Source organism: Trachurus trachurus, assembly GCF_905171665.1.
Source record: "Trachurus trachurus genome assembly, chromosome: 5".
Classification (NCBI taxonomy): domain Eukaryota; kingdom Metazoa; phylum Chordata; class Actinopteri; order Carangiformes; family Carangidae; genus Trachurus; species Trachurus trachurus.
In genome coordinates, this window is record NC_139896.1 from 24,508,116 (window position 1) to 24,760,540 (window position 252,425).

At 40.9% G+C, this 252,425-nt stretch overlaps 12 protein-coding genes across 18 annotated transcripts; 8 read left to right on the forward strand and 4 right to left on the reverse strand.

Moving 5' to 3' along the window:
* Window positions 1-4,394: 4,394 nt before the first annotated feature.
* nisch (nischarin) lies at window positions 4,395-28,733 on the reverse strand. Its single transcript, XM_083971103.1, has 28 exons — window positions 28,532-28,733; window positions 27,438-27,521; window positions 26,879-27,061; window positions 24,817-24,865; window positions 23,723-23,886; window positions 23,505-23,600; window positions 22,618-22,713; window positions 22,362-22,514; window positions 21,888-21,956; window positions 20,618-20,803; window positions 20,317-20,445; window positions 19,314-19,427; window positions 17,556-17,748; window positions 15,732-15,850; window positions 15,166-15,263; window positions 13,993-14,262; window positions 13,137-13,432; window positions 12,288-12,499; window positions 11,679-12,106; window positions 11,064-11,248; window positions 10,897-10,966; window positions 10,302-10,440; window positions 9,716-9,866; window positions 9,311-9,430; window positions 9,038-9,199; window positions 8,569-8,741; window positions 7,838-8,016; window positions 4,395-6,461 (listed from the first exon to the last, which is right to left on the reverse strand). The coding sequence occupies exons 1-28, from the start codon at window positions 28,610-28,612 to the stop codon at window positions 6,134-6,136; spliced, it is 4,527 nt and encodes a 1,508-aa protein (XP_083827229.1). The 5' UTR covers window positions 28,613-28,733; the 3' UTR covers window positions 4,395-6,133.
* A 2,090-nt stretch (window positions 28,734-30,823) lies between these two features.
* Window positions 30,824-32,617, forward strand: LOC310986220 (uncharacterized protein). The gene has a single exon (XM_083972049.1). The coding sequence runs from the start codon at window positions 31,280-31,282 to the stop codon at window positions 31,949-31,951; it is 672 nt and encodes a 223-aa protein (XP_083828175.1). The 5' UTR covers window positions 30,824-31,279; the 3' UTR covers window positions 31,952-32,617.
* A 10,494-nt stretch (window positions 32,618-43,111) lies between these two features.
* hgh1 (HGH1 homolog) lies at window positions 43,112-52,157 on the reverse strand. Its single transcript, XM_083971045.1, has 10 exons — window positions 52,008-52,157; window positions 51,146-51,268; window positions 50,426-50,564; window positions 49,642-49,779; window positions 47,765-47,916; window positions 47,130-47,230; window positions 46,804-46,902; window positions 46,005-46,096; window positions 45,732-45,854; window positions 43,112-45,124 (listed from the first exon to the last, which is right to left on the reverse strand). The coding sequence occupies exons 2-10, from the start codon at window positions 51,253-51,255 to the stop codon at window positions 44,897-44,899; spliced, it is 1,182 nt and encodes a 393-aa protein (XP_083827171.1). The 5' UTR covers window positions 51,256-51,268; window positions 52,008-52,157; the 3' UTR covers window positions 43,112-44,896.
* A 585-nt stretch (window positions 52,158-52,742) lies between these two features.
* Window positions 52,743-58,729, reverse strand: LOC310985452 (transmembrane protein 263). The gene is made up of 3 exons (XM_083971049.1): window positions 58,453-58,729; window positions 56,718-56,805; window positions 52,743-54,237 (listed from the first exon to the last, which is right to left on the reverse strand). The coding sequence occupies exons 1-3, from the start codon at window positions 58,459-58,461 to the stop codon at window positions 53,951-53,953; spliced, it is 384 nt and encodes a 127-aa protein (XP_083827175.1). The 5' UTR covers window positions 58,462-58,729; the 3' UTR covers window positions 52,743-53,950.
* Window positions 58,730-60,197: 1,468 nt separating this feature from the next.
* Window positions 60,198-70,485, forward strand: rbbp5 (retinoblastoma binding protein 5). Of its 3 annotated transcripts, none has more exons than XM_083971449.1 (14): window positions 60,198-60,332; window positions 61,180-61,205; window positions 61,345-61,517; window positions 62,630-62,770; window positions 62,916-63,078; window positions 63,285-63,394; window positions 63,535-63,654; window positions 63,911-64,064; window positions 64,202-64,273; window positions 64,450-64,567; window positions 64,824-64,893; window positions 65,568-65,803; window positions 66,440-66,682; window positions 70,081-70,485. In XM_083971449.1, exons 1-14 carry the CDS (start codon window positions 60,314-60,316, stop codon window positions 70,131-70,133), a joined length of 1,698 nt encoding a protein of 565 aa, XP_083827575.1. In that variant the 5' UTR covers window positions 60,198-60,313; the 3' UTR covers window positions 70,134-70,485. The 3 variants fall into 3 exon arrangements, with proteins under 3 accessions (XP_083827575.1, XP_083827576.1, XP_083827574.1); XM_083971450.1 differs by having other exon boundaries at window positions 66,440-66,517; XM_083971448.1 differs by lacking the exon at window positions 70,081-70,485 and having other exon boundaries at window positions 66,440-66,940.
* Window positions 70,486-71,777: 1,292 nt separating this feature from the next.
* On the forward strand, window positions 71,778-89,466 carry ippk (inositol 1,3,4,5,6-pentakisphosphate 2-kinase). 2 transcript variants are annotated; one of them, XM_083971391.1, is made up of 14 exons: window positions 71,778-72,006; window positions 74,275-74,334; window positions 77,628-77,723; window positions 79,043-79,109; window positions 79,491-79,609; window positions 79,963-80,052; window positions 80,393-80,451; window positions 80,697-80,769; window positions 81,776-81,928; window positions 82,089-82,209; window positions 83,447-83,582; window positions 83,680-83,782; window positions 85,024-85,115; window positions 85,240-89,466. In XM_083971391.1, exons 1-14 carry the CDS (start codon window positions 71,926-71,928, stop codon window positions 85,490-85,492), a joined length of 1,503 nt encoding a protein of 500 aa, XP_083827517.1. In that variant the 5' UTR covers window positions 71,778-71,925; the 3' UTR covers window positions 85,493-89,466. The 2 variants fall into 2 exon arrangements, with proteins under 2 accessions (XP_083827517.1, XP_083827518.1); XM_083971392.1 differs by having other exon boundaries at window positions 83,683-83,782.
* Window positions 89,467-90,272: 806 nt separating this feature from the next.
* cenpp (centromere protein P) lies at window positions 90,273-175,762 on the reverse strand (the record flags this gene model as incomplete). The annotated part of the gene is made up of 6 exons (XM_083972144.1): window positions 175,619-175,762; window positions 173,595-173,683; window positions 166,864-166,960; window positions 91,518-91,597; window positions 90,763-90,854; window positions 90,273-90,403 (listed from the first exon to the last, which is right to left on the reverse strand). Exons 1-6 carry the CDS (start codon window positions 175,649-175,651, stop codon window positions 90,273-90,275), a joined length of 522 nt encoding a protein of 173 aa, XP_083828270.1. The 5' UTR covers window positions 175,652-175,762.
* On the forward strand, window positions 95,336-116,134 carry ecm2 (extracellular matrix protein 2, female organ and adipocyte specific). Of its 4 annotated transcripts, none has more exons than XM_083971345.1 (12): window positions 95,336-95,544; window positions 99,874-100,011; window positions 100,783-100,944; window positions 104,869-105,057; window positions 106,884-107,660; window positions 108,443-108,558; window positions 108,664-108,799; window positions 109,400-109,557; window positions 110,678-110,817; window positions 111,131-111,243; window positions 111,989-112,202; window positions 115,448-116,134. In XM_083971345.1, the coding sequence occupies exons 2-12, from the start codon at window positions 99,876-99,878 to the stop codon at window positions 115,632-115,634; spliced, it is 2,328 nt and encodes a 775-aa protein (XP_083827471.1). In that variant the 5' UTR covers window positions 95,336-95,544; window positions 99,874-99,875; the 3' UTR covers window positions 115,635-116,134. The 4 variants fall into 4 exon arrangements, 3 of the variants coding, with proteins under 3 accessions (XP_083827471.1, XP_083827472.1, XP_083827473.1); XM_083971346.1 differs by having other exon boundaries at window positions 106,923-107,660; XR_014595367.1 differs by lacking the exon at window positions 115,448-116,134 and having other exon boundaries at window positions 110,678-110,881; window positions 111,989-112,023.
* aspn (asporin (LRR class 1)) lies at window positions 123,225-133,169 on the forward strand. Its single transcript, XM_083971349.1, has 8 exons — window positions 123,225-123,317; window positions 126,021-126,295; window positions 128,958-129,070; window positions 129,637-129,850; window positions 130,716-130,826; window positions 130,947-131,040; window positions 131,564-131,702; window positions 132,362-133,169. The coding sequence occupies exons 2-8, from the start codon at window positions 126,064-126,066 to the stop codon at window positions 132,560-132,562; spliced, it is 1,104 nt and encodes a 367-aa protein (XP_083827475.1). The 5' UTR covers window positions 123,225-123,317; window positions 126,021-126,063; the 3' UTR covers window positions 132,563-133,169.
* On the forward strand, window positions 155,018-162,876 carry ogna (osteoglycin, paralog a). The gene is made up of 6 exons (XM_083971352.1): window positions 155,018-155,270; window positions 157,417-157,480; window positions 158,125-158,289; window positions 159,010-159,212; window positions 159,832-159,924; window positions 160,018-162,876. The coding sequence occupies exons 1-6, from the start codon at window positions 155,115-155,117 to the stop codon at window positions 160,186-160,188; spliced, it is 852 nt and encodes a 283-aa protein (XP_083827478.1). The 5' UTR covers window positions 155,018-155,114; the 3' UTR covers window positions 160,189-162,876.
* Window positions 175,763-178,043: 2,281 nt separating the features above from the next.
* nol8 (nucleolar protein 8) lies at window positions 178,044-189,095 on the forward strand. Its single transcript, XM_083972145.1, has 19 exons — window positions 178,044-178,224; window positions 178,780-178,927; window positions 179,322-179,384; window positions 179,671-179,749; window positions 180,776-180,932; window positions 181,034-181,332; window positions 181,800-182,062; window positions 182,247-182,428; window positions 182,489-183,559; window positions 183,652-183,852; window positions 183,991-184,104; window positions 184,738-184,831; window positions 184,965-185,103; window positions 185,208-185,288; window positions 185,864-186,168; window positions 186,259-186,436; window positions 186,720-186,784; window positions 187,100-187,182; window positions 188,519-189,095. Exons 2-19 carry the CDS (start codon window positions 178,807-178,809, stop codon window positions 188,576-188,578), a joined length of 3,555 nt encoding a protein of 1,184 aa, XP_083828271.1. The 5' UTR covers window positions 178,044-178,224; window positions 178,780-178,806; the 3' UTR covers window positions 188,579-189,095.
* An 804-nt stretch (window positions 189,096-189,899) lies between these two features.
* Window positions 189,900-195,784, forward strand: gpr37l1a (G protein-coupled receptor 37 like 1a; the record flags this gene model as incomplete). Its single annotated transcript, XM_083971785.1, has 2 exons — window positions 189,900-190,671; window positions 194,756-195,784. Exons 1-2 carry the CDS (start codon window positions 190,051-190,053, stop codon window positions 195,782-195,784), a joined length of 1,650 nt encoding a protein of 549 aa, XP_083827911.1. The 5' UTR covers window positions 189,900-190,050.
* Between the last annotated feature and the right edge of the window lie 56,641 nt (window positions 195,785-252,425).

Here is a 252,425-nt window from a genome sequence, read left to right on the forward strand (position 1 = left end):
AGCTCTGTCCTCTCTACACGGACATTACATTACAGTACCTATGAACCACTGACCCTCAGCCTTGGAGTTACAATTGGTTTGTAAGATACAAAGTCATTCATAGTCCCGATTTTAAAATGTCACTAAATCTGAACAGTTTTCATTATTACTGTGGCAGTGTGTAGTCTTCTAGTGTTATACTTTATCATGCACACTAATACTATATTCAATTGTCTCCTCGTGTTAAACTGTGATGCTGCTGCTATCTTTTACCCTTGCAAGAGAAGTCAAAGTTAACAGTCTTTTATTTTGTAGCACTTTGTTATCGTGCTACAAAATAAAAGTTTCTTACATGACCAACAAGGACAATAAGTGATACAACACAAGGTCCAGTTAGAAATATGAACCTGAAGTCTGTGTTCAGAGAAAACACACTGACCTACGGCTTTATTCGCTCTGCTTTACAGTTATAAGTAAAGAGGAATACATTTTTGTCAGATATAAAAAAATTTCTTGGGCCTGCTCTGGAATTCTCTTTTGGGATGCAGCTAAAAAGCATTTTTTCACCAATGGTTTGGTCAGTTATTTCTTGATCGATTGATTCAGGTTTTCATTTTTGGATGGTTTCATAATTTCCTTAAACTCAAGTGGCTGCAAAGTGGCATTGTGGGATTTATTGAAAAAATTACTTCTCCAAAATAATTGTAATAGCAGGTAATATTCTAACATTTTGCACTCTAATTAGGTGTTGGTCTGAGATGAGAGAGTGAGAGGTTGTGAGAAACCCTCTTTCTTCCTGACAGGAAGTTTTGAGCGGAATTCCCCTCCTGGTCGTCCCAGCGGGGCGGTGTTATTTGGACGGATTTCCTTGTCAGCTGACACAACTCCTCATTTACTTCGAAGTATGAAAAGGAACAAATGTGAAATCTGAGTTCCTTTCCTGTTTTAATTTAGTTTGACTCGACGAACAGATGACAGACCTCACGAGCTGAGCCAGACCAGGGAGAGGGTCAAAGGTCAAAGCGCTAGCAGACAGAACAATAGCAGGAAGCAGGCTGACAGTAAACCATTATAGAGGTTTACTGCCTTGCTCACTAGCTCTCCAGCAGTGAAGTTGTATCTTTTTATCTTCAACTTTTGAACTGTTCATGAAAACAGAAAAACGGTTTGACTTGGAGTCGTTAAATTTGTTGGTTTAAAGATTCAGAGTAACATTAGATACTGCGTTATTGATGCTGTGTGATCAAATCTGATGTTAACTTGCTGACTAATGGAAAAACCTGTCAAAATGGCACAAATGTTGTTTGCCGCCTTGGAAAAATGTGGACAGTTACACTAACAGAGATGCAGCCCAAAAAAGTATATAATTTCATGGCCATCTATCTGAAGACATTTAAATCATTAACAAAGATATAAGCCTCAAGGTTGCACAAGTAAAAGTCAGGATATCACCTAGGTAATGAGGATTCATCATGTGGGAACCATGCATGTAAAAAAGATTCATGACATTTTCTCTGTAAAGATATTTCAGTCTGGACCAAAACTCGATCAGAGAAGCGTTGCCATAGATTTAAAAATGTGCAAAATATCAATATAACCCACTGGTGGAAAGTAGCAAACATCAACATCTTTTAAAGCTAGTGACTTACACATTGATAATGAAAATAGGCTACAGACACAAATCACTACTGGATGGCACAAGGCTTAACACAGTGTGGATGGGTGTCAGGAAGTTTCCTCTTTACAAAACTGAATAACGCTTGTTTATGTTTGTTCATTAGCTTGATAAACTTGAGTGCGGCTGACTATCTGATATGGCATAGCCTATATTACTGTGGATGTAGTTCAGTCTCAGAGCTCTGTGGCGCCTTGAGACTGTCTGATTAAGTCCAAGACAACTGACCTAAGAGATAAAACATTGTATGAAGGACAATATGATTATCATAGTGCTTAGAGTGTTAAGTAACAACATCAACAAACAAACACACATGCATACGTAGGCATACACCTGATTCCTGAAAAAAGTGAGAAAAACATGAATCAGGGAGTAAAAGAGACCCGAGGTAGAGGTCATGGGTACCTCTCAGTCGCTGTGACCGTCTCAACCTCAACAAATACCTCCAATCAGCACTCTGAGCCGGGAAACAGCCGAGCAGACCAGAAAGACCATGAAAGATAAGAGGAAGTGAGAAAGGATTTACTATCAGTGTCACATCCCTCTGGTGTTCCCTGGTGTCTCTCTGCTTCTGCTGTTTATGAAAGGAAACTCAGACTGGGCTCATCACAATATTTTACCAGTGGTTCTCCAGCTGTTAGCTGAACAGAAACAATAAAAAAAAACAGCATTTTAATGTGGGAGATCAGAGATTCCCCTCCCCCTCACTTATCCTCAACTCCATTAGCCAGGTTGCTGTCATGTAGAAAAGTCACTGATTGAACCACACTGTGTTATGGGAATTCATCAATTGTGCAAACAGGAAACATTTACCAATTTTCAATGAGCTAATAAGACAAAACGCAGCATCCTAAACAGAAGAAACACTGTCCTCTGAGGTGTTCCCTGTTCCCAGTCTGATTATTAAACCTGTTTGTCCTCCAAAATGCATTGTCATGTCATCATGGCACAATGTCACTTCCAAACGACCCAAACAGAAAATCCTGTTCTCATTAAATGACAGCTGAAAATTCTTTCCAATCAGAGGTCAGATAACTAGTTCTGCTGATCAAACATTTCCTGGTACAGTATCTCTTCCCTTGGGCCCGTTAGTGTCCCCAAGAAGGAAATCAGTCGAACTTCATAACGAGCAGTTCCGACAGACAGGAAATAGAGGAAGTTGAATGAGTTGAAAGGTGACATTTTGTTTCGTGTTCCTGAATTGCCAAGTCATCAAAACCTCACTGAGTGGGTAGAACAATGAACTGCTGACGAGATCTTTTGAGGAATTCTTTCTTTTTGTGTTTTTAAGATGTTTTTTGTGCCCTTTGAAGGACAAATGGTTCCCATCTTATCAGGGCCAAAGAAAGGAATTTAAAAATGCTGAACTGAAAGATTTTTTCAATTATTTTAATCGTTTGTATCGTTTACTTTTTATTTGGCTGTATGCATGTATGCATGTATGTATGTATGTATGTATGCATGTATATACTGTATATATAGTATACAGGCACAGTGCCGTGAAAAGGTATTTGCCTCCTTCCTGGTTTCTTACTTTTTTGCATATTTGTCGCACTTAAATGTTCAAGATAATCAAACAAATGTTCAAATTTGACAAAGATAACTCAAGTAAATATAAAATGCAGTTTTTAAATGATGTTTTCATTTATTTAAGGGGAAAAAAAACCTTCCTGGCTCTATGTGAAAAAGTAAATGACCCCCCCCTTGTTAAATCATGAACTGTGATTAATCTAATTTTTTGAAAAGCTGAGTTCAATTTCACTGTCCACATCCAGCCCCAATCACTGCCAGACCAGCCGAATCAAGAAATCACTTAAATAGAAACTGTCTGAGAAGGTGAAGTAGGCTAAGAGATCTCAAAGAGCAACAAATGGGCTCTTTGCACAGCTCCACTACTTCCTGGACTTAATGCTGCTCCTTTGTTTCCTGTCTTACATTATTGGACAACCTGATTAATCCAGGTGTGTCTGACCATTGTGACCACTCAGACACACCTGGATTAATCAGGTTGTCCAATAATGTAAGACAGGAAATGAAGGAGCAGCACTAAGTTCAGGAAGTATTGGAGTTGTGCAAAGAGCCCATTATGCCGCAATCTAAAGAAATTCAAGAACAGATGAAAAAACAAAGTCACTGACATCTATCAGTCTGGAAAGTGTTACGAAGCCATTTCTAAAGCTTTGGGACTCCAGTGAACCACGGAGCGCCTTATATCCATAACCTTATAGATATAAGGTCCAAGAGGTGAGGAAATCTACTGTATATTCCAACATTAGTCCTGGGAGCCGTTTGAAAGTCCTTGACAAACCTCCTCAGCTGCTGAGCGTTGGACGCTTCATGGAGTTTTGCCAACTCATGCAGGACTTCAGGTCTATGCCATTCTTTAAAGTGGTGATTCATTGTGCAGTGTCATTCTCTGAGTAATACTGTTCCTCAAGGTCTTCAAGAATAATTCTGCTTCATTACAAGAGTCTTATATTGGTAGTTTTTGTCCATGATTTCTATCAGTAATCGTTCACCACGTCGCCTTTCACCAGCGCCTGAGGGGACACTGGCACACCAACACAGAGCCTGGAGCATTAATCCTCATCAGAAACCAATACCAGAATATTTCAACTCTGAAATGTTATCATGATACAATTACTGCAAAACGATGCAAGTCAATTTAATAAGAATTTATTAATTCAAGTTACTGCACTACAATTAACAAATGTTGAACCTTCATTGGTGTTGTGTCAGTTTCATGTCCCACCATACCAGTGGCAGATTTTTTTAAACTTATTTTTCTGGTCTTCATGATACCTGTTAAAACAGACTTCAGTCGTGACTGTGTCAGCTGATGTTGGTGTGACTCACATTTGGCTGGCCCCACAGTCAGACTGGTTTTCTAGTTGAAGCGCTGCATCAGCTGAACAGCCTGATGCCTGCGGTCGAATCCTGCTGATTTTCGAAGATTCAAACCACCGTCGCCTAACCAAACAGGAATTGTCTTTACATTGGAAGATTTCATTTTGACTTTAATGCAGTGGCGTTCCCCTTCAACAAGACAACAATGTGAATGTAAACAACACTGGTGAAGAGTGGGGAGGTCCAACAGTGGCTGGCTTCCCATTTGTCAACAGTAACATACAAATGACATGACAAACAAAACATAAAGAAAAATATTTAAAAAAAATAATAATACTCAATGATAATACTAAATATGTCATTTCAGAGTTTGTGTTGCAAACGTCACCAGGTCCTTCATGTTTAGTACAAAATCTGCTTCAGGATGTACAACGAATCTGTCCCAAAGTAACAATTATATCATACAATATTAATAAAAAGCTTCAGTATACAGTTTTGTAATACTGCTTCATTACAATGTGCAAGGAATAAAATGTTCAGAAATCAGATTGTGCTGAGCAGCTGTGTGCGTGTGTGTCTTAAAATAACAGTCCAACATTTTGGGAAAACCTCTTGTCTCCTCATCTGGATTCAGGCAGAACATGTGTAAAAAAAAAATGAAATATGTAAATGTGATTTTTTTGGTTTTAAGATCAGCGCTACATAAATAACAACATGTAACACAAACCGCTTTGGAGGTGGGGGATTGTTTTTCCACTTGTGACGGAGCCAGGCTCGCAGTTTCCCTCCTGCTTCAAATCTCTGCGCTGTGCTAGGCTAAACATGTCCTGGACCGCTCCGTACTCTATACACAAAGATGAAAGTGATATCCTTCCTTCACCTCATCCAACTCTGGAGAAGACAGAGAACAAGAGGATTTACCAGAAATGACAAACTGTTCCTTTAAAGTAATAGTGAATAAAATCAAGTAGAACTCCTGTGGACTGTCTGCAGCACCCCCTGCTGTGCAACACCTGTCTGTCTGTCTGTCTGTCTGTCTGTCTGTCTGTCTGCTTCTTTGTCTGTCTGTTTCTTTGTCTGTCTGTCAAACAATTAATCATTAAGTTTTGTCCACGTGAGACATGTTACAAGGAGGTGAGGCTGTGCCAAGAAATCCCTCTATTCCCGCTCCTCATGAGGTGATGCGTCGCTCCGACTGTCTGTAACACTGGTTTGGCGTCCACTGGGTCCCAATAACCCTCTTAGTTTTTCTCTGTGTGAGCAGAGCCATGTCCCCACAGTAAAAGGTGTCAACATGCTTCAAACAAAGAGCTTGTTCGATCTGAAACTCCCTCCTACCACATATTTCCAGCACTCCCTCCAATTCCCAGTTCCTCCCACCAGTGCACAGTACCTGGCCAGGTGTGTGGGCAATCGATTTCTTGTGTCAACACAATGGCAGAGGTGGTTTCACTTTTATCACACGTTAACGCGCCACTCGGCGTCTGAGGTGTTCGTTTGAAGCGTGTTGAAGCCTTTAAACTCATCAAGCCCCAAATCCCCGTGACAATTATCCCAGTGACACGACGACTCCATCCACCAACCAACCAACCAACCAAGGTGCTGAAAAGTCACGACTTCCCTGTCGACCAATCAGCCGGTGAGTTCCACAGGAAGCTCCCGGCTGCACAGAGCCTCCCACTGGCGGGCGAGGAGCGATATCAGCCGCTCTCTGCTGTCGGCTCCTGGGACGAAGACGCACCACTGGACCTCGCCCTCTGCACCCCCGCTGGCGCAAACGCCTCTGAGTGGAGCTTCCTCCCCTCCGGCAGCAAAGTGATCCATGGTGAGGTGGCAGAGCAGGTCGGGGCCGGGCAGGTCATCGAACACCAGAGTAAGGGCCTGAGGGTACGTCTGGTAGCCCAACAGAACCCGGTCCAGGTCCCGGATCCTCCGAGCCTCACGGAGCTGGTACCGCTCCCTGCAAGAAGACATGATGATGGAGAAGAACAGGAAACCGGTGATGAGATCGACTACTACCAGACCCTGGAACCTCAGTCAAACACACTTTCTTTGAGGAAAACACAGCTGACTATCACATTTTACCTGGTTAAATAAAGGATAAATAAAACAATTGTATTTTAAGTGTCACCTAAAATATTAACCATGCCCTCACATTTTCCCCATAGTATTTCCCAGATTCCAGGAAGTAATCTTGGTATAATGAAAACAAACCAATAGTTTGCTCATTTATAATCTTTTTTTTTTTTTTTCAGATTCAAAAAACAAAGGAGGAAAAGGCTTCACAATAAAAAAAAATAGCTCAAGTGGACCAAGTAAAAAAAAAAGTAAAAACTTTCTGCAGCTGGAAGAAGAAGTGTTCTACACCTGCTTGATCAGGAGTTGTGATATAGATTTTAAAATACGGACAACATTATGACTTCAGAATTAATCTTTATCCCTTTGCTCAACAAGAACTGTCTACAGAGGTGGAAAGCAAACTTTGACTTAAGTTAGCATGCTGACCAGCTAGACCAGCAACTTCTCACTGCAGCCTCCTGCCCTGAAGACGTAGCGCTGTACTGAGCTGATTACAGAAGCACCAGCATGAACCCAGAATTGGGTGGCAGAGTAAACTTTCAAACTGCCCCTCAGTGTATGGATCTGTATCTGCTCTATGAAGGTTAATCAGTTTCCACTGGAGCAGTTTCATCATGAACAACATTGTGAGACAGAAAACTGCAGAGCAACAGAAACAAACACACGCCACCCAGCAGCAATGTGACGGAGTGATGCAGCAGATCTGCTCTGTCTCTGCTTCTGATGCTGCTTGTGTTACTCTCTTGTGATTCTCTCAAGAGCTGCTGTTCATTTAAAGTAGCATTTTGGATTTCAAATGTTTTGTTTTATGAATGAGATAAACAGAGAGGGGTTTAAATCTGGGTCATATTATCATACACCCCGCTGTTCCTCCTCGCTGTGACTGACTCAATGCTCTTGCACTTCTGTTTTTAGGCTTCAGTGAATGTTGAGTTCAGCCCTGCCACGTGTTCCCTCTGACTGAGCTGTCTACACATCACACACTGTATCCCGTCTGCCAGTCAGTGTCTCCTCTTCTTCCTCTTTTCCTGCAGCAGCGATCATAAATACGAGGGAAGAGGTTGTTGTTTTTTTTACTTGCTGCCAAATTACAGCTCTTCAACAACAGAGAGGAGGCAGCATGTCATTCCTTACATTTACCTTTTTTTTTCTTTTTCATCAGCCTGGAACCAGCTCTGCCGACTGACCGTTTCACCTGGTCAGGTAAAGGCATTTAAATGTGGTGGTATCAGGGGGTGGGGGTTCATGTGTGCTCACCTGGAGGGAGGTTCTTTGGCAAAGTCAGGCAGAGGATGGCTGATGTAGTCCTCATCCAGTAGGAACACATCGGTGCTGGTCAGAATCAGGGTCCTGGGCTGGAGCACAGGAGATGGGGCCGAGGCTGAAGTGGAGGAGGAGTGGCCTGAGAGGGCGGAGCTTTGGCTGGGGATCTGGACCTGGAAACACACAAAAGGAAGGAGGAGAGAATAATTATTATTTCGAACAGTAGTTTCAAACAATAACCCAGCACAAATTCAAATTCACTAGTGGAAATAAGGGCTGCCTTATTCAAAGAAAAGTAAATGAAATAGCAATATGGCCAAATGCAATATAACAGAGATGGGTTTTTTTTAGGTAAAATGTGTCACAACTTTGTTGTGCATCCTTAGCATCATAGGTGATGTAGTTGTACAAAGATACTTCACCCTATGAATTTTATTCTCAAGAGGATGTAACACGTTTGATAAAAGACCTCAAAAAAACACATAATTTTTGGATTTCTTCAGTGAAAGTGAAATGCAAAACAATCTTTCCACCTGAAATTGAAATGGATGGAATATCTGCCAAAATAATTGCAACATTTTTTTCATTACCTATGGTGCAGCCGAATGGAAATTAAAAAGCAGCAAGAAAAGGACATGAAATCAACCGCATGGATGGACTGATGTCTGTGGGGAAATAACTCTCAATATGAATTCCCCTAAAATGGCAGAGATAGAAATTCTGACCTGGAAAACCAGCAGGTACAGCAGGACATTAAAGGAGCGTGATGATGAGGACGCTGCGCTGGCTGGAGTCTTCCTCTCTGCCACAATGAAGGTTAGGTCTCCCATCTCTTCCTCACTGGGATAAATAAACTTCACCCTGCTGCTGTGGACCAGCTCGTAGTTCTGCATCTTACCTGCAGGGGGAGACAAATTTCACATTTGTCACCTCATAAGTTTTGTCTGTGCTCAGATTCGATCAGGAAGGATAAAACAAGCAGCTTTATTATCTTAGATGAGAAAAATATTAATCAAACACAATAGCAGTATCCATAGGTTGAGTTCAATGTAAAAACATCTTGGTTGTGTCATTCTATTTAATTACTCTGTACAGTGAAATAATAAGCAAAAGACAATTTTGAAAGGAAGGGACTTTGAGGTTGGAGTTCAAAAAATATATTACATCTGAGGATCAGTGTCCCAGCACTAATACCTGTGTTTGTGTTGGTGAACTGGGAGTAGAAGTCCTGATCTGACGGCTCCGGAGCAGGAAGCTGCTCCTGCAGACTGAGAGCCGACATCAGCTCCTGAAGAAAGACGCCCGTCCCATAACTGTCCCTGCTGAGACAACACACGATGTGGTCGGCTGAACGACCTGCAGAGAAAGGGTTCATGGAGAGAGACGTAGAGTGATATCAGCATCAAGCAGTGGTTCAATATTTAACTTGTGTGCAGACAGAGACAATGCGCGTATCAATCCACTGACCTACGACCCTGAAGTACTGGTCGAACAGTCCCACGTTGACTGACAGCAGCTCAGACAGTCTGATGGACAGACAGCAGCACAGACACACGTCTGGATCTCCGGAGTCTGTAATTTCCAACACTGACAGACAGAGACAGGGATAACGATGAAATGGGGGAGAGATATACTAAAACTGAAAACCTACAGACACCTTAATGATCCTCTGAGGCTGTAATGATTTTATAGGCAAACACACAAAGTAACATTTCTTTATGTGCTAGCTTAACATTACTCTCCCTGAGCTGTAGTGTCATGTGATTATGTTCATCATAAAGAAGGAAGCGACAGAGACTCCCGTGACAATATGTGGTTTTACATGGCATCTTTTCTCTCTCTGACTGGGCCGATCATGACTGTTCCTCCTACCTGAGTGATGACCGAGCGAGGAGGCGGAGTCCTCCAACAGGAAGTAGATTGTATCAGTGGAGAGCAGCAGGCAGCAGGTGAGCTCAGCTTCTGGAGACTTGTAGAGAACCACAGACAGCCACAAGATCTGTCTCACCTCCTCCGCCTCAGACTGTTAAAGAAGTGTCAAATCAAAGCAAAAAGACAAAAAAAAAAGTTAAGCTGGAACTATTGAAAAGACAGCACAAGAACTGAACACCACTGAGCTTCATCAGTTGTCAAAAGTCAACTGGGAAAACTAAATTCTAATCATCTGTTAGAAAAAGAGTCAGTGAAGGTGAGTTTATGTTATCAATAGAAAAAAAGACAATCATTTGGACAGTTAGGCTAATTCATCTTTTAAATCATAAAAAAAGGCACAATAAATAAAAACAGAATTATTTCATAAATAAAATAATTCTTACTTGCAACCACTCAAATTAAAACCTTTAATAACTCTGGTTTAAGTTTGAAAATCGGTGGCAGGAGATTTTGCATTGACAATATTGAGAAACAGGGAACAAGCAACATAGGCACATCATTTTGCGTGTGTGTGTGTTTGTCTTACCAGTGCTATATATCTGTGGAAGAAGGCCAACAGCTGCTGTCCTCCAAGCCCAGCCAGGAGCTTCAGTCCTGGGGTGAGACCCGGGATGAGGTGGGGGGACGGCTGGTTCTCTTCCAGCTGGAGACGGGAGGAGTCCCAGCTGAGGGGGAGGAGGGGGGAAGGAGGAAGATGAGAGATGCAAGGTAGAAAGTCAAGTAAGAGTTGAATATAAAAATCAACAACAGCATCAATTCAACAATTAGAAGAGGATGTCACGTATGTTGACAGATAAGACAATGTATAGCCCTCCTAAAGCCATTCAGTCTGGTTTTGAGAACAAATCAGATCATGTTCTTGGATTTCACCAAAATCTAACTTACTTGCACAGATTGATGTTGTTATTGGAGAGTCTTTCATTAATTAAAAACATAACGAAAATACAATTTTTTGATAAGAATCTCTTGAAATAGCTTTCAAAACAGTTGTGACCTTGAGATGTCATGAGCTGAACCTTTAGCATTAATCAAACAACAATTATGATATTTGCACACTGTTCACAATAAGAATAAAAAAAAAGAATCTGAATATATTAAACAGAAGAGCTTCAGAAGTCTACCTGCTGGAGATATTTGATTTCCTGGTGCTGGTACAGGTACAACGGCACTGGTCTTTGGATCTGCAATGGTCTGAGAACAAATCAACCAGGAGGTGTCAGACAAGACTGTAACACAGGGAGAAGAAACCAGAAAGGTTCATTGGATCCGAGTATATGAGCGTTGTCACCTTGGGTACGTTCTCCTTGGTGTGGACAGGGCCTGCAGGGTTTGGGCAGGGCCAACATCTTCAGCCCCTCCAGGGACGCTCTGCGCTGACTCAGCTCATCCAAAAAGGAGCTCCTGTCCTGGGCCAGAGGGAAGAGCAGCAGCAGCCTCTGATTTCCCAGCAGCAGCTCCACACCATGACTCCTCCTGGAGACAATATGATCGAGGAAATATAAATACTTAAAATAATCAAAAACAGAGAAGCTAAAGTAGAAAACTAATAAAACATTGTAACTGTGCTATTTTATGCAGAAATGCTATTAATCTTTGTGTATTACTGAAATAATAAAAGATTTATACTAAATAACAATATAATTAATATAGCTTATGACCATTTATTCTGGGAATTCAGGGATTTCTCCTTACTCAACACTTTTGGGTATCTAACCTAATGCAAAAATTATATGTATATAAAAAAAAGTGATACTCTGATACTGTTTTCTTTCTTGAGCCCTGAAATGTGACATGCAGACAAGCAAGAACCTCTAAACAGTGCAAAAAGTATAAGATGACAAGAAAACTGTGCTGGACAGAGCTGCAGTCCACAGCTGCATTCATCCAATCACAGCCTGCGTACCTGTGGTAGTGGTCTGCTCCAAGGCAGGAGGAGTTTCGGGTTCTGTCCCCGATCTGAGCTGCTCTCTCCCTGGGGTGAAGCACCACAGAGCCGAGGGGCACTCGGACCAGTCTGCACCAGGAGGAGGAATTGTGAAGGTCGGCGTTGCTCCTCTCTTTTTCTGCCAGCTCTGTGAAGTCCATCTTCATCACCCAGACGTGTCGGTGGGTGAGGAAGAGGAGAGAGGGGAGATGGCGGTCGTCTTTCTGCGTCACGATGTCCAACAGGAGGGGGTGGGTGTCCAGAGCAGAGGTGGAGGATGAGGAGGCGGAGAGGAGGAGGTGGGCAGGGTAGCCTCCCTGGGCTCCCTGGCTCTCCTCCAGCTCCCAGGAGTTGATGAGTGAACGGGGGAGGAGCTGAGGAGGGTCTGGGGGCTCCGGGTCTGCCGCCTGGAAAAACAAGTGAGAATGTTTTTGTTTTCACACAGCATCAGACTCGAGCTTGATTTATGATTCATGGATGTTTCTTCTGTCAACATTTTCACAATGTGCACTCTTACACATTTTTACATGTTACATAAAAGCCCGGTTTGACCCGTTCACCGAGTTGGATCGTGTGCTGCTCTCTGACCTGGATCAGCGCTGTCAACTCGGTCCTGGTCCGCCGCAGCTCCTCAGCTTCAGAGAAGATATACCAGCGGGTTGGACCAGACTGGAGCCCGAAGGCGAGGCAGCAGTCAGGGAGCTCGCCTCGGGTGGACAGCAAGAGCTGGGAGTAAGGCAGCAGGAGGTCCATCTGCAGGCCTGACAGCACCTCCTTCACAGGTGGACTCCGATCCTGGTCTGCAGAAAACAGGAGTAATAACAGTATTACTACCTCTATTTTGTCTATGAAGCGTCAAAAGCTCAAGATGCTGCCACTAGGAAATATTTGACAAAATGGCTTCAGCAATTAATAAATTATTGAAATAGTCGCTGATTCATTCAGCTCTGTTTAACACATACCAACAAAAAACTATGTCAGGTTTTTCCATAGCTCATAACTTCTGTTGGCATTATGGTATTATATAGTGAGGCAAACCTTTGCTGTCTGCCTTGTTGACCTTTGTGATGAAAAACAAAAAAAAAGAGGAATAAAAAGTAATAAATAAATGTCCATTTGTGGAAAGTTCAATTCATAATCTTAATTCTAATGAAGACCTGACCATATTTTTTTCTGATCATTGTTGTTTTTTCCATTTCTATGAAACAGTCCCTAGACTGAGACTGAAACATCTGTTTCACTTCCTGTTGGTGAACACAGTTCTGCATCAGGCCTGGTGATGCTTCTGTCTGTCAGATCTGTGTTTGTTTTGGTCACACAGAGCTTAGAATCACATTCATCCTTTCCAACACTGTTATTTTCAAAGTTGTCTAAAATAACAACAACAGAAGCAGTATTTATTTGAACAAGGTATTTGACTTAAAGCTAATTTTTTACCTGCGACCTGTTTGTTCCATGTGAAATCATTGGACAGGAACAGCAGTCCCAACAGCCGGTCTGTCAGCACCAGGCACACCTCCCTCTGCTCCACCTGCTCTTCTACCTGGAGGCAGTAGCACCACAGCACCCTGCTGACGCGCACCTCCTCCTCTTCCTCCTCATCAGGCAGCCCACCTTGGTGGCCATCAAGCTCCTCTGCAGGAGGAGCAGCGAGTGAGGTAGAAGAGGAGCAGACCGACTCGTCTACAGTGTCATCCAGACCCATCTCAAAGTATCCGTCCCTGGAGCCTGGACTGGAAAAATTAGCATTAAACAGTGAGTTGAGATTAAACCTGAAATCATTTCATTTATCTTCACAGCCAAATGTCAGATAATGTATGACTTAATTAACTGTATCTGAGCGAGTGTGCGACTTTCACTGTCTATAATAACAGTAGTTGTAACAGCTGTAGATATCTGTATAGTAGACATAGTCCTGGAATGAGACGCTAAGGGGAACTTAGACATCATTGTAAATCTGTCAAAGTCAAAATCCTCAGCTTCAGAAGGAATCTATGTGAATCTAAAAAAAACAAACAGAGAAACAACTTGAAAAGCAAGAAACCACCTGGAGATCATAGGGACCACCAATTTTAAGTGATCTCCCACATCAGTCCCCAAAAACGAAGAATCCTCAAAACTATTGGAAACTTATAAACTGGCAGGACCTAATATGAATCATCAAAACCACTGTTTAGGGGATCTCAGAGGTACCAGTCAGATCTCAGAAACTAGTCTGAATGACTTAGACTCAACCAGCAAGAATGTCTCAAAATCCCAGACGGCAGAGAGAGAAAGTTCCTGGTTGAATCACCTGGGACTGCGGACCTCGGTGCCCTCCACGTGGGACTGAACCTCTCTGGATTCAGACCTCTCCTCCTCCTCCCTCTCTTCATTTCCCTCCTCTTGCTGCTTTTTTCTTTTCTGCTCTTTTAGGGTGGCACTGAGACACTGGGAGAGCTGGGTAATGAAGTCTTTGTTGGAGAAGGAGAGGGAGAGCAGGTGAGAAGGAAGTAGAGGACAGCAGGTGGTACTGCACATCCAGCAACTGGTTTCAACTGGTCCGGGGGAGGAGCAGACACAACTGGAGGGCGGAGAGACAGAAACAGGGGTTCATCATGGTTCGCAGAGTGCTGAACACAGCTGACACACCTGCGCAGATATGACTTAATAATAATAATACCGTAATAACATTTTATTTAATAGGGACAGCGCATATTAATGAACATTGGTATATTAAAAAGAAATACTGCAGTAAATATGCCAGATTATTTTCATCCGTCGTCCCTAATAAATAAATAAAATACAAGTACACCAAACAGTACACCACAAGGAATAAAACAATATAATAAATACAATACACATAATGATGGACTACACAAACAAGAAAGACAAGACAAGACTTAATTACACAGTATCAGTAACTCAGTTTGCCATTATGAAACCGATGCGCTGTTGTTTAACAAACTCAATTTAACAGGAATTAAAAACAAAACAAAACAGGGCATAAGACATTTGGGAATAATGACCAATAACCTATAATGACATTTTGATTGTCATGGTGACGTGACCTCACTTGCCCAGTGGAGGAGAGCAGCGCCTCCAGCTGGACACATAGTGAACAACACCTGCCTCCATCTTGACCTCCTGTAGTTCCTAAAATGTCCTGATTTAGTTGTACTTGTTGAAATAGTTACAGTTGTGTTATCGTAATTAAATAACAGCAGATGAGGAGATTTTAGTGAGTCTCCAAGTTTTCCAGCCCCTCTCCTGTTTTTATTTGCAAACTCTTCTTTTGGGTTATACTGTCACATACTGGATCACACTGTCAAACCAATTCACACTCCCTGTAAACTTGTTCTACATTAAAAGTCCTCCAGTCACCTGAAACATTGAGGTGGAATCACCGTCAGTAGACATCAATCAAAAAAATCAAAAGTTAATTGTTTGTTCAGATTATGTGAGAAATACATTATTTGATACTGACCAGACAGTAGTGGTTGTAGTTGCAGGGGTAGTGGGAGTAACACTTGTGGGAGCTCCACAGTGTGTGTGTTCAGACAGACTGACAGCAGGTTGCTGTCTCTGCAGACACACAAACACGCAGCAACATCAGAGCCCTGCTGACTGTAAACACACATCAAAGCAAATCCTGCCTTCATCTGTGTGACTCATGCACCTCTCCTTCCCTCAGCTGCTTTGAGCTAAATACTCACAGCAACACACTAACTTCTTGTTTACAGTGACACTAACAACGCTGAACGGGTGATATCGGTGATGTTTACTATGATACATTAGCATGCTGGCACTAAATGTAAAATGCTTATTTGCACTGAACTCAAAGCATGAACAGTCTGCAGCCTGCACAACTGAAGCTGGTGAATATCAACAGAGTGTGTGTAACTAAAAGGCATCCTCTCCTGTCCAGTTTCCCCATGATTCAACAACCACTCTCTTCTTCAGTGATATCCTATTGGCTGTCATGGCAACAGATTCTCTTCACATTGGTGTTTCAGGTGTGTGTGTGTGTGTGTGTGTGTGTCAGGTATCAACCTGGGTAGGTTCAGCAGACAGAAGGTGTGTGTTGGGGTTAAAGCTTTCAGGGGGAGGTGCAGCAGCCACAGGAGGGAGAGCACTGGGGGGGATTGCGGCTTCTTCTCTGCTCGTCACATCTGCAAACAGGAAACCAGACGGATCGGTGACGCCAATGAGGACGTCAACAGACACCGCAGAAAATTAACAGTCTCTGCACTGCTCAGCGCTCACGCCATTATATTTTAAATGAGTGAATGAACGAGTTTTAGAAGATGACTGATTTTCATGATAATGTTGGGAGACCAGCTTGAGACTTAAACCGATTCAAGTTAAACTGTGATCATCTAAAATGATAAACATCCTTGGCCTTACAGAAAACATACTGATACTTACTGTATTCATAAAGATAATGCGTATTTTCACAAAAAACTAACAGGATTTGTGTTCAGGTTTAAACACACGGTATGCAGCCTGCACAGTTTACCAAAAGGAGGTTAGTGAACGTGAGCAGACTTCAGTGTTTATTTGTCAGTGATTAATTATTATTCTTCTGTAACCAATCATCATTTCTAAAGTTATAATCAACGGATAATGTTGTTTCAAGTCTGAGCAGGAACTAAAGAATCTACGCTAACAAGAAACAAAGAGCTGAGGAGTCAGAGACTAAAACAAGACTATCAGGAGTGACAGAAGAAGATCAGCTTCATCAGCATCATCTGGTACACAGGTTGTGGTTTTTTCCCCCATTGCAGTGTAATAATATGATCAATTAATTCAATTGTTTATCCCCAATGATAAAAGCTCCTGATGGAGTCGGCAACACGGTGGAAAACTACATCAATGTTAGCCGCTGTGGTGCTAATCCTCATTATCTGAGGAGACAACATTATATTTAAAAATTCTTGCTGACTTCCACCAGATTGATAAAAGGTAATTTATGTCAAATTAAGTGCCATATCATATATCAGAAGATAACATTTGTTTATCTTCACAAAGGGCAGCAGCCAGATAAATCTATTCAACTTGTTGAATAAAAACTATACGATATGTAAGTCCGACAGGTGGAGCTAGGCTAGCAGTTTCCCCCGTTTACAGTCTGCTAAGCTAGGCTAAACTCAAGTTAGACAGGGTTTCCTGGCTGCCTCCACTAACACTAAACAAATGCTTTCAGACAATACCTTGACCTCCAGGGATAAAGAACAGAGGAACTATTTAACACCATGAATACTTTATATTTAATAAGTGTTATTGAGACTAGATGTGTTCCATGTTTTAAGTCTGTTAACATGTTTGTAAAACTAGAACACAGACTCACAATCCCTGGTCTCAATAATTAGAGACAAAGAAGCGAAGACTGAAATTGGAGAGGGCTACAGCTGTTCATGAACAGCCAATTACTAAAAGCATTGTTCAAAAGAAAATTACTAAAATCATTAAATAAAACAATAAAATGTGGTCCTTTCAGTCACTGATCATGTAAAAACTTGTGACTTCTGTCTCTGAGTAATTGTGAAGGACATTTTTCACTACTTTCTGACATTTTCTGACCAAACAAGTGACAGACTGGTCAGTAATGAAAATAACTGTTAGCTTAAGAACCAACAAGTGCAGTCAGTTGGTACTTGTTCACATATCTACTTCAACTTTGGGAATTTATCCTGCTACTGTTTTTCTAAATCGCCCATTTCACATTCAAGACAAAGAGTGGAGGAACAGTTCACTCTTTCCTGTCTGGCTGCTGCCTCACAGCAAAAATAAAAAACACCACTGCTGCTGCCCCCTCCCTTCCTCCCTCCCTCCTCCCTCGCACAGCCCTGCACAGCCTGATACATACATGATTACCTTGGCTGGGGCAGGCAGCCTGCTGGACCGGACAAGAAGAGGAGGAAGAGGAGGAAGAAGAGGAGGAGGAGGAAGAGGAGGTGGTGACAGCAGGAGGAGCGACAGCGGAGGAGCAGCAGGAAGAGGAGGAGGGGGGAGAGGAGGAGGAGAGGGGAGGAGGTGCAGCAGTAGCCAGCCTGGTCTCCTCACTGATCTGACGAGAGGACAGAGAGGAGGAAGCCTTCAGAGGGCTGCAGTCACCTACATCATTGCGCAGATCACATCCTAACACCTGCAACCAGCAGCTCCATCAGCAGCAGAGCAACAGGCAGCCACACTATTCAAATATACTGAAGCTGATTCTAGCCAGCTTAATGATCTAAAAAAAATAAAAGATCTGAAACTAAAAAAAACTTCTGCTCTACTTGTAAAATGACATACACACTGTGAACCAATCTGTGGAGTTCAAGAGCTATATTTGTGTCTTGAAAGTTTAAACACAGACACACGACAGGTTTCTCCTTAAAGCTGTAAACACTGACTGGAATTAGCTCCAGTGAGTATTTTTCTGCCATGAACCATTGAAAACATCTGTGAGCAGCTGTTGTTTTGCTCATGAGTATAAAACCGAAAAGGCCTTAAAAATAAAAGGCACATATATGGTATAAAACTTAAAAGTTTGAACAAGTGGTTTGCATGTTTTGATTCAGGTTATTTAATGCACATAGTGGCCAAAGTATAAACTTTGTATAAACACATTAATGAACATATACCAAAGAAAAAGATCATTGATATGTATAGAAGCATTTTTGCTGGCTGCTTCTAAACCCTTAAAAACAGAGGTAATAAAAACCACAGATTAATTTACGTTGCTGAATTGTTTTGCAAAATGTTTCCCTGTGAGAGTTCGAGCTGATTCATTACTCTGCTGCTGATGTGCACAGTTTTTGTCAACTAAAAGGTCTAATAATTGGTTTGCAGCTACAGTTTTCAGACCCAAACAACACACATGCATGTGATTAACAAAGGTATCTAATGAACATGGCCACTGTGATGGCTCCTGTTTTAGTAACAGTTTATAAATCTCCGGGTTTAATGGACATGTTAGTGACTAACTTGATATCAGGATCATTACTGGTCACCTCTGATTAGTGGATGTTGGTCTATGATCAGGTTAGATTTATAAATCCACTACAGCAGCTCTCAGGGTTAGTTCATCATCTGAAAGCTACAACAACAGCCTATGACTAACGAGGATGTGTCATCCGACAGTGGCTGTGTGCGGCTCATGAGCGTTCAGAGGGCAAAACCTGAGTAGACAAATCAGTGCACAACATGAGTTCATTTCACTTCATATTCAGTGCTGCCAAGTAAAATCCTCATAGCTCTGCTGTCCCACAGTCCTAAAAGAGATTAAAACATGACTCATTTACACTGGATATGAGTGAAAAATTAATTAATATTTCCGTGTGATAATCATCATGTGAAAGCTGTCAATGTGCTTACATACGTGCTGATACTATTATTATCTTGTCTTAGTAGGTCTAATACTTAAACTCCCTGCTCAATTTTCTTTTTTTCCTTTTTCACTAATATTTTTTCTAGAGGGATATGGCCACAGGGAAGCATCAAAATACCGTTACAAGAAAAAATAATTAATAAATACACAGACAGCCATAATATACAAAACAGTAAGTATAATACAGATTTACAGTGCAAAAACAACCTAAAAGTTCTCAAATAAATGACGACAGTGAACTTCAGTGTGATGTAGTTTACCTTCTTGTCGCCACTGCTCATCCTGTCTTTGACTTCTTTGGCTTTCTGAATGGCTTTCAACACTTCCACTGTGTCTAGCTCCTTCTCTGTTGTCACTTTACTGTCTAGACAAACCTGAGACACAAACACATAATCCGTCAACATACAAACACAGCTTTGGGCTCCGGTATTAGTAACAGATCATCATAAACAAACAGCTGTTTCATCATAACATAAGTATCGAATCCTTAATAAAAAGGAGCAGAATGAAAATAAATCTCATGTAATCTGCCCCTCTTCACAAGCCATTGATTAACAAAGCAAAGAGTTCAATAAAACCAATGTAACGACAACACAGACACCACCTTACCTGTCTGAACTAAACAAAACTTTAATGCAATACCTTATATTGTATTTCCTCCACAATTTAATTGATTTTTAAGATATATTTTGGGTCTTTTTAGGCTTTTATTATGATAGGACACTATGAGAAACAGGAAATCAGAGGAGCCTTCATGGGCTGCGCTCCACGGGGTGAGCCACTGAGGTGCCCCGGCTTTAATTGTTTTTAATAATACAGGTGTAATAACATATAGCTGTGGAATTGTATGAGCAGTTTTTATATTAGTGGCAGTAGTAAATTTGCAGTGACAGCAGGAACAGCAACCAACAGGAAGAAACAGTGTTTGTGGTGTTGATCATTAACCTATGCAGAAGAGTTCATTTGCAAAAGCAGATAACTCCGTTTTTAAAAGATTCTAGAATCTTTATTTTTTATTTTTTATTTACATAAGGTGATATCAGTCAAACCAAAGTTGAGTTACTTTGAGATGTAACAAAACAGACATATCTCAAAAAAATAAAGTTTTATTGAAAACAACACTATGAAAAGAATAATTACAATGCCTCAGCTCATTTTGCAAATGAACTCTTCTTTTAATAAAATGACATGCAACAGTAACAGCAGAGAGATAGAAGCTGTGTGACTCTGAATGTGAACAGGAAGGTGGTTCTGGTGGCGTACCTCTGCTGCACGGTCTCCAAACTGCGCCAGAACTTTAGTTCTGTAGTCGGGGATGATGCACATGGGGTTACTGGACAGGTTGAGTTTCTCCAGACAGGGCAGAGAGCCAATGTTCCTGATCTCCTCCAACTGGAAACAGAAGCACACAGGAAAAATTAAAGAACAGAAAAAAATACAGCTGGATAATTTTTCCAATATCTTCTGTAAGTGATAGATTATGTTTCTACATGTTTGTTTGTGGTTCTTGTGCTGTAATTGTGTTTATTTATCAATGTCACGTGGACCTCCTCGGTGTGGTTACCTGGGCCAGCTGGTTGTGGCTGAGGTCCAGGTTGACTAGAGAGTAGAGCTTGGTGAGGCCGGTCAGTCGGTCCAGCTGGTTTCCGGCCAGGCTGAGGGTTTTTATGTTGCCCAGACGGGTGTGAGCAGCCTCAAGGACCCGCAGGCTGTTATAGGACAGATCCACGTGGACCAGGTTGTACAGGTGCTGCAACCACAAAACAACTAGTTCTGTACTGTGTCATTAATGACGGACAACGTACAACGATCAGGCATAACATTATGACCACCTGCCTAATATTGTGTTGGTCCTCCTTTTGCTGCCAAATACACAACAAACTGCGATGCACTGTTTATTCTCACACCTTTCTATCAGAACCGGCGTGAACTTTTTCAGCTATTGGAGCATCAGCAGCTCGTCTGTTGGATCAGACCACACAGACATTTTTCCTGCTGCTAACACATCAACTTTGAGGGCGTGAATGAAGTGATATTCAGTGTTGTTCACTTCAGCTGTCAGTGATCTTATGTTATGCCTGATCAAGGCAAGGCAAGGCAATTTTATTTGTATAGCCCGTTTTTACAAACAGTTTGTCTCAAAGGGCTTCAGTGTATGTGCAGAGCTGTCTGTGTCTATTTTAACTGCAGGGAGTAAGTTAACATACCTCTCATGTTGTAACTTATTTCATAAGATTTGCTGACTGAAGTGAGACGTTACATTCGTAACATCATTCATCGGAGGCAAAGGCAGAAACTACTAATGATGCAACACAAAAGACCAATAATTGACCGTTGCCTTCACGTGACACGATATGATGCAACGTGTTGGTCTGATCAATTCTGTGGAACTACAATGTTTTTTTCACTAAGGTAAGAAAGACTGTATCACTTATAAATCTTATAAAATAACATCAGTAGAGTCTTTGAAGATTATTGATCTTGATTTAAACTTTCCACACAAAGTTTTGATCCCATTTCAAGTGAATGCAACATAAAATCACATCATAAATATTCTGAGGCTGCAGCTTCTTTGTTGTGGGAATTTGCTGTGTTCCTCTTTTAACCATTAACTTGTTTATCAAAACAAGGCATTACCTTAGACTAAAGTACATCTTTACTTATTCCCCAACATTTAATAGACTAAGCAATTAATACATCTTAATCTCGCAAATAATTCTAAAATGTTTCAACAATAGAAAGAGTCATTAGTTGTAGCCCCCGAAATGATACCGATAGCAGGCTGAAGGACGACTGATCTTAGCTGATGAGCTTTTCGTCACGCTGCCACATACCTGGAGGTTTTCAACTGAGGACAGCTGGTTGTAACTCAGATCCAGAAACTCCACCTTACGAATCAGTTTCTGCAGCACAGAAAAATCCACCATCAGTGCACAGACATTAATAAATGGAACATTAACCTTTTTTTTTACTCTACTTCATTCACATACCCAGCTTTAAAAACAGAGCATGTGATATAAGGTGAAAGTGTATTCTGACCTCCTGGTACAAGAAGTAGAAGATCAATCTATTTGTACTGAGTATTTCTATCGACCATCATGTATTTTTCATTATTATGTTCAGGGTTAAAATCTGTGTTTCACTCCAGAGAGTTACTTCTTGTAGTGTTGAACTAAATATGAAAAAAAATCTATACAAATATATACAAAGTCAGTCAGTATTTTTCCTGTGAGGAGTACTGACTTTCAAACACTTATCGACTGAACTGTGTTTTGGGCTCTATTTGTGTGTGTGTCTGTTCGTCTCACCACTGAGCTGTCGATGGTGCAGATGCAGTTGTGGCTCATGTCCAACGTGGTCAGGTTTTTCCACACTGGGATGACGGCAGTAACGGGACAGCCAGACTCCGCCCCCTCGGGCTCCCACTGCGAGAACTCACTCGCCTCCGGGACCAGGATCGACTGGAGGTCAGCATGCACATCACAACGCACACATCAGTATGTATACAACCACAACAACACACTGCTTTAACATGTGCACTAAAGCGATTAATCTCAACTTTACCATCATGGTTTCTGTGGAGCGGTGGATACTCATAGTCCCCAAACTTGACCTCAGCGATGGCAAACCTTGAATCTGCTGCGAGCTGCACTCACTGATCTGAGGACAGACGGAAATTTTAAAAGTCCAATCTCCATCAGCTTGTTCTCATCAACTACTGCTCCAGAAAACATGATTACATCATTACCTGAGCTTAAATGGCTCGACTGATACAGCATGTGACTTCATGGCTGCTTATCATCATAACCAGTATTTGTTTTCACTTGATGACACAACTACATCTTAACTGTTATTCAGTTAGAGGAGGGACATGAATCATGAGTCTGTGGCCAGAGTAAAACCACCAGCAGTCTAAGTAGGTCATGTGTCCTTGATCAAATCCCAGCCCATGTATTTTTCATTTTTGGACTTTAATGCTGAGACACAGCTGCTCTGTGTGATGCAAGAAACATCGCTGCTTAGTGATTCAAGTCTATCAGCCAATCAGATGTTTTCTTTATCTATTCACCAACTTTCTCGCCTCAGTCAAAAGGAAAAACATCTAAAGCAATCATCACAATGAAACAAGTCATACAACTCCTCTAACATATAACAACTAAATGATACAGTGTATAATAAGTATGTTTTCAGTTTTCAATCTGAGAGCATAAGATCCAAAATGGAGAAATTATCACATCAGTTACACTGCCGCAACTAATTTAATTATCCATGACTTGTATCTTGACTGGAGCTTTTCTTTATGTGTCGATACACAAATGAAATTACCAACGACAGGAGACTTGACAAAGCTTCCAGCACTTAAAGTGTCCGGATAAATGGATGAAATGTGGAAAGAAATGGGGTCAATCAGCCCACATGCAAAATTAGTGGTGTTGAGGAAAGACAGTTACCTCTATTTGCAGCAATGATTTGAAAAAAGACAGGTCGAAGGGCAGGTTGCTCTCCTGGATGTTACTGGTTCCCACTGGACCACTGGTGCCAGAGATCTGACCAACAGAGACAAAACCAGTAAGAAAGTTCAACCGTCTCTCTGCTGCTCTCAGGAAGTCAGGAGAAAACAGTAAACTGTGTGCGATGTGGATTTGAGTTAAATAAAGAGGTGTGTGACCTTCAGGTATCGCAGCCTGCAGGTGAAGTCGAGGATGTGCCCAAGGTCGGTTTTGGCATCTCCATTGCAGCAGGTGGGTTTGGCGAGACGGAGCTGCTGGGAGACGGAGTAAAGCTGCAGAGGACGAAGGGAAAAGACCTCGCCCGCCTGCAGCAACTGTTCACCTACAGCACGCAAAAACAAAATCATTCTAAGCTGCTCATTGTGCAAGATGTCATTTCAACATTTTATCCCCAGCTGTTGCTGCTACAAACCAGATGTTCACAATATCTGCATTTAAAAAAAAGAAAAGCTATGGACAACGTTGAGAAAGACGATGAGAAAGATCTGAAAAATCTAATAATAATATTCATGATCAATCTTTCTCAACATCAACCCTAGCTTTAAATTATTGTTTGGACATTTTATGCCTTTACTCCACATGACAGTGAAGAGAGACAGGAAAGCATGGAGAGAGACCGGGGGAATGCCAAGCAGTAAAGACTGTCTCAGTCGGGACTCAAACCGGCCCTCACTGCCTCGGATTATGCCAACATGTGATGTCCTCTAACCACTCCACCACCGAGCACCCCAACACTAATCATTTTGAGAAAACCACTCACACTGTAACACCACTCAGCTGCATCAGATTACAGGCTTTTAAAATTAGTATTTGATGTACCGTCTGTAATTTTATTTTGGGGTTCTACACAACACACTACACAAAATACAAAATGTGCTGAATCCAATATGTAGAAATATGTATCAAAGCTGCTCAACAGCTGTTTGTGGAGATGTTGGTTTCACATTATGTCAGACTCATTGTGGAGGCAAAGGTTGTTTTTTTGCAGAGTGAAGAGAACCAGCGACTTGAATGCAACCATGTTTACACCCAACTGATCAATCAATAGATATTGTCCCTGATTAATGTAGTATATAGTGTCAACACATTCCTCATCGCACCTGGTGCTTTTTAGCAGTTACAAGCCTCAGTCTACAGCTACACGGGGGGAGACAGAGACACACCACTCCGCTGAAGGAGCTTCATTGGTTGTTAACAGCTCTAGAAACTGTAGATGAGGGAAAACAGGTCACAGGTCACAAGTGAAGCTTACCTTTATGGAACAACTCCTCAGCCAATGCTGCTGTGATGCCGTTAATTTCCTGAAAGAGACAAACAGTCTGTGAACATCTGGAATCACTTCAAAATATTAGTCAAACTAAATTAAATCATCTTGTTTCTTATCTGCTGAACAAACACTCTCTGGACCAGTGGTTTTCAACACTGTCTTTTAGAGAATTCTTCATCCAAGACAAACATCACACTTTGAATATTTGGTCAAAAAAGAAAGCAATTTCAGCATGTTTAACATTTGAAACTCACAGCAAAATTATGAGGTCAATTTTTCACATGTTCTGTTGTTGTCGGAAAAATAAATAAATAAATCAGATTAATGCAAATTGTGAAGAGTCATATGCATAACCTTAGATACATTTCCAATATAAATTTGCAGAATGGGATTATTTTGTCCTGTGATGTCCCCATTTGGGTGTAATTATACTGAAATCAATTTACTTTGTTATGGGATATGTATACGATACCGGGATCAAAAAAAAACATGCATGTTATATATGAATGAACATACAGAATATAAAGTACAGACATCATGTATACTCAAAATGTGTGGGTTTAACAGTGACTTTACAAGAAGTTCCATCAGAAATAGAAATGTTTTTTTTTTTTTATTGTGCAAAATTGTGAGTGTGGGGAAAACTGGAGCACCCCGAGGAAAACCCACATGACACAGGGACAAACTAGTGGAGTCTATGGCCTTGTTTGTGTTCGCTGAGGCCAAGGCCACCGGGCGTGACAAATGAAGTCAGCAAACAGGGTAACGTTTACGTTACCTGAGCAGTGATGATGATCAGTGCTGTGCTGTGTGAGAGGGGGAATGGCAACAGTGGGCTGGCGAAAGGCAAAGTGTGTTTCTTCTCTCTTCCCTTTCTAATCCAAACAACACCGAAATCAGCACTGCACTTAGTCGTAACATTAGCAAGACACATGCCCAATGTGAAGTCAGTTAGGCCAACCTTTTAAGTGCAGGGGATTACCCCACGGACAGATGGACAGATGGACAGACAGACGTTCCTTTGATTTATAGACGGATGAATAACACCCAGAACATCCTGAACTTCACCTCCAACACTGACTGAACCATTTTTTTTTTCTCCAAAGCAACATCATAGGTACATGCTGATACAGTATCAATGCAGATGATTAATTACTATTCACATCTTATTTGTCCAGGACTGTCATGTGTTGATCAACTCACATCACATGAGAAGCCTTTTCCCTCAGCTGTTTAATCTGCTGGATCCTGAGGACTAAGACAACACTGTTCTTTTGTGCCGTCAGCATCATGTGATCACAGTCACTGATCATTACAAAGCCTGAAACCACTGCTAAAACTGACCTGGAGAAGAGCTTCTCATCCTGGGAAAAAATCACCACTTATTTTGAATTTGTTCCATCCCTCACATTACATCCTATGACTGTTGACATGACAGTCATGTTGCACCACAGCCCAAATATCCCACTTCGTGCCTGGTTTTACTGTGGTGAAGACTTGTTACAGCATTTAGTAAGAGGGTAGCTATTTATCAGACCAGATATTTAAGCCCATCAGATATTAAATTGGCAGTTACAAACCAGGATAAGCAAGTTAAGAGCAGTAAATTATCACATTGGGGAGGCAATAACCAGTGAATGGTTAATATTTTTGCTTAATAAAAAAAGGTATATGTGCATATAAAAGAGCAAAAATAAATAAGTATGGCAGGCTTTTCAAATGAGTCCTCTAAGAATTTATCATTTCGCTGCAACAAAGTTAGGAGACACACTGCGATTTCACAAAAGATTGTTGTGTCAACAGTTTGACAAAAGGCCCTTTCCTGTTTCAACATAACATTGCACTCATACTAAAAGCAAGCTCTTCAAAAAAAGGTTTGTTCTGAAAGAACTTGCTCAGAACCCTGGCCTCAGCTTTGAAACCACATGTCCAGCTTGTCACATCTGGCTGCAGCGTCCACCCACTTACTCCAGCCACTATGACCAAAGTACCAGATAAGAGCACATAGTCTGAGGTTATAGATAATGACAGTCTCAGGTGTACTCACGTAGAGGTGAAAGTGCAGGAAGCAGGCGAGTGGAGTCGGCGTGGCCTGAGGGAACTGCTGCAGCAGTGTCTGCAGGTACAGCTCCAGCTCCTTCTGCCGCCGCTCCACCAAACTCTTGGAGTTCTTTCCTAACATCTTCTTAGGAGGAAGCAGCCGCCGATCAACCTTCTTCTCTGCGGTCAGCTGGAGGAAAACACATATCAGGATTAAACTGACAATTCATTTCATAATAACGTTGTCAGCAATTAAGATAAATAAATGGAATATCTCTTGAGTTTATTATCATAAAAGGTTAGCACTCATTTTATTACTTTTATTTTGCCATTTGCTTTACCTTTGATTGTATCTATTTCTAATAACTGAATAATTAAATTTAGAGTAAATTTGATTATTAGTGTTTGGTGCTCTGCAGTACATAATTAAACATTTTTAACCCTCAATCAGTGAGAAAAACTGCTTCATGCATTGTCCCACAAAACTAAATTAAAAACAAGAGCAAGTGATGTTAGTTTAACTAGACAAACAACAAAAGGAATGAGTTCAAGCTCAGGCCTCTTACCTTCTCATGGAGGTCGTGGAAGTCACTGTAGCGGTGCTTAACAGTCCATCTGTGCTCTCCATCCATCACTTCTATGATGTAGACCTGAAACACACACAGCAGCAATTACAACCTGACTGAAATACACTGATACCAGTTTCAAGGCTGCAATGGAATAAAAAATAGATGTTCAAAATAAAGACAGAATTTCAAACGGAAATATATTTAATGGTGTTCGCAAAGATGTGATGGTGGAAGATGAATATTCCCATGGCTTTAGCAAGAGACAGAGAGAAACTGGGGTGAAATAAGGAAGTTGGATTTGTTGCTGAGTTGTGCGGTCAGGCTAAACTGCTATACAGATGGACATCAACTGTCTGAGCCAAATAACTAGACTGAAAAACACAGGTGTGCTTTATCTTCAGTCTGAACAGAACAGACAAAAAACCGTGGCTTAATTTTTCAAAGCATGATTCCTCACTTTCACTTTCCCTCATTATTCCTGTGACTCCTACACTGATCAGCTTCATTTTTAATTAAAAAAAAATTAGAAAAAAATGAACGTTTGGCTTTCTCATCAATAGTTAGCCATTAGTTACAATGTCGCCAATTTAATCTTTCGAAAATACTTTACAGGAGATTTAGTTTCAATTCGGGACATTAGTTGAGCAGCCTGTGAGGCTCCACAATCATGATTTCTTTTTTTTTTTCTTTTTAGCAGCGTTAGTGGTTACTGTCTGTCAAACCTAACAGTACACAGCGTTACGGCTTAGAAACATCAGATATAATCCCTGACAGAGAAAGTACAAGGTGCACCGATCTGTCATCTCTGCTGAGGAAACGGTGACAGGACCTGAAACTGTTGGTGACAGTTAGCCCCGGTAGCTAGCTGTTAGCATGTTGGTAATGTCGCTCTTTCTCGTTAAGCATTGGATAAATACATAATGCTTGAAATCAAAAAAGAAATTAAGTATAATAACGAAACGTCTCGTGTTTTAATTGTTCTGATATCTTGCGTGACATTAACTCGCTGTCACTTGAACAGACCTGCGGCTAGGCTAGCTACAACCTAAGCTAACGGACGTTTAACCGCACAGAGCTTAACGTTAACGTACAGTGTAGTTTTCCACCAGCTCCGACCCGACAACAGACACTTTCCTCTCCGACGTTTCCTCTGGAAAAGGGGCCGGCTCCATCTTGAGATCGGATCAACAAATATGATCGGTTATTTAATACAAAAATGTCCAGGTAAAAAACGGTTCAGGACGATGTGGAGCCTCTGCACCCAGCTAGCCGCCTCCCGACGCCATGTTTGTTGTGATCCTGAAGCGGAGTAGCAGCTGACTTTCATTCAAATAAACTTTATCAACAGTCGCTCCGTGACAGTCAATTTCTGCATTAAAAAATCTGTTTATATTTTTGAATATTTATCAAACATACGAACGTTGCATGAACAGTTAGACTACTTCATTAACACAGAGGTCGAATAAGACGGAGTCAACGAGTGAAAAGACAGAAATTCGACGATTTTTTTCACATTTTGTCTACAACAGCTCAGCAACAGCGGTGACAGTGGCAAACAAAGATATAACATGAGGTCATAGACTTAATACATTCATGTACAATGACAGCAGTGGCCTATATTTCTCAACAACAAATATAAGGATGTGAAAATAAAGCTATATTTCTTATAAATATTTATCAACATTATATTAATAGTGAATTTTTGCCAAATACCAAAATTAGATGTGATATTTTTTCATATTTTATATTTTGCAGTGTCAGTAGCAGCCATCTGTGTCTGTTAATATAAAGTCTATTTTTGTTTTTTGGCAAAGCCAATAGTAGCCCTAACCAATTTATTAATGAGTTTTGACAAAGATGTGTTTACTGTCAATTGTAAATAACACAAGAGACAACTTTGTACAGCTGAACTCCAAATAAATTCACACTTGCTAAGGCAACTCAGCTAATATTAGCAGAATTATGACCTTGTTGGTGATGGTGATGACCTCTCCTATTAAAATAGGATGAGAAGTCTGTGCATAGTATGCTGTGTGTGTCATCATTAGCAGGGTTATTTACTGATGCATTCACTCTCCAATCTGTCCTATGTGGTTGATTAAGAACTTCCTTACTATAATAAATCAAACACAATTCTATTATTAAAGAATCTAATCAATTCAGCTTTCTAAACTTGCTTTTAATGACCCAATAACACTGATGATCAATGTGTTTATTTTAATCCATCCAACAATGCAGGATGGACTGAACATGAAACCCCCTCCCACTGCTTTTAACTCTTCTCTGTAATGCACATCATAGCCACATGGGGTCAGTGGTGCAGCTGCAAACTTCTAGTCTTCTTATGGTCTGCCATGATTTGTGTGCTGTTTAGGTGCATTTTGACTGATTTAAACTATTTGTTTGTGGTGGCAGCACTGAGAACTAGTTTGAATGATGTCCTTAAGGAAGACAGGCTATCTAGTGCCATTTAGGTGACATGTAGTTCATGTTTTATAACAACAAACCCTAGCCCCCTTTTTGTTGCATAACAACTATTTCTTCTTCTGTTTTGAAGTCCAACAGACAACATCTAACACAAACATAAGAACTTAACATAAAATACTGTGTTGCAAGTATTTGGTCATTAAAACAGTCACAGTACTGGAATAATTAAAAATTTGACATGCAAAGTCATCACAAAAGTTTGGTAGGCTACATGCTCTCTGGTCCATGAGTGCCTTTAAAGGATTTCATATGAATCCATCCAGCATGGCTAAAACATTGAGTTTTGTAGTTATTTTTCACCAGATATAGTTGGTAGAGTTTAGGAAAGAGGATGTCAGACACTCTCTGTGTGTGATGTAATGTTTTATATAAGAAACGGGGTTATTTCCTGACAAAAGTTTCACCTCTGTGATGGCATTTTAAAGCCTTGTGGGCTGAGTGCTTGATTGTGCATGTCACAATAACTAACCTACAACTGTTATTGCTGTTGTGGTAACTACCACAGTCATCCTGCCTAGTGCTGCTGGTTATTGTTGCTGTACAGTGTGTCTGTTGTCAGAGGAGAGAGAGAGGGGGCAGTAACAGCAGCAGCTGTGGATCAGATTTCAGCTGCTAAAACCGAGGTGGAGTAAACCATCTTGCTGCAGGGAGAAGCTTAATGCTTATAACATCCACAACAAACAAACTGAGCCTACCGAAGGCTTATATGTATGTTCAAATGTCTTATTTTCATATTAAGAAAAGGTATCTTGCATCAAACTGTCATATTACATTGTTATCGAGAGGCTGTGGTCAAGCCTGAAAACACTGCCCCCTCCCTCTGTTAAACCCATGAATGGATTCTTCCAGCTCTTTATCCAGGCTCTGAGGAGAAGGCAGAGCCACAGTCAGTGCTGGTCAGAGCTGAGTGCACTACAGCTACTGGCCTGAAACTGAGAAAGAAAAAAAAAAAAAACAGCTTTAAATCAGCTAGAAGACGCTTAACACCCCTCAACAGCTCAACTCAGTTCACTAATCAGAGCTGCAAAGAGCTGATTTAACTTTCAGAGAGGTGAAGAAGAGAGATTAGAGAATCAGAGGAGGGCGTGACAGTGAGCCAGCCGAGCAGGCAAGCTGCTACTGCAGGGGGAGGAAGAGCAGGCTATGCACCAGCCAAAGCCAGAGGTCAAGAAAAAAAGCGACAGGATAGTGAAAAGGTAGACTCAGAGTGAGAGAGAGGTCATTTGTGATCTGAGCCGGAAAAAAACAGAAACCAGCCTCTCTTTGTTATTGTGTGGGCCACCGTGCGGGGAGGAGGATGTGAAGGATAACAGCAGGGGAGTAAGGGAGGCAACTGCAAGAAAGACAAGAAAATGCTCTCAGAGATGATGTGCAGGAGGAGCTGCCAGCAGCAGCAGGATGGAAAAGAGGCTCCACAGAGGGACGCTGCCAGCCGCAGGAAGCACTGCTGGTCCAAGAGCTGCAGGGGGCGCCCACAGGGGCGGAGGACAGGAGGGGGAGGGTGGCCAAGAGGGCGCATTCCCCCCCACCAACACCCTCAACGTCATCATTACCACCATCCCAGACACCTTCAGAGGCCGGTGATGTCGCTCCGACCCATAAACGTTAAGGGGAACAGAGCGAGGGGGATGCGGGCCCCCAAGAACACCAACCAGTTTCTGATGCATGAGAAGTACCAGATGCTGCACATGCGCTCCGACTCAGTTGGCAGTGACAGCGGCAGCAGCTCTGACAGTGACATGGAGCTCACTGACATGGACTCGTACCTGGGCGTCCTGGAGAATGCCAGAGGAGCCCTCCTGGACAGTCCCAACCCACATGGCTCAACAACGCCACCAGGACAGATCCTGGTACTGCACGAGGACAGTCTACGTCTGCACAAAGACAGTCTGCGTCTACACAAAGACAGTCTGCACCTGCAGGAGGAGAGCATGCAGTATTTCCCCTCTGAAGACGACCTGATGCAGAGCCAGAATTTCATGCAGAGGGACTTTGTTGAGTTCTGTGACATCCTGACACCCTGAAGGGAAACTTTCAGGGAGCCATTTTGTTCCCAGCATTGTGAGACTCAAACCTCAGACTGGACAGGTTTGTTCTGCTTCATGTTCACAGACAATTTAAACATCTCAACTTTTGAGGTCATTTAAGGCCTTAAAAGTTGAAGAATCTGGCCACAGGCTGAGATTATTCCATCAGTTTCCAGCAGGAATAAACCTCGTAAGGGTATTTGTTTTTAAATTGAATGATATTTTCCTAACATTCCTGCAGTGATTTGTGTTACTGCATCTTTTGTGAGACACTAGCACTGATGTTTAGAGAAAAAGCTAAACTGCACTGAGAGAAAGTGGAATTATCTCACCTTGTTGGCATGGATTAAATAAATAACTGTAACTGAAGGCAAGAATAAATGACCTTGCTATGATGGATGTTTTTTTTTTACAGTTCATGTTTGGTTCATGTTTGACCATGTATAATGTGTCTGAGTGCTGTAAAGTGCTGCCTTTTCTGTTGTTGTTGTTGTTGCACACAAAGGGAGACGGGCTCCATGGTGGGAGTGAGCCCTAACAGCCAATCCGATTCGAGCTTCCTGCATTAGACTGCAAATGATTGGCTGATGCAGAGTGTCATTAACAAAAAGGCCTTTTACTGTACATAATAATAAAACAAGACACAAATAAATATACTGATTGATGTAACATCGGCTGAGTGGTTGTCTCTGTGGGTATAAATGAGTGATGAGTTTTTATTTATGTGTTATAAGCAGGGTGCCAGTGTGTCACTGAGTCATTAGGGCAGCTCAGAAGCTCAAAAATAAATAGGCAGTGTTTCTCATGTGCGACAGGAGTTTTTATGACAAGACAACATGTGAGAAGAAAAAAAAAAACACTTTTTGAGATGAATAAGTGTTGATGTTAATTAGGATTTATTTCATTCTTACATAAAAACAAGGCATGCATAAACAACTTTTGTAGGTCTTCACCGAATGAACAAAGAGTAGAGAATAAAAACAGATTCAGTTTATAATTAGTCATGTATATTTCCACAGTGCTCCTGACCATCCAGAGTCATATTAGTAGCTGACGTCTTCAGTAGTCCCTCGTTAGTTACACTTATCTCCTCCCTGCTTTAATGGCAAACGTTTGTGATTATCTCATAATCTTTACCTCATCTTGGCTGCATATCTATGAATTTGGACAGAATTTATGTATTAAACCTACTGCCTCTCTTATAAGCACAAACACCTAGCCTATAAATAGTCTGGTGCGTGGCCAGTTTGGCATTCATGTTGATGCACTGCCACTAAATACATAACCCTGTTAGCAGCATTTAACCATTTGAATGGTTGAAAAACCTTCTACACATAAATTACTTATTTTGTAAAATGTTAGCTACTTATCTTATTTCCTACAAGCAGTATTTTGCTTCTTCAAGTGAAATACAGTCATTTGATCGCAAAGAGCGATATTTCCTTTCTTTTTTATGTGTCTGTTTAGAATCTGTTCAGACAGTGATCGAAACAGGAAGGAGGCGCAGTCATTGTTCCTGCACACAGAGCAGTTTGAGTGGATTACATAAAGTAAAGTGGGCTGGTCACACCCACTCAGGAATGGCCAGGGAGGTGTAAGCCTCTTTGTGTTTGTGTGTCATAAACTAATAACGGTAACAGCCGGGTCAAAGTGTGGAGAAGAGGCAGGTTATAGATGTTCTTAGCTCTGCTTTATCCTCATGATCTGTTATTCTGCCTGCCAAAGTCAGTGAGCAGATGCTAGTGAGAATAACCATTAATAGTAATGTGCAATGTCTCGCACAGTAAAAGGGGGGAATGCAGCATCGACATGCAAAATATGTTTAGAACTGATTAAAAAAAAATACTGAAGCTTCATTATCAAAATCAAGACAATAAATTAACCTAGCCTACAAAACATTTTTTTAAGTAGCTGGAGCACACTAGCTAAAGACACATGAACTCCTCCAGTGTTGGAGCTAATTAAATCATCAAGGATGATACAGCTAGATACAAGGGCAATTTTAGCTCTTTTTTTTTTTTATTTCTCATGTAGAATTAGCTGCTCATTCTGTAATGTGATACATTGAAGTCAATAAGAAATATGATGATATTATGTAATTACATATTAGCCAGGGGGGAAAAAAACAACATCTTAGCTTAATTTTAAGATAACAAATGGTTTTTACTTCATCTCTTGCTTTAGTTGTTAAGTGTTTCTGGTGGATCGGCTTTTAGCTTTGGTTTGTTGCCAGTTACTGCAAATATTACATGCGTTTCTGTTTTCACATGAATCATTGTACTATTACAAATGTACATTTGGGTGGATGTTTAATTCAATTTAAATCATATTTACAGTGACTGAAAGGATTATATACAGCAACCACTCTCCTATCTCTGTCACCAAGTCCTGAAAAACAGGCTCCCCAGGAACTCTTGTTGTCCAATCATTGCTGTCGTCCTGGGCTGCTCATTCACTTATTAAGGAAAACGCAGTTAATAACTTACAATCTTTCTAAATATTTTATATTAGGGAGCATACAAACTGCAGACTTCTGACATTCACATTTTAGCAGAGTAATTAAATGTGAATGTTTTCATTTCCAGCAGGCCATAGAGACTGGCCCTGAATATTTAGACCTTATTGAAGGTACTGTACATTCAGGCTATTTTGAGTTTCAGCATTAATCTAGCAGTGGATGATTTGATCCATTCAGTTAAATTTCTGGATAAACTCACAAGATCTCAAAGTAATGAAAATCCTCAGTGTCATTATAAAGATGATGAAGTGATTTCATGTCAGCAGCAGCGCTAAACGCTTAAGAACAACCTTTGACCTGTAGATCAGCTGACCAGCTTATTTGGCACAGGGTGAAATCCATACTCAGGGACCATAGGGACACTGCAGCAGGTCTCAGCTCTTTTGTCTCCGTTGTTCTACTGTAGCTCCTGTTCCCACTTTCTGCTGCTGCCATCATCGCTGTCAGCAGCAGCTTCTGGTTTGAGTTGCTGTTGTGCAATGCGAGTGGTCAGCTGATCCTGCCAAACAGGAAGAGAGAGTGACACATAGTACAAACACACACATACACATGTGTTCAGCCATCTTTGTGAGGACACTTACCTTCAGCCAACACCACAATAGTTTAAAACTTAAAATGGACCTCACAATGTATGAGCCTATGTATAGACATTCAAACTTGTGTGTGTGGCAGATTATACAGAAAGTGGATCAGTACCTGGTAAACAGTTCCCCTGCTAGCTGAACTAATGCTAATCTGCTGACACACACACACACACACACACACACACACACACACACACACACACACACACACACACACACACACACACACACACACACACACACACACACACACACACACACACACACGTTTGAATGTCTATACTTACAAGGACACTCACTGGCATAAGTGTCTCCCAAACCTTCATAATAAAAACAAACTGACCCTGAACCGTGTCTCAACCTAAAACAGCATTAGTACCTCAATAAAGTGACGACAAAATGCCCTCAGTGTCCAAAAATATTTTTCACTTTCTCAACATGTCTTCACTTTTAAAATGAACAACTTGGACAAGTCCAATCAAAGACATACAACAGCGTGGTACCTTAATCTGAACGCAGCCATTCCTCAAACTTATACTCACTTTAACACTGAATGACTTATACAGTACGGGAACTTGGCTTTTATCCACATAGAAAAGACAAGTCTCCTGAATGTGACTTTAACAGCTTAAGGTCCCCACAATATGACTAAAACCTAGACCACATAGATGTGTGAATTGTTGGTGAAAGGGCAGTCATCCAACAACAAGTACAGACAGCGTTACTGTATGAGCAACAGTTAGAAAGCTCCCTGACACACCCACTAACGCACACACCCACACACACACACACCGTCTCTGTCCCAACATAATCTGTGAAATTCTTTGTTTTGAGTTTAAATAATGTCCAACGTTTTCCATGCAAATTACTTTCTTCTGGCTTTTATGAATTTGAATCATGAATCAGTCCCTCTGTGTAAATACAGGGGATACACATATTGTAAAACTAAAGATGTGCAGGACAAGTGCAGCTGATCAAATGATAAGCAGCAGCAAACGTTTTGTAAGTTAAACTTTTGAATAGAACAGATGCACACATTTACACAACATGGCCAAAAATATGAACACAGCTGACCGCCAAGTATGTTAGTTGAACTTATGACAATGGGACTAATTGTTTTCATGTACTGACACAATTCTGGTCTTTTTTGTAATTTCAAAGGCATTTCATGTCTTTAGATAGCCTACTGATTAACTGAACTGGGGTTGCTCTGTTTCAACTGCTAAGCATGATCTAAAGTACTTTAGAGATTTTATCCTGATGAATAAATATTGATCAACTTCCTGTGACTCTCAAATTAAAATCAAACATGTTACACATGGTGTTTTAGCCATGACAATGTTTCTCAGTAACTAGTCGCCAGATAAACAGCTGGTGCAGCCAATCAAAGTGCCCTAAAAGGTCATTCGTTAATCTTCAACTGACAAACTCCATTGACATGCAAATACCTTTAGCTCCACAAGTGGAACAGTTTTTCTTTAGTTACTGAAGCAGAGATTTAAAAAAAATGTTCTGGTAGTTACCATTTCAGAGTAGACTCTGCAACATCAGTTGTTTGGTGTTTGTATATTCAAGATGAGACTTGTCTAAAGAGGAAGGCAGTGGGTGGATGGGCTGCTGATAAGTCATGTTTGTAATGACATGTTTGTAATGACAGCAGGGCAGTGATCACCAAACATGTTTGTAAAGGTCATAAAATTTTACACTTCTAATCAAAAGTGCTGTAGTGTGTGATGCTTTATGAATGGGGACAACTGTCTGAGGCTGGCATTGTCACGACTCTTTACCAAGTGGGAACCCCCCCAAGGCCAAAAAATGAAACCAACATAGAAAGTACCAAATAGTAGCTTACAGTTCCTGTAATGACCTGGCTCCAACAGCGAGGCGGTCCTTATACACCCCAATGTTAAAATGCCCAACTTTACAGCAGAAATAAACAGTTTACAGCCAGTTTTGGTCTTTACGGTTAATTTCCTCCTTCGTGACGACTTTATTCATGTAAATGTTATTAAGGCTTAACTTTCTCCACTTTTACCATCCTCTTTGCCAATTTTTGTATTAGCCAGGAGTTTGGTGGTGTCAGGTACTGGCAAGATGGTAATGTTGAAACAGCCCACTTTGACCTTTTAAACTGCTCTTCAGAAAGCTGTGGCTGTGGCTACGTCAATCTGTGTCTGTCTATCTATCTATCTATCTATCTATCTATCTATCTATCTATCTATCTATCTATCTATCTATCTATCTATCTATCTATCTATCTATCTATCTATCTATCTATCTATCTATCTATCTATCTATCGATCGCTCCTTGTTTCCCACCAACTTCCACCCAGAAAATGTGAAAATAAAAAAGTAAAAACACCCCTTTGACAATAGACAGAAACTTGGATCCACGATTCCACACAAATACCAACACGCCTGTCATGTTGACCTGAGGCACACAGGTCACAATGACACATTAGGAAACACTTGTTTGACTAAGACACAAGAATTCCCCAACCAACCTGGACCCACAGTTTACTTAGTGGGTATGAAGACCTGTATGAATGCTGTAAAGAGCAATCTCAGAATACATTATGTAATTGTTACTTAGTGACGGAAATACTGCTAATTTAGGTGTGTAAGGATGGAAATTATGATAAGTTTATTTGAGGAGTCTATGTGTGAACAGACGAGCCATGGTAACGTTGGGTGTTTCCTCGTAGGAAGTGGAAATGAAAGATTTCCAGAGAACCAATACAAAACCAAATGATGGAAATATTGTCACATTTTAGACCATCTGCGGTGAAACCACCCTGAAACGGAGAAGGCTGCTGTTTTTCCCCGCAGAGTCCTTGACCAATCAGAATCAGAGAGTAGCCTCAGCCATTGTGGTTCTGTACCAAAAGTCCAGGACGAAACCTCCATTACCTCACATTAGTGTGTGTGTGTGATTGGGTAGGGGGCATGTGTGTTATGAATAGATGGAGTGAAGAAGGAGGGAGGGAGGAGGAGGAGGAGGAGGAGGAGGAGTGGATGGAGTTGGATAGTAAACTCAGTTTGGAGTGGAAAAGTACAGCCGTCTGCTCCAGGGGCGGAGGCATCTCTGTTGAGTACACAAACCAGCCAATCAGGACACAGAACAACACATTGACTGACAGCAGTGCTCAGCAGCATGACAAAACAGCAGTAGGCCTCAAACTCTGAACTCTGCCTTATTATAAACTTTAGGCTCATGGCTCTGATGTGAAGCTTCAGTTGTAACGTTTCTGCTCTGAAGTGAAACAGGATTCAGGCTGAATGAGGCTTAAAGATGAATGAAGATGATGATCTTCATATTGACATTTACACCGGCAGATGTAGCGGTATCACAAAAAGGCCTTTCTTTTTTTTTAATTATCTTTTTCTGCAGGAATACTTTGTCAATCAATAACTTGCAGTGGAAGGTAGATTTTTGTTCATTTGTAGTAGTTTATAGTTTCTTTTGAAACACTGACAATCCACCAAACAACTGTGCACTTAGCCTACTACTCAGCCTACAGCTGGACTTGCTAAAAAGCCTCCAGGCAGGATTTAACAGCATATCTAATCAACAAGATAAAGATAAAATAGTTTTAACTTAAATAAAACCCCAACACTTACACATAGTTTGTTTGCACTTTATGGTCAAAATTCAAAAGTTTGGCTAGCACTACATAGCTAGCTTTAGCAACCAGTAAGTTACTTAGCCTACCAATCTAGACAAAAAAATACAGTTTAACGTCAAACTTTACTCCCTTACACAGCAAAATCGGTGTCAACAGATGGCAAGCAATGCAAATATTGTGTTGTCTTCATCACATCTTCTCTTAGTTAGAGAGCTCAAGGCACTGAATTAAAAAAAAAAGTAATTTTGAGGATCTGCATAATGTTTAGATTTTTTGCTGCAAGTGTGTCATTGAAATGATTGAATTAAATACTGAATTTACAGGATGTTCGTGCATTTGCTTCTTTTTTCTTAAACCTCTCAGGGCAACCAGAGAAAAATTAACACTTTTCACAGCAATGGTTTTAGTATTTATGTTAAAAATATGGGTAACACTTTATAATGAGTACACACTATTAAGCATTAGTTAAGCATGAATAAATATTGAATTCATAATTTATAACACATGAATACTCATTAGTATGTAGTTAGTAAACATAGTTATAAATGTTTTACTCATCATTGGTAAGCACAGTAGTTATGGATTAGTAAACACTGAATTCATCATTTATAAAGCATGTTTCTGACGTTAATACTCATTAGTATGTGGTTTACAATCACAGTTGTAAATGTTTTACTCTTCATTAATAAGCTCATCTATATAAATGATGGATTCAGCATTCCCAAGCGCTCTTACACGTCCAGTATGAATGGTTAGTGAGTGTTAGTAAATGTTTTATAAAAACTCACAAATTCCATTTCCAATGGATGACTTATAAACAGTTATTAATGCAGGAATTCATGAATTCAGGCAGTTACAAAGCACTTACTACTCGTTAATTAAGTATTTTGTGTGAGCTCATCTAAAGTGGGCGCTATCTATGCCTTATAGAGCATTTACAAATGAGAATTCAATATTTATTCATGCTTAACTAATGCTTAATAGTGTGTACTCATTATAAAGTGTTACCAAAATATGTTATTAATCTCTGCCTGAGTCAAATGTTTCCATTTCTGATTCAAAACCCAGACTGCGATTTATAAATTCAAATTCAGCAGTCATGCTTTCTTATGTTTCTACAACCGAAAACACAAGAAGTGTAAGGAATTGATTCAATCCGATCATGATCATGAACTGTAAAACAAATAAAAGTCTAGCTTTACCTCCAAGGCTAAGCATCATGGGCTAACTATGCTAATGTTTCAAGTTTCAAGCCAAAATAGAAACAACCACCACATAACTGCATCTAATGCTGCTGCAGTTGTGCAATGATCATGACACTAATTAGATATGAAATGTTAAGAATATTAATGCACATTCCCCATTAACAGGTGTTTAACACACATTTTCATAAACTAGCCTCCAGTCTTCAACACGTCAAGTCAAGTACAGTTTGTTCAGGTCCCCATAGTGGATGTGTGTGATCTATTCCATGCTGATCCACTGACCTGGCAGCTTTTACAACACACACACACACACACAGAGAGAGAGAGAGAGAGAGAGAGAGAGAGAGAGAGAGAGAGAGAGAGAGAGAGAGAGAGAGAGAGAGAGAGAGAGAGAGAGAGAGAGAGAGAGAGAGAGAGAGAGAGAGGAGCTCAATTCAAGAGTGAGGGAGTTGTTATTCTGGTAGCATGAGCTCAACTTATCTCTGTCTCTTTCAGCAGTGTGGTGAATGTTTCACATGGCTGACAGCACACACACACATGCGCACACACATGCGCGCACCCACACACACACACACACACACACACACACACACAGAGAGAGAGGGAGAGAGAGAGCAGGATAACAGACACACTCAGGAGTTGACAGTACGATTCATGAGACATGAGTGACATGGAGGGGATACTCGGTGCTGATTGGTCGGTCGTTGTGTATTTTATTTGATCTGTTTTCTAAATGACTCCTGGTATGTGAATACTGACGGATCCAGCTGGCAGAGGTCACAGCTCCTCCTGCTGGTCGGAGCTTTATGATTTTCATCTGCTTCACAAACACCCTGACAACACACAGTTTACATCTGAGCAAGAGCAAATTGTCCATAACAGGAAAAATAAATACTTCTGATAACTGATAAGAGGCCAGGGTGTAATCAGAACTATCTGGTTTTGAGATGAAATACAGTAACTTAATTATTGTGATTAAAAAAAAGAAATCCCCCTCTCCAAACCAAGGACCATCCTACAAGAAGAAATGCTAACAATTCAAAAAGAGGGACTACATACAAAAGCATAAATTGTTTCTATGGAAGAACATTGCTGTACAGATTTGGCAGATTCAACAAGTGCATGGAAAACAGCCTGAGGCATGGTTGTAGAGGGTGTTATGTTTGCAGCGTCAGCAGTAAAATGAGGTTAGTGCTCCTTCGTCAAGATAGCCATACTGTCAGTAGTGAAGGATGCAAAGTCTGTGATAAATAATAAAATACAGTAATATTTGCATCATGTCTTATGAGAGTATCATTGGCTGGCTGGTTCTGAGCTTATTATTATTATAGAGTGGGCAGCTGAATAATAGCAGTGCTACAGTGGATGTTACCCGGCTGTGATTAAAGTGTGTCAGTCGTACCATCCAAGAACACAAACAATACAACCGTTGGTGTGTGTGGGACACGTCTGGCACGTATTTCATGTGTGTACTGTGAAGGCACACACAAGGGAAGTGAAACAGGAAACCTCTGCATCTGATTGGCTGGCCCAGGACACACAGGCCTGCCTAGTTTCACAACAGCTCGAAGACTCTGAAGCCCCCTGGTTAAACACAAGTCGTCTTTCTTTTCCTTCCTGTCGTCACCTTCCCATGAACAAAAATGCAGCAGTGTGTTTGGCCTCGACATGTACAGCTCTCAAGGCAGCAGCAGCTCCACTGCTAATACTAAAACAAAAAACCTATAAAGATAGTTCCTGATGTATATGCAATGAAGGAACTGACATAACAAGTGCAACAGTTCAGGATCAGTGTGTATGAGTACAACACACCCTCGGGTGAAACTTGACATAAATCCAAACGCTGCGTCTAACGTTAAAGCCATTAATTTGACACAGATCGTTGCTGACCGAGGAGGTGCTTCAAGTATGTTTCTGTTCTATTTTAAACTTTTTAACACATACATGTAATCAGAATGAAGAGGAACTTCCTGTTGTGGCCATAGACTGTATTAAACTGTATAAAAAAGAGGTTGTGGCTGAACCCGTAATATTCAGTATGTAATTAAGGCTGAGGTTCAGACAGTTCAGACTTTGTTGTATAAGTGACCACATTTTGTACATCTACTGTTTGGACCCGACCTTGTGCTGAGGTGGAAAAACTCACAAAGACGCTGATAAAGACACACACCTGGTCCGCAGCCATACAGATACACACATTGGTTAAAGGCCTCTATTCCTTCTTTAATGTTTAACGATAGAGAACGTGTATCAGTGACTGCACTGCTACATTTCTGTATGATCTACAATAATGCTCATCAGCTGACACACACAAAACACAAGCTGAACCTAAACCTGCTTCTAACCACGTCTGAACCACAAGTCAAGCCTTTGAAGAGCTTAGGACAAGGCAAAATTTCCTCAGACTCCAAAAAGTTCTTAATTTCACAGAAATGAAACATGACTTTAAACTTAAAAAGGCTTAAGAACAAACGACACACACACAGAGCAGATTTTTAGTTTCTTATCTAATTAATTTCATGTAAACGTTTAAGTTTGCTGCAGTTATCTCTGTATGCACCATTTATACCTGATGAATGATCTGAAAATAATACATGAAGTCATTACTCCAAAAGGCAACACAATGACAAATTCATATAATTAAATTAAAATGATTCAACCTAAAGTTTTTTTCACTGGATTGCTCAGTGAGAAGTTTTTCAATGTAACGATCTAAGATTTTCACCAAAACAAAAGATGATGGAGATGAACTTCCGCAAACAGCTGAGGGGGTGGGGGATGCGGGGGTTGAGGGTGCAGTGACTGGTTATAGTAGTCTATGGTTATAGATCAATGTCAATGAGAAGTGACAGAACCTGTAGATGTGCTGATGCCCCCCGCTGGTCATGCAGTGTCATGTAAAAACTCTTGATGTGTGTGTAAATCTGACAGGAGATCACCAAGAAGTTTTCATCCACACAAGATGAGAGGAAATAAAATAATCCTTTGTTAATAAAAATCTAAAACCTTTGAAAAAAAGAGCAAGAATAGGATTTTTTCTTATTTAAAATAAAGTTTTACATTGAACCAATGGTATAAAGTTGATTGACATTTCTCAATTCATTTCTCATTCGAGATCAGTTAATAAAGATATCATTATCAATAGATTCAAATTACAGTTGGGGACTTTAATTGGGTCACTTGCAGCATGTATATGAGTCTTTGGATGCGTGTTGTATAAGGAAACATGTATTTTGACACATTAGTGAATTTAAAGGCCTTTAAAAAATGAATATGGCACTTTTCCCTTTCAACATTAAATAATTAAATACTGTATTACAAATGGTTATCCAGAATGTGTCTAAGTTGCATCACTTTAGCCCCAACATCCCTGATACAAGAAATGCAATACTTATAAAGGTTCATTCTTTGTCTCATTGAATGAGGATGTGTAATCTGGCTATGGAGGAGGCTGCTGGGCCTGTTCAGATCACAGACAAGGAGGTTCCTCTAACCCTACATTGTGCATATTGAATAATTACCCAAATGGTTTTGAGACTGTGCAATAATTGATGTTCTGTTTGTTTGTTTTCTTTTTAACCTTTTACTGGGTGTGTCATGAGTGTGTGTACATGTACATCTCAAACTGCCATATGTATTTTAGGTATATTTATTGTCTAAGGCAGCCTTTACTATGCACTTGAGTCCACAACAAATTTCCCCTGTGGGACAATAAAGTTTATTCTATTCTATTCTATTCTATTCTACTTCTTAAAATGTCAAGTTCTTAATTCAACATCTGCCTCTTGGAATAAAAACAGACAACTTAATGACAGGGAATGACCTTTTACTCTGTCTTAGAAAAGATAAGAAAAACAATCCTTTAAAGAAAGAATAAGAAAACTGGTCATCATTACGACATATTTGTATATTGTCTTCCATTGCAGCAGAGGAGCTGTGTCAGGTCTAAGAATAGCATGATAAACACATCTGTGCCTATTCTGGTGTTACACTGGAGACTCTATTCATAAGAGGGTAAAGGCAGAACAATGGTGAGTTCACAAATTAACTCTCATCGCTGAGGATTATACTTACATAAATGAACCGCAGTTAAACTGTGTTGTTATTCTCTTAATTGTCCTTATGAAACTGTCTGATGATGACACCAGAACATATCAAGACATATCAACAAACAAGGATCCATCAGCTACAGATGTGCTTTCATGTTTTGAAGGTAGCTCTTTATAAACCCATGCTGCAGCCAAACACTGTTCGAAACCCACAACAGGGATCTCAAAGTTTCCGGTTTAAGGAAAATGAATAAACATCTCAGGAAAGCTGGAACAACATGATGCATGATGATATGATGCTGTCAGAAGAACCAATTGCTGCTTTTTAAAGTGGGAATTAAGTTCAAGGAGAAACTAAACCCTGACATCCAATCAGAAGGTGAGATCTCCAGACTCTGCCCTGTTCTGTAGTGTTGAACACCTGAGTCACTTTTAGGTTCAGGTAGTTACAGTGTACATTTAACTGAACACTTTAACTGAACTTTTCATTCCCATGTTCACACAGCACAATAATCAATTTGTCAATAACCTATTTATACACCAAATAAGAAAATAAAAGCAGTTTAATAAACAAACACTGAATGAGCTGTGAATAGTTCAGGACATAAAATGTAGTCCACCATAAATGTATTCTTCCTCCTGTGGTGCGAATAATAATGATGTGTCACTGTCAGACTTTAGGAAATGTTCTTAATGGTCATAAATTAAGGCTCCAAACAGTAAAAGAATATGTTTTAAAAATCATGTCTGATGCAGCCTGTGACAGAACAAGAAATGTTCTTCTTCTTTCACATAATTACTCATGTTGATTTTTCAGCTCAGCTCCGTCCGTGGAGCAGCTGACAACGTCATAGGACCGTGCCTCTCTCTGTAAATGTCCTGTCAGGTCTGAATGAAGCTGTAACTGTGTGAAAGTCCATTGACACAGACATCAGAGATGATTCAGGTATAAAATAGGTTTTACTGTATCAGTCCACTCTCCTGTTCTTTGTCCGTCCGCTCTGCGTCTTTGTTCTGCTTTTTCTCTCCCTCCTCTTCCTCTGCTTGTCTCTTCTGCTCCAGCTCCCCCTGCTCCAGCTCCTCCTGCTCTTTGACGGCAGCCTCCTTCAGTTTCACCTCCACATCCTCAGGAATCTCCAGCTCCATCAGGTTCTCCATCCCCGGCTCCGGCTCATCACCTATCAGCACCTGAAGGGAGGCGATGGAGACAAAGACACTCAGACAGAAACATACAGCCGCAAGTTTTTTTAGGAACCTGTGTCTAAAACAAAATAAGGCCATTGTTGATTTTTTTACTATTTATATCTGAGCCTTTTCTGCTTCAACATGTCAAAAATATTTGTGTTATTAAATCTGGGATGTTATTTTGCAAAAGCTGATGCTTGTTAACTGAGGTGTTAAAATTTAAATTTGAATGAATTTGAATGAATGAGTGTCTGTGACTGTGAGCCATTGGAAAAATACCAACGATGCAAATATTTGTAAATGGAACCGGCAGAACTGGCATTATATTCTAGATTGTCTATGTAGGTAAATATTTCAAAACTTAAATAGCAAGTAAACTGATACATATACTGAGAAAGTCTAAAACGTTAATTATTATTAAAACATTTTTTAAATCAACTATTTAAATGTTCAAAACCCCAAATATTTAGTTTAGCTTCATAGAATCATTATTTTTTTATGAACTATTTTATCATCATCCATCTATCCGTCCATCCACATCCAACAGACTAAAAGCCTATGGACCAGTTCAGTCCTTTGCAGATTTATCAGATAATGAGGTTCCTTGTACCTGGATCAGTTTTTCACAAGATGCTGAAACGTGCACGTCTTTCTCCCAGCGGTGAAACTCTCGCATGATTGGATAAACATTCTTCTCCTTCAGCGTCAGCCGGCCAATTTTGGTGGCTGTCAGCTACACAAGGGAAACAGTGAAGAGCTCAGCATTTCACTTTGATTGGCTCATTTGTTGAAACAATGTAACTTTTTGTTTTATTTCACACGTCTAAAATACATTTCATTTCAAAACAGGAGTCTCTGTGTCTGTGTCTGTTAGTTTTTGTACCAGTGTGAGCGTTTCCAGCAGCATCTTTCTAATGTCCGGGTCCTCCTCCCTCTTCTTGTCCTCTGGGAGGTACTGAAGGTCCACAGGAAGACCTGAACATCACATCAACTTCTGTTAGAGGCACAAGCATGGGAGCAGCAGTCGGGCAGAAATAAACTCAAGACATTTCTTTTCATATTCGCTTAGGGATACGTACTGAAAGCCTGCAAAAGGATCGCAAAGAATTATAGTGTTAAAGCTCTTGAGCAAATAACAAAGGTGGAACCTCCCAGGGCAAACTCGCAGTTAGAAACAGAAGGAGACTTATGGAAATATGGAAAAGGTTCCTCACAAAATCAATAATGAAAAAAAATATGTGTACATATGATATGGAGATCACATCATGATCATGACCCCGTTGCTCTGGGTTGGGCTGAGTAAAAACACAGTTGTTCGGTTTAAAAGTTCATGTCAAAATGTTTAAATAACAATAAATCAACACTACATGAGTAGGACATTACATTTTGTTTGATGGCAGGAGGGCAGTGAGCAGGAAATTCTCAAAGAATTACTGTACTTGCTATTTTGGGCTGTGAAAAGCTCTTAAACTGCCACTTGAGACCAACCTTTTTATGCTAAAAAGAACAGTGTAGTGACCCAGCCTGCTAGAAATAATACTGACACTGTGCTGTTTACACAGGTAGATTAGCTTGATGAGTTACCTTGGGCATGAAAATATGTGGAGTTCCCCTTTAAATTTATATATCATGTAACACCCGTATTTTTGCAGCATAAGCTAAACATAGAAACACATTCTGACCGTCGTTCTCTTCCTCCGACAGCTCCTCTGGACCGGCCAGCGGCAGCAGGAGGAAGGGCAGGATGTCCACGGCGTCACTCAGCAGCCACTCATGATGCACTGGACAGAGGAGAGGAGGAGGGAAGTCGGGATCAGGAGAGTGGACAGACTCACAAAGACAATGCTCAGAGTCAGTCGCATCTCTCTGGATCCTCTGATTTACTCTTTCTGTATAATTGTATGTATAATTATTAGGAGACAGTGCATTTACTGGATAGTATTAATCAGTGGAATTAATTAACACCTTGTGTCTTTAACACTGATGTGTGTGCGTGTGCCTGTCTCACCGTAGTCAAAGCAACAGTTGCGCAGCGTGCCGATGACTCCTCCCCTCCTCACCGCTGACGCCTCGTACTGAGTAAAGGGCAGCAACCTCTGGACAACACACCTGCAACACACACACCGTCGGTCGAGATTTCAACTGCGCCTTCTGTACATATCAGGACTGTAATGATGAATAAATCTGAAATGTTCAGCTCTGTGTGCAGACTCACTATGAACCAAACACAACAACCGAGTTACTCTAATATACTCTGATTAATTTTAAGATAAATTAATTCTCCAGAGTGGGGAATCTTGTCCTGGTCAAATGCTAAGGATCACTGTGGAGGTAAACTATATCTTATTGTAACAGGAACAGCTAAAACAAAGCCAATCATATATTGATCCTTTAGTTACTGCTGCTGCTGACGCTACTTTACTCGAGTCTGTAAAGATCATTTGAAGGGGATGTACTCAGCCTTGATGCTCCAATATAATTCACCCTGTTAGGCTTTTAATTCATGTCACACTGATAATACATTTTGCATTTCAGTGTTTCTATATGCCGATCCAGAGCAGAACAACTGCAGCAAGGCCAGAAACACGTTTAATTAAGATATGTAACATGAGCTCTCATCAGTTCTTCTAGCTGACGGCTCACCTGTCCTTGTCCAGGATGTAGCTTCTGGCCTCAGGCAGCTGCGTCAGGTTGGACAGCAGAGGAGCCAGGTAGTTCAGCTTGGCCTTCTTGTTGTAACCTTCAGTGCAGAAGATCTCCACCAGCTGGGCCAGACCAACCTCCTCCTGGAGGACCTAAACAAACACCACAGTAACATTTTTAATCCTGTCACCCAGCACTTTGAAGGGCGTTCAGGCAGGAGTGTTTATTCTGGTCACCTCAGCAGCTCACTAAGCACAGGGTATAGAGAGCCTAAGCAGAAGCAGGAAGTAATGGTCACCATGGGACCTCAATTCAGAAAAAGTCTCCATGTAAGTGAACGGGAGCGAAAATTTTATTTTGTGATCCAATTGAATTGTGCCATGGGAAAAAAATATGACCTCTACCTGTTTAAAACGTCGCGTTTCATGCCAAGAAATCAGCAGTTTGTTGTAAAACTATTGTAAAATAAAATTCAGAAAAATCTGTAACCAGAAAGACTACACGTCGCGTAGGTGACGTCACACACCAAATGCCGCCTTTTCCCGTGTCAGTTGGTGACGTATTTTTTGTGGGACACCAGATCTATAGTCCGTGGAGCGGTTTTCACACAAAATACATTCTTCCGTTGCTGTTTTACGACAAACTGCTGATTTTTTGGCATGAAATGCGACGTTTTAAACAGGTAGAGGTCATATTTTTCTCATGACATAATTCAATCGGATCATGAAATAAAATTTTGACTCCTATTCACTTACATGGAGACCTTTTCCGAATTGAGGTCCCATGGCGAGCTTCACTTTCGCTTCCACTTAGGCACTCTATAGCTACGGCTCCATATTAAAGGGACGAGGAGTTTGTATTTGGTTATAAAAAAGTCTCACATTAATATGGATGAATCTACGTTACCCACACTTGTTAATGGGTCCATTTTCGATAAATATATCGTTTTGTCTCTATCGTTATTTTGTTATTTTAATTAATGGTGGAAATGCTGGGCGAGCCGACCAGCATTTCCTTACTTTTGGTTGCGCGGACGCTGCCCGGCGGGTCATGAGAATAACGCCGCCGAATCGTTGTTTATGGTCTGAACTACGGCGGTATCTGATCATCTTCAAACCTTCAACTTTAATTCGTGATGAATGAAAACATTCTTGGCAAGACGTCCGTCTTGCGCCGGTCCAAGAATTTCACCGTGTGCGCGGAGGCTCATGGTAATGTAGTATGAAGACACTTCGCTTTCCAAAACTCCTCGTTGTCCCTTTAAAGCAGAAGTGAGTGGTCCGGTCGTTTTCGCTAATGCTGCGTTCCAGGCAGGCTTTTGAAATCGTAAATTACAGCTTCAAGTCACAACTTACGACTTTGTAGCGTTTCAGGCAACCCACTCGTGTTTTTCCGACCTGTTTTACCGGTGAAAGTCACTATAACGGCCACTCGTAACTTCCGACCGGTGAACTCGTACCAGATTGAACTGGTACCACTTCACGGTCGGAAAAATACGAGTTTCCTTGAACGCACCATAACAGTCCTCGTCCCTACGTCGCCACATTCACGGCGTTCCTTGGCTGCACACACAGCCCTGCATGCCGTTCTCTCTCCTCATTGGATAAAAACTGTAGGATACGATAAATGTTTTCTCTTCGGCTCAGAGCAGAGCAGAGGGACTGAGAGACCCGTGTTTCAGTCCAAACACTCTATGTAAGTGATTGCTGTCGGAAGATATAACTATTTAAGACTTATATTAACACAAATATATCACTCACTTCTGCTTTAAGTCTTTATTCTAGTCTGTTTTCTACTGACGTCTTCTTGTCTTTCTTGTTTTCCTTCCTTCCCCCTAACCCTAATGTGAAGCATCTAGATCCGTGACTGCAGCCCACCTTAAACACCGTCTTGCAGGTCTTCTCATGACGGGACAGGTTGGACAGGATGGTGCAGATCTGGTCAGAGAACGGGTACTCTGGATCCACGAGGTTCTTTAACAAGCCTGGAAGAACTTTAACTTCTGCCACCAAAACCTGGGTGAGACACACAACCAAGAGAATATTACTTTACTATTACTAAATTTACTATTATTCCAGCTGAAGTATCTATTAACTTTGCCCTTCTATTTGTCGATCATCTCAGTTACAGTTTGGTTTAGTCTACAGACGTTCAATGACATGAAGTGCTTTACCATTTAATTTTTCAAATGTAGCACCTGTACACTGAAGAGGCTGTTCAAGGTTTGTTTGTATTTGCAATTTTATCCTCATGGATTACAACCACTTAATCCAAATTATTATTTACTTTGTGCCCTAGTATATATGATGATCAGTTTTCATGTTGATTTCTATTTTTCATCTTATTTTTTCTGTTTTAATATTTCTAGTTCTTCCATTCTTAGGATTGATCAATGTGGTTGATCAATGTGCTCAAGTGACCAGATTCAGCTCCTCTGGGTTCTTTTGCAACTGTCCTTAACATCTCCTATTGTCGACGTGTGCATGTTAATCATGATTGTTTGTATATGTAAAAAAAACAATTAAGATAAAATAGATTTAAAAAAAAATCTGTAACACGAATCTCCTCCTGTGTGGTAATTATTCTTGTTTTGATGGACATGCTCACAGATCAGTCGCTCATCATCAATAATTTATCACTAGGTGTTAATTAAAGCCTCACCTGGTGCAGAGTCTCGTCAGCTGACAGGTTGATGAGGATGTGGTAACAGTCCTTCACTATGGCAATGGAGGGGTCAGAGGTCAACGCAAAAAGGGCAGCAACTAGGTCAGGTTTACATTGGATGAAGCGGCAGCCATCTCTGAAAACACACACACACACACACATGCACAAAAACAGAGAATGACTCACTGTGGCTTTTCAGCTCTAACACCAAAGAGATGAGCAGCACTAAACACAGTTAATTTAGACCACAAACAACATTTCTTCTAGAGTCCATATTCAAAGAAAACATAATATTTACATTTGCATCCAACAAACCCACACATACTGTACACAAAACTACTACTATTCCTACGACTAATTATGATAATAATAATCATTTCAGAGATGTTGAGATGTTGTTCTCTAACCCTAACCCAATGCTAGTCTTTGGTGAACAGTTCATTTGTAATGAAATGTGCCTTTCAGTTGAATATTGCACATTTATAAACATTTAGCAGATATAAGTCAGTGGTTAATGGTTATTAATGTAAAGTAATGAACCTCTAACATATTTTATTGAATTAACAGTGTTTATTGTTGTTCATTGTCTATATAGCAGCTTCAATTTACTAACTTGGGTAGTTACCACAAATATTACACATCTTTTGTCAATACAATTTTAAGAATAATCATGAGACACACAGTCATTAATCATCATCATCATCATTATTATCCTACCTGTGCCCTGACAGTCCCAGGAGGTATCCTGTGGCATGACCTTTGACATCAGCACGAGTACTGGGGGTCAGGAAGGAGAGCAGCTCCGCAGCCTCAGAGTCACTCAGCATCTTCTCACTGTGTCTGATCAAAAGCAACAACAGCACAATCAGCTTACAGTTTTTCTCCATTGCTTTGGCTAATTTTTCGAAACAGAAATTACATTCTCAAAACAACATGGACAAACCTCCAAACCACTTGGCAAATGTTCACAACAGAATTGTATCATTCATTTCATCAAATTGCAAATGTCTTCGTACATCTTTGCAAATGATTAAGTACAGGTAGCCTGCAGTTAGCACAATTTCCAAGTGAATATATCTTGTTGATCTAAACTGATTGTTGATTCTCAGTCTGAAAGTTGTTCTCTCCAAAACATGTCAGCCTCATTTCATTCTATAAGTCATCACATGCACAATAGTCTGTTCAGTTGGGAACTTGATGGCACCTTGTTTACTTGGACCAAACCATAATTTATGTGTGAAGCAGACAGTGAAGTGTCACTGAGCCATTACAGCACCATGGATAACCCAACATGTCAGGCAAAACAAGAGGGGAGATCATCACAAAAGTATAGGCTAATCATGATTGTAACTTACAGCTGTTATGAAGAGCAGCTCTACCGTCTCCTGTGTTCTGCAGTTGTATACATATATATTATTCAGGCACAGAACCAGGCTAAAAATTAAATGTCAATGTGAGTACTACAGACTGAAAAAGTAAAGTTTTAAATACACCGTTAGTTACACAACCTAAATCACATTGAACCTAGACCTAAATCACATGTTTTTAACCATAAACCACATGTTACAAAACAACTTACCGTTCACTGGCTATAGGACGTGTCCACTTTTCATTACACCTCTTTTATTTTCCTCTGCTAACATTAAAAGCCGTCTCTATGTGTGTCTGCGTGTGTACAGTCTCTGCACATGTGGACTGCTGCGCAACTTCCGGGTTCACTGCCTCCTCTTCTTCGTGCTCAAATTTCCAGTCGGTTAAACGGGTCTTATTTGGTGTTACTGCCCTCCAGCGTTTACTTCTGGGATTGTTTTATTTCTCATTTTAACCCTATTTGCCTTTAATCGAGGCAAATGTTCCTGCAGCTACGGTTTTCTTCATCTTCACTGGGAGAAGGCTGCAGTATGTGAAACTTGATTTTTCTTTAGTATTGCTTTGTTTTGTTATTTTTTTTCATTATATGTTTTTCATTTGTTTTCTGTTTCACAGCTTGATAATATGACATCTTGTAGCATGAACTGTTTTTCTTCCCCTCTCTGGATGTATACAGTTATTCTATATTTCCTTTGAAATAAAGTGAAACAAAAATCCATGCAATAGTTTTAAGATATTTCAGATTGGACTACAGTGGTGGACTGACTGACCCCATCAAAAACTACTACTACTACTAAAACTAATAATTCAACTTTTTTTTTTAGACATCAACAATTCACACACCATTTAATATTTAGGAACATTGAAATTAAACATGAACTCTCACACACAGAAAGACAACAGAGACAACAGAACAGACTCCAGGTTGTATGTTAGATATATTTAACTGTCCAAACTACTTTAATGATGGATTGAAAAAAAACAACATAACACACATACAAGACATTCACATAGTTAAGTCCTGTCAGCAAATTGCTCCCACTCACTCCACACACGTTGCATTGAAATGCTGATATTGCATATAAACGTTCACACATGTTGCCTGCACTACAGCACAGTGTCCAATCTCTGATGAAAAGGTCAAGTGAAGTCCAACCGTCACTGACCGACCGCTTTATACAACATTGGGCACTTTCCCGTCACACACATTGAAGCAAACGCTGCCAAAGGTTTTCTCCTTAAATCTTTAAAAACAAAACAAAAGTGAACTGGTCCGACACAGCATTTTAACATTTCAGACAAAGTGAAAACAAAACATTTCAACAATAACGTAGCTGTGGAGATGACCTGAGCCCAGTGTTGATGTACATGTGATTGTGTGTACAGTCTTCAGAGAAGTGTCCTAGATGCAGATTTGAGACTGCTACGTAAAAGAAGAAAAAAAGAAACACCGCCCCGGGCTCTTACAATGGTTAAAGGTCAGACATACTGAGAGATGTAGACAGAGCAACTCCGCTGATCCCTCATTTCCCAACGTTGAAATATTTTATTTTTCCACAACACGCAGACTTCAATATAACCATTTCAAAATAAGACTAAAAATCAGCATCTTTATTCAGAAAATACATTTCTCCAAATGTGTGTCTAGACTGGAAAGAGGGAAGAAAAGATAAAGAGTGTCAGTCTGGATTGTAAACAGATTAAAAAAAAACAAAAAAACAATATTCAACAGCATCGAGGAGTTCACCCCACGCTGAAGTGGATCACCAGTCCATGTTATAGACACACAACGCCACTCCAGCTCAGGCGAGGATTGTATGAAGCGTTTCATTAACTTGGTGTTCCCTGCTGGGTTGCCATGGTAACATCGTACAGCTGAACTTATAGGTACTGAAAGTCGTGTTTGCAGAAAGTGTCTGGATCTCGGTGTGGTTCGAGGCCGAGAAAAGGCGTCAGAAGGCACTGTGGAGTCTGATTGGCCGACGGAGGTCAGCTGACAGCCTCCGACCGTTGGCTCAAGGCGGGGCAAGTCCATCATCAATCATCATCATTATCATCATCATCATCATCATCATCATCATCATCATCACCATCATCATCATCGTCGTCTTCTCCATCCCTTCGTCTCCTCACCCCTCTCTCTCTCTCTCTTCACTCAGCCTTGTCTTTCCTCTTGGCTGTGAACGGGACTTTGCTGGCTACCGTCGAACCCACCGTGGAGACGCCGCCGGCCACCGCGGACACGCCCCCCTTCACCAGCCCCACGCCCATCGACGGGACCGTGGTCACGGCCGACTTGGTGATCTCCAGGCTCTTACCGCCCACCCAGGCCACGCCTCCCACGGCAGCGCCCACGACGCCTTTGGTGACGTTGAAGAGGCCGCCAGTCACTCGCCACATCATGCCGGGCTGAGCCACGACGTGGTCCTTACTGGAGTCTGTGAACAGATCAAATACACACACACACACGAGGCATTGAGATTAAAGTTTCCACTGATAATGACTAGGGTTGCAAAGGGGTGGAAAATTTCCAGTAAATTTCCGGAAAATTTCCAGAAACTTTCCATGGGAAGTTAAGCTGGGGAATTTTGGAAATATTCCAAATTGGAAACTTTCCATGGGAATTATAGGAATTTATGGGAATTATGGAAATGTATGGGAATTATTGGGAATTTATGGGAATTAACTGGAAATTGGGGTAATTAATTTAGACAAACTGTATCATATCCAAACATAAATGTAAATATTTTGTTTTGTCATAAGCAGACATCCATGCAAAATAATATAATTAAAAAACATTTCAACAGATTTATTTGTGAGTAGAACTTTATCAAGTTTTAATTCTTGTATGAACAATTATTTTACTGAACCACAAAAACATGAATGTTGAGTAAAATTTTACTCACCCTCACCAATCAATTTAGTAAATTTCTGATTTATTCCCGTTTATTCCCATATATTCCCATTAATTTCCATATATTCCCATTAATTTCCATATATTCCCGTTAATTCCCATATATTCCCGTTAATTCCCATGGAAAGTTTCCGACTTTGAAAATTCCCGGAACTTTGCAACCCTAATAATGACACAGTTTCACAGTTCAACATCTGAAGATACTCCGTTTGCCACCATGTATGACAGAGGCAGAACAAATTGATCAGTTATCGGCATAATTGTTGATAAAGCATCGATTAATCGTTTCAGTGCTACCTGAACATTTGGCCACCTAACACACTTTAATGTGGCATTGTGTATATGTATATGTTCATTTTTCAGTTCCTCCTGACCCCTCTGTTATTTGGTCATCGCCAAATAACGTTAAGTGAATGTCAGTGAAACTGGAGGAAACAGTGAATTTCTTGGGAACTATTTTCAGCCATGTGCTTTATCGATACACATTTTGCTCTAGATAGCACGTTTTCCTGAGGCAGGAGAAGAATCAGAATAAACTACAGTCTGTTAATGGTAATCGTGGCAAAAGTGTGAATCACTGATGTATTTTTAATCGTATCTGGACAACAGTGCAGTTCTGGGATGCAGGGGAATGAGATCTATCATGATTTAGATTCATACAGGATACGTGATCAATTTGTTGGTTTTGATCTGCATGTGGGATTTATTGACACACACAAACAAATATAGCTAATCAGCTGATGCATCCATTGAATTTCTGATAGTTGTCAGTTCAGTGAACACAGTTTTTCCTGCCGTCTGGTCCTGAGGACAGTGACACTGTGGCACACGTCCTGGTCAGTTCTCACTGTTCAGTAGCTCCCATGTGCTGCCAGTGATTGGCAAGACTTACTTAATCCCATTTCTCAAATATGTAAAAATTAGTATTAATAAGTATTATTAGTTAAAGAAATACTAGCATACCAGAGATTTTATGAAAACTTTTCTGTGAATAATGGGGTCATAATACATGGACACAAGACTGACTGTGACTTATTGTGCATCCATCTTTCTGTACCTTGGAAATCTGTCGTACCTCTTTGTCCGAAATTTTTTTTCACTTGAACTGCTACCATTCCCCTAAGCTCAAAGAGAACCAGGGCACCTCAACCCCTGACATGAATACACAAAACAGAAGGCTGCGGATGTGGGAGAGAGCTAATCTGTAGAAATGGGATTGGAGCTGTGAGACACAGGCATGCTTTGAGCTAAATATCATGCATGTGTTCATCAGGTATATAATCAGGCTCGATACCTTAGTTTTCACTTGATATCAGCAAATATGACTTTGTATTAGTTATTAGCATGATCAGACAGTACGGCCATCAGAGTTTTACAGGTTTTGTTTAGAAACCAAATGGTTGGTCACTGGAGTTATTGGGATTTGACGTCTGACTGTCTGGACAGCCTGTCCAATCTGTCCATCTTATTTGCCTGAAGAAGTTAAAACTTTGATCCATCGGTGGGACAGAACTGATAGTTTTCAGTCTGGACTAAAGTGGTGGATTTACTTCTCACCTCTGGAGCCCTGTTGCTGGCATGGCTGAAGAACAACAACACGTAGGTTCTTTAATAAAACCAGGCTTTTGTTTCGACACTGCCCTTAGGGGGTCTCATCTCTACAAGTCACCCGGTGAGTAAACAGTCACCCGACCTGATGGGAAATGCTGAACAGAATCACGCTTCATCCAACAACAACATTATGATGGTGTTGACTGAGAGCGGCGCGGACGCGGTGGACTAAACTGGTGCACAGCGGCGTCTCACTGTGTGTTTGGACACAAATAGCAGGTTGGAGCTGCAGCCGCTCTTACACAAACAAACATATTCCCCTGACAAACCAGCCTGCTTCTGAAATAGCAGTGGGCAACATGTGAGCACAGATTGCACCATATTCCCTGCTGATGTTTAGTCGCAGCCCAGGGGAGGCGGAGTGGGGTGGGGGGGCCTCGCCATCATACATACCCTCTGCAGACTGGTTGTAGGTGGGTTCAGCTTCGTCCAGGGCCACGCTGGTCCCAGGCTGGGGCTCCACGTTAGCATTGTTCACATTCTGGAAAACACAGGAAAACCCCAGACTTTCTTTACTCTGCATAATAAAACCTGTCACACCCTGAAATCAACTACACTATAGTATTAACCCCTGATCAGATCTATCCAGATTTCAAGATGAAGATAAGATAACTTTTAAATAAGCATTCTGTTATCAGTGCTGGGAGTCTAAAGTAGTAGTCTAAGCTGTAGTCTAAAAGTACCTCCAATATGTTTGAAATACCCAGTGAAGTTGTGTCAACCACAGAAACAATCCTGAACAGGATCTTTCAATTCAGTGATTCAGATGTTTAGTTGAGAGGCTGTTAAAAACCATTGCAGCATGTTCACATGATGAAACCACAGAAATTTGAATTTTTGGAAATTTGCCTGGGAAAGAAAACATTTGATGGACTATTTAAGTCATTCGTCTCATTTTCAAATCAGTGGATAAAGCAATTAATCAACTAAATGTGTTTAAGCTTCAACACAAATTCAGCTTACATGACCCTGGATGACTTGCCTATTTGTATTTTGATTGTATGAGATGTCAAAAAAGTTGTGTACATCTCAGTGTGCCGCAAGGTTTTAGGTTGAATCCACTTCTTTTGATTTTATACATGTTAATATACTGTAGATATGAAGGGAGAGCTGCTTCATTCCCTGTCATTCTCTGCAAGAGTATGGAGTTATTTTAACTGAATTGCAGGCACAATAATCTGCCTCAAGCCTCTGTTTTAGAGATGTCCTAAAGATGATCCAGCTAATTTATTTATCTAAACTTAACTGGTAGAATTTATTCAATATCTGTTATTTCTTTTGTGCACATGTATCTATTTGAGTGCACTTGCATTTTTATTTATATTTTAAATAACATTGTACCTTGACTTCCACCATTTTCTCTGTCATTAATGATGACATGATGATACACAATGGTTTCTGAGCATGTGTTATATTTTAGAATACAAAACTTGATCACTTGTAAGAAATACTCACCATGTGGCTGTAGCACTAGGAGATCCAGTGCACTGATGGTCAAGCTGCAGGTCATTGTATTTAACCTCTTTGACCTGTGACCCTTCAAATTAAGATGCCTGACTCTTTACACAAGTGGATGTGAAGCTGCACAGTGGTAAACACTGCAACTAAACCAAGGCTCTTTCATTATTGTTGTTACAAAATATCATGTTGTTAATATTAATCACCCCCACCCCCCACATTTTCTCCTTAGGGCCCCAATCCCAAGGTTAAGAGCTAATACTGCAGCAGGTTATCTGTGTTTCTGATAAATGCTGCTGCTGGAACTGGGAGTCAAATCTAATGTTTTAATTTTCCATTTTAACTGTAAGCACTGCTGGGCCAGAGTTTGAGAAACATTTGCAAGAGGCTGTGACGCCTCCTTTAATGCTCAGGACTTTATTATACTTTTTTCAAGGAAAGCGAACAGGTCCGGTGGGAGTAGCTACTGCTGGTTTTAAACTAATAAAATAAAAAGGCCAGTTTTTAATAACTCCACATCATCACTCACATAGCTCAGTGTTACAAAACCACAGTCATGCAACTTGCGTGATGTTACAATCCCACCCCTTTCAAGACAGTTTGTGAAGCACATTTTTACACATTTTATGGTTTAAAATGAAGATAAAAAAAGCTGCTGTTGAGTGCTTACCTTCACCATTGTTCCCCGTGTTTCTCTCACCAACACACCTGGCAGAGAAACTTGAGCCTGGAGCAGCTTCTGTTTCAGCCTCGGAGCTGAACTCTTTGCTCTTATTAAATGATATTTTCTCTCCGGGTAGAAACGAACTGCTGCTCTCGCTCCTTCGGCTCCGTTTACGCGTCTTTATCGTGTTAACGTGCAGCTTTCTGAACTTGTGCTCACTCACAGTTACAGACACAGCTACGCAGCTCTTTTCAGCCTGATGGATCTGCCGACGTGGCGCCTTCACCCCACACACACACATACAACACACACATACACGTACAAAATACACGTACACTCACTGGAACGCACTGCACTTCCGCTCCGACTCTTCAAATTAAAACCCTCAAGAGTGACAGTAAAAACATTTGACAGTGTAAATCAGAATTTGCAGTGAAGACAAAACCTAAACTCAAAAGGCAACATTTAACATTGAAACACTTAAAAAATAAAGTATATATATAAAAAATTCAGAATTTGTCTCATGATCTGAAGCTCCATGTCAATGAAAGATTATCTAAATTGCATATATTTCTACACTTTATTTTTTATTTTTTAATGAAACATGTTTTTTTTTAAATCAGGAAATGAATATGATGATTTTTTTTCTTTCTTTTTTTAATAGGCTGGTGCTTTCCTCCAATGTAAAGTAAAACGAGGGTTTTCATCATCTTTTGAGGGCTTTTATTGTGAAAACCGGAAATCGCTTGTGGGCGTTTGCTGAAGCTCCAGCTCCGGATCCATCCCCGGATCCTGCATCATCAGGCACCACCAGTTGTGCTGGTGTGAGGGGGGTCTGTGTTTTCTGTGTCTGGGTGTTTCTGATACTCCATGTAAATGTAGGGTGAAACTGTGATGTAAAGTGAGAAATGCAACACGCATATGGATTCACATGCTGGTCTGAATACAGTCACGTATAAAGCCTTGGTGTCAGTGATAGTGTGGAGACACGAGTCAAGGGTCAGGTGCTGCATGGTGATGTTGGCAGCACCTTTACTTCACAACACAGCACAGCACAATAGACTTCATAAACCTGCCGTAGGGGCTGGATTTACTTCTGTACATATTCAGGAATTATTGTTATTATTATGAAATCCTAAATCCTAATGCATTAAATTCAGTGCACATAGAAAACTATACATGGCAGTATCATTTTTATTGACACAACTCACTACATTATTAATTAATAAATAGTGATCATTATTTTATTTATTTCATTATCTATTTCTATTTGAACAGATACTTACAGAACAGATACTTAGAGATTGCACTATATACAACCAAAAGCTATTTTCTATGTAGTCCCTGAGCAGAGGCCACCAATGATGCACAATATGACAAATAATCTTTATCATTCTATATTATACTATGCAACAATAATTAAGAATTAAATTAGAGTTCAAATTTGGCACTGGTACCACTACAATACACAAAATAAAAATGTATAATAATTGACAATAATAATGATGATGATTATTATTCTCAAATTAATGTATTGTGTGTAAGTAATCTATCTTATAAATTCTTGTTTTATTTTATTTTATTTTTAGAAATAATTATTAATCACGTCTAAAATAAACTAAATACATTGATTGCATTAATAATTGTTTGATATATCATCATTACCCAGTTCAGGAGAATTAATTACTTCACTGAATCAAAACCAATTTTGTTCAGGCACAGTCAAAGACACATTGTTTGGGGTCCTCAGAGGAAGCTCGGCGCCAGTCTCTCGGCTGTAGCAGCCGAAGTAAATACGAGTGTAATTTTGTAAAATATAAATTAAAATCAGGCTATTAGGGAGCTTTGGATCTTCCCTCGTCCAGCCATGAACCTAGAACTACTCGGTAACTAACAAAAAACATTTCTTTGATTTCTGTTTCGTTCATACTCGTCCTGTGCTTGTTATGGTTAGCATTGTACGTTAGCCTAGCACGTTAACAGCAGCTGATTCAAGTTACAATAAAAATCACATTAATTATTATAACTACTCCGTTAGCGTCTTGTTAAACGTATTGTTTACACTGGGCTCTTAACTTATCAATGGAGGCTGATAAATTGTTATCTGTAAACGCTTGTTCTTAACCCGAGAGCAGCTCGTCAGTTAGCTAACGTTAGCCTCGATACATTGTCTTTCATTGTATTTGAATTAAATGTCCTGTAAGTTAGCTGGTTGTTACCGCGGCTCTTATGTGCTCTCTTAACCTTAGCAACTTACACTGGTGATGTGTAAACAATGTACAGCTAGTTCACATGAAAGGCGGTAACACAACTATTAAGAAACGATTCAAATGTGTACGGAGTAATTGATCTGCAGAATATAGGACAGACCCTGAATATTGCAGTTTTTATGATAACGTCGTCCGAGTTTTGCCAAGTTTTGATATAAAGTTGGTTTTGATATGCATCTAATTTGGTAAGGTTTGGATAGAGGAGCTTTATTATATTTCCCACCTGGCCAAATGTTTTTCTTGGCGAGTTTGTTATTGTGCAAATCGAGGGTGTGAGAGAAGTGTCTTATATTGATTCAAAGCTTGACTTCTCTGCTTTGCCTCACATAATCTATGAAAGTGAAAGGTGTGAAGGGTTGGGTGTGTTGTGTCTCTGGGACAGCTGTCACTTGAGTGCACTCTCTGGTATGATAGCTGTTTTTAAAGTGCTCTTATCACTGTGTCTTGGGTTTTCCTCTTCTAGAGTCGTTTGGGCAGAACTATCCAGAGGTAAGCCAAACGTATTGTGTATTCTTGCACTGAAAAAATCTCCCCAATACATATTCAGATGGATCATGTGCTAAGCTACTTCATTGCTGTACTTACAAATGTTGGCTCTTGTTTCCACTGTTGTTGTTTTTATTGTCAGGAGGCAGATGGCACCCTGGACTGCATCAGCATGGCCCTCACCTGCACCTTCAACCGCTGGGGCACCCTGCTGGCTGTGGGCTGCAACGATGGTCGCATCGTCATCTGGGACTTTCTCACACGGGGCATCGCCAAAATCATCAGTGCACACATCCACCCGGTCTGCTCCTTATGGTGAGGCACATCATACAATGTGTAGGGTCTTTGGTGCCTTTTGAACATCCCATGTTAATCCTCTGTTCAATGAACTCCTTCTGCCCTGCCAGTGCATTTACTGGCTACTGCTGGGCATACCATCTCTGTCAACATGGGAATCAAACCCATGACCTTAAGGTCAAGGCAGAGCTAATCAGACAGACACATGATCATCTTTCACTGATATGGAGGAACTGAAATCACATAAAGTTACCTGTGTGTGTGAGTGGTAAGGGAGTGCACGCGCATGTGTGTGTGCATACGTGCGTGTGGTAGAGGAATGCGTGCGCAAACGCGCGCACATGTTTGTGTGGTTTTGTTTGACAGAGACAGATAAACTGTGGCTCTGGCTGGAGGCTCAGAGGTTACCACGGCACCTTGAGGTGGTTGTCAATGACGACTGAGGCAACCCAGGCTGAGGCAGATAGAAACGTGGAGAAAAAGAGCGATTTTCTGTCGCTGCACTGGTCTTGCATTAGGCTTACTCTGTAGCTCAGAAAAAAACACAGAACTTCCTGAACAATTTGGTGTGATTTTGGTGTTTCTACAGTAAATATTTTGGAGACACTTTAAAACAGGTCCGTTCTGCTTCTCTAAGAAATTCTTGGTATTTTTGTAAATTGTGTCCGCGAGGAGTGTGGAAAGAGAAAAGTTTCAGACGATTTCAGACGACATCTCCCACTCTAAGCGATGATGTCACACACTCTGACAACGTTCCATTATAATCTCATAATTTCTCCAAAGATGATCATGGTCATTGAACAGGGATTGATCAAAAACTAAATACCTATCAAAATTTGGATTTATACACCAATTCACAAGACATTTATCTACAGTTTTTACAAGTTTAAATGGAGTCTCTTTTTTTTCTGCCTCTCCCATTGACTTAAATGCTATTTCATAGCTGTAGGGGCCAGTGCTTGGTGCGATTGCCCCGTGGCCCTAATAAATAGAGGTTAATGGTTGCTGTGCTATGTGACCAGCTATAATGAGAGATCCCAGAGAGGGTTGCAACAAAAACCATAAATGACATTTTAATGACTAGCTACACAATGCTATATAATTTTGTTTGTGTGTTTGTGCATGTGCAGCTGGAGTCGAGACGGTCACAAGCTTGTTAGTGCCTCCACAGACAACATTGTCTCACAGTGGGACGTCCTTTCTGGAGACTGTGACCAGAGATTTCGATTCCCCTCACCCATCCTGAAACTGCAGTACCACCCCCGAGACATGTGAGTGACCAAACCATCAATGTTACAGCGATTTAGCTGTCGGTCTCCCCTGAAGAATTTTTCCAATTTAATCCATCTTGATCAGTGACAAGCCAATATACTTTGCTATTTTATACTTTTAAACAAATTACTTTTTGTGTTTTAGGGACAAGGTGCTTGTATGTCCCATGAAGTCAGCACCAGTGTTGTTGACTCTGTCGGACTCCAAACATGTTGTCCTGCCTGTGGACGATGACTCAGATCTGAATGTGGTGGCTGCCTTTGACCGACGGGGCGAGTACATCTACACCGGCAATGCCAAAGGAAAGGTGGGTCTCCATAGTGTAGTTGTCTTCCTGGTACAACGTTTATTCACATTCACTGCGCTCTAAGACAGCACAAGATGAAGGAGATGGAGATAAATCTACCGAATGTTTTATATCACATACCCTGAAAGCTGTTTGTGTTTTGTGAATGACATCCAGTGTTTTTGCTGTTTTCCTTCACTGTCTTCTCTCCCACTATGTTCTGACAGATCCTGGTATTGAACACAAACACTCAGGAGTTGGTGGCCTCCTTCAGAGTGACCACTGGCACCAGCAACACAACTGCCATCAAATCCATTGAATTTGCACGCAAGGGCAGGTGAGAGTTTCCGTGACACACCTAATCTGATTTCATGTTGTTTGTTGAACAGATCTACGTTACACTATGTACACAGAATTAAATGACCCGGGCTTCCTTTTCCTCTTTTTCTCATTTCACCTGTCTTGCTTTCTGTGCAGTTGCTTCCTCATTAACACAGCAGACAGGATCATCAGAGTGTATGACGGCAGGGAGATACTGACCTGTGGTCGAGATGGTGAACCTGAACCCATGCAGAAACTACAGGACCTGGTCAACAGGTACACTACACCACCGCAGGATTCTGCTTCTAATTTGGCTGGTGGATGTGTTGCTGACTTTGAATATTAAATGTTGGAAATAACATGGGACAATTGTGTATTGATAATATTGAATTTCAGTGCCCACTAATTGTTCTTTGTATAGACAAAAATTCAATTAATACCCATCCTGTCTGTTTTAAGAGAGATAGTATTTATTTTTACATTATTCATTTGTCAAACTGAAAATGGAAGTGTACTATCTGGTCATTGTCAGGACTCCATGGAAGCGCTGTTGTTTCTCTGGGGATGGTGAGTACATCGTGGCTGGTTCAGCCAGGCAGCACGCCCTCTACATCTGGGAGAAGAGCATCGGCAACTTAGTGAAGATCCTGCATGGGACCAGAGGAGAGCTGCTGCTGGATGTTGCTGTAAGGACTGCACAGAGCACAATGGAGTCATTTAACCCCCGACACAACACTTGTGTTGATGAATTATCAGTGATATTGAGGTAATGTATTGTTCTCAAGCAAATTTCTTAACCATCTAACCTTTGACCTCTCTTCAGTGGCATCCTGTCCGTCCAATTATTGCCTCCATCTCCAGCGGAGTAGTGTCCATCTGGGCTCAGAACCAAGTGGTAAGTTGACAATGATGGTAAATGCTGGATGTACATGAAGGAACAGTGTCACTGACATCTATATTGGTTTATGTTTGTTATATTCAAAATCAAGAACTTGGCTTCTTGTTCTTGGTCAAACATTTGTAACATGGTATTTTGAGTTAACTGACCTGTGACCCCTTGTTTGTCCTCAGGAAAACTGGAGTGCATTTGCTCCAGACTTCAAAGAATTGGATGAAAATGTGGAGTACGAGGAGCGAGAGTCTGAGTTTGACATCGAGGATGAAGACAAGAGCGAACCTGAGCAGACAGGTAGCACACACAGAGCCTGTGATTGTTCTTGTTTAAACAGTATTTAAATGTATCCCTGTAAATACAATAGATATTGACTAGTGATTAAAGAAAATATTCTCTTGTATACTCGCCCTGAATAATTTGTCTTTAAACTGTAGTTTATTAGATAATCGTGAGCCTGCTGGCTGTATGAGGTCCTCCACCTGCACTGGTCTCATTGGTTTTACTGGGTGTAGCTGGATGTCTCTGACATTACCTTGTGCTGGTGTTGCAGGTGCAGACGCTGCAGAGGATGAAGAGGTGGACGTCACCACTGTCGATCCCATAGTTGCTTTTTGCAGCAGGTGAGAAAGAACAAGATGACAAGCTTTGACAGTGCAGTCTGTCAGCTTTCCAATTACATCTTAAAGAGTTGGTCTTAGAAAATGCCACCTCCCAGTGAAGAAGCAAGCTATTGGGGTGGAAAAAAACTATTAGTGAAGCAAGTTAAGTTTTCAACTTCATTGTCATCCATCTCTTTTCATACATTTTCCTCCTTAATGGAAGATTAAAGGGAATTAGAATGAAAATGCACCCATTTATATTTTTTTCTCCAAATGATCAAAGCAACTACGAGATACAACATCTCCATGACATTAAGTGATGGACAGACCAAAACTTTCTGCAGCCCCAAACTGAGAAAAAAAAAGAGTTTGTTGTCTAAACTGTTCAACATTCCTCAGTTTTCTTATCTCACAATCTAACAGCAGTTTGCAAGAGCATGGAGAACAGTTGCAACTTAACCAGTTCTGTCTTGTTTCAGACCTTCAGCTCAGAAATATTGTGATTATTAGGTCTGAGAAAGTCAACCAGGCATTTCTAACTGCAGCACTTGTTCTGTGTTAATCTGTGGAACTATGTTTAATTGATTGATTTTGATAATACCTTTCATTTTTGTTCATTTTATTCAGTGTCTATTTTATCAGCATTTACTTTTAGTGTGTATTCATTGTTTATGGTCTGTGTATGTGTCCTGTAGTGATGAGGAGCTGGAGGACTATAAGGCATTGCTGTACCTGCCAATCGCACCTGAAGTCGAGGATCCAGAGGAAAACCCATTCGGCCCCCCACCGGATGCCTCTGTGCAGACTTCTGCCCCAGAGGACGCATTGGCCGGGGGCGACAAGAAGCAACGGCAACCTTCGTCTGAGGGAGGCCCAGCCAAAAAGAAAGCCCGCACCACCACAATAGAACTGCAGGGGGTGCCCAGTGATGGTGAGAGAGGAAAGCGCAGTATCGGTCGGTTTAACCACACTCCGAAATCAGTCTAAAATGTCTCGACCGCTATTAGATGGATTGCCATAAATTTAATAACAAGAAAAAGAAAATATAAATCATAGAAAATAAATTCTAATGATATTGGTGACCCTCTTTTTCTGCAGTGTAATGATGAGGTGAAAAATTTCACACAGCAAAATATCTCATCAAAGGATTGACACAAATTTGTCGGTAAAGAAATTAATAGTCCCCTCAAGTGTCCTAGGAAAATGGTTGATGCCTTAACTTTTCATCCAGGCCACTGACTCATGTGAGAATTTTATTTATATGAGCAAAACTATTGATTATTGACATTACCATCATCTTCAGCTGTACTTTGTGTTTAGTCTTTAGGCAGATAACATCCTGCAGTGTAATGATTTTTGTGTTGAAAAGAAAAAGTGTGTTTTTGAGATGTGTGTGATATGAATGTTGGAGTTAGTGCTGTAGAAATGTGCATGATACTGGAATTGAATGTGAGAGGATTTGCAGAGGTAATATATCAGTGTATCATGTGTGTCTTAGCATATGAGAACATTAGATGTTGCTTTATTTTGACACAGCTGATGGTTGATCTGTCCCCTCTCTCCTCAGAGGTGCACCCCCTGCTTGGTGTAAAGGGCGATGGCAAGTCCAAGAAGAAGGCAGCGGGTCGGCCCAAAGGCTCCAAAGGTAAAGACAAAGACTTCCCCTTCAGGCCAAAGCCCTACAGGGGCGATCGGCCCTCCTTTCCTGTGGAAGCCTTGGGCAGCTCTGGCCCGGGACTTGGAGTTGGAGTTGGAGTTGGAGGAGGAGGAGGAGGGATGAAGGGCAGGGCAGAGGGGGGCCTGGCCACAGGTAAGCACGCCACCGCCCCTGCTGCTGCTGCTGCTGCTGAGTCTGGGAGCTCTGTTAGTCCTGCTGCCCTGCTAGTCTGACTGACACCCCACCAACCCAGCCTGTCTCCAAAGCACCCCCATCCTCCCCTGAACTGCTTCCACCCAACACCAACCCCCCACTCCCACCCCTCCCAACCACTCAGCTCACTGTTAGACCCCCACTTGTTGTAAAGCCACAGTCTGAAGGTCAGAGGACAAAACGCTCACGGGACCAGTGTTTCATTGAATTACACTAAGGCCCCATCCACACGAAAACGCGGCTTCACTGAATCCAATCTTTTTCTTAATCGTTTTGAAAAAAATCTCCGTAAACACGGCATCGTTTTCAGAAATATCTGCGTCCACACTGATCCAGTGAAAACGACCCAAAACGCTGTAGTACCTATACTGCAGGCGTGTGTGTGGAGTGTGTGTGTCGCTGCAGCGCTGCCTGCCACACATAAACACTTAAGACAGCTGAAGAAGACGGGGTCCCCGCTGTAATTCAATAGAAGAAGTCCCCGCTGTATTCAAACTCAAACATGGATTAAATGTTGACAGGGAGTCGTGTCAGAGTAAATATGATGATCAGTGATGATTAAAAACCACACCCCCTGCCCGTGACAGCTGTGGAGTGGACGTGGTTTGCACATCTTATTTGCATTTCAAGGTGCAGACACAGAAATGGCTCGTTCTCAGGAGAGCTCTGGAGAGACACTTTTAGATTACTGAGATGTAGAGCTGCAGATTGATTTGGAGACAATACACTAGGAAAAAAAAATGGTTGGACAACTTAGAACCATGTGAAATAGTTGAAAAACAGCATAATATGGGACCTTTAAGTGTTTATGTGTGGCAGGCAGCGCTGCAGCGACACACACACGCCTGCAGTATGTAGGTACTACAGCGTTTTGGGTCGTTTTCACTGGATCAGTGTGGACGCAGATATTTCTGAAAACGATGCCGCGTTTACGGAGATTTTTTTCAAAACGATTAAGAAAAAGATCGGATTCAGTGAAGCCGCGTTTTCGTGTGGATGGGGCCTAAGAAAGGACTTAAAATCATTTAGTTTGACCAGTTATCACCAAATATATAATGGGGTTATTAGTCCAGAGCTCAACTATCAACACTGACAAGAACGTGGATTACATACTGTTTTTTTTAATATATATTTTTTCTTTAATGGACAGTAGAGTTGAGAGAGAGAGAGAGAGAGAGACAGGAAATGGGAACCAGAGAGGGGGGGAATGACACGCAGTATACGGCCGCAGGATGCGGGATTCGAACCGAGGCCGCCTGCAGTGAGGACTATAGCCTCAACATGTGGGGCGGGTGCCCTACCAACTGAGCTAAACACCACCCCATCTGTGGCGTATATTGTGACAAATGTTTGCAATAACAATAGATATCTGACTCTGATTGTCACTGGGGGAGCTAAACCCCCCCCCCCCCCCCCCCCCCCCCCCCCACCCCCCAGTACTGTGACTGCCACAGCAAAGCTTTCAGCACCTTTACAGTTGCTTCCAGCTATGCAGGTGTTGCTACATAGTCATGACATAAATATGTCAGCATGAACGATATGGTATGACATCCCCCTCACCCACCCATTGAAACTATTTAGAGTTCATGATACTTTTCTTGACAGTTTCAACAATCAATTTTAATCAAAAATATTTTAAATTTACTCCCATACAGTCCTGTGGTTGGAAAAGTGTAATTCTGTCATCACTCGTCCACATCTGAGTGAAACAGTGACGTCATTAGAAACAAGCGGTTTGTCCTCAGAGGCACAGGTGGTTTCACTGAAGAGGAACTTCCAGTTATAACTCCTGTTTCTACAAAGTTTGATTTCTCCCAGACTGTGGCTTTATGACTGTTTAACCTCTGCTAACCTCAGCCTCACTCTGACTAATTTGCTGTCATTTAAACTTTGGCGAAGTTGGATTGTGGTTGGCAAATGGGTGTTGATGTGGCTAATGGTGGGATGGTGCAGCTTGTTTCCCTGCAGGCTAGTTGGCTAGTCTACATCTACTTCCTGCTTGGCCTTTGACCCTCCTGCTCCCTCTCCCACCTCGCTCCTTGGGCTTGTCATGTGACATAAACGTTTGTCTGCAGCAGCGCTGCTCAGGTTCTGTCTTTTCTGTCTGCGTGTTGGAGAGATGTGGGGTCTCACTGTTCATGTTTCAGTCTGTGTTAATGTCTGAATACGTCTTACTTTGAGCTCCAAATAAAAGTTAATGGTTGCATGACTCTGCAGGTGTGCAGGATGGATTTAGATGTTCCTCGTTTTAAAATGTGCTTCTTACAGTGAGCATGCCTTTATGTACAGGACTACATTTATAGGTTATAAAACCAGTGTATGTCAGCTACATGCTGATTTTTCATAGCATCATTTTGCTTCTACTTATTTTATTAATAAAGTCATAGTGAAAATTAGTAAATGCAATTGAAAGAAACTGCACACAGTCGTTACACTGACTTGTAAAGATTAAACAGACAATTTGTAGATGTATTTCTGAAGTCTGGATAGAGCCAACTGTTTGATCCCTGAGTCCAGTCTTAATGGCAAATTAGGTTAATCATCTCCTCATAATTTTAAAATTTGCAATATGTTAATAGAATCAAGTTTTCATAAATTCTCAAAAACGTAGAGGACTAGGGCATTTTCTTTTCTTATTTTCATTGTTTAATAAGTACAAGTCAAATTTTATTTGTTTTCTGATAGTCATCTTGTTAAAGGAGTCAAAGTCAATGCTTCCTCCATGTTTGTCCGGTGCCTTGATAAATCCAGTCGCCAGTACAGTCCTGCTGCACTTTATTCAGTACAAAGATAGAGACAAATATCATTACTCACCACTCTTGACAGTCTCACTTCCTCTTCTTTACCAAGAATACTGTTTTTTGTCCATACATTTCAAGACGCCTCTACTTAGCTATTCTTGCCATGCTGTTAATGTGCCTCTGCTGCCCACACTCACCACTTCCTGCTCAAATTTCAACATAAAAGGCCCTCGGGGGCTTTAAAAATCTACAATGAGAGTAAATTCTTATCAACAGTAAGTTATTAATGATACAAACAATGACAAAGTGGACGTGATTAGATTTAATTTGTGAATCAAAATTACATTTCTGAGAGTGGTGAGTATGACATGACTGTTGTGCTGTGGGAATAAGTATTAAACTGAACTTACAAAGTAAAACATTAAGTACAGTTACTGCCACTCCTGTTTCAGTGTCTTTCTTTTTGCCAACTATAATTTGAGACATGACCGAAACTGGATTGCTGCTATTTATATGGGATTTGACAGTGGTTTAACATGTAAGTAGTGTTTTATTGTTCATGATGTATCCATCTGACAGCATTGTGTTTTTCTGCAGGGAGTCTGGTCTCACAGTCGTACAAACAGCATGACATCGGTGGGATGGACTGATCACTGCTGTGTACACTTGTGGAGGAGCACCAGTAGGCTCAAACAAAGGGACACAAATCCTGATGTCATGTACAGACTGTGAGTGAGCAGCTTGTTTGGTGTACAGACTGTTTCCACTCCCGACCAGAGCACAGCGTCACAGGGAACCCCCTCATCCTGGATCACACACAGGAGCTGACAAGGAGAGCGTGAAGCAGCTGAGTCGTCACAGTAGATATCACATGTCCTCTGTCTCTGTAGGAGCCGTCATGTATAGATCGCTTGTACCCTGATAGTGTGTGTGCGCGCGTGTGTGTGTTGTCTTTCTTGTTGTTTTTATACATATTAAAACATTCTGATTTATAAATAATGAGCTGCTGTGTGCATTTCTCTTCAGGCATGACTTTATCTGTAGATCCTGACGGACAACAGCTTTCCGGCTTTATTAGCTGATATGATATTTGTAACTTATACTAAAATGGCCATGTGGTGTCTGCTTACTTTTTGATTTGTGTTGTGTGCAATGAGGCAGCATATGTTGAAGAAATCTGTTTGGTTGTCCACTTTGTCTGATGATGAAACTGATTATTTCCCTCCTAGTTGAGAAGGGTAAAACTAAACAGTTCAGATCTGAAACAGTATCAGAGTACACCTATTGTATGACTATTTCAAAGGGATCAGAATTACCTTTATTGTCATATGAGAAAAATCTTTAACTTGACAACAAAAATGTAAAAATGTAGAACATTTCTAATTTCTCAGTCAAATGGATCACAGAACTGTGAGTTTGTGTAGAAGTATATAACCCATATTGCAATATGAAATATGAAAGTCATATAATAAAAAAATAAAATACAAATATGTACATTTAGTATGTACTGTAACAAACCTCTGAAATGCAGAGGTGTATGGATATAATAACATAAATTGTAAATGCTGAGGTTGTTCATGGGTGGTGTGAACCAGTTGTAGTTGTATTTTTCCATCTCTGCTGACAGATTTGGGCAGCTTTGTCCTCCACATGTCGTGTATTACTCATGAGACACATGATGTACTGAGCGTTTCCGGTCCTGTCAGCTGTGAAGTTGTGAACCCCGCCCCCCCCTCAAGCCCCACCGCGCCGCTGCCCCTCCCCCTCATCTCCACCTCACCTGTCGTCTGCCCGGTCCTACCTGCTCCATGTTTAGGAGGCGGGACATCAGGGGATAACGACAAAAGGGAGCGGCCTGTCAAGATGCACGGAGATTACCAAAATTACCAAAGGAAAAGTTATTTAAAATAAAAACAATGAATCAATTAAAAAAAAAAAACATGTAAATAAAGAGAAGGTAGAGAGGTTGAAATAATCACAAACTGTCCACTCCAAAAGAAAAGATACCGGTGCATGACATGGAAAAAATGTAAGCGATATGAAGGATCTAGCCACAGCCTTGACACATTCTGGGTTTTCCAAGATAAAAAGCAAGAATCCGATGGAGGGCCAGGTCAGATAATATCTTCGGTTATATAATATTTTCTATTAATTAATTACGAATTTACTCGGTTGAATAACGTAATCCATTTTTTCTTCACCAAGTGTTTTAGTGCTCTAAAACTCAACCGGGACTTTTATTTTGAAGCCCTGAACGGAAGTAGTATTTTGGTAGGCGGCTCGGATGTCCGGGGCCAGGCGGCAGCAGCGGTAGTCCGTGCTGTGGTACGTCTGATTGAAAAACTGCCTGTCGTACCAGTCGGGAGTTACTTGTCTGCCGCCGTGCTGTCGTGTGCCGCTGTCTGGCCGTTACCGGGAGCTCGGCTTGTCGTCGTCGGCGTGATGGAGCTGGACAAAATGGACGAAAACGACTGGAAGTATCACGGAGAAGGAAACAAGAGCCTGGTGGTGTCACACGTACAGGTGAGTCGGCTAAGGCTAACACGGAGAGAGTCACCACATCCAGGGGGACACAAGTGGTCCGAGGCACGCCTTTCTGACACCGAATAAAAGCTCCAGCTCCGCGGTACTGTCGCTGGAAACTTTGTGACAGATCTCTGGTGAATTTGACTAAAGAGGGAAAAGGCAGCTGCCAGGGTTTTATTTATTTACCGTCGGTACCGTCAGCTGCTGCTGCTGCTGTGTGTCCGCTACTTTAGCACAGCCTGCTAACCAGCAGCAGCCAAGAGTTCATGTTAGTCAACCTCATGAAAAACATTGTCACACGGTAGAAACAGCTCTTAAAAACACACAAATGCTCGGAAATAACCCGTTTATTTACTCCCACGTAGAGTCACACGCTGACCGTGAGGTTTTAACTTATTAGACACAATTTCCCGAGGGGCTAACGGGAGCTATGTAGCCGTTAGCCGGTTTCCCCTCATCCGGGCGAGAGGCGCCGCGCCGGGCTGAAGTCAAGTCTCCTCCGAGGTTACCCCCTCCTCCTCCTCCTCCTCACAGGTTAATCTGTGCAGCTGTCAGACGCCGGGCTGACCCGGGCAGGACAGGGAGGTACGCTAACCCGATGATGGGAAAGTCTCAGAGCCACGGGACCGGTCTGGTCATGTTGTTATTGAGCAACAGTCGTGAGAGCGACGAGGGCATGGCAGCGCATCAGCGGTGTTGTAACCGGCCGGGCAAAGGACTCAACCATGTAACGGTCACATTATTGTGTTTTAAGGGCCGGGTTTGGTTCAGGTGTTTTGTTTGAGCTGCAATGATTAGTCAATTAGTCTGAAAGATTATAAACTGTCAATTATTTCCAGAGCTGGTTAATCGTTTCAGACAGTTTCCAAGCTGTGATGCCAAATATTTCCTGGTTCCAGCCTCTGGGAGAGCCAGATGTGATGTGCTGCTTGTAATCATACATGACAGTGAATTGAATATCTTAAAAAGTTTTGGACTGGTGGCTGGACAAAACGAGCATCTTGAACAAATCACCCAAGGCTCGGAGAAAATGTTAGAAAGTAAAAGGTAATGAAGCAGCTATGCTCCAGCTCTCTTCCCATCTCCAAAAAAGGGAAAATGTGGAACTTTATAATGACCAGGTTACTGTGTGTAAACTCTTTGTGTGGTCTCTTGCATAACCTGTTTTTTTTTTAACAATCCCGTCCATGTGTACACACTTCAAGCAAACACTACTTTCTTTTTTGACTTGACTTTACTACACCAGTGAATAATTGGGAGATGTCACCCTCTGCATTCTTTCAAATTTCATTGTATTTTCTTCCTCCAAAATTCTAATTATTATACTTGTGGTTGCCATTGTCTATTTATGTGTGAAATTTACAAACCTCAATTATGTCAGGTCTCAGGAACTGGTTTAAAATCAAACAGGTTAAAGCATATTTGGAGAAGATGAAGAAAGAGTGATGTTAAAATCGCCTAAACAATTGGATTTGTGTGAATACTTTCACCTTGACCCCACTCAGGATCTGATCCTCTCCATCACTGGTCTTTTTCACTTTTTGTGGTTGTGCATTACTCTCAGACCTGAACATTTTGCTGCAACTCACCCATAACCCGAATCACTTCACTGGATGTGCTTGGATACAAAGGAAACAACATGCACCTGTATGAAAAGCCATGAAATATCAGGGCACGTCTGCATAATACATTCCTGCTATAAGGAAAAAACAGATGCTCTTTGGCGGAAATTCATTGAGAACATTTCTTCCTCTTTGGTTGTCTTGGCAGCGCCTTTCCTGGTGCATTGTGCTGATTACAATACAACAGCACCGCTTCGCAGAACGTCGTGATAGAAGTTGGAAATGGCAGAAATTCATGAAGAACCTTAATTTTGTGAAAGCTGGCACGACATCGCATCTTAAATTTCTGTGTTTTCTTGTGGGTGCGATATCATACTGCAGTAATCTCCTGATCTATCTCAAGTACATGGTGTACCCTACTGCTGACAGAAGTAGTCATAGTGGTGTGTGTGTACCATGTAGAAAACTTGGTTTGAATGTTTTTTAGACAAACGGAGGCCCTTGTCCTAAGTCAGAGTGACACAAATATTATTAGACCAACAGTGTTTTCAGTCAGATTTTCCCTGACTCACCCTGGCAGAATGGGTTTGCTGTTACTGTGGAAAAAATGATCAGTATTCTCAGTTTACCTGAAGTCTCTGCTTAGTTGAGTCCCACGTTTTAATGAGACTCCACTGATCTGTTGTCTGTTCTCTTCCTGCAGATTTCTAGAGTTCTTCGTCTGCTCAAGTACCCAGCAGAGGACTCTGAAAACCCACCACAGGTAAATATGAGTCTCGTTTGTGTGTTTGTGTTCAGCAACTTTCTCCCACACACTACCTGAACTTTCTAGACATTTCCCAAAAGAGCTGCTTCTATATGTGAATTCATTCAGATTCATTTGAATCTAACACAAAACTGACTGAACCCTGCAAACGTGAAGTCTGCCGTGTGAGTTGTCATCGTCCGGAGAGCTCATAGCGAACTCGGGGTCTTGTTGGTGACATGTCTGTCATTCCTCCTACGCACTCCACCCAGGTGCCACACCTCGCCTGAAATAAATAGACTATTTCCAGTGGGTGAGAACATGACTTATATGGACGACCTCTGGTGGTCTACTGTGTGTGTGTGTGTGTGTGTGAAAGGTCAAGTCTGCACAGTATCCACACCTGATTTTTCCCTCAGATATTGTACATATGGGTTTATATGGGAAACAACGTTTGCATTAACTTAGGCTTATTGACCATGACAGACACAGTGCAAGGTTGATTTTGACTGGCGCTAATTATAAACTTCCTCCAGATGGGCTGTCATTAGTTTGATAATTGATGTTCAGTTTTAGGGCAGTGTCGCGATCAATCCTATCAGAGCTTCTACCAGTCTGCTAAATATTGTTTACATTTTGCCTGTAGCTGTTGTACAGGAAGTATCTGTCCATCAGAGTACCATTTATAGAGTAGCATGAGAGCAGGGAGTTGGTCTGTGTATGCTGTGGTTATGTGGTGTGTGTCTTAACCATGAGGCTACTAGATGGTCCCAACGTGTTGAGAGTCTGACATCTCAATGTTTTTGTACTGCAGTTTATGCAGTTATTTGTTCAGCAGTCCTGTTAGAAAGTGACTGAACATTATCAACTGTGTTTTGTGGCTAACTTGAGTTCACTCATCTTCAACCACTGAACACATCTTCCATCTCATCTCCCTGCCAGGGGCAACTTTTTTTGTTTTTTTCTTGCCTTCCAGATAAGTTTACAGCATAAAGCTGCTTTTCTTTTTTTTCTTTCTTTCTTCTGTGTATGATTGCGTGGATGCAGCCGTCTTTCGCAGGCGAAACGTTATCTGAATTGTCAATTAGTCAATGAACAGAATTGATCTGGGGTCAGTGTTTATCGGGTGTGTACTACCCTGTTTAATCAATGGTGTGAGCTCAGAGCTACTGTTTTGACAGGGCAGACTTTATCCAGAGTAATATATGTAATCATACAAATCACACAGTGGTTGTCACTGGGTAAACACTGAATTTAAATAAAAACGACAATAACGGAAACAAAGCAGAGTAAGTTATGTGACCAAAAATGCAAAATATTTTAATTCTGAGCTGTAGAGATGAAGTGTCATACTCTGAATAGCTGAGACTTAAACCATAACATTATGTAACAAATGAAAAAGCCTAAGATGACTCACACAACGTAACAAGTCATAACTGTGTCTTTGTCAAACCATCAAACACCTGCATATGTTTATTTGAGGTACACACCTTTTTATTTAATCAGACAACTCAACCACATCCAACTAAACATGTAACGTCTTCATGGCTGCACACACTGCTCACATGCTGAATGTGAACATTGTGTTGAACTGGTTTCACACTCAGTCACTCAGATGTCGACAGGACAAGACAAGATTGATGGCCAAAGTGAGAACGAGAACTGTCAGACCTAATGATGACGACCGAGGCTGAGGAGAAAGTTACATAAAGTGTAGGTGAGGTCTAAGCTCTGGCTCATACCTGTTAGCACGGCCGTGGTGGTGCAAACATCATGATAGTGCCGCGGATAGTGTAATGGCTCAGTGCAATAGCACAAGGCTCCCTTTACTAAGAGCCCAGTTCATTGTCAGTGGATCTTACATCCTGGTTGGATTAGAAACCTGAAGGGACAGTTCCTGATCACTGATGCACCCTTCCCCCAAAATTCAAATATACTGGTTTTTCGTCTGCTGCTATCACTCAGCGTTTCATTGAGGACTTTGAATTTCAGCACTAACAGACAATGGCTAAATCAGAGTCATGAGTAATGTTTTCCGACATAGCTGAGTGTTATTTTGATGTTTTATTTGTAGACTCAGAAGCAAAACAAATCAGTATTTACTCTTGTAATAAGTGGGAGGTTATCTTAAACCAGGGCCCACTTCACAAAGCAGCATTAATCTCCTATGGTTTCCTGCTTGATTTTCTCAGAAAGAGTTACTTAATTGCCTAACATGACTTACACCAAGGTTTCATTATGCAGCACTGAACCTTCACTTGTATGCTTTGGTTAAAAGCATCTGAGAGGTTATGGAAATTGCCTCTTTATCAGGCAGTGGCACACTTGTTAATGCAGTCTGACACAACAGTCCTGCAAGAAACCAGTGGGCACTTGTCTTTTTATTAAAGCAACTACAAGAACTTTTAACTGGGTATGCAAAGGTCTCACGTTTCTGCTGATGTCTCTGTATGACCTACAACAGCAAATTAAGCCATCGGGGGGAAGATTACCTATTTTTTAATAGTGTAACTCTATACCTTCGGGAAGCAGCGGGTTGGTCCACTGGATGAAACGATTTATGGCATTCAGAGGCGGCACGCGCGAGCCAGATAAGCGTCTTTACGACAATACGCGCCAGAGCTCATGGGAAATGCAGTCTTCAATCCAGCAAAACACTACCGCTTTTGTCCACAGGCGTCGCCAAAGTCAATGCCAAAATGAATGTTGTTTGTAGATGCTTTAAAGCTAAAACTTCATGCTGCTGTTGAAAAAAAAAAGACAAAACAACCGTTCCAGCTAACATCGCAGTTGCATATCCCAATATCTGTCACACAGTATTGTGCAGCCCAGGTTTGATAGCATTGATATCAAATTCAGTTTCAAATCCACTTAATTGAAAACTAAAGCATCATAAAGGTGTCATTGCTAATAGTTTTTTTAGTAGTAGGTTCATGTTCACAACCTGAAGAGACATTTCATTTTCAGATGATTAACTTTAAACGTGGCCGTGTTTCTTTGACCCCTTTTCACTCATTAGCTCATTTTATCTGAAGATGACCGACGTCTTTATCCTTTAATCCTGTCTACAAAGCTCTGACTGTTAATGTCGCCATGGAAACACCTGTCTTGAGCACAACAGAAGACCTGTTCACCCAAACAAATCGGTCAGATGGAGACCGGCTCTGTGAGGCCTGTTACCCACAGTCACATGTTGGTTCTTACTACGTACAGTGAAGACAGATGTTCTCCACTGCTCTATCAAGTCTCAGAGCAGCTTTGTGTTTACCTGTGTGTGTGTGTGTGTGTGTGTTTGTGTGTTTGTCCTCCAGACAGCAGAGCAGGCGTTCAGGCAGATCCAGAACATTGTCGACTTCAGCTCCAACGTCATGAGCAGCCTCCTGGGAGAAAAGTTCATCCACAGTGGGGTGAGACACTCTCTGCTGTCACGTCATGTGTTTGTTTTCATTTGTTAATCACTCTTGTCTTTTTGAAGTTAGATCTTTTTTCATACCACACCTCACCTATGATTTTAATTGATTTTACCCCTTAAAAACACAAAAGACATAAAAACACAAACTACAAAAGAAGCAAATTAAGTAAGTTTGAAGCTCAGTAGCTCGTACCAGGGGTTGATCGTCCTTTTTAAGCTGTTTATACGACACCATATCTCTGACCCCTTCTTCTCATACAGGCCTTAGTAGAAAACAACTCTGATCATGTTTAGCTGCCTGTCGCAGTAGTTTTAGAGCTTCTGCCGTCCTCTTCACAGTGCTACAGGCTCCTCAGGCCCACTCAGCTGCTGCTTCTGTCTGAGGGTAAATCAAGCTGCTGCTTTTAGTTGACTTTACAGACTCTACAGTGGACAGTGGTTTGCTCGAGACCACATTAATAGAGGAGCACAGTGATTCAGCTTTGAATAATGTTGTTCGACTTATGATGGGCAGTTAACAAAAATCAAAATGAAAAGCTGAAATACTTTTTCAAAAAATGAAACAAAAACCACAAGCACATGACAAAAAAAAAATCAAAAGCTGAAATACTATTTCAAAAAATGAAACAAAAACCACAAGCACATGACAAAAAAAAAACATAAGTTTGGAACATAAGATTGGAGTGTGTATGTGACTCCACAAACAACAGTTTTTCTTTTGAATGGTACAGAAGCCAAAAATGATGAAAAACTCAGGAGTGTTGTTGCTGCTACTGTTCCACTTTATCTGGTTTTGTCCAGTTGCTGATAAAACTTTGTGAACTGGCGTTGCTGCTATAGATTCTTGAGTCCCAACCAGCGTGACATCTGCAACAAAATCAGTGATTAGGACTAATTTTACCAACAATGTTGAAAATCCAGGGGTGATGATTCATTCACAGCCAGGTGGTGAACCAGTTTTCTAGTGACATATTTAGAAAAACGGCGAATTACACTGTTTAAGCCTGGAGGGTTTTAGCAAATAAACAACATTCTCAACATTCTCAGATGGCGACTAATGGAGCTGGAAGTTGGATTTAACAGCTGAGTTTTCCTGACATGATTTAGAGCAGGATCACTAACACGCGGTCTAGTGGATGTAAATGTGGACGCCACTTTAGTCACATAGTAATAAATCTGTCATAAGCACATTATTCAGTGACTTATATTATGGCTACTGCAGTCATTGGTATTTGTCAATAAGTGGGGTGTTTTATTAAAGCTACTGGCAGACATGTTTCCTTCACACACTGAATGACTATTTCCTCTTTTCAGGAAGTTGTCAAACTGCCGCTAGAGTTCGTACGACAGCTGTCAATCAAAGTTCAACATCAAAGACCAGGTAAGAAAGTTTAAATTGGTTTCTGACATCTGTGAAATGATTAATTTGACATTTTGGAAATATGTTGAATGGCTTTTTAGTCAAGAATTAGATAAATGGATCAATGCCACTTTCATGGCTATGCGGTAAATATGAAACTACAACCTGCACATAGTGCTTCACATAAGTAAAATGATTAAAGGTGCTGGCAGAAAAGCAGTGGAGGAAAAACACAAACAAACAATATAATACTGGCAACAGAAAGGTATCAATGGATCACACAGGGCGAGACACAGGTCAGTCCTCAGCTCAGATAGTCCAGACGTGCTGCTCTCCCAGACATATTGACCTGGAGAAGCAACAAACTCTAACCTTCTTCCTTTGTGTGTCTGTGTGCGCCAGCATGGCGCTGTAATAAAGTGATGGACATCTACAGCGGCTGTGCTCTCTGTCTGCCCAACCTGACATGTCCAGTCCTTCACCAGCCAACACACACTCCTCCACTTTGCATCGAGATCAAGGTACGCACACACAAACACACACAACTGTGCACTTACAGGAGGCGGCGATTTTGCTTTCACTAAAAAGTCGAGAAACAAATAATTGTATAAATAATTGTATAAATAATTAACATCAGAGACAACATTCATTTTATAAGTAATTTTCAATCCAGTCACAGCTCAGTGATGAAACTCCACATCTTGCATGTTAAAATGATCCTCTTCCTCCTGATAAGCAGCCACAGCTACAGAAATGTTTCCCTGTGAATGTCATCACTATCTTCCAGAGATACTGAGCTAAAATGAGGAGTCACATGAGCAGGACTGTGTGTGTGTGTTACTCAGCTGCTTTTTTATGTGCGGTGTGTTTTCAGCCTAAATGTGGCTTCCTGCCGTCCTCCAAACATGTCAGCAAAGACATCAAAACCAAAGTGTGCCGCTTCTGCATGCACCAACACTACAAGGTAACTACAAACAAAATAACACAATAATACAGAACAACCACAGTACAACACAAAGACACTCGATCAAAGATCATCTGTGTGGGACAAAAAGCACCACTCTGAAGCATCACTGTACAACCCGACCATCTGGTTTTTTGTAGCCCCACCAAATCCAACAGAGTCGGATGTCTTCCTTTTAGCCGATCCTGTCAAATTTGAGCTGTTATTTGAATGTTTTTGTGCATATTTAATCAGATTATTAGATAAATGTGAGAACTAAAGGAGGCTAGCCTACAACTACAATACAACACAAAACTACTTTTCAACCACAGAACTACAAACTCTGTCTCTCTCTGTCCAGGTGGCCAATGGGAAGTGGAAGAGACGCAGTCTGTACTGTCCTCTGGACCTGTTCTCAGGGTGAGACCACTGCTTCTAATCTTCTTTCTTCTAATGCATGTTGAGCGGTCTGGTGCAGCAGGACATCTTCTAGCTGAGACAACACAGGAGTTAAACACCTTTCACTAGAATGCAAATCACCACATTGACACTTGTCTTCTCTGCTGCTGCGGGCTCCACAGTGCAGATTGAAGGACTGATAACGCAGCTGTTTGACTGTGCTGCTGCAGAACCTGACTTTTCCTGCTCTCTCTTGTGTTGCACAGGAACAGACAGAGAATGCACTTTGCCATCAGGCACCTGATAGAAGAACCTCAGAACAACTTCAAAATCTTCAAGGTGAGACGCAACCGCAACCACAACCACACCTCTCTGTGTGTGTCATAAATCCAACACTGCACTTTGTGTTGCTTGTGTCACAACATCCAGCTCCATTAGCTACAACACAACAACTTGGTTGGTTCACATTCACAGTTTATCAGTGTCTGGTACGTGCTAACCAACCTGCCTACTCTCAGGAGTAAAAAAAAAAGGAAATGTTGTTCATAAAATGTGCTGTCGGTTATTTGACTGCTGCACTGCATGAAAACACTGCTGAAGGAGACTGTTGTTGATGATTGTATAAAGAAACCTGTGATGAGCTGACGTAGATGAAAAACTGTGGTAAAGTAGCGTTCAGAGCAGCCTGAGCTGCTTTGTTTGATGGGCTTGACTTTCACATATGTGAAGCTCATTGTTTTACTCATGGCATCCAACATGACAGGACCCTTTAAGGTTGTTAATTACGTAAATTCCCCTGTTGTTTTACTGTCTGGGGTGGGAAGGCCCCCTCGCTTTACAAGATATCAATTCTCTGTCAAATTGCTGTCTGACTTTGATCATTGTGGTAATTCTGGTTTTTCAGAGTGGGTGTTTTCAAATATGTGAGATTTCTCTGAACAATTGATGCACCCAACAAAACCAAAGCAGATGGAAAAAAAAGAAAAAAAGAGCATCTCTGAGCAGAGTGGTCAAACAATGATATGAGCAAAGAGCCTGAATGCAAAGGGCTGCAGCGTTACGGTGCGCTGAGGTAATATTTATGACAGTGTGAAGGTATGAGGAGTATTTCTATGACTGTGAGATGGAGAGTTTGAGCCAAGACTAAACCAGATTTATCTGCACTTCTTCTGTGTTTCGTTAAACCCTCCGGTTCCTGCCTCTTCACGCTGTTTCAGAACCAAGTGTTTAGAAAAATAAATAAATCCACCAATGTTAGATAATTATCCTTTGAGGTTTGATGATGTCACCTTTCACGGCCGACACCCACGCTGAGCACCACAGTGAGACCTGTCTGTGTTTTCAGGGTGGTCAGTGTATTTACAGCAGCAAGGAGGGGAGCGACGACTCGTTGGACCTGAACTCTCTGCTGCATCATCTCAGACCGTACTTCATGTATGGAAACAACAGAATTAACAGTCACATGACCGGCAAAGCTGTCCTTAATGACTTCATTCAGGTATGTCCACATAACACTCCAACATGCACAGGTAGATACTGTGCAACATTGTTCTGTGGAGCAGTTCAGCTCGTGTTGCAGTTTCCGGGTGGAGTGCATGTTAACCAGTCTCTGTACTGAATGTGTCAGACACACACTTTGATCAAATGTCTCTGTGCAGGTCCTTGTGAATGCACTGCTGAGCGGTGGAGGAGGAGATGGAGGGCTGGTGACGGACAGACGAGGAGAGGGGCGGAGCTTCTGTGAAGCCAGTCTTTTCAACAAAGAGAGGATTCGCCACGGTCAGAACCCACTAGTGTACCAGGCCATTCTCCTTGAGTCCAGTCAGGTCATTCAGTCCAGTTATAAACTCTGCTCAGCTGCAGCTGAAACTCTCCGTCATGTGCAACTCACTAGTCAAATCACTTGTTTATATAACAAATTACAATCTGGCCTCAGTCTGTACAGCATACAACACTCTCTGTCCTTAAGCCCTCGGATCAGACGAGGAAAAACTCATTAAAAAAGAGGTTGAAACCTCAAAAAGAAAGAGAAGGAATGTGTCCTCTGTCCTGGACAGAGTAGAGCATGTTGGAGATTTACAGTCATACAGAATAAATCAAGATACTGCTTAACTACAATTATCAGACAGAATTATCAAAAATGTACCACTCCTATTAAAGCTGTCCCAATGAATCAGTTGATCGACAGGAAATTAATCAACAATTATTTAAAAAAGAAAAATCTGTTTAAAATTCAGTGTTTAGTTTGTCTTGGTTGGTTGATTCTCTCTTGATTGATTTGATTTTTCTTGACAAAACATGAGTTGGTTGAGAAAACAAATGTTAGTTTGCAGCTCAAATCTTTTTTCCTAGAGTTTTTTTTTTACAGTGTTTGGAGCTGGCGACAGCTGCGCCATCTGAACACAGTTTCTCATATTTGGTTGAAACAGTCACTTGGACTCAAGGAGAAGGTCAAAGGTCATTCTGAATTTCATATGCCAAATCATGCAATTTTAAACAAATAGTAGGATAATAGGATGAAACCAAGTGATTTAACACCCAAAAGGTTGCAAGCCATGTCACTGTGACAATGGTCATAATGTTCTGTAAGCAGACTTACGGCCATTAATCAAGTAGTATCTGAGGAGGTTGGGACCGTATTTCCTGCAACCTTGGCCAGTTTGTGGCCAACGACCGTGAGGCAGCAGTTCTGGTTTTGCTGGTGTGATCAGTCCAACAGATCAGGCTGCTGCCAGTTTGTGTCTTTCCTCTCTGACAAAGAGTTTTCTTGTGCGGCAGCCTCCTTCATAAGTTTGTGGTTTGACAAAAGCACATGACTCTATTCAGCACAAACATTTTGCTCATGACTCAAGAATCTGATTATGTAAATCAGTGAAACTCAAAAGTGGACTGAAAACATTTGTGCATGTTATCGAGACATCTGATACTGAACAGTGTTTTGTCCAGAATCTGAACTGAAGCCATTTGATGAGAAGAGAAATTCTGACTCTTTGTGTGTGTTTGTGTGTGCGTGCAGGCTCTCAGGGTTTACCCAGTGACACCGTTTTGTTCAGGATTCTTCAGACTCAGATGTTGGACACGCTGGATATTGAAGGACTTCATCCTTTGTACCGCCGAGTGGAGCAGCACCTGCAGGACTTCCCCAAGGAGAGGTAGCACTCAGTTTACAAACACACCAGAACAAAACTGTGCAGATTGACCTCAGTGATCATCCGGTCTCTGACCTCACTTCCCGTCTGTGTCTGTCAGAAGCCACCTGCAGATAGACGGGCCGTACAACGAGGCCTTCCTGGAGAAGCTGCAGAAATGTCCGTCAGAGGACGACGGCTCTGTGGAGTACGCTGTCGCCAAGGTGAGGCTGGTTTGAAAATTTCCCCCAATTTAATCCAGTGACACAGAACCGGAAACTGTGTCTAGTCCAAGTTTCCTGCCGTAACATCTCTCCCACAGTGTCGGCTGAATATCTGCTGGAACATTTCAACTCTGCTCAAATCATCAGCACAAACACTGCTTTTCCACCCACCTGTTTTTATCTGAGCACAAAAAAGTGGAGAGTTTTTCACTTGGCTGCAGGAGAAGAGTTGATGTCTTGATAAATGCACAAGACACATTCCTCACATTAATTCTAAGACTATCAAGCTATTATAATACTTTAACATAATTACTCAGTGCCTATAATTTATCACAATTAAGTGCAATTTTGTTATTCGTTCCAAACCTTAAAGGGATATTTTTCCAAATCTTCATTACTGGCCAAAGTGTTGCTCCATGCAAATTTTCCACTGGTTCCATTAAGGTGACAGATATTGTCCAGATACCCTCAGTGGCCTCACTGCATTCGACAGTGATGCATTAAAGACTTTGACTAGTGCTGTTTTTCATTTAACATTTTGTGCCTTCAAAACAAGGCCACACTGTAATTAAAAAGACTCTAGGTTGTAGGTAATAGGTGTGATTACAGTCACACCTGTTGCTTCAACTATTTATTTAGAACATGAGGTGTGTAGTTGGATCTGGTGGGAAAAAGTCTGAACCTGGCTCAAAAATCTTTGTGAATAAAACTTGGGGCTTTCAAACAACATGTTTTTTGTTGTTGAGTCTAGTTCTGTGCTACTGCTAACTCTCGGTTAATGTGGAAAACTAGCACCACCAGCTGTTGATCCCAACAAACCAACTCCTAATGTAAGCCTAATGGTGGATGGATGGAAAATCACATTAATTACGGTAGTATTTTCTTTTGCTGCGAACCCAGTGACTGAGCTGCAGGAAAGAAAAAAGGCTGTGCCTCTGAAAATGAGACAAAGACTGTGTCCATAACAACTTTCTTAGAGAAGGACAAGTATGTGGCCTGTAGAGAACTGCTGGAGCAAACATCCTGCCAGTTTTGGGCAGTGGCTCAATACAGCAACGAGTCCTGAATATTCTCTGGTCTGATGTTGCAGCTCGTCTCCTGCAGACGTCACCATCTGGAGTCTGTTTGTTTGTGAATCGGTCATTGAATGAGGCTCTGAAAACACAGGTCACACTAACAAGGAGCCGACCATGTCTACAGATGTTGGTGGCACATCTAATTGCTGCATGTTTTCGCTTCAGGTTCATCAGTACCGTGCCGCCATGACAGCCAAGGACTGCTCCATCATGGTTGCCCTGGTGCCCAGCTCTGAGAAAGAGGAGGATGATGAAGGGTAAGAGTTTAGTTCTTGATGGTGATGATCAGTCAGAATGAGGAGGACCAACAAAGTTCACTTTCTACAGACAGAGACAGATGTTCAGGTGAATTAAAAACTCCTCCTCCTCCTCCTCCTGCAGTCTGTCCAGTCAGAGGCGGCTCAGAGACTTCCTCTCCTCCAGACCTCCTGCTTTCTCCTACTCGGTCTCCATCTTGGATCTGGACCCCAAGCCGTTCGAAAGCATCCCCCGCCAGCTGTGCCTGGACCAGAAGATCGTCTCCTGCTACCTGAGGACTGGTGGTGCCTTGCCAAAGGGCTCTCTGCCTCCGCTGCAGGGCATCTTCTCAGCTGCAGAGAGGGAGGACTGCACGCTGCTCTTCCACCCCGTGTGAACGCCCTCAGCCAGAGCCGGGCAGCCCCGAGGACGAGGACTAACCGATACCACGCCGATGCCTCAAGCAAAGAGGAGGGGACGCCGTGTTGATCCCAGAGGTCTCGGATCACTTCAGACCAGAGCTGCTTATTCATTCACTGCAGCACGTTCCCCCTCCTCCTCCTCCTCCTCACTCAGCTCATATCGACAGGTATCATCCTCTGGTTCCTGCTACAGCTGCTGCTAGGCAAAAATAAAATCTCCAGGAGGTCGCCACTAAGTCACCAGACGTTCAAACGACTTCCAGGTTATTTTTGTTACTGATTCTAGAGCTTTTGTGACATCGTGGCAGCCCGACTTATCGCTCCCATTCTCCGGAGGTGAATTCTTATCTCACCTGTTTGTTCTGTCGCCATGCGTTCTTATTAGAGAACTTAATTTGCAGGGAGCGTTGCTCTTTCCTCTGGTCACAGACATGGGGATTAAAGGATCGGCTCCTTGTTTATACGCTGCAACAGGTTTATCTGGCTGTAATAATTTTCACCTGGTCATTCCTACCATGAAAAGATCCCTTCATAATGCACTTTCAGTAAAGGTGGGAGACAAAATCCAAAAATGTTCCACATGTGAAATTAACACAAGGCTTCAGCAGTCAGTGTAAGTCACACATATGAAACTGTTTTCTTTTTGAAGTCCTCGTCTCTTTAGTTCAAAAGTCAGCTTCACTGAGCTGCAGTAAAACAGAGGATTTAGTGTTTAGAATAATATAAACTTACAAGTCTGATCCTCAGTATTTCTTACACTCATTCTGACTCTGATGATTATTTTCTGTAACCTTCCACAGTTACATTTGTTTAGTATGAATCTGTGCCCTGTAAGTTTTTCCTTTGCTGTGGAGGGAAAGAGGGAACTTATTACTAAAAAGAATGAAATTTAACAAGATGTCCTTAAATGTGTGTGGAGCTGAAGCCTCATATAAACTCTAGAGTGAAATCTAACACAGAATGAGGACTGTGGACTTTGTCCCGCATCAAGACCAGGTCTCTTTATGGACAGTATGAACAGGGTGGATGATTACAGCCAGAGAAACAAACTGTCTCTGTGTTCACACTGAGTGTTCTTATTAGACAGACAGACTCGTCTCTTTCCTTCAACCTCATGAAGGATGAATGATGCGGTAGTTGGTGGCAACAGTCTCTGACTCTTGTTCTCCATGGCAACGCTTTTTACAAGCAGACTAAAAGAAGTGATGGAGAGAAAAACGGCTGCCGGGCTGTGACGTGCCGTATGTATGATGTCATTTCCTGAATGTACGGAGGGAAGGTGGTGGGAGTAGGATGTCTATCCAGGTTGTCCGTTGACGCGTCGCTACGGTAACGGGAGCACTGGTTATCGAGTTATTACCAGACAGTCTCAGCAACTGGATGAGATGGTTGTTGTGCCTGTAATTTGATGTCAGAGGTTTTCAGTCCAACTCATCATACTGATCAACTCGCAATTAACAAGAATAAAGGCTGTAATGATTAGTTGATCGGAAGGAAATTAAGCGGCGACAATTTTTATGATCTAATAATCGTTTCATTTTTTCTACTAAAAATGTGTTGGTTTGAGTTTTTCCTCGTCACATTTGACGGCTTGTTAAATCTTTTAGTTTGTGGACAGAAAACCGAAGGGCTCCAAGAAAATGTGTGTGGACCGTTGACAGAGGGAAAAGTCGGTGCCATTAAAGGGTCAGTTTAACCAACTAAGATTCTTCCACACTGTGAAATCTGTCCAGATAGTTTAGTCTTTGTTCGTCATCTCTCCCTCCAGCCTGAAACACTGGAGTCTGTGATGTTGGACTTACATTTTCAGCAACAACTTCTCTTTTCAGAGACACCATCTCTGGATGATCCACCAAAACACGCAGGGGACATCCTGGTTGAATAGTTTTTTCTTTTCAATTTCAATGCCACTGTAAATCTAACTCCTCTCACCTGATCTGTGTTTGGATGGAGGAGGCATTCAACTGCTCCGGGCATTTATCAGCCCTATGATCCAGTGCAGCAGCTCTGTGTTGATGTTGAGGTGTTGATTCAGTCAGCATGAAAACAAAAAGTGTTTCTTTGACTTCATCTATGTGTCTGTGAGGCTGGATAATGGGAACACACACAGCTCTGTTTATTGCAGTGCAGTTAAAAAACAAAACCTGGATATAATGACCTTCATGGTTCATCACAGGGCTGCTGTAGTGAACCTGGTGTTTAGATTTCATTTACTTGAGTAAACTGACCCTTTAAACTGGGACGTCGTGACAGAGCAGCTTTCGAATGTTTGTGCCTTTTGTAGATTAGTAGATTCAATCACGTTTCAGTGAAGTTAAGTCTGAAGTTTCCTCTTTGAAGAAGCTGCTGATCGAAGCCGTGGTTACGGTCCGACTCGGCCCCTGGAGGATTTTTGTCCTGCTCAGTTGAAACCATAAATTCAAGCGCGAGTTCAAGTCCCACAAGCTATGAATTCACAGTCAGACAATAGAAACACTGATGCACAATGGGAAGGTCGTTATGGTAACGATGTGGCATCACATCGCCAGATTACAAACTGCAGCATCACCTTCAATTAGAGTCTAATGAGTTTTCGACCGTTATCCTCACAGTGGCAGGACGTCCCTGTCTGTCAAAGTGAAGTGGGTGTTTATCAGAACAGGGACAGTGTGTGACTCACCACAGCAAGGGCTTCTGGGTAACAGAGAGCCCGGCTTCTTGCTGCTGCTCCGCTGGTTTTTCGTGCCATAACAGGCTTTGTTGTGTGTTTGTCTGTGCCTAAATGTTCTGGTAGGACTGGATGATGGGGTGTGGTTGTGTGTGTGTGTGTGTGTGTGTGTGTGTGTGTGTGTGTGTGCGTGTGTGTGGGAAACTCACTTTGTTACAGGTTGCATTCACAGCCGAGATCTGTGCCGCTGTGGACGCAGCCGTGAACGCTCAGTACCTCCAGCACATGATGATGATCCGACCGAAGCTCGATGTGTTGAGGGCGCTGCCAGCTTTCTGAGGACGGTGACGTCACCGGTCAGCCGACAGGTGTGGACCGGAGTTGTCATCGACAACGTCAAGGACACACACACACGCGTTGAGACGTCATCGTCCTCTTAAACCAGCAGCGCTCCGAGAGGCTTCACAGAAACTGGTAACACTTGACCTCAGTTCCTCTGTTTACGGGGTTCACTCTCCAGCCTCCCTCAGCCAATCAAACGTCTGGAAACAAATCGCACTACAAGACTAAAAAAATCTCAGATGACAAAAAAAATCCTTCACACTCCATTTTGCTCCCAGCGTCAGGCGTGTTTTCTGGAAACACGATGCCGGCTGATGATGGTCGTCCGGAGCAGGGCGACGTGGTTCTGTTCAGTCTAAACACTACAAAGGTTAAAATCCATTGATCTCATTAATCTGAAGAACAACAGAGTTTTACCTTTGATCTATCACATCGCCCCCCCTCCCCCATTCTGTCTGCTGGCGGCGTGAAGGGCTGGAGAGTGAACAGCAGTGAACTGAACAAAGACGCGACGGGCAGCACGGCGAGGCGAGGCAGCAGAGGCTCATGGGAGTGGGGAGGAAGGAGGGTGGCATCTGTCTCAAGCTGTTAGAGGTCTGGACACAGGTTAATGTCATGTCATTCGTTGTCATGAAGACGTTTCCATCCCGGCTGTAAAACGGTTGAGACACAGCTGCAGGTTGAGTTTCACATGAGGCTGTGCTCACGTCATGTCGGAGTCGTACAGACAGACGACTTCAGTTACGATTCGATTGATGGCATTAACAGTTTAACACTAAAACCACTGATGCAGCGTTTATCCGCTCTCTATTCGCTTATTCTTCTTTTAGGAACTACAGTATTATTTTGTTGACCAAGTCAAAGAAGAGTTTGTTGTTAGGTCACAACTTTTCTCAGTTTTTTCAAAAACCACTCTTCTGTTGATGAAGGACGTTTAACCTCAATGTGTCAGTCTGGATCAGATCTACATCCGCTCATTGACTTATTCTGACACTTAATCTGTTTAAATGTAAAATTCAAACATAACATTATTCCCCTTTAAGGATCTGTCATTGTGTTAATTTGAAGATTCAAAGCCTGTATCTGAATCTTTGGTGGAGCCACTCTCCCCAAGGTCAAAGGTCACCATGAAGACTGAAACTCTGTGAGGTCGTTTTGTTTTGTTTTTAGAAATCTTTAAAATTCATTTTCAAGATGCAGTGCAACATTTTCTTTTTATCTGAACAAATGAAAAACTTAATGATCCTTTGAGCGACTCTCAAAGATTCAACACGACAGTGAAACTCAAACACATGACGGGGGGGAACTCATGTTTTTGTTGGGTAATTGTGAGAAACCTTTGCCTGGTCCAGACCTCTGTCCTCGCAGAGAGGAAGCGCTTTGACAGGTGAGCTGGGCTCTGATTGGCCGGCTGCCTCCGCCTGCTGCCTGAGCGTCGCCTACAGAAACATCACAGCACTGTGATTCCTACGGACTCATAATAACTGCGTGTGTGTAAATAGCTGAGAGAAGAAACTATTTGAGAATACAAAGGCGACACTGCTGTCTGGCATTTTGTATTTAAATTATTTATTTTTGTAGATTTTGACCAATGAGCTCTGCTGTTACAGCCGTACACAGTCGAGCTCTTTCTATTGAATAAAGATTTCTAAGAGACTAAACCGTTGCTCTGTGTCTTCTCTTTATTTTCACGACTAAAATAAAACAGTTGAACAAGGGTGGGGAACAAATATGGAAAATAAAACCCTCAGAAACTCTCCAGTGAGTTATGTGTCCTGTGCAAGGCTGACTGCCATGATCACGGACTCGATGGCGGCTTCAGGTCCCAGAATCCTCAGCAGGCTGTGAAAGGCCTCGGGGGCGCCGCCTACAGCCTCAGAGGGGAACAGCTGCAGCGCTGCAGAGACACAGGAGCAACAATCACACACCATCACCTGCTCAACAGCTGGACTCTCTGCAGCTCGTCCATCCAGTTTCACCTCTGATTGTTTTCAATAAACATTTAAGTAAAAATTAAGATTTAATCTTAACTTCCAAGAAATTTCCAGGAAAGAACCAAAACATTTATGGAGTAATTTAACCAGTAAATGGAGAAGATTCTGAGTTGTAGGCTACATGTAACGGTAACTGATTAATACAGATTGCATGATTCATATTTTTCTTTATCTGGAGAAACTTTACTGTGATACGGGTTTAGTTTCACACACAGTAAACAGTGTTTGTAGCTTCAGGTGAGCTGACGGTGGAGCAGCTCACCTTTCTCTGGGATCTTTGTCAGCAGGTTGATCTGCGGAGCGACTCCACCTTCACTGGAAACTTCAACTGACCAGTGAACCAACAGGACGCAGCTGCAGAAACACACATAGTGAGAGTTCAGGTTTACTATTATACAGCCCATAATAAAAACTCTCCGGTGTTTTACAGTTATTACACCAAACACAACAACTTTCTGTGCTGTGAGTCTGCACTCACAAAAAAACCTTCACATGATCTCAGAGTGGTTTTTACAGAGTGTACCAAACATTAAAGTTAATTTTGAAGGCCCATAAATAAAGTGGAGTAAAATAACTAAACATAGAACTGATGATTTAATGAGCAGTTCATTTGTACTGTACAGCAGGGGTCGACTGTGTGCCAGGTTTGATGCCGCCAAATGTGAATATTTGATGATCAAGTATTAACAAGTACTGCTTTTATGTATAAAATACACTAATAAAAGTGGTGATTTGTTGTATCTGAGACATTTCTGCTTTGAAAGTTTGTATTAATTCAACAGATTGCTACTCATAGATATGAATTTACATGTGGTGGATCATGAGATATCTAAATAAAAAAAGAAACCTCCACTGTTGGTTGATTATTGTAGCACAGTCGGAGCTCGGCTGCATTGGATAGGATTAACACAACGCTTGTTACGTTGTAACCTACCCTATCAGATTTGTTAAAATACATATATTTAATTCATGAGTGTATAAATAATCTACACAATGTATGAGGAGATGGTGACATACCCAGGAAGCTCAGGATGATTCAGGGTCATGACCTCCGACCTGCAGCCTCCAGGAAGAGAGACGACAGATGGATACTTCTCCTACAGAGAGAGAGAGAGAGAGAAAAGAGTTCATTATTATCATATTAATTTGATGTGGAGTGAACAGGGCATTCAATATGAGATTATGTGAAAGAAAGTTCATAGAAGAATCAGTGCTGGTTCTTTACAGGAGGTGTGCAGCTGCTTCCACATTATAATTCGGTCTGTAACATTTAAAGAGCAACTTTTAGCTGTTTTACTTAACAGATGAGTGGTGGTTATTTCCTGCCCTGTAGCTTCAGGTTTTGTAAACGGCTGTTTTCCATCATTTCTTAGCTGCCTCAGTTTGGCCTGTGGGGGGCGCCACAACTTCTCTGTAACAACCTGAACTCCCAACACAGGAGCCGGTGGAGGGAGAGCGCTGCACTGACATAACGTCAGACTGGAGGAAGGAGTCAGGGGGAAACAGGAGGAGTGAGAGCTCAGACTGCTGTTGCACAGCTGAGAGGTGGATGAATGGAAGAGTGTGAAGCTCTCAGTTTGTTTTTATCATGAAGTAAAACGTGTGAACTTTAAGACCAACGACAACAAGCTGAAGGGAAAAAAATCAACTGATCTGAAAGGTCTGATCATTTGATTTATTGATTTCTGTTACTGCCTACACACACACACTAGCAGGGCAGTGTTTTCTTATGATCTTCACTCATTAGGGGTGTGTCCAACAGGTGAGGGGAGTCGAGGTGACTCAAATGAGAGGCATGTGCAGCTCTGTGTGTGTGTGTGTGTGTGTGTGTGTGTTGTCTATAATCAGAGCCGGGTCCCTGCAGGTTTTCTCCTCCCTGCATCAGTCCACAACATAAAACCAAAAACAGTCCTGAGTCAGTGTCCTCCACTGTGGTTCGACCGACCGGGTCGACCTGTAACGTTGTTACTGATCTCTGGGAAAATCAACAAAACATATTCATGTGGTCAAATTAATTTGAGAGCGAACAAAGAGGAGAATTAACCTGGACTCTGGGCTGTAATTTACACCGATGCCTCATCCACAGTGTGAGGTGCAGAAACACAATTACATATTTGTGCAGCTCCTATTTAATCTGGTGTATCTAATCTCTGTCACTGTTCTCTGCATCAATTATTCAGCACCTTGGAAGTTTTTCATGTTTCCTTTTTCTGTGCAGAACAAACCCAACTCCTCATTTCATCACTCAAACTATTAATACAGACCAGGTTTGGGGGCAGGTTGGCAAGAAGCAGCAAAAAGATGCAGGAGAGATGTGGAAATAAAACTGGAACGAACCATTTACATGTAAAATGATTTAATTTCTGCAGATGTCTGTGTAATTCTGTGGATGTAAGCGAGAGCAGCTGGTTCTCTCTGCTCAGGTCTGGATGCTAAACAAAGTAAATAAAGAAACAGAACAAACAGTATTTCCACCAATGAGGAGCTGCAGCAGGCTGATGAACTCATCTCATTAACACCACAGGTTCACCTTGTTAAACTTCAGGCTTTAAAGAAATCTGTTTAATCTTTTGTTTTCTTTTGTTTTTTACCATCAGGCCAGAACTTTAAACTAGCGACTAATTGTTGTATCACGTTTTTAAGCATTTTACAGAAGCACAAAACAACAATTCATAATGCTATAATGAACCTGGTCCTGAATTAGTTGAATTACATTGATGGATGGGTTAAACCAAAAAATAAAATACAAAACCACCTACTCATTAGAGGTGATGAACTCCCTAACGACAGAAGCAGCAACAGCAGCAGAGTCAGTGTTTATTCCCTGTGTTCACGTTGTCTCGAGACGTTTCAGTGTTTCAGTATTGAGCTGAGCTTTAATGGTTTACACAGACAGACACCAGAACAACACAGCAGTCTTTCAGAGAGTCACCTGAGAAGATGCTGTCTGAGAGGTTTCACACTGATTGATCAAACACACTCACATTAAACCAAACGTTTGTCTGGACAAACACGGACACGGAGTCGGTGAAGAATCACCTGTTACATGACTTGGATTCCTCCCTGTGTTTCTCTTCTCCCCGTCGTCTGGACCAAGTGAACGCTGTTGAAATTACTAAGCCGTCACAGAACAGATGCAGCTCTGTGTAAAATCTCACAGCATCTGGAATAAAATCACTGAGCAGCACACGTGATGGGAAACCATCCTCTCATCATCTTTGTCTCATCCAGACGTTGTGAATCGGTCTAAGCTGGACGTCATCAGCCTCTGCTGTTAATAACTAACCCGACACCCGATGCCCCATGAGTTTAACACTAGTTTGAAGTTATGAAGCTGTTGGAGGCACAAGTTCAACATTTTGGCAAATTGGCCCATTGCCATAATCCCTATAGTTTTAGCAGTAGGTTCATTACCTTTAATTAATAATTTAATTAATGGCGGAGCAGAGCCGCGAGCTGCTCAGAGCTACGCTATGGAGGCTAATGGGATTTCTTGGTTTCCCTCATCAAACTCATCAAATACACAATCCAACAACTCCAAAACGCTCTGGTGGACAAGTTGTGACCTGCACATTCACCACAGTATGAGATAATAACAGAACGTTACCAGACAGAGTTGTTTTAGAGGTAAATTCAGAGTCTGCTTGATGGAAAAACTGCCCTCGACGGGAACGCGCATCAGCTGCTTTGCATGAATTTACCTCTAAAACAACTCTGTCTGGTAACGCTCTGTTATTATCTCATAGCGTGGTGAATGTGCAGGTCACAACTTGTCCACCAGAGCGTTTTGGTGTTGTTGGATTGTGTATTTGATGAGTTTGATGAGGGAAACCAAGAAATCCCATTAGCCTCCTGAGCGGCTCACGGCTCTGCACCGCCGTTCTAAAAATAGCTTGCACCGACAAATTAAGGGTATGAACCTACTGCTATGACTATAGGGATTATGGCAAGATTCTGAGTTGTAGGCTACATGTACTACTATCCCTTTAAGATGTTTCACTCTGGATCAAAATGATCAGTCTCGGACTTAAGTGTCAAGCAAATGCTCTAAACTTGCTGCTTTCAGTGACAGTTAATGTGTGTTGATGCTGTGAGACACGTCAGTGGTGTGTGTGTGTGTGTGTGTGTGTGTGTGTGTGGGGTGACGTGATTAGTTGATTAAAGTAAATTGTTACAGTTACTGTTCAAACATTATCTGCTGTAGCTTCTCAAATTTAAATCTATAAATAAAAAGGTTTTGCTTTGATGCAGTCACTTTACTTTGACCTTAGATTTATTGGACAGAGTCATTTGCAGGCTGCGGTTTGTGTGTATTATTTTTGCTCTACATGTAATATTTCAGTCTTTCTTGTTCCACCTTTAAGACGTCTCGCTCTGCATTCTGAGGTTTTAGTGCAACACGTGGAGCAGGGAGGAGTTTCACATGGAGTTTTTTCTCACCGACACCGAGGTGGGATGTCTGGTCTCCTGTGACCTCTGACCTCTGAGCTGCTGTGAACTCTCCCCCTGGGCCGGAGCTGCAGCGGCCGACACGTCTTCATTCATGTGTGTTTTGTTTTTTTGTCCCGTCCACTGAGCAGCACGTGGACCCTTGATTTGTTGTCTTTCCTCGATATCCCGCAGCATGTCTGCAGTGTCCTCCCACAGACAGGATGACACATGTCAGACCTGTCTCTCCGTCTTTCTCTCTCTCTCTCTCTTCTCTGTTTATTGCTCTCTCTCTCTCTCTCTCTCTCTCTCTCTCTCTCTCTCTCTCTCTCTCTCTCTCTGTCTGTCTCGGCTGCAGTACAAATCCTTCACAGCTCTATTAGCTCGGCTCTACGCTCTTGCTTCCTGCTCTGACAGAGACTGAGAAACAAACCCTCTCTCTCTCTCCCTCTCTCTCTCACGCACACACACTCATTGTATCATCACACAGCGACACACGCACACACACAAAAAAACACACACACACACCTCTCCTGGAGCTCCTGCAGAACCAGAGGAGGAGAAAACAGGGTGGAAGAGTTTGGCCTCAAGTCCTGCAGCCGCCTTCAAACTGCTGGTAACGTAGAGTTAATGTCTGTTTGTCTGTCCTCAGCTCCTCCCCACTGTCTCTCTGTCTGTCTGTCTGTCTGTCCTTCGTGATTTGTAAACAGCTGTTTCAGTTTCTGCACAAGTTTTTTTTTCCTTTTTTTGTGATTTGTGATGATCTTCCTCACAGCTCCAAAAGAAAAAAAAACTGTTCTCATGATTTACAGAACAAAACTAAACCAGGACAAAGAGATACAGTCCTGACTTGAGCCAGAATTGATTTTAAAAAAAAGAAGTAATTTTTGAACATTCAGGACTCATGTTCACGTCTCTTCACTTCCTGGTTTTGATGCGGCACTCCTCAAATTTCCCCTCAGCTCACTGATGATGTTCTGTTTTGTTTCAGAAGAACATTAACTCTCAGGTCTCAGGCATTTGTTAGATTTGATCAAGATAAATACAGAAAATGAATATTTACAAAAGAGGGGCATCAAAATATCCTAATACAGAGAATAATGAGCAAGTTTAAGAGCTCTTCTTCATGTGCATGTTCAGCAGAGCAGAACTTCAGTTGTTTACTTCCTACAAAGAATCCCATGAGATGCTGATAAGTGAGAGCACGACTGCATGACGTCTATAAGACTCGACCTGAAACTGCCGGCTACTGACACAGGAAGCTCAACTGACCCAAGACCTGGTGCTTTACGTCAGAAAATGCGTAGCAGAACTGGACAGTGGGGTGAAAACGTTTCCTGCTGGTTAACGGTCGTTGCAGATGGACAGGAGATATGATTTGGCTTCATCAGTCCTGCAAGAACTAGAAACAACGTGCGAGCTATCTATCATCTCTACATCTTTTTACTTTCACTGTTCTCCACGTACTTCAGACACGGTAAAAACGAAGGCTGAGGTGATTGGTTGATTAGATTTCATTTAAATGATTTGCTTAATGAGGACATGGCCTCTTCTCAAACAACATAAACTCAAATTCCAACAAACCGTGACACTAAAAAAGCTCAACTGATGGCACATCACATCACATCGATTACAACCAAGACAGTAAACACCATCTCACTACTACTGCAACCGATGCTTGATGGACGAGGAAGCGAGTCAGATGAGTTTGTTGAGAGAAAGAGGATGGAGTCAACAGCTGGAAACCAAAAGGTGGAGCAGAGGTTTTACCCAAGCAACGATACGCGCTGAAGCGGAGCACGGAAAAATGAAAAACAAGAAACATGATGATTGGAAAATAAACTTCTTAACTGCTGCAGTGGAGCTAAACTGATTCAGGATATGGAAAGAACAGTTAGTCAGTTATGGCAAAATCTGTAGCAAAGTTTTTGTATTAATCATTTACGTTTAAGAGGATTAAAAAATCTAAATGTTTCATAAGAGGAAAAACTGAATGCTGTTCATCTGACAGAGAAATGACGCAATTAGTCACTACTTTAAAACATAAGAAACAACAAGCAAACAACTCAGCAGAAAATAAAATGAAAATTATTTTGAATACTTGAGTAAGTCATTTGTCAAGTAAAAAATGTCAAATATTCTTTAGAAGTAGGTTTTAGTGTGAGGATTTGTTGCTTTTCCCTGCAACTGTTGTTGGGTTTGTTGTGGCAGAACAATTCTCCAACATCCAACATGATCACAGACTGAAGATGCACCGAGTCAAACTTCAGTCATGACTTTAGTGAAATTTCAAGGCTTTAGCCGCTAAAAGCTGAAATGCTGATCGTTCTGCACACAGTTGTGTTAGAGTCAAACTATTGCCTTTAAGTCTATTTAATAGGTGAAGCAGTAAAGGAAACAAACAGAGCAGCAGAGAAAAACTTGAACTTTAAACACAGTGAGTCTGCGTTTCATTAAACTGAACTCCAGGTTATTTTTATCCTCTGCTGTTCCTGCTGGACGTCTCTCCGTCTGAGCCTGCTCATCCAGAAACTGAACTGCTGAATATTTTCCATTTCTGATCCCTCCCACCTCTTTTCTTTCCTGTCTTAGCACACATGGATCTCTCTCTCTCTGTTTCTCTCTCTCCTGATCAAAACTGAAATCTGGTTTCCTATTGGTTGTTGCTGGGTCCAGGAGGGAGGGTCTCACAGCTCCAGTCTGTGGAGCTGCAGAATAAAGTTTTCTCTCTGATCCGAAAAAAAAGAAAAGAAAAATGTGATGATGATTAAAAGAGTGTGGGTGGATATCAGGGATCTCATGGATAAGGGAGACCCACTTACCACGTCTAATGTGTGCGCTGTGCTTCATGGGAGCTGTAGTTTTATTCATATTAACAAAACAATCATCGTCTAACCTTGTTAGAAAGTCCAGTTTTCACTCTGGTTTGGACTACAACAGTGCTGCATGTAGGCAAAAATAAAGATTAAATGGGCAGATATTGTGATATGAAACTGCGACTTCAGTGTGAACTCTTGGGTCACTTTTCCTTCTCAGTTTTACTTGACATGATGTTTATTTGGTCCTGCACCAAACAAACATGTCCCCTTTACATCTTGAGTAGCAACACGACACTATAGCACTGACATAGCACATCTGTGTTGTGTTTTAACCATTATCAAAAATAAAATTGCAGCCCATGAGATTTGGATATTGCACTTCAAAATATAAACTCCTGGGTCTGGAGGTGTCAGTTCATGTTCACTGTTAAAAGCTGCAGAAGGTTAACAGGCTCGTTGCCTGAGGCCCGTATTCCTAAAGATTCTGAGAATCCTCTCAGAGAGTTCCTAACTTAACCTAAACATTCCTAGCAAGGAGTCTTAGGAGCCAGAACACTCTCAGAGAACTCTGGGCCAGGAATGGACAGAAACTCCTATCTTAGTGAGGAGGTGCGGTTGACCCCCGTTGCTATGTATGAGTCATCATTTCAAAAGCTGTGATTGGTTGATCCTAAAAGCTAGATAAAAAATATACTTTTGGTGATAATGGCCAAAGGATGGACCCTCAAATCGATAAACTTAACCATAGAATCTAATCTTACGAAGACTGTGTAATTGTAAATAATATTTCGCATAAAAGAAAATATCTGTTAAATGAATAGTAAGCTATACTTTAAAATTATCCTACAAAATGTGTGAAAACATAGGCCCACTTGCACAGTATTCAAATAGTGATAGTTATATTGATTTGCTTATATTAATTGCCATGCTGGTAATTTTTGCACTTTCAACATTTCAACTCAATTTGGTATTAACGAGGGTAAAATGGCTCAGCTTTCATCAGTGTCTGTGATTGCTGACCGGCCTATAAGAAGCAGTGTTGGTTGGCTTTCAAATCTACCACAAACCAGTGAACAGCAATGGAGGAGAAAAGAACAAGGAAACCCAACTGGGCAGAGGAACAGTGTTTGCTTCTGGCTCAACTGGTCAATGAGCATCAATGTGTTTTGAGAGGTAAATTTGGCCATCCGCCATTTTGTCCTCTGCTTAAAAAAAAGTCCTCTTCCCTGCTCTTAACAGATCTCACCTTAGGAGCTTTCTTAAAAGCTATGATTCTTTAGGAATAGCTTTTATCTTTACTAGGATCTACTCTTCACTTTTAGGGGAAATTCTAAGAAAACATCATGATTCTAAGAATTTTCTTAGAATTTGACCATGAGGAGCAATACAATACAACAATAACAATAATACAACTCTTTGCACTAAGAATCTTTAGGAATACAATAGTGACAGGATGAGAAACAACTCAGTAGTGATGGTCACAGTGCTTCAGACCAGCAAAAACCTAAATATCTCTCTATCTGGCACTGTCCCATCAAACTGGAGGATCCCATGATTTAACACCACCAACGACTCCCATCATGCAGTGGGGCACAGCGACAGTGCATTTATTACTGTTATTGAATCTGCACCATTCAGATGGGGAATCAGACAGAAGACAAACTATCAGGTGTGTGAAGGTGTGTGTTAGATCCCTGCTTAATAATGACAGGACTGCTGTCTATAGACTAGTCATTACACACACGCACACACACGCAGGGGGAACTGGCCATTAGGACCCCAGCAGAGGGCTATATGAGGACCAGCAGCAGCACCGACAGCTCTCTTTGTTGGAGCAGCTGCTGCAGGTAAAATAAACTTATTTCTTCTGTCTATTTATCTGGAGATGGAGAGAAAAGATGGATCTGTGTGTGTTAAGTTATTTGGGTTTAGTTACATGAATTAGGGGCAGACAGCTGGGGAGTGACATGGAACAAAGGTCCATGACTGTAAAGTCTGGGTTTTGGAAATCAAGATAATTTCTTCTTGTAAATTGTAGAACTGCTTTTGTTAATTTTTTTTTAAATGAACATTTGACATCTACGGTCTCTGGAAAGCTGAGTCTGGTTGTTGGTGCTGTTCTTCAGGGATGAGGTGGTGGCTGGTGGTGGCCAGTCTGTGGCTGCTGGTGGTGGCCCTGACCGTCCCACACACTGAGGCAAGCAACAGGCCTCATGCCCAGGATGGTGGGAGCCGCCAGGTGAAGAGGAAGAGAGACGGACAGGGTAAGACTTCCACTCCCAAACCTACTCTGATGTCTGGAAAATCCTCTTGTTAGACGTTGTACAGCCCGATCAGCAGACTGTTGTCAGGTTCAGGGTGTTCGGCACAAAAAATGGAGGCACAATGTGACTTCAGGCCTCCCTCCGACAAAAGTTGAGAAAAATGTACCCTTGAGAGACTAGTTTTAGCAGCAGGTAACTCTGTATTGATCTGATGGGCACAGTGACTGCACATGCATCTTCTGGGTATTAAACTCGTGGTTGTGTTTCCACGTTTGGCTCTGTCCTAACATCTTATGTTTCTCTGTTGCCAATTCAATTTATAGTCTTGTTTTTCTGATGCAGAAACCTCTAACAATACCAGAAAAACACCAGATGTGACTATTACATATGTCCCACAGTGGGATGTTTGTTCTGATTTGATTAAGTGAATTCTTTTTTTATTATAAGTTAGACGGTTTGTGCTCAAAATGTATCATTATTTTCTAACTCTGCACAGAAACGAGAACACATTAAACTTAGATTAATGAGGAATTGTTTCTCTCTCTTTCTCCTCATTTGGCTGAAAAAGGGTTAGTTAGAATTTATTTATTTTGGCTCAGAACCAAGAACAGACGAGCTTCGGCCAACTCTGGGACAAAAACATACTGCATCTGAAATCTGATCGCAGACTGTGCCTAAAATCAAGTTGACCTAGATACTGCTGTCTGTATTGTCTCTACTGGTTTCTAGATAAGAGATATTGGTGAGTAATGATATGACGGTGTGTTGCAGGTCTTGGGCGAACCAGAGCGGGGCGCTCTAGACCTCTGAAGATCAGACTGGTCCCTGGTCCCAGTGTCCCAGTCGAGCCCCGGGAAAACCAAGGAAACACTTTGTTCCTGGAGTCCTACAAGAAACGCCATGAGCAGCACTCTAGCTACAACGTCATCCCAGGTCAGTGAGACCAGTTCATCATCCAAGTCAAACCAGCACCTCAGTAACTCTGTGTCACCCCGGGTCAGTGAAGTCAGTACAACACGTCCCTTACCCAGATTAATAAGACCAGTAACTACGCCCACTAGACCAGTAACTTTGCTTTAGCCCAGGTCAGCGAGACCAGTAACACATCCTTAATTGGGTTAGTAGGACCAGTAACTCTGCTTTTACCTGCATCTGCCCAGTGAGACCAGTGACTTCTAAGACGTCACTCAGTCACGTTGGATTTGACACAAGTTGTAAAGAATCTACTCTCAGTCCCTCTGGTAGACCCAGTCCACTCACTGTTTCTTAAACACAATAATTATAAAAAGGTGCTTCATCAATTCTGTTTAAACTATCTGATGGTTTATACATCTCCTAAATCTGTCGTCATGGACACGGTCAGAGTTTCCATTTCCCGTTAATACAGCTGCCGTTATGACGGTAACGGCTCCCATCATGTTCAACTGTGTTTTGTGGTTGTGTTACTGGAAGAGCAGGAGCTGTGTGGCAGGAAACCTTTACTCATAATCAGAATCTGACTTGATGGTTTATGAGGGAATTACAGTACTCCCCCACAAAGATACATGGCGCTATAACATTTCTACAGATATATACAGAGAAAAGTATTATGGGTAATTGTACGATGCAACAACCTTTTATTCTTATTATAAATCATTTTTCCCAATAATAATAAAATAGGACGCATCTACGATAGTTTCCATTGTTTTCTCATCTTAAAAAAACTTGTTTTGTCCAACTAACAGTCATATTTACTTTGTTCATCCATCAAAGTTGATTGATTTCATCTTCAGCTCTGCTTCGCTTTCATTTGGACAATAAACACACCTTTGATGTAGATCTAAAGCCACTGTCACAGTAACAGTTTTAATGAACAAATAAACTAAATGGCACCATGTATGTGACTTTTATAGTCCATTAAACCTTAGTACAGTAAAATAAAAACTGAGTAAGGCAGTTTAATCAGACTGGGTGTGCGCGAGTGCAGCCAGAGGATTTGTCCTTCTCTCATAATGAAACTGCTCGTTTATTACACCTCAATAATTTAGTGACAAATCATCACATTCCAACATGAACAGAAGGGAAAATCATCCGAGGGAAAGAAAAACTCATCAGAGCACAAATCCACAAAACCCCCCACACAGAGCTGAAGACAGAGACTCAAACAAGAACCTCAAAGTCGGGTTTACAACAATGGATCCAGTATTATGTAATTAGTGGTGGCAGTCTGATGCAGGGAGATGTAAGGACTTTTTTTTTCACTTCAACTATTTGTTTCTGTTTCTCTGTTGTTTGAAATGTGAGATAAATCTGCTTTGTGTTCGGAGCAGCGAGACACAAACCGACTGTAACGCAACAACAACTAAACAGGCCAGAGTCCAGTTTACACAGACGGTTACAGATGTTGGACTGAGACACTTTTACCGAAAGGTCTGACGCTAGAAATAAACATTTTATCTGATTTGTTTTGTGAGTCAAAATGCCTGTCCAGTCACCATGGAAACCAATCAACTGCGAAAGTTACAGGACACTCCTGTGTGGAAAGTTCATTCTTGATTCTTATAACAACACTAGCTTAGCAAAAATAATCGTATCCCGTTCTCGAACCCACAAGCTTTTCTCCAGAGTTTTCAACCTTATCTCAGTTTTCATCTGCAGATGGAGTTAGGTCTTTTTTTTTCCCGAAGAGATCGTTCATTAAAGTTTCATTATGTAATGTGCGGGACTTCTGCCAAGTAATAAGAGAATCATTTTGTCTAACTAAAAAGGTACATGTGTAGTAGCCTTATCGACCTGTTGCACACGCCGTAAAACACGCAACAGCTAATTAATCAGCTTTTCCATTCTCTCGGATTATCTATATATTTTGAAGAGGGTCATGACAATGACACAAGTTCAAAAAACTGAAGGTATCTCCTTTAGTATGTTGACGACGCACAATGACAAAATATGATTTTCATAATACTGGACTGCATCTTCCTAAATTATCATTTACTCTTGGGTTAAAATAAGTTGTGCAGATGAAACCAAAATAAATAAATAAAATAAAATCTCAAACTCAATCCTAGGATGTTCCATTGTTTTAAAGCCCAGTGTGACATCTTTAAATTTCTTGTTTTAAGTAATAGTCCAAAACGTAAAAACGTTGAGTTTACAATGATATGAAATAGAGAATTGTGGCTAATCCTTACATTAGAGGAGCTGGACACTAAGAAAGGTTGCTTGAAAAACTATCAATTCAATATGAAAACAATTTGTCAGTCAACGAGTCAAATAGCTTCACAGCTGGTAAACACGCATGAAATTAAATAATGCAGCCGACACCTTGGGACGATGGTACCACATTATTTGAACGAAACCCTGCAATTTACTGGACAAAAAGCAAGAGCTCTGGCTACAAGACAATATTTTAAAGAGAAAAGAAAAGCTCTAAAGTATGTGTGCTCCAGTAGAGATGACAGGGTGACAGTCTCACTGCTCGCAGTAAAGAGGACGAAGATAATAGAGAGACAGTATTTAAGAGAAATAACCTGAGCCTCTTAACTACCTGTGTTCCTATAGACCTGGCAAAGAGCATACCATTAGAAAGGATAAATGACAGACAGGACAGACTTAAAATAGACACAAAGAGCCTCTTCCTGTTGTATTATAGTGGTTTACAGTCTTTCTAACTGACTCACTGCCAGTTACAGACTAATTCTGTCCCAGGTCTCGTGTTGAGAGATGAAGTTAATGCAGAGGGAGGAGTGGAAACGCTACAAATCACTGCTTTGTCTGGTTCTGATGGTAAAGTACAAGCTTTAGATTTGACTAGACCTACACAGCAATTAGTGCAGCAGGGCCGGCTGCTGCTGACGAGGACCATAATGGTCGGCGTGGTGGTCTTAAGTGGAGGACCCACAGGTCGCTGGTTTCAATTTTCTTTGTTCTGCCATAAATGTATCCAATTTGTTCAGTGACTCAAAGAGGAGGGATGTTGTGCTCATCGACAGCTGTTTCCTTGGTTGGAAAACTAGAGTAAAAAAAAAAAAAAAAAAAGCCATGTAGGCGGAAACAAGGACACAGGGAACAGTCTTCTGTACGGGTTTCTGTGAGTCGACATGGAGCAAAAACATGCAGTCGTTTAATTAATCCTGCTTCGTTGAACATTTCGGAGCTGCCAAAAAATATGTTGTTGTCAGGGTGGAGGTGTAGCTGTCTTTTTAATGGTTAGGCCAAATACTCCTCCAGACTGCAAAACATAAACACCATGTCATGCTGAATTATGAATAGAAACGGCAACATAGTCCAATAATCAGCCGAATTCAACCTCAGACTTACAAAAATGGCAGCCAGGGGGCGTCGTTGTGACTGAATGGTTAAAACATTTCATGCAACCGAACCGCACAGTCTCCTCATTTGGTTTCAGTCAGCGAACTTTGTTGCATGTCTTGCTGCTCTTTTCACCTCTTTCTCCCTTCAACATAGCACAGCACAAAGGACAGCCTAAAATAATTATCTCTTTGTTTGGCAGACGACCAGTTGTAAGCAGTTGTGGATAATTGTGGTCATTTTCTAGTAATTATGGAAAGATCCTGGTTAGTCAGCTGTCCACAGTCAGCTACATGTGTGCAGTAAACAGGACTGTAAACAGTGGCAGTGGCAGACCATCACTGAATATGAAAACTGCATCCAATGCCTCTTTCCTCATAAAGACACAACTATGTACAACTGAGCTTGAAGGACTTTTACATGTACAAATGAAACAAACTCATTCAAAATCAGCACTCAAAGAAAATTTCTACTTTTACTGGAGAGAAAAGCGTCACAATTTTGGAATTTGCGAAGAAAAGTCTCTGAACGATAATAACCCGCTTCAATGTGTGTGTATTGTTTCAGGTAAGCAGGGCCAGTGTGTGTACCAGGGTCTGACCATGTTCGACCAGGCCGTCTGGTCTCCAAAGCCCTGTGTGACTTGTCTGTGCACCAGCGGGCGGGTGGTTTGCGACGAGATCACCTGCCCCAGAGTGCAGTGCCACTTCCCCTTCATCCCCACTGGGGAGTGCTGCCCGGTCTGCATGGAGCCAGGTAGAACACACAACATGTGGCGACGCCATGGTGCAACATCCAGTGGGAGCAGAGATGGGAAATGTTGTTAGAAGAGTTTCATTCATTCAACACATTATCTAAAGCACGTACACCTAACTTTTAGAGGAAAAGCAAAGTTGTGCACATCATAATTTATGTACTGTATATTTAAATCATGACATTGACTAACAGCCTTCAGTTTAACATGATGAATGCACTGTGGAACTGATTATCACATACATGCAGACACAAAACACCAACATATCGTGCGTCCTTGTGACTCACAGGTGATAGAAGTTAAAGATTTTAAGGCCGACGGGACAACAGATTTTTTCATCCTCAACAGTAACCATGTGTTAGGAGTCAGATTTAATTTAATCTAATCATATTTGGAATGAAACTCTTCATTATGTAATCTCTTTTACTTATCACTGGTTTCTTGGAAGGAATTAAAACTAAAGCGTTTCCATCTCTGAGGCTCGGATGTTGCTTTCTGTTCCCATCATGGCATTCAAAAAAAATGTGTTTAGCACATTTTGGGTCAGTCAACACACATGTTGTGAAAGTTTTAATGTGTAATGTACAGTATGTTGGGATATATGACATGTTGTTTTCAACATTTCACTTTACTGTCAGTTTAATCTCATCAAAATGAAAACTGGATGTATAAGTGACTCTACAATAAACACAGAGATGTGTAGACAAGCTGCCAGGTGCAATTACTGCCAGGTGCCTGCACATGCTGGAGGCAGAGAACATGTACAAACTTACATCTACAATGCTTTATTCTTATATACTGATTTGTCTTTCTAAATACTGTACATGCAGGTCATTACGACAGTGTGGTAAGACGTGAAGAAAGAGTAGTCTTAAAACTAATAACTGCACACAAGCATTCATCAATGTATTTTAGGATTTATATGTAAACAACACTCTTAAAAAAGTATTTTTCTTAATGCACCAAAATATGTGTGTATCTATATACCAGTAAATGTAAGAAGAATCCACACACAAGAAGTGCTTTATCTAAATATATACAGTATAATGGAAATCAACAAATATTTTGTTTTTTCTATCAGTTGTGACAAGTTGTAACATTTATACACAAACTGCTAGATCTGCAATTAGGAACTGCTTGTGGTTTGTAAACTTCAGTGCATGTGTGAGTGGGGTTTTATGAGACTCCACTCCTCCTTTCTGCCAATATAGTATATCTTTTTATATTTGTATAGAATGGAAAATATTTTTTGTGGACAGAGTCATTTACATATAAATCCCAAGAGACATTTGTGAATCCATCTGTGTGCTTTCAGCAATTTTGAGAGTGATCTGACTCCACAGCGATGAGTTTTCTACCTCTTTGCTGAACACGCATCCTCAACTGATGACGGACAACCTGTCAGTTCAACGTGGGTGAACTGACAGTAACTCACTATGAGCATGTGTGGAGGTGAAACAGGAGAAAACCTCTTCAAGTCATTTTTCTATGACTTATCACTGTATGTAGCATCAACCTAAACTATGCTGTAGTGTGCAGAAGACATAGTTTATGCTCTGGAGCTTCACCTGTCTGTCTGTAGCTCTAACCCAGTCCATCTGTCTGTCTGTCCATCTCCTGTCTCCTGTGTTTCTTTCCTCACCAACTATCCTTTTATCATTCTTTGCTAGTTTTCTTTATTTTTTCTACTTTTTCCTCCTCTCCTCCTTGCTTCCTCTCCTTTCTGTCTCTCTATTTCCACACCCTTTCTTCCCTCCTTCTTTCTCCACCGTCACCTTTTTCTTTCCTGCCAACCAACTCCTGCCGCACAACACTAAACCCACCCTAGACCCTGACCTCAGCCTTGACCTCTCTGGTGACTCCCCAGTTCCCAGTGACCCCAGTGATCCTGAGACCCCGCTGACCCAGGAGGAGATCCAGCGGATCCTCTGGCGGGAGGAAGAGGAGCACCGTGAGGAGGAGGAGCGTCTGAGGAAGAAGGACGAGGCGAGGAAGAAGAGGCGGAAACAGAGGAAGGAGCAGGCAGAGAAACAGAGGAGGATAGTGGAGGAGAGGAGAAGACAGGAGGAGGAGGCCCTGAGGGTGCAGGTGGAGAAGGAGGAGGAGGAGTGGAGGCAGAAGGAGGAGAGGAGGCTGGAGGAGGAGAGGAGGAGACAGGAAGAGGAAGACAGGAGGCAGAAGGAAGCAGCGGAGAGAGAAGCAAGGGAGAGGGAAAGGAAGCTGGAAGAGGAAAGGAGGAGGCAGGAGGAGATACTTAGGGAGGAACTACTAGCTCTGGTGGAGGAGGAGGGGCAGGAGGAGGAGGAGGTGTGGCTGAGAGGAGACGTGTTTGAGATGCCCCCAAAAGAACCTGAGGAACCCGAGGAACCAGACCTCCTCCCTGCTCCAATACCGAGACCTCCTGCTGCGACGGAGGACGAGCTAGAGGAGGTGGAGACAGTGGAGTTTGAGGAGGAAGAGGAGGAGAAGGAGGTGATGGTAGTGAACAGAGGAGGCCTCCCACCAGGGTGCGACATGTCAGATGTTACTCTGACATGTGAGAACGCCAAACTCATCCACTTCCCTCCTCTGTCCATCCGTGAGCTCAAATCTCTCAGTCTGGAGGGTAAGTGAACGCCACGACAAGACGAGGAGCTGAAACACTGCGACTTGAACACGACCCCCTTGTATGTACTGAACCTCAGTTCAGTATTGAATGTGACACTTCATAGGCTTAACTCTCTAATTATACAGTAGATCTGAAATGACTGAAAGTTGAAGTGATTCTGAGATTCTGACTCTACAGACCGATGCGAGGCCACGACGCTAAACGTTTCAGCAGAGAGCGCTCACCGCACTGTCGGCCTGTTGGACAGCAAAAACACACAGCCCACTTATGATTATAGAGTAACGTTACAGAGTGGTGCTCCTCTTACCTCACATATTATCTTTGGCTGAGTTTAGACAAAGCAGAGAGATTGTTAAGCAGACAGAAGCCAGGTTTCACCACGCCGCATTAATGGTAATTATTCAAAGCTGACAAAACCGACTGATGTTGGTTTGAATTACAAGAGTGATGGTTAACTTCTCTCCAGGTAAAAAAGAGAAGCTGCTACCTGATGCTTGCAGTACATTGTTGTGAGGACAGGAAAAGTGAGGACAGACAAATTATTCAGCGAGAGATTCATTAGAGTTACAGCATTGCAGGTCTCATTAAACCAGAACACAATTCTTGTGAACAAATGATGTCAATAAATCAAACTCCGTCCAATTATGACGCACCATCACCAATTTGAGAAAACACACAATGCATATGGAAACACAGAGCAACTACATCTACTAAATCCATTACCACTATAGGGACAAACAAAGTTTCCTGAATTAAAGTGAAATTGTTCTGGCGTGCAGGCAACAACATCAGCAGCATCCCAGCAGGAGCCTTCAATGGCATCCCCAACCTGGAGTGGATCAACCTGAAGAAAAACAGGCTCACCTCCGCCGGCATTGATGCTAAAGTCTTTAAAGTAAGTGACAACTGACAACCTAAACCAAGACAGTCAGTCCTGCTCGCCATCGCCATCAGTATCACCTGCACTGTGTGTGTGTGTGTGTGTGTGTGTGTGTGTCAGGGTCTGAAGATGCTGAGACGTCTGTACTTGGACGGGAACCTCCTCGACACCGTGCCCTCTGAACTCCCGCCCACCCTGCAGGAGCTGAAGATCAGTGAGAACAAACTTAGAGGGATCGACGAAAACAGCTTTCAGGGTACCGAATGCAGCATCCCACAATGCACCTCTACACTCACATCGGCTTTGATGTCGTTCTGCCAGCCATTAGTCAAGTTTACACTCTGCGACTACTCGTCTAAAAATGACATGATACAACTAACTACGCAGATCTTTTATAAACTCTATCACTGAGTCTTTCTCCAGGAAACATGTTTGGTCAAGTGCAGTGACATCATCCAGTCTGTTCACTGAGAAATGATTGGCTACAGTGAGCTGAAGTTGTCAGAAACAGTCAATATCTGATTAAAATTAAAATCTGCACTTCTTAATGGTTGATCATTAATAATGTAACACGGTATGATTTGAAAATGTACCTTGTTGTCTGCTACACATGCGTAGTGCAAAAAGTGTTTTTTGCATTGGCCTGAGCTACAGCGCATTAAAGTTTGATCATATTTCATTGTAATGTTAGACATTTATGTTATAGAGAAGTCAATGAAATTACCATTTTTTTGTTTTGCCAAATAACTGTTGGACCTTTGTAGTCTAACGGATGCTTTCTTCGCTACACGATGTAAAGACAAACTTCCAGTTGAGGTAAGGTGACATTTATGTTCATGTCTTTCTTCTCTTCAAGGTCTAAACAGTCTGGTGATTCTGGAGCTGGAAGGAAATCTGCTGAGTGAGGGGAATGTGGATCCTCTGGCCTTCGCTCCCCTCACCCAGCTCTCCTACCTCAGACTGGGCAGAAACCACTTCCGCACCATACCACAGGGCCTCCCGCCTTCGCTGCTGGTATGAAGTGATATCTGTTTACATAACTATAGCCAGAGTTTTCTTTTATAAAAGTCCAAATCACCACGCTCTTCCCCGAGTTACAGAGCTAGGACCAGTCTATGGCTAGGACCTACCACACACTGCTGATTTGTTGTGATGGTCCCACCAGAAAAATGGAACTGGGAGAAAATATTCATGTGGTCGGTGGACGAATATGGTAGGGCTGACCCAAAAAAATAATATTCAATTATCAAAATATGATAATTGGGACAGCCCTAGAATATGGGATCTTTTATATAACTTCTCAAAAAAAAAAAAACAACATATTCACAGACTTAACAGTTCCAGGAGGACAAATAACAATAAACAATAAAACCAAAAGCAATATACTGATTCAAATTAAATCTCATTAAACAGTCAGTCACATTATCAGAGCCCTTTTGAGGATCTGGCAACGTTCACAGGTAGATTTGCTGAGGCAACACTATTTTCTGGCTCTGAGGTTTAAGACTACTCCACTAAGCAAACGCTGCTCCTACCTGTAGGAAAACCAGGACACCCAGCTTGTAATTATGGCCTCTGCTTACCCACAAACACAGGAGAACACCAGTAAAATGCTGCTAAATCCACCTTAAAACCAATTTCAGTGTTGACTTTGCCTGCTCCTGTCCTTAGTTTTAAAGATAGTGCTCTATCTGTCAACGTCAGATCTGTGCTAATTAGCTCTGGGATCCTAGGAATTATCAAACACTTTACCTTTATAAAGCCAAACTATACACATAGCTTATCACAATGTGTCTGGTATTCATTAAATTTCAGATTTTCTCACAGACTGTAGACAGAAACCAATTAACAATGTAGAAGAATTCAGTTTGGTGTGGATTATGACCTGAAGCAGTGCCAACAAACCACAGACTTGACTGCCAAGATCTCTGAATAAGAAGCACTCAGTAAGAATAGCTGTTTAATAACACACCTACTGTTGCCTTTATATTGGTTTCATAAAAATACATATACATATTAAACAATCCTACTGTAAGTCTGAAGTCAAAGTCCAGTTGTACATGAATTTCCACCTATAAAAACACTTTCTGACCTGCATGATGAGAAACATTTGGTTTCTTTTTTCTGTCCGCAGGAGCTCTACTTGGAAAACAATCTGATCGAGGAAATCTCAGAGTCGGTTTTCAATCACACCAGAAATCTGAATGTGGTTTCTCTGAGACACAACAGGCTGGATGAGACCAGGATTGCACCTTTGGCCTGGATCAACCACAGGTCCGACAAAGAGAGACATATCGCTATCACCCATGATGCTTGAGGCTCACAGGATTTTGCTTGAGTAAATTTCAGCGGTCACAAACGCAAATAGTCTGTTTCTCATTTCATTACAGTAACCTCAGAACAGTGAATCTGTTAAATTAGTGGGAGTGCATGGGTGTAAAAAACGTTTTACTTTGACACTAGATTAACCACAGTGGAAGGTATCAGTTCTTTTACAATAAGCTGTCATCCACAAGAATCAACTGTGTTCCCTCTCATCCCCATTTACTCACAAATCCTCTCATCATCTCCCTGCCCCCCTCTGTAGAAATCTGGAGTCCATTGACCTTTCCCATAATGACCTTTACCTGGTCCCGTCCTACCTGCCCAGATCTCTGGTCCACTTGGTGCTGGTGGGAAACAACATAGAGAGGATACCTGGTAGGTGGAAACAGTGTTGATGAACTAGCAGATTGGAGAGCTTTGGAGAACTGTTGGTAGATTGGCAGGTGCACGATACCTGGAGAGTTTCACCAACCACTTTTTGGCTCCAGAAAATAAGAAATGGCATACTACTACTATACATGGAAATGAATGGAGTGTTTATGTCATAGATATCAAACCTTTTATCAAACAAACCACTGCTTTATTACTGTTATGACTGCATCTGTACATCAAGTAGTGGTTGGATCGGATGTATTTACAGTTTTTCACAGTAGAAACTTGGTTAAACTTTGTATATCACAGGTTTTGCTTTTGTTTACACTGTTCTCCACGTGCTTTCAGGACCAACTCAAACCAAATTGTTCAGAAAATGACACTAGGGTATTTTCAGGGATGGCTTGCAGTGCTGTCAAACATGAGTCTGCATTTCATGATTGAGCTACAATGACAGAAAACTACTATACACACATAAGTAACCACAGTTTTGCATTAGCCTGAAGCTGCAATACTAATACTATAATGCTACTAAAGAAGAACGATTAAATATGTAGTATCTTCAGGCCCCCTGCGGTGTTTGTACAGCGCCTCAGCAGAACTGGGTTCTCTTTCTGCCTTCATATCTCATTATCACATACATCTGAGGGGAAATTAATTACAATTTCAACTCCATCATTGTTCCTTTACTTCATTTGCCTATAACAAGAAGACCAATTCACAGTTTCCTTAATCTCCATCTCCACAGGTTACGTCTTTGCCCACATGGACCCTGGTATAGAGTACCTCTACCTCTCCTACAACAAACTGGACGGAGAGGGAGTAGAGCCCGAGTCGTTCTTCGGCTCGTACCACTCCATGGTGGAGCTGTGTCTGGATCACAACCAGCTGATCTCGGTGCCGTCTGGCATCAATGAGATGACCAATTTACACTTTCTCAGACTCAACAATAACAAGATCAGGTATGAAGCCATCATCCATAAACATTCATCTGTTGGACTTAAATGAAATTTCCTGTGATTTCAACATGAATACGTCCTGAGGACATATCACTCCCTTCCCAGAATTCCCCAGGATTTCTCACCATAATTGAAGTTTATTTTAAGATTATAAAATGATGCATATTATATTGTATTATATGACATAATACCTTAACACCCCTTTGATTAGGAGGTATTATTTTCACAGTTTTTCTTAAAAGTCTCCTTGAACGTTTTAAAACTGAATCACTTAATCCTGTTTTACATCTTTTCTCATCTTACCTGTACCTGTTTTAACAGATGTGAGTGATTATATGGGAGTTAATAACAATCTTAGTGTAGCGTGCCAGCAAAAAACCATCACATGCAGTCATGCAGACAAATTATTGCTGTGGTTTGAGGGATAGAAACATTGTTGGATGTTTAGTGACAATTTGGTGGTAATCTACATGTGATATCGTCTGTTGAACTCTGTTCTCCTCTCACATTATGGATAGAGGCCCAAAGATCTGAATAAGACACTTTGTTGGACTGACTGCACACTCCCCATTGACAGATTTGTTTCCCCTTATGTTTAGACTAAACTGTATTTTTCCACTGGAGTGTAAGATGCAACAATGCTTGGAAGAAACAGCTAAAGTTGAGCAGTCAATGGAATTTCATGGTTGAACTATATCTAAAACAGTTGAGGGGCGGTTTTAATGAGGTCTTGAAGGGGGAATCTTTGTTTCAGTACATACAAATGCTCTCAGTATGTTAACACATGCAGGCAAAGACACGCTACAAGTTCCAGGGTTCTGCAGGTGTTTTTCCATCTTGATGAAAATTACCACAATCTCAGTTACACCTGCATTCCTGCATATCCATGTCGGTGCCACAGGAACTGAACTCAATACCAACTGTGAGACCCAGACAAACAGAATTAACATTTAACACAATACTGCAATAGAAACAGTAGTAAAAGCTACTAGTATGTTTGATTCATTCACAACATAATGAAATGGAACTACAGACGTAGCGCACACAAATTGACTTAACTACCAATTTCAGTGGCAAATATGCAATAAAACAAGGTGACTACAGACAGAGCTCTAGGAAAAAAAAGTTAAGTCAATACAATTTTTTAACAGCAACAATTAAAATTCAGAGACGACAGCCTGACCAGACGACTGACTCATTCATCACAGCCCGCCAGACAATATTAAAGCTGAAAGTTCACTGGACGGAGAGTCGTCTTGACGACAAGAAACAAAACAAGAGTTGGTTCATGACTCCACCTGGGAGTTATCCTGCATCACCTCATTACACACTCGCAGGTCCATACAGAGTACACAGTTGTCCAGGTTGCTTTTGACTATGAAAATAACTTTTCGACTGTAAATTGTAATTTTACAGTGGGAGTCTATGGGGACTGATTCACAGTTGGAGCCAGCTCCGCTATTCAGCCTCCAACTCCACTGCTATTGTGGCAGGTGCCGGGTGTTAACCACAGTTATCACCCTCTAAGCAAAAATTGTTTTAACATATGTGGTAGGTCTATTCTGCAAGCAAAAGCAGTAAATATTGATAAATATAAACCCTGAAACGCTGGAAAGTGGTTAAAGGGATAGTTCACCCTAGAATGATATTTCGCTCATTATCTACTCACCCTCATGTTGACTAAGGGCTGGAAGAATTATCAGAGTCCACCGTCCCTTCTCTGAGTTACAGGGGGTCTTGGCGTAGCAGTGCATTTCAATGCAACGGTTGCAAAGGGACACCAGAGCTCTTCGTAAAAAAACACACACAAAAAAACATCCAAATACCTCCATGATGCTCGTATGTAATGTCCGTCTTGTGCTGAAGCCCCAAATTGCGTAATTGTCCCGAAAAAAATTAAATAAGTCTATATTTTAAGCTTGTTTGTAGCGGAAGCTTCTCGAAGCTCCTCTTCCTGGTCCGTCCAAATCTCGCGTGATTTGCGCCGGCGTCAGTGCGGTTACTGCGAATCACGCGAGATTTGGACGGACCAGGAAGAGGAGCTTCGAGAAGCTTCCGCTACAAACAAGCTTAAAATATAGACTTATTTAATTTTTTTCGGGACAATTACGCAATTTGGGGCTTCAGCACAAGACGGACATTACATACGAGCATCATGGAGGTATTTGGATGTTTTTTTGTGTGTGTTTTTTTACGAAGAGCTCTGGTGTCCCTTTGCAACCGTTGCATTGAAATGCACTGCTACGCCAAGACCCCCTGTAACTCAGAGAAGGGACGGTGGACTCTGAAAATTCTTCCAGCCCTTAGTCAACATGAGGGTGAGTAGATAATGAGCGAAATATCATTCTAGGGTGAACTATCCCTTTAAAAATGGTACATTAAATGATAGATTAAAAAGATGGTTCATTAAATTCATTTTTCAGATACTTTTTGATTCTCTTCTTAGAGGTGAGGGTTAGGAAGAAAAAAAAGGAAGATTTCAACTACACCAGCTGTTGTAATCTGAGGACAAACAGCCAGATTGTTGACGGTTGCTTCTCTCTCTACTTTCATGACTTTTACAGCCATTGTACAATGTCTGTTTGTTGCTCATTTATTGGAATATATAATATATTTGTTACACATCCAATTAGTGAGAAAGACAGTAAGAACTGCGTCCACGGGACAAAATTATGGTATACAATTGTTTATCATCTGCATAACAGTGGTCTTTGACACTATGATGGATGATAATGTGTTCCAGAGGGAGCGAGTATGAATCAAGTGGAACAGGGCCCGGAACAGTTCCTTGAGTGACTTCACAATCAGCAATAAGTGTTTTGACTGGTGAAATTTGCATCCTGGAAAGTATGAGCAAACTCAGTTAAGCACATCAACAAAGAGAAGAGAGAAAATATCAGTAGAATAAAATGAAAGCTTTGATCAAATTCATTAGTGCCAGCTGCAGATAGGGCCGAAATGATGGGTCGATTAATTTGACAACTGACAGAAAATCTGCAACTGATTCATTTTGAAACAGAAAAACAAAACAAAGATATCCTCTGTCAATCCCCTCTGGTAAGATTTCCTTTGCCTTATGTGATAGCAAATGTGGCATTTTTGAGGTTTGGACTGATGGCTGGAAAAAAACAATCACCTTGGGCTCTAGACTCTTCTGGGCAGCCTTCAAAAACCACTGTCTAATTAACTGATAATGAGAACCTTTGCTAGTTAGCGATCTAACTCCCTCCTAATACTTTGTATTTCAGGAGTATCTCTGATGAAGGTATCTGTGACCCGAACCACAGTGGAGACTCCACTCTGGTGGCACTGAGGCTGGAAAACAACTACATCGACCCCCAGAAGGTCTCACCGACTGCCTTCTCCTGTGTGCGCTCGTCCTCGAGTGTGGTCTTAAAACCACAGAAAACCAGTCCACACAAAACCAAACACTAAAAGACATTTGTGTTGCACCCCCTGAAACATCGGGGTCTGGGTTTTGATTTTTTATGTGCCAAAAAAGTCAAAACCTAAGATTATTTCCCCTCACTTGCTTCCACAGATATATACATTACTGCAATAACACTCAGAGTAATCAGAAATGTGTGTCACATTATAGTGTGAACATGGAAAATGTGCATTTGAACAGTTACTGCTGATGTCATTTTCTCTACGGCAATGCATTGTCATGTCCTTTTCCTTGGACTTAACGCTTACAAGCTGCACCAAGTAAGATTTTCTTTTCCTCTGCTCCGAAAACACCGTCTCAGGTCTGGTAAGGTGTTTTGCACCGTCACCTGGCGCACCTCGAACGGATGAAGGTGACACAACATGTTCAGACTTCAAAATCAAAGACATCTGTCTCCTTTGGTAAACTCTCTAAAATGGAAAGAATTCCTATGCCATACACAGTAAAATGAAAATGCTAATAAAGAAATGGAAAGAATTCCATGAAGTGAGACCACAACCCCAACACATTATTTTTAACAGCCTCAGCACCTTCATGTTCCATTTCTCTGCTCAGCTTCTTCCAGTACCTTCCTTTCATAAAAGCTCCGACATGGAAATGAGTGTGAGCGGCGAAATCACATGTGATACATCCTTCGTGATCTTTGTGTAAAAGATTAACAGCTGGTTAAGGGATTAAGCTGAACTAAGAGCTGGAACTAGCCTCTGACAGATTTAGAGATGGAAGATGTAATGACATGTCTGCTTCTTGCCTGCATCCTTCACTGCTCTGAGTTCATTTATGCCTGACGTAAGAACTTAATATATGCAGCACATTTTGCTTTAAAGTTAAGTATCAGATTTCACATGTTGATGGTGATGATTGCGCTGCTGCTGATCATAGTCCCCACGATAACTTTGATTTGTTGTAACGAGACAATGAGCCAGGTAAATTCTGAACATTCAGGTAACTTCACTTTCGCTTCGTCTCTTTACTAATGCCGTGCAATTGCCGTGTTTACGTGGTCTCATTCACTGCTGAGCAGGGATCGCAGTGAACACACAGTTCGAGTTTCATTGGGGATGGGTATATCCATGGGGACTGTGTGGTCTAAAGAAACAAAATTACTGGGAAAACACTCACAACAAAAGCCTTTGACCGTCTGTTCTCCCCCTAGGAACTCAGAGAAGAGTTGAGATGTGGGAGGAACCGCTGGTTCCAGAGGTCTTTTTCCCCACTGTAAATTTCCACTTCAAAGTTTTTTCGTAATGACCTCATCAGTGTTCTTTCGCACACAAACACAGGAGTCTCCAGGATAATTAAACCACACAATAGGTCTGTGTTTATACCTAAAACCTACAGTATCAACCTGTCTAACTGAACTGCAATGTATTGATAAGTAAACGACAGCTTTGACAGAGAATAATAGACGGCTTATACACCTTGGGAGAATAATTCTTTTATATAAGACGTGGACTAAATGCTCTTAGTGTACTTTGATTGTATCTTTGATAACAATAGCATTGACTGGATGTTCAATGTGCCAAAACAATTTGTAATTGAGGTTAAGAAATGCAGTTTTGCTGGAAATAGCAGAAAATAGCAGCTGTTTGAAGAAAACACCCTTTAATTTGCTCTTGGCTGGCCAACAGGTCTAAATGATATGAAATCTCTTTTGATGTATCAACGATCATATGCTACAGTTTTAAACTTTGTTATGATGCTCAATAAACTTTGCGATGTTTCCAATACTGACTGATTGATGACGTCAAAGTTCAAAATGTCACGGTCACATGTGCCGGTCACTACATTACTAATGTAATAGGAATATCATTATGACAATAACAGCACTGCTAGTCTGGGAACTGCCGTCAATGAGCAGAATAGCAGACCTATTTGAATAACTGTAAGAAAGCCGAGTGGTGATTCAGGGGTTTGGAAGCACGCTACGTAAGACTCGTGTTTCCATCTGGAACGCTGCAGAACACCTGAAGGATCAGATACATGCTGACAGAGAATGCAAATATTCAACCTGCATGGTGCATGAGTCACATATAAACAACAAGTTAGATTATGTTGCACTGGACTCCCTGACTCGGCTCACTGTTAGCACGTCCCGCACATTGAGGAATACTTCCATTGACTTTCACATTATCAAATTAACACCCCAGGCCTCTGGAAGACGCTGTGCCATAATGAACAATCAAGAATGAGTCATGACAAAATACCGTGATCTTTGCATCACGTCTCCAACCCTCAAGCAGTACATATTCAGTGAGAGCTGTAATTATCAGAGCAGGGAAAGCCAACTTTATCATAATATTTTCCTCTCAAAGCCTGGGGTTTAGGATCATTTACTTCAGTAGCAGACAGATCTAAAGGACGATTGGAACAGAAAAGCTAAAATGCAAAGAGGACAAAAACCGCAGGTCCTTCTTTGGTGAGACAAATGGGAAATATTAGATAATCATATGCCGACAAAAATAAATCTGAAAGTAAAAAAGCAAATCGGTAATCGGTAATGACTGGTCACTCTCTAGATGCTGGCAGTCATCCTGTCATCGTCCTTCAGCTGGAAAACTTTCTTTCAATGAGCCACAGCTCAGAGATCAAAAGGTCCCGTTGAAAAGAGAGAATTCTTCTCCTCTGCCAGCACGACCAGCTGCTGCGTCCATCAGTCTCACAAATCAGCACATGAAGGAACAATCTAATACTCGTTAGTCACGTGATCCTGTCAATGTTCCTACAGATGAGGACAATATAGGAATAGCTGGGTGGTAAAATTGGACCGCGACGTCCATTGAGCTCCATTACAGCATGAATTCTAAATTTCTTATTTTTGTAATTTTTCTTCAGGAGATGATAGGAAAAACAAAAAAAACTACTCATTGTTATATTTCCAACCAAGGGCACTTAGATTCATAGTTGTGCTCAAACTGTGCTGCTATCCTTCTTTTATCTTTAAATCATCAACCATTACGTAACTACTCACTAAATAGAGAGTGCACATCCTAGTGAGGAAAAGTTTTTTTTTTTTTAACGAGGCATTTATTCTGTAGTTTTATACATTTGTAAATTGTAAAGTTTATTGCAGCATTTAAATCTCAATAAATCTGTTCTTTACTCTTCACATGTTTTTCCAGGTTTTCTTGTGTGAAGACAAAGTTTATATTTATGACTCTGGGCTGAAACATACAAACTGATGACCCAATCATATATTTATTAGATTATAATACAGCTGTTTTTTCAACGACTTATGGATAGAGCCAAGACTCTTGAGAACTAGTATTTTTAGCCTGTGGTGTCTTTTTTTATTATAGATGGGATGTGTTATATTGGTTAAATCATATCCTACCCTCAGTTTAACAGTTATTGTGCTTCTGCTTGTTTAATGTACATTCCCTGGACCGATGAGGCAATGAAGCATCAGCCTCAGACATTCCTGCATCAGGTAGCCTCATGGTGAAGTGCTAGGACGATGACACCGGTCTGTTGTGCAGCCGGGCTGGGTAACACTCCAGCAGCAGGTAACATACTGGTTTGCAGGGTCACACAGCTCTATTAAAATGTTTCCTGGCAACAAAACGTTCCTGTGGCACGACAGCAACAACAGCGCTGAGGCAACTCCTTGGCACAGCCGCCATACGAGTTGCCCTGGTGACTCACGGCTTTAAAAGGCTCTGATGGAGGAAATTCTCCTGAGTACGGGAACACAACAAGCTCCAGCAAGTCCAGAGCTGTCACAGACGTCTGACGGGTTGGAAAGTCTGAGATCCAGAGACAGAAGAGACATCCTGACCGCCTCCCACCAGGAACGCAGACCATCTCCCATCAGGAAATAATCTCTAGCATTTAATTTGTAGTTACAATACTGTAATTCCAACAATTATGCCATACATTTTTTTCACCACCACAAACCAATTTCCCTCTTTGGACTATTAAAGCTACTGAATTGAATCTTTCTGCGGCAGACCAGTCAGCTGAGAAGCAAGAGGTTTGCATGTGCAATATCCCCCTCAACAGAGGAAGACAACACGATAGACATCCAGCTCAAAACAAACGTTCAACATACTTCTTTGGACAGACAGAGGCATCATCTAAACCCAACAACAGGACACACACTGGTGCTCCTCGAAGAACAAAACAAAGGCTGTGTCCTCCAACAGTGCACAGAAAGCACAGAGCTCTCAGTCCTCAATCAGATCCTTGCAGTGTTTGGGAAAGTGGTATCCTTTAATCTTACAATCTGGCTCATGACAGAGTATTGTTTCAAAGTGCAGTTATGGAGCAGTGATTATGAGGAATTGGAAACTGAGCCTGAGGTTTTAACAAGGGAATCCTAAATGTGGGCGTGCTAATATATCAGATAATAGCAGCTTACACTTGGTTCCATGAGACTTTTCAAATGTGAGGTAGACGTATTAACGCTCATGTTCAGCTCTTCTCAGTGCTTTATTTAACTTAACCGCAGGGGAGTCAAACATCTTACCAATTGCAGGTAACATCAAGAACAACAACCATGACATAGGATCTATACATGAATTTCTGTCATGGTCATCAAAACAGCAGAGATTATAAATGTTCTCACACTTTAATTATGATTTGTTGATTCCCTTTGTCTTTTGTCCCAGTTGCATTTTATTTTGCATTGGAAAGTTGACACATCGTGCAGTTTTGTGTCAAGTGGCAAAAGCTTCCAGATAGACGGTGAAGCTACACACAACCTCTTGTAACTCATTTAATGCACTTTGGGAACTGTAAAAATTAGTCCAGGAGCAAAAGACCAAGCAGTTTGCACTTTTTAAAGGGGAACTATGCAAGTCTGCTCACTTTTCCGCTGTTCTGGTTACGCTGCTCTCAGCCATGTGCATTTGTTTACAATGAAGCCGGCGAAAAATCAATAAATGGAGCAGTGGAAAACGTTACATAACATATACAATGTTACGATGTGTGTGTTTGATTAGGGACAAAAGATTTAGGGTTACGGAGCGTGTTTGTGTTGCAATGTGCAGAGACGAGAGCTGGGCGGCGGCCAGGTACTACACTGATGTTGCAAGGTTGGTTTTCAGCCGTGAGACGCCAGGTGAAGGCAGAGAGCCTCCGTTCTCACTTGCAACAAGTCATGTAGTTAACAATCACAATTACTCCGGAGCTTTTTAATTAAGGCAAAAATGTAGCATAGCCACGGGAGAAATCCTGCTTAGTTCCTCTTTAAAAGTAGTTTGTTTTTTTTTGTTTACAATTAAATCTGACCATGGATAGTATAAATGTGTGAAATCCGGGGGAGGAGAGATTAAATGCAAGAATGGTCCCAAGCCAATCTAAAACCATTGATATTTTGATTACATGGTCATAATGTCAAACCCCCTCTTTACACATTTTCACATTAAAAGCGATTATGAAACAAGAAAGAGCCTACAGGAGGACAAGAGGAATAGCTGACCTGATGAGAGCAGCAGGAAAAGAGTAGGAGAGTTGAAGCCTTTCTATAAATCTAATAATATCCAGAGCATGCAAGCACTGGGAGGATGAATGCATAAACAGGACATCTCTACAGTTCAACATCGGGACAGATCATAGCAGAAACAAGAAAAATACACATACCGGTACATATTTTTAACAGGCGGAAATAAATAGTTTTGTACTTAAATGGAACAATAACAGGGGGCAACACTTTTACATTTATTGATCAGTCTAAAATTGGTAAATATAATTCAGTCAGAACAAAATATAAATTTCAGTTTTGTTGGAAAGTTGAAAACAACTGGTGAGAAAATACAAGATAACTTTGCTTTGAAGTTGAGGATTTTCCTTCAAAGAGTATGTTGAACATGAGAGGGCTCACCAAGCTTCTTGTTGATGTAATGATCATTTAACCAGATCTCTGATGGTTTGGAAAATATGATTTTGCCACTGAGAAGATGCATTGAAACCAGAACACAGCCCCGGTCCCATTTTGGTTCGCCTGACTGCCAAACCAGGGCATAGTTGGACGGTCTGGCTCTGCCATAAGTTGCTTCTGAGTGCGGTTCCAGCTCAGCTCAGCAGAAAATACCAACACTGAATGGAAAAACGAATAGTATAACACATGAACCCCTGAGGGAGCAAGCTTCTGTTAGCTTTTCCATTCTTGGGAGGTATTTCTCATTTTTGCCTTAAGTAAAACTTTAGGGGTTTCCTGTTGTGCCTTGTTAAGGTACATGTCATGCAGAGCACAACAGAACATAAATTATGTTGATGTGTGTCTCCTCTGTTCCTCGTCTACCTCCTGTCTCTGCTCTCCAAATTTAAAATAACACAAAGTGAAGGCAGTTCACTTCTCACTGACTCCTCGTACTACCTTAAATCAGTATGCCCCCACCACTGAATACTCATCTGTCTTAACAAGTCATTCAACAAATTTTCCTGTGGGGTGAGATAATGCCAGCTGTTCAGTTTTCTAGAGATCTTGAAACAAGACAGGGTGAGTCTTAGTGTTCCTTACAAACATGTTTCCTCTATTATAAACCCTAGTGTTATAGAAATACAGAATACCACCAGGGAGACCTGTCACTGCAGAACAGCAGTGCAAAAGAGGAAAAAGATGAATGAGAATAAACCCGGGCTATTTACTAAAAAATGATCAATATCAATAGTCATCTCAATAAATTTGGTGAAAAGAACGCTGAGTCTGTTGTTTGGACACAATACGGCTTCAGCAAAGAAAACATGACACCGCCAATTGGTTTAATCACTTGCATACAATGACTTTACCGAATATGCTCGGCTAAAAACCAACAAGCACCGATTGCAATTAAGGTAAAAATTTGAAATAATCATGATAGTGATCACCATGTCTGTATTAAAATAGGAAAGAAATAATAATGATATCAAATAAAATTTGGATAATCATCAACAAGAAGAGGGTCAGTTAGACATACTGTCCTGGTAACCATAACGATCTCCTATTACCTGGTGACTGACTGGCATCTCTACACCTCAAGCATCCTCAACCTTCAGTGATGCTCATCTAAACAAACTGTAGCTCCTTGTTGAGAGAGGTCAGTCTCTATCAAGCAGACGAAAGAAGTCCTCAAACAAATGGACATATGGCATCATCCTTTAATCTGTGAGCGTGGCTGCTCACCTCCATCCCCATGGTGGGTGTTTCACTGTGGAAACCCTAAACAGCTAAAGCTGCTGTCCCCCGACTCTCCCTGTTCCCTCGTGCCAATAGGCCTCAGTGTAGAAGCCATTCATGTTGATGTAAAATATTTAATATGGCAACTAGCCGTGGAGGGAGGGGAGGTGATAGACCTACCAGTATGTTCTATATAAAGACTCAACCATTCAGGAGTCTCAAGCTAACTATCCTGGCACAACTTCAAAGCTCCAGATGAAAAGCACATGACTAAAGTCCCAACAATGCCTTTTCAAATCTAGTCCGAGACGTACAGATGGTGTGATCTCAGACAGAGTCAAGAGCTCTTTACTGAAACTGAACCTCTCACCCTAACAGCGGAGGTTTTCCGTTGGTGGGGGTGTTCTGGGGGCCTTTTTTTTTTTTTCCTGAAGAGAGGGTGATGCTGTTCTCTGCTCACTGGGAATGTATTGACTGAGAATCCAACTCTCAGCCTTCCAGCTGGATCCTGCTGCTGCTCTGCAGACTGCGTGGGGTTTAAAACAGGACACAGACACACCTGACGGCTGAGGTAGGACACACCCTGGAGTTGTTAACAAAACAAGAAAAACAAGATTTTTAACATTTTGCCTGGACAATCTGGCATGTTTTATTTTGGAAGAATACAGCACATCCCAAGTGTTAAGGGCTATTTACAAGACTCCTGCTGGGTGGAGGTGTTTCAGTGGATTGTGCTGCAAATTGTGGACTGAAAATCTTTATTTTAACAGCTGATCTAGGTTTGTTTTAGAGGAAATATTGAAGTATTTGAGACTTTGATTTGCATGTGAATGTCAGTGGAACATGTTTAGATGAACTACATGCTGAGCAGAAAAGGATATGGTGAATGCTGCTGTTTCATGGTTGGGTTTTGGGGTATTGAATGCTGTGGTCTTGGATTCCTTGATTTAAGTTGATCTCCTATGATAAAAATGCTAAGTGCTTTTCCATGAAGTCCTAAATACAAACACATGAGGGAAACTATCCAGATCACCTCAAATTTACAAAACTATTTCAAGTACAATGCAGACAGATGTCTCACTGCTATGGTAACCAAAACTAAGCAAGTAGCACACAAGACAACTATCTAATCTACCAATAGTTAGTTGTTGATTATCAAGATGAATTGTCTGATTTATAACTGTTTCTAAAACAATAATTAACAAAATAAGAGCTGTCTCGTTCCTCCTCTCCATTGTGAGGACATACTGTCTTTCTTTGCTTTGTATTATTGATAACTGTATATCTTTGGGTTTGTTTGTTTTTTTGACACAGCAAGACATCCAAAGATTTCATTTAGGGCTTTCATCCCCTGGACACTTGGAACTTTACACTACTAGAGACTGGATATAGGCCTATAGTTCAAACAAATGCAATAACCATAAGTGGATGATTATATGATATGGAAAACAATTGTAATTGCTCTCATAAATTCTAAGTGAAATATACTGCATGTGTGTCCTGATGGAGACAGGATGGTTTAGATGTTTTATGAAATGAAGACCTCTGGAGAATAATTTACCTGGACTAGATTAAATGCAGCGAAAGGAAGCTTAATGTTTTCCACAGCCTTTTGATTCAGTGACAGGACAACACCACAATAGGAGAAGTATCCCCAACTTACCGCTAAGCTGCAAAACACACATTCATTCATAAAACTGCCTCTTTTTTATGTTAAATGTGCACATGTGAAATAAAAGGCAGCCTGGGTGCAGAGAAAAGGGTCTGTGCTGAGCAGTATTTGCTGTCGCAGCAGGATGCTCGACCACCACCACATACTTGTGGGTGGACTGAACGCTCGACTGAAAGGCTCAGAATCCATCAAGATTACCAGAAGCACGCAACCAGGCTGTGTGAATGTGTAATACAGGAAGATATATAAATCATTTTCTGAATCACCACAGATGGTGAGGAGGTGAGACCTGGTGAAACATTTATGTTGGCTGCAAGAACTCATTTCCAATAGAGGTTTTCAGAGCTTCATGGAAACACTGATAGAAAAAAAGAGCTGTTTTTACTGAAACTGATCATTCCAGGAAGTCTGCATGTACTGTTTTACCGATAGAAAACTCAGGCTGCAAAATTGAAACTGAACTTGAACACTGTCGAGCATAATGGTAACTAACTATAGTTTCAGATATGTTACTAATTTCTACAACACTCGAGGAAAGCCAGCTATAGGAATCAGAAATAGTATAAAATGTCATCATGGTAATCAATGTATGAAACTCACCCCTGTATTGATGTAAGACTGGGTGCACTAGCTCCTCAAACCTACTGTAGTTACACAGTTAAGTGTTAAGAGGTGATAGGCATCACCAAATTACAGTTTACAACACTCACACTAATTTTCCTGTTTCCAGGTGCTGAAGCCAATAAATAAAGTAATGAACACAAATTTATGACCAAAGAACACAACATGGTTGATGCATCTGATCTTGGAAAATGTGCTGGGAATTGGAGTTTAATACCATCAGTTTGCATGTGTATACTCCTCTACAAATCATGCAGAACACAAGACAACATAGCTCTTCTCAACTACAAGAATACCACCAACTGAGAAACAGTTTTCTATATGTTGAGAAAATGAGTGTCAAGTAAATAAGAAAGCAAACAAGAATATAAATACTTTTTTTTAAACTTTACTTCTTTATACTTTTTATAACAATGTTTTTCTAATTCTCCAGCTATTCCAAAGGTTTCCCGTGACCTCCCCTCAAGCTAGACACCTCTGCTCGAAAACAAGCAATAGCAGATGTTGAAGTTGCATTTAAAAGGCACTGTAAGAGTGTGTTTTAGAGTTGAAGATCAGTACACAACAACAAAGGCTTCACAAGTCCACTCGGCTCCCAGTAACAAAACCTAAATCTGGCTGGGTGCAAATTGAGTTCAATCTGATGAGGTCGGGTTGGTTCCTGTGGCATAGCTGCAATTTGTGGATCTGTGACAACCTCTCGAAACAATGCGCTCAACACTGATGTGGTTAATTCTGTGATACTCCTTGTTCTCTTTTCAAACACCGTGCAGGGATCAGTTCTCATGGAAAAGATTATGCACACTTGCACGAGATTCGCCATTTCTTACAAAGTACCATTGCACATTATAGCTAGTGACATTGTTGTGAACATTCTTGTGGACAGTGCGAGTTGTTGTGAATCTGCTGGTCAATACGTTGACAGTAGAGTTTGGTCCTCTGGTTTCAGAGCTAACCTATAACCGTTGTGTTTTCCTTCAGATCTCCCTGGTTTCTGTTTCAGTGAGAGCGCTCTGATCAAACCATGAGGGTCTTCCTCCTGCTTTGCCTGCTGGCATTAGGCAACGCAAAACCCTACCAGCCCGTCAACGTACTGGACTTCATGAGAAACTATGACGTCATGATGGCCGATTCGGGTGATGAGGATGACGACGACGATGACGACGACGATGATGATGACGATTTTGATGATGAAGATGAAAACTGCCCAGCTGGTTGCCACTGCTTACCCAGAGTGATGCAATGCTCTGACCAGGGTTAGAACACACTACACACATCTGGATCCACATGTTACTGTAAACACACTCGGTGTGTTGAAACAAGACTGAGTAGAAATAACAAGAGACTTGTTGTTGTCTGTAAGTCTGGTCTTATCAAGTCTTCTTTCCACCAAATCACATGTTAGTCCAACGTTAAAACTTCCCTTACTAGTTTTGGTGCCCAGTCATAAGTCTGAACTTAGTTTGTAGGGAAGATTTAAAATGAGTCATAAATTCATAGTTTCTTTCTTGTTTTGTTTAAAAACAAACAAACAAACAAACAAAATGTGGTTGGCTGTAGTTTCCAGCAAATGTTACTCAAACAGGAATAATAAGGACATTTGAAGCAACAATTCTCAGTGGCAGATAAATACACATTCGGTGCTCTCGAGCAGCAGGATTGTGTATATGGGAATAGGCTTAAATAAACTACGCTGCATGTACTCATGGTAATAAAGGGAGATGACAACCAAAGCAATAATGCAATCATTTTGTACAGTAATGGAGCTCTACGGCACTGGGAAATGTATTACATTAGACTTTTGAGACACTGATCATACTGACCAGTGCATTGTTGACGTAGGTCTGCACATGATGTTATTTGATGAGCAATAAAATATTAAATATTCCTAATATTTCTAGCAAATCCAGATAAACACCACTTTGTAAAGCGATGAATATTGCTAAAAACAGTCACTCAGCTAATCGCTCAACAGTGTTTTCACAACAAACATTTCAGCAGGATAACTTCCAATATTTCCAGTTACAATTTTCTGCCACTTTTTGTGGTCAAAGTTCAACTAAACTGAACTTAAATACACAGATCTCCGCAAAGTTTGTCCCACTAGATTGGGCTGCTGGTAGGAGGCAGAGGCAATGGAGACAACACTTAGTACACTTTTTTGATGCATGCAGGTTAAAGCAGAAGTAGGCGATCCGGTCGTTTTGGCTAACTTCCTGTCAGCCGATGGAGTTAGCAGTCCCCGCCCTCGTCCCTACGTCACCACATGCACGCGCATCCCTTGGCTGCACACACAGAGAGGACCGCCCCTTTATGCCGTTCTCTCTCCTCATTGGATAAAGGTTGTAGGATACAAGGAAAGTTTTCTCCTCGGCTTACAGCAGAGCAGAGTGACTTGACAGACCCGTGTTTCAGACCAAACACTCTATATAAGTGATTGCTGTCGGAAGATAGAACTATTTAAGACTTATATTAACACAAATATTCCGCTTACTTCTGCTTGAACAGCTATGATCGATGCCTCATCTTGTATTAAAGGACAATTCCAGGCGAATTCAACTCTGGGGTGTATTTACCTATCATTTTAGGTCTAAAAGAATGAATCTGAAGATTTTCAGTTTAATTGCTCCTGTTTAGCGGTAGTTGCATCTGTCCCCGCATCCCCACGGCAGCAATGAATGGGAGTGGATGTAAGTTCCGCTGTTTAGGCTGTTTCCAGCCCTCAAAGCCGCAATTTTTTTCCACAGACAGCGTCAGATGGCTACTCAAACATGCACCGAGAAGTTTATTTACTTCAAGCAAGCCGGCATGTTTGTAAAACTAGATCTAATTCAAAGTCTCCCGGAGTCTCGCGCGAGACCCAGTTGCAGTGCGCGGTGCATTCGGGCACAGTGGGAAAAGCTACCGTTTGTGTCATAAACACAGGAATATCAACTCTTGACTTGCTTCAAGTAAAAAAAATTTCTCGGCGCATGTTTGAGTAGCCACCTGACGCTGTCTGTGGAAAAAAATGTACACTTCAAGCAAGTAAAGAGTTGATATTCCTGTGTTTATGACACAAGCGGGAGCTCCTACTGCGCCTGAATACACCAGCACTGCAACTTCGGGCTCGCGCGAGACTCCGGGAGACTTTGAATTAGATCTAGTTTTACAAACATGCCGGCTTGCTTGAAGTAAATAAACTTCTCGGTGCATGTTTGAGTAGCCATCTGACGCTGTCTGTGGAAAAAAAATTGCGGCTTTGAGGGCTGGAAACAGCCTAAACAGCGGAACTTACATCCACTCCCATTCATTGCTGCCGTGGGGATGCGGGGACAGATGCAACTACCGCTAAACAGGAGCAATTAAACTGAAAATCTTCAGATTCATTCTTTTAGACCTAAAATGATAGGTAAATACACCCCAGAGTTGAATTCGCCTGGAATTGTCCTTTAACATTTTGGGGAAACTTTCACACAGCAGTGTGTCATAGCATCAGATTACAGTCAATTTCCTATTTCATGCTATTCCCCATAAAACAGCAGAAAATATAATCCAACTCACTCCCTCAACTGACACATCCTGGCTTCTGGACTGTGACCATTTCCTCTGTTGAATGGCAGAAACACAGCCAGGGCTTGTCGCATTTATAGTAAAGCAGGGCAGCTCAATATCTTAACACATGAAACTCTCTTTGCTTGTTTTTGCATTTTCATTTTTCATTTATGATCATCCAGTATGTTCCCCTGAATCAGAGAAACACATTAAAGCTAGGATGGAATAACCAGAAAGAGCAGCCAGAGACCAACTAAATGACATTATCTGTGTAATACTACTGTACATGTATACACTACTATGTTACATGAGCCTCTTAAGTGACTCTCATTATGTTTTGTTCAACTCTGGACTCTAATCGCACATTTGTGTTGCTCAAAACAGGTTTGATCTCTATTCCTGAGAAGATCCCTGAAGACACTGTGATGATAGACCTCCAGAACAACGACATCACTGAGATCAAGGAGGATGACTTTAAAGGCCTCAGCAAGCTTTACGTAAGAGAATTATCTTCATTAACAATGTAGAAAATAATTATTTTAAGGTGTGAAGAAGATAAGATGCACATTTTTAATGTGAATCAAGAAATGAAAACCTGCTCTGGTGTGGCTAAAATTCAACAGTAGACTCAAAAATTTTGTTCAGTGCTTTAAAACAGTTCATCCAGAGTCAAGGTCCAAGTGAATGACATATCACCTAAGAGCTTTTAGGGTTCTTTAAGTTACTGAAGAGGAACAGCTCACTAATTTGAGTGCAGCCTGCAGCCTTATGAGGTGACAGCTCCTTTAAATGAAGCTTCCAGCTCAGGAGTTGGGGGCGGATCAGTCTTTGATCTAGTTGGTGTTTTCCCAGCTGGAATAAACCACATCAAGGCCTAAAACTCTGTTCTGTATCACAGCAAACCATGAGAATCTGCAGCCACAACTCTGTGGCCTGTCATTAAGTGATAAATGATGCAGCTGCACTAAACCTATACAACTGCGGGGGAAAAAAATCTTATCTGACAGCCTAATGCTGCAGGAAATGCAGAAAAACTCAGTTTGATTTATTTGTTCTACAACAGGGCCTATTTCTGATCAACAACAAGATTTCCAAGATTCATCCCAAGGCCTTCAGAAACATGGATCATCTCAGACTGCTGTACCTCTCCTACAACCTGCTGACTGAGATCCCTGCAAACCTGCCCCCCAATGTCATCGAACTTCGCTTTCATGAAAACAACATCAACAGAATCCAGAAGGATGCATTCAAAGGCCTGAGGAAACTGCATGTGCTGGGTAAGAACTTGATCCAGTGGCCCTGTGTCTGCTTAAGAATAATCAGTGTGTTCTTGAAGACCAGGTGTTTCCAGTTGTTTGCCAAGAAGAAGTCTCCAGCGGTTCATTTCACTGATTAAACAAGGCTTTGACAATGGTGAAGAAATGGATTAACAAGTCAGGTTATATCTGGTTTGGTAAACTGCAGGGCCAACAGGTGTTCATATCCACACACCACAAAAGATGTTGTTTGACATTCCCCTCCAATGACCCACACAACCATTTATTTACATTAGTATTATATCTGCCAACTCTGAGGTTCGGTTTTGGTTAAATTGAGGCAACCCAAACTATTTGGTTAAGGCTAGGGGAAGAGAGTGGTATGAGTAAAACCTTTTGGTGATGTTGAGGAAAAGATTGCGGTCATGATTCTAGCAAAGTTAACCATGAGGTGTCAAGTCAACGTCAGAAAATTCCTACACCCAACCATCATCCGCAAACTCTTTACCCATAAAGTTTAGCACACATTAGTCATACCACTGACTGTGAGACGAAAGTAATTTTTCCCACGACCACGGGAGGTCCAAATTATGCTGAATCTGCACATTTTTACGGGGGCAGAACAACCACGCTGACTTTGTGTGTGTGGGAACATGGCATCTCTTTACAAAGTATAAGAACTGCATGCAGATTCACCTTGCTGTGTCAACATTCACATATACATAATATATTTGAGGTATATCAGTAACCCTAGGAGGTGTATGTTAGAGTTTACTGTAGAACATCTTCACAACACATTGATACTGATAATAAACCCGATGTATACTTTCTTCTGAACTCAGGACTGTTGATTATTAAACCAAATGTTTTGTGATTGTCCGGACAGAGCTGGGCGCCAACCCTCTGGCCAACAGTGGGATTGAGCTGGGAGCTTTTAATGGCTTGTCGACTCTGTATATCGGAATAGCAGAGGCCAAGCTAACTGCTGTACCAAAAGGTAGAAGAAGACCACTCACCTATTGTCCTGATCTAAATAAACTAAACTAGATACTGATAATATCTGTTTATATGACGCAAGTAAGCTTACTCTACTGCTTATGTTGGTGATCCTTCCTAGACTTCCCGTCCTCCATCACAGAGATGAGCCTGGCCTACAACAAGATCTCTAAGGTGGAGATAGAAGACTTCATCAGATATAAAAACTTGCAGAGGTGAAAACAAGTCACGTTTTACCCAAGAAACACTTTCAAGGTCTTTCTCCAGTAAGCTGCATGTGTATCCAGGCTGTTGCCCAAATTAATCTGTCTATCCGTCAAAAAATATATTTTTCTCTCACCTTTGGAGGGCTGAGCCTGGGACACACTACTTATTCAATGCTTTTAATTTTAGAAGCACAGTAGGATATTAGACAACAATTCTTTGCCAGTTTCAACTGTTTTTAGTGTCCCCTGGAGACACTTGTGTTGTTTTGTGTGAATTTACAACACATGTGTTCTTGTCACATCGATGAAGATGTTTTCTGAATTTGTAGCAGATTTGAAAATTGGCATATATCTTCTTAAGCTGTAGTGCGCTGAGCTTTTAAGGCTTTAGGTCATAGTTTCATATAACATATGACAAGGTACAAATTTCAACGTGATGCACCGTATTTATCTATTACTCAATTGCGGACTATTCTTGTTCACAAATAACAATTAACAACCCTTGACCAACTATCTTTTGCCATTTTTGCAGGCTAGGACTAGGTTTTAACCAGATCAAGTCTGTAGAAAACGGCAGCCTTGCCAGCATCCCTAACGTCCGTGAGATCCACTTGGACAACAACCGTCTGAGAAAGGTCCCACCAGGCCTCAGCTCCCTGCGCTACCTCCAGGTGAGACAGAGACACTTCAACAAAACTAATCCTGATCAGTACTCACATGACTGATCTGGTTCAACTGGGTCATTTTAATCAATGTTTCTTTCCCTGTGAATGAGCTGCTTTTTTGTGCCAAACTACTTCCAGATAAATCCCCTCCCTACTTCTTAAACTGAGCCCAGACATCTAGCAAATAAAATGTGTTTTGGATCCTGGTATCCATGATCTCATTATTTAGCCTATCCGAAGCCCATCATCTTAGATGAGCGCTGGACTACAATATGACAACTATGACTGCTAAATCAGTAGCTTCCTTCTTATCACCAAATCATCGAATAGAGCCTTCACCACCACTGTCTATGTTTTTTTTTGTTTTATTTAAACACTTTATTTGTCCCCAAGGGGCAATTTATCACATATACAGTGTTTTCACCAAGGGGACCAATTCACTGTTCGGGTTGGGCAGGACAGCAAAGTGAATGTCATATATCAGCAACCTGAAACTATAAAACCCAACTTTCCAATTTGTACTTGAGTCAATCTAAGTCTTTCTCTCCAGGTCTGAAGCTTCTAAGCATGAGTTCCCAACCCTTCTGTTAAGTAGTATTAGAATAAAACTTACTGACAAAGCAGAAAAAGAACTGATTAAAAACAAATCCTCTCTGTCTGTTCAGGTGATCTTCCTCCATTCCAACAAAATCAGCAGTGTGGGAGTCAACGACTTCTGTCCCATAAGATCCAATGTCAAGAAGAACCTGTATACAGGCATCAGTCTGTTCGCCAACCCTGTTAAATATTGGGACATTCAGCCGGCCACCTTCCGCTGCGTGACCGGACGGAGGGGCGTTCAGCTCGGAAACTTCAGAAAGAAGTAGGGAGTGAAAACGAGGCATTCCAGACAGTTCGGAAGCGGAGAACTGCCAATATCCTTGTTGCAATATAAGGACAGAGCTCGAACAAATTCTAATAAAAAAAGTTGAAACCATAAGTCTAAAGTGTTAGCTGTTCAGGAAATGAGAGAAATGTCCATATTTCATTCTTCTCTGTACTAGAACCTGTAGTAGATGTTGAATGTTTGTACAATTTACACAAATATGTTCTCAGCTGGGGAGAAGAAAAAAAGAAAAGAAAAACTCTGGTCTGGATGTTGGCTCTTATAATGAATAATAAGTCATAAGGTAAAACCGTAAGTCAACAACAACAACAAAAATCATAGTCAGTATACGGAAGTGGACATGAACAGCTGAATATTATGATATTATGATGAAATTCACACAAGAGCCCTGTCTACCTTCGTGTGGTTTCACATTTTCTCTCAATTTTTGCTGTGTGAACTCTTCAGGGTGTATAGCGCCTCCACCTGGTCACTGTTTGAAAACACAGTGACTTCACTTGAATAGTACGACATGCTGATGTCTTTTCAATGGAAGAGACTCTTTGATTATTTCTTTACCAGTTTGAAAATAAGACAGCTGTTATAGATACGCAGTTTAGTTGAAATGTTGAAGATGTTCTCACTTCATACTTGATTTACTTCTCTAAACAGCAATGAACAAAATAGACCTTTCCCCTTTTCATAATTTCCTTATATATAACTTCATACTGATGCTTTTTTTTTTTTTTTTTTTTTTTAGATATGACAATGAAGTCATCATGTAAAATTCACTAGCTGTAACCTGAAGACCACTTCCACTGAAACTAAAACATGTTTACCTTCCAGCAGAAGCCTGTGCAGTCAGTGAATGATGCCAGCATATTTTGGGGCAAGAAGTCGCTTTAAAGTCCCACGTTTTTTTTGTGGATGTTTTATATTATCTCATTGCATGTCTGTATTGTCTTTAGTTAGATGCAGAAAGCTATGTCAGACTGGATTATACGTTGTCCATGATGTAAACATGTCCTCTGCAGGACTGTATCTGTAACCAATCGACAAATTTACCCTAAACGTCAGTTTGTTTTGCGTGAACTACGGTTGATATCGAAATTAAAGCAGGTAATGTAACTCCCAACCCAGAATATCTGAGAGCATTCCTGTGTCCTCCAGTGTTCTCCCCTCCTAAATGGTGCTATATTTATTTAGTATGTCTTTAAATAAACCTGGAACACCTCCCCATTCATGTCGTGAATTTTTGTCAACCTAACTAGGTAAGTTCAGAACTACATTATTTCAGCCAAACCTGTGATGATATTAGGACATAAGGATATAAAGGTTATTAATTGATTAATTGAAATACTGAATAATCAGTGGTCATGTGATACCAAATGGAAACAGCTCTGCAGCGATTATTAGGTACTGATAACATCAATTGCTTAATAAGGGCAACAGGGACTGATTTCTATCATCACACTTGATTATTCGCTCTGGTGTAGCACTGGGGTATTTAAAAAGATTAGAAAGACGATTAACCAAAAACACAAATTGATTTCAAAGGAACAAATATGTGTACCTCTAAATTTAAACCTCACTCTAATCTGAGAAATGTATGTTTTGATTGCCTCTTTGAAGGGCTTCAACTAACCATTACATTTTTTAATTGTGTGTTGTTGCTTTTGTCATTATTACCATTAGCAGACATTTTTTGGCTAACCACTCTCTCTCTCTTCCAGAACACTTTTATTTAGCTTTTCATTTCTTCACCAGCAGATGTCACTGGATACTAGAGAGTTAGAGGCAGTGATCCTGGTTGTGGGACTGGAGACTGGAAAATGGATCCAGGAGAATGAATACAACGATTGGCTTAGAATTCAATTCAATGCTATTGAGAGAAAACGTGGCTTCCTGGGTGACTGTCTCTCTATTCTGCAGAAAACAGGACAATGCAAGGGATCTATTGTTTCTAATTTAAAATAAAGAACCCTCTGGAGCTGGCTTTTCTTAGAATGAGTGAAAGCAGGAAGGTCTCGAAATCTTCGAATGAAATCTCTTGAAGTAACTTTTAACTACTTTTCAATTGTGTCACAGCATCAGAAACAATTTTCAGCTTTTTAAAAAACAAAACAAAACATATAATTTGCTAGTGATTTAATGTTTTCTTTGTAGGAAGTCCTGATAACTACTCTAACATGGATTATTGCGCTGCATGGCAAAAATTAAAAAGTGCAAATTGAAAAGTTTGTAATTATGAGAAATATTTCAATTGCTTTCTTATCAAGAGTAAGAGAAGGTCTCTCTCTGTACAGTAACTGTGAAGCTGCAACCAGCAACCATTTTCTTAGCCCAACATGTGCTACAGATTGTAATTGATTTTTTTGGGGGCCATTTCTGAGCAGGGAACAAGCTGTTGACTCGTAGTCTATTGCCTACTAAAGCTGATATGACAAGCGTGTTGCTACACAAGGTTTTGCTGCTTCGTTAATGTGATGTATTAGGACGATGACGTCGGTTGGTCGTATGTAGCGTGAAGTGAGGGATCTGTAAAGCAACAGGAAACCAATGTGAAAATGCGACAGGCTGTATGTGTTTTCTTTGCCCTCTCAGTCTCTGTGGGAGGCCCCTGTCAAACAGCAGCCCGCTCCCTGCAGACTCCCAGAAACCCAACACCTGCCAGCTGCCTTCACCATATCCATCCTTACCAGAAACTGATATCCATCCACAGTTGACAGAAAATGAGACCAAGCTGCAGTTGTGTGGCAGCACCGTAACATAGTGCTGTGGATGGTTTGCTGCTTGACTGGTTTGTCTTTTTAAATGAAGACTCGTTTTGCTGTGGGTGGGGTGGAGGGGAGCTGCCTCTCTCTCTTTCTTCAGGAAACATATGGAACAGATCTGCCGGTTGGCCAGGCCTCTTTCTGCCACGTCTCACAGACACACACACACACACACACACACACACACACACACACACACACACACACACACACACACACACACACACACACACACACACACACACACACACACACACACACACACACACACACACACACACAAAAAATGGTCCTAACCTCAGGGTTTTTACTTCTCTTCACCTTCTGCATTTGCTATCTTCTACTTAATTCTTGTCATGTTCTCTCCTTTGTCACACTTCATCTTCCACCCAGGACTTCTAGCGACTAGCGTCCCAACTTCCTTCCAGTTAGTGAGGTTCATTAGAAAACTAAATTACTACAATGTGAGCATGCTGTCCATGTTAGTCAAGTCCCAAGTCAGTAGGAGCCTCCTTCAAACACTTGGCAGCTAAGGAAGTCTGAATTTGCATAACACAGTTTGTGTCTAGTCTACTAATTGCAAGTTTGCACTGATCAGTCTCTCCCATGATTCCATTCAGTACTTGTCAAATTATTGTTGTTAAACACATTTTTTCAGTTGAGGTTCCCCACCTGAAATACAGAGTGCTTTCAATATCATTAGAGTTTATTATACAGTTTTAGAAATACAGGATATTATAAGGCTTGTTAAGAGTAATAGAAAGCAGGAAGTGATGCTAATTCACGCAGTAAAAACAACTTATTAAAGGAAGGGAGATGATTTTAGTAATGCTTTAAATGAGATGCATCAGGATCTTCTGATTGAGCTCAGCAGGTGAGCTGGTTGCTGCTGTTATCACTATTATGTCATTTGCTTCAATTAATCAGAGCAGCACATCAAAATGTCAGAAGCAATTTCTCTTTTTTACAAGTTTGGAAAAGGCAAAATTATTCAATCAGGCGCAGATGTGTGAGGAAAAACTCACTGCAGGTCAGATACCAGGCTGAAGTTAGTTTGATTATCAGCAGCTGAACAAAATGTTTTGGAGCACACTGAGACAAAGTTAATTTATTCATAAAGATGCATTGTGACATTGTATTCACTGACATTTAATAGCTTGTTTATGATCAGTTTTGATGTATTAATTTGCTGCGAGTCAACTAATTTCGATACTAAATTATTCATTGCCAATGTCAAACAGAATAGTAATTATTTCTGCGATACTTCCACGTCATTTCTATCCATCATTTTTGAGCCCTATTCTTATTATCTCCAGAAAATATCTAAAATCAGCTCCTTGTTTCTATTTAACTCTGAGTATCTGTAATGATGCAATATCGGTGGGCCAAGACAACTAAAGTATCACTTAGTATCTCACTGAGTGAGAGTTCTTTCAGCTGAGACTATTCTTTTGAATCTGTCAGTTCATCAAAGTATGATAGTATATAATTATATATACATAAAAACCTGTGAAATCTATGATGAGTGCAGAATTTATTGTGTCGGGAACAAGTCTACTGGCTGTTTAAATGCCTGAAAAGATAAATCAGCCTCCCCTCTCTGCACCTCAGATATTTTAAATCCAAAAACATCAAGTTCAGATCACTTTTCCGAGCTTCTATCCTCTCCTCATCCCTCCTCCTCCTCAGCTTCCCTCAGCCATCAAAAGAAGGACCCCTTCATGCATAAAACCATATGATTATGTCACAGCCACAGATGATGAAATGTAGAGGGAGTGGAAGTTGTAGCCGCTCCAGAGGTGGAATACACCGAAAGGGAACAACTTCAGAATTTGATAGCTTTTATATTTTACGGACAGATTCAAAAAAGTAGTTGAAATATAACACTGTTAACAGTGTCAGATGTTCTGTTCATTAAGTTCTTAATTCAAGCTGACTTGTCATAATGACTTGACATTACACTGACAGTTGAGGGGGGGTTCAATTTCTTAAACTTGGCTGCACTTTTGAGGAGGTTGGAACAAAATGAGACTCAATCCTTTTGAATGAATTAGTTATTTGATGCCCAGAGTGTCAGAAATATTTCCCTTCAAAGAAACATTGGAAAAAACATTGGGATTTCAAGGTTTGCATTGCATCATTTTTTATACGGTACGTTTGTGTTTGAAGGACGCATATAACGACCTTGGTTATGCTGTGAGCTTGGAAGAAGCTGGGTAGAGGCCAACAGAAGAGGCAGAGGAGGCACAGAGGGAGCTCAGGTTTCTAGTAGTGTAGAAACCTAGGACAAAGTGGGCTAGAATCATCAAGCAGTAGAGAATCGCTGCTTCTCTTTGCTTCAAGACCCCAAAACTTTATCCATCACTTCAGAACTTACTGATGAATTCAAGGCTACTGAAATATCACACTACCTACTGATTCTCATTAACTTTAAAGTCAGGAATGTCAGTGTCTCCTTTTTTAAAGCTGACGTTCCATCATTTAAAAGACATGACTGCAGATATTTCGGTAAAATACTTGAATTCCTAAAACAACAGTGCAACAAGTGGGTAAAAGTTGAAGGCGGAGTGGTCTGAAACAGACAACTTGAGTAAAAACACCATCTTTTTTTCTTTTCCAAATACGGTATGTTTGTCTGACCTCAGTGTTTGTTTCCAACATGTCTGATTGTCAGACTGCTCTTGTTTCTTGACATGTCAAGACAAAAACATTCCACTAGCCATCCATTACAGGTAAAACTCTTTGCTGCTTCGGGTATTGCACCTGAAAAGTGTTCACTATGGCACTTTTCACAACCATTTCAGTATTAAGCAGGGGATAAAACTGAAAAGGCCTCAATGTTTTATGGCAGGCATGTCCAAACTATTCCTCAAAGGGCCGAGTGGCTGCTGGTTTTTGTTCCAACTAACCAAGAGAACAAGAGAACACAGTTTGACCAATCAACTCTCTGAAGTTTGAGATCAGTTGATTAAATGAGTCAAGTCTGGTACGCTGCTGCTTGGTTGAAACAAAAACCTGCAGCCACATGGCCCTTCGTGGAATTGGACATACCTGTTTTAAGGCAACATCTGGCTGCAAATAAGCTATAAAATGCAGCAACAATTACAAAACATTTGCGTTTTGTATAGTTTTAAAACAGTGGATAAGAAACTCATTGATGATTATTAAAAAAAAACTCCATGCAGTTCAATTCGAGCTGTCTGCTCTGTACTGTAGCAACGACGATAGGGACGGTAATAAATATTCTTAATTTGATTAAAGAGAGATTTAGTTGTCCTGATGTTCAGACGTTTACAGTATGTCAATAGTCTGTATGGTCTGTCTTCATGCATTTTCAATGTCCCCAAAAGCGTGGATGTGGATTATGGTCAGAACACTGAGTACAGTCTATGTTTTTAGCCTTATAGATTCACTGGAAAGTTAACAGTGACAAGTCCAAGCATCAAAACATTATTAACACAAGTCTCCATTAGTGTACCGCAGAAGCTTGTACAGACAGAGCTTCTCAACCAGAACATCATCGCGCTTTTTAATGCACGACAAATCTTGCACAGTAACTGCCAACAAACCCAAAAATCTAATGAGGCACAAAGTCTCCCCAGACTGCTGTGGACATTTTCAGAGAGGAACCAAACACTTCAAGATGCCAGAGTCACAGCAAAAGAAAAAGACTTTCAATGCTTGGAGAAAATTGTACACTTAGTCTGTCAGCGCTCACTCAACACACAGTCAGTGCCCAAAAACACAGAAACACTCACACACACTAAACAACGCAGAACTAAAACATATACCACCACCAACTCATCCAGAGCGGGGCCAAGGCTGAATGAGGCCAGCGAAATTAAAATGTTTAGAGGCGAGGACTGAAAGGCCTGTTTGTTCATGAGAGAGAATCCCTGCAGTGATGTCTTCTGCAGAGAAAAGGCTGACATGAAAAATGAGAAACGAGGACGACGAGCCAATTGCTGTCTGGCTCTGGAGTGGAAAAACCTGGTCTATGATGAATGTGTGCGAGAGCGTGTGTTTGACTGTGAGCGAGAGAGAAAAAGAGTGCAGATGTAACGGAGAACATCAAAAGTCAAATAAAAGTATATTAAGTTAAAATAGTGAACTGGTAAAACTATATAAAAAAAGCTATTGTTTCCAAAGTTAACCACACATTTGAGTTTCTACACTGACATTTCTCTTAGAAATAATTTAAACCAATTGCAATGGTTGTTGTTCAGTCATTTAGAGATACTATAAACATACAGTAATTCAATACTTGTTACACACAAACGCCAGCCCCCTGCTGCACCAAGTAACTGATCTGGTTGCAGGTTATTATGGTGTAACTAGTTGGTTGGTTTCACTAAAAACACCAGATTTTAATAACGAGTTGCATCATCTGTATGCAACAGATGAAGACGACTACGGCTCAAGATCCTGTCAGAGTGTGACATTTCCCCTCAGGACATCAGGTGGGTAAATGTGAAGAAAAAGAACATACTGAGTAGTCACAACAGTGTTAAAAAAAAAGAGGTTTGTTCTAGCTAACGTGATACAACACATTTTTTTTGCTAATGTGATTATGCAATATTGTCAGTATAAATTCACCAATTACGCAAAGCAAAAGTCATTCGTGAAAAATGTCTGTATTATATGGCCATACATTTTAACATAACGACAGTACCGTATACGTATCTTCCATCTTCCATCTTGGTGAAAAGACTGCAGAGGTAAACAACACCATTTACAAGTTTAGGTTCAAGTTACAAATAAAACTGGTCGCGGAAATGGTCACCGTCTTGCTTTGATCTATTCCAGATTACGATGTCTGTGGTGCACCAAGTTATAATAAGTGTCAGTTTCATCAAAAACTGTAAAACAATCCAGTCTATGATGCACTCAGAGTATTGACCAAGTTTTTACTCCAGTTTCATCACTCTCTGACTGTTCTACTACGACTGAATGTGTTTGTGCAATGGATAAGACTTGTATGTTGTTTTCATTTATCAATATTTAGCCAAAGGTGTTTGTCTACTATCACCTCCTTGTGCAAATTCAGAGTCAGTGCAGCTCACATGAAAATCAAGACCACACAGGTTAAGTTTCCATCGGTTAATGTATCATCATCGCTGATAATCCTGTCATCTGGAATGACTCTTGCCTCATGCGTTCAGCATAGTTAAGAATAATCTGCTGTTTCTGATTGGATTTAAATCAAACACTGATTTAATAAATCTTAAATCAATGTGCATGCAAATACAGTCTATAAGACATATAAGTAAATGGTGCAAGAAAGACAAATATTAGAACATATTTTAAACTTTTACTGGTCCCTAGAGAGAAATAATTTGGTTTCTGGTGTCAAATTTATGTGCTTAACTGCCTTAACACCTGTGAAAGGAGTATTCTTTAGGGCTAATAAATGCTCAAGGGCAGAGGAGCAGATATGAGAGGGACAGACAGAGAGCCCAACGACAGACAGACAGACACTCATAGCCAGAATCACAGACACTGTTATTTTAGCCAGTAGCAATCTTAAAGCCAGAGCTTTTGAAGGGCAGTCCAATAAAAAGAGATTTTATCCAGATGCAGTCTACTGCTGAGGAGTCAGCCGTGTTCTCCTCATCACAATTAGCACAGAGGGAAACATTCAAGACCACAATGTCCTATTAAACAGACATAATTACATTAACATGGGAACTTCCCAGAATTCCCCTGCCTTCACAAACACGTGAAAAACACATTGACTTTAACCGCAAACAATAATATAGATGAACTGTAAATGTAGTAGGGGGAAGACAGAGTAGGCTACTGTACCGATGGATGAGTATGATTCATCAACTGAAAAAAGGAAAACAGGACACTACTGTACTGCACACTGGTCTGCCTCAAAACCCTAAAGCAAGAGCAAAATTAAACCAGATCTAAAAAACTTGTGTTGAAAAGAGCCACGGTATCTACAGCTGAAGCAATTAGTCAATTAACATGATCCTAAATTGAATATCTTTAGGTTTTGACCTGTTGTCAATATGGAACAAAACTTTGAGATGGTAAAATGTTCAGTTTTTTGACATTCTATAGGCCAAATCATGACTCTATTAATTAAGAGATAATAATCATTTGCAGGTTAATCTATGAACCAGCAGCATCTGGGGTCATTCCCAGATGAATGTGAACCTATGTTACTGAAATGACAAAAAAAGCCCAGGATATTTGCGGTAGAAAATCTTTTTTGCCACATCCAGCAAAGCATTCAAAGGACTTATTGTCTTAGGAGGCATTGAACCACTGAAAAACAATAACACATGGAATTAGACACGAGGCTCACATTTTGTTTTCATCAGGAATTGACTCTCCTGAGTCTACAGAGTGTTAGGATTCCTGATGATCAAACAGGACTTGAGCAGGCTCTGAACGGCTGGAGTCGAAGGTGGAAAAATGCTTTTCAAACAACCAATCTAACGTTGCAACAGCAGTCGCACTGGACAAGGCCTCAGTGTTTTGAGACACCATGTTACATCTGGCAACAGCTAGGCCGTACGTTAAATCTTTCTTTAAAAAAAAAAAAAAAATGAAAACACCCTGATTTTTTTTTATTCTAAAGGGTGCACTTCAGATTTAGTCAATTACTTCTTTATTATTTAGTTGCATGTGAGCTATTTGTATTGTCAAATAGCTAGTGATTACATAACTTCTACCCTTTGCACAAAGACAGTACATTTAAGAAAATTGCGAAACTCAGTTTGAGGTGGAAAAAATGAGTTTGAGTTGAATTGTGCAGCCTTACTTGAATCAATCTTTTTAGACTGTGGTGATAGTGAGTGACAAATACAAAAGCCTGCTCCATCTGTGTGGATGATGGATTCAGCCGTCATTAGAGAACAGAGAACCACTATCCAATACCACCCAAATGGAACCGAGTCAACAAATAACACTCTCCATATGTTCCAGTGTTCTTTGGTCCACACGCTTGTGTAGATCAAAGATTTCAATTAGTCCCATCATACTTCACTTGTCTCCAAAGACGGTCAGAAAATTCAATCCAGGTACCTAATGAGATTTTAATGGGAAGCACTGACAGGATTAATAAACGACTCATTGTTACAAACTTAAGAAACAGCCTTCACTCAGCAGTATTCACGGTAATATTTAAAGAAGTCATTGATTTTAACACTACTGCACAGAATGAAGACAGATGACACACACTAAATGCTATTCACTTTATAATGTATATTGGGTGTGAAAACTTTACATTGTGGAATAACTGTGGTATTGGGAAATCAACTGATATTCCTTCAAATATGATTGTATAAAAAAAAATAGTGGTGTTGGATCTCACATTCAATTCTTTCATGATTGATTAATAAAACTCATGTCTTATTAGACTATGATGTCAGAAAACAAAAATGCAAAATCATTAATCTTTACTGAGATCCTATGAACATAAACCCTTTTAGTCTTAATCATTCCATTACAGTAACATATTTCAGGGACTCTTTGAATTTTGCTATGTTGAGGAAAAGAAAAGATGAAGAAAAAAAAATCCCTTTTCCCTTTTGCAAATGTAAAAGTGTGTTAAAATGTAAAGGGAAAGCTGGTGCCAGTATATTGGTCAGGGTTGAGGGAAAGCTGAAGATCAAAAGGGCTCTAGGCCCGAGACTTAGTCGTGTGTTCTTCTTCCTATAGCACAAAGCAATACAACACAGAAACGGCTTAAACAACCCTGTTGTCCTATAGACTGGCCCAGCCAGGGTCCTTACTTGAACCTAATTGAATATCTCTAAAGGGACCTGAAAATGGCCGTCCACCGACAGTCCCCATCCAACCTTACAGATCTAGCGAGTAGCTGCAGAGAGGAATAGCAGAAAACCCCCAAATCCAGATGTGTAAAGGTTGTTGCATCATCCCTAAAAGGACTGGAGACTATTATCACTGCCAAAGGTGCTTTAACTTAAATACTGAGTAAAGGATATGAATACTTAGATTAATTTGATATTTTATCTTCTTCTATGTAATAAAGTTGCAAAAAATTTGAACACTTCCCGAATGCGCTGTTAATGCTCACCTGAGACAGACGACCTGAATGAATCACTGTCTGAAAACTTAGGGCACCATAGAATAATCAAGGGCTTGATTGTTAACTACTATATATTTAGTATCGGAGCTGATTCAAAGTCAGCATGAATCACTTAACAGCCAACATTAAACTGCCCTTCAGTTTCTGTCTGGAAGAAAGAAAATGCCAGGAATGCTGGGATAACAAATCCAGTAGTCATCAGAGAACAGAGGACAACTATCCAATACCACCGCAAACTGGAATCCAGTCAGCCAATAATACTCTCCATATGTCTCTTACTGGTTTAGTCCAAGCCATCATGTCTCAGTTGACAGTTAAATCAGAGCTGGTCTCTTGTCCAGTACCAACAGACTGAGGCCATCAACTGAACACTAATTCTGCCGATACAACACAGATCCAAGAAATTTGACCAGAAAGTGAAAAAGCACTTGTTCTATTTCCCTAAATTTTAACACTGAGGATGTAAAAAGCAATCATTTCAGTTTTCATCTTACACATGTTTTTGCTAATTGCAACTCCACCAAGTCCACGTTTTTCATGCTTCCCAGTCAAATCATACGACTTTTCATGCAGCTCATTTGCATAGTTGAGCCTCTCTCATCCCTCAACTTTCGTTGCTCAAGTTGCTCAAGTCGCTCACCACCGCCGGTCGCTCATCGCCGCCAGCGTGCATTGAAAATAACTGGCAGCTGGTCGCTGTGGTCACCCAAGTCTCTTTTGGATGTGAACGCATGGTTAGATTAGTAACTATATATTGCAGAAGTCCCTGTGTTGGTTTTCCTTTTAGAAATGAAATCAGCTTCTGACTGCTGATTTCGGCTTGGGTAGGAGGCAAGCTATACACGCTAATTGCGGGCGATACGGCTCTATCTTCCTTGACTGCACGCACAGTCAAAAGGATGGTGTATATCGGCGTGTCATGGACTCGGGAGTGAGGCAAGACATAAAAAAAGATGTGACTTATTGACTTATTAAACACTTAAACTAGGCTAAATTGTATGAGTAATTGCAGATTCTTGTTCCTGTATTTATTTAAGACACTCAAACAAGTTAGGACACCTCCAAATGTCTCCTTAATACTAAGAGATATCAGCCATTCTGCTAGTTAAGAAGTAGTATTTAATATGTGAATATGACATTTTCACCACTCAGTTTTGTCCAGTTACAGTAGGACTTCTTTGCTTATTGTAAGACGTTGGATAAACATGGGCCCAGATCTCCAAAGCACGTAAAGATATTGTTTATCCTGCGAGGTTTAAAAAAAAAACAGACAAAAGTCAAACAACACATGTTGGAAAAATACAGCTCCACATAAAGGCAGACTTTTATGGTACTCAGTTCAACCTCCTTGGTTTGTGACTGCCTCACGTGAGCACAATTCAGTGTTATTGGAGGGGTGCACCTATTACCTCTGCTCAGCTCAAATGAGTGGTGTAGGCAAACAACTGTTCTGTGTTCAAAACAACAACCAATGAAAGACAATTTTAAAGATCCTAAAATAAGCTGTTGGCGTCTGTTCACCCATCTAAACCACAGATCCCACGAAGATCCCAGGGAACCTTCATGAACAGTGTTAAGATTTCTAAAGGCAGAAAAATTATGTTAATGTGTATTTAAGCACTGTATTACCCCAACCCCTATACCTGCCTCATCTCCAGTGGGTATTATTGGAAGACCCTCCTCGCTTGGTGCCTAAGTGTTTTGTTTAAGCAGAGAGCTGACAGTAAATCTCATGCTGAGATAAGAACTTCCAGGCTTGGGGAACTATAAGAAGCGCTTTACAGTAAACAGTCAGCTGCTACAGACAGCAGACCTTGATATGTCGAAAATATGACATAAACCAAAGATTCTGTGTAATTCACCACACCTGAGTTCAATGGCACTTGAAATCAGGAGACTGACACTGCCTCTCTTTGGCCTGTATGGAGGCAAAAAAGAGTTAAAGAGTCTAATAACCCTGAAGGAAAATGAATAGCTTTGACTGAGCATGTAATAAAAACAAAACAGGAAAGAGTACACATTCAACTCAGCATGTGGACTTTCTTTAAAATTCAAACAAGGACAACATTCTGGCATGGGATAGCTGTCATATCAAACTTATTGGAGGGTAACTGAAAGCAGGCTCCAGGCCAGGCCTGACATCAATTACTGCACCTACACTAGTTTCAATCTAACAGCAATTTATCAGCCATCCTACACAGATCAACTTGTGTAGCATGACAGAGTCATATGAGCAACAGCATACTTCAAATCCTGGCCTTCCTCTCTATGTATCCCCGACATCTGCTCTGCATCTGGCTTTGACAACAGGAACCATACATGGACACAGTGGTTTCTAGTAGAAGCACAACAGTACTTTTTAATACAGGACTACAATACACATCAAGCAGTACATCAAAGCAATATGCTATTGGAATCAACTGTTCTGTTTTCCCTAAAGATTCAATTTGCACATAAAAACTGTTATATTTAGAGTCCCTGCTTGTAAAATGCCTATGAAATGGTTCTATTTGTGATTTTAAATGTGACGTATTCAGTTGTACTTGCCTAAAGCAGAAGAGGGGACTTTGGGGAATGGGGACACTTTTTATGAGTACTGATAATAAAAAATAAGAAGAGATTATTGAAATGTTTTCAAAAGAAAACACAACAACCTGACTCTTTAACTGTGAGCTCTGGGGGAAAAAGTAAAAAAGTTGCAGAAATAATAGTTTGGTTTCTAAAAACCAAAGTGGTGGTCTCCTTGTGGAGGCTGCAGTTGTTCTGTTTTAACCATCAGGTCGTCCTCAGATCCTCAGGGACTGAATTCCAAGGCTGAATGCCAGTATTTGAACCAAGGCTCAGCATAAGGAAAAAGACTCAAACCTACAGTAAATAGGAAGACAGAAAGCTTCTTCTGCACAGGGGTTTACCTCCAGGAGATAAAAACACAGACCAAGAGTAATACAGACCTGAGAACTAATTCTATTTATCATTTAAAACACTCAATTCTTGGAAAAACTAGTGCAATTCAACTTGTGGACCATCTGAGGGAATGACTCAAATGACTTATATTGTTAAAAAGAGTAATGTCAGTATGAAAACTAAAGATAAAAGATGAGTCATACACAGTCTGCAATGTTAAGTTTAAATGGATCATAAATCTTAAATACCACTTTCAGCATTTTCCTTATAAATTAATGGAGGATTAAGAGCAACACATTCTGCTAAGTCATCATTGTTCCTTTAACCACGGCTTTTTCACCATAGGCCATGTGTTTATTGTTGTAACCATGACAATAAAGATCCTCCCACATTAATAAAGTGGTTATTGTAAAGAAATTATTTCCCAAAATTAAGTAAGACATTTCTGTGGCTAAACTTAACGAAACTGCCATTCCACAATACTTAACAGCATGTTTCCTATTGTAACCACCTGCCACCATAAAAATGCAAACAGATTTGCGTAGGCGTTCTTTTGGGTCGTATCAGAGGCGAGAGACGAATTAGTTCGGTCGTCCAGGGTGTAGGACCTTGACATTCGCTTGCCCTGTCTGTGTGGTGTTTTGGTGCCAAGCACAGGTGTATTACTGTCTCCCTCCAACTTCTTGCTTCTTTAGAAAACAAAATAGTCCTATTCATGAAATCCATAACAATGCAAGCCACACTGTTTGACAAAATTTACAATGTGATGTGACCATTTATGAGGCAATCACTGGGCAGGCCTACACGGAACAAAAATTGTGTTGTCATTTTGTGTGTCTGGATATCTTGGTCCTTTAAACATCCCTTTAGAGTTGCATTCATTGGTTTTTTGGCCACTGAGATCACAAAACCTCCCTATGAAATTTCCATAAGCAAACGCCTAAGCTCATGAGAGCATAGACACTGAGAAATTGTAGCACAAAACCAAAAATAAAAGGCTAAAAAGCTTGTGTGATCATTATATAAGTCTGTTTCTTCTCTTTTTGGTTTTAAATGGAGCCTAATCAGGGAATTGAAGTAGTAGTTTTGTCTCAGCCATTTAATTTGAAAAACATGTAAGACTCATTACATAACAAGTCTGTGTGCTAAAATAAAAAACTTTAGGGTCTGCAGTGGCGGCAACCCAGGGCTGACGGCTGGCTGTGTCACGGGCAAAACACAGAGCACTCAGTGGTGGGTTAATACATCATGTCAGTTGTCAGCCAGGCTCATGCAGACCCACACTGTTTAATGCCTAACCAGGTGGTCCGCTGTGTGTTCAAAGCTCCACTGCAGTCAAATGTGCGTCTGTATGTGGAGTGAATTCACTGACGTATGTTTTTTTTTGTCTAGGCTGCCTTCAGTCTGCCGTTATGTATCGCTCACTTACACCTGTCACCCTGAAACCAAGCCCACCGTTACGTGGTCCACAGCTGTCAGAAGAAATAAGCCTGAGAAAAGTCTACCAATAAGATGATTGTGTTTTTTATGATAGAAAAGTGATGTCTCTGGAACAAGCAACCTAAAGTATTACAACAAGGCTCTGAAAAAAGTTCTCTAGTTTTACAAGTCTGCTGAAAAATAGCACTTTACAACTGACTTCTACTCTGACAGCAGAGAGGATTTTTTATTTTAGGACGCAGTGTACTGTAAACAGATGTACCACTTGTTCCTCTGTTGTACTTCAGAATAAGTAGCAGCTCTAGGGGTAGGGTTAGTATTTGTTTCAGTAACCACAGGTGTTGAGAGTTCATTTGGGACACAATTCTGAAGGATTTCAACGGCAAATGTGTTAGATGCTTCAAACAAACAACGTTTTGCTTTATAGTGTTCACACTTGTTTTAAATGTCTAATTTAGAGAGTGAGTCACGATAATTATCCAAATGGGTATAATGGCGCATACTTTTAGATAGTCTCTCCTTGAGAACTGTTGCACATGACTAGCCCAAATTAGACCAATACTGGACCAGTTTGTGATGGACTAAAAAATGTATCACGATAATTTCTGCCATTTATCCCGGTAACGATAAAAAATACCAATTCACTGTACTGCAAACTGTAATGACTCAAATCAAACAAGTTTGAAATGTGAGAACAGATTCAACTTATTCAATTTATACAAATGCTGGGGCCTCGTTTAGCAACGAGCTCCTCGCTCTCATCGCCTTCCGCCATGTTTGTTATTGTTCTTCACGTGAGCCAAGAGGTCAGGTCTGCACGCAGGTGCCTGTCACGTGAGCTGGGCTGCGAGTGCGTGGTTGCACACAACATAACTAAACGGGAGTAAATCTGAATACAATAAAGTTAAAAAAAAAATTTAAAAAACGTCATCCACTGGAATTTATCGTTATTACCGCGATATGACAAATTCTTATCGTGGGGAAATTTTTTGACGGTATATCGCAAATGGTAAAATATCGCCCATTCCTATTTGTGCTACCACGTGGGAAGTAAAAATCACATTCCTTTTTGTCAATGCCTTTCTTTAGTCATACAGTCACCATCCATCTGCCATCCCATCCAAATATAACACTATTCTTACCAAAGAGTTACATATTTTCAATGTAGCTTTCATGTTCTAAGTTTCACTCATGTTCACATGGAGCAAGTCAACATGACAGAAAAAATATGTGTTTAGTGTGTTGTTGTGGGTGGCTTTCCCCATTCAGATTATTTTATTGTGCAATGGAATACCAGTGAAACCACCCTGACAGCTAAACTCTGGTATAGAAAATTAGTAGACAGTAAAAACATTCTCCAGTTGCTGGCCCTTTTCCCAGAGTCATAAAAGTTTAAAGGTGTTCATAATTGCTAACACACCTGTAACAGTCTGGGCTCATGTTCCTTGGATGTTTATATCTGGGCCCCCTTCTTTTCCTCTGCTCTTGAAGGCTGAAATAGTCACCTGTTTTCTATTTAACTGTTTTGCTGTTAAACTTCAGTCTTTGCTCCCTTGCTCTGCCTGTTTATAGTGAAATGGTGTCTCTCATCATTCCACTTCACCATAGGGACAACACCGAAAACAGCAAATTCTCCAGAACTGCTCTGGGGAAGCCCAGCATCCCTCTGACTTGACAACCAAAGTTGAAATCAACCCAAGAACAGCTGGACCTTAGCAGCTGTTGAACACACTGAGTGAACAGAGTCTCTTCTTTTTTATTACTAAGAATCTCTTGGCCTTTCTGTTTTGGAAACTTCTCCCATGCTTCTTTTAATGGCATTTTCCAGTAATTCTGTTTCTGATTCATTTCTGACGTGTTTTTTTGTGTGTGTTTATTATATTAACTGTTATTTATTCATGTATTATTGTCTGCACATCACTTCGTAACTTAAAAAAAAAAAACGAGGCTGTAGAGGTCTGATACACATTAAACCAGAGAGAATCACTGATTAAAGAGATGAACAGCTGAGATATGACTTGTCCAAGATGTTCTCACGATATCTTCTAGCGATTGTTATTCTGGTTACAGTTCACTCAGACCGCCAAGAACCTATTCACCTTTTTCTACAATTTTTTGGAGCATTTCCACTCGTTCTACGATACAATGTTCTACGATGCAACGCTCCACAATACAACGTTCTACGATACAACGTTCTTCAATATGACATTCTACGAGACAACACTTTACAGCACAGTGCCATGCCATGGTTATTATAGTTAACTTAAAACAATTTTTTCAACGATGCAAAACTAACTTAAACTAATTGCAGATAAAATTAGCTTAGTTTTAGTTTTCTTAGAGATGGCTTGCAGGAAGAAAACGCCACAGCTCAATATGGGACGACTTCCAGTACAACCCACAGGTAGATGAGAGTGAATGTAACATCATGAGGACTGATGGGAACATTTATGGGATGCAACGCAAATGGAAAAATCCCACAAATTTGGAAGTTCATCTTCAGAGTACTCACAGAGGCTTTCTCCCAATACCTGAAAAATTAAAACTAGACTAAATAGGACTAAGACTAGATAAAAAACTAGTAAATTCCTCAAAAATAAAAACTAAACTAAACCTGCTTAATCACTTGTTTAATTTTAAAATATAACAACCTTGTGTCAAACTGCTGATTCTCATCCCAGTCACCTCACATCTAACTGCAAATTGCTGCTGCATGCGTCCAGCTCTTATTGTCATGAAATTGGGGTTACATTCACAAGTGAGGGTAAGATGGACTGGGATATCAACAGGAGGATTGTTCCATTGATAGCAGTCATGTCGAGATGCTTTAGTGTATCAAGAAGGAAAGACAGGAAACCCAGAAGTAGGGCTGGGCGATATGAGAAAAAATCCTATCACGATAATCTTTTTCATATCAGTCGATATCGATATATATATCACGATATGACTCAAGTCACTATTTTTGTCAAGCCTAAATGTTCCATCATACACACAAGTGAGATTTGAAGATATCAGAAGGTTATTTTTGATTTAAATATTTATTTTCTGTCAAAAACTGAACATGCAGATGTAATGATCAACATATAATAAAAGCAATGAGTAATAACAGTTTCAGATAAATAAAACTGGTATTATATTTATTTATACAACAGTTAGTTCCAACCAAGCAATTTGATTGGACGGGAGACATTCCATGACTGCTGATATACAGTATAACAGCACTGGGACTGTTTACAGACATTATCACTCCACTGTTCAGGCGTTCTTTAGCATTACATCAGACAGGAGTTAGGTCAGAGCCACACTCCCCATACAGGAGCTGCTCCATCTCTCTGCTGCTACAGTTATAAACGGACCTGAAAACTAAAACCCGGACCTGACGTGGTCTGTCTAATTAGCGATCATTCTCAGCCTAAACCCGACTGAAAAAGAAAAAGGAAGAGTAATCGCCGCTGTTAGCGCTTGCTTTGCCAGTGGTCAGTGTTTAGGTCGGCACAGTTGAACAGTTGCGGTGCGTCTGTCAGTGTGAACCATAGACTGTAAAAAGAATGGACGTAGCGTCCGTGACGTCACCCATTGGTTTTGGGGAGTCGTTTTTGTGACTCAAATATGGCGGCCTGAACAGCGCCATGTTGGATTGGCCGGCCGAGAACCCGCCCACTGGCCTCGAAGCAGCTGTCCACGGAGCTGCTCGGACCTGTCACTCAATGTTTCCGCGCCCTAATTGGCCAGAGTTTTAACCTAATAACAGTAAAACGGTAGAGTAAAACAAAATTCACCCCCCTCAGAGTGTGTACGGGGGTAGAAACTTTTAACATGTTTATTGAGGATGTAAAATCGGCGATCTTAACATGGGGGTCTATGGGGAATGCTCCCTTCTGACACCAGCCCCCAGAGGAAGCCGGGGGGATTGCAGTTTTTTGAACGCGGAAGTGAGCTTCACTTCTCAGACCGACAACTGCCCCCTTGGTGTGAACACAACAGTCGCTCCAGTGTGAGCAGCAGCAGCAGAGCGGCCACGCCGTGACTGCGCTCCCTTTGATGTGTGATGGCGAGCCGCTCCGACTGCCTGCTGTTTCCGTGGTTAAAGTTTAGCGTTGTTTACAGTACTGTATCTCGGGGTTAATGTAAACATGACGTACCACGCGTGTTTTCACGGTCACTCGTCCAAGTTCTCCTTCATTTTTTCTTTCGAGGCAACACTCATCCTCTCTCTTTTTTTTTCCGGCGATGTCCCGCTGCAGACGCGTACGGCTGCAGCAGCCCAAACATTACCACGTGTTGTTGTGTTGTCTTGAATGTCTTCCTGTGCTGTGTCAACCTAACCTGCTGGCTCAGCCATTGGTCCAGCGCGGCGCAACTCTCGTTTTAATTGGCTGTTTGTATTTTCTGTCAAAACATGAATGAATGAAACCTATTGACTTTCTATCGACCACGTTTCATATTGCTATTGAGTAAAGTTATATCGTGATATATATCGTTATCGTTTTATCGCCCAGCCCTACCCAGAAGTTCAGAATAACCTTGGAGAAGAACCACTGCTCTGTTGAACTGAAAGGTGATGTTACAGGATGTGAAATGAAACCTCCTACACACCGTCTTCTGGAGTTTCCTGAATACATGCGACAGGTACAATGCATTATAAAGAGGGAAGAGAGGTGATGTGATGGGTTAGGTAAACGTAAAGTACTGTAGGGTTTTCATCGTCATTGCGATGTCAACGTGCACAATAAACACATTGCAAAAGGTCGCCTGAAATGCGATGAGTGCGTTTTAGGGATGCACATTTGAATTTTTTTTCCTGACTGTAACCGGCACATAGCCTACTGTAAGTCTTCCTGTGTTACTTTTTGCTGCGAGTGGAAGTCTGCACGTGTCGACACACCCCCATGAGTGAGTCCACGTGGCATCGATCAATCGTCATATTTGTTCTGGCACAACTTCTCCTGTTCAGTCGACTTGCTGATATCGTGCAGGCCTAACAGAAAGCATATTGTTATGTTTTTGGTGGCCTGTCCCACGTGGTCCAGTTACTGTTGACTAATCAGTCAAGAGAACTGAAGAGGTCCAAGAGCGAAGAACCCGTTGTTGAATGTCAGCTCCCACCACTAAAATGGCCAAAATCTTGTGTCATGAAGTATGTGTTGCTCTACCTGGGAAGTTATATAAGACAATCAAATGAATTATACATATCAGAAAACAGAGCTGAAAATAAGATTTGAACTGCTCAAAGATGAAAGGCATCTGAAGTTTTGAACAACATTCTCATTCAAGACACCTCAGCACCAGGAAGGAAGCAATAAGGAAACCAAATGCTGCTGCTAGAGGGACTGTTGTAGTTCCAGTCACACAAACAGTGAGAAACAGATTCCTCAGTTGTTTTCGATCAAGCTTCTTATGACAGTTCTAGCCTGTGCAGCAACAACATTTTAAACAAACAGGACACTTAATATTAGTTAATAGTAAGCTCGATATACAATGAATTATATTAGCCCATGCCTACTATATTATGTAGGCCTACTCATGCGCCTTTAGATAAGATGATGAAGGAGTTTCTTTCTTTCTATTTTTTTTCTTTGTGGACATCGCGGGCCGGATTGTGATGGCCCACGGGCCGTGTTCAGCCGTAAAAGGCCCATGGTGTAAACTAATTTGTATCTTTTGACCTTGACATCATAACCACAATAAAGAATTTCCTTGTGGTTATCACTGCTGAAATCATTCATATGGAGATGTGTGACATCTGAAAATGAAACTCATCACAATTGGTGCTGGTAACCACAAGACTCCACAGCAGCTTCAGTGCTCCTCGTCCTGTATCAGTATTCCCTCATTTGGTCTTTTGATGCATGATGAAGGTGGAGAGTGATTTGTTAATAATGTGTTGTTCGAGCAACAGTCTTTAGGACAACTTCCTTGTAATCGATTCTCAAAGCCCGTGGCACTGTGCAAGGATGGGATTAGATAATGCTGTCAAATGCATTGTCAAACATTTAAAGGGACAACAAGGAGTTTTTTTGGTTATAAAAGAGTCTCATACTAATGTGGATGAATCTACGTTACCCACACTTGTTAATGGGTCCATTTTCGATAAATATATTTTTTTGTCTTTATAGTTCTTTTTTTGATATTATTTAGTGGTTGACTTGCACAGCATTTCCTACTTTCGGTTTTCCGGACGCTGCCTGGCGGGTCATGGGAATAATGCCACCGAATCGCCGTTAATGGTCTGAACTACGACGGTATCCGATTGTCTTCGAACCTCCGACTTTCATTCTTGATGAATGAAAACATTCTTGGCAAATTTTTTCGCTTTTGTCCGTCTTGCGCCGGTCCAAGAATTTCACCGTGTGCGCTGAGGTTCATGGGAAATGTAGTGTGAAAACACTTCGCTTTACAAAACTCCTCGTTGTCCCTTTAACCTCCAATAGATGGTCAATCCTCTAAAAGTCCACTTGAACCCCTCTAAAGGTAAACTGGTATCAGGTCAGTGGCCAACCTCCTGAAGTAGCTTAACACCTCCTTGATGTCTACAAAAATCTCATACTCTATATCTCTACATCTCAAATAAATTATGCATAAGATAGAAAGACATCGTGGTTTATGTTGATCCACTGGAACCATGACAATTCAAAGATTTCGCCATTTTGGCTGAGCAACATTGCTGTTCCACACATCATTCTATTACATTTGATGTGTTGATAATTTAAAGTGAGGGTACTGAGTAAGATCAGCAATAAGATGAAATTTAGTCTCTCTGACTCATCCAGAAAGCAAAACAGATTTGACTGCTGGTCAGTTCAGCTGCTAAATGTGTTGTCTGCCCAAAGGCTCAGAGAAAAACAGGACCAGTGAAGAAAAAAACACACTCATCCAGCCTAATGAAAGATAGGTTGGTTATTACGAGTCATTACTGAGTGGCTGGGCAGAGACCACAAACATTCCTCCTGACAAAACACACTCACACTGTGGTTGTCACTTTCTTTTTTTCTGCTTTCTCTGCAGTTTTTGAGGTGCATATTTTTTCCTGTACACTTTTAAGGGACATTTCACTGAAAAAACATTTAAGTCTCTCTGTCACCTTGTCCTTTTCCATATATGCCTCTTTTTTGTATCTACCTTTCCTTTTTTGTATACCCTGTCTATGCCTTGGTTTCTCTCACGGCAGATGGATGGTGGGTGGTCAGGGAAGGGTTAAGTGGTCTGTTCTACAAACTCTGCTTTAGGAGTCTGCTAGAAGCTACTGGTTCAGCCTTTAAATACAGTCGTTTGACACATCCCAACAGGGGCTCGTAGCTGAGAGCAGCTGCTGACCCAAACTCAGGCTTTAAGGCAAGCTGGTGTGTCAGCATCCCACTGCTTTGGACAGCATGAAGGCTTTCTTATTCACCTGTATGCTGGTGCCATGGCTGGTGGCAGCCTCGGCCAGGAGGTCTGACCAGGACTCACAGCTGATACCAGGATCTCTACCTGGCAGGGAGCTGAATGGATACTTCAGTGACAATTTTAAATCAAGGAGGGCTAGGGTAAGAACTGTCCTTTTCACTTATTGCTTATGTGTCAGAGAAGGTCTGGTCTAAATTATGTATTTTGTTCAAGCTTCATCACATTTTTCACAACTAGTCCAATGTCTGCAAGTAAACTATTTTGACAAGCAATGTCTTCCTAAGTTTTCTTTACAGTTGTTATTGTTAGATAATAGTTGGAGATGGGTTATTGAGTGGATAAAAATAAATTTTACACACAAATAGAAATGAAATGAAACTTTTTGTATGGATTCAAATCAAAAAGAATTTCTGCTCACAGGGTTAAGAAAAAAAGAAAAGAGATGATCAAAGACAGATGGAAAAATATAGAATAATGAGACATGACTTATTGCTGGAGAAAGGGGATTAGGTCATACATGATAGTTGGCAATATTGAAAACCAATAATCCTGTCACATTATTCAAAAATCTAGTAATCACTTTATGGTTTAGTCGTTTAATTTGTTTTATCCAACTTGGTAACGACAGAACCTGTCAGCACTTGACTTCATCTGCCCTCCATAATTCATTCAGCTCACACGCACGCATGCACACACACACACACACTCGCACACCTTGCTCCGTCTAAGTTGTTCTTCCACCAGACAAACCAAACCCTGCCTGAACCACACTAACCCACAACTAACCACACTTTTCAAGAACTATTTGGCTGAACCAAACCCAAAGTCTGCTCTGGCTGATCCTTTGGGAAACACTCACAGGAAGTGGAAAACCCACAAACAACCCAGAAAATGGGAAGGAAAGAAAGAAGTGTGAGAGAATATGGCAATGAAATGTAACTTCAGTTTTAATGAGTCACAAATTCATTTAGGACCATCTGTTTTTCATTTCTGTCTGATTCTGTCTGAGCTAGAGCCTTCACAGACAAACCCGGTGCCCTACTGCTGATACTACTTAAGCACTTGTGTTTACTTTTTTTCCCTTCCATTATTTTGAGGTCCAATCAGTTAGTTCAGAGATCAGAGGCAGGTTTGATGATGGTATTTCTCTCGGAGATACTAGACACAAGACAAAGAATGCAGAAAACCTTAAAAACAACCTGTTTCCCATTGGCTTCTGTGTGCAACACTACAGCATTATTGGTCATGGGTCATTGTAAGCACAAAGATATTACCAAAAACAGATGGACTGAACAGGCATGCTTACTTATACATAACAGCTAATTTGTCTGGAACGTCAGAGTCAAGACATCAGTGTCAGTGACAAATAAACTCAACTCAAACTCAGAGAACAACATTTAAGGCAGCAAGCAAGTACCCAGCTGCAGAATATACAGTTATTGGGACTGCGAGCCAATGCTATCCACTCCAGGAAATCAATGTTAGGTTGGTGATAACGGGGACACTGAGTGGAGTCCGTCTTCAGACTGACAGCAAAACAGTGTCAGAAATCACAGCCACTTCATTGTTTTCAGACAAGCCACAGATGCAGAGGCAACAAAGCAAAAACGTTAAACCTGGATAAACCTTGGCAGAAACATCATCCCATCCAATTGCTTTTTGTGGAAACATCATCCAAGAATGCACTGCAGTAACCAATCAGACACATTCAAGCACACATTCCTGGAAAATGACTCTAAAATTCTTTGTGGGTGTAATTACTGTTCTCCCAGGGATGGAGAATAAAATGATGAAGATGAAAAATTAGAAAAACTGAAAAATTTGGTCTTACTGAAATTGGATCTCTTGGATTCAGATTCACTTCGGCTGTACTTGAAGCAACACATCACCACAAACAAAGGACCTTTCTGTAAGCAGATGGTCTAAATGCCCACCTAACCATGGTTTATTAAACTCAACAGAATCTCTAATAAACTTATCCTCTAATGATCAACACCACTCTTACCATTCTTACTGTTTACACATCCACAACAATAACACTTGCTATCTCCATCAATGTAAACTGTAAATAAAACTCAGGTCCACATTCTCTCACATGCTGGTGTTACTGACTCCCGACTGAGCCAAGCACAGTACAGAGCAAATATTTGCACGCATGAAATATTAAATGGTACAATGTGTATTAAGCATTTAAACAAAACTGATCCCCTAACACTGGCAGTGTCAATGTTTTGCTCTAGTCAATAAGCTGGTCAGTATATAAACAGGCCATGTTTTCTCCTGCAGAGGGCCCTGCCTCCTGCTGATGAACCAGATGACAGCCCAACAACAGGAGAAGCAGATGTTTTAGGTAAGACAAAGACCTGGTTAAATCAGCATCGATTGATTTGACACACACACAAAAATCTACTTGAAATGATCAGAGTAATTGAAAATTGCTGTCCTACTATAGTGTGAGCTGGTTCATGGTTTAAAGGTTTGGAAAAGACACTTGAAAACACATTACAGATTTTTTTGCCTTTAGGTTTGAATCCAGAAATGTGTATTGGCCAAAAGCAATTCCAAATTTTTTGATGGTTACCGCTAAAGCCATGAAGCATATTCATTGAACCTGAACAACTGACGGCTAGTAAAACATAGCCTGATTTGATTAATCTCAATTTCTCCTGAGGCATCATGAATCCCCCACCTCCCTTACATCAACATCCCAAATTGTGGTCCAGAGACTGTCATAATCTATCTGAGCATTGTTGCTAACCATGTTCATGTGCCACAATTTACTCATTTTAGTTCTCTAATGCACAATGCCGTGAAGCAAAAGTAACCTCAAACTGGTTTCATGATCAATTCAAATACCAACTTCTCAAATGTTAGGATCAAACAATTAACTATAAGACAAAATTTCCCATCCTGCCTGTGACAGTTGTTTAGATAAAGGTAAGCAAGATTCACTGGAGTATTCTTCTTGATGTGTATCTGGTGACTGTGTTGCAGACCTTCCCACCTGCCTGCTGTGTGTGTGTCTGACTGGCTCAGTCTATTGCGAGGAAGTCAGTCCCGACATGACTGCTGTTCCCACTCTGCCTAAAGAGACTGCCTACCTGTATGCCCGCTTTAACAAGATCAAAAAGATCAGCACCAAAGACTTTGCTGATATCCGTAAGTCTAAAAACTATCTCCTTTAAAACCTGTTGGTTGCTCAGCCAAATTTGACCATAGTCATGCTGTTAAACACTGACAATTTGTGGTTGATAAGCCAATTCCCACTGAAATTTGAAATTTTGAAAAAATGTAAATTTGTAATGTAATGTAATCTTTTTTTCCCCAGCATTTCCAGCATTCAGCATTTCTGTATCATTGGACAAGCACAGATTGATTGAAATAATAATGGATTTGATAACTGCTAAAATATTTTTTTAGGAGCAATAATTAAAGCATATTTAAAACATTCAGTAATATTGGATTATCATTTTTAACAGCAATACTTGTGAAACAAACAAACAGATAAATAAATAAATAAATAAATATATATGCAGATTACGCAGATAAGGGTTCACTTACTTTTTAACACTGTAAATTTCTCGTATTGGTGTTATAATGATATCCTCAACATGATGATCTTGGAAACTACTAATAACATAAATGTTGCATTGCAATCTGATGGAATTGCTTGAACCTTTTATAGATTTTAATTATAAGAGACAATTAATCACTATGAGCCTGTATATGTGTGATCGGTATCATTTGTGACTAAATAGACCATTAAGTGTAAATGGATGACATGATATTTAATTGCAAACATAAATGCAAAGGGATTATAACTTTTATTGCAGCATCAAAAGACCTACATCTTTATGATTGTTTTCCATCTGCTGGCAGTGACTTTGAAGAGGATTGACTTGACGGGGAACCTGATTTCAGAGATTGAAGATGGAGCATTTTCTAAACTGATCCTGCTGGAGGAACTGTCCCTGGCTGAGAACAGATTGGTCAAACTTCCGATGCTCCCTAACAAACTCACAACCTTCAACGCAAACTTCAACCACCTCAAAACAAAGGGTGTTAAAGCTAATGCTTTCAAGGTACACATCACTGCCTCTTGACTTTTTCAATTCAGAATGCACAAATCCCATCTGAGAAATTAGGATTGTGTCAAATCACAGAAAGGGGGGAAAAAAGCAAGTGCTACAGCATATCTATCATCGGTGAGTGATCAGCAGAGAAATGCAAACCTAAAAACAAGGGCTCCAGTAATGTGAGTTATTCTCAGCAACATAATGCTGAGAATAAAGACAGTAATACTTCAGGTTACTGATCTGACGCTGTCTTATTGCAACGTTTTTAAACATCACATGAATTCAGCAAGGGGGTGTGTTTCTATGCAACAGCTCTGGCTATAAAACAGGCTGCCAGACACAATTGTTTGAACACAGATTGTGGTTATAGTCTTTGCATGATGGAACTAACAACAGAGTACGTAGTATAAAGTCACTTTACCTGGCTCGCTGTTAATAAATAAAAGAAATAGTTCAAGCTCCTAACTCTCCCTAAGAACACAAAGTGTTTTTCATTTTTGTTTAAGGATTAAACCTGTTAAGTCAAACACAAAGACACAAGTTCTCAGGAGAACACAGTAGTAAGACAACTAATAACACCTCATCCATCTACTGGGTGTCTGTGGTGTGAATGTTTCCTCACTAGAAACTGACCAAGCTGGCAAACCTGTACCTTGCGGACAACGAGCTAGAGGCTGTTCCAAACATCCCAGAGAGTGTTCGGAGCTTACACCTACAGGTTTTTAACTTTTACTGCATAAGTATAAACAAAACAGACCTTAATATTGCAAATTGTATTTAACAGTCTCGATATTATTTAATTCATTTCCAGAACAACAACATCACGGACGTCAACAAAGACACCTTCTGCAGGTCTAACGACACCTACTACCTACGACTAAGCCTCAGTGAGGTCCGTCTGGATGGAAACCCTGTGTTGTTGTCCAAGAATCCCGACAGCTTCACCTGTATGAAGGTACTGCCCGTTGGACGGTACCGTTGAGGAGGCAGAAACTTTACTGTAGCCCCTTTGTTGCTGACGAAACAGGTTTCCCACAATGCTGGAGGGATACCATGCCGTTATGGATTTGGGGGCACTGGTTATGGTGTCAATGTTTTTACTTCAACAAACCTACAAACAGCTTGTGACACTGTCAGGTCGAAATGAAACCATTCACCAGACTGCTGGTGTAGAACTGAAGGAGTTTCTCTACTCTGGCCTTCATCAATGCTACTGCTTGGTGGAGTAACAGGCATTTGTTTGCAGCAGCGTCTGCAAGAAGCTGAACACAAGAGTTGTTGAGAGTCTTAGTTACAGGAATTGGTACGAAACCATCAGTAGTTTTGTGAAGTCCTCGGTATGCTTCAAACCAAAGTTTGTAGGAGCACGTTTAAAATCATTGTTTCTACTAGTTATGAATGTCCTCACTGAAAGGTAGGATGAAAAGCCTGCCGTTATATACTTCTTGTGGCTGCATCAAGCTCCCTCCTTGATCTCTCTTTAACAACTTTGTGTGTTCTGCAACATGTTGAAGTGTTAATGTGATACAAGTGGGCGTAATGGTGAACACTTTCACACAGTCTCCCCTTAAAGGGGTTTTGGAAAAGGGATTGCAGAGCTTAAGAAAGAGGTTCAAAACCTGCCTTCTTTAAAACCGCCACACAAGTGGTCAATCACTGAAATGGTGGACTTAGTTTGTTTGTCTTGGATAAATTACAGCCGTCAAAAAGGAGGTTTCAGGTGCTATTAATACAATTCCATGCAGCACTTTGTTTGAAGCATACTGAAGCATTCACAATGGAAGTGCAAGTGACAAAAAGAAAAGATTTATAAACTCCACAGGTGAGGTGCCTACTGAATGTCTTCTGCACAAGTGATTTAATGCCAGAAGAACCGAGGAAAACCCTGGTGTGAATGAGTAGAGAAGCATCAACACCTCCACAGCGACAGTCCAATTTATTGTTTCATTTTGACCTGACGCTGTACTACCTGGATGAATGAAACTACACAAACTGCTTGTGAAACTGAACCAATACACACTTCAGCCGCAAGCCAACAGGCTTGTTGTAACTACCTGCACTTATTAGTTTGACAGTCAACATGTCCATTTCTTCACACTCTTCGTAAAATCAATTTTAAGATAAAAGTATTTTGTTGTTATCAGTAACTTTAAGTTGTAAAGAAAAAGAAACGTAACTTCAAAATATTACTAAAACCTTGATATCTTTGGTGCCTTTAATGATTAAAAAAGGTATCTGGTACAGAGTAAAATCTTTCATTTCAGGGTTTTACATTAAATTAACAACAAAATGTCATAGATGTATCTAATGTACTATACTACACTACATAAAATATGTCTACAAGGAGCTTATACAGTAACGGACCCACATGTTTTCACCTTGCTTTTCATGGGTCAAATTGGATTTCCTTGAGGCAGCCATCACTGCAAGTACAATACATGACCAAAGTGCAGTTTAATATGTGCATTAATGCTGTTGCAGATGAAAATTTCTGGCCTAAAACTGTAGAAAACTGAGTTTGTGAAAGTTAGGCTAGCTAAACAACAATATCTCTAGACTTTTTCAGTGAACCTCAATTGAATCTAAATATTTTGCAGTACATTTTTCTGTCTTGATGACGGCGGGAGAGAAGATGCTACAGCATCTTCCAAACAGGATTTACAGGATTCAATTCAGTCGTACAAAAAGAATACTTGATACCTGCATGCTGAATTTTAGTCTTTATTTTCTTCAACTGAACCTTGTATCGTGACAGTGGAAAAAGGTTCTGAAATGGCACTTAGAAAAAATAGCCAGTGAGCCTTGTTAACATTTCTCATTACATTCATTTTATGTTGCTTTGAGATTTTTTTCAAGTCAGACTATTGATCCCAGCTGACTCAGACAGCTGATAAACATTAGGTTGTCTTGAATTGCCAGCAGGAACAGTCTGTAAATACTTTTCTCATTAAGTGTTGTCTCAGAAAAAAATTACTAGAAATAAACACAACGCTCTACCATCTTGTGAATTAATTTCACTCTTAATTATTCCATTACTTACGCTTTTCCATAAGGGCAATGGCCATGTAGACTTGTCTAGCTGCAGGCTTTCTTTAGTATTCTGTGATGTAACTTCACTCTGTTCTTTTTAATTTATAGACACCAGTTGAAATGACCTGGGAAGCAACGTATCTATGAACTATAGTAATGTGAAAATTACTCCTCTTTTTTGTCTTCTTTTAAAATGTCTTGCTTGTGTCCCTTACTCTTCCCTTCCAGTAATAAAAAATAACTTTAGAAATTATTACTGATGTGAATAAGATAGTGGTGTACAGGAAGATATGTATGTGACATGGCTATGTTTTAAAGATATTTTAATAAAGTTAAACTTTTTTAATTAAAATGTGTTTACAGCTGTTGTTGGAGTCTGTCTCACACATTTGGTTGAGTGATTTTGATTGGAATAGATTATGATTTAAAGTTTAGCTTCAGATTTCACCTGTAGATACCACCACAACAGGAGATAGATGTTTTGTACATGACTATTGTGACCGCCAGCTTCATTCATTCATACTTAAAAAAACAAAAAGGAAGGCTTGCCTTTGTTAATTACTGAACAGGAGACTTCGGCCTTGTAGTTCTTTCATTCACTGAGAAAGACAAAGGACTTATTGTAGGTAGCTGAGAGTTTCAGTGGAAATGTGTGTTAGGTTTGTACACAGTTGCCCATAAAGTTGGAATAAAATCTAATCATGAAATGACTGTGACAATGTGATTCTTGATAGAGAGTGTATTATCTCCTCAAAACTTTATTGACCAATCTCTTCCAAACAAATCACTGTGAAAATTAAACTTAATAAAAAGAGGAATGTGTCTGAAAACAAACTTCATGGGCAACCATGTATTTTTCAACAAAGTCGGCGAGAAAGCAATCCATGGAGTGATGGATAACATTACATATGCCTTAGGATGTGTATATTTGTGTAGTGTTATCTGTCATAAACAAGAGATTACAGGTTACAGGGCGTGTTTGTGTCACAGACACGTTAGCTAGGACACTGGGTTGGCGGCGCTGATCTTGCAAAGCTGGTTTTCAGCCAAGAGACGATAGGTGGAAGGCAGAGAGCCTCCATTCTCCCTCATAACAAATTACAAGTCATTTATTTAACCATCACAATTACTCCGGAGCTGCTAAATTAAGGTAAAAATGTAGCATAGTTATGGTAAAAATCTTGCATAGTTCCTCTTTAAAAAGGGTTAAGCCAGACCCCGGTCTTCCTGCGGCGCCAGTACCTGGGGTCCCGTTGCTGCCACTGCGCACCAGCTGCCGGTAATGACAGCGGTGCCAGTTGCCGTCGTCGCCGTAATTACCGGTAGCCTAACTGGTGGCAGCAACGGGACTGCGGGGACCGCCGGTACGGACACCGCCGCCATTAGCAGTGCCGTGGAAAGCTCTGGCGCTGAATTCATGGGTTCATATGTCTGTGGCTGAGCAGCTCAGGGGCCGTTACAAACTACTTGTAGTTTCTAAACGGAAGCGGGAGGGGACGAGGCGGGACGAGGCTGGTCGAGTCGGGACGACAAGGAGCAGGGGAGATGAGGGGATTGGATGGAGGGTACGAGCCAAAGGGAGCCTTCCGTGACGGATGGATAGCATTGGTCAATTTCTATGCAGGCCTACGGCTGATAGACTGAATGGATTTTTTGGTTCTTTTTGCTATTGTGTAGATCGGACTAAGGACCATAATCGCCGTATAAACAATGTAAATAATAATTACCAATCTTCCAAATGGAAGACCATAGCTTTAACCAGGTGAGAGAAATAATTTGATGAGCTATTATTTTGAAAATACATATTTCTATATCGGACCCTGAACTGATGTATTTGTGTTTCATATTCAGGTTGATGGTTGGCTGCTATATGCCACGGAAATTAAGGAATGGCGGCGTACTGAAATAGACATTATATAAACTGGCATTTTTTTGGGGTTGCCCTTATTAATGAAAGAGACTGCTGCAGCTGACCCTATAATTTCTCTGCCTATCTGAGCCAAAGGCGGCCACCTCAATGATTTTGGCAACCTCCATGGTTAAAGCATGTGTGTATGTGCGGGTGGTTTAGATGTAGCGTCTTTTGCGCGCACAGACCGGACAGTGTCTTGCGCCATGCTCACAACCCAAAGCAACACCGTAGCCGCACACATTCGGTCCAACGCACTTGTTTTTCCGTGCATGTCAATTTAGTGGTCATTTTGTGGCTCAGAGTGGATTTTAATATGGTGGGAACGGGCCCAAGCGATTCTTTAAATGCTAAAGGTTCTCGACCCCTGGGTTAGGCGATAACTGACGTTTTCTTAAAAGTCCTTCATTTTGTGTTGTAAATTTGTCAACAATCTTCACCAAGATTTTAAGTTACATTTCTGAGGTGATGTACAGTATGTCAGCTATTGGGTAGCAAAGCACGCTACAAATGTACCCACCATAATAATATCCATGTAACCTGGAATTTACTCTTTGATTTATCATAGGAAGGAAAGGCTACTCTTGCTGTCAAATTATAGAAACTTACGCCCCAAATACAACTTAAACATCCAGATTTTATATCCCAAGCCTTATTAGCTGCCTATTGAGATTGAAATGTTCTTTAAGATTTCAACTGAAAGAAGAACATACAAGATGCTGAAAATGGCAGACGATTATTATTTGGTTTACTTTCAACAACCTCCAGTGTTGAAATGCCCGTATGCCAAGCAGCAAATGTCAAATAGAGAACTGTCTATGAGATAATTCAGAAATAATATCTCAAAAGAGCTCTAGCTGAAATTGTTGAGTTTGATATTGGCATCCATGCGACACTGCCAGCGTAACATATACAGCGGACTGGCGGAATAATCTGCATGTTTATGCATCTATGTTAAGGGACATGTAACACTAATATTTAGATGGAGAAATGCTAATCAGTGATTGGCCACATGCTTGTAAATGTCTGTGGTTTCTATCTGGTATGTTCCCAACCACCATGTGCAGTTCTGTATTCCTAAAGTGACTGCCTGGTTAATTTTGTGGTCTACCAGCAACAAAAATGTTAAGGCTCCTGGCCTGGACTGCATGTGAACCCTTTGTTTTATATTTTTATTTGTTTATTCCTCTAAGTACATGTTCATGTCTGAGCGCCATTAAAGCATGGAAATCAACATACAAGGAACTGCCCACATTACAGCTGAACAGTTACAATGGGAATTACATTTTTCCATAATAACACTGGAGAAAATGCAAGTAAAGCAAAATAAGAGTTTAGAGCACACAGACAAGTATGGAAAATGTGGGTTAATCCTACTTGAGCCCAGCCAACTTGGCAGAACTTTACATTCTCCAAGTAAACAGGAGAATAGGTTCCATATTGCCTCTCCAGCTTGATTTACTATTTGACATTTTAGTGCTCCCTCTTCAATAAAGTCCCACCCTGATATTTACCATGCCCACACAAATTCACACCCACTACACTGACCTTCATTCTCCTACTCTTTTATCAGAATCTATGCAGTTTACTGTACCAACACTAGTCACAGTGTAAAGTTGCACTTTGTTGGTAGGTGTCATTGCATCTTGGTTAAGATATCTATCCATCTATCTCGCCATACTGCATCCTATCCATCTATCTATCCATCTACAGTACATAAAGGCAAAGAGACATCTACATATCAAAGTGTATACCAACCTACCATTTCAGCCAAGAGGCATCGTATCTTGAGTATCGTGCTAGAGTATCCGTTGTATTAACCTTAATCTGTCATCAATCAAGTTACATCAATCAAGGCCTGAAAATTACATTTTTCCAAACTATTGCTCGTCTTGCACCAGAACTCTCCAGAAGAACAGCATTGATAAGGTTTTTCCATTTCTTGGTCTGAAAGCCAAGCTACCTCTGTGGCATCACAGTTTTTTTATTTAAGGCATGTTGTTGTGACACATTTTACCTTAATCAATTAAAAAAAAAAAGCTATAATCACAATATTGAACTTGGAAATGTGATAATTTGATTATATTGTCTACTTTGAGAGTAGGGAGAAACATTTTCACAAATGTTTTTGAAAACAGCTTCAATGGATAAAAGGTGCGTCCAATCTGCCGATAGATATATTACAATTTCAGTGCAGGCAGCCAGTGTGGGTAGAACATTGGGTGGTAAAGAGTTGCCTCAGCAAACGCAAAGCCAATGTCTGAAATTTACCAATATAAAACCTGAAGCCAATCTGGGCCACAAAGAGAAACCCAGACCTTCAGGTTTGACCCTATATAGGAACTAGGAAGACAACAAGGCTCTGATGGATGAGGATGAACCCCAGTAGGGGTTAAGTCTGTCTGTACTCACACTGATTGACGGAGTCTGATGGAGTTACCCCACCGAAGGAATTCAGGGTATATCATGTCTTTCGACACATTTATGAACAATTACAAAAGTTGTGGAAATGCCTCTGGGCCAAAACAATGTCATGTTTTGTTTTGCCATTCTAAAGCCATGTGATCAGTGGCATTCAACATGATATGAAGGAAAGGACCAACCAAGTCAAACAGTTGTGTGTCATGTGACAACAAAATCAACAGCAGCAGGAAAGCATGTATGAGGGTGACATTGCCATTTTTAAGTTCAATTGTACACAGGTGTGTCTTCACTTACCTGGAAGTGCTGAAAGGTTCTGCACCGCTCATCACATCTGTCTGAGAAGGTCCTTAGCGTCCTGAAGAACAGCAGAAGATCCCTGCTTTCCTCCACTCTGAAATGATGATGGACACATCATTAAGACTGGTGCTCCAAGTGCCCCAGATGCCTGAAAAGTTACAGTTCATCATGCCACATAACTGTGATGTCCACAGCTCAATACCACCCAGGCCATGTGGCATATGTCATGAAACTCTGGATGCTTGTTTCTGCTCATTCACTCTCCCAGCCATGAATGAAAATGCAAAACAACTAGCCTTGCCTCCTTGATAAATTCAATCATTGCTCAATTTAAATCCAAATCTCACACGGTGTTACTGTAATCTTTCAACTCTGAATTATCAAAGTAAACTTCCTGAAGTCTCGATACACAACCAGAAAGTGTTGACAACCATGCTTTCCTAAAATTAGTCTAACCAAACTCTGAAGCTGTTGAAGTTAACATGCTGATGTTAAATAGATATGTATATACAGTATCTATAGTCCCATAACAGGCAAGTATACGCTGTAAGCCACATACGTACATTACTTTGGCAGGTGCTTGGTCATTATTTTAAATTAATCAAAATTTCATCCTGCTGTTGAGATCAGAGGAAAAGTCAGAAGATCACCAAAAATGTCCATAATACACTGTCTGGGAACCATGAATCTATATCTGTACAACATTTCTTGACAGTCCATCTGGCCTTAACTTTGGATAATTAAACTAAAGGCAATCAGAAAAACTGTGTTATTTTCACACAAAGACTAACATCAACACTTTAAATGTGCAAGTTATTATTCAATTATGCTATGTCAACCAATGCACAATTCATGCAGACGAACAATCAACAGAGGCACTCGATTTTCACTGCAGTCCAATTTGAGCAAATTGTGTTTCATTAGTCTAACAACGTGTACAAATAAAAGGCTTAAGTTTGTCATGATAAATTGACTTTGGGGTGACTCAAATTAAACAAAAGTGCCCATATATCATCATAACCTTTTCTCCAATTGCTATACAATTCATACAAATAACAAGTGTACAATTGTAAGTGTAAATCCTGAGCTTCCATCCAATAACTATAACAGAATACAAAGAAGTGCTTCCTGATATACAGCATGCTTTATATAACCATAACAATAACAAAAAAAAACATTGTTTTGGTCTGGTTTACTCTGTCTGAGTGAACCTGGGACATTCTGCTAAAGGCTTTCCAGAGCTTTCCATGGGGGCCCGGGGCTAGACGGCAGTCGGGTAAAGTTTCCAGACAACTGTTATTCCACACAGAGCTGATGGAAACATGGCAGCACCCTCCCATATAATGGAGCACACTAGAGAGAGAGAAAGACTGATCCCTGGTATGGTATTGCTGTAATAAACTGATTTGGTCCTACTGGTTTTAAATGATGCAGTTTGATTATATTGTCAATACAGAACAAATCAAACTCTATTAACTTCTAGTGATTCTAATAACGTGTGGAAAATTCGAAAAGGCTTTCAGTTCATCACCCCAAAGCAGCAGTAAAATTTGTTTATAGCAAACAGTGGAAACTAGATCAAATTAAAAACAAACAACCCTTTGACTTGGATAATTAACTGAGCTCCACTCTCTGCGCTACAGACACATTTTAGAAAAAGAAAAGAGCTGAACATACAGTTGAGACAATGATGCCTGTCACTGAAACAAAGGAGAAGTATTTGGTCAAACAAACAATCTATACCTAAGCAATATTGAAGAGGTTATTCCACTGTTCCTCTGGAAAATAACGTAATCATTAGCTGACACATGATAGCCTCTTCAATTTGTATTGGTGTAGAAAAAAACAATAGTTCATTTTACTGATTTAGCGACACACTCGCAGGGCAGTGCCGACCAACATTTCTTAGATTGCTTGACAACTTCTGTTATGAAATGATTATAATATTTTGTTCATGTTCATGGTAGCCAGAAGATGATTCCTCATGTACTGCTCACTTGTTTTTTTTGTCATTAGCAGTCAACCAGTCAAACTGTCTCTGTCATTTACAGTCAACACAAAAACTGTGATCATGTTTACAAGGAGCAGTTATCTATTGTCAGGTTGATTGATGGGCTGTTATCTATGAACGCCAATTTGCAACAAGCCGTGCAGCTGCATTCACTTCATCCACACTCGTTGCCATTTTTGTAGCAATTCTTCAATTGTTATATTATTGGCTCCGACTCAGGAATATGACATCCCTGTTGTTTATACTGACTAACAAGACTTCACAGCACAGCTACTTTTACAAAATGGGAGACAAGCATCAATGAAAAACAAAAAATAGTTTGTTTTTTTTGTTATACTGCAAATGGGCCTTGGGTTTTTTGAAAGGCGCTATATAAATTCAAGTAATTGATTGTTACCATTATCATCATTATTAAAATCTGAGCAACTCCAGAACCAGGCTACTAACTTTTCACCCTGTGCTATTTTCCAGTTAAGTTATTCACTTTAACATAGAGACTAAATATCCGACAAAATGTATAGAAATACATAAAAAGATCAAATCTATGCATGTAGACTGTGTAACTGTTAACTAGTTTCTTAAAAGTAAAGCTCCATTTAGCTCCTGAGCTGACAGAGCAGAGCTGATATCTCCAGCTGCTGTTTTGACCTCAGCACAGTTTGGCTTCACGCTATCGGCCTGGCTCGGACCAGGAAACACAAACTGTACTTCAGAGCCCTGACAGCCTGGATCAGTGATTCATCAGCTGCAGGCTCACAGTCAAAAAGGTTCATGGATCAGTTGGCTCGAATCCCCACATGACTAGAGCAGCACCATGTTTTTAGATTGTTTGACTTCATCCAGTCTGCTGCAAGTCCCACAATGCACTGGGGTCAAAAGTGTTTCCAAGTCACAGTCACTTGCTCACTCTTGGGCTAGAAGAGTTTGTTCTGCTAATAAACAGTAACAGACACATCACATAACACACGTAAATATGATTTTAAAGACTAAAATATCTGGATTTTAACCAGTAAAGACATTCACGTTCAGCGTGTAAAGATCTTATGTGAAAACATGCACAAGAAGCCGTACCTTGCTTGAGATCACCGTCTATGGAGGCCACGCAATGGCTCACATGTTAATAGCGACAAGGCATCAAGTCTATTTTAAGTGCAACTACAGCGTTTCTGACTCCGACATGTGAACACAGTCCAAACACTGGTGCCCACCATGCAACACTGTGGCACTGATCGACACTGACAGAGGACTGAAGCCAAACTGCCATGCGGCCTTCACTAGAAAGCCAGTGAAAGTTAAGAGACCACTTCAAGGAAACAGGAGGGCAGATGTGTCTGCTGCAGAAAAATAAACAAATAAAACACCCATCGTCAGTGTTTATCTTTAACAATTCCAACCAGCTTCATTTACCAAAGATTATCAGTCTGATCTGGACTGTAAAAACTCTCACACACCGACACACACACATGCAGAGAGAGAGAGAGAGAGAGAGAGAGAGAGAGAGAGAGAGAGAGAACGCAGCAGTGTGTCAGAATCATTATCTCCAGTATTTTTCCGTCTGTTTCTTGCCAGATTCTGCAGACTGGACCATACAATCCAGATGTGGTTTGGCCACAGATATCGAGCAAATCAGACTGCTGCTCTGTGGTTCTGATCCGCTGGCAGAGCAGACGCTCTCTGGCAGACTGCGTTTATGAGGACAGAAAATGCACCTGAGCACATAAACACAACACATGCAACACCGGTCTATATGTCACAACCGAGGAACAGCACCAGCTGGACATTAAAGGAGTCGGGAACAAAGCAAGTGCTGCTGATGCCCAGGTCAATACTGTCAGCATGGGTGAGACTGGAGGTCACCACAGACTCCAGGCAAATATACACATAATATAAGTATATCGTCAATATTCAATATAAAAGTTGAGAAAAGCAAAAGCTGATGCAGGTGAGGTGACCATGAATATTTAGTGGTTCAGCATTGATTCTGAATTTTGATAGCGCTTAGGACACTTCACTGAAGACATTACGGAAGAGAAGCTCCAATGATAAAGATACAAAATAACAATGCTGAGCATAGTTTCAGTTTCTAAGCTCCTGATAACATGGGTTTAAATGTTAAAGGACAATTCTTCATAACATTTTCTGATCAGTGCCCAGAAATACTGGATGTCTTCTTTTTCCACAACCACTTTACTCCAGTGTGATCAGCACAGATAAATTAGACAAATACAGTCATATGTATTGTGAAATACACAAGTAGGACTGGTGTAAAAATGTGCTGACGTGAGACACAATAGTTGGTGTGAAAAGTTGGGAGAGGAAAATGTGTTTTCTGGGCCTGTACCAAGTGGTAGAGCACGTGAACACCTAATGAAAAAAATAACAACAAATCTGCCGTGTTAATAAACATATGGTAAATGGCAATATATTTGACTGATCTTAGCCATTATAGACAATTTTGAGGGATCCAAATGTGTTTTTTAAAATACAAAAAAAATACCAATAAGGTAACTCTACTTTTGCACAGAGGCGTCAGGCATTACCGGTACGTTACGCTTGTTTAGAAATTCAGATTAAAGGTGAAACTGTGTTCAACATCATCTGTAATCCACTGTTAACATTTTTCCTGCACTGCAAAGAGCATCTGGTCAGAAAGAAACAGTGACTAACACTCCAGACATGACGGAGTAAACCTCAAGACCAGATGCCCCTCAGGTATTTTTAATTAATTTCTTTTTTAATGGACAGTCGTTGCAGGAAGGGGGCAGGTGTAACTAATATTAATGATGGCTATGCTCCATTTGCAGGTAGGAATGCCATAAGATATCACACTTGAAAGGAATGCAGCCGTTATTAATGCAATGAGTCACACCTGTGTTTGACAGTTTAAGTAAAGTGAGGCTTGTTGTCTGTGAGTAAAGAGCAAACAGAGCACGAGAACGAGTCCATGTCTGAGTGAGGAGGTTCAGCTGGAAGAGCAGCAGTTGGAGTTTGACATCTTCTTCTTCTCCTACTTTAATAAACACTTGAGTTAAACTAAACACTCTGCTTCATCCCGACAGGAATAGTATCCAATATTAAATGTGTAGCGTTGGACTGAGCAGAAAGAACGTAAATAAATGACAAACAGACCACAGTGATTGGTCAGGAGTGTGGAGGTGAGAGAGTGTGAGTGTTTTTTTTTTTTAAAGCTCTTTTTTGATTCGTTACCCCAACTGCAACAGTATAAACGTGTCGTTATTGCTATATTTAAACAGCTTTTTATTATGCTTTCAAGGGTGGCCGCTCAGAACAACTTCTCTTTCCACTGTTGTTGTGATAGATGATGTAATTGGGATTGCAGTAAACTTTCATCATTCCTGATGATTAGAAGAATATACATTTTACATAATCCAGAGGAACCTCTTAAATGCTGATCACCATCAATCGGAGGTTGATCGCTTTAAAGAGTTGTGTGTGGCGTTGTACAATAGGTACATTTGATAGACATATTACAACTCAAAGCGGTCAGATCAGATGGCCGTATTCCTAAAGATTCTTAGTGCAAAGAGTTGCTCCTAGTGGCCAAATTCTAAGAAAATTCTTAGAATCATGATGTTTTCTTAGAATTTCTCCTAAAAGTTAAGAGTAGATCCTAGTAAAGATAAAAGCTATTCCTAAAGAATCCTAGCTCTTAAGAGAGCTCCTAAGGTGGGATCTGTTAAGAGTAGGGAAGAGGACTTTTAAGTGGCTTAGGAGTTCCCTAAGCAGAGGACAATATGGTGGACAGAAGAGGCAGGAGAGATATTCTCCAAACACTGGATGACAGTGAATTAATGAAACGCTACAGATTGTTCCTGTTCCTCTGTCCAGTTGGATTTCCTTGTTCTTTTCTTCTCAATTGCTGTTCACTGGTTTGTGGTAGATTTCAATGCCAACCAACACTGCTTCTTATAGGTCGGTCAGCAATCACAGACACTGATTAAAGCTGAGCCATTTTACCCTTGTTAATACCAAATTGAGTTGAAATGTTGAAAGTGCAAAAATTACCAGCATGGTAATTAATATAAGCAAATAAATCTAAGTTTCACTATGTGAATACTGTGCAAGTTTTCACACATTTTGTAGGATAATTTTAAAGTATAGCTTACTATTCATTTAACAGATATTTTTCTTTTATGTGAAATAATTTTTACAATTACACAGTCTTCATAAGATTGGATTTTATGGTTAAATTCATCGATTTGAGGGTCCATCCTTTGCCTATTATCACCAAAAGTATATTTTTTATCTAGCTTTTTTTTAAAGTATATTTTTGGGGCATTTTGGTCTTTAATTGACAGAACAGTTGAGAGAGAGAGAGACAGGAAATGGGAGGCAGAAAGACATGCAGGATAGGACTGCTCCACTAGGGATTCGAACCGGGGCCACCTGCGAGGACTACTGTATAGCCTCAACACATGGGGCGGGTGCTCTTTATCTAACTTTTAGGATCAACCAATCACAGCATTTGAAATGATGACTCATACCTAGCAACGGGGGTCAACCACACCTCCTCACTAAGATAGGAGTTTCTGTCCACTCCTTGCTCAGAGTTCTCTGAGAGTGTTGTGGAATCACTCCTAAGCTAAGACTCCTTGCTAGGAATTTTTAGGTTAAGTTAGGAGCTCTCTGAGAGGATTCTTAGAATCTTTAGGAATACGGGCCCAGAGCTCCATGCAGTGTTAGGTCTCACTCTTACCCAGACAGGAAGCTGCTGAAGCTCTGCAGGTCGCTGCGATCCATCACCACATTCAGATCACTGATACTCCTCTCTGGTCTCTGACCCGCCTGCACAACAAACACAGCATAAATTACTCCATTGACAAAAAAACACTGAGTAACTGTAGCTTGTTTATTTACCAGGAGATCCGCTGATTTTCAACACAAATAACACAGATGCTTAGCCATCACCAGATGTTCATGAGACAGCCTGCTCACACCCGTTTTAGTGGATTAACTTTACTCTTACATTGTTTACTTACAGTTCCTGCATTAGTTCTGTTCAATCAAATTCTTTGTGAAATTCTGACTTTTGATTAGATGATAAAATAAATATTTGGATAAAGAGAAACTTTATTTCTCATCAAAAATCAGTTTCATCCATTATCTTTATGAAATAGTTTGTGAGTATTTATGCTTTAGCATGCGTACTGGGTGAAGAATGAGTAGAGGCTTCAGGGAGTGTCACTCTAATCTACAGCAGATTTGAAAAAACTGAATGATGTCTGACTGGTGGGACTATTTTGTGACAGCAGTGAACAGCATCTCTGTCTCTCTTAAGCACAGTACAGCAAATAGAGCATCTTCAGTGACAGAATGTCACTATATTGGTCACTATTCATAAAGAAATTGTTCCAGCTTGTAACTGCCCCTAATACCACAAATTGTACTGTGTGGGTGACATTTCCGTTTGTTTCTGACTGGAACTGGAAGAATCCAATGAGGATAAGTATGTTAGTTTATCCTCTATAGAGATGCTGGTTAGTGTATTTTAAACATTTATCAGAGCCAAGCTAGCCGTTTCCCCTTGCTCACATTCTTTCTGCTAAGCCAGGCTAACCAAATCCTGATTACAGCTTCATGAGATTAATAATATTCTTTTGAACATTTCATTCTCAAGGGTAAAGAGAACAAGCATGTTTCTCTAAAATGTTAACATATCCCTTTACATATTAAAAACAAAGTTGCGCCATTAATCATATCCATGATTGGTCCCGAATGGGTTCCAACATTAACAGCCCATTTTTAGTTTTGCTGGCCAACACTGTGTTGCAATATAAAAAAGTAAATATTAATCAAACTATAATACAGGGCAGGAGGACAGTGTGTGTTTATAAAATGACTCCGTCTCCAAATTACACAACAAAATAATTAATGTCTTGATCAAAACAAGTTAAAACTTGAGAAGAAAAAATTCTGTTTTAATGATACTTCATGAGCCAGGCAGGAGGAGTGACTCAATGAAAGCAGCTGTGGTGGTGGTCCACGTCAAATGAAAACCAGAGGACTGTTGTACCCACATGAGGGAGCGTTACAGGTCACAACGCAGAATCTCCCTACAGTAAAATAACAATTACTGCTGACTTCACATACGCAATGTTAACTTTATATTGTGATGGTCCAAAATAAATCTGACTCTGACTTTGAAATCTGAATTTTGTTTTAGGCATTTTATGCATTTATTTAGTCAGAGACTGTGTACAGCTGTTTGTATTTAGACAGTGTTTGAAGCATGTTTACGTTTTATAAATTAAGGTATTGACTAAATGATTGTTTATGTTGGTAGGTACAGTATGGTTGACAGTGGTGCAACTCCCAGGAAGAAGGCTCTGGGTTCGATTATCAGGCCTGGGGCCGTTCTGGGTGGAGCCTGCGTGTTCCCCCCATGTCTGCGTGGGTTCTCTCTGGGTACTCCAGCTCCATCCCAGAGTCCAAAAACATGCACACTCGAACTGCCCGAAGTGCATGAATGTGAGTGTGTTCTTCTCTATAAGTGGCCCTGGGACAGCCTGGCGGCCTGTCCAGGGTGTTCCCCCGCCGCATCGCCCTGTCGCACTGATAGCACCGAGAGGCAATATAGACAACAAAAGGTTGATGTTTTGGTATTTAATAATATGGTTTCAGAATACTGCTACATATGAACTGTCTCATTTATATCATTTTTTGATGTGAACTTTCACTTAGTGGGAGTGATCGTTAAAAAGAAAAAAGAAAAACCTGAACCTGAGAAGTTATTGTTTCCAGCGGCGCCGACATGACTTCATCTGACGTTGTTTCCTCTGAGGCAGGTTAGTGAGATGTCTGATTGGAAGACACTGGAAGACAGTGATTTTTCCTTTTTCCCAAGTGGTTTTTGTGTCTGACTGTCTGACTGTCTTATCTGTGCACTTGATGTCTCCTCATTGAATCTCTGAACATGACTCTCTGTCTCTCTCTGCTGGCCCATCACAGCACCAGCACCCACTCAATTCATAGGTGTGTCCCTCACCAGTTACCAGTACCCTTTTTAATTTCAACACAGCTTTTCTGAGATTGTGCTGAACTAAGTGGATTTGTTAAATCAAATTTTAAAGCATTATATTTTTACATTACAACATCTTTAATTATCTGCACGTCACCATAAAGACACATATTGGATAGAATTTATGTGTTGTTGTCAATATGAAGGTGGATGGGAAATGAATAGCTCCACTTGCTGCCCTGCAGAGTGCGAGGACAGTAGCTGTACTACTGAAGTAGAAGAAGATCCTACTGGTTTGGGGGATGTTTGGAGCTGGATGGTCTGTGAGGTTTATCTTAAATGGATACGTGATCCTTGCTCTGAAAAAAACTGTATGAAACACTGTTTTAACATTAGCTCGTGTAAAGACTCACCTTGACCTCAGAGAGCTGGAACTCCACCTGGAAGACCAGTTCAGAGCAGTGACCTGACACACAGACCCGCTGGACCATCTCACCGCCACCTGGTTGACACACACACACACACACACACATCACATCACTGAAAGTTGTCCCGTGGTATTTTCTTTCATCTAACAATTATTTTTGATTGAGCAATCTGTTGGTGATTTTTCTGATTAATTCAACATTTAGGTGATAAAATGTCAGAAAACAAGGCAGCGTTGGTGTCTCACTGTTTTGTATGGTCTTTGTGGTGCAGCTGCTCAGACCGATGCCATTCATCTGTGTCTGTCGCTTCAGATCATCCTCCAGCTCTTCCACCTCCTCCTTCAATCTGGACAGCACCTTCTCCCTCCCTCCTATGTGTTTCTGTCCACAGATATATGAACTGTGGAGATGAATGACACACTGTCACAACAGTACAGTACACCTCCCAGACTCAGGTTAAGTATATTTAAGTACCAAATTAAGTTTCAAGATGTGTGATTATATGCAAGGGATTGACTGCATGTAAAGACTGCAGGAAAGATTCAGCAAAACAATATAATAATGACAAATGAAACCCACAGGGCATCCTGCATGTGTCCTCCGCAGTGAAATGTCATGTCCTTGTGGTGGTCCTGCTGTTGGCGCTGCAATGCTGCAACTTCAGCTTGGAGACGATGGATCTGAGCCTCCAGCGTTTCAACCTCCTTGATGTTCTCCTCACTCATCTTCTCCTCCATCCTGACAGTAGAAGCACACACATGTAGTGGACATACTGTCTCATGTGTTTGTTGTAAATCATCTGCATTTTTGAGTGTGTTGAGTGGGTGTGAGAGCTGTACATCATAGCCAGATACTGCTACTGCTTCTACTGTTTTTCATCAACTGTATCTGTATGATATACCAGTTTACAAATGATAATAAATATTTGAAACATTGTTTAATTCATTTAAATTTTTCCAGGATTTAGTCTTTGGCATATTAGTTACACAAATTGTAGCTTTATCACAATGACGAATTCCACTTTCATTAATAAATGTGCTCTGGACTAGTAGAGATAAGATAAATAGAAGGACTGACTTTAGTTTTAGCAGTAATACAACACTGAAATGCAACTAAGTTAGCTAACCTACAGCCTTCGTCACCGCTTTAATGTCGTCTTATTTCAACAAAAGTCAGTTTACGCTTCTGTATCCATACACATAGAATAGCTTTCCTACGTTTAATTTAAAAAAGAATAAGTACTTTTACTTACCTGCACGACTAGCAGTTTCTTCTCCTGACAAACCAAAACAGTTTGGAGGATCGCGCCCTCTGGACTCTACCACTTTTAACGAATCGGTGGGGGAGTACATACTGCATGTCTGACTGCTCAGATAATACGCCTCATCCTAAACACAAAAAATTTAAACATTAATGCATATTTGGTTAATTCAAGTACCTTTAATCGATGTTTAGTGTTTAAAGGAACGATATAAAAATAATTCCAATATTTGTAATAGCCAGTGTCCCCTCTACATTTAAAGTCGTATCTAACTACCGCGGGTGCAGCTAAATCATAGAGCTAGGAAAATAATTATTTCTTCATTAATTAACCACCGTTAGTTAACGTTTTCAATGTCATGTGTGTCAGCATCAGTTAATGCCGTTGATTTTTTGTCCTGGCTGTTTTATAAATTTAATTGTAATAAACAAGAGCGGAACCTTCGGGTGGGCGGAAACAAACACGGAAGGGAAAGTCGAGAAGAGTGCAGCGACGGAAGGAGTTAACGGTAACACCAGCTACATACATGTGAGGTAAACATTTGCTGCTTTTTCAGACGATATAAATTGGATAGTTAGTTTGATCTAGATAACAGTGACAGCTCAGATATCATCCGGTTTAACCACAGAGCTCGTGGAAAAGGGAGTGTGACGGCGCTCGTCTGAATGTAAAGTCTGCAGTAAGTCCTCCCTTCATGTGGGCTAATGTGTAGTTATTAAAGAGGTGTTCATCCGCCTTGATGGTCATTATGGAAGCTGTAATTGAACTGTTTTGTATCATTCTTAATATTATATGTATATATATTTATTTATTTTAAAGTTAGTTTGCTTTCAATTGCATTAATGTTGTGGACAAAATGTTACTCTCATAGAGCCTCACATTTGTGCATGGTGCTTGCTTGGCAGGTTGGTTGTTCCAGCATGTTGGAAAACTTGCCACACTTCCTCTGTGGCTTCAGCCTGTCTCAGTGTCTTCTGTCTCCTCGTGTAATTGTGGAGTGTTTCAGGACTTCTTCTTCTTATTGTCTCTGTAAATAGCTCCTTATGTCTCTGGCTGTTTGGGCTCATTGCACTGCTACAGAGTGAAGTTAGGATTGCTCAAACAACCTCCATGATGGCATAAACTATTTGCACAGCAATGAACCACTGCAGGTCTCTACTCCCAGACAAGGAACCCCATGTGTGACTGGGTTGATAGGCATAGACTGGTGACACTAGTGTTTGTTGTCCAGCAGGAAAGGTGTCATTGTGGATACGGAGCCATGCGACGTCTGTATGTTGGTGGGTTGAGCCACACGGTCACCCAGAAGGATCTGAAGGATCGATTTGGAAAGTTTGGAGCTGTGCAGGATGTGGAGCTGCGGACCAGAAGGGATGAAGAGGGTGAGGAATCCAAATACACACTGACAGCCATGATGATAATAATAGCAGAGTTCATTTTTGAATTTATTTATTTTTATTTTTCACTGCTATATCCAGTCTCACACACGGTCTAAGGTCTAAAATTGATATACCAACATAATCAATCATAGTCAACATCATCATGTGTAATAAAACCTTTTTCCTGCATTTGAGGGTTCCCTTATATCTGAGAATTTCACCTGCTGAACAATTTAATGAACACAAAGAATTGAATTAACATGACAACTTAAAATACATTTTTTTATATTATGTATTTTAAATATCAGACACCATAGCTGTATGCTAGCTAGTATGCATTAATTATGGGTATCCTCATTGACCTGCATGTGTTCTCACTGCTGCTGTTCTTTTACAGGTGTTGCTTACAAAACCTTCAGCTACATTAACATTGAAATTTCAGATGCTGACCTGAAGAAATGTGAGTAAACTGAGCTTCTACTCTTTGTGCCTTCAAGTCTTATTTTACTTTCTCCTAAGGCTCAGAACTATGAAACAAGACAGAATCAAGAAAACATTTCAATATAATGTTTTTTACTTGAAGCAGATGAAATATTCTCATTCCTTTAGTATTTTTTTTGATGATGTTGTGCAGTTTTGAATAAAGTTGTGTGTGACATCTGACCTCAGAGGTGTTGGCTGCCTGACATATCACTGACAGAGGTTGTGTTGTATCATCAGACATCATCAGTGTGTTTCCTCTAAAGGTATGACGGTGCTGAACAAATCCAAATGGAAAGGAGGAACTCTGCAGATTGAGACGGCCAAAGAGAGTTTCTTACACAGGTAAAGTCACATTCATATCAACATGACACTGTCTTCAGACTTGACTGTTAGACAAATGGAAGCTGATATAATAAATAACCAGTCCATAAAATATTGAATTATAGCTGAAACTAACAATTATTTTTACTTGGAACTAACTTGCAGACCATTCCTGAAACAGTCCAGCACCTAAAGTCATAGGTTACCATGGTATAAAGCAGAGAAAGTCCTCACATCGGAGAAGCTGTAACAGTGAATTGTTTAAACCAATGATTCAAAATCAAATTATAAAAACAGTTACCAGTTAATTTCCATCTTTGATTTTACATTTGCATCAATATGAATCAATAATCAGTATACAGGTGCATCTCAATAATTAGAATATCATGTAAAAGTTGATTTCCAGTAGTTCAAGATAATAGTCAAATAGACCCTACCAAGTATTGGGTGCATATAGATGGACATACTTTTCAGAAGGCAAACATTTCCATATTAGAAATGCTTTTTTTAATTGGTCTTGTGTAATATTACCTTTTTTTTTTGAGATACTGAGTTTTAGGTCTTCATTAAATGTCAGCCATAATCATTACAATTAAAAGAAATTGAATAAATAAAGACATGAAATGTTTCATTCTGTTGGTAATGGCTCTATATAATGTGTTACTTTTACTTTTTGAATTGAATTACTGACATAAATAAACTTCTCTATTCTAGTTTATTGAGATGCACCTGTAGGTTCACCATCGGAAGGAAACAGTCTGTGTGCGACGCCCAAAACCAAATCTGTTTATGACTTTGTCGGCAGCCAAACTCAGTCTTTTAACTTTACAAAACCACTGCAGGTGAAATTATTGAACAAGTTTGTCTTTTGAAAATGTATGTGCAGTTCTGAAGGGTGATGCCTTTTTAAATAGTCTCACACTAAATCATGTTGAGCTGAGAGTTTTAAAGGTAACCACCATCCTCCTGAACTATGCTCTGTCGACCTGTGATAGAAGATTCTCTCTGATCTCGGTGTGTAATGAGTTTGTGGCGTCTGTGTCTCAGACTGGCTCAGGAGCGGCAGGAACTGGAGGAGCAGCGCCTCCAGCCGCCTGCAGCCGAGGACAAGAGACAGAAGCTGCTGGACTCCCTGAGCCAGGCCGGTGTGGACAACTTCACCATGAAGGCTGCAGTGCCAGGGACAGAAATACCAGGACACAAGGTCAGGTCATTGACACACGACAAGCTGTGCCATCAAAATAATCAAAAATGAGATTGAAGGGCGGGGGTGTTGACTCTCCTGTGTGTGTACTCTGGTTTCAGGACTGGGTGGTCAGTAAATTCGGACGAGTTCTCCCCGTCCTGCAGATCAGGAGTCGGAAAGGCAACAAAGCTCGAACCATGAAGTACGACCCGTCCAAATTCAGCCACAACATCCGCAAGCTGGACCGAAACGACACGGACGAGCGCACACCTGTCAGCCAGCTCACCTGGGAGGTACAGGGAGGAGATGATGACATCAGCAAAAAGAGGCGGGGCGAGTTCCCTGCATATGAGCCCCCAAGACCCAAAAGGAGTCGGACAGACGTCGTCAACTCCCATAATGCTGTGGGCAGAACCAGGTAACGACGTGATGTTTTCTCTTCCTCCTAAAGGTTCTACTGGTTTCTCTAATTCCCTAAGAATCTAGATGTTTCTAGGATTTGCAAAAACTCTTTCAAAGGTTTTTACTGGTTTCTTCGATTTATATAATTCAACTCGTCTATAGAATCACACCTGAGATCCGTCTCTGCAGTGAATGACAACCTCACCTAGATGTAACTCTCTATGATCTGGTCCTGGATCAAAACGTTCCTGTGATTTTTGATTTCTTCATCCTCAAATATGTTTTGACTGGAATCTGAAGGCTGATTCATTTTAGGTTAATTTAATTTGCCATCTTCTCTGCCCGTAATTAGTTTAAACTGGTTTCAAATGTAGTGAAGAACAAATTATTAATGTTTTGCCTCTAAAAATATCTACAGACTCGAAATTCAGCTGGTTTTCTGCCCTCATCAGTCTGTCTTCTCCTCACTGTGTTTCCTCTCAGGTCTGAATCGACCGTTCCCTCTGTCAATCACACTGAAGCTCCTCGGTTCACCAACGGATTTGAACCACAAACCAACCAGAGGCGGGCTCAGAGGAGTCGGGCACCTTTTACTGACAGCGATGTTGATTCAGATGAGGAAATTCGCAGGATGGTGGTGTCTCAGGACACTTCCCATGGTGCATCGCGGCAGGAAGTGGAGGGGGATCATTTGGAAGTGGTGGGACTTGACTACTTGGTGAAGTCGGGACGTTCCCAGCAGAAAGGTAACAAATGTGTTTTACTCAGGATTTTTAAAGAAGAGCTGTGTGTTATGATTTCTAGGAGTCTGAAGGTTAAAGGATCACATAATGACACATTTTCTCACTCTTCTTTTCTAAGTCAAAATGTTTAAGATGTTTTTCTAAGATGTGGCGAGCTGCACAAACAAGTTTTTCTGTGTGATTCCAGGTGGGCCAGGTGGTGAAGATGAGGATGACTATGATTCAGCAGACACAGATGAACTCTTTGCCTCCAGGAAACCTCGTCCATCTTCGTCACAAGAGCAGAGGACTCAGACAGACACAAATGGGAAGAGACAGACCAAGAAGAAAAGTAAAACTGGAAGAGAGGAGGAGGAGGAGGAGGAGGAGGAGGAGGAGGAGGAGGAGGAGGAGGAGGAGGAGGAGGAGGAGGAGGAGGAGGAGGAGGAGGAGGAGGAGGAGGAGGAGGAGGAGGACTCAGCAAATGATGAAGAACAGCTCCTCCCCTGTAAATCAACAGCGCAGAGAAGAGACTCTGTCAAACCGAACTCGGAGAGGAAGAGTAACAAAACGGCGGTCCTCCCTGTTGTAAAACCCCCTTCAGAGTCAGATACTGATGATGATGACGACGATGAAGATGATGAAGAGTCAGAATCCGCAGATTCCTGCTCAGACTCTGATTATGACGCCATGTTCTCCAATGTCACCTGCCTGCAGATCTCAATGGCCGATCTACAGAGGCTAGCTGAAGAATCCCAGGAGGCATCTGAAACTCCAGCTCCCAGCATCCTCAACGGCGTTCCCAAACCAGACACCAACCACGCATCAGGCCCCGCAGAGCAGCGTGCGCCCAAGAAAGGCACCACGCCCGAGGATATCCTCGCGGCCATCATGGAGGACAGCGACAACAGCGATGATGAAAAGAAAAAGAAAAAGAAGAAAAGAAAAGGAGTGATATCAAGTTCAACACCACTGCCTGCCTTCCAGGGGACAAAGACACTGAGCGAGGGATCAGAAACAAAGCAGGAGGAGGAAGGAAGTGTGGTCAAAAAACAGAAGCCGGATTCTGAAGCTCCAAATAAAGCTCCTGTAATCGCTGAAAAAGCTGAGAGTAGTTCCTCCTCTAGCAGTGATGATGATGATGAGGAGGAGGAGGAGGAGGAGGAGGAGGAGGGGGGCCTGGGGATGAAGGGCGGTCCTAAAGTTAGAGCTGAAATTAATGCAACACCTTCATCCTCTAGCTCTGCCTCTGAGGAAGAAGACACCGAGGAAGAAGTTATTTCTATTGAAAATGTTAAGAAAGCAGCAGCCCCCCCTACTCCCCACAGTGAGTCCTCCTCCAGTGAGGAAGAGGAGGAGGAGGAGGAAGAACAGCAGGCTCCTTCCAGGGTGACATTAGGAGCTAAGGAAGAAGAGGAGCTGCAGAAGAAGGCCAACGTGAGGAGACTCGCCGCCATCCAACAGAGACAGAAAGAGGCTGAAGAACACAAGAAGCTCATCCAGGGAGCTCTAGCCAACCTGGTATGTGTGTGTGTGTGTGCGTGTGCGTGAGAGACATTGTTACTTACATATGGCATATCGAGCAACGTTAACACACCATTATTCTCCATTAGGATGCTCCCACACCAGGAGCAGGGAAACACATCGTCTTTGGCTCGGATGATGATGATGAGGATGATGAAGACAAACGGCAACAAACCCCAGAGGAGACGACATCAAAGAAGACCCTGTTCGAGGACAGCCAATCAGAGGAGGAGGAGGCCACTGGTGATGAAGTATCAGCCAATGAGAAGACAAGGAAAAATAAGAAGGTGGTGAGGAGAGAAGCAGCGTGGCTTCATAGAAACATAAATATCTAATCATAAATAGAAAGTTGTACCTTATTGTGGCAACTTCATAGTTTTCTCTGCTCTGGTTTAACTGCCTGTGTGTGTGTGTGTGTGTGTCTGAAGCCATCACGCCCACACCTGTTTGGCGGCAGTGAAGATGAGGAGGATGGTGATGAAGACGAAGATGACAGCAGGTTCGACATCAGGCCTCAGTTTGAAGGTGCAGCAGGTCAGAAGGTGAGAAAACTGGTTTACATCATGTTGCATCGGTTTGTCTCCATGGTTGCTCATAAGGTCACGTCCAAACGGCTGTCTGTTTATTGTTTGTATCCAAAATTTGTGCTCAGATTAGGGATGTCACAATTATAGATTTTATTGGTACGATTTATTGTCAGAGAAATAATCACGATTATTACGTATATTCAATAATTTTACAACATGAATGTGTAAAATCATATATAGTCAAAATATAATTGCATTACCAATTATATAAACAAATTATTTAAAGTATCTATTAATATAGGACCAATTATTAATCCTTCAAAGGAAATATTTGAAGTTTTTTTTAAATCTTTTTTTTCTTACAAATGAGGCACTAACATTAAATTCCTACCAGTTCAGTATTACGTTAGGTAAATTGACATTAACATAATTTATGATGATGATGATGATTCATATCGTTCATAATGTTGCGCTGATCTTTTTGGAAAGTGACGGTATTTAGAAATCTTTACGATTAAATAATTGTGGCATTTAATACCGCGATTAATTGTGAAAACAAGTAATCGTGACATCCCTAGCTCAGATGTCAGCACACTGACTTTGACTCCTGTGTCTGATATTGTTTGTTTCCGTTTGTTCGTTGACCAGTTGATGGCGCTGCAATCTCGCTTTGGGACAGACGAGCGTTTCCGGATGGACTCTCGCTTCCTGGACGAGGACGAGGACAAAGACGAAGAGTCAGGTGAGTGTGCGGTCGAAACTAAGAAGAATAGATGTGGTGTCTTGGTAGTGGTCCGGTAGGTGGATTGTAGCACTGTGCAGTCCAGTGTGACTGAATGAAACTGAATGAAATGAACCGACTGTTGGTGATTCAGAGAGGAAGATGAGCGTGACAGAGGAGGAAGAGGCTCTGGAGGAGGAGAAGAAGAAGAACCTGTCCATCCTGGAGAGCATCCTCGGCAGCAGCCAACAGACCAGCAGCAGTAAGACTCCCAGCAAAGCCAAGACTTTCAGGTCAGACACACACACATCCCGGACCACAGCTTTGTATTCAAACAGCTCACATTCAACCAGAAATAAACGAATTAATCGATGGATTACAATGCGTGTGATTGCAGAGATGTGTCGGCGCTGCATTACGATCCCAGCAGAGAGGAACATGCTGCATTTGAGACCAAAACAGATGAAACCAAGGAGAGGTATGAACACAGAGACTGAGAGCTACAGTCTGATCTAATTGATCAGATATGGACCAGATTCAGCCGATCAACATAAGAGGATTAAGTGACGTCCTAAGTTCTTGATATTGTTACCACGAGAAGATGCAGACCAACATGAGTCATGACAGCGTTTCCCACAATGAATTACGTCCGCCCCGATTAGACTTTTCGGCTTTTGGTTCGACCAACGCAAAATTGCTCCGTTCATTCATCTCTGCATAGCGCTCTTTCTCTGTTATATCTAAAAAGAAAAAGTAAACATATGCTAATCTTATATCTATCTGACCTTATTATACCAGTGGACTCCTTGAGCCTTTCTTTGACTTATATTTCTCCATGACCTCCAACCCCGGATTTGCTCCTGTGATCCTTGTGGTAAACATCACATTTTAACAGCTCTGAGGCTAAATGTCATAGCAGCAATATAACGTCATATTGCTGAGGCGCCTTGTCTTCGCTTATTGATTTTAAAGTCTTCAAATAGAAAACCAGTAATAAAGTCCTCATTCATTTAAAATGAACTCTAACTGTCATGTGATTTGTTGTCTTCACAGCAAGTCGGCCAGAAGGAAGAAGAGAGAGGAGGCCCAGAAGCTTCCAGAGGTTTCCAAAGAGATTTATTTTGATGTGTCTGGAGACCTGAAGGCTGTGTTTGGTCAGACGAAGGACGACGATGCTGGAGGAGAAGAGAAGATGAACTGGGACCAAGAGGAGGAAGAGGAGGTAGCAGGAAAAGAGGAGGAATCCACTCTGCCGTCATCTCTTGTGTCGACCGATCTCGATGCAGAGAAGGAGTCTTCATCTGGATTCAAGTTTTCCTTCTTTGGCGATGACACAGAACCAGAGAGCAAAGAGACTGGTAGGCTCAGTCTGAAACATTCAACTCAAAGTGTCTCAGAGGAAACATCAGTTTTCCCTGTTTTTTAAGTCACTGTTGTTCTCTTGCCAGCAGAGTACAAGGTGGAGAGCATCCAGGCTCCAAAGGTGTCATGGCAACAAGACCCACGTTTCCATGACAGCTCAGAGGAGGAGGAGGAGGAGGAGGAGGAGGAGCAGGCGCAGAAGGAGCAGGAAGAAGATGAGCCGCAAACACTGCAGCAAAGCAACACCACTGCTAAAACCACAGAGTGAGAAAAAAGTCAAGATTTAAACTAAAACGCATTTAGTTTTGACCACATTTAAGCTTACTGATTATTTCCTAAATTAACTATCAATAAATTATTTTGTATATAAAATGTCAGCCTTAAAAAAGTGCTCATATCAGCATCTTAAATGTCCACAGTATAAAAGTCCAGCAGGCTTAACGCTGAAAAGTTAGAAGTCCCTGTCAAACTGACTCCAGAGAGTTGCTCAAAAATGTATCCACAGTTTTCTCTGAGCTTGTTTTTGTGTTTGTGTCACTGTTAACAGAGAGGAGACCACGTCAAAGACCAACCTCTTCTTCTTCTTCTACCCTGAGGACAGCAGGTTAACAGGTACGATGGAGCCACAATAATAATATTGCTTATCAACTGGACTGAGCATATATGATAGTAATTCACTTAGTCAAGTTCATGAGCCATGAACTTTGTGTTTTCTAAGACGTCCTGCATCTTACATTACCAGTATCTCACCATCAGTCCTGAGTGAGTCCAGACTCCAGCCAATCACAGTCGGGCTTGTTGATATGTGTCTGTGAGTCTGGACACACATGCATGTAAACTGCAGCTGGGCTGGCTGGTGGCGGTGTATGACCGAAATATGGCGTTTCTTGTTTGTGTGTAATGTGGAGCTTCTGTGTCATCCATCAGAGGGTCCCAGGTCGTTCTTCCGTTCCTCTCAGCTGGAGGAGCAGAGGGAGCAGTGGGAGGAACGCAGGACTGCACTCAGACAGGTACACGTCAGCCCACATGAACACTTTCAATATGTTTCTTTTCTTGCATGTTTGTAAAAACCAAAACAATTATTATGATGTATTTCAGTGACCACAGTGAAAAAAATGTTTCTTGTGACTGAAAGACAAAGTCAAATATAATCAGACCGTCAAGTTAACACTTTAGTTTGACGGGTTTTATTTTTTTGCATGAGGAGCAGATCTTGTTCTTATATACAGTACAGGCCAAAAGTTTGGACACACTCAATGCATTTCCTTTATTTTCATCACTATTTACATTGTAGATTCTCACTGAAATTCCACTAATGAACCCTGACAAGGCACACATGTGAAGTGAAAACCATGTTCAGGTCAGGTTCACCTCTTGAAGCTCATCAAGAGAATGCCAAGAGCAAAAAGCAGTAATCAGAGCGAAGGGTGGCTACTTTGAAGAAACTAGAATTGGAGGGGTCAGAGATAGAGGAGGGGGAGCAAGAAGGAGAGGAAGAAGAAAAGAAGAAAGATAAGACAAAGAAGACAAGACATGTTTTTAGTTATTTCACACTTTTTTTGTTAATTCCACATGTGTTCATTCATAGTTTTGGTGCCTTCAGTGAGAATAAAGGAAACACATTGAATGAGAAGGTGTGTCCAAACTTTTGGCCTGTACTGTATATACACTTAGTATGTGTGTGACTGTCTGTTGTTGATCTGGACCTCTCAGCCGTCACTTGTTCTTCATGAGGATCCTTGAGAGATACGGTCCATCTGAGGGGCCCACTGTTAAACTTCTATAAGCAGCACCAAACATTCATTAATCTACCCAGGAAGTCTAGACGTGTTGTAGATACCTTGGTGTCCCATACATATACAGTCATACATCACTTATATAGACTATTAAAGCTATTTTTATATGCATGATGCAGAACTGTGAAGCTTTGTGTTTGAAGGAGTTGTCAGTAGGTCATAATTCTGGGGTGCTCTTCATTACTGAACTAGATAACAAACTAAACAGGAAAATACAAGTTTTTAATTCATTGTTAAAGCTGATGCATAATTTAAAAACAAATTTTCTTTGGCTCCATCTGGTGGTGGACATCAGCAAAGGTGTAGCACAAGTCACAGAGGGAATTTGGAGAATAGGCTGTCTTTAAAAAAAAAAATATATATATATATATATATATATATATATATATATATATATATATATATATATATATATATATATATATATTCACAAATCCACTAATCTCAATGGATGTTAGCAAAATGGAGCATTAGGGCCATTATGAAGAAAAAAATCTAACATTTCTGTCAGATTCAGTGAAATATGTCCACTTCATGTCTGTTTTCACAGGAATACCGCAAGAAACACAAGGACGCTCGGAGGAAACTGAAGCCCTCCCTGAAGAGCTGAGGGCTGTGGGACATGAAGTCTGTGTTTCAGTTTGCACACACTGATCAGGCCTCTACAACTGCCGGCTGATGGATTATTTCTACCTTTTTGGGGCTATTTTGTGCCCCAGACCGACTTTAGCAGTCAGCAGGAGGGAGGCCGAACGGCAGCTGAAGACACAGACCCACAGTGAAAGTTTGACATCATCAGAATATCAGATTTATTTTTTATTCTTTGAAATCCCTACAGATATTTTGTGGTCAGAGGCTCCTATTGAAACAAATGTATCTGTTTTTCTTTAATTGCCATGGAAACAATGCTGCAAATGGACTGAGGGACATCAGCAGCAACCAGAGAAGAAGATCAAACATGTTAGAAAATAAACAAATACACAAAATGGCCTAATTGATAGGAAATAAGAATATTTATAAATAACAAAAATAAATATGACAGATGTAATCACTTATTTTTGCTATTAATTTGCCTCAGGATACAGGATGGAATTTATTTTCTTGATGTACAGTCATTTATTTCTCTATGTATTTGGCCACTTTGTTAATTCTTTGGGTCCTACACACACCACCTCATATTTCTGGGCTGGAAGAAGTAAGAAGTAATCAAATTGTTACGAGTAGATGACAACTTGTTGCATTGTGGACTTTGGTGTTTGCCTCATCACATTTGGGTTGATGAGAAGCTTCAGAGTCATTTTGTGCTGTAAAATAGAGTGATTTTTTTGTGTGAATACACCCACCAATACAGTTCAGATCTATTCTTTCCTACCCCTATGTAAGGTATTTATTTTCTTTGTTTATTTTAGAGGCTACAGTTCATATTACTGTTGTACTGCAATGTTTTATAGAGAGCAATGCTATTATATTTAGTCTATGAGGCGTAATATTATCTTCATTATTAATGAACTGTCAGTCATTTTCTTTATCAACTATTAATTATCTACGGAGCCCCCCAGGTGACATGGATGAAAAAAAAAATCATGCGTGCCCACGCATGATTTTTTTTTTTCCATCCTTGTCACCAGGGGGGCTCCTTAATTATCTCTCTAAAATATCAGGGAAAATATTTTACTTTATCCAAAACCAATAGGCTAATCATTACTCAAATATATAGCCTACTATAAAGACAAAATAAATTATCATTAAAGTCAGGGATCATATCTGGAGTGTTGCACAACAATGAAATGTGGTGTAGGTTTGTTGAGGCTTCCCTTCCGTCTCTCTTTATTTTGAAATTCATAACCGGAAGCCCCGTGCTGTGTTCACGCTTTGTGGATAGTTAGGAATAAAGTGCTGCTGCTGCTGAGGAGGAGCGCACCAGAGTCTGAACTCCTCCATCAGGACCGCAGACTGTCGGGCTGAGAGACGCACAGTTTTATGGACAGGTTTAATTTCAGGAGTCAGTTTTTAGTTGCAGCACATGTCTGTGAAAGAGGCAGATAACACGGACCAGTTACATTCAGCTCAACGGTAAAGAAAATGAGAGCGGCTCTGTTTCTTCTGCTTCTCTTTCTGTGGACCGCGGAGCTCCGTCACGTCCACTCGGACCCGGACCCGGAGCGGGCGGAGGATGCTGACCCGGAGTCTGAGTCCCCCGAGAGGACACCTGCAGACGGGACTCCTGCGAGCTCAGGAGCCGCCGACCTGAAGCGAGTGGCCCGCGGAGCCAAAGACGGGAGCTCCAGGAAAAGAGACCCTCACTCTCCGAGCGGCTACGGCGGGCAGCCCCGGCGGCACGACGACCCCAGCGGGTACTTCACCACGCCGCGGGCCGACCGGCGGACCCCCGCCCCGCCGGGCAACTCCTCCTCGGGGCTCCTCAACCCTCTGTTCCCGGTCACCGACGGGGCTTACTGGGCGTACGCGGTGATGCTGCTGGCGCTCGTGCTGTTCGCCGCGGGCATCGTGGGAAACCTCGCGCTCATGTGCATCGTGTGGCACAACTTCTACCTGAAGAGCGCGTGGAACTGCATCCTGGCGGGACTGGCCTTCTGGGATTTCCTCGTGCTGTTCTTCTGCCTTCCGGTGGTCGTCTTCCACGAGCTCACCTTGAAGAGGTTGCTAGGAGACCTGTCATGTCGGCTCGTGCCCTACATGGAGGTGAGGATTTGTTGAATGTTAGGGGTTGATGTTACCTTGGATGGGGCAGGTCAAAGGTCGAGGGCTGATTACTAAAGGGCATCAGGACAACAGGTGCCAAAATAGAAACACAAAATGACCACAAAAAGACTGGCAAACAACATAAAAAATATAACAAACATACAAATCAACCACTGACTTAAGGTAACTACAAGAACAGACCTGAAATACACAGACAGAAACAGCTACAAATAGACTTAACAACAAGAGAGAGAAAGTGTAACAACTGAATACTAGACGAAACTAATTACTTTATTGATCCCCAAAGGGAATTTCGTTTAGAAGAGACTCCAGCAAAAAAAGAGTGAAATGGACTCCAAGACTAAAGCACAAAGTGACTACACTCATAGAACGTCTCTGCTACACTGTAAACCAAACCAACACATACTCCAAAAATATGAAAGATATTCGTCACATTTTCCCAAAATCCAGGGTGAAATCCTCTGGTTTTCAGGTGGTCTGACATAAAAATAAAAATCAAAGTTAATAATCTCTAGTTGATTTACACTGAAACTGGAGAAAACCAGCAGCCCTTCACATTGGAGAAGCATTAGTGAAAGAATGACACTGAAGATTGAAGTTGAAAAAAAAAGCGTTCATTTCTTCAGTGTGTAAACAAACCAAGCCATGAGTTTAACAAGTTTATTGGAGGTCTGTGTTGTCAAATGTCAAACAAGTTAAACGGTTTAAACAAACAACTCATTGTGAGGATAATACATTTTAATTAGCCCCATTAAAAAACAGTCTGACTTCACACTCTGCTGTTATTACACCCCCACGTTGGACTCATTGCAAATGTTTTCCAATTAAATGAAGAGACTTGTCTGTGATGAATGGCCTGATTGTGTGTCGTTGTTGCTCTTCAGCTTGAGACTCAGAGTTGTCTTTCAACAAAAGTGCTGTTATGGTCTGTTTGGCCTCTTCACTGGTCTGTTTTGAACCATCAGGGGGGGGGCTGGCGGTGGTGGGGCCCCTCATGAAGCGACTCTTCTTCCCCAGCTCACAGAGCCACACAGTCAACACTGAGCTGTAGAAGCAGCTGTTGAATTTAGAGACATGAAAAGACAAACTGTGTGAAAGGGCCGCCTCATTTTAAATACATAAAAAACATTTGTGGGTTATTTTGACCCCCAGATTTGATTCTGCCCACCAGACAAATGAATCATTTGGTCTTTGCCAAACCAGTTTAAATCCCCCAAACCCCCAAATGCTTAATGTACAATCCAAATCCCTAAAATAATCATTTCAACCTAACATAAACCAAAGGAACCAGGGGAAGAAGAAGCTTAAAACACTGAGCTCACCACACTGCAACTTCAGAAAACAACTTCATCAATGTGAAAACACACTGCTGCAAAAACTCACAACACAACAGAAGTGTTTCAGGGGAAACAAAAAAGTAACAGACCCAACTAAAGGCTGATGCTAATCGTATAGTTCACATTGCAGTAATATCTGAATCATGAGAATTTGACGTTAGAATAAACAAAACAAACACCAACACCACTAACAGGTCAGTGTCTTCACAACTTCTTCAGTCATGAAGCACCGAACACGTGCACCCCAGCCAGGTCACACCCTTGCTGTGCTAACTTGACTTCTTTAGATGTCTGCTTTTTTTTTTTTTTACAACAGTAAGAAAACCCACAAACTATTCAATTTATAATTATATAAAGCAAAGACAAGCACAAATGCCTGGCCCGCATGTGGTGGTTCTTCGGGTGTTGCCTCTGTTTGCCACTGCTCTTCACTCTGGCCTGTGACCTACAACCTGCTCCTCCAGTCTGCAGTGTTATGTTGATAAAAAGCTCAGCCAATTAACGTTTTAACTCGGAGAGTAAATGAACCTGGCAGAGAAACAGGGAAGTGCTCTAACAGCCTGTTGATTAGCACTGTGTCTCGTGTCTCTACATGGACACAGACACTCACTGTGGACGCCTACACAGCTTTAAATCACTGAAGTGGACTTTTACTCATTTGTAATAACAGCTTGTACGAAGCCGGCTCTAACGGGGTCAGGCTGCCGCCCCCGCTCGTTGCTTTACCAATTGTCATGCTAATTAATGAATTAATTTCCTCCTAATTAATTAACATATTTTTAAAATGCTCCTCAGCTCTTTGCGTTGAGCAGCATTTAGAGCAGGCCTGGCTGCCAGCCGCCCCTGTGATCTGTTAGTTTAACTATTTTCATGCTAATTAGAGCCCGTTGTTAATTATCTTGTGTTGTGTCTTAACTGTTTGAGGTCATTAAGCACTCACAGAGGCAGGACAAGTCTCTGTGAGGATAGTTGGTATTTTGGGGCCAAAACCACAGACTTTGATGTGCAAGAGGGACAAATAACTGTCACCAGGCAGTAGATGCTGCAGCTCACTGAGCTGTTCCCTCTGACTCTTTTGTTTCCTCATCCCTGGTTTCTGCAGGTTTAAGAAAATCCTTTTTTTTCTTACAAGGCAGCAAAAGCCTTAGACTTATTTGTAAAGCAACAAAACACCATCCTGTGCTCAGACTTGGATCAGAGCTGCAGCACGAATCAATACAGGACAACCTGCAGACTAAACTAGGAAGTCTCTCTGCAGCACTAAAAAAAACTAGTTATGTTGAGCTATTTCACATAAACTCACATTCATTTTTGCGATGACCCCTTTAGAGTGTGACAAATGTGTGTTGGAGGTTCAAAATGTTATTGTTTAAAGGGATAGTTCACCCAAAATTCAAATTTCACTCATTATCTACTCACCCTCATGTCGACTAAGGGCTGGGAGAATTTTCAGAGTCCTCCGTGCCTTCTCGGAGTTACGGGGGGTCCGCGCAGCAGTATTTGTCCATATAATGGTTGTGAATGGTGCTCACTTTTCTTCATCCAAAAAGACACACCAAAAAACATCAAAATACCTCCATACTGCGCGTATGTAATGTCCCTCTTGGATTGAAGCCCTGACATGAGAAATTGTTCCGAAAAAAATTCAATAAGTCTATATTTTAAGCTTATTTGTAGCGGAAGCTCCCAGTGTCTCAGTTCACTGCTCTTCCTGTGTGAGATTTGCACTGACTGGTGGAACAATTTCTCATGTCAGGGCTTCAATACAAGAGGGACATATTTGGAATATTTGGATGTTTTTTGGTGTGTCTTTTTGGACGAAGAAAAGTGAGCACCATTCACAACCATTATTATGGACAAATACTGCTGCGCGGATCCCCCCCCCCCCCCCCCCCGTAACTCAGAGAAGGCACGGAAGGAGCTCTGAAAATTCTCACAGCTCTTAGTCGACATGAGGGTGAGTAGATAATGAGTGAAATTTGAATTTTGGGTGAACCTTTAACAATGTTTAACTTTTTTTATTCACAATGTGTTAACTCTTGGAAACCCTTTTTATCAGTTTTCAATTTAACACTTTTTGTAAAGTGTTGGATGTAACGCATTGCTTTGGTGATTTTGAATTATACGTCATTATGGAAGTCCTAAGTGGTCATCATACATTCATGTATTTTATTTCCTCAAGATTTTCAGGGGGAAAAAAAGCTTTTGTACGACATAATTAATTTGAGAATCATTATTCAGTAGTTCAATGTGAGAGGAGCTGGAAAATATCCATCAGCACATCTTATATCTCTACAGTCAAGGTCTGACACAACTCCATGCTTCACTATAGACAATGTACACATTAGTGTGCAACATCTTAGAGGAGGTCAGGGAGGCTCCAGATCTTAATCAGAATCTAAGTGAACCTGATGTTGTCCTTTACTACATGGATACCAAATGACTGAGAGATGCCAATCAGCCTAACACCACCTATGTGACTGAAATCTCAGACACATCACATTATGTCATTATGTCTGGAAAATCCAAAATTCCATTATCTTGCAGAATTAATTGATTATTATTGATAATTAATGAATGGCCATTTAGAGCTTCTGTAGATCATCTTCAATAACAACATTATTTGGGTCAGATGAGACTCTGGACTGGTTCCTAGCTGATCTGATTCTCTGTGTGTGTGAATTAAAGAAACTTGTGTCATTAAGCTTCTGCTGTTTGTCTGTCAGGTGACGTCTCTGGGTGTGGCCACCTTCAGCCTCTGCGCTCTCAGCATCGACCGTTTCCACGCGGCCACCGGCCCCGGGCCGCTCCAGACGCCGCGGGTGGAGTCCTGCCAGTCCATCCTGTCCAAGCTGTCGGTCATCTGGTTGGGCTCCTTGGTGCTGGCCACCCCCGAGCTGCTCCTGTGGCAGCTCCTCCAGGAAACGGTCAGTCTGCCGTCGCTGCCCGCCGAGCTGCAGCAGAGCCACTCGGGGGGCTCGCTGATGGCGGCGCTCACCGCCCGAACAGACACGTTTAAGGTGGACATCTGTGTCCGCGAGCCGTCCGTCCAGCTCCCGGAGAGCGTCTACTCTCTGGTGCTGACCTACCACGAGGCCCGCATGTGGTGGTTCTTCGGGTGCTACCTCTGTCTGCCGCTGCTCTTCACTCTGGCCTGTGACCTGGTGACTCGGCAGGTGCTGGCCCAGCGCGCGCTGCAGAAAGCCGAGGGCGACAAGCTGACCGTTCGATGCTCCTCCACCTCCTCGTCTTCCTCCTCGACCAAGAAAAAGCAGCACGTGAGGGAGAACAGGCTGCGCTCCACTGTGATGGCGCTCACCGTCTTGTACATCGCGTGCAACCTGCCGGAGAGCATCTGTAACATCACTCTGGCGTACATCTCCGACCCGGTGTCCGCCGCGCTCCCGGCCCTGGCTCTCCCGGCGCTCGGCCTGATCGGACAGTTCTTGTTGTTCGTGCGATGCTCGGCGACGCCGGTGTTGCTGCTGTGCTTGTGTCGCTCCCTGGGCCAGGCCTTCATGGACTGCTGCTGCTGCTGTTGTGAAGAGTGCCTCCCCGACGGCAACTCTTCCTCATCCTCTTCAGTGTCAGCCGCCGCCACCTCCACCCTGTCCTCTCCCACGCTCTCTTCACCCTCTCCATCCTCCTTGTCTCCATCCAGCAAAGAGGAGATGGTGAAGAGCGTGTTGCCAACAGAACCAGCAGCGTTTGACAGGGTGAAAGACTCATCAGCAGCTATCGGGACGCCCTGCTGAGGCCCAGAACTACCGCACTTGTAACATTCAGGTCTATTACAGCTTTGGTCTTGTTTTTTATAGTTTAGTCCTTCACTTCCATCAGTTACAACTTTGTACTCAGCACAGTAGCAGGTGAGATCTGGGAACACAACGGCATTGTGACAGGACAAAACAACGAGCAGACGACAATCAGGTTGGAAATAAGACAAAAGTGTCTTCATGTGGCCAAAGTATGTGAACATCGCTGGGTCTGTTTCTCTTTTTTCCAGTCAGGGAATGTCCTTTTCTTTCTCAGCTCTATGTCAGCAGATTTTTGTTGATGGAAGAAACTGTTTCCCCAGTTTGTTATTGAGGGACTTGCACAGAGCCCAGACCACGACCCCACCATATTAGAGAGGAACTAAACAGCGACTCTGAGCCAGAACCAATCACCAACATCAGTGTTGGACTTAACTAATGCTGTTGTGGCTGAACAGGAACAAGTCTCTGCAGCCAAGATCTAAAATCAGGTGGAGGTTGTCATAGCGCATCACACACAATATATGGAGATAATGTTCATGGGTTTTTAGCGTTCACAAACACAAACCGGCCATGTAGTGTAACTAAACCACCTTTATTGGTAAGGTGGTTTATTACAGATGAAACTCCAACTACAGTAAACCATGAGGGTCAAAGTTGAAACAGAAAGTGGGTTTGTGAGTGAACCTGTCCGACTGTCCGTCTGCTCGAGTGTCTTGACCTGTCACAACTTTTTTTTAATTGAAATGTTTGTTTTTATTCCTCTTATTTCTCAGGTCTGTTTCCCCTGATCTCATTGACGTTACCTAAATAACTAAAGGTAACATGGATTGTTTTCTCTGATCTCATCTGTGAAGTGAATTAGTGCTTGAACAAAAATAATGGACAAAACTAGTAAAATAAAACCTTAGCCGTAATAAACTGGAAGAATCTTTAAATGATTCATTGTATGAACTGATGGTGTAGAGCCACTAGGAGCAGAAACCTGTCTGAGTTAGATAAAACATAGAGTCTGTAGAAGGATTTCCTCCTGTTATTGAAGGACTCATAATAGTTTTGCAGTTTTCTATGCTACATTGTACATTTTGTAGTAATTGGTAATTGTCTAATACTTGTTCAGGATATTAGTGTTACCTGCTCTAAGTACTGTACACTGGATAATTTGAGGATTTTAGGATATTTTCATGGTTAAAATGAAGATGAAGACAAACTGAGATTTTCGTCAGCAGATTGACACACTGCTGTTTGAACTGAACTGAACTGTTTTTTCCTTGATGTTGCTGTTTCTGCTCATACATGGCGCACTGACCTATGCGACATCTACAGATGATGTGTTTTTCAGTCAGCACTGAGATATCAATCAAAAACTTTGAACCTACATGAAACATTTGAGTGTGAAGTGTGACCTTTTCTACTTGTTTAAATATTTTTGGTTTAGTAAAGTTTAGATTTTCTCCAATGTCTCTTTATTTTATTAACCGATGCAAACATCAGAGCTGTTGATTGATGCTCTAGTTGTGTTTACAGAGACTTTTATTCCACTAACAGCTGCAGAGAAATAGGCTGAATTATACCCCTCTCCCTGAACCTTTAGTTCACCAGATCAGAGTTTTTATTAGTTGTATTATCAGCAATAGTTAAGCATTATTAAATACTTAATTTTTCCTACATGGATGTAATTAGTGTGAATTTATAAACACGGTTATAAATGTTTAACTGTCCACTGATAAACTCATCTTTAATTATACAGTATTAACACTCTCACTAACCATGTCTAAATTATTTAGTAATAATAAAGTGCTGCCTAAATGTTCCTTATAAATGATCCAATGAACCACTGATATCTCCTAAATAACTGGTCTATAATTGATATAATACTCGATTTGCTAATATTAAGTATGACAATTCAGTCGTTATAAATTATCAAATACAGCTTGTTAATTGAGAGTTAAGCATTTATAACTTTTTAAACAATCTAATGCTTAATAGTGTGTTGCTAGTAAAAGCAATACACTATTAAATGAAGTTTGATTTATACAGAAACTGGCTCAGGTTTAAATTAAATGTTAAGCTATACCAAACACAAAAAGAAAGAGAACAAAGAAAAGGAATTAAGGGAAAAATCAATAGAGAAACAAAGAGGCCAAAGGAAGGAACAGGAAGGAAGGAAGGAAAGTCTCCTGGTGACACAGAGTTGTGTTTGGTCCTGAGCAATCATTTTTATTCAGTTAGTGTCTGAACACCTTCAGAGGATCCTCATGTGGCTTCATTTTATTGAGAAACAGGCAGAGTTGGCTCATGTGAGCTCTGATCTCTGTGTGCAGGAATGCTACGCAGCAGAGCTCTCAACACCCACTGCAGGAGAAATCCGCTCATGTCTGACTGTGACGCTCCTTTTTGTCATCATTCAATTACTGAAGGTCACAGCTTCACAATAACAGTTGGCCTTTGGGTTTCTGCAGACATAATGAACACAGTCACTCTGTGACCAGTTGCTGGGGAGAGCAGACAAGAATTCCTCACTCACCCAAACATTTTCAGAGCTTTCTCAGCTTTCTAACATCTCTTTTTTTTTTTTTTTTTTTTATCTAAAAGCTTGTCATGAATTTCTTTTAACTAAATAATATTGTGACTAATATTCAGTCTTTTACATTCAGAAATGAATGCTCTACTACAAATGTATGAAATAAGAATACAGAGAGCAGAGCAGCACAATAAATGCTTCTATTATCATCAGTCTATACTCTGGACTCACAATGGAGACTGGACCAATCAGAACAGCTGGGTGGCACTGTCTCATATTCCCATATATACTTCATATCGTAAAGACCACAGAACATATTTCAAATCATATATACTATACATATATGATTTATACAAATATCATATTTCTTTGGATACGATAGTATCTAACAGCAGCTTGAGTGAGGAGGTAGAAAAAGAGTCAGGAATGAATCAGAAAATAAATGAAAGAACAATAACAAAACATATACAACTAAAGCAAAAATAATGTTTTTAAGAAAAACATATTATTTACATAATATACACAATGCAACATAAATATGAAAAATACTTGTAGATGAAAAAGAATATTGTGCCAAGTAAATTTCAGTAATGATCAGGTTTTTATAATATTGCATAGTATAAATAAGTGACAGTGACATAAAAGTGCATTAATGAGCTGTTGTTAAAGAGTCCTGTACAGTCTCTCAGACCACTGTGAAGAAGATCACAGATGCTGCCACAGGGTTATATGTTCTTACCTTAATAAATAGTAAGTTGTGGTTTGATGATTCGATTCTTTTTCAGCACACAGCAGGACGACCCCAAACAGAGCCAGAGTCATGAACAAAAAGTCAGTCTGGTTACATGAAGAGACAGAGGAACTGTGAACTGTATGCTGGACCGACCTGTCAAGTACCCGAAGAGTTGTGCAGGTATAGTGACCAAAGGTCAAAACGAAACATTGATTCTCCTCACTTGCACTGCTGAACCATTTGCATTAATGTAAATGATGCCACTTAAAGGACTCATTATAATTCATCCCACAAGATCTGCATGTGGCCTGCCCTGTGGATAAATGGCAACATGATTTGATTATGTTGAATCTTTTTACAAAATTGTGAATTATTTGAATTTGTTGAATTTTAACATCAGTTTAGGGGCAAAAAGGGATACGAAGTCAGAGCTGGCCAATGTCGCCGGGGAAAGGGAAATCTGGGGCTCGCTGGTGGATCTGCTGCTCCCGTAACCCAATCTCAGATAAGCAGTTGAAGATGGATGGAGGATAAAACATTAAAAAGTCTTGTTTTGTTTAATTAAAAATACATAAAATCAATCAATCAATCAATCAATCAATCAATCAATCAATCAATCAATCAATCAATCTGTTTATTTCGGGCATGTCAATTTAAATCATCATCATCACACTTCATCTTAGTTCAAATAATACAATACACATGGCCGAAAGGGAAAGCGGGAGAAGCAAAAGCTTATCTAGTCCCGCCCCCAGAATCATCCTGTTCCTGTATCTCAACTTCATATAAGTTCATCAATTAATATAATTCATCTTTTAGACTTCGAAAACAACACAACACAAAGTGAACTGAAATAACAGGGTTTAGCTACTATTGTTTCGACGATTTCATTCTGACATTTAGCATCTTCAGTCAACATGGGCTCAAATGAAGATGGAGACTGGACAGGATCCACCTTGTGGGTGGTGGAGCAGACTTTTAGTTGAGTCTCATCGGGGGTTAAAATGGATATAAGGAGAGGAAGAAGAAGTTTACGTGTGTAACAGTAGTTTTGAGAGACAAAGTAAAGAGGCTTATTAGTGCTGATTGGCTCGAGGAACACAGTCAGACAGATCACTGGTCAAGAGGTGATGGAGAAAGGACAGCAGGAAACATCAGTTCAAGTTCAGTCTTAGCTCCTAGTTTCCACAACAGAAGAAAACACTGGACAAAAGACAGAGGTGGACTCTCTCTACAAAAACCTCATGTTTTAAAACTGTAGACCCCAAATGCTTATATCAGACCCTCAGACATTCAATCAGGTAAAATCTCTCACAGTCTCCTTCAGTTAGACTACTGCGTGGGCGCTGTTTGATGAATTTGTTGCCTGTGCCGACACCTGGAGCCCCCTCACAGACGGCGGCGGCCCCTGAGTTACACTTTCGGGGCTGGTGTTGTACGTGGAGTTTCAGTTCCTTTTGAGCTGAAATATTTGTCCTCCCACGTCGTTGTGCCTGGGCAAAGGGAGGGAGGAGGGGAAGCTTTAATAAGGCCTGCTTTGTTCCTCCGTCCCTCTCTCTGGCTCAGAGAGAGAGACACTTGAACAAAGCTGCATATCAATTGCCATCCACCAAGGGAGTTGCTAAGCTACACGACACCCACCACCTCCCACCAGCTGCCCCAGTCACTGAGGAGAGAGAAGAAAGAGGGCTGAGATGCAGGGGAGGAGAAGCTGCAGCGATCCTCCCCGTTAAGCCAAAACCCAAACTCCTCTTGTCTTGGTTGCCTTGACAACCAGCTGAGACACAGCAGCATGGTGGCCTCAAGTTAGTAATATGGTCTTAAAACCAACAAGGTCCTGGATCTGATGGGGACCGGGGCTCTGTGCATGTTCCTGCTGTGTTCACATGGACTCCCCCAGGAGCTCCACCAGCAGGCAGAGACGTTAGGAAACCTGCACTAAGTTCACCAGCAGCACTGACACACTCTTGTGCACCAACTAAACTACAATGCAGAGACTGCTTGCCGAAAAACTGCCCCCGACAGGAACGCACATCAGCAGTTTTGCATGAATTTGCCTCAAAAACAAGTCTGTCTCGTAACGTTGCGTTATTATCTCAAAGTGTGGTGAATGTGCAGGTCACAACTTGTCCACGAGAGCATTTTTGAGTTGTTGGATTATGCCCCTCCCCTCCTCAGCACGTCTCCATGATGATGCATAAATTTCATGCATGGGTGCATGAAATGATCAGATCACAGCTTATGTTCATTAACATTTAATGGATCATGTTATCGAATATGTTCCTTCACACATTAAATTAAATGAGGCTAAATTAGCTGGGTGCTGCAGCCTGTAAACATATTTACTGAGAAGTTGTCCTGCTCTGCTTTCAGAGAGGATGATCAGAAGTAATGGAACTCTCTTTTTGTGTAATTAGATTTTAGCTGATTAAGCAGCCTATAGATGAACTAAAACAATCATTAGCTGCGTACTGAATCACATTAAATCCACTGTAGCTTGATCATTTGTATTACCTTAATATTACCTGAGCATATAGTACGTTTTATAATCTTACAATGTTTTTATAATCTTATTATGAAGTGTGACTTTTTTCCTGATTTTTAAAATTAGAATTAGCTCGCATGGAAATAGATTCACAATTCAAGAATTTAGTACTGGCACTGTTCTCAACAGCTTTACCAAAATAAGACACAGTTTTTGATGAAACAAGTGCAGTGATGTTTCATGTCACAGTTGTGGCCTTCATGTGTTTGAGCTTCACTACGCTGACATTCAGGCTGAGCTGTGTTTTGCTGTGACAGTTGTTTTATGATGCTCGTCTCGCTCTGCGTCCAGTCTCAGCGGGCTCAGGAAATACACGGTACAATATCTGAATCCAGCGACCATTACCAAGACGACAGCTCAGTGCAAATCAGAAATGCTAACGGAGTCAAATGAAACGCTGTGTTGACTTGACGCAAAGCCAGCACGACTCACGAGGCGTCAGATAAACTGACTGGTTGCTAACGACCCCTGAGACACCAGGGGCCTCCAGCTCATTTAGCGTCAATATCACAAATATTAAAGCACTGATTTTGTTGTGTTTAGTACTGCCCACAAAATATCTACTCATTTTATGATATTTTGGGATTTGGAGACTCAATCTAGTAATTTGTTTAATACTGGATTAGGTATATTTGCTTATTAAATTAATCAGATATCTGATGTTTCCTGCATGGATCCATGTTAATAACTGCGTTTTACTGATAGTTATAAGGGGTTATTGTAAATGTTTAGGAAACTAGGCCCTAAACCAGATCGCTCAATTTATGCACTTAATACATGACATGAAATCAAATCAAAATGCTGGGGAAAACAAATTTTTGAACTGGGATTTGAAGGTGATGATGGAAGGAGCATATCTAATAGATAAATGATGTTCCACAGTGTGAGAAAATCTCTTGTGTACAAGAGACGATGAGGAGACCCATGTCTGCTGACGTGAGGAGTCTGGTTAGAGGTTAAAAGGTCAGATGTTACAGTAGGACCATGCTGGGCCAGCTTTAGGTGAGACCAGGACAACTGACTGAGTCCAGAGTGGAGGGAGGTACAGTAGTTGAGTCTTTCATCTCACTCTCAAAGAGAAATTAAATAATATTCAATGAATTAGATTAATATTTCATAGATTTTGTAACTTAAAATTTCATTTAAGAGCACTATCCCCTGAAGAAATAAATACAACAAATAGAGTATTAAATCAAGTTGCATGCATTTGAAGCACGGATCAGATTATGGATTTAGAATCATTAAAAATGCTTCTGATCCCTAAACATGAAAAGTATTCCCGCCACCGCCCTCCATCATTCGTTTCAATTCATTGGATTAATACGAGTTTTAACAGCGAGATGAATAAAATATCAACGTTATGGAAAGGAATTTGTTGCTAAGTTCTCAAAAGGGTTAGGGTTAGTTAAATATGAATGTAGATGATATCTGGCTACATGTGACTGCTGAAAACATCTGTACATGATAAATTGACTAGGTGTGGCCTAATTATTTTTTGCTTGAGGATTTACATCTCAGAGATTAATGCACCCTTCCTCACTAGATGTATTTGTCAACTTAGTTATAGGCTACTACTTAAGTGTACTAAGCAGCTAATTTAACTGCTAAAAGTGAAAATAAAGTCATTTAAGAGTCATTCTCCATAATGAGTTTGACTTTAACAGTTTAATATCGTAATGGCTATCTCAGTTTTGTTCATTCAGTCCACCTGTCCCTACAACCATGTCCCGTAGTTACTTTGCAAAGCTTCCATTCAGAAGTTACTCACAGCCACTCCTACCTGAACCTGGACTCTACCTGTGCCCTGTCTGCACCCCCTCCTGCCCTGGTGCTGCAAACCTGTGGACTCTCTGACACCTCTGATTGGACCTTTGACCTTTGTAAGTGTTTGTCCCATCATTATTGCCATAGATTTGTTATGTGTCTGTCTGGCTGCCTGCATTGTTTCTTTGCTGCCTTGAACACAACATGTAGCACTTTCCCCCTGTGAAAACCTTTACGCATTTCTACTTCATGGTATTGGTTGAGTGTGTCCTCCACCAATGGGTTACAAAAGCCCCGCTCCATCCCTCCTCGATGTCGGAGTCCTACAGGGACTGCTGGTCTCTCAGCTTCCCATCAGGACAAGTTTCCGGACACTTCTATATCCTCTGTCACCAGAACAGAGAAAGAATGGGTCCGGTTTTATTCCCTTGACTGTGGGTCAGCAGGCGGTGGAAGCTGACTGTGGTCCCAGCGGCAGGCTGCGGGGTGGTTTGACCGGACCACTTCCTCATTGAGCTGTTTAAAGAGGACATGGGAAACATCAGCGAGGCCTACAAATAAACTCTGGGGGTCCCTTTCAGTGCTGAGCAAACAGAGCTTTCATTGACTTGGCAACATTCGGAGAGGGAAAGGAGCCAAAAAACTGAAGGTGGTGAGTGATTCAGGAAAACATCAAACAAAGGTTAAACCAAAATTCAATGCTCCTTTTTGTTTATCCATCCAAGTATCAATCAACAACTCACCAATACCTCTCATCTCTAAAAGCAGCCAGTGTAGTATGAAGTATGTGAGGACAAAGTGCTGGGATTTTGTGGTGGATGCTTCTTTAGTCAGCTTTTTGGAAATAGCCTACCGTTTAAATGTCCTCATTACATCATGACTGTTACCTAAAAACAGGACACGAGCGTAAATAACAATTATTCAAAGGTGAACAGTCGTGTCCTGAATCTGATCTTATACCTGTTGAAGATAGCTATATTTGTTTCAAATTGATTCTACTGATACAAGACAAAATATAATATAAAGTACTACAGATACTTATTGATCCCACATTGGTTCCACACAAGAATTTAAGATGTATGGATGTATTTCTGTATTATATCTGTACTAAAGCTGTCAACAGGTAGTATATATGTAGTTACAACCACTTTGTAACAGTAAATCTTTGTTGTGAAAACAATAAAGGTAGTATAACGTATAAATAAAAAGAAACTGTTGTGAAATGATGATGAATCTTGACGTGTGTGTGTGTGTGTGTGTGTGTGTGTGTGTGTGTGTGTGTGTGTGTGTGTGTGTGTGTGTGTGTGTGTGTGTGTGTGTGTGTGTGTGTGTGTGTGTGTGTGTGTGTGTGTGTGTGTGTGTGTGTTTGTGTTTGTGTGTGGTGTGTGTCTTTCTTCGGCCACATGGGGGCAGTGCTGCTCTGTGTCAGATGACCCATCTTGACTTTGGGAGCTGGGGGATGCAGTGCAGATGCTGATAGCCTTTATGTTGTGCTGAAAAAGAACACAATTATTATTCTGATTTATAATAATAATACTACATCTTATTTGTAAGTGCTTTTACAAATGCTTAAAGGCACCTTACACTTAAAAAAATCATAAGATAAAAAAAAACAGCAGTAAAACAGTATAAAACACACAAAATTATACATTAAAGGCTAATATAAAAAGTTAAGTTTTGTCTTGACTGTTGGGAGGTGGGAGGTGTGTGCAGATACGGAGGGGTTTGGGGAGTGAGTTCCAGAGGGAGGGGGCAGCGATGGAGAAGGCTCTGTCCCCCCAGGTTCGGTGCTTGGTCCGTGCAGGTGCTGAGAGGATGTTTCCTTCAGATGAGCGGAGGTCACGGGAGGAGACGAGGTGGTGGAGCAGGTCTGTGAGGTAGGAGGGGGTCTGGTTGTTGAGTGCTTTGTGTGTGATTAGGTTTAGACTAGACAATCCTGAAACAGACAGTGTGTAGAAGCAGATTTTACTTTTTTGTGTGTTGTAAGAAACTTAAGCTTAAAGAGTCAAAATTTATAGAAACAGAAAAGTTTGTAGTGAAATGTCTGGGATCAGTTTGTCAGATATCTACAGTAAGTTGAAACCATTTCCAACTTTCTGGCCATGTGAAGACTATGATTTGTGTTGCTGTTTTGTATTATGGTAAACTATTTGGCACAGGTGTCACTGTTTTTTCTTTTTCATGTGATTGTCTCAGTTCTTCATTCTGATCCAGTGAAATATGTTTTATTTTGACTCACTCTGTCATAACAGCAAATCTGCAGTTTCCTGCCTGATACTTGTTATGAGGCAAGAATACATTTTACTATGCAATTTTACTGCTAAATTTTCCATCAGGGAGCCCTAAACACTGTGTAGTTTCCTCTCCCCCTGTGTGTGTGTGTGTGTGTGTGTGTGTGTGTGTGTGTGTGTGTGTGTGTGTGTGTGTGTGTGTGTGTGTGTGTGTGTGTGTGTGTGTGTGTGTGTGTGTGTGTGTGTGTGTGTGTGTGTGTGCGCGTGCGTGTTGGGTCTGGATGTTTATACAGGAGGCCTACAGCTTCCTAACAAAGACCAGCTCACAACGTCCATATTTAGACTGTTAGCAGGTCCAACAGCTCTGCTTGTTTATGACAGCGAGACCCACAAGCATTTTATACCCGCATATGGCATGTGTGTGTGTGTGTGTGTGTGGGACACAATGAAACTGTGGGAACAAACAGTTTCATGTTTCAGATTAGATCAGATTAGATTAGTTTTAGATTTACCTCCAGTGACTGACTTTAGGCCCGTACACTGTCCTCATAAGTGACACAAACAAATGCGTGTTTACTCTGTGAAGAGCAGCTGGAGAAAGAGAGGCAGTGGGCTGCTGATCTAATAGGTGCAAAACGGTCTGATCAGTCTTTACACATTCTGGGGTCTTTTGGGGGTAATTCCTGCATTTTTTCACCTTGCTATGAACTACAAGATTAACCCTGCTGTTTGGCCTTGATCTATATTTACAGTGTGGCAAACTGGCTGCATCAGCTTGTAGCTATGGTGTCCATGAGAGCTTCAACACACTGCAATTTCTGTCTGTCACTTCCACCTTTTGTGAGATTTGCCAGCACATGTGTTGTCAAATCTAATCTATCTCTAGATTCACAGCATCTTTGTGTCTTTGCAAGTGTTGTAGTGTCTGTAAGATGCACTGTGTTGAGCTCTTAGGGCCACCATACTCAGCAGTTTCCCTCTGCAATGTAGCTAAATGCTCAGACAGCCATCTTATTTGAGGAGGAAGACGATTGATGATGCTCTGGGCTCTGCAGTCGAGTGTATAATATTGCACATGAGACAATGGTATCACAGACAACAAGTGTATGTCACACTGAATCTAAACTATGTGGATCAGTCTCTGTGTTCAGATTTGATTCAGGAGGGTGACAGATTTTGGCAAACTGTGTAAATTAGGTGCTAATGGTTTTAGAAGCTGTGTGTCACAGACGCTGCTGCTGTTTTTAGAACACCTATCACTTTCACATAATGAATTAAACACACTAACCTGCCCTTGTTGACTTGACAACATCAGGGAGGGACATCTGACAGTTTGAAAACTGCTGGTTAGCTCATGTGCAGCTAGTTTGTTCTCCGCCCTGTCCTGGCAGGACGACTTATCCTCTGACTTTTGAAAAATAATTGTAAGAAACATAAGTGTACAGCTGTCTATGACTGCATACAGTTCTCTGCCTTTATTAAGACCCTAATACCATAAATTGATGTTTGATTGTGTCATCAGTCCTCTTATTAGTTTATGTTTGATGCGTTTGAAATGATGGTCAAATAATTTATTATTCTGATACTGGTTCTACCTCTAAGCTAAAAATAGCCATTGTTGGCATAGCCACCACAGCCAATCAGATTAATTTACAACAGAACTGTGCAGAAAACCAAACAATGTGTATGCATTATTTTGGTATGTTGGATTGAACATGATCACATTGATTACTTATGTCTTATAAAACCCAATGTTGAGGATCATTAATGGCTCCAGTAAAGAAAGAAAAAGAAAAAAAAAGCCCACTGATTGTTTGTTCAGCTTGACCACTATTTACATTTTGATGATATGTGACATCTAGTGGTCATACTTATTATGACAGGAACAAAGGGGAAAGTGCACTGAAGGAGGAAGTTGGAGTGGATAGTGTACTCAAACATGGGCGTGTGAGCCAGTCCGAGCTGACGCCAGTCTATCACATAGCTGACATATAAAGACAAACAACCTCACACACTCACTTTCACATATTCAGAGCTGCCATTTAATGTGTATGTCTTTGGACTGTGGAAAAAAGCTGGAGGGAACCCACACAGGGCTCAAACCCAGGCTGAGAGCCGCCCCTTGTTGGACCAATGACAACTTGTACGCTATTGACCATAAATACTGTACTAACAGTGTTTTTTTCTGGTCTTTCAAATATGAATCTTTAGTAGCACAATAATTCATGTAGTTGATTGGAGGCTGTGGATCGGTAGAACCAGAATCAACTCCAACTTCATATTTTAGGACTGTGAACAAAATGAAAAACTGTGAAACATGAATGTGATTGAACTCATTTTAATCTGTGAGAACTGAGCCAAGTGTGAATTTGCACAAGGATGTCTGTCATTATGACATGTCTGTGGAGCGCTACATTTGTCACATGACAGTGTACTAATGTAAGGTGCATGTGTGTGTGTGTTTAGAGGGTAGTGGTTCAGGTTCTTGTTTTTGATTTGCAGGAATCAAACTGAGCAGCTGCTGTGTGTGAATCAGTGTCCAAACCACCACACAGCAGACTCTTTCTTTCTTTCTTTCTTTCTTTCTTTCTTTCTTTCTTTCTTTCTTTCTTTCTTTCTTTCTTTCTTTCTTTCTTTCTTTCTTTCTTTCTTTCTCTGTCTCTCTCTGTCTCCCATTCATCCTGTCTGTCTCTCTACCTTTTCTGTTTGAAGCTGAGCTGTATTTAATTCCCAGTTTCCCTCCCCCTCAGAGACGCAACACTCCATCCCATCCTGTCCTTCCCTTTGTTTCTCTCTCTTCCTCCTACACCTTCTCCCCCTCTTTCATTCCATCTCTCATCATCCGCCGCCTTCAGCTAACCAGCCTCCCAGCAGAGAATTATGAATAGAATTCAAATCAGTTGAGCTTTACTGTCTCCCACCCCCTCTCTACCTGCCCCCCCTCAATGTCTCTCCGTCTCCGCTTTCTAACTTTCTCCAACTGTTTCGTATTGATTATAGCCGTGACCTCACACCCACACAGCTCAGCCTCCTATACGTTAACCCTTTCCCGGTCTCTGTCCGACCTGTCTGCCGGTAGCTTCTCGCTGAGCCTTGGCTCTCAGCCAGTGAGTCACTGCTCACTAAAAACACCGGCACCATGACTAATCGTGGTGATTAAGCTGAAACGGTGGCAAAGTGCTGCCATGCCCAGATGCTTTCTGTATGTCTGAGGAAAAAAATCACGAGGAGTCCGATAGGGCATCCCTCTCTCTCCCCAGGATTCAAAGTAATGGATCAAACTTTATTTTTGGACACCACCTCACAAGTCTCTGAATGTGCTGGTTGATGTTAAGACCAGTGGCGGATTTTAACTCTCTTCTAGGCAGCACAGACCACAACAAGACCTCTAATTTTCTAGGCTGATAGCTGTTTGTTGATATAACGGTTAAAGGACAAGTTACAAATTTGGCCACTGTGTTAATTGGTCCACAACCAGACACAGTAGTTTCTACTTTGACGTCAAGAGAGTAGGCTATCTGGAAAACTAAACTTGTGCCTGTTTTTATGTATTCAACCAGACCCGCATACTTCACTGAGATACGGCCAAGTGCACACAACATCCTGGTGAAGCTGACCATCCAGAACCATGTTTTCAGCTAAAAAGCCTGTGAACAAAGACAGAGATTTGACCAGACGACAGGCAAAGTGGCCGTGGGGACAAACGGCTCAAATCCCTGTCGGTCTCTGTCAAAACATCCGTACAAATTTAAAAGTTTTGACAAACTCTGTCACTGTCAGTCCTCTGAGTGGTCCCTGTGGATAAACCCAGGACTGCTAAAAAGACTCCAGTTCATCTTGCAACTGGCTTTTCATCTCTCCTATATGTCAGTAACTTGACAGCTGCACAATAAGTGTTCATTAGTGAGCAGCTACAGTCAGCAGGATGACAGCAGCCAACTTGCTGCGGTGCCTCACTGCTAGCTTTCCTGTGGAGCACGCTTTTGCTATGCTAGCATAGGCTATAACGAATGTTGTTTTTTTTTCTTTTTTGCTGACTGTCGTGTAACCGATGCAACTTCACTCAGTTGGAGCACAAGTGGCTGTGACGGTTGTTTACAAAATTTTTATCATCATAGTCAAACTTTTTTATCATCTACTGTAAGTAGAAAACATGAAACAAACCCATTCCTAGAAAATATATTGGGCTAATTAAGCTGTAAATAAAATACATGGGGGACAGGGTCGACAGTTAAGGCCTGCAATATTATCAGTTGATTAATCAGCTGATAATGCTACTGATCGGCTGCTGTTTCCTGACACCTCTACCTGCTCCTGAAGATGATTTCACAGGAACAGATTAAACTGCACTTAGGTCTCTGTCTCGTTTAGGAGTGACTCTCCTCTTACATGTTTGTCAATGATTGTGTACATGTGTAGGCTACATGTACCCAGACATGCCCAGGGACTACGGATGGAAAGTAGCTAATAAGGGGAGCGTGCCTATGTTCCCACAGCCCTATGTTCCCACAGCCCTATGTTCCCACGGCCCTATGTTCCCACAGTTCTAAGGTTTTCCTCAAAATTAGGCCCTATGTTCCCACTGGACTCTCTCTACCTATCTGGACTCTATCTATCTGGCCTGTCTAGCCTCTACCGGGTCTTTTTACTAAACTTAACCAACTCTTTTCTTCATTGCCTAAACCCAACCAATGGTGGAACCAAAGGGCTGTGGGAACATAGGGCCTAATTTTCAGTGACAACAAAAGTTAGAAATGTGGGAACATAGGGCTGTGGGAACATAGGGCTGTGGGAACATAGGAATGACCCCGCTAATAAGCTAAATCCAGTAGCCTACAAGGCATCTCTTCTCATTTCGAGACTAATGTTATTTTGTACATTGTCCCTGATACAAATAAACTTATTAAACTAAACCAATTATTTTTTTGGCTGCAATGACCCAGACCCATGCAGCTTCTTCACTGTTGATCCATAAGATCAGTATGGAAAACCGAGGTCTTCAAGGACTTCAAGGAGAAAAGTTGCTGGACCAGATAGTTAATGACGTCATGTCATTGTTCCCCCACCATCCTCCTCCACATCTTACTTAGTGAATTATCTGAGTCAGTTGCGATCCATTGTCTGACAACAGAAACAGAAGAATATGCATGAGAGCAGCTGTATTGTGAATTCTGCTGCATTAGAAAGGGAGACTGAGGGGAGCTTTAACATCTTGTCTCTCTGTTTCTCCTTCTCTCTAAGTCACAGTAACTCAAACACAGCAAAATACGTCTGAAACTAGTTAAATACATTATTAACAATTCATTATAAGTCATTAAGGGTGGCAGGTGACACGTTTTAAGCTTTCAGAAGGGATTGTAATGGATAAAGTTTGTGGAGCTCATACAGAATAGTGAAGTGTTTCTACCTGTTCAGACTGTCTGCAGTGACAAGTGGCAGAAAAAGCCTGCAACCACAGAGCTGGGCGACACCCACACATCAAATGGAGACAATGGTGCAGAGACTCCTTGAAGACCTTCATGGTGCTACCTCAATGTATTTGCATGACGTGGGTCTGATTGTCTGTATCTGAAAGGAAAGACATTGATCCTGAGCTGAGAGGACATTTCAGCGAAATTAGCTGGTGTCACGAAATCACAGTGCTTCTTTGAGTAGATGGACATTTTTTTCTTTTAATTTCTCCATGTGGAGGCTGATCTGCTAGATTTAGAAGAACAGCGACCAATTAATCAGTGTCACAGCTTGAGCACTGTGGCGGAGCTGGTTATATAATGTATAACTGTGGGATTCCCAGCCTCCTCCACTCAGCAGTCTGATGAGCGGTGAGGGGCGGGGAGGGGGGGCTGCAGGATGGATGACAGCAGAGGGAGGAGGGTATTGATGTTTGGGATTGTGATCATGAGTGTGAAGGGCTCAGGTTGGCCACCAGCTCCTCCACTCTTCAATAACCCAATAATTACAGGCAGCATCTTGACAGGGGATCCCTGTGTAGCTGCAGCCGGCTGAATGCAAGTCACATCCATATTGTACCATATTGTACTATTAGTATACTGAGCCTGTGCAGTGTCAGAAATCTTCATACAACAGATGCAATAGACTGAACGGCAACACGTCTCTTCAGGAAGAATGTCCCTACTCCTGGAAATCCACATCGACAGTTTTCAGTGGGACTATTTTAAGTGTGACAGTGTGCGAGGTAACTGTCAGGGGCTTCCTCCGCACTCACGTCCTCTGCCATTGTTATAGTTTGATAGTTTGCTGAGTCAGACGTCTGATGCTTGACAACTTCTTCTGTCTTTGTGACAGAGCAGGTATAGGCAACAGGCAGGCGAACACAGAGATTTCAAAATAAGAATTTTATTAAATGGATAGACTGGAAACCTCCGATACTACCCGGGTGGTATGTTATTTTTGATATATTACCAATGGAATATTTAACATATGGGTCCAAGTGTGTGATTAAGGCCTTATCTCATGGGTACTAGACCAGCAGACGTTGTGTTGAGGGCTCTGATGGACCACAGCTAAGAAACTATACAATTCATTAATACATAACTAAATCCAGTGTTGGGGAGACTTAAACTACATGTGGTTGAACTCTGGCATGTGAATATTTTGTAGGCTATTATATTTTGTTTCATTAACACCACATGTTGATTTATTTAATGCTGAGTTAAATGACTGTAATGAGTATAATCAGTTGCTAAAGCTACTTTTTTTAAGCTGTAGTTTTACAAACTACTACATTTCTCCAGGAGTAGAAATGTAGTTTCAAACTACTGCCAGGCTGAACTACAATACGCTTGCAAATTAGCTTCCCCAACACTGACTAAATGAGGAGGGGTCACAGAGCATAAGAGTAAGTTCTTCAGTTTTAACGATGCTGTACTGTGTAGGAATAGAAAAATTGGATGTATCATTTTCTTTTATTATTTAAATATCTATTTTGTTAATTTCTTGAAGTTCTAGATATAACCCTCATCCATCTCATGTTGTTGTTGTTGTTGTTGTTAGGCCCAATTTGCCTCATTAACAATCAGGAGGCGTGTGGTCTGATTTGAAGCTTGACACAAACAATTATCTGTCCAAGTGTGTTGTGTCAATACGATTATTTTACTGCTCCCAAATGAGTCTGAGCTCAAACTGGAATCAACCCTATTTGATTTTTACGATTCCATGGAAACATATATATTGTGACTGATCGGCCGATTTGTAACAAAGTGGCAGAACCAGTCTGGCAAAAACTAAAACCTCATATAGGCTACAGACATAACAATCCCCTGGACACAGCTGTAACAGTGTACAACACTGTGCGTACTAAATTGGGAGAAATAAGATCAAAATGTTGTCAGAAGTTCTCATTAGTAGATCCATATCAAATATAACCAGTCATCTGATGTCTCACGTGTGTAACTTCTCTAATGTAAACTAAATGTGTATGCCTTCACAGTGTTTAAACCACCATACCTGCTCACACATACACCTGAGGGATGCACATTGTCACTAATGGGTATACAATGTTTTATCAACCTACAGGTGGTGAGAAACTCAACAATGCACAGAAAAAAGCCGGGGAAGACACCATTGCTCACAAATGACCATGGATGTAAAGTAAAGATGGTAGGTTTGGAAACGATGAAAAATCATGTGTGAATTCTAAGGTGTTTGTTAAAACTCTAGGATAAATTTAGTGTGTGTCAGTGAGTAACACCAAGTGTAAACAGAAAGCAAGAAATGCACTTTTAAAGCCTGGTGCTATTTTCTTTTTGTCAACAGTGTGAAAAGACCCAAACCAGCAAAGTGTTAGTTCCTCTCTCAGTTCCCTTTGACCTCCCACTGTGTCTATTGCACACTAAAGACTAAGCTTAACCCTTCTACTGAAGACATACAAATGCTTCACAAACATCTAGATTCACAAGAAATTTTCTGCAATGCTTGGCTGCTGTAGTTTTTCAGTAAATGTAACAGAGAAACATTACATCTGTCAGGGACTACTTTCACCAGTGGATTCATACACATCTGCTGCTCTTGTGTATTAACAGCAGCAGGTTGGTGTATGTGGTATAGAATTAAATTAACCATGTGCAAAGAAGCTGTAGTTGGATCAGTTCATTGTTGGTCTCTTCCTGAGATTTGCTGACAGGAGGTAAAATATAGAAAACAAGCACTCGTACTTGAAGGTTAAAATTAGGTTGGAGTAATCTTTGGGGTTGTAGTTGCGGGGATTGTGCATGTAAGAAACATTCATTCTGCATGTTAAGTGCTGCATGCTCCCACTGCCTCTCAGAAATAGCAGGTTTGGTCAAATATGCATGGCTATAAGAGCAAAACCTTATATGATTTATACATTATTCACACAGTGACATCAGTTTCTCACAGAAGCCCCCAGCAGTTTAAAAATGACCCAACTTGCTGCTTCATCCTCCACAGCTCATCTTTGCTTCAACGCTGAACAGCAGCAGGAAGACTCACAATGTCTGACTCTGAAACACTGTAGACTGCAGCTTTTTGTTTTCCTCTCCACATTCCTATATATTCCCCTCCATAATTTAACACACACCCTGACAACAAGCCACCAGCTCCAGTGGAAAGCAAAGTACAGCAAAACATCAAAACACTGCTGTATTTGTTGTACTCTAGTCGGAGGAAAGAGGAGCATTTTTTCAAAAGGAGAACAAAATGTATGAACTTGACTAATGTAAGAAATCTGTCATAATCTATAGATAAAATCAAATTTATTATAATATATTAGTAATAATGATGGAATATACATAAACTGCACTTGTGAGATACTTGAGCGCTCCTATTATTATTATTATTATTGTTATTATTATTATTATTATTATTATTATTATTATTATTATTATTATTATTATTATTATTATTATTATTATTATTATTATTATTTATTTATTTTTTTGGGGGGGGGCTTTTTTCACCTTTTTATGGAAAAGGAAATCTTGTACTTTAAATTTTGTTCGTGCTCATCTGACAGCAACTGTAGTTACGCTACTGGTTATTTTACAGATAAAGCCAACAGTGTGTTTTCAATAAGCTGTACCAGGATCTTTCTCTGACCCTAAACCAAGTGCTGTGAGAGTCTAAACAACAATAAAGTTATACAAATTAAAAGAAAAAAAGAAAGAAAAAAAAAGAAAATACATAGAATTATTATTAAAAAAAAACAAACATATTCCTGCTGTGGTATTTGTTCAGAGATGGACAAACAGTACAAACAGCCACTCACACAGGAGGGGCTGTAAGAAACACAATAAGACAGAGGTATTACCACCACAATGCACCCCCTCCCCCTTTCTCCAGTTTGACCTCGTTCCCCTCTTTCATCTCCATCTCTCTCCTTCGCCTCCCACTCTCCCACCTCTCTCTCTCTTTCTCAGTCCTCCTGACTGATATAGCAGCTCGATGTGTTTTACTGGTCCATAGACAGACCATAAACTCTAGATTTATAGCCGCCCTCCTCCCCCTCCTCCCCCTTTGCTGTTTGTCTCATGTGAATGGACGCCAGGGGCCGGTTGAATATTTACAGCGGCCGCAAAAATCAAACTGAGTGAAGCTCGATTCTGAACAACGTCTGTGTCAGGAAGAGGACAACAAGATCTAATTCTGTCTGTTTGTAGCTTCTGTTTTCATGCTCCTGTCCAGCATCTACACATCCATCTATCTATCTATTGTATATTGGTATTCATCTATCCATCCACTTACTGTAACAACCCTTCCATTTATCTATCCACCCACTCACCCATTTAAATAGGCCTATTTATCTATGTATCTGCTCATCTGTTCATTTATTTATCATCCATCAATTTGTCGTCCAAACATTGTCCATTCACTTAACCAACCTGAATGTGTCCATTAATTTGTCCTTCTATTGTAGCATCCACCCATCCATGGAGAGATGTATACAGTGTTGATTCATCTATTTGCCATCCAGATATTCATCCATACATTTTTATCCATCAGTGGTGTTTCCATTAATTCATCTCCCCATTTGGCACCAATCCCCCCCGACATTTATACATTCATTAATTTACAACTGTCACTTTAATACATCGTCCATCCATCCATCCATCCATCCATCCATCCATCCATCCATCCATCCATCCATCCATCCATCCATCCATCCATCCATCCATCCATCCATCCATCCATCCATCCATTTTAACATATAATATTATATAACAAAGACAGTGTGTTGGGACTGAATACACCCTTTCAGAGACAAATACATTGTCAGAAAGAGACTCAGTCAGAGCTCGGACACAAACAGAAGCTGATGGACACAACGACTCTGAGTGTTTCTCTCCTGGGAGCTGTTTCCCCTCTACACCATGAATCAATGTGGATTATAGGAGCTCAGCCCTGACACATGCAGCAGCATACAGGGCTGATCGCATGACTGTGTGCTCTAAGTGTGTGTATATATGTGTGTGTGTGTGTGTGTATGTGTACATTTGGGGGAGGGTGGGCTAAAAAGTGACTGCAGCCCTTTGCTGAAGCTAAATGCCGCAATGGACACATAAATAAGTACTGCACCATTTCTGTTGGTAGTGGGTGAGTCTGCACACACACACACAGAGGCAGGAATCCCCTCTGTGCAACACGTCCACAGTTCAATGGAGTCACGGTTGGATGTGGACCTGCTCCAGTGTGACATGCTGGTGTTTGTGCAGTGATGTAAAGTCTGACTGGTGCTCCACAGGCTGGAACATTAAACCTGCTCTCTCTACAATAACCGGTCAAACAGCAGCTGCAAAACTGCACAACGACGACGGCTATACCAACCAACTGTAACTTTTTTAAACAATGAAGTTTGATGATGATGAATTTGAACGCCACCCTCGCAGCCTAAATCCAAAACAATGTAATGGAGTTTATGTTCAGTTCATTTGTGCTGCCTCACTGTGTGACAAACTTATAAGTGGCTTAAGATTTGTTGTCATAGTAACATTACTCTAAGGCCAAATCCCATTTCTCATTCATGCCCCTTAACCTACCCTTAACCCTACCATTTGCCCCTTGCAACAGAGTGGCAAGGGGTAGGGGTAGAAGTATTTCACACACCATGATCTGCATCATGATGCATTAATAAGCATTGTTAATCAGCAACAACAATGTAACTTTGAACATAAATGTAATTGCACTTGAACTTCATAAACTACTTTATTCTATTTTATAACCGCTGTACATTGGAGTCATCTTACACACGTTCTTTGATGTAGATGACAATCCGATTGTACAGATTTAATGTAAGATTTTGTTGACTTGTCTTGTCTTTTTCATGTTACGATTGCAGATTTATGTTTAAATGTACTGGTTTTAAATGTGGACCCCATGAAGACTAGCGGCGTTCTAGAGCGCAACTAATGGGGATCCTAACAAATAAAACAAATAAAACTAGTGATTAAAAAAAAAACTTTCGCATGAAAAATGGGATTGTGATATATGGACACAAGAATAAATAATTATCATAATTTTTAAAATCCTATGAATGTCATCTGATACTGATGCATTATGATGCGACATACAGTGTCTCATTTTGTAGGGGATTATTTCTACCTCTTGCCACTGTTGCAAGAATTGTGTGGGTAGGAGTATAGGTGAATGGGGTGTGAATAAGAAATGTAATTGGTCCTACGACAGTCAGCATCCACAGCAGTGTTTAAGCATCATGCAGCTCCCTGTGATTTATTATGTAGCTCATATGTCAGCATAAAATTATATAATGACGTAGCTGGAAAACAATCAATAAACAGTCAATATTATTACATACATAAAATAAATCCTGAAAATACTCAAGGCAGTGGCACTTCGTACAGAAGAAAGAAGGATACAAACACATGACGTAGCCTAACTCACTGGTGTTGCCACTTCTGCAGCTTCCTGGAGCATGACAATGATAAAAGTAAAATCAATGTAAAGTAAGCCATTTCATGTATAATTTGGTATGTATTAAACCCCTAAATATTGCCACAGAATTGAAAGAGTAAAGACCAGATTGTCACCAACCTGGCAACAATTGCATGTGCAGTAGAGTTACTTGCTTGGCTGTAGCAGGACCTTGCGCACGCTGATGCAGTATGTACCACTCAAACAATAAAAACTGATTCTTCTAATGAAATAAAGTCTCTGTGGACAGCGGCAATGACGCAGCCGTGTGGTGAGCGAGGAAAATGAAAGAAAGTCAGAAAATGAAAATGAAGATGCTACAGACTGAGCATGTAGCGGTGATGAGCAGGTGGTCAGAGCAGAAACAAATCACAGACCTCTAACCTACATGTACTGACTGAACAACATGATAAACCAAAGAATAGATTTACTCATAACGGTTCAAAAATACAGGTTTATTATGACTGGAGGAAGGGGAATGTCATGACAGGAGAGAGTATCCAGAGCTGGAGCTGGAGCAGACTGATTCAGTCTTATACAATCTGTGGGTTTTGTTGGACAGTGAAACGATGGATGAGGAGTAAGGAAGGAAAACAGGAAGGGTGGAGGAACTTGAGCCTAAGGCAGTGGAGAAGATTAAATTAGACAAAAGTAGAGGGCAAAAACAAGGAAATAATACAACTCAACTGGTCATAGTGTCAGAGGCACAATGTCAAACTGAACAATCTTAACACTGGAGTGAGGAGCAGGGGAACCACACCCACACACGAAACGGTGGGAAAACAGGGAATGAGTCATTCCCTGAGGAGAGGTGCGGCCATGACATCAGGTCGCTGTCAGCTGTTTTTTTTTTATCAGTACGTCTCACTGGTTCTGTGTTAATGAAGAGAGCAGTGGCCTCGTTTGACAGGACAACAAGACATCAATAGGTCAGAGGGTCATCAATAGGTTTCACAAAAAATCTTCCCCCTGCTGGAGTTGAATGGCGCTGCTTATATACGCATTTCATTTCATACAGATCATTATTACATTTAACACGTGGTGACAGTTTTCTTCTGTCGCTCCCAGTGCTTGTTTTTCAAAGGCAGCATTTCTTGGGATGAGAGATCATTATCACTGTGGTAAGCCTATGTTAGCAAAAATGCTGGAGTTCTTGAGTTTGAGGAAAACCGTTAAGCCAGTTCTGTTTTGAAGTTGGAACTGCCTCGACCTGTTTGTGCGCATTTATATCTAGAGCCATCAGTGTGCACATCTTGTTTTCATCTTTTTGGGAGTTGGAAGTGAAAAAGCAGAGAGAGCAGATGCAGTAAAATAATCCCATTTTCACATGCACTTTACTCATTTAATTCACTGCATGACAGAAAATAAATATTTAAGTGTAATATAATAATATATCATAAGTGACGAAGAAGAAGAAGAAGAGAGAGGGAGGAAGAGCAGAGAAAATGACGCGCTGGTCCTTTGGAGAGACTCACTCACCACATTTCATTTTAAAAACATTTACATTTTTCATGTGGAACAGATGGAAATGAATTCGCAAAATGTTTTTCCTATCACTGGGGGATACAGAAGATACAGAATACAAAGGAATTTGGCATATGGCTACACACACACACACACACACACACAATCGCACGCACAGTGAAAGCCCTGGGAAAGCCCTGCCCTGATCCGGCACAGTCAGCAGGTTTGAGCTCCTGCTCTTTGCTCTGACTTGAACGCAGCTGAAGGGCTTCGCTCTCAAAAACTGAAGAGTCATTTAGACAAAGGAAAGAGGTAGAAACAAACTCTCTACAAATGTGTGAAGTGTGTGAATGAATCACTTATCCAGTGAAGCACAGTTACAATACAGGTGGCTTAGTAGGATTTAATGTTGGATGGGTACACTGTAATAAATTTCAGGGTGGTTTAACTTATACATTTAAGTTCAAAAGCTGCCTTAAAAACATGAGTTAACTCAACTTTGACAAAAGCTTTATTTCAACTAAGGAATGTAAGTTATATAAATCGCTTAATTAATGACCATTTATTGTTTGAACTTGATACTCTGAGTTGAAATTACTTACAATGTTACATTGTACATTAAATAAAACTTACTTTCTCTTGTTAACTTAACTTATGATTATATGTTGTTTCAACTCATAAGGTTCAGTTATACTAGTTATTTAACTCATGATTTTGTACTATTTAAACTTGATGATTTTAGTTCAAACTACTTACTATATTGCATTTTAAGTGACTTTAACTCATGTTTTTAAGGCAGCTTTTGAACTTAAAGTTGCAAATTGAACAAACTAATGTTTTTAAATTACTGATTTTGTCTCGACTCACAATGGCAAGTTAACAAGTTTACTAAAGATCACACTGAATAGACTTACAGTTCAAATACATTTATTGAACAGAAATAATAAACAACAATCTTGATGAATTTCTCCAGTCACAATGAAGGGTTATCTTATCAACAAACATTAGAGAGTGAGAGAGTGTGTGTGTGCGATGGAGAGTGAGTGTGAGGCAACTGAAGTGAGTGAGGGGCTCCAATGCATAGAACAATCAAGAAACAATAAAGACTCATCTTATCAATGCAGGTTACAGAGTGTGTGAGAGTGTAAAGTCAGTGTGTACAGGGTCCCGTTCCATAGAACAACAATCAAAAAAACAAATCTTGCCTGAGATTAATTTCTCCTTTGTGCAATGTCTTTCCGGCTGTGGAGAAAAACAGTCTCTGCAACCACGACGGCAATGTCGAAAATGTTGTGTGGAGTGGGCCCTTGTTCACTCCCTTCACAGGCGATCAGCTCAGCTGTATACCCTTCATCGTGCCGTCCAGCATGTCAGTATGCGCCTTGAAAAGAAAAGAAATAGAGTAAGACCATTTTCATAATTCAACATACTATATAGAAAAGAGAGAAGAGTGAGACAGGAAGTAAAGGAGGAAGAGAAGGAGGGTGAAGTAGACAAGGAGGGGAAATGAAGTGGGAAGCAGGGATAATAAAAGGAAATAAAGGAGATTAGGAGGGGGGATAGACAAGGGGAAATGTAGAAGGAGAGAGCTGAATTAGAAAGTAAGAGAAGGAAGAGGAGGTAGAGAATGAGAGGATGAGAGGGGAAAGAGGAGTGAGACAGTGAGTAAAGGAGGAAAAGGAGAAGAGGGAGAGAAAAAGGTAGAGAATGAGATGAAGAAAAGAAGAGGAAAGCAGATGAGCATAGGAAGAGAGGGAGATTAGGCATTAAACAAAAATGCATAAATTCTTACATTACACATCCTGATGACATTGGAAGAATCTTCACCCGAGATAAAGTGTGGCAGGCCAAGAAGAGCAGCCGTCCTTCTCCCATTTGTGTCCTACAATACAAATAAACATGCAGTAAGATGAAAATGTTAACAAAAATTGTCTCTTTAGTCATCTGCCCTTCAACTTACATTTTTTTCAAGGCCACTCCTGGTCGCTGCTCTGTAAACTGCCAATAGCCCGCACAAGTCCATCCAGTCCTGTAAAAACTTCTCCAGGAGGTCCTCCGGTACGCTGGAATTCTGTCCTAATCTGAGGAGACAGGCACAGACAGGCCACATCCATGTTGATTGATGAATGATGATAGTTTTTTTGATTGTATGTGGCAAAACTGCAAAACTTACAGCTCTACTTCATCCAATTGTTGCCTATCTTCTATGGATAGCAGCACCTAAAAAAAACACAAAACAACACACACAACATACTTTAGACCAGGGATTCCCAACCTTTTTATCACCACGGACCGTTCGCCACTGGACAATTTTACCAGTAATGACCATGACCGTTAAGGAGTTTCCACAGGCACTGCACTAATCCACACAAGCTAACAGTTTTTATACTCACGGTAACAAACCTTCACTCCCCCCTCAACAACATTACAGACCACTGGGAGCTCTATGGCGAGGGAAAAAAAACTAATGGCAGGCAGGCAGACGCACGCGCTCACGGGCCACGTCTAATTACTGACACAGCTAACGTTAGCCTTGGGAAGCCGTACAACTTTTGCTAACTACTACAGCAAATTTTTAAAGAATTGTTTTTGGGAGTTTTCGCCACCATTTAACTGAATGTGACTGCTGCCTTCAAAAACATTCACCAATTTGCATGCATTCATGTCCGTCATCGCAACCTATTCAGTTATCAGCAGGTTTCCCTCGTTTGTGACCGCAGCCTACACCTCTGCTAATGGCGCAGGAAAAAAAAGAGAGAGAAAAAAAAGAGAGGCTAACGGCAGACGCACGCGCTGGCGGGCCACGACTAATTACTGACACAGCTAGCCTTGTGAAGCCGTTAACTCAACAAACCTTGCAAACAAAGCACCAGTTTCAAACAAAACTTTTACCGAGCACCATGAACATGCTTCTAATGCCATACAACTCTTGCTAACTACTACTTAAAGTTTAAAAAGTATTGTTAGTCACAAGACTATGAAAATGTTAGGCTCAAATTAACCAACATGTCTCCCGGGAAATGTTAGAACGCTGAAATTATACTATCCACAGCCAATTTACATTAATATTAATTTATTTATTTTAAATAAAAGATAAATGCAACCACTTACCATAATCCAGTCGATGATGCTTGCCTGCTGCTCCGCGCCGATTTCTCTCCTGCACCTGCCCGTTGAGAAATGAAATCCGGGCAGCCGGTCACGTCCTGATCTTGCTGATAAAAAGTAGTCCTCCGCCACTTCTCTTTAACCGCCTTAACAAGACTTAAAAAGTGTTCCTCTTCCTCTGTTAATTGTCAGCTGCAGCCGAGTGGAGCTCCTGACGTATTTTAAAAGATCTTATATGATAATTATTTATCAGATCAAGACAAAATTTCAGGCACTGTTTTTTACGGCGGATTAATATGGCTACCTCAGCAGGGGTCAGCTCAGTTCATGAGAGATTCAGTTACTGTTGGTAAAACTCATGTTCTCAAGTTAGGTTGACTCATTGAAATTTCCATTTCATTAAACTGGCTTAAGCTCTTAAGTTGGGATACCAATAACTCATTAAATTAAGTTTAAATTCCTCAATTCATTATGTTGAGTTGATTTAAATTATAGAAACATGTCGGGATAACTTATTGGGCTGGTTACTTTTTACAGGCGCTGAAATGAGGCTGAGTCTAAAGGAGCAACTGCTGCACATGGTGTCAAGATGCAACAACTGATGTCCATTCATCATTTGTATTTCATTCAAGCATATTGGTGATATATGGGATAAGTTAGTCTCATAAAGCACATGTGTTTGCACTTTTAGTCTTTGGAGGATACCAGAGAAAAAATGTTGTCTAATCTTTATCTTAACTGCAGAACCAGTCTAAGCAGTGGTTACTGGGTTATTTTCTTGATTAATAAATGGCTTACTGGCTAATCTCATCATCATTTCCTACAGCCCTATAGGTGTCAACTGTCCTGTTGTGTAAATTGCCTTGAGGTCATTAAGACTAAAAGTCCCATTCACCTGCAGAATCAATTTGATCCCTAAGAATCCTTCAAAAATTCACAATTAAAATTCAGTAAATCTGTGCCACTTTTATTTATTTATAGGAAAGTGATTTATCAGTATTTATTTATTTTTCAATTAGTATTTCTTTTGCTGAGGTTTGAGAAGTTTTCCAATATAAATGCCACTAAAGTTAGACAAGGACGGGGCGGTGCGTGGCGCAGTGGTTAAGGCGGCCGCCCCATGTAGGTAGAGGCTATTCCTCGCCACAGTCGGCCCCGGTTCGAGTCCCGCGTCGGGCAGCCCTTTCCTGCATATCATTCCCCCTCTCTCTGCCTCCCCCTTTCCTGTCTATCTACACTGATCTATCAAAAAAAAGCCTAAATATACTTAAAAAAAAAAAAAAAAAGTTAGACAAGGACAAGGACAAAATACCTTGTGCTCCATTTAATCTCCAACTAATATTACTCATACATTTATTAATAGAAACGTTATTCCTTATATGCTGAATTTTATGTTTGTTGAAACATTTGACTTCCAGCAGGATTAAGTCACCTGCTATCCTCCCAACAAGCCTGGGGCTCTGGCGGTCTAGCATTTAGAAATAACTGGAAATGTACCAACTGATCACTTTGTAGCCTATTTAATGTATGATTAGTGCCAAATGAAATGGATCTTTCCAGGACACTTCTGAGGAGAAGTAGAATTAGACCTGTCAAGTGAAGCTCTGAATATGAAGTCTCTAGAAAACAACTGAGTCTGGATTTGAATATATTATTGTTTTTGCCTTTTTTGCCTTTTTTGCTGTTTTTTTTTTTATACCTCCAAAGGGAATGGGTTCGGGATAAAGCAGAATGTTAAATTCACAGCCAATGAAGCAATCACAAGCTAAAGTGAGATGGTGGGATGTTTCCTCTCATGTACATGTGAATTTGTCTTAAGAGGCAGATAGAGGAGAGAGGGAGTGGGAGAAGAGAGAGAAATGGGACCAGAGAGAGGTGACACGAGGGGGCAGCCGCGAATGAAATGTGTTGCTGTTGCAGAGTTATGGCTGCCAGTCAGCATTTCATCGCAGGCTAGAGTCAATGAGGGAAAAACACATCAACACACATATACACTGTACATACACACACACACACACACACACACACACACATTTCCAAGACATACATATTAAATATTCCTCTTGGAGCTGAATGCCTCTCTCAAGCTGTGTATGGAGAAGATCCTCCTCATTTTTGTAGAAAACACAATCATTTTGACACGTCATTTTGTGGTAATGTTTCTGCATAATTATGCTTTGCTTGCATTACCATTGCTCCCCCGTGGTCTCTGACAGCACCAACATCACATCTACCCAAGCATCACCAGTTTAGGCGATGACCTTGTATCTGTTCAGTAATGCTCCTCCCCCGGCGGCTGTAAAGAAGACGCTCGGCTCATTCATCTCACTGGAGTCAATTTGTTCATGAAGGTAATGACTTCCTCTGTTTGTGTCCTCCCATATGACACTTCTTTATTTCATATGTTTGTTGTTTTCATTTGAAAATCATAAACACCTACCCAGATGATTTCTAGGCTTCTACGCTGTGTAAAGTAAACAATTCCTCATAAATATAAATGTTTTTGTTTACCTAATGTAGTTTAAATTTACAGTAAATTTTATTTGGCTTGATTTTTTAACCCGAAAAAAAACCTGGCATCCACAGGTGTGAGGCTGCAATCTGGCCCTCATCCACTTGGTGCTAAGATGTTTGCGGTGGAGTAAAACAAACATATGAAAGAATGGATAACATGCTGTAACAGTTGTAATGTTCCTTTAACAACGTAAACGTAACGGCGCCAGGATGTCACTGAGTGGCACCTTTGTTTTGGTCAGTTGAGAAGACGAGTACACGATGAGTGGACGCCATTATTGAGCTCCCATATTTCTCTTTTTCTTTGATTCTCAACTCAGCTAACAACAGTGAGTAACGTGAGACCGCTTTGTCATGTATGATATAATGTGGTGTTTTGCTCAATGAAGTAGCAACAGTCGTGAAGTCCCAAGTCAACTATTTTGTGGACGTTCCTTTTTTTCTGCTCACACCACCAATGCACATCCCAAAAAACATTTAGTTGGGTGCTTGATCTAAAGAAAGCTATAAGTAAAAAATAACAAAGAGATCCGCACACCATTTCATCGACAATTAAAGAGGGGCAGGTAAGGAGCAGGGAGAGGAACCAAAGGAGAAGCTAACCAAGCAGCTCAGGGAAGAGGTAGACAGACACAGGAAACGCTGAGGAAGAACACGTGGTTGGGGACAAACGGTTGAGGTCAGTTGGAAAAGTTAATTTATTTGAATAGTTCAATTCAAAAAGCAGAGACAACGTCAGAGGTGTCTTACTTGGGCTAAGGAGAAGAAGAACTTTACAATCTCCCAGGGGTCCAAATTTTATTTGTATAACCCCCCCCCCCCCCCCCCCCCCCCCTTTACACGGCATCATGACAACATCCTCTGTCCTTAGACCCTCGCATCGACTGAGGAAAAACTCCCAAGAAAACCATTTTAACATTTTAACAGGGAAAATTTTGGAGAAACCCCAGAATGAGCAACAGAGGAGGGATCCCTCACCTAGGGCGGGCAGACATACAATAGATGTTGTATACAGACAAGAAATGATGGTGGAGAGGCACAGAATCCAAATTGCTCGAAGTCCAGTGTAAAGTTTCCACAGTCAGTGATGATTTGAGGTTCAACATCATCTGCTGGTGTCATAGTCAGTGCCACACTCTACCATCCCATCAGTGTCAACGCATGTATTGTCAGCGCAAATCAATCGTTATTTCTTGGCTATATTTCTCGATATTACCATAAAATTGACCGTTATCGCTTGTATCTAGGTTTAGGAAAGGGAAATCCAAAATCTTAGAATGGATGGTTAAAGAAATTATATTCATTTATTTATTTATTTTTAAATCTCAGACTTACCCCCCAAAACTTAATGAACAACAAATTGTTATGTCAATTCAATTTCAGATTAAATTTTGATCTTGAGGTTACTAAAGTATCAGTCACTAACTCTTCTGCGGTAAAACTGTATTTTTCATGAGTGATTAGTTTCAGTCACTTTGAAGGTTGTACGATCCCTTCAGCTCCTGCGCTCTGCTCCTTCCTCTGCTCATCTCTTTCTCTTGGTATTTTGTCTCTGTCACTGGAAAACATGCATTGCTGGTTATCTATTATTTAACAGCCTCGGCATTTAATTATAAATGACTGTGTCCCTTTGAGAGTGCTAATGAATCCCCTCTCACACAGCATATTCCCACTGGCTATCATCGTTGTCCTGCCAGTCAAACCGTGTACCCGCCCATCTAGATTTGAAAATAGAGCCTGGCATTTTTACTGTCATCATTACTTGTATATCCATCTTTAATCGTTTATAGTACATAAAAAGTTAAGAGGCCTTAAAAGGTTGTTCATGTGATGAGTTCAGGGTGGATTTCAAGTGTTACAAAACTTAACATCCCGAGTTTAATGATGGGAGCGAGGCAGAGAGTAGAACACCTACTCGTTCTTGTTAACAGCTTTCCATCCGTTCTCATCATCCTTTTCCTTTTAAACTATGGTGTAAGATCAGTGTCCAAAAAGAGGATGGGACAACTCAACAAAGTGAGAGATGTTTAAGATGCTTTCATGTTTCTGACTCAACCTTGCAGACGGACAAGAACCATACCGTCTGTACTTTGATTGGAGTCAGTGAAAGGGCTTGTTAGTTTCATTGCAGCTTAGGGAAAGATTGTGTCTGTTTGGCATGTTTTAAAAATATCTACAGGAAATAGACAAATTTAATCATCAGCATCCTATCCATCATTGTGTCTCGGTTAAGGCCGGGATCACATCCTCCAGAAGCTGAATCTGAAGACTGACTGTGTCACATACGGCCAACAATTGCTGCCTCATTTTCAAGGTTAGGAAAGTAAAATAGCTAGGTGAATCCCTCCTGGCCTAAACTATCCCAAGATTCATTGCAGAACCAGTTTCAGCTCAGTTTAACAGTAACTGTGCAAGTGATAAAACGAAATAACCCTAAAACCTTAAGTTTTTGTCAAAAGGATAAATGTTGTCAGGTTTGCTGGAGCTTTACAAGGGTGAACATCGGTGAACATCTTCATGGTTTACAACAGGCCTCGTCTTCGTTGATTGTGTCCTCTGATTTGAACAAACAAACGAAAATATCAATGGAAGCAGTATTATCATGAGTATGACTGTTGTGGAAATGTGTGTCAAAACAAATGGTCACCGCCGGCATGAATAGGTATTACGACAAGAGAAAAAGTCAAAATTTCAGACCACGATGTAATCCAAGCTTCATTAGCAGCCATGAAAGTCTTCTCTCTGATGCAACCTTATGATCCAGGGCAGTGTGAAGTCAAGTCTGAGGAGTTTTACATAAAAAATTAAACTTTAATATATCTGCAGCCATGAGAGAAATGATGGCATACTGAATAAGTACATCTGGAAGGGTCTTCTTGTACATTTCTTTATGCTGTTTTACTGCTCTTTCCTTCCTTCTACACTCCTCCACTCCTCCCTCCTTCCTCACCCCCTCAGCTCCTTTGATCTCTCTTTAGTCTCTCTTTTTCTTCACCCAGAGAGAATCATTAGAGCCCAGATTTGATAGTTGGGATGCATCAGAGGGAACCTGTACCCCCACGTTCGGCTGCTTCACCTCTTCTTTTCAACTCTTCCTCTGCCTTTTCTGATCTCATTAACATTTGACATCTACATCCCCTCTTCCTCCTCCACCAGTGAGCAGCTCTGCACCGTCCCGTCGAGTGGAGGCTCATGAATCAAACAGAAACCTTGACAAACTTTCAATCCAGAAACTGCACTGACTTTACTGGGGTTCTAATAGAGAATTAAACATAGAAGTGCAGAAAGAATTTTTCTGTTATTTTTTTATTCTACGCTACAGGTGTTAGTCTGAGATCAGATTCTATCTGTCCGTCAGTCCATCCATCCATCCATCCATCCATCCATCCATCCATCCATCCATCCATCCATCCATCCATCCATCCATCCATCCATCCATCCATCCATCCATCCATCCATCCATCCATCCATCCATCCATCCATCAACTTTTGATCAACACCTGGCTTCTCTGTACTTCCGCAGTGCTTTTAGCACCACATGACTTTAGGTCAAATGTCACCTACTGTTTATCTTGACACCTCTGTAGAGAAAACTATATTATTATCATGCATTAATTCATGATGTCTTAGCTGGTTTTCTGGAAATAAAATGGGACTTTGTGTCACATTTGAATGGACACTTGACAGAGAGGGAGAGTGATGGTGCAGGTTCATGATCAGTGGTCTCCCCATTGACCCCGTCCTCTCCCCTCTGCTCGTTGTTCACATCTTCTCCCAGCTTCACTCTCAGTCTTCACAGCTCTTCCTCTTCTCCCTCATTCTCATTCTGCTTCTTGCTCTGTCCCATCAAAGCTCTGGCTCTCTCTGTCTATCTTTGTCTCTCACATGGTTCTGGGTCTCTTGTCCACCCCACCCCACCCCTCTCTCTGACAGCTAATCAATAAGCAGGCAGCTGTGGAGAAGAGGCTCCGGCTGCATGGATTTCAAATGGGACTGTCGATCCAGTGATGGGGAGTGGGTGAGTAGCAGACTACAAAATGTACTACTCTGTGTGCACATAGACTCTCTCTCTCTCTCTCTCACACACACACACACACACACACACACACACACACACACACACACACACACACACACACACACACACACACACACACACACACACACACACACACACACACACACACACACAGCTTTGTGTGTGACAGTAATAGTTACTAATCAATCCGCAGTGTGATGAATAATGTGATCTGTACGTTTACTAATGTTAGAGCTGACTAGAAACCTGTTGTTGAGAATAAAACTCATTTGAATTATAAATAGTAATTCTCTAAAAACCCAACGCAGGAGTTTATCAAGTGACTTATTATAACTGATTTGATCTGTTCAGTGTATTAACCACCAGAAAGCTCAGGTAGCCACAAAGGTGTTTTGGCAGTAAATGACACAGGTGGAAGAAACAGTGTGGACCCACAGAGGAAGTCCGGGTAATTAACTTTGTACATGTTGTGCTTTCAAATCCTCATCACTATTTCTAAGAACGACCGATACAACACCTTTGTGAACATGTGTATTGTGTGTAGCTACATTTTGAAAAATTCAAAGACATCAAGGAAAACACAGCAGAGTGAGTCCTCTTACTGAGCTTTTAAATACACCTGAAAACAAACCAGGGGGTGTTTTGTATCATTTGAAAATAGGGTTTCAGGTTATATATAGTAACGGTCATGGCGTGGTTTAGGAAAAGATCATAATTTGGGTTACTAACTACTTTGTGGTTACTATAATAATGTGGTGGTTAATTTTGTTTAAGGCTCTTGGATAAAACAAACTGCTAGCTTCATATGGGAATTGAACACCACTGGTTTACGGACCCATGGACCCATGAGCCACAATCTCCTCCTCTTATGGACTTTACTCTATATTAAACGTCACTATGCGTCTCCACTGCTCCTGTCTTAATTACTACGACCACTAGATGTCGCCTAGTAACAAAATGTAACAATTGGTCATACAACCAGCTGGACAACAGACCTCTCCTAACTAGATCTGATACAGGTCGGAGACCAGTCAAACTAGTCGCTCTGCCACAAAGGCAGCAGCATAATTACTTGAGCCACAATTGTAAAATTTTTGACAGAAATAACAACAAAGTGACGACCTTCCTCTCAGAGCATGTTTCCATGATTTTAATATTGATAAAAGGCCTTTACTGAGTTAGATTCTTTGCGTTTCACCTGCTGGACATTAAAACAGAGTCAGACAGAGCTGCAGCAGCTGCAGTCAATTAAAACTAATTAGCGGGCTGAGTGACGGCAGTGATGCTGCTCCTGCGGCTTCTGCTCTTTTCTTTATTGTTTCACTCTGAACGTTCAAAGAGCTTTTACCTGAAGCCAACAGTGAGTGATGATGTTCAGTGGCAGAATTATCAGGATTTGTCATTTTAGCTTTTAATGAGTCTGTATCGCTGATTAGCATCATGGGACACTGACCTGAGATGGTGGTTTGGGTTTTATCTGCTGGATGTTTGGATACAATTAATCTGAAACTGAACTTTATTTCAGTCTATAAGTAATTACACAGCATGCAATATGTCAGTGTTTGAATATCCCTAAGAAGTTGGTGCATGGAGCTGTGGCGAGAGAGACTTTGGATAAAGACAATTTAGAGGGTATGTATGGTGTTTTTACTTGCCCTAACATAAGTTGTCAATCAATCAATCAATTTGTTTATTTCGGGCATGTCAATTTAAATCATCATCATCACACTTCATCTTAGTTCGAATAATACAATACACATAACAACATAAGTTGTTAATGCTAACCCAGCTGTCTTACGTGAAAAAAAATCCCCTCCAAGACCAGAACATCTGCTGGGAGTTTAGATGTTAGCTGTTAGCAGCCCTGAATCAAGGGGCATGCAGTAAAAAGAGAAACTAAATGAAACTAGGGGGCTATTGCACAAAAGTAGAATTACGATATCCACAACAACTGAGTGACACTTGCCCTAGCCTCATTGGTGTATCCTGGCTTAGTGTGTTGCACATTTGCTAAGACAGGATGACAGAGTGTGAACATGTCAAGCCACAGGTCTCAGAGCATGTCTACGGCTTTCTTAAACAGAGCACTGTAATAATCCCAGATTCACTGCTGAAGAAACAGGATAGACACACACTGCAGGCTTTTCACTGAGCGAGCAGCAGCTCCAGTTTCTGAAGCTTATGAGGAGGTGATCATTTTATTTTGGAGAAAAAGGAAATACAGCCGCTGTCATCAGGATAAGAGAAAAAAGCCTGACATTTGATAACAACTAACTGAATGTGTAAGTTGTCAAAAAATATGTAAACTTCTTACAGCGGTGTGAACAGCATTCTTCTTAGATATAATAGTTAGCCTAACTAAAACGCCTCATCCACTTTTGTGTAGCCGAGTCTCGGCTAAATTCAGCCGGGATAGCTAGAAAATATCGGCTTAATCTGCTAGGTTTTGTGCAACAGCCCCCTGGCTTACTGAAGTAAATCTTGTTTACTTCCAGGATTTAAAATTCTTTGAAGTTTTAACCTAAATGATCTTCAAAATGGACCCCCCCCCACATAGACCTGGTCCACATCAGGTTAATGTTGAGGATTAACAACATGCAGGTTCAGTGTTAGGCCTACATGATAAGTTCTCACTGCTCCGAGAGGATGTGAAATGAGGCTTAGAGGCAGTGCAATTGCATTTAAAGTGACTAGAAAGACAAATGGACACCAAAAGGCTAATCCCCGAGCGGTGTGAATTTATACAAAAAAGTGTCCGCATGAGTTCAAATGCAATGCAATGCAAACATTTTGCAAATCCAAACGCTTCATGAATTACAGGGACTGCATTTAGCATTTTTATTTAGTGCATACTGTAATGAACAGGCTTTGAGATTCAAGTGCAGAGGTCAAACACACACTTTATTACAGGACGAGCAGAGGTCATACACAGAAAAGGCAATCCACGGGGCAAAAGTACCAAACAGGGCAAGGCAAGAGCAGGGTCAAAAAACACAGACAAGAGTCAACCATGGGTATTCATACACTAGAAGAACGTGCAAGAGCTTGGAACCGAGGAACCTTGACAATCTGGCAAGGTAGGTATAGAATGCTATAGGTGTGTAAGTACCGACTGGATGATTAGTGATGGCAAACAGATGTGGCTCAGAACTGGCGGGAAATTTAACAGGAAGTGGAAGTGAAACAAGGATGAAACAGAGGTTAACAAAATAAAACAGGAAGTGAATGTCCAGAACACGTCTATACTCAAGTGAGCATGACATATACAACCTGGCTTGTTTACATTATGTATTTTTGATGTTTGTTAATATGCATTGTCCATATCAAATAAACAAATAAAATGATTTTTATCAAAATCAACGAGATAAGATAAATATCTTGATATTTGCCAAATTTGTGTCTATAAGTTATTATTTGAGTATTTACATCAAAATCAATGTTTTTCCTTCCTTCCAATTATTTTCCTGTAAAATGATTTAAACCTCCTGAACTTGAGGGTGTTTCCATACCACCATACCATAGACACACCATAGATCCTGCCAATCATCGTCACAATGTCTGTGCATTGCGAGTCTTGCCTTATCCATGACAAGTGCCTCCACAGCTTTGTGTTTTTACTGGAAACAGGAAATCATGTGGAACTGAACAACATCTTTAAGGCTTAAGGTCCTGTATAACTTAGACCTCTCTTTGCCTACGGTGGCGTCAGGTACTGGGGAGGAAAGGCTCGTAAAAGTGTTCTCGAGTAACCTGTTGGTGACGTTACTGAGGCTACGTCCATCTTTATTTCCAATCTGTGGTTTCTTACACACGCGCATTTGTTACTGACTATTTCAAAGCTAACAGTTACAGTTTAAACCCAGTGTAGTATATTTTGTCTGAGGACTGAGGCCATAAGCTGGGTTGTTAATATCATAGTGCCTTCTGTGGCATTGTATAAATGTAAGGAGTCTATGGGAAAAACTATAAACTAAGGATTTAACTTTTTGCATTTGTTGATGTCAAACTAATCTAGAAGCCTGAGTGGAGTCAGTGTGTTTGTTGCAGAGGAGGATGAGGCACAGAGCAGGAACACACAGTCCTGTGTTGAGGGCAGTGACGACATGATAATGATTTGTTGTGGCACAGAGATTTAACAGGCGTGTTACCAGGCAGATGTGGATTAGCTGCCTCAGAGAGACCTGAGCGGGAGGAGGAGGTGGGCTGGAGGTCATCCTTCACTGCACGGAAGTCGTCCGCATGATGTGTCGCTGCTGCTGAACGTAGGAAGATGCTGAGTCGGCCCCTGTTAGTGTTTCATTGTGCTCCTCAGGCCTGCGGAGCCTGATGGAGGTCGAAGGCTGTCTGATGTTCGACATGTCAACACCTTTGTCATATTTCTGTATGTGTGATGAAGCAGCTCACAGCTCTGTCTCATAGCTGACGGTGCTCTTCAAAATATCCACGAGTCGAAAGTCAAAGACAAGCAGGAATTGTTGTTGTAAAAGCAGCAAAAAGTGGTTGAGAAAATAGTTCCTGCAGTTTGTCTATCTGGTCTAGATCAGCGTGTGCCAAGTGTCACGTGTGATTCACGAAAACTGTGTACGCTGCTGATTTTGCTGTAGAACCGGCGTGGTGTTGATAAATCTAATTTAAATGTCAAGCCCTGATATGTATTCCTGCTTTAGAGGGCGAGGGCCCTGCTCACTTTACGACATGGAGCCACAGAAGACGACCAAGAAGAAGGACTTTATTGACATTACCACGTTCAGCAGGGAGAGGGCGGCACCATTAAATATCGATGCCCGATCTCCTGCTGACAGGACCAGGTGACAAAAAAAAAACAAAAAAAAAAACTGCACCTGGACAGGTGTCACAGGTGTCATTGACCAATAGGATGGCTCCTATTGGTCAATTTCTCTCTCTTGTCCCCACCCCCTTCTGCTTTAGAAACTACAAGTGGTTTGTAACCGCCCTGAGCATCTCAGCCACAGACACATTAAACCCATGAATTCAGCGCCTGACACATTCTGACACAGCAGCACCCTGTATTCCTGTATGTTATAAGCTGGTTCAAATGTGTGTACACCTTGTAGCAACCAAAGTTTATGTCCCATGTTGGATAAAGTGACTTTTCAATGTTTTTTTGTTTTTTACAGTGATGATAAAGCAGCATAAGTTCTATATTAATACTGTGAAAGTCTAAAGGTAGATGTTTATATTGCTCCATACAGTATAAAGGTTTTTTTTTTTTTTCTTTTTTTACATTTGTGAATGAAAACACTACGGAACTTCAGTTGGGTGTTCTGGAGATAACGCTAACCATCAAGTTCGAAAAATTATGGCTAAATGTAAAAAAAAAAAAAAAAAATCAATGGTAAAACCAAATCAACGCCATTGCTCCTCTGAGCCATGCTGGGATTATCACATTTCACATTGCCTATTTCCAATGGTTTGTCTGAGGCAGGAAGTTATACATGACTGAAACATAAACTAGCTGGCAGACACCATTCAATACACAAGTTTGGTTATGTTTTGGAGGTTGTTGATAGCCTACAATGCTTACTTACTGCAAACATATCATTAAGCACGGTAGAAGTGAGAGAGAGAGAGAGAGAGAGAGAGAGAGCGAGAGAGAGGTGAAAGATAGTACATATCTTGGATGAATAAATATGACGACTATGTCATCCACTATACCTATTTTTGATAAGCAAACCAGCCAATAATGTAATAACTTGTTACATTATTGGCAAAAAGTTATTACGTTATTGGCTCAAAAATGTTATTACATTATTGGCACGTTATTACATTATTGGCTTACATTTAAAATGGCCAAAATTATTACGTTATTGGCTGTTATTACGTTTTTGGTTGCTACACACCTGCTCAGAGCTGGCGTGAGATTTTTGCGTACCCTACGTTAACGTTAAGATGATAAATGCTGATCCTTGTGGTAGATTTGGTTTGAAACGTTTGATAAATGAAGGCCAATGTGAGGACAGTGAGTTCATGTCCTCAGTAGTTTGGATGATGATGTTTCAATCTGAATGGAGAGAAATGGTTTGCTTGTGTATTCATCAGTGTGCACTTCAGAGGCAGAGTAACCGGAAACTAGAGATGAAGACGTGGTCAGGAAAAAATCAGCTGTGGTGGAAGTGTCTGTGCACTCAAGTGATTGCTCTCACTCATTTCTTCCTCGAAGCTTCTGTTTTCATCAACCTTGTTTTTCTTTCTTTCCTTTAATGGATTTTTGTGGTCACACATTTTTGTTAACACTTTAGACCAGTCACCACGACAGTATCGAATCGTTTGCAAAAGAAGACAATTTTGGAGAAAACAGAATTTTAAAACAAAATTTAAAAGCTCTTTTCATTGTTTTGTTCTGTTTTTGTCTCATATTAGGCTGATATAGCCAAGATAAACCAGTGTTTTACATTGTTGCCAACTTGTTGTATCTGTTTGCTACCTCAGTGTGACTGCTCAATAAGAGGCTTCATCCATTGTATCAAAATGGATAGCTGGAAGAATTTGAAGGAATGAGAGAGATCATGAATTGACAACTCTAAATCTCTGCTGTCATCAAGTAGGCTACTTAACAAGAAATATCATATTTAATTGATTGTTGAACAAAGACCAATAGAGAATTAGGTGCCAACCTTCAAAAGGTGGCAGTTCTTGTTTAGAGGGGTTTTTATTTTTATGCCTGCACACGACAGGTGAACTGTCATTTCCCTCCAATGCACCAAGGTTATTTCCTCCACCCAGGTACTCGGAGCAGGCTGAGAGCTTAGCATGCAAAAACAAAACAAAAAACTATGGTCTTTATTTGGAGGGATGGTGTTAGTGGAAAACTACTTTTTTGGTACTGAACAAGGGTGTTACAGAGTAAGTAAACACAGTGAACTCAGTGCTTATGTTTACATCAAACATGTTTGAGATGATTAATAATTCAACACAGTTCTTCTACTGCAGTAAATCAGGAGACGTGTTGGAGACTCAAAGGCTCAGAACAGTTCACATAAACCCTGCAAAAATCGTTGGTAATTTAAACATTTTCTCTCCGTTCATAAGTCACACAGTCCTTTCATGGTGCCGTAGTGTTGTCACAGAGAGCCGAACAGTGGATCATAAGGTAGAGGATTTCTTTTTTTTAAGGGTATTTTTTAAAGTCACACAGAATGATGCAAAAACACAGTTTACATATACATTCAGGTTCGTTTCTTGTGACAAAAAAGTAGTTGAGACAACAGACAACAATTACATACAGGGAAAAAAAAAAAACAGAATTACAATAAACAGAAAATAAATAGATTTATCAAAATAAGCTAGAGCACAAAGTACAAATCAGATAACAATATAACTATATGTTGTATATAATATGGGGTCAGTTTAACAGTCGATTTAAAAAAGGATTTACCAGCCAGTATTATCCTATATCTAAACATAATTTAAAGATTTTCACTGGAGGGTGTGGACAAACTATACTATCCACATTATGTTCCATGGAAACCTGAGTATCACCTCTGATTGTGTTACAACTTGTGTTACAGCTTGACACCCTGTTGGTTGTAGGACTCAGATGAGTTGGTCAGAATAACCTGACCTGTCAACTAGTGATTAACAGAGGTTTTTATTTATTTATTTTTTAATTAAATGACATCCAAGCTAGAATCAGGTAAAGTAGACAGGGCTACATTAAAGCTACAGTTGGTAAGTTGACGAAAGTGAAAGTAAACTCCGCAAATTAGCCATAAACGCACCCACAGAAGACGTACCGTATCCATAGCAACTGGAGACTCCATAACGATCTCGCCTCTCTCTCACCCAACACAGGGGGAGGGGGGTTGACAGAAGTGAAAAGAGGGAGCTGAAGGTGTATCGTCTTGAAATTTCTGACCAAATCGCGGACTTTACTTTCACTTTCGTCAGCTTACTACGACGTGTACGAGCTGCGATTGGCCGCTCCTCCTGCTCCCTCTACCTGATTGGAGGAGAATCGTCGGTCGCGGTGGATTCTGGCAAATACGATTACAGGCTGTAGGTGGAGCCAGAGGAGTTGGATTTTGCCCTAAATTACCCATTTAATGTCCAACTATCAGAATATAGTGACAGTTCCAGCAAATATGACTGAATAATTGTTACCAACTGAAGCTTTAAGTGAATAACAACATGAGCAATAACATAGCTCAAAATAAAGGCAGATACTTAGTTATTTGTAATAAAATAGAATAAAAGGTCTGATATGTTGCACTACTACACACCAAGTCACATCTACAGCTAAGGCAAGTCTATGATAAAATACAACTCTGTACTAATTATAAGGAATAAGTTCGATATGTGTTGTGTAAAGTAGAAGTGGACCCAGTATTGACACCTGTGGAACTCCATTATTGACAGCTCTTCTAATCACGACAATTTTAGTTTCCCTCTACAATATAAAGTACTGAGGCTCAGTACTCACTACCAATCATCAGCATTTTGTTGGTTCTGTCCAACACCAACATTAATTGGTCTGTGATGAACAGTGCTGCTGCCAGGGGCCACTGGTATAACTACAGACTGATGGTGCTATTGCTTCATCTGACTCACTACCTGGAGGAAATATTTGTGTGAATGAGCGCACATGCACAAACACTTCTCAAACTTCATTGCTGCTGCAAAGTGCAGATATGCTTTCTCTGAGCTTCACTCTGCTGTCAGTTCCTCGGGCTCGAGATGGGTCTGGTGGGCGTTATCGATTGGAGCAGCATCATTACCCACACTCAGCAACATGTTCACCAAAGGTCAACAAAGGTCACAGATTCAGCTGTGAACCTTGAATACTTTCTCTTCTTATTGACTTTGACTGTTTTCTCGCACTGTTTCCACCTGGACAGTTCATATTCAGGTTGTAATCTTCCAACATCAGCAGCATCGTAGAGGAAATGATTCTCGCAACCTGGCACATAGTATTGATAGATTAATGATCAAAGGTCAATTAGCCACAACAACATACAAACTTGTAGCAGAGCTGTACTTGCTACAGATCAGTCTCATGAGATTTATTCCTATTATCTGGGACATAACTTACTTGATTTTAGCTTGGACATCACTCACCTTTTATTGGTTTTGGCTTGGACTTGTGTCTCATAGTTTTTTAGATTTCACGCTTGAGGTCATTTTAGTTTTGACTCATCTCAGCTGCGTTGGTTGGTTTGGACCTCTTAATTTAGACTCAGTGACTATTTGTCCAACTTGTTGTTGTTGTCCCACATACATCTGTACCATTTATATTCTGACCAGTGATGGGAATAACAGCGTTCCGGTGCTACTTTTTTCAGTAACAAGTAACCAAAAAAGTTACTGTTTCTCCCGTTACAATGTCGTTACCATTACTGACAATGCACCGTTACTTGACTCAAGACGTACCATCAGAAAGACACCCGTTTAGAGAGGAACTATGCAAGTCTGGTTGCTTTTCTTCTGTTTTGCTAACCCTCTGCCTGGCCATGTGCATTTGTTTACAACGAAGCCGGTGCGGCGGCCAAGTACCACACTGATGTTACAAGGTTAGTTTTCAGCCATGAGACGCCAGGTGGAAGGCAGAGAGCCTCCATTCATGTAGCCTGTCCGTGTGGAGGAGTAACTACCGAGCAAGCTGGTTAATTACAGATAAAGGGGGTTAGGGAGAGAAATCTTAGTAATTTGACATATTTGAGCATTTAATAAAAAAGGTAACACAATAGTTACTTTTGGTAATTAATTACTTTTATCATATAGTAACTCTGTTACTAATACAGTTACTTTTTGGGGAAAGTAACTAGAACTATAACCAATTAAAAAGTAACGTGCCCAACACTGATTCTGACTTACACTTGTCTTTCATTACTTAGACACGTCACTGTCTCATGAGTGTTTTAAATCTGACTTCTTTCTATCTTGCAAATGTTTTCACTTCAATTTTTGTCCTGAGTCTTAATGACTTGGATGTTCTCTGCTCTCTACTTATCTCTGTTTAACGACAAAAACGAAACATTTATTTCAGGAGTGTAAACGTTACGTAAGATTCAGAGACCATAAAAAATTAAAGATAATTAGATTTTTTTTATACCTACCATATGAAATTCATCCCAAATAACATCCTGGACAGATCTATCATTTGAAATGATGAATAGACTTGTAAACTACATGTTTTGACTTGAAGAGCTGATGAGTTTTGAATTAAGCACTGCTGCATAAAAACGACTGTCTAACAGTTTCCTCCTCTCTGCTGTTAAATAGAATAAAATTAGGAAAAAAACACATGTATTAGGATTGGCAGACAGACTTATTCATATGCACACACTATTATAGAGCTGAAGCTAAATCCCAGTGGCAAAACAATGAATGTATTTTATATTTATTTTTATTTTTGAGCTTTGATAAATTCTTCTTCAGCAGCAGTGAACTCTGTTGGAGAACAGCTTCAGGGGGTGAAGAAGCGGCATCCGGATGCCTGTGTACTCCCAAGACGGAGAAGAAGCGAGTGGCTGCAGAGACTGCCGGGCAAAATGTTGTTCGTAAACAAGCAAACCAGGCCAGCTCCCAGGGTCTGTAAACAGCAAAAGTGTTGGGGTGTTTGCAAAGTGTAAAATAATTATTCATGAACATTTCCCTTGAAGCAGGTGAGTGTATTTGAATGGATCTTCTAAAAAACAGGATTCACATACAGAAGTGAATCTCTGACATTTGGTAAAATGATTAAAAAGAAATCTCTTAACTGCCTGAGGAATCCAGAAAGACAAAAATGAAAACATATAGCTTTATTAGTGTAAATGTGAATGAGCAACCTTTTCAGCATCTATGTTTGGAAATACAATTTGAATACAAATAACATGGCAAGACAAATGTTTTAACTCATCTCTGTCCTGATATTCAATCTCTTAACTCTTTGGTCTGAGACCCTGAGAAAAATATTTGTTCCTTCAGCTGCTAAATCCTCTATTTGGTGCAGGGTTTGAGTATGGCTGTTGCTGAATATGACACTGTAAGAGCAGAGAGAGTGAAACGCAATGGGAAAGCTGTGGGCTGAAAATATGTGGATTTGTCTCCAATATTATATCATTAATCAACAATAACAAATCGATGTGTAAATAAATAAACAAATGAATGTGTAATCTGTACATGAAAAACACCATCTACAAAAACAGGACAAAAAATTGCAAACTCACAAAAATATCTTGCAAATTATTTTTTTGAAGGTATTTTATATATTACCAAAGAAGGATAAAAGGAAATACGAACCATTTCTAGACAGAAACCCGATGTGCTGTCGCTTGTCAACAACTTCATACAAAGACTGCATGCTCTTTCAAAGCAGAAATCAATTTGTCAGCAGGCGACCATGTACTTCCATAGAATAGTCGAGTGATGCAAGTGGATTGTCGATTCACAAATAGAAAATTGGCTCACAAATGTCTGAATGTTGTAAATGTTAGGAAGATCCTTCTCATTTATGTGTAAAATACTTGAAAGGATTTCCCTTTTTTGTGGAACTTGTTTGTGTATTTGAAAATCCATTTTGTGAGTCTGAAAAGTTTTGTTTGGAATCTGTAGAAGGTGTTTAATATTTAACACATTTATGCTCTGACTGTTGATCTGTTCACTCAAATAATATGAAAACAAACGGGACATTGAGCTGGATCTTGTTAGAAAGCTCAATAAAGCCAAGGACAGCTGTAGGTTCATCAGTCACCACTTTCACTGTCACAAAGTTATTGTAGAAATATTGATTGCAGTTACTGTGCGAGTGTGTCTGTCCTTGACTCCTGAAGAAGGAGGTGGACGCTGTGGACATTTAATAGATGAAGTGATCAATTGAAGGAGACGCTCTGAGCGAAAATCAGGACGTGTGCTGCTTTTGGTCAAAGCCCAGAAACTGTACAACACATCGTGTCATGCTGGGTCAGATTTCTGGCTGTTTCCTAACATTTAATTAAATTTTCGGCAGTGATTAAGTCGACCCACTGTTTATGTGTACGGATCGTTACACTGAAGGGGCACATTTAATCTGTGTGAATGAGAGGCCGACAAACGGTCCTGTTCTAAAGATAGAGGGGGGTGATTTGGGACATTGAGGGATGTTTGCACCGAAAACAGAAAAACAGTGTTGGAGCAACAGGAAGAAACACTCTGCCGTGATTTAATTTTTTTAATTTAACCTTTTTCATGTTTATATGTTACATATTTCTACTAAAACATACATGGGTGTGACAGCCCATGTCGCACTGTTTTACCAGTTGTCTGGAGGTGAGGGTTAGGGTTAGGGTTAAGTCCCAGCTAGGTGCTTAACTTTTGGTGTCCCATTGAAACACTTCTGTTGTGTTGTAGGACTGAATTTGTAGCATGTGTTGTCAAATTAATGAAACTTGCAGCACTTCTGAATTTGCAGCATCATTTGCAGAATGAGTGAACAGTCATAAAATTCAGTTTAGTCATAACATAACATTGTGACCACTGACAGGTGAAGTAAATAACACTGAATAACACTTCATCATGGCACCTGCTAGTGGGTGGGATATACGTATTCGGCAGCAAGTGAACATTTTGTCATCTCGTAAACTGCAGCTCTTGTGGGGTGTTCCCGGTCTGTAGTGGTCAGTATCTATCAAACGTGGTCCAAAGAAGGAACAGTGGTGAACCGGCCACAGTCAGGGTCACTGACTGGCCCGTTTGGTCCGATCCAACAGACGAGCTGCTGATGCTCAGACTGCTGAAGAAGTTAACGCTGTTTCTGACAGGTGATTGGTGATGAATGTACATCACCAACATCTGAATCTCGTTCAGCTGCCTCTTGCAACAGTATAGACGGACACTTTAAAATCAGGTTGCTTTGTGTCCGGGCTGCAGGAAGAAGCTGAACGCAGTCTGAGATCAGAGGAGTGGAGACCAGACCAGGGCAGCAGCTCCTCAGGTGAGTCTTCGTCTGTTTTCGATCAGTTTGTCTTTTAACTCTCTAACTCTGATCGTCTTTATGTAACCACACAGCTTTGTGTTGTTGCCATGGCGTCAATATCTGACACTCTGCTGCAGCGCCTACATGATTTAGGTGGCACAGTCACATCTGACACACACACACACACACACACGCACACACACACACGCACACACGCACCTACACGCGCACACACACACACGCAGTGGAACTGAAGTGTGTGTGTCACAGTGAGGGAGGAAAGACAGAAAACAGTTTCTGGTATCATCTGCTGCTTTTGTGAGCTGACTGCATGGTAAATGGTTTACATGCGTATAGAAAACACACACACACACACATATACAAGTGCACACACTGAATTTGTTAATAAACTAAAACATGAGTGTGCTGTAGTTGTGTTTCTCGTGTCAGTAAACAAGGGCACACAGAGTGTTAGCTAAATGCTAATAGCCCTGTTGTTGAACAATTTTCTTTTATTTTTGTCTTTCATCAAAATGATAAAGATGGTGGCTGGTGATAAGCTATAGCCTACTGTTTTAGTGGATTGTGTTACTATGGAAACAGCTTGGGCCTAAGTTCACTTACTTGCCAGCCTTTGACAGCAAATATAGCCTACAAACACGTATAAAGTTGACACATCTGTTTGAAACAGACAAATGATCCACAGCACTCGAAACTCAAAGTCCTGTCAAGCGCTGGTCCACACCGCTCAATGACTTTCAACTGTGCTCAGTTAATGCTCCTGTTGAGTGGATAATATTATGACTTCCACAGGAGACTGTGATGAAGGAATATCAGAAGGAGTATTGGTGCCATGGATGTGACAAAAATGAGAGGAGGGAGATTTAAGTCTAAATGCTGAGAATAAAGTCAAACTGAGTCAGAGGAGGAGACTTGGAAGAGGGAGCTGTGAAGATGTGGCAACTGAAAAAGCAGCTTATGGACAAATACAAGAATCCTGATGGTTAGAGCTGCATACAGAGTGGATATGTTGAGTTTACATGAAGTCTCTGGAGTCTGCTTTCACACATATAAACGCTACCACAACAGTATCACGCAGGCATTACCACAACAAAGGTGATGATGAAGTGGTCTGCTATTATTTTTGCGGTGATTGTTTGTTCTGTGGGACTCCATCCACACTACATAGCCTCTAGATCAATACAACCATTGATAGCAACACTGTATGGACTCATCTTACAGTAATGTACCAATCCATGTGCCACAGCTTGTTTGGCTTGTCCCTCCAAATGGATGCACTTTTTGGCACAATCTCCTCTGCTAATGCTGACAACGATTCTGTGTTTAGGAGCTAAAAGAGAAATTATTTTACGTAGCTAAGGCTACAGGGTGGTCATATGCACTGTTTTATATTGTCTCAAAAGGTTGACTTTAATTTCAAAAAGTGAAGTTCATTCTCAACATTGTGACTTATTTCTTGGAGGCAAAATTACTGTAAGATCCAAATATTTTTTTTCTCATCCTTTATAGAAATTCTTAATGTGCAGATGAGGTCTTTTCTTTTCACCCTATTATTATTTGGAGTAGTAGGAGCTGAACTATTTGCTCTTCTATTTTCAACACATTTGCCGGATGGGTGCGTCTGGTCCCATTTATTTTCCTATTGACAGTGTCTATCATTGAGTCTGTCACATGCACACTAATGCACAACGAATGAGAGAAAATAATAGTTCAACCTGCGGCATTCAGGATTCAGTGACAGTGATGTGTTCTGCTCACAGTTGAAACAATGTTTTGAATTTGCAGTCTAATTTGCACCTCTGGCTTCTTCACCGTAGCAACAGCTCATGAGTAATGTTGTGTTTAAAACCGTCAGCCAGACATGATTAGGAACAGGATTTCTCAGAAATTAAACTGAACTGATGGCTGTGACATGAACCTGTATGAGCAGCATGTTCACATGGGAAAACAGAGCAGAAATAAAACAGCTGGAACCAGTCGGCCCTCCCTCTCTGCACAGCCTCTGGAAGAGTTTTTGATTTGATTGACTCAGGTGGATGGTGTTCTGTCCACGGTGGAGTTGCTCGGACCGTTCAGGGTTTCAAAGCCTTGTCACTCCCACATCTTCAATGGAGTCCCAAAAGCATCAGGACAGAGCTGACACTTTTCGTTGCTTCCTGTCTCCTCCCGCAATTTTTGCTCAATTGACACCAAACTTGCTGGAGAGCATCTCCAGACTGTCCTCCACAAACGATCCACACAGATTTTTGATTCATCAAAAATTGAGCCTACAGTGCATGAAAATGTTTGACTTTAAACAGTACTGTAAACATATACCATCCAATTCTTGCTAAATACCTTTTCAATCTGCTCTCATGGGAACAACTGCAGTCAATCTAAGAGTGGCATTTTTAAACATCAGATTTTCTCTTATGATGCAAAACACTTAGGCTAAAGTTAAAAACAAATCACCAACATTTCCATGCTGTTTAGATGCAATTTAGATATTATCAGATTTTTGTTTAGATAACAGTATTTCTGACATTTTGACAACTACTGCCTGGCCGGTGACTCGCTGAGTCTGTTTGAGAAGTCACACACCAGAAATCAAGTCCAAGCAAGGGTGATGATGATGACATATCAAAATGCCAGATGTTCTCACCTAGTAACACAAGACAATAGTTATGATGGTGGTGTTATAGCATGTATCTAAACTTTGAAAATAAATTCTTAACAGATCAACCATACAGTATGTGCTACGGCTTTGCAACTTTCACTTTAAAATTGCCCAATAATGTTTGTTATTATTGTTGTTGTTAATATTATTATGTTAAGTTACGTTTTTATATGCATGGTGCCATTTCACAACAGAAGTTGTCTCAAGGTACTTTTCAAATGGATCAGGTCTAGACCTTTTCTTAAGATATTATTACAGAGACCCAACAATTCCCATCAAGACCTGCACTTTGTGACAGTGGCAAAAAATCCTTTCTTTTAACAGGTGGAAACGGAGTCAGGGTGGGCGACCATCTACCTCGACCAGTGGGTACTCTTGCACTCACTGTCCATTAATATGCACTGTCCCGACTAAATAAACAAATAAAGTAAAGTAAAGTAAAGTTGGGTATGGTGACACTTGTGCTGACTTGTGTCCCAGTGTGTTTTACTGCCTGTTCCTCAGCTTGGTGGAGACAGTTTTTCCTCCTGCTGGTTATATTAGTTTGATTTGAAGGCAGGTGGGTGGACACAGCAGTAGTCTTGGTTTCTCCAAGGTAAATATATTATTGAAAACTCAGAAGTAAGTCGGAAAAGTAACTCATATTTCACTTTTATTTTGTTTAAATTGTTTGTTTTGTCACTCCGAACCATACCAAAGCAGGTTGATCTACACTGTGATATTAACACAAGCACACAAAGCCATTGATGCAACAAAGAACCCTTTAACACGCACATTTATGTTCCTTGTAAAATGTCTTTATACAAGGTACGTAACTCTTCCACATTAGTCCTGAAAGCATAAACCAGTAAAATCAGTCATTCTATTGAAAGGGAAACCCTTCACTTGGTTTGGCCCAGTGATGCCAGCCATGACATCATCAATGCCATAAATATCAGGAAGTGCTGGGTGCCCCCCTCCCAAACAACAGTCCTGCATGATGGCCCTAAACAAAATTACAAACAAAGGTGAGAAAGAACAAAGTAACAAACCGTTAAATACATTGAAACCTGCTACATACTGAAAGTAACAAAAGCTAATTCATGGCTATAGTGTTTATTTTAATCTACTCGTGTGTTTTGGTGAGAACTGTAACATGCAACACACACTTCACTGGTGCACAAACTCCTGGAGCTACACTACACTACACTACACTGCTCAGTATACAGGTCATGTTGTGGTCTGCCTTGTTATTCATTTTTCATCCATATAAACTGGAGATTGTTGCTGGGCATTGGCGAGTACAAAAGCGATTTGACATGTAGACAAGTAGCATAGGTATTTTCAAAGTCAGGTAATATTTCCAGTGGTGAGAAACAGGAGGTTCCATCACTATGTTTTATGATCTCTTGAAGAAAACTGGTGAGAAATTACTTATCTGTGTCCTGTAGTTTCATCAGTCACTTCCTCGTCTTCTGATCAGGGGAAATCAATCAATGTTCTGTTTTTATTGACAGTTTGGAGTACAGAGAGAACAATACAACACTACAGTATCTACAGTTTATATACATACTGATCAATCATAACATTAAAACAGACTGGTTCTTCTAATGTTGTGACTGAACTGTGTATTTGTCTGTTTATTTGACTGAGTTGAGCCATTAAGCTGTGTGATAATAAAATTTAATCCACAAATTTAATTTCAAATGACTGATGTCTGATATGTGAACTCTGAAAACAGGCCACATAAACACCAATCAGACTCAACAATAAAAACTGTTTCCTGGTTTCATTTTATGGCTGATCAGTATACATCATACAGTGTACATCCAACATGTTCTGGACCATGAAACATGGTGAAGAGATAGAACCAAAAAACATTAGAGGGTCTTTAAAAACTCAGACCATGAGAATCCAAAGATTACAGGTTGTTCAGTAAAGATCCAGATGATATTAATGCTGAGTGTGATGTTTTTCAAAGTCAGACCTTTTTCTGTGTATTCGAAAAGACTTATTTATGTCTGTTAAGTCCTAATATGCAGTATGGGCATACAGTAATATCCAACAGCAGAAGAGGGCCTTGACTACATGTCAGTTAAGTGTCAAATCTATCATTAAATCATGGTGACTTTTCTGTGATATGTGGACTTAACAGGATTTGGACAAGTTAGTGTTATACTGGAAACATCTATAATATTTAGACCATTTATTGGTGAGCTTTTACCTGCAAGTTATGACCCTTATATTGACAAGGTTTCTGGTCCAGAATTGATATTGAGGTAATTGTGAGTAACAGATAAATTTGTGCTTGTTTCATCACACTCGATTGACATGTTCTGTTCACAGCCCACAGGCTGGATGAGTGTGTGGTTTGAGACGAGGCTTTGGCTGTTTCCTGGAAACAGGAGCTTGTGTGCTGTACCAGTGATGACCTGGAATATGCCAAGATTTATTTGCTCATTTTTGTTTCAGTCCCTGTAGCCCATGGGTGCAGTTACAGTTTTGAGGAGGTGCAGGTCAGCTCTGGTGGGGCTCTGCTGCAACACTGTTGCGCTGTGTAATGCACAAGTTAAAATCCAGCACCACACTCAGACTGATGATGTTTAAATTTGTTCTTTAGGAACAAAAGTAAAGAAACAAGAAAGCACTCAGAAGAGCTGAACTGCATCTGCTGAGGAACAGACTGTGCAGGTTGTGTGTTCAGGTGTGTGTGTATGTGTGTGAGAGTGAGTGCGTGTGTGTGTGTGTGTGTGTGTGTGTGTGCAATGCTCATACTGTGTGGGTTGATAACTGTATGTGTGTGTCACTTACTGCGTGGGCAGAATGTCAAATGAATACATCTCATTGACATGTACAAAGTGCTATTTCTTCTACCGTTGCAATATATGAACTGTACTACATGGTCATAGTGTGACGCGATGTGTGTGTGTGTGTGTGTGTGTGTGTGTGTGTGTGTGTGTGTGTGTGTGTGTGGGAGCTGAGGTTGTGCTGCTGTTTGAAGTGAGCGATGGGGTGCAGTGCTGCAGCTGCTGTTTGCATGCTAATGTTGCGGCAGAGCTGGAGGACGTGGGAGAGGAGGGGAAAAGGCCAGAGCCCGCCCACACACACGCATACACACACACTCACACACACACACACACACACACACAATCACAACCTGCCATTTCACACTTCTCCTAGTGGAGAATCAGAGAACAGGCTGGATGTGTTGATGTGTTGCTGCCTCACTGCAGAGCATCAAGAGGATCGAACCACAAACACATCAAACTGAAGACAAATGAACCAAAACCCGCACCAGGCATCACTGGACCAGAGTGTCGGCAGAGGAAGTGCAGGTTTTGACTTCCCTCTGCCTCTTTTTAGACATTTAGCTACAGACTTTCCTCTTGGAGACCTCAGGTGGGCTGAGTGATGAGAAGAGCATAGTAATGGTTTTAATAACAATTTGAAGAAGATGTAGATGAAAACAAAACAAAACAAAAACAGGATCTTCTAAATAGTCATTCATCAAATTCCTTCCATCAGGAAAAAGAAAGCATGATGTCTGAGAAAGTTCACCAATAGAAAAATAGGGTTACTACCAGATGACAGATTAATTGAAAACCTGGTGATACACAGGAAGTACCACGGGAGGATGAAAGAGGCAGACGTGAACCAACAGCATGCCAACGGCTGAGGAGCACTGGACTGAAGGCCTGATCATCACTGTACAAGACCAGCAGCATCTCACTACCTGATCTCATCATTACATTGTCAAGCATGAAACAGATCTGGAATGCAGTATGAAGAAACTGTCGACCACATTGTCTCTGAGTTCACAGAACTATAGCATATGTAAACCTGCCCTGGAAGATCTGCAGGGGTTAAAAGATCAAGAAGAAAGAGAGGTGACACAGTCGTCAGCCAAACACAGTCACTGATAACAAGGCCGTCCACTCACAGTGACAGGAAGGAAAGGAGGTTCATGCTCATGAAAGGAGCAATATCACTGTCTACGAAGACTAAACTGAAATTACATTGTGGAGAAGTTTATGAAAATGGTTTTGAAGCTCTTCTGCCTGTCATGTGAACATGGGGACTGACTCAACGTTGGCTCCAGACTCTACTGGTCATTTGAAGAACTGCAGTTTTTGGTGCTTAATGCGTTGGCCTCATTTTTTAGCCTTTGAGGTCAGTGCTTGAACAAGTCACACTTTTCCAATAAGTCCTCAGTCCTGAACCAACTCTAAAGATATAAATCAGGAAGGACAATAATAAACATAATTATGATAATAACAAGACATTTTTCAAGACCTGTCCTCAAAAAGGATACATTCTAAAATAATAATGTGCTATGAATGCATTAGGGAATACAAAAATTTGATTAAAAGAAAAAGTACAAAAAATTAGCCTGTTGATAAATGTGACAGGAATTTCAAGAGGAGACTCGGTGGCTGAAGTCAGAGCCTAATTTTATCCTCAACCATCAGCTGATTGAATTATATGTGTCCATTTGTGAAAGTGTTCAAAGTGAAACTGATGAGAAAGATTAGTGTGCATAAATTTCACCACACAAGAACCAAATGCACACTAAGTCAAAGATGAAACGTCTCTTCTTGTTCAAGGTGTAGCAGCACGCACACACACACACACACACACACACACACACACACACACACACACTGAGCACCTGTATACCTTAGTCATCGTTCCCTACATGGGGCTCAGACGGTAGAGTAGAGCAGGACATCAATCCCAGGCTCCTCTAGTCCGCATGTGAAGGGTCCTTGAGCAAGATACTGAATCCTAAATGGCCCCTGATGTACCATAAGTGTGTGTTTGTGTGTGTGATAGCAAAGTGCTATATAAATGTGTGAAGGGTGACTGTGGCTTGTTGTGTTAAGTGTTTTGAGTGGTTGATAGGACTAGACATGAGCTACCGTATGTAAGTACAGTCCATTTACCATTCAGATAAGATGTGGCCTGAAAGGTCAAAGCGCTGCAACTTATAGAAAACACATGCAAATGCAATTCAAAAAGCACCACATATTATACATATTTGGCTTTTAGAAGTATTTACATACAAAGATATAGAATAGAAACTCTGCAACCTTTTATACATTTGAATAAAATTGATATACTTTACTTATGGTAATACAGTCTTTGGTACTGTTGCCTCACAGCAAGAAGGTCCTGGGTTTAATCCCTGGGCCTTTCTGTGTGCAAATCTCTATACAGTATATGTCTAGCCCTGTGATGGACTGGTGACCTGTCCAGGGTGAACCCCGCCCTCACCCTATGTCATCTTTGATTGGCTCCAGCCAGAAGCCCAGAGGGATTAAGCCTTCATGGTCCCACCTCACCCCACACCCATTCTTGTGTCCACTGGAAACACTTCTATTGTGTTGCAGGACTGTAGCTATTTGTAGCACAGTTGTGCATTCGCATGTGTTTACATGAAGTTGTATGTATGTTTGTATACCATTCAGCGCCACTGTATATGGATGGAGAGATGATGACAATCTTCCATAAATGGACACAGTTCACTGGTTGCAGCTTTAACATATGAGCACCTGTATGTCACTGTAACTGGACAAGAGGCTCAAACACCCGAGGTCAGCAAAAAAACAAGGCGTGCATTGCATATATACAGTCAGTTGGCAGTTTATACATACAGTATGCCGGTATACATACGTATATGTTTTATGTATTATTGCAGGGCTGTTGCATACATTTCCATTAGGTATACCCAGTAAACTGGGGTCTGAGTGTATGCAGATATAAGGCTGGTGGTATGTGTTTGCAGTCACCATATATCCAGTAATGTCGGTCTGTTGTGTAATGGGCACCTTTTGTAGGAGCTGTGTATCGTTGCCAGTTCATTAGAGAAATGCCCGAAGTGTTCTGCTCAGCTCTCATAAAGAGCAAGGAGGACACTTTTAACAAATTACTGCTCTATATAGATGTGCTGACACCGTGACTCTATTGGAAGTGTATATATTTCATTATACAGTGTTAAACTGATAAAATACTGTAAAAGTGTTTACTCTGCAAACAAACTAGTGATCCATACTGATGAAATAACAGGGTCTGACCGTACAGCACATGTGTTATGCTCCTATCCAGACACATTTTGTCAGTGTTATGCTGTTTCTCCTGTGAGATTTTGTTAGATGTCTAAGATAATACTCTAAAACTCTAAAGGAAACACAAATGGTTAATGACAACAGCCATGTGGTAGCTGACCAACAGGGTCCAACAACACAGGCACATTAGCTCAACAAATGCAAATGTACATTTGCAAAATGGTACAAAGGAAACTAATGATATTTACAAATATTGAGGTCTCTGGAGTGAAACCATATTTTGTGAGTGTCCATGAATATTACGAGTGTGTATTTTATATTTCATTTTACAGAGCTAGTTCACTCAAGTAAACTAGTGACCCATGTGCTGAAATTTGTACCTGACTGACTAGTGCATATGTTCTGTTCCCATCCTCACAGTAAGCAGTACTGACCATTTGATGTTAATTGACATTAACACGACCCAATGATTCAACAGGTCTCCTAACTGGTTCCTTACAGTGACATGTGACCGATCTGAGGTACATCAGCAGGTAAAAAGACCTGAAGGTGCTCACTGACTCTGCTTTGATTTCTGGTGTATGTACTGTATGTCAGTATAGGCTTGTACATAACTGCTGTGGATTACATTTGAATTTTATTGCTTTGCACCAAATGAGTGTCCAAGACATTCAAATGATCCTGTATGTGTGTATGTGCGTGTGTATACCAATGTGTCCCCTGAGCATGTATGTAGACGTGTATGTGATACTGTTTTGATTTTGCTTTGTTTTGTCTTGTTTTAAATTTGCACTTTTTTAATTGTTTGCACTATTATTGCATTGTATTATAATTGCTTAACTACTGTAAAGCGCATTGAGTTTACCCTGTACATGAAATGCGCTTTATAAATAAAATTGAATTGAATAGACTGGAGTGTATATTTATAGTTGTTTCTGAAGCTGTGCATGTATATGTGAGCATATGATGGGCTGTTGAAGGGAAAGCATCTCCGCTGTTGATGAAAAGTTAATGGTACCAGCAAGCAGCCCCTCCCCCGGGCAGCGGAAATGACAGGGTTTGACCCCATGTCAGGGACCACCGGCAGAGCTGGAGGGAAGCCTGACGGTAACTACCCGGGGCGGGGGACTCCTCTCTGCACGGGTATCCATCAGCTGGCTGCAGGAGCTGTGGCACTCAGCGTGATGGGAGATTCACTAAGCAGGTGACAGGGATCGATGTTCGATCAGAAATGACCCTGCCTTATATGGATTCTCTCCTGACCTTTCACCTCAGCTGTCGAAGGCTGTATTTCTTCTTTGTCAACTGTGGAAAAGGCTGAGACTGTGATCAAGGTGCATAAAATTGAATTTGCTGTTACAATAAAATATTATGTTGGTTCAGAGCAAGTTCACAACAGTGATCCTCGGAAATGTGTAGTAAGAGATACTGTCCTTTAAAAAGCAGCATATTATGCTTATCATGACCTGCAGTGACGGTTCATTGCTAGGTGACTTTATTGTTAGTGGATGAATATGTCAACTACACATGGGACCTGTTACCACATGCTCAGATTCCCTGAACAGTGATTCCCTTCATTACCCAGTATATCTGGTCTCTCTCTACTACTATGCTCTCTAATAAAGGCATACAATTAAATAAAACACAGGACACGATACCTGCCAGTGTACTCCTACAGGCTTTGTCTGAGCATAGCGACAAATGAATCTTCTGTGACCTCGTTCTGCTTTTAAATCTAAAACTTTGCTTTAATCCAATGTATATAATAATATAAATATATATATTTTTCTATATTATTGTTGTTAGCCACTATTATTTTTATTAATTATTTGATGGTTTTGATATCTTGCGCTTTTGTACATGAAATTGTAATATTAATATTTTTATAAGGTGGAAGCTTCAAATAAGCCCATGGTTTTTTTTTTTCTTGCCTCTCCCTGCACGGTTTCATTATTACCTGACATGTTTTATATGTATTCTTTTAAATTGTGCAAAATAAAGAACTGAACTGAAGAACTGAACTGAGTGTGTGTGTTGTTTTTTGTTTTTTCCCCATCATCCAATCGTTGTCCATCATCAGGTTAAAACCTGATCACACGGTGAGATCAGTAAAGGAAGCCTGAGCAGTTGAGAGATGAGCAGGTATTCTAATTATCAGACAGGTGGAAACAAACCAGCAGGTTTTCCAGTTTTATTTTT

Excerpts from the sequence above, each read along its gene's own strand:
- nisch (XM_083971103.1), bottom strand. The coding sequence starts at position 28,612 with ATGGAGCCGGCCCCTTTTCCAGAGGAAACGTCGGAGAGGAAAGTGTCT. Across the intron at positions 23,601-23,722 it reads GCAGGCTGCGATACCTGAAG|ATCTCTGGCACCAGTGGTCC; the intron begins GTCACACACCTC and ends TCTGTTGGTCAG. Across the intron at positions 8,742-9,037 it reads GTTCACCAACACAAACACAG|GTAAGATGCAGAACTACGAG; the intron begins GTATTAGTGCTG and ends CTCCCCCTGCAG.
- LOC310986220 (XM_083972049.1), top strand. The coding sequence starts at position 31,280 with ATGCTCTCAGAGATGATGTGCAGGAGGAGCTGCCAGCAGCAGCAGGAT.
- hgh1 (XM_083971045.1), bottom strand. The coding sequence starts at position 51,255 with ATGCTGAGTGACTCTGAGGCTGCGGAGCTGCTCTCCTTCCTGACCCCC. Across the intron at positions 47,917-49,641 it reads CCTGCAAGACGGTGTTTAAG|GTCCTCCAGGAGGAGGTTGG; the intron begins GTGGGCTGCAGT and ends GTGTTTGTTTAG. Across the intron at positions 47,231-47,764 it reads TACATCCTGGACAAGGACAG|GTGTGTTGTCCAGAGGTTGC; the intron begins GTGAGCCGTCAG and ends TGTGTGTTGCAG.
- LOC310985452 (XM_083971049.1), bottom strand. Across the intron at positions 54,238-56,717 it reads CTACAACCAGTCTGCAGAGG|ACTCCAGTAAGGACCACGTC; the intron begins GTATGTATGATG and ends ATCTGTTCACAG.
- rbbp5 (XM_083971448.1), top strand. Across the intron at positions 61,206-61,344 it reads TTGGGCAGAACTATCCAGAG|GAGGCAGATGGCACCCTGGA; the intron begins GTAAGCCAAACG and ends TTTTATTGTCAG. Across the intron at positions 63,655-63,910 it reads CTACAGGACCTGGTCAACAG|GACTCCATGGAAGCGCTGTT; the intron begins GTACACTACACC and ends GGTCATTGTCAG.
- ippk (XM_083971391.1), top strand. The coding sequence starts at position 71,926 with ATGGAGCTGGACAAAATGGACGAAAACGACTGGAAGTATCACGGAGAA. Across the intron at positions 77,724-79,042 it reads AAAAGTTCATCCACAGTGGG|GAAGTTGTCAAACTGCCGCT; the intron begins GTGAGACACTCT and ends TCCTCTTTTCAG. Across the intron at positions 82,210-83,446 it reads CAAAGAGAGGATTCGCCACG|GCTCTCAGGGTTTACCCAGT; the intron begins GTCAGAACCCAC and ends GTGTGCGTGCAG.
- ecm2 (XM_083971345.1), top strand. The coding sequence starts at position 99,876 with ATGAGGTGGTGGCTGGTGGTGGCCAGTCTGTGGCTGCTGGTGGTGGCC. Across the intron at positions 105,058-106,883 it reads CCCGGTCTGCATGGAGCCAG|ACCCTGACCTCAGCCTTGAC; the intron begins GTAGAACACACA and ends AACCCACCCTAG. Across the intron at positions 108,559-108,663 it reads TTGATGCTAAAGTCTTTAAA|GGTCTGAAGATGCTGAGACG; the intron begins GTAAGTGACAAC and ends TGTGTGTGTCAG.
- aspn (XM_083971349.1), top strand. The coding sequence starts at position 126,064 with ATGAGGGTCTTCCTCCTGCTTTGCCTGCTGGCATTAGGCAACGCAAAA. Across the intron at positions 126,296-128,957 it reads GATGCAATGCTCTGACCAGG|GTTTGATCTCTATTCCTGAG; the intron begins GTTAGAACACAC and ends TGCTCAAAACAG. Across the intron at positions 129,071-129,636 it reads AAGGCCTCAGCAAGCTTTAC|GGCCTATTTCTGATCAACAA; the intron begins GTAAGAGAATTA and ends GTTCTACAACAG.
- ogna (XM_083971352.1), top strand. The coding sequence starts at position 155,115 with ATGAAGGCTTTCTTATTCACCTGTATGCTGGTGCCATGGCTGGTGGCA. Across the intron at positions 158,290-159,009 it reads CAAAGACTTTGCTGATATCC|TGACTTTGAAGAGGATTGAC; the intron begins GTAAGTCTAAAA and ends ATCTGCTGGCAG. Across the intron at positions 159,925-160,017 it reads TTCGGAGCTTACACCTACAG|AACAACAACATCACGGACGT; the intron begins GTTTTTAACTTT and ends ATTCATTTCCAG.
- nol8 (XM_083972145.1), top strand. The coding sequence starts at position 178,807 with ATGCGACGTCTGTATGTTGGTGGGTTGAGCCACACGGTCACCCAGAAG. Across the intron at positions 181,333-181,799 it reads AATGCTGTGGGCAGAACCAG|GTCTGAATCGACCGTTCCCT; the intron begins GTAACGACGTGA and ends GTTTCCTCTCAG. Across the intron at positions 187,183-188,518 it reads GCAGGACTGCACTCAGACAG|GAATACCGCAAGAAACACAA; the intron begins GTACACGTCAGC and ends CTGTTTTCACAG.